The 275944-nt window shown below is 51.1% G+C and overlaps 1 protein-coding gene across 1 annotated transcript; it reads left to right on the top strand.

The window, feature by feature from the left end:
* Positions 1–45381: 45381 nt before the first annotated feature.
* LOC140409326 (solute carrier family 2, facilitated glucose transporter member 11-like) lies at positions 45382–234399 on the top strand. Its single transcript, XM_072497743.1, has 12 exons — positions 45382–45503; positions 108291–108389; positions 110600–110760; positions 121326–121450; positions 123156–123285; positions 155068–155216; positions 156954–157141; positions 177343–177453; positions 178719–178820; positions 212897–212972; positions 214541–214668; positions 232901–234399. Exons 1-12 carry the CDS (start codon positions 45480–45482, stop codon positions 233120–233122), a joined length of 1515 nt encoding a protein of 504 aa, XP_072353844.1. The 5' UTR covers positions 45382–45479; the 3' UTR covers positions 233123–234399.
* Positions 234400–275944: the final 41545 nt, after the last annotated feature.

Here is a 275944-nt window from a genome sequence, read left to right on the forward strand (position 1 = left end):
GTCCTCTGGCACTATTCCTGTAGCCAATGATGACATAAAAATCAAAGCCAAGGTCCAGCAATCTCTTCCCTGGCCTCCCAGAGAATCCTAGGATAAATCCCATCAGGACCCGGGGACTTATCTATTTTCAGCCTGTCCAGACTTGCCAACACCTCTTCCCTACGTACCTCAATACCATCTATTCTATTAGCCTGGGTCTCAGCATTCTCCTCCACAACATTATCTTTTTCCTGAGTGAATACTGACGAAAAATATTCATTTAGTATCTCTCCTATCTCTTCAGACTCCACACACAACTTCCCATCCCTGTCCTTGACTGGTCCTACTCTTTCCCTAGTCATTCGCTTATTCCTGACATACCTATAGAAAGCTTTTGGGTTTTCCTTGATCCTACCTGCCAAATACTTCTCATGTCCCCTCCTTGCTCGTCTTGGCTCTCTCTTTAGATCCTTCCTCGCTACCTTGTAACTATCCATCGCCCCACTGAAACTTCACACCTCATCTTCACATAGGCCTCCTTCTTCCTCTTAACAAGAGATTCCACTTCTTTGTTAAACCACGGTTCCCTCGCTCGACGCCTTCCTCCCTGCCTGACCGGTACATACTTATCAAGAACACGCAGTAGCTGATCCTTGAACAAGCTCCACTTATCCAGTGTGCCCAACACTTGCAGCCTACTTCTCCACCTTATCCCCGCCAAGTCACGTCTAATGGCATCATAATTGCCCTTCCCCCAGCTATAACTCTTGCCCTGCGGTGTATACTTATCCCTTTCCATCATTAACGTAAACGTCACCGAATTGTGGTCACTGTCCCCAAAGTGCTCTCCTACCTCCAAATCCAACACCTGGCCTGGTTCATTACCCAAAACCAAATCCAACGTGGCCTCGCCTCTTGTTGGCCTGTCAACATATTGTGTCAGGAAACCCTCCTGCACACACTGTACAAAAAACGACCCATCTAATGTACTCGAACTATATCTTTTCCAGTCAATATTTGGAAAGTTAAAGTCTCCCATAATAGCTACCCTGTTACTTTCACTCTTATCCAGGATCATCCTCGCCATCCTTTCCTCTACATCCCTAAAACTATTTGGAGGCCTTTAGAAGCCTCCCAACAGTGTGACCTCTCCTTTCATGTTTCTAACCTCAGCCCATACTACCTCGGAAGATGAGTCCCCATCTAGCATCCTCTCCGCCACCGTAATACTGCTCTTGACTAGCAGCGCCACACCTCCCCCTCTTTTGCCTCCTTCTCTGAGCTTACTAAAACACCTAAACCCCGGAACCTGAAACATCCATTCCTGTCCCTGCTCTATCCATGTCTCCGAAATGGCCACAACATCGAAGTCCCAGGTACCAACCCATGCTGCCAGCTCCCCTACCTTATTTTGTATACTCCTGGCATTGAAGTAGACACACTTCAAACCACCTACCTGAACACTGGCCCCCTCCTGCGACGTCAAATCTGTGCTCCTGACCTCTATACTCTCATTCTCCCTTACCCTAAAACTACAATCCAGGTTCCCATGCCCCTGCTGCATTAGTTTAAACCCCCCCAAAGAGCACTAACAAATCTCCCCCCCAGGATATTTGTGCCCCTCAGGTTCAGATGTAGACCATCTGTTGTACCATGAAGACCCCGAAGATGAGTTCTTTGGAATGGGGAATGGGGAATCTTCAGCCCAGCATATATGACATCCCGACTTGTGAGTGCAGGATTATGCTGCGGCCTGATACCAAGAAACAGAGAGTGGTCCACGCACCACAAAGGGTCCCAGCCTCCACACAAGAAGATGATTCGTTCATTGAACATGAAGAGAACGATCACAACTCCGGAACAAAAAGCGATGATTTGCCTATCGAACAATACACACAATACTGCTCAGACATGGCTGAGTTATTCGGAGATCCTGATCACAGCATCAGCAACACGGTTGAATAGTGGTAGATGAATCCAACACCATGATGCCATGGCAGATCGTCGATACATTGGATGACAGCAATACCCAAGATGAAGACGATGCCACACGGAGAGCACAGAACAATTCCGTTGAGAGAGCACAAATCGACTCTACAGCGGGAACATTGCATGACTCCACAAAGAGAGCGATGACAAACTCCACAGAGAGCGCGATGAAGGACTCCACAGAGAGAGCGATGAAGGACTCCACAGAGAGAGCGATGAAGGACTCCACAGAGAGAGCGATGAAGGGCTCCACAGATAGAACGATGAAGGACTCCACAAAGAGAGCGACACAAGCCTCCGCAAAGAGAGTGACGCAAGCCTCCACAGACAGCTCGGTGACAGACTCAAAAATGGAAGCAAGCAAACACTCCATAGCGAAAGCCATGCATGTGCAAGACCATGAAGATCTATCAAACTTATTTGAGCCACCAGAAGAAGACACTGAATGTCTACCCACTGTATGTGAGACAAGTGACGAAGAAATCACAATTCCCATACAGGATGGGCAGGATCACAGCGAGACTGACATATCTCAGCTCATCTGCACAAAAGCACTGAATAATCAGAGGACAGCCACCCAAGAGTCCAGAAAGACCACGTCAAGAGAAATCTTGAAGATTTTGACTCCAAAAAAGGAGCACAAAGAGATCACAGATGATTCAAATGAATCTGAAATGACTCCAAAAGCGGAGCACCAAGAAATCAATGATAATTCAAGTGAAGCTGAAATGACTCCAAAAGAGGAGCACCTAGAAATCAATGATAATTCAAGTGAACCAGAAATGACTCTAGAAGAGGAGTACCAAGTAAGCAAAGAAGAGGAATCAAATCCACCACAAATGACTGATGTCACCAACATCAATGCAACATCAGATCATTCTCACAATTCTCAAGAAGATACGCTCAATGTAGCAGAGACCACAAAGGACACGGACACCAATAACTGACAATGACTCAAATCATCCACATGAGCGCAACAAGAACAACAAAAACCGCACGACGCACAGCAGAAACAAGAACAACAACAGCAACAACAAAAGCAACATGCAGCACAACAAGAACGACAAAAACAACAAGAAGCATCCCAGAAACAACAAGCATGACAAGAAAAAGAGCAAGGATAAAAGCGAAAACAACGAAAACAGAATCAACAAGCGTGACAAAAAGAACAACAAGAACAACAACAATGAAACAACGACCTGTACAACATGGTAGAACTCTGCACGTGAAGGACAATGCCACAGCACATTGCGAAACAATGACAAGACTACAAACATGCCATGGCATGATAAAGAATCTCACGAATTCACATCTGCTCCAGAACAAACAAGCAAAACAGCTTTCACGAATGATGACATACAGCATCAATACCACAAACACAGGAAAAAGTTGAGGTCAGACAATGGTGCGACACAGGATCGCTACCCACAAATCAAATGGAACAGGGGAAAAAGGTGTCCACATCATTAAATGGCTCATCAGCAAACCAGCCGAGTCACGTTCCAACATCAACCTAGCTCTGTTATCGTACCGAGCAACCCCATTGAGCTCAGGATGTCGCCAGCGCAAATGCTCTTCGGCAGAGACATCCGGACAACCCAACCGGCAAAGCAATTCCGAGGCCCTGGCAACGCACCGGTTCTCGATGACATGCGGGCACTATGCTCCAAACAAAAACTATACTACGATCAACATGCGATCCCACTCAAGCCACTGACAATGGGTGGCACCATCAGAATCAGGGACCCAGGAGGCGGATGGTCTGAGTCAGCCACGGTGATCAGACAGGAGGCACCGCGGTCCTACATTGTCAAATCGTCTGCGGGAGTACTTTTTCGCCGTAACCGTAGGACCGTAGGGATCTATTAGAGATTCGACCTACATCGCCAGTATTTCCCACACTGGACTTGACCGTGTCCATTTGTCCACAGGACGTTCCTCGCCACACAACGCCAGACAGTACTCTTGATGACATCAAACCATCATCCCTACTACCACCATTAAAACGCTCCAGCAGAAGCCGTAAGGCACCTGGCTGACTAGATTTGTAATGACACTTCAACACACGCACAAGACGAATATGGAAATTTCTCACGATGGACTCACAACACAGTTAATTGTTTCTGTATTGCTTTATCATTTTCAGTTTGCAGATTTGCATATTCTCACCACTTGTTTTGTACAGTTTTCTTGAGGTCAGTCTAGAAAACATGTCCAATAAAAGGGGGGGGGGGGAATGTAGTGATCTGGACATCTGTACATACATCTGCACATATACCAGGGACTGCAGACAGATGTAACAGCCACAGCATCACTCGAGAGCATCAGAGACGGGTATAAAGGGTTCAGCCAAAGGTAGGATCCGCACAAGGCTAGGGAGCAGCAGCAGACAGAGACAGCTCAGCATTGGCAGCTTACCTTAGCTTCACTGGTCATACCTCTTGCCTGTATTGCATCTAGTTAAGCTCTGGAAACAGAAGAAACCTACTGAATAAAGTATTTGTGTCAACTGGAAGTCTACAATTTTATTCAGACTTAGAGAATAATATAGAAGCCTCCTCAGGTCTGCGTCTCCAAATCTTGGGGCCGGTCTTTTTGGCACCTTGGCTGCGAGTTGAGTGGGGTTGGCTGTGCGAATGCTGTTTAAGTGCTGCTCGACGTTTTTAGGGGGGGAGGAGGGGAGTGGAGCTTGTGAGCGCGGTCCTGGCGAATTGGCTGGCGAACCTTCATTTGCGGTGTGAAGCCCGTGCTGTCTCGTTAACTGGACCAACTAACGTTGAATAGCGTTCCCGGCCTTGCTGGGCCGAGCTCCGGGTATCCCGCGACAGTTCCTGCTCGCTACCGCACTTAGAAATCTTTCTGGAGAATCGTGCCCTTTATGTCTTTTTTCTGTCAGCATGTTTCTTCACTTTGGGCGGGAGCTGCCCGACTAGCTGAAGAGTTAGCTATTGGGCGTGGTGCTGAGGGATTGACTGCAGCTGATTATATTAGTTTTGTTTTAAATAACGAGCTTGGTGTTTTTATTCTGTTTGGGATTAGGTTTATTAGAAATAGGTTTTAGTGGTTTATGTTCACCTTCCTGTCTTCTGCATGCATATTTGGGCGCAGTAGTGTCTGAGGGCGGGGAAGAGGGGCGGAGGGGGTAAGGGCAGTTTGCTGACAGTGACTGCAGATTTTTCTTTGTTTAATCTTGTTAATGGGTTTGGTGACCATCTTGGCAGGGCCTGGTTGCTGTACTTTCTATGTAACTGATGGATAGTCCCTCTTGATGGAAATAGCTGGGCGGGTGGGCGGCCCCCAATTTGTTTGGTCACCTGGAATGTCAGGGGGTTGAATGGACCAGTGAAAAGGTTAAGGGTATTTGCTCACCTTAAGAGTTTAAATGCTGATGTGGTGTGCAGGATTCTCAGTCGGCTGGATCCCCGCCCCCGCCAGCAGTGCTTTGAATTCGGACTGCTTTCTGCTGAATAAGGGCACGAGGCAGGGATGTCCAGTGTCCCTGCTCCTGTTTGCTTCAGCAATAGAACTGCTTACCAATTTGCTTAGGTCTTCCAGTAAGTGGAGGGGAATGAAACGGCGAGGGGTGAATCATAAGGTGTCGTTGTATGCAGATGACCTACTTCTTTATATTTGATGCACTATCAATTACGATGAGACGAGAGTGGAGAGTAATCGAGGCTTTATTACACAGGGATGTGTGGCCTCCGACAGCTGCTGCTGAAATGGCTGCAGTTCGGAGAGCACGCACATTTATACTCCGCCTACTGGGCGGAGCCAGCAGGCAGGGAACTACCCCCGTACCTGTAGTACAGGGGCCTTACCGTAATACCCTCGTATGCAGTGCAGTATATATAATACAACAGTGGTGACTACCACAATATTACGGACCCAGTATCCACTATGGATGAGGTAATGAAGCTGCTTGGGAGCGTAGGCTCCTCTGGGTATAAGTTGAATTTGGATAAGAGCGACTACTTCCCAGTTAACCCCTTGGGGAGGGGAGCCCATCTAGGAACACTACCTTTTCACCTTGCCAAATGCAGCTTTCGTTATCTGGGAATCTGGGTGGCCCCTGGTTGGGCCTCGCTTCATAAATTAAATTACACTAATCTGATCAATGGGGTCAAATCTGACTTACAGAAGTGAGATGACCTCCCCCTGTCCTTGGTGGCAGGGTCCAGACTATTAAGATGAATGTGCTCCTGAGATTTTTATTTCTTTTTCAAATGAGTCGCCACCTTTCTCCCCAAGGCCTTCTTTGTCCAAATTAATAAATTTGTGTCCACATTTATTTAAGCGGGTTAGACCCCTAGGGTCCGTCGGGCTTTCCTCCAGAGAGATTGGCAATCAGGAGGCTTGGCTTTACCCAATTTATTATTTTACTGTTGGGCAGCCAATATTGAAACGGCAGTGGGATGGTTCAGTGATCTGGGTTCCATATGGGGGCAAATGGAGGAGTTCCTGTAACCACATCGCTGCCATTCTCTCCGGCAAGATTTTCCTCGAATCCGGTAGTGGTTTCCATCCTGAGAATCTGGAAGCAGGGGCAACACGGTGGCACAGTGTGTTTAGATACTTTCAAATTCGTGATTTTTCACATAAGGCTTTTCAGTCTTTCCCCTTGGCACCACCCTTCTCCCTGATGAAGAGGTTTTTGGCTTTGGCCGGGTCTGGTGCGGGGACTATTTCATACATATGCGGCCAGATCATATCAGTGGAGTCAGCTCCGTGGAATGAGGTGACGGTGAAATGAGAGGGTGAATTGGGCCCTATTCTGGATGATAAGGTATGAAGCGAGGCTCTTTGCATGATCAACTCCACGTCCTCTTGAGCTCGTCTTAGTCTGATCCAGTTCAAGGTGGTGCTGTGGGGCTCACTTGACCAGGGCGAGGATGAGGAGATTTTTTTCTGGGGTGGACAACAGGTGTGAGCATTGTTCTTGGGGCGCTGGCCACCCGCCCTCATAATTTTGCTCTTGTCCCACATTAGCAAGGTTTTGGGTCTGTTCAACATCATGTCATAGATATGTAATGTCGATCAGTGTCATATTCACTGGTGGCCATTTTAGGGGTATCAGACGTGCCGTTGCTGCAGACAGGGGTGAAGACAGATGTCCTCGCCTTTGCTTCGTTAGTAGCCCGGAGAGAAGTTCTGCTTGGGTGGAGCTCTCCTACTCCACTCAGTGCCTCAGCTTGGTTGGGTGACCATTAGTGGGTCGGTCAAAGGGTTCTACCTAAGATGGCAGCCATTCACCTTTTCTTAAAGAGCCAGTCACCGTTAGTTGTTAAGGGATTTAGTTTAATGTTGGGGGTTAAGTTAATTTGTGCTTTTGATTGTTAATCGTGTTCTTTGTTAGGGGCAATTCAGCATGGCCAATCCATCTAACGTGCACATCTTTGGACTGTGGGAGGAAACCGGAGCACCCTAAGGAAACCCACGCAAACACGGGGAGAAAGTGCAAACTCCACACAGTCACCCAGGGCCAGAATTGAACGGGTCCCTGGAGCTGTGAAGCAGCAGTACTAACCACTGTGCCACCGTGCTGAGTTGCTGATGTCCTTCAGCGAAGGAAACTACTGCATTCCTCCATGGTGTTCTCTACATGGACTTTAGGCCCCGTATTCTTGCGGTTATCACTGAAGTCACTCAGATATCAGGGGGAAAAAACAAAGCAAGATTATGGGCTGTAAACCTACATGTCTCCCTGAGCACTTGCTCGTATATTATTTCATTTAATTTCATTTCATTTCATTTTCATTTCATTTCATTTTCATTTCATATTATTGCAAATAATCTTATGCAATTGTATAACAGGGATTAGGAGGTCTGGTGGTGCAGTGGTATTTTCCCTTCAACTGGGCCAGAAATTCTGGGTTGAAGTTCCACTTCAGGACTTGGTGACCACAGAAGGTATGTTCATTAACGTGGCCAAACAAATTGATTATCAGCCTTCAAATTGTTCCAATACACCTGATGACAGATGGTAAGAGTGGGACAGTTTCCAGGTCAGCCATACTGCAGAGGGTAACAGCAATACTGCGCCAAGCAATAATTGTGAACCAATCCAGTTGAAGTCCATGGTCGCCAATGGTGCCAGAAGGAGGTAACAAGGGCAGATGCTGCCTCGAGTGTAATGAGTGGGTTTAAAAATTACATAGTGTGTTCATTAGGATTTATTCTAAAGTGGTTGTCCTCGGCAATACAGCCTTCTCCATTTCCAAAGGCCTGAGGACACTAGGAGTCAACCGGCTAGTGTGCGGCATGTGGATCCGAACATGGTAGGAGGTGGGAGACAAGTTCCCTTCATTGTAGGGCATTTGTGAAATAACTGAGTTTTGGCAGCTTTTACATAATTTATTCCCCACATTGCCAGCCCACCAATTGATCAGATTTATTACATTGGCATTTACCACCGGGCTATTTACTGTTCCTTAGAATTAGTACCCCAGAAGAGTCTTCCAGGAAATAAGAATTCTCCCCATCTTCTCCTGCCTATCCCCTGCTCCCTCATTGATCGAGTCAATCTTCACTCTCTCCAATATGATATACATTGTTATACTTCTATTAAATGCAATTGTATCTGGTTACAACTTAAAAGTGTGATGCTTCAGAATTAATTCCTGTTTATGAATAATATTCAAATCTGCCAACCGTAAGATCAGAAGGAATAGGACCATTGGATCCATCAAGCCTAGTCTATCTTCAATAAGATTATGGTTTATCTGAATGTGGCCTTAGCACCATTTTTCTGCCTGTATCCCTGACCCCCCTAACCTTGACACCCTGGTTAAACACATACCTGTCTGACTCAACTTTGAATAGATTCACTGACTCACTCTCCACTGCACTGCAGAAAATTCCAGAATCTGAGAGAAGAGATTCCTCCTCATCTCTGAGAGACGACATTCCTCCTCATCTCTGTCTTGAATGGAAGACCCTTAGCGCTGCCCCACCCGCCGCAAGAACGCCATGGGTGAGCCGCGTACAATGAAGAACTCTATTGACCTCGGGCAGGTTTCTTCAGTCGCCCGGTGGACATAGCTGGAGAATCCCGCCCAAAAAAAGTGTGTTGGCCCTGTCAGACAGAAGTGTCTTTCTTGAGCCAAAACAAAAACGTTTTGAAATACCGTGAATTGCTTCAACCAGAACATTTTAAAACAGGACAATTGGAAAGAATCTGGGTTTTGACCAGGTGTCTTGTCTCAGTGCCATTCTCTCTCTCTCCCAACAGCTGTGTGGGTGGGAAACACAGTCATTTGCTGAGGTTGAATGACACCCACCCCAGTGCTTAAGGCAGTACATTGAAATAACTGGAGCTGACTTCAGGCGAGCTGTTGAGTTTTTCGCTGTGAGGGGTGTACAGCAGTTGGAAAAGGGAGAGCAGCTTTAAGTATGTGAAACCCGAGCCAAGTGCTCTCCTGCCCGCGGTTTATATCCTCCACGCCGTGCTTGCATATCAGACGGATTTAGCTGCCGTCTTATATCTAAAGCATTTCAGAAACGGTTGAATGGCCTATAGCTAGCAAGACGAGCCGTACAAAGTTGTCTCGGAGCTGGAAGCTGAGATGATGAGTGCAGGATGTGATTGTGGAGGGTACACAGTGTCCACACTTCATAAATGCCAGGTGCGAAGATATTTAAACTTGCACCTGGCAAAGGGCAAGATTATCTTTGAAGTGAACTGGGATTATTCAGAGTGCTTCAAACACCTAAAAGCCACGTCCATCAATGCTGTGTTGCAGGGATGATCAGCTGGGTATTTGGGATGGTGGGGTGGAGGGGGAGGTGGGTGTTGAGATTTTTTCGAAATACCTTTTTGTATGGATTTAAAAATTTTTACAAATGTCGCATCAAAGCAAAAGAAAAAAAGTCAGCAATGCAGGATACAGTCAACAACACAGAGATACATCATATCCATCACTATAAAATAAAACAAAGTAAAATTCACCAGTACCCCAGCACTAAGGGGGAATTACATTTGTTTCCCACTACACAATCCAACCCCCATCCAGGCCCAGGACAAAACAGACAACAATCATATGACTATGTGAAGAGAGGGCCAGCAGCGACAGATCAACATCCTGGGGGTTACCATTGATCAGAAACTGAACTGGGCTAGCCACATTAGTACTGAGATAGCCACATTAATACTGTGGCTACCAGGGCAGGTCAAAGACTAGGAATCCTACTGCGACTAACTCACCTCCTAACCCCCCAAAGCCATCTACAAGGCACAAGTTGGGGGTGTAATGGAATACTCTCCACTTGCCTGGATGAGTGTGGCTCCAAGAACGCTGAAGCTAGACACCATCCAGGACAAAGCAGCCCTCTTGATTGCCCCCGCTTTCACAAAAAAAAAAACCCTCCACCACCGACGAACTGTGGCAGCCGTGTGTACCATCTACAAGACGCACTGCAGTAATTCGCCAAGGTTCCTCAGGCAGCACCTTCCAAACCCACGACCACTGCCATCTAGAAGGACAAGAGCAGCAGACACATGGGAACCCCACCATCTGGAAATTCCCCTCCAAGTCACTCACCATCCTGACTTGGAAATATATCGCCGTTTCTTCACTGTCGCTGGGTCAAAATCCTGGAACTGCCTCCCGAAAGCACTGTACAGGAATTGCAGCGGTTCAGAAGGAACCACCTTCTGAAGGGCAACTATGGATGGGCAATAAATGTCTCACCAACAACGCCCACATCCTGTAAATCATTAAAAAATAAATTTTTAAAAAGATTCAAGTTATTCTCAGACCCAGGGGGCGGGATTCTCCGAAATGGAGGCAGAGTGTTCGCGCCGTCGTGAACGCCGTTCACGACGGCGCGAAACGGCCCCTATCCCGACTGATTCAGGACCCGATAATGGGCTAGGAGCGGCGCCGCATCATTTACGCGCGCCAGGCCTTGGCGGCGCGTGAAGGTGGCGCCGCATACATGACGCGGCCGGCGCCGCATAACTGGCGTCACCCGCCCATGGTTGGTTGCCGTCCTCTCCGAGTCCGCCCCGCAAGAAGATGTCTGACGGATCTTGCGGGGCTGCGGAAGAAAGGAGGTCCTCCTTCAGAGAGGACTGCCCGACGATCGGTGGGCACCGATCGCGGGCCAGACCCCATTTGAGGCCTCCCCCCCCGGTGCAGGATCCCCCATCGCCCCCCCGCAGGCTGCTCCCCCAGCATTCCCGCGCTGTTCCCGCCGGCAGCGACCAGGTCTGGACGGCGCTGGGGGGAACCCGCTGTTTTGGGCAGGCCACTCGGCCCATCCGGGAATGAGAATAGCAGGGGTGCTGGAGAATTGCCATTTTGGGCGTCTCGGGCGATTCTCCGGCCTGCGCCGCGCGGAACTCGACGGGGCCGTTCTCGCCGCTTGGGTGAATCGCGGGAGGGCGTCGGACCGGCGTCGCGGGAAAATCTGGCGACCCAGGCGATTCTCCCAACCGGCGCGGGAGTGGAGAATCGCGCCCAGGATGTCCCATAGAAAGAGAATAAAAAGAGTAACGACAAGAGCTGCCAGAGCCCATGCACTGGATCCTGGGTCCAGATACATCATAGAACACGTGAGTGGCCAGCAAACAAAAGGGAATAGGCCACCGACCACCAAGCAAATAACAAGGGGAACAGCAGGGCAACCATGGGGCCAGAAATTGAAGTAAGGATAACCTCAGTCCCAGTCAAAATGGAGAGCCCCACCCAAGGGAGAAAGGAGCAGTCAACCCCCCCCCCCCCCTCCACCCCCCCACCCCCACCCCACCTCCCCAGCGAAAAGGGCATCCTGGGAGGGAGGGCCGACCCACCTCCCCTTGATACAGGGGACCCATCGCAGCCATCAGGATCACCCAGGAAAAAAGCCAACGCCACCATCAAATGTTCGCTCAAGGTGGACCCACTCCAAATCAGACAGAACTCCGAGACCCAACCATCTACCACATACATCCAAGGCAAAACTACACCTCAAGTAACTCAGGAGAAAAGCAAGTGCAAAGTGAGAGACACGACGGAAAAATCATCTCCAGAGTCTCTCAGAAAAGAGAGAAAAAGAAGAAAGAACAAGAAGCATCAGAACTAATTGCACGGATGACAGGAAATCGGCAACCAACCCATTCCCCCAACTTCCTCGAACAATCGCCCAACATGTTTCAATGAAGAGAAGAGCCAGCTATCCAACAACAAGGGGACATCACTTCTATCCCAGGGAATAAGAAGCAGAATATCAACTAAGGCTAAGTGCACAGCCCATCCCAAAATCTCCAGCTATCCGGAAGCCAAACCCAACGCCTGCGAATTCCCCCCACAGATACCTTCAGGGGTGGGCACCCCCACTCCACAGGGATAACAGGATACTGTCTACCGCATCAGGCCTGGCTTAGCCCAGCCCCATTCTGGAAAAAAGACCAACTCAGGAGAATATAACTCTCGATCTCCCACACAACCCCAACACCTACACCCAGTCGAGCCTGCACTTACCTAGTCCCAACCAGAGCTACGTATTAAACCCATCTACATGAGAAGAGACAGTGTAAACATTCGGGCTTTACAGGAGTGGACCCCAGGCCAGAGGGTGAAGAACCGTGAAGACACCAACAAAATTGGGATCCTGGGTTGGAGGGCCGGTCCTCCCCCACCGATACACAAGAGCCCCCTCCCCCATCCAACAGACCCAGGCCAGAACAAGGGCAAACACCACGCTCAACGAGATGAGAGAAGAAAGGAGAAGAACCCCCAGGGAGAGGACACCCAATCGGATCACAGAACCCAGTACCATACAAAGAATACACATGGGCACCCTAATCTCCAGTCCCCAACCACGGAAACCAACTCCACTATGCCCTTCCAAAAAATGGAGCAGAAAGTCTATTAGCTCCAAAATATTGAAAACAGTAAGAGAAACCTGAACTAGGATAAAAGACAAACTCAACTAGAATGAAGAGTCAAACAAAACCCAGTCCTCCCAAGATAACAAGGTTTTCCCAGGCCCAAGAAGGATAACAACATGGGGGGGGGGGGGAGAATCCTCAATCATAGCGAGGACCAACTAACCCTATCAACCCCAAACTTCCATTATTCTTCGCCCCGCTCTGGCTCTGCTCATCTTCCCTCTAAATCAGACAGGAGGGAAATAACAAAGAACACAAACCCTCCTCCATCACAAGGTTTATCAGATCCAATGCACAAATCTCACATTCAACATCGGTTTCAACATGACATAATCTTGCCAAGTCAGGATAATTATTGCCACAGACATTCACACCCATTATTACACATTTCCCAGCGTTACGATACCGGACCAGACCGCAACGCTTGTCAGAATACCGGACTAGACCCCAACTTTTGTGAGGATGCCGGACAAGAAACCGGCAATTTTCAATTTGTAAAACTGTGAGGAAAGGATACTTCACCCCAGGAGTGATGCCTCGGACAAAAAGATAGCTTTAATACTAAAACAAACTCTAATTTAAACACAAAATTAACCACGTTAACATCAAATAAATTGTTTTACAATTATCAGTTCTTAAATAAAAGGAATACCTTAAACTTACTATCTACACCTGCTACTATATTCCAATTAAGCAACCCAATACTGTTCAAATGCCACTAATAAATAAAGTTAATAATCAGGGTTACTTGCTGTTCTTTGCGCAGGCCTTTGGAGAGAGAGACCCTTTCAGAAACAACCTGAAAATCCTTCTGTCAGACTCAAATCATATGGCAAACTGCTGTTCAACTTACAATCTTCTAGCAGACTGCAAAACTACAGACAGACCTGGCTCCTCTCATTAATTATATCATCTGTATCCCACTAAGATGTCGCATGACCTGCTTAGCTAAGACTAAACACCACTCCCTTATCAATTACATAAAACCCAGGGAATCTCCAGCAATCAAAACAATGTTCCATTATCCATCTTTCTGTAAACAAGTAAATGGTTTAAACAACGAATACCTCACCTTTTATGGCACCTTAATTACCGTTTTAGAGACTGCACTGCCTGTATGCATTTTAAACCAGGATTTTCAAGAACATTACTACCATGAAATATAATATATAACAATTTTTACATTCATCACACCTGTAAGGAAAGAAAAGGACAACATCAAATCAATTTGGTTACTTGGTTATGGGGATAGGGCGGTGGTGTGGGGTAAGTAGGGTGTTCTTTCCAAGTGCCAGTGCAGATTCAATTGGCTGAATGGCCTCCTTCTGCACTATAAATTCTATGGTCCATAGACCAATGAGCCAAACATCTGTCATAGCGAAATTGCTAGAATGCATTATTGTGGAGGTGGGAGCAGAATGCTTCGGAAATCATAATGGGATCAGGCAGAGTCAACACGGGTTTGTGAAAGGGAAATTGTATTTAACTAATTTAGTAGAGTTTCTTGCAGAAATAACAGGCAGGGTGGATAAGGGGGAATCTGTGGATTTAGGCACTTGGATTTCTGAAAGGCTCTGATAAGGTGATACATCAAAGATTACTCTACAAAATAAGAACACGTGGTGCATGGGATAATGTATTAGTATGGATAAAGGATTAGTTAGCTAACAGGAAGCAGAGAGTAGGGGTAAATGGGTCTACTTTGGGTTTTAAAACTGTAACTAATAGATTGCCATAAGGATCAGTGCTGGGATCTCAATTATTTACAATCTACATCATAATAATAATAATCTTTATTATTGTCACAAGTAGGCCTGCATTAACAATGCAATGTAGTTACTCTGAAAATCCCCTAGTCGCCATACTCTGGCTCCTGTTCGGGTACACGGAGAGAGAATTCAGAATGTCCAAATTACCCAACAAGCACGTCTTCCGGTACTTGTGGGAGGAAACCGGAGCACCCAGAGGAAACCCACGCTGACACGCGGAGAACATGCAGAATCTGCATGGACAGTGACCCAAGCGGGAATCGAACCTGGTACCCTGGTGTTGTGAAGCAACAGTGTTAACCACTGTGCTACTGTGCCGCCCACATCAATGACTTTAATAAAAGGATTGAGTAGGGTGGTATGGTGGCACAGTGGTTAGCACTGCTGCTTCACAGTGCGAGAGACCCCGGTTCGATTCTGATCTCGGGTGACTGTGTGTGGAGTTTTCACATTTTCCCCTGTCTGTGTGGATTTTCTCCCACAGTCCAAAGATGTGTGGGTTAAATTGCCCCTAAGTGTCCAAAGGTTAAGTGGAGTTTCAGGATTACAGGGATAGGGCAGGGGATTGGGCATAGGTAAGATGCTCTTTCGGAGGTTCGGTGCAGACTTGATGGCTTCCTTCTGCACTGTTGGGATTCTTGTTGATTTTATGTGTGGTGGCTAAGTTTTGCAATGACATCAAGATAGGTAGGAAAGCAAATTGTCAAGAGGAAACATTAGTCTACAAGGGGATATAGATAGGCTAAATGAGTGGGTACAAATTTGGCAGATGGAGTATAATATAAGAAAATGTGAACTTGTCCATTTAGGCAGGAAGAATACAAAAGCAGAAACTATTTAAATAGCGAGAGATTACAGAACGCGGGGATATGGGGGTCCTGGTACATGAATCACAAACCGTTAGACTGCAGGGACAGCAAGTGATTAGGAAGGCAAATGGAATGTTTTGATTTATTTACAAGGAATTGGAATATAATCGTAGGGAAGTTCTACTGCAGCTGTACAGAGCCTTGGTGAGACCACTTCCAGAGCATTGTTAGAGTTTTGGTTTCCTTGTTTTAACAAGGATGTAATTGCATTAGCAACAGTTCAGAAAAGGTTCATTCAACTCATTCCTGGGATGAAGGGCTTATCTTATAAAGAAATGATGTGGAGATACCAGCGTTGGACTGGGGTGAGCACAGCAAGAAATCTTAGAACACCAGATTAAAGTCCAACAGGTTTGTTTCAAATCACTAGCTTTCGGAGCGCTGCTCCTGAGGAAGGATCAGTGCTCCGAAAGCTAGTGATTTGAAACAAAGCTGTTGGACTTTAACCTGGTGTTGCAAGACTTCTTACTTATAAAGAAAAATTAAACAGGTTGGACCTACACCCGTTGGAGTTTAGAAGAATGAGAGGTGATCTTATTGAATCATATAACATTCTGAGGGGACTTGACAGGTTGGATGGGAGGATAATAATAATAGCTTATTGTCACAAGTAGGCTTCAATGAAGTTACTGTGAAAAGCCCCTAGGCGCCACATTCCGGTGCCTGTTCGGGGAGGCTGGTACGGACTGAACCCACGCTGCTGCCTTGTTCTGCATTACAAGCCAGCTATGTAGCCCACTGTGCTAAACCAGCCCTATGGGGGTAGGGGATGCAGTTTAAGAATAAGAGGTTTCCCTTTAAAGAGGGCGATGAAGAGAATTGTTTTCTATCAGAAGGTTGTTTGTCTGTGGAAGAGGTAAAAGTGGTGGTAATGTTATTGGATTATGAATCCAGCGGCCTCGGCTAATGGTCTGTGGACATGGGTTCAATACCACAGCAACTGGTGAAATTTAAATTCAATTAATAAAACTGTGATTAAAAGCCAGCCTCGGTAATTAGGGACCATGAAATCATTGTGAATTGTTGTAAAAATCCAACTGGTTCATTAATGCCCTTTAGGGGATGAAATCTGCCATCCTTACCTGATCAGGCCTACTGGTGATGCCAGACTGCCCTCTGAAATAACCTAGAAAACATAGCAAGCCATTCAGTTGCGACAAATCTCTATGAAGTCTAAAAGGAATGTAACCCGGCACAGACCTAGGCACACAGCCTTGTCAACCCCGTAAAGTCCTCCTTACCAACATCTGGGGGCTTATGCCAAAATTGGAAGAGCTGTTTCACAGATTAGTCAGACATGGTCATACTTACAGAATCATACCAAACAGTCACTGTCCCAGACTCCACCATCACCATTCCTGGGTATTTCCTGTCTGACCACCCAGCAGAGGTGGTGACACAGTGGTATGTAATTGGGAGGACATTTCCCTGAGGGCCCTCAACTTTGACTCTGGACCCTGTAGCTATCTGGGATATGGCGGGTAAGAACGGGTGGAATCCCAGGTAGGACGGTGACCAGTGCCGTATGTGCTCTACCCGCGTGTAGCTGACCAGAAGGGGGTCATCAGGCAGGGCGGGGACCAGTGCCGTTTCTCCACTTCCTGAGCGACTGGCAAGAACGGTAAGAATTTGTGGTCGTCGTGGGGATTGCATTTTTTGCTAACTTCTACCCTCAAAGCAGAAGAGCAGTTATGATCGCGTGTCTGTCGCCAAACTTGTTCCATTAACTGCCAGTGGGCGTTAAAGAGTAGTGGCGTGGGGCCATGAAAACTTTACATTAACAAACAACATTTAACATTCACAATAACAAACAAACATACATTACAAACATGATGGAGGTTCCATCAGAAAGGACACCATAACTCTCCATTGGTTCCTTTTTACCATCATCTGGACACCTCATTGCTCAATAGCGAACAGAGTCACAAAGGAATTTGTTTGGTGGGAGTCAGACTCTATGTCATCATCTTCTCCCAGCTGCCATACTCTTGACTGGAGTAGGTGCGCTAAAGCTGCTTGGGGCGAATTGGGGTCCATCTTATCATTCCGGATGAGCCTGAACGAATTGTCTCGGTGCCAGAATCTTGTGTCGAGGTTGGAGCTGCTAGGGTTTAATCCATAATCGTTTGGCGGTGGGTCTGGGTCAGGGGCTTCAATGTACATTATGTCGAAGGGGTCGCTGGAATAATGTTTGAAATCGCTGGGAGTGGCGCCTGGTGCAGGGGTATAATCGTAACGTGGTGTGCTGGGGCTGTCGTCATCGCTATCGCTGTCGCTGTCGCTGCTGGTTGAAGGAAGGGAGAGGCGGAGTCGTGCCTCTGGGGGTGGAGTCGAAGTCGTGTCTGAGGATGGGCTGGACAGGTTGGGGGAGGGTAGGAATAAGTCGTTCGTGGGCGGGGCTTGCTCATCTGCTGCTGTAAGCGAGATGTGGTGTGCATGGTTGTTCTGCGAGCCATAACCCTTAAGCTGGTTTATGTGAAACCACGCAGACTTGCCATTTGGATAGGTGATCTTATACACAGAGGGGCTGACTTTATCTGAGATGGAGTAGCGTCCAGAAAATTTGGGGGAAAGGAATGAACTAGGGTTGTATAGGGATAGCATCATTTGCTGCCCTACTGGAAACTTGGTGGAATGTACTGTTTTATCAAAGCAAGCTTTGCTCTGTTTCTTCCGTGTGCCAAGCCTGACGGCTGCTGCAAGCTGGGCGGCCTTCACATTTTCAATAACCTGTTGTACTGCTTTCTCATGCATGAGGGTGGTGACTGTGGGGCTGGCCAAATCCAGTCCTAATAAATATTCTGTCCCTTTCATGGGGCATCCGGTCATGAGGGTGTGGGGGGTGTATCCTGTGGACGTGGATACAGTGCTTCAAATGAACATTAATGCAAATGGGAGAACTGTGTCCCAGGTGCTGTTGTGTTGTTGCACCATTTTTCTGAGGGTCGCTTTTAAAGTTCTGTTCATTCTTTCTACTATGCTGCTTGATTGGGGGTAGTATGCAATATGGAACTTTTGTTTTATGCCATAAATTGTAAGGATGTTTTTCAGAGGCAAAGGAAAGCCTCCTGCACCCCGGTATACACCCTCAGGTCCCCTATTTTCGGACTTCAACAAACCCCCCAATCGCTTTAAGTGAATTAAAGTACATCCGTTTTTTGTGTGTCTTTGTTTCGCTCTAATAAAGAAATGTAAAACTCTGTGCTTGACTGCCAAGCCAGAGAGACCTGTGTTGCTGCTATTGTACAGTTTAAAATGTTGTAAATTATTTTGATTGATTGAGGATAGTTTAGTTAAGGACAGTTAGAGGTTCCAATTTCTTTATTTCGTAATGCATGCCTGAATGTCATAGCGCCCCGTAGAATTTTATAATGATGTATGTACAAAAAATAATTTAGGTAAAAGTTGCAATTCATAGGGCAGAGCAGTGTAGAACCTGTCAGTGCTTATGGGTGCCCGACTTGGGAGGAGAATGAAGATGACGCGGTAATGTGATCCCTCACGCTTCGCGTTGAGGATCAGAAGGAGGGAGTATAGTCATCTGGGATGGCCACTTCTAGAATACAAAACATACATTTGCAAAGACTGCAGGGAAATATGGATAATGCTAAGAAAGCAGGCAGGCACAGAGCCTGTCTGCGTATTGGAGAAACAGCTCCCAGACGAGACTGAAACTATAGACCCATTAGCATATGGATGGCCCATCTCCGGGAACAAAGGAAGATACTTAAGTAACCGATCTGGTCCCAGACCTCAGGCGCCAGTTCCCCAAACTGAAAGCAGAAAACAAAGCAGGCCAATGGCCACCTAGGACATGCCCAGCCATCAGGGCACCCACCCCTTTATTGGTCAGGATCAATGCGAATGATCAAGAAACGGTCCAATTGATTGGGGCCAAGTTCAAGGCCCGCCCAAAAACGCGCGAAGCCCCCTTCAGGTATAAGAAGAAGGCCCCAAGAGAGAAACGCTCACTTGGACTTGGCTCTCACAGCGCAGAGACCTGTCCACCAGCTACACCAGAAGCAAGAAAGTCCAAGGTCAATGCTCGCTACCAGACGGACGACCTTAGCTGTTCCCCTCTACCACTTCGACCCCAGCAGCCTCAGAACCGAACAACGGCCATTGTCCTTCTGACTGAGTGGGCGCCCGAATCTAAGTATAGGCTTTAGCAGTAGTGATAGTTTAGTCTGTAGTATTTCATAGAATCTACAGTGCAGAAGGAGGCCATTCGGCCCATCGGGTCTGCACCGGCTCTTGGAAAGAGCACCCTACCCAAGGTCCACACCTCCACCCTATCTCCATAACCCAGTAACCTCACCCAACACTAAGGGCAATTTAGCATGGCCAATTCACCTAACCTGCACATCTTTGGACTGTGGGAGGAAACCGGAGCACCCGGAGGAAACCCACGCACACACGGGGTGAATGTGCAGACTTCGCACAGACAGTGACCCAAGCCGGGAATCGAACCTGGGACCCTGGAGCTGTGAAGCAACTGTGCTAACCACAATGCTACTGTGCTGAGTAGATATTGCTGTGTGTGTAAATAATAGTATTGCCTTTGAACTAACTAACTGGTGTACTGACTCTTTGATCAGTATTCGGGTTTGAACCTTGTGGCGGTATCGAAAGATACCTGGCGACTCTAAAGCAAGAGTAATTAGAATTAAGGAAGGCGACCATATTGACCACCATATTTAGAAACAACCAAAGAGAGCAACAACCCCGTGAAGTCTCAAGGCATCGGGTCAAACATAGGTAAGGAAAGCTCCTGCTGATTACCACATACCACATCCCCCAGCTGATGTGTTATGTGGTAATCAGTGCTCCTCCATGTTGAACACCACTTGGAGGAAACACTGAGGGTGGCAAGGGCACAGAATGTACTCTGGGTGACGAACTTCAATGTCCATCACCAAGAGTGGCTCAGTAGCACCACCACAGACCGAGCTGGCTGAGTCATAAAGGAAGTAACTGCTAGACTGGGTCTGGGGCATGTGGTGTGGGAGCCAACAAGAGGGGAAAACCTACTTGACCTCATCCTCACCAATTTACCTGTCACAGAAGCATCTGCCCATGACAGTATCGGTAGGAGTGACCATTGCACAGTCTTTGTGGAGACAAAGTCTTGTTTTCACATTGAGGCTACCCTCCATTGTGTTGTGTGGCGCTACCACTGAGCTAAATGAGAACAATTTTGAACAGATCTAGCAACTCAAGACTGGGCATCTGTGAGGCACTGTGGGCCATCAGCAGCAGCAGAATTGTATTCAACCCAATCTGTAACCTCATGTAACCAATCTGTAACCCAACTCAATCATTACCACCAAGTCAGGGGATCAATCCTGGTTCAATGAAGAGTGCAGGAGGGCATACCAGGAGCAGCACTAAGCATATCTAAAAATCAGATGTCAACCTGGTGAAGCTACAACACAAGACTGTGTGTCAAACAGCAGAAGTGCAGCCTGTGACAGACAGAGCTAAATGATCCCACAACCAACGGATCAGATTTAAGCTCCGAAGTCCTGCCACACCTAGCCATAAATGGTGGTGGACAGTTAAACAACTAACTGGAGGAGGAGGCTCCACAAATATCCCCATTTTCAATGATGGCGGAGCCCAGTACATCATTACAAATGATAAGGCTGAAGCATTTGCATCCATCCAACAGCAGTAGCAAGTGAATGATAAATCTTGGCCTCCTCCTAAGATCCCCAGCAACACAGATGGCAGTCTTTAGCCAGTTTGATATCAAATCATGTGATATCAAGAAATTAAACGATGCTCTATACTGTAAAGGCTCTTGGGAGCTGACAATATTCTGCAATAGTACTGAAGACCTGTACTGCAGAACTTGCCGCACCTCTAACCAAGCTGTTCCAGTGCAGCTACAACACAGCCATCTACACAGCAATGTGGAAAATTGCCCAGGTATGTTTTATCCACAAAAAGCAGGAATATCCAACCCGGCAAATTACCATCCTATCAGGCTACTCACAATCATCAGTAAAGTGATGGAAAGTGTAGGTGACAGTGCTACCAAGAAGCACATACTCAGCAGTAATATGTTTGCTGATATTCAGTTTGGATTCCGTCAGGACCACTCAGCTCCTGACCTCATTATAGCTTTAGTCCCAATATGGCCAAAAGAGCTAAATTCAAGAGGTGAGGCGAGAGTGAGTGCCTGACATCAAGGCAGAATTTGACCGAGTGTGGCATCAAGGAGCCCGAGCAAAACTGGAGTCAATGAGAATCATGGGAAAACTCTCCATTGGTTGGAGTCATACTTGGCACAAAGAAAGAGGGTTGTGGTGAGGTCAATTATCTCAATCCTTGGATATTGCTTCATGAGTTCCTCAGGGTAAAGTCCCAGACCCAACCACCTCTAGTTGCTTCATCAATGACCTTCCATCATAGGGTTAGAAGTGGGATGTTTGTTGATGATTATACAATGTTCAGCACCATTCGTGACTTCTCAGATACTGAAGAAGTCCATGTCCAAATGCAGCAAGACCTGGACAACATTCAAGGTTGGGCTAATAAGTGGCAAGTAACATTCAATGGCATTACCATCACCAAATCTACCATTATTAACATCCTGGGGATAACCATTGACCAGAAACTGAATTGGACTGGACTATATAAATACTGTGGCTACAAGAACAGATCAAAGGACAGGAAGTCTGCCGAGAGTAACTCACCTCCTGACTCTCCAAAGCCCATCTACCATCTACAAGACACAAGTCAGGAGTGTGATGGAATACTCTCCACTTGCCTTGATGAGTGCAACTCCAACAACACTCAAGAAGCTTAACACCCTAACCAACACCTTCAACATTCACTCCCTCCACACTGACACACAGTGACAGCAGAGTGCACTGAATAAAGGTGCGCTGCAGCAACTCACCCAAGCTCCTTTGACAGCACCTTCCAAACCGCAAGCACTGTCATCTAGAAGGACAAGGGCAGCACATGCATGGGAATACCACCACCTGCAAGTTCTCTTAAAATCACTCACCATCCTGACTTGGAGATACATCACCGTTCTTTCACTGTCGCTGGGTCAAAGTCCTATAACTCCCTCCCTAACAGCATAGTGTGTGTACCTACACCACATGGACTGGAGTGCATCAAGAAGGCCACTCACCAGCACCTTCTCAAGGATGACCAGTAAATGCTGGCCAAGCCAACAATGCTCACACCCCATGAAATAAATAAGAGTCTCTTCCCCAGAAAGCAGTGGAGTCTGGGTCATTGAGTTTATTCAAGGCTCATTTTTTTTTTGCAATATTTTTATTGAGATTTTAATGATTTTTTTACAAAGTTTACAAAAAAACATATATTACCATATAATTTCAGGAATACCCCCTCCAGCTCTCCCCTCCACACTAATATCAACTAACCCCCACACCCCCCTTCCCCATCTCACCCCCTAACTGTTTAGGCAATTAACTGGCGTCAAATTCTATATTACATTCTATAAATTCTATATTTAGTTATTTACATGTGGCAGTCCCATCAAAAAAGATGGGGGAGGGAGGGGTTGTATATGGGGTACCTCACCTCTACCCCTGCCCCCCTTTTGGATGTACACTGGCTCGCTTTGTTCGCCGGTTTTATTCACATGTTTCCTTCTGGGGGATGGTGCCCCTCCCCATATAGGGTTAGTTCCGCTTGTGCTTGCCCCCATTCTGACCTGGAACCTTTTGACCCTGCTGCCGGCTCCTTTCTTTGTGACCTTCCTCTCGGCCCTCCATCGTCTGCCCTGGCTGCCCCCCCCCCCACGCCTTGTGGAAGCCCTCACCTGACCCCCGAATGGTGAATTTGACTTTCTACAGGTGGAGAAATTTCAACAAGTCAGCAAGCCAGTCTGCAGCTTTTGGTGGTGCTGCTGATCGCCAGCTGAGCAGGATTCTTTGGCGTGTGATTAGAGAGGCAAAGTCAGGGGTGCCGGCCCCCCTCCCCATGAATAGTTCTGGCTGTTCTGATACCCTGAAGATCGCCACTTTTGGGCATGGCTCCACCCTCACCCCACAACCTTGGACATTGCTTCAAAGAAGGCTGTCCAGAACCCGAGAAGTCTGGGGCATGTCCAGAATATGTGGGGGTGGTTGACCGGGCCTCGCTGGCACTGCTGACATTTGTCCTCCATCTCCAAGAACAACCTTCTCATTGGGGTTCTGGTTAGGTATGCTCTGTGCACCACTTTCAGTTGCATTAAGCTTAGCCTTGCGCATGTGGAGGTGGAGTAGGCCCTGTTCAGTGCTTCGTTCCAGAGACCCCACCCTATTGCTGTCCTTAGTTCTTCCTCCTATTTTTCCCGTGTCTTGTCCAGAGGCGAACGTGTCACCTCTTAACAGTTGCTCATACGGTAGCATAGTGGTTAGCACAATTGCTTCACAGCTCCAGGGCTCCAGGTTCGATTCCCGGCTTGGGCCACTGTCTGTGCAGAGTCTGCACATCCTCCCCGTGTCTGCGTGGGTTTCCTGCGGGTGCTCCGGTTTCTTCCCACAGTCCAAAGATGTGCGGGTTAGGTGGATTGGCTGTGCTAAATTGCCCTTAGTGTCCATAAAGGTTAAGTGGTGGTTATGGGGATAGGGTAGATACGTGGGCCTGAGTAGGGTGCTCTTTGTAAGGGCCGGTGCAGACTTGATGGGCCAAATGGCCTCCTTCTGCACTGTAAATTCTATGATCTATGATCTATGACCTATCCAGGTCCCCGCAATTCCCCCCACCTAAGTCACCCAGGTCCAACAGTTCCTCCAACATTGAATGTCACAGTGTCCTTGGGTATGATGTCATCTCCTTGCGTAGGAGGTTTTTGACTAGTAAATATCACAGTTCATTCCCGTTGGGCAGTTCTAACCTTTCTGTCAGTTCATCTAACGTCGCCAGAACTGTCAGCATCCTCCGTCCTGTCTCCACCTCTTAAAGGTGGCATCCTGTAGCGCACAAAGACTCTGTGAGACGAATAGAGTGAAGTCGATGAGGCTTTATTAAGCGTGTCTGTTCCCCAGCAGCCCGATAGTAAACTGGCCTGCGGGGGAAGGCACCGGCTTCTTATACTTCGCCTTCAGGGCGGAGCATGAGGTCAACGGCCAACCAGGACCCGGGATCTGTCAGCCAATGACATTAGGGCTTCCAGTCCCACATGGACCCCAATACATACTACCACATTCGCCCCTTGTCAAAAATGAACCCGGCGGGGTGATGCTTCGTATGGTGGTAAGGGTTTACAGGGCTGGTCCTGGGAGGATAGAACAATTACATGGTAGTACAGTATTGGACAGTATCGTCCTGTTACAACTATTTACAGAGGGTATAGGAAAAACAAAATGTTCATTGGACAGTCCATCTTTGTTTTACATCGACGCCACGAGTCGGTCGGGCGGTCTGGTCGTCCGTGTCGATCGCCTCGGCCCCGGCGGTGGTGGTGGTGCTTGTACCAGTGTTGTCGCCTCCGGGAGCCGCACGGTTTCAGCTGTCGGTGCAAAGGGGAGGGGGACTGATCCTCCTGGGAAGGGGGCGGTCGCGGTGTGCGGCGGTGGCAGGAAGGGAGGCGGTTGGGTTGATGGTGTCGGGGGGGTGTGCGTGGTGCTGGCGGGCGCCAGATCCCGCAGGGAGACCGTGTCCTGTCGGCCGTCGGGGTACTCCACGTAGGCGTACTGGGGGTTTGCGTGGAGGAGGTGAACCCTTTCGACCAACGGGTCCGCCTTATGTGCCCGCACGTGCTTTCGGAGCAGGATGGGTCCTGGGGCCGCCAGCCAGGTCGGCAGCGACGTTCCAGAGGAGGACCTCCTAGGGAAGACCAGGAGACGCTCGTGAGGCGTTTGATTAGTGCTTGTACATAATAACGACCGGATGGAATGGAGAGCGTCCGGGAGGACCTCCTGCCACCGTGAAACTGGGAGATCCCTGGACCGTCGGGCCAGTAGGACGGCCTTCCAGACCGTGCCGTTCTCCCTTTCTACTTGCCCGTTCCCCCGGGGGTTGTAGCTGGTCGTCCTGCTTGAAGCTATGCCCTTGCTGAGCAGGAACTGGCGCAGCTCGTCACTCATGAAAGAGGACCCCCTGTCGCTGTGGACGTATGCGGGGTAACCGAACAGCGTGAAGATGCTGTTCAGGGCTTTAATGACTGTGGCCGCGGTCATGTCGGAGCAGGGAATGGCAAAAGGGAAGCGGGAGTATTCGTCCACTACATTAAGGAAATACGCGTTGCGGTCGGTGGAGGGGAGGGGCCCTTTGAAATCGAGACTGAGGCGTTCAAAGGGGCGGGAAGCCTTAATCAGGTGCGCTCCATCTGGCCTGAAAAAGTGCGGTTTGCATTCTGCGCAGATGTGGCAGTCCCTTGTGACTGTACGGACCTCCTCTAAAGAGTATGGGAGATTGCGGGACTTGATGAAGTGGTAAAACCGAGTGACCCCCGGGTGGCAGAGGTCCTCGTGGAGGGCTTGGAGGCGGTCAATTTGTGCGTTGACACATGTGCCGCGGGATAGGGCATCGGACGGCTCGTTCAGCTTTCCGGGCCGGTACAAGATCTCATAGTTGAAGGTGGAGAGCTCGATCCTCCACCTTAAGATCTTGTCATTTTTAATCTTGCCCCGCTGTGCATTATCGAACATGAAGGCTACCGACCGTTGGTCAGTGAGGAGAGTGAATCTCCTGCCGGCCAGGTAATGCCTCCAATGTCGCACAGCTTCCACTATGGCTTGGGCTTCCTTTTCCACTGAGGAGTGGTGGATTTCTGAGGCGTGGAGGGTTCGGGAGAAGAAGGCCACGGGTCTGCCCGCTTGGTTAAGGGTAGCCGCTAGAGCTACGTCAGAGGCGTCGCTCTCGACCTGGAAGGGGAGGGACTCGTCGATGGCGCGCATCGTGGCCTTTGCGATGTCCGCTTTGATGCGGCTGAAGGCCTGGCAAGCCTCTGTCGACAGAGGGAAAGTCGTGGTCTGTATTAGGGGGCGGGCCTTGTCTGCGTACTGGGGGACCCACTGGGCGTAGTACGAAAAGAACCCCAGGCAGCGTTTCAGGGCTTTTGGGCAGTGCAGGAGGGGAAATTCCATGAGTGCGCGCATACGTTCGGGGTCGGGGCCTTTTATCCCATTGCGCACTATGTAGCCCAGAATGGCTAGCCGATTGGTGCTAAAAACGCACTTGTCCTCGTTGTACGTGAGGTTCAAGGCTTTGGCGGTCTGGAGGAATTTTTGGAGGTTGGCGTCGTGGTCCTGCTGATCGTGGCCGCAGATGGTTACATTGTCGAGGTACGGGAACGTGGCCCGTAACCCATGTTGATCAACCATTCGGTCCATCTCCTGTTGGAAGACCGAGACCCCGTTTGTGACGCCAAAAGGGACCCGTAGGAAATGGTAGAATTGCCCGTCTGCCTCGAAGGCTGTGTACTTGCGGTCACTTGGGCGGATGGGGAGCTGATGGTAGGCGGACTTGAGGTCCACGGTGGAGAAGACTTTATACTGGGCAATCCGATTGACCATGTCGGATATGCGGGGGAGAGGGTACGCGTCTAGTTGTGTGTACCTGTTGATGGTCTGGCTATAGTCAATGACCATCCTTTGTTTCTCCCCTGTCTTCACTACTACCACCTGCGCTCTCCAGGGACTATTGCTGGCCTGGATTATGCCCTCCTTTAGTAGCCGCTGGACTTCGGAGCGAATGAAGGTCCGGTCCTGGGCGCTGTACCGTCTGCTCCTAGTGGCGACGGGTTTGCAATCCGGGGTGAGGTTCGCAAACAAGGACGGGGGTTGCACCTTGAGGGTGGCGAGGCCGCAGATAGTGAGTGGGGGTATGGGGCCGCCGAATTTAAACGTAAGGCTCTGTAGGTTACATTGAAAATCTAAGCCCAGCAAGGTGGGGGCACAGAGTTGGGGAAGGACGTTAAGTTTGTAGTTTTTGAATTCCCTCCCCTGTACCGTTAGGTAACTATGCAGAATCCCTGGATCTGTACGGAGTGGGATCCTGCAGCTAGGCAAATCTTTTGTGCGCTGGGGTAGGTAGTTAAGGAACAGCGTCTTACCGTGTCGGGATGTATAAAACTTTCCGTGCTCCCGGAGTCGACTAGGCATGGCGTCTCGTGGCCGTTAATTAGGACCGTTGTCGTCGTCGTCTGGAGAGTCCGGGGCCGAGCCTGATCGAGCGTAACCGAAGCGAGCCGTGGTTGTAGTAGTGGGGTGGGGTCCGTTGTTGCCGTCCAAGATGGCGTCGGGGATGGACAAAATGGCCACCCCCATACATCGCACGTGGCTGAGGGGTCACAATGGCGTCGGGGGTGGACAAAATGGCCGCCCCCATGCGTCGTACAGGTCGGGGGCGGTCCAAGATGGCGGCACCCCTCCTCCCCTCGTGGTGGTTGGGACCCAAAATGGCGACGTCTGCGGGTCGCACATGGTGTGCTGGGGGGTCTGGGGAGCGCTAGGACCGCGCGGAGTTCCTGCACTGCGAGCGCCAGGGCCGCGGGCGCTAGGACCGCGCGGAGTTCCTTCACTGCGAGCGCCTTCCTCTCCGTGGAGAGTGTTGGCCGGCACCCAAATCGGGAGCGCCGGCGGCGGGTCGTACATGGACTGCGGGGAGGGGGGTTGGGGAGCGTAGGCGGCGTGCAGGGCTCCCAGTTCTCCCGGGACCGCGGTGGTCGGGACCCAAAATGGCGGCGTCTGCGGGTCGCACATGGCGTGCTGGGGGGGTTGGGAGGCATAGACTGCCTGTAGGGCTCCCTGTGGCCCCGGGACGGCGGCGACCTCGCGGGATCGGCACACCACCGCATAGTGGCCCTTTTTCCCGCAGCTTTTGCAGATGGCTGCGTGGGCCGGACAGCGTTGTCGGGGGTGCTTCGCCTGGCCGCAGAAATAACAGCGGGCGCCCCCGGTGCGACTCGGCGTTTGGACTGTGCAAGCCTGTGGGGTGTCCGGGGGGGGGGGGGTAGGGGGTTTGCCGCGACGGGTACGTACAGGGCCCAATGGCCTGCCGCGCGGTCGGGGCCGTAGGCGCGGGTATTACGCGCGGCTACGTCCAGGGAGGCTGCCAGGGCCCGTGCCTCTGAGAGTCCTAGCGACTCTTTTTCTAGAAGTCTTTGGCGGATTTGGGAGGATTGCATACCTGCCACAAAAGCGTCGCGCATTAACATGTCCGTATGTTCGTTTGCATTTACCGACGGGCAGCTGCAGGCTCGTCCCAAAATCAGCAGCGCGGCGTAGAACTCGTCCATCGATTCTCCGGGAGCTTGCCGTCTTGTCGCGAGCTGGTAGCGAGCGTAGATTTGGTGAACTGGGCGAACGTAGAGACTTCTCAGTGCTGTGAACGCCGTCTGGAAATCGTCGGTGTCTTCAATGAGGGTGAAAATCTCCGTGCTCACCCTCGAGTGCAGGACCTGCAGTTTTTGTTCGTCTGAGACTCGGCCTGTGGTCGATCTGATGTAGGCCTCGAAGCATGTCTGCCAGTGTTTGAAGGCTGCTGCCGCATTCACTGCGTGGGGGCTGATCCTCAGGCATTCTGGAATGATCCTGAGCTCCATAATCCTTTTTAGGCACGCTGAATAAATTGTAGCGCACAAAGACTCCGTGAGACGAATAGAGTGAAGTCGAAGAGGCTTTATTAAGCGTGTCTGTTCCCCAGCAGCCCGATAGTAAACTGGCCTGCGGGGGAAGGCACCGGCTTCTTATACTTCGCCTTCAGGGCGGAGCATGAGGTCAACGGCCAACCAGGACCCGGGATCTGTCAGCCAATGACATTAGGGCTTCCAGTCCCACATGACCCCCAATATATACTACCACACATCCATTGTGGCTGCAGCTCATGGGGGCTATGGTGGACACCCCACCCTCCCGCCAGATGAACGCCATGATCAATTTGCCAACGGTGTTGAAGAAGGCCTTGGGGATGTAGATCGGTATGGATCTGAACAGGAAGAGGAATCTGGGCAGCACGTTCATCTTGATCGTCTGAACCTTTCCCGCGAGGGAGAGTGGAAGTGCATCCTAACTCTGCAGATCCTTTTTAACTTCCTCCGCCAGACAGGTCAGGTTCCACTTGTGGATCTGTGTCCAGTTGTGGGCAATTTGGATCCTCAAGTAGCGGAATTTACTTTGGGCTAGTTTGAACAGCAGTCCCTGCAGTTCTGCCCCTCCCTCTTTCGGGTTCACCGGGAAAATCTCACTCTTGCTCAAGTTGAGTTTGTAGCCCGAGAAAGCCCCAAACTCTCTCAGGAGCTACATGATCCCTTCCATGCTGCATTACGGGTCCGAAACGTAGAGGAACAGGTCATCCTCATAAAGTGAAACTCTGTGCTCGCTGTCCACTCTCTGGATCCCCTTCCAATTTTTTGCTGTTCTGAGGACGATCGGCAGCGGTTCAATTGCCAGGGTGAATAGAAGCGGGAACAATGGGCATCCGTGCCTTGTGCTCCTGTGCAGCTGGAAGTATTTAGAGCTGGTGATGTTGGTCTGTATGCTTGCCATGGAAGCGTTGCACAGAAATCACACCCAGGAGGTGAACTCTGTTCCCAGCCCAAGTACTTCAATGAGGTACTTCACTCTGTCGAGGCCTTTTCTGTGTCCAGGAAGATGATCATCTCTGGTGTTCTATCCCCGGATGGGTCATTATCACGTTCAGCAGGTGCCTTATGTTCGCTGTTATCTGTCTCCCCTTGACAAAGACTGCCTGGTCTGCTGCAACCACCTCTTGTACACAGTCGCCTGGCCAGGATTTTTGCCAGGATTTTCGTGTCTGCATTGAGAAGCTAGGTGGGTCTGTAGGAACCATGTTCGGTTGGGCCTTTGTCTTTCTTGGGATAAAAGCGAGATAGTGGCTTGTGCTAGTATTGGAGGCAGGGTGCCCTTGCTAGTGAGTCTGCAAGCATCTCCCGCAAGTGCAGGGCCAGTGCTGCCGCGGACTTTCAGTAGAAGTCTGCCGGGAACCCATCCAGTCCCGGCGCCTTCCCCACCTGCATGGAGCTAATGCTCTCCCTGACTTCTCCTAGTTCTGGTGTTGCTTCCGGCCCCCTCCTCCTATCTTTCCCCATGACTGGCATGTCCAGTTCACCAAGGAACTGTTTCATCCCCAAGTCCCCTTCGGGGGGTTCAGAGTTGTACAGCCCTGGGTAGAAGGCCTTCAATGCCTCATTGACCTTTTCTGGGTAGGCTACCAGTCTGCCGTTGTTGTCCCTAATCTGTGCTATTTTCCTCGCGGCTGCCTGTTTTCTCAGCTGGTGAGCCAGCAGGCAGCTGGCTTTTCTCCGTGTTTGTAGAAGGTCCCCCTTGTCTGGCGGATTTGGTGCACTGCTTTCCTGGTGTAGCTTTTTCCTTTCTGCCAGAAGCTCTATGGTCGGGGCCTCAGAGTATCGTTGGTTCACCTCCAGTATGGAGTTGACCAGTTGTTACCTGGCCGCCCTCTCTTCCTTGTCGTGACAATCTCTCCTCTGATCACAACCTTCAGCGCCTCTCAGAATGTGGAGGGTGAAATCTCCCCATTCTGGTTGTTGGCAATATAAATATACTCGTCTATGGCCTGTGATATTTTCCCTCAGAAGGCCTTGTCGGCCAGGAGGGCCGTGTCCAACCTCCATTGGGGACGTTGGGCATGGCCCACCTCCAACCTCACATCCATGTAGTGTGGAGCATGGTTGCAGATTACGATTGCACAGTATTCCGCTCTTACTATCCCTGGAAGCACTGATTTCCCCAACACAAAGAAGTTGATATGGGTGTAGACCCTGTGCATGCGAGAAGAATGAAAACTCTTTCTCCCCTGGGTGTGTGAACCTCCATGGATCTATTGACCCCACCTGCTCCATAAATGTCCCTAGTTCTTTTGCCATGTTTGACGACTTCTCCGTTTTGGGAATTGACCTGTCCGTCAGCGGGTCCTGTACAGTTAAAGCCCTCCCTCCCACGATTAGTCTGTGGGTGTCTATTTCAGGGATTTCCACCATGGTCTTCTTTATATATTCTGTGTCCTCCCACTTGGGACCGTACACGTTCACCTGGTTCCCTGGTGCCAAGGCCAACTTTTCATAGTCAAGGGAGTGAAGCTTTATGTGGGACAGACAGGAAAGTAGACTTGAGATTCAATCAGATGAACCGTGATCTGATCAATTGGTAGAGCAGGCTGGAAGGGCTGAATGGCCTACTCCTGCTCCTATGCCCTATATTCCTTGCAACTCTCATAACCGAGGAGAGAAAGATTTTTTCCGCCCTCTATAAGTTTAAACCTGTCAACTTGAAAATACCCCATTTATCACTACTCTGTTCATTAACCAATACTTCATCCATGCTAATATATTATCCCTAAATCCATGAGCTCTTATCATGTATATTAGCCTTTTGCATGGCACTTTGTCAAATGCCTTTTGAAAATGTTGGTGTACTATATCTACTAGCTCATCCTTATCTTTAATGTGAATTATATCCTCAAAAAAACCTAATAAATATGATCATTTAGATTCTGGACACAGGCATCAATAAAATTGAAAGATTAAAGACAAGCAGAAGGAAGATGACAGCAGAAGACAAAATTAGAACAGGTTTAATAGGTGAATAAATACCAGTAATGCCCAAAGGGTACTTAAGGTGTGACTCAGAGTATCATCATGCAGTGAGAGCTGAAATGAAAAAGACTGATGTCCAAAATGACAGAAAACAAATTCTGAGGAAGAGGATGAAATAATGATGAATCCAATCACATACTGGCCACAGGGAGTTGTAGTCCAGTGATGAATCTATTAATCACAGGCTCCTTTAACGGCACAGTATTAGGTACTGCTTGCACATATGTGCAATTGACTGATCCAAATGTTATGCTGATTCACTAAGTAGTGAGCATCAAAGCAAGTTTAAGGAATATAAGGGCGCGATTTTACTAAATGGGAACAAAGTCCCATAGTAAGCACGTTTAGCCACGTGTTTCCCAGCGCTCGCAGCTCTGAGAAACACAAGGCTAGAAAACGGCACTCACATTAGATAAGGGCCCTCAGCAGGGAACCTGTGGCTGAGGCTGCACATAGCCCCGTTTTCTACACTGAGGAGCTCCGTTCGCCGGAACGACTCAGTATAGCGAGAGAAATGGCGTCCCTATTTCCAAGGCCCCCAACACATAGCCCGATCCTCCCAAACCCCACCACACTATGGGAGGGCCCCCCCCCCAACAGCCACGCAGTGCACCCCTGGCCCGATCATCAGCACACAGAAAATGCCTGTGTGGCACCTTGGCAGTGCCAACCTGACAGTACCCCTGCAGCTGTCAGTGCCACCTGTACAGCTTGGCAGTGCTAGGCTGGCACCCAGGTGACACTGACAGGGTGTCAGGCTGGCAGTGCCAGAGTACCACCTTGCCCAGAGGGCATGCACCTGGGGGTCTCCGATCCCCTGGGACACCCCCCACAAGTGCCATATTGTCTGGTCCCCATTTGTGGAGACCAGTACTGTCAGTGCTCGCCCAAGGTCTCCAAGGCAAAGGGGATAAATCCCACGCCTCGGGTACCTCGGGAATCTGTACATTAAAGTGAGACTAGCTGTCACGCTTTAATATGCAGATTTGGCAAAAAGTGATCTCGTTCACAATGGGCGGGATTTACATTGCAATGTCTCGCGAGATCGCATTTGATCTTATGTGGCGTTGCGAGCCTTGTAGATCCCGGGAGCGGGGTCTTCTGTCTTCTATCGGACACATTGCACCATGGCGAGCTGCTTTTCAGGCACAGCGTGGCCATTCGATCGCGCCCTAAAAGTGCTACTTGCTTAAAATTGATGATTATTAAAAAGGCACGAATAGTAGAGATAAGTCAGAATTGGGAAATCTGTAAAATGTATCGAAGGATTCCAGTATATTCTATTGTAAGCCATCCATTGGCAGATAATATTAATGAGATAGTTTCCATGGATCGAAAGAAATGAGACAAACACAGAAATATTTTTGTCCTACACTTTATAGATCTGGCAAACATATTTAGCCTTTCTACAAGAAAGCATAGTGAGGATAAAACGGTTATTTTAGCAAAATGATGCAGTAGTTGAATAGAAGCTGTATTTTCGACACCCATGAAGCTGCTGAATGACAGTGGGGATGAATTTGCCAATGATGTGTTCAAAGGCATGTGAAAATATGAATATCAAAGTCATGAATAGTGTCGCTGAAAGTCCTTTCAGCAATGGCCTCTGTGAAAGGAGTCATACAACGAACAATGAAATGCTGCACAAAACGTTAGCTGATCAATCAGAACGCAAGTTGAAAAATTCCCTGGCATGGGTGGTTCATGCAAAGAATTAACACCAATTATCCATTGGTAAAAATCCCAAATTGCCTTTTGTTCTGTGCAATAGCCCTCCTGTTCCAGAATGTACTAAGGTACTAATTAGATAATTTTTTTCCCGTACAGTTGATTGCTTTACATGCAGGGAGACAGTCTTTCATCAAGACTGAGGTCTTGGAGAAAACTTGGAGTGCACTGAAGCATCATAAAAGGCCACCTGGGACAGGCTTCAATTCAGGCGATTTGGCATGTGATGTGCAATCAATTACACTCAAGACGAAGATATTCCATAACTGAAGGCTTTAATCTGCGAGAACCTTTTCCCCAGCAGCTTCGATACAGAAAGTGAAGGCTGCTGGGACAGCACCATCTCTTATACCCCGCCTTCAGGGCAGAGCTACGCAATACAGCCAATGGTAGCTTCCAGGGTCTAACCAATGGTCATCAGCCTCTCAGGTACCGCAATACCTGGTACTACCACATTCACCCCCTGTTAAAAAGAGCCTGGCGGGGTGGTGGCCAGCGTTAATAATCGCCTTTAGCATGGTATGACCAGGTATGGAGGTACCGTGATGTCGAGGTTATGTACAAAGTGTTCATAGTGCAGCAATCAGTCGATCGGGCGGCCTGGTCGTCCTTCTGGAGCGTCTGGGCTTCGGCGGTGATTCTGACGGGGGTCCCGGCGGTTGCGACTCCTGGAGCGTGGTGTCGTCCTCCCTGGCAGCTTCGTCACCCCTAGGCGGCGCTGTAAGGGCAAAAGATTGACAGGGAGGTGGGGCGCCTGTAGGGGGCGTCGGTGGGTGGTCGGGCCTGAGCAGGAGCGGCGGGAGTACTGACCCTCCAGTGAGGTGCTGTGGGGGAGGCGGGGTTGGGGGCAATGGCTCGGGTGCGCGTGGGGTTCCGGCGAGCGTCAGGTCCCGAAGGGAGCCGGCCGTCAGGGAATGCCACGTAGGCGTACTGGGGGTTAGCGTGCAGCAGGTGGACCCTCTCGACCAACGGGTCCGACTTGTGCGCCCGCACGTGCTTCCGAAGCAGGATGGGCCCGGGTGTCGCTAGCCAGGTTGGGAGCGAGGTCCCGGAGGTGGACTTCCTGGGGAAAACAAGGAGACATTCATGAGGCGTCTGATGTGGTTGTACAGAGCAGTGACCGGATGGCGTGGAGGGCCATCGGGAGGACCTCTTGCCAGCGGGAGACCTGGAGATTCCTGGACCGGAGGGCCAGTAGAACGGTCTTCCAGACCGTTCCGTTCTCCCTCTCTACCTGCCCGTTTCCCCGGGGGTTGTAACTTGCTGAGCAGGAATTGACGAAGTTCGTCGCTCATAAAAGAGGACCCCCTATCACTGTGAATGTATGTGGGGAAACCAAACAGTGTAAAGATACCCTGGAGGGCCTTGATGACTTGGTTGTGGTCATGTCTGGGCAGGGGATGGCGAATGGGAACCGGGAGTACTCATCAATCACGTTCAGGAAGTACGTGTTGCGGTCGGTGGAGGGGAGGGGGCTTTTGAAGTCCATGCTGAGGCGTTCAAAGAGACGGGAAGCCTTTATCAGGTGCGCCCTCTCTGGCCGGTAGAAGTGCGGTTTGCACTCCGCGCAGATTTGGCAGTCCCTGGTGACTGTCCTGACTTCCTCGATGGAGTAGGGCAGGTTGCGGGTCTTGACGAAATGGAAAAAAACGAGTGACCCCCGGGTGGCAGAGGTCCTCGTGGAGGGCTCGGAAGCGGTCCACTTGTGCAGTGGCACAAGTGCCGCGGGACAGGGCATCAGGAGGCTCGTTCAGCTTCCCCGGACGGTACAAGATCTCGTAGTTGAAGGTGGAGAGTTCTATCCTCCACCGCAAGATCTTGTCGTTTTTAATCTTGCCCCGCTGTGCATTATCGAACATGAAGGCAACCGACCGTTGGTCCGTGAGGAGAGTGAATCTCCTGCCAGCCAGGTAATGCCTCCAATGTCTCACAGCTTCGACTATGGCTTGTGCTTCTTTTTCGACCGAGGAGTGGCGAATTTCGGAAGCATGGAGGGTACGGGAGAAGAAGGCCACGGGCCTGCCCGCTTGGTTGAGGGTGGCAGCCAGAGCTACGTCGGACGCATCGCTCTCGACCTGGAAGGGGAGGGACTCGTCGATAGCACACACCGTGGCCTTTGCAATGTCTGCTTTGATGCGGCAGAAGGCCTGGCGGGCCTCCGTCGATAGGGGAAAGGTTGTGGACTGGATCAGGGGTCGGACTTTGTCTGCGTAATTGGGGACCCACTGTGCATAATAGCTGAAGAACCCGAGGCAGCGCTTCAGGGCCTTGGGGCAGTGAGGGAGGGGGAACTCCATAAGGGGGCGCATGCGCTCAGGGTCGGGGCCAATGACTCCACTTCGCACCACATAGCCTAGAATGGCTAGACGGTCGGTGCTAAACACGCATTTATACTTATTCTATGTCAGATTAAGGATTTTCGCGGTCTGGAGGAATTTGCGGAGGTTGGTGTTGTGTTCCTGCTGGTCATGGCCGCAGATGGTGACGTTATCCAGATACAGGAACGTTGCGCATAAGCTGTACCGGTCAACCATTCGGTCCATCTCTCGCTGGAAGACCGAGACCCCATTAGTGACACCAAAGGGAACTCTTAGAAATTGATACCATTGGCTGTTGGTATGTAGCTCCGCGTTGACAGGCGGGGTATAAGAACCGGTGCCGTCCCAGCAGCCCTCACTTTCTGTACCGAAGCTGCTGGGGAACAGTTCTAGTCAATTAAAGCCTTCAGTTATGTTACAACCTCGTCTTTGAGTGTAATTGATCGTGCATCATGGTGAAAACGGGAGAGAAAAACAGGATGGTCATTGACTACAATCAGACCATCAATCGGTACAATCAGCTCGAAGAGTACCCCCTCCCACGCATATCTGATATGGTCAATCAGATTGCACAGTACCGGGACTTCTCGACAGTGGACCTGAAATCTGCCTACCATCAGCTCCCCATTCGCAAGGCGGACCGCCCGTACACCGCGTTTGAAGCGGACGGCTGCCTTTACCATTTCCTTAGGGTTCCCTTCGGCGTCACTAACAGGGTCTCGGTCTTCCAACGGGAGATGGACCGAATGGTTGACCGGTACGGACTGCGGGCCACTTTCCCGTACCTGGATAACGTCACCATCTGCTGCCACAACCAGCAGAACCACGACGCTAACCTTTCCAAATTTCTCCACACCACCAAACTTCTCAACCTAACCAAGAACAAGGAGAAGTGTGTGTTCAGCATGAACCGATTATCCATCCTCGGCTATGTGGTTCAGAACGGAGTTCTAGGGCCCGACCCCGATCGCATGCGCCCCCTAATGGATCTCCCCCTTCCCCACTGCCCCAAGGCTCTCAAACGATGCCTGGGGTTCTTTTCGTACTACGCCCAGTGGGTCCCTAACTATGCGGGCAAGGCATCCACTCCACCGGTTCCCACTGACGGCCGAGGCTCACCAGGCCTTCAACCGTATGAAGGCCGACATCGCCAAGGCCGCGATGCACGCGGTCGACGAGACGCTCCCCTTCCAAGTTGAGAGCGATGCATCAGACATCGCTCTGGCCGCCACCCTCAACCAGGCAGGCAGGCCCGTAGCATTCTTTTCCCGCACCCTCCATGCCTCCGAAATTCGGCACTCCTCCATCGAAAAAGAGGCCCAAGCGATCGTTGAAGCTGTGCAGCACTGGAGGCATTACCTGGCTAGCAGGAGATTCACTCTCCTCACAAACCAACGGTCGGTTGCCTTCATGTTTAACAACACACAGCGGGGTAAGATCAAAAATGATAAGTTCTTGAGGTGGAGGATCGAGCTCTCCACCTTTAATTATGAGATTTTGTATCGCCCCGGTAAGCTCAACGAGCCCCCCGATGCCCTGTCCTGAAGTACATGTGCCAGCGCACAAGTGGACCGATCCGGACCCTGCGTGACGATCTCTGTCACCCAGGGGTCACCCGCTTTTATCACTTCTTTAAGGCCCGCAATCTGCCCTACTCCATCGAGGAAGTCAGGGCTATCACCAGAGACTGCCAGGTCTGCGCGGAGTGTAAACCGCACTTCTACCGGCCACACTGTGTGCGCCCGGTGAAGGCCTCCCGTCCCTTTGAACGCCTCAGCATGGACTTCAAAGGGCCCCTCCCCTCCACCGACCGCAACACGTATTTTCTCAATGTGGTCGACGAATATTCCAGATTCCTCTTCGCCATCCCATGCCCCAAAATGACATCTGCCACCGTCATCAAAGCCCTCAACACCATCTTCGTTCTGTTCGGTTTCCCCGCCTACGTCCACAGTGACCGGGATCCTCATTTATGAGCGATGAGCTGCGCCAGTAGCTGCTCAACAGGGGCATTGACTCGAGCAGGACGACCAGCTACTACCCCCGGGGAAACGGGTAGGTGGAGTGGGAGAATGGGATGGTCTGGAAGGCCGTCCAGCTGGCCCTACGGTCCAGAAATCTCCCAACCTCCCACTGGCTGGAGGTCCTCCCCGATGCACTTCACTCCATTCGGTCGCTCATGTGCACGGCGACTAAGGAAACCCCCCATGAACGTCTCTTTTCCTTCCCCGGGAAATCCACCTCCGGGGTTTCGCTCCCAACGTGGCTGGCAGCGCCAGGACCCGTTCTCCTCCGCAGGCATGTGCCATTTCAGCAGCAGCTGCGGGAGGCTACACATCTCTGCGTAATAAAGCCTCGATTACACTCTACTCTCGTCTCGTCGTAATTGATAGTGCATCACCTACACTGGGCAGCACGAGTGAATAGACACCGGAGGCCGGAGAATCGTACCCTTAGTCGTTTTTTGCCTGAATCGCACCCTAGGTTTACCCAATAATTGGTTGTTGCCATTACAAATTCTGTAGATTCGGGAAAGGTTCCTGCAGACTGGAAAGTAGCAAATGTCTCCCCCACTATTTAAGAAAGGAGGTTGAGAGAAAACTGAGAACTACAGACCTGTTAGTTTGATGTCAGCAATTGGAAAAATGTTGGAATCTATTATAAAGGATGTAATAGTTGGACACATGGAAAATTATAATATGACTGGACAGAGTCAATATGGATTATTTTTTAATTTAGAGTACCAAATTATTTTTTTTCCAATTGAGGGGAATTTGATGTGGCCAATCTACCTAACCTGTACATATTTGGGTTGTGGGGGTGACACCCACGCAGACACGGGGAGAATGTGGAAACGCCACAATGACCCGGGGCCGGGATCGATCCTCAGCGCCGTAGGCAGCAGTGCTAACCACTGCGCCACCGCGCTGCCCTATCAATATGGATTTATGAAATGGAAATGATGTTTGACATTTTTTTAATGGAAATTACTTATGGCATAGATAACGGAGAACTGGTGCATGTCATGCATTTGGATTTTCAGAAGGCTTTCAATAAGGTCTGACACGGGGGTTAGTGAACAAAATTACAACACATGGGTTTACAGACTCAAAATGTTAACTGTTTCTCGCTCTGTAGGTGCTGCCAGACCTATGGGTCTATCTTAGAATGCATGGGATTGGTGGTAAGGTACTGTTATAAATTGATAATTGGTTAACTGGCAGAAACTAGAGTAGGAATTAACGGGTCATTCTCAGGATGGCAGGTCCCTCCCCCCTCCTGCCCTTGCGTCCTCCCCCCTGTCCCTTCCCCCTCCCCTCCCGTTGGCTCCAGCTGTGCTTTGTTTTTATTTTCAGCGGGGGGGGGGGCTACTGCTGTAGCCAGGGCCCGGAGGGTCATTCCTTTACAGGATGCCTCCTCCATTTGTACCCAATCTGTGCCGGGTTCTTGTACCCATCCCCTCACTCTTTCTGCCGTTGCTGCCCAGTGGGCACTGCAAGGAGCAGTACTTAGGCCACAGCTGTTCACAATCTGTATAGATTATTTGGAAGTGGGGCCCAAATAAAACATTTTCAAATTTGCTGATGACACAAAACTAGATGGGAATGTGTTATGAGGAGGCTGCAAAGGAGGCTTCAAGAGGATTGGACAGGCCAAGTTTGATCAAGAGCAAGGCAGGTGGAATATAATGTGAATAAGTGTGAAGTTTTCAACTTTGTCGAAGTTCCAGAAGAAATGTCCTGGAAAGAAGGGGGCGAACAAAAGTCTACCGACGAGTGTTACTGTGAGTCCCACAGGAAGAAAGATGGCGGGGGCTGGGTCGTTGGGTGGGCCGGGTGGGGCCGCTCCCATCACAGTGGAATCTCTGACTGAGGTGATGTTGGTGGAGTTCGAAAGGCTGTTTGCCAAACATTTGGAGGTGCTTCGGAGGGAGATGGTAGCCTCGCTTAAAGAGTGGGTGGAGGAGGCGATTGCCTCAGTAAAAGCAGCAGTGATGAAGACGTTGGTCAAGGTGCAGGGGCAAGAGAAGCTGAAGGGGGTGGAGGAGGCACTGTCGCAGCTCAGCGGCCAGTTCACCTCGATGGATGAGGAGCTGCGGAGAGTTGCAGAGGTCAACAAAGGGCTCAGAGCCAAGATGGAGGACTTGGAGAACAGGTTGAGGAGGCAAAATTTGAGGATCGTGGGTCTGCCCAAGGTGGTGGAAGGCCCGAGGCAGACCGAGTACTTTGCAAAGATGTTTACTGAGTTGATGAGGGAGGTGGAAGAACCCTCCTGCTACGAGTTGGACAGAGCACTTCGGTCACTCAGGCCGAAGCCTAAAGTGGTCATAGTATGCTTCCACAGCTACCATGTGAAGGAGAAGGTTTTCATAGAATTTCATAGAATTTACAGTGCAGAAGGAGGCCATTCAGCCCATCGAGTCTGCACCGGCTCTTGGAAAGAGCACCCTACCCAAGGTCAACACCTCCACCCTATCCCCATAACCCAGTAACCCCACCCAACACTAAGGGCAATTTATCATGGCCAATCCACGTAACCTGCACATCTTTGGACTGTGGGAGGAAACCGGAGCACCCGGAAGAAACCCACGCACACACGGGGAGGACGTGCAGACTCCGCACAGACAGTGACCCAAGCCGGAATCGAACCTGGGACCCTGGAGCTGTGAAGCAATTGTGCTGTCCACAATGCTACCGTGCTGCCCTTTTGAGTTGGGCAAAGTAGAGACGAGATGTGTAGTGGGAAGGTGTTGGTATACTTACATACCAAGATCTGATGTCAGAGTTGGCGAGAAGACGGGCGACCTTTGGATGGGTGAAGGCGGCATTGTACGACAGCAGAGTGAGGTTCGGAGGGGTCAACCAAGTGTAGCTGAGAGTGACTCATAACTCAAAGGACTTTTATTTTGAGACTGTGGAGGTGGCGGTGGGGTTCGTTAATGCTGAAGGACTGGGATGAGAGTTGGGATTTGAACTTGGCTGGTGGGAATGGGGATTGTTTTTTCTTATTTAGGGGTTTCTAGTTGGATTGGGATTTTGTTTCTGTCTTGCAAATGGGGATTGAGGAGTTATTTACTTGTGTTCTTGTTTTTCCTTTTGGGTGTGGTTCCTTTTTTGTTTCTTGGATTGAGGGAGGTGGGTTTTGGGCATTTGGGGCCGAGTTCCTGAGAAGGGGAGGAGGAGGAGGGGCGAAGAAGTTGACCGGGTTCAGAGGGAGATGGGAGGCGGTGCTGACCCGTGGAGATTTCTACACCCGAGGGATCTGGAGTATTCATTTTTCTCCCCGGCGCACAAGGATGACTTTTTTGTGGTGGGGAAGGCACTGTTGGCCAGAGTTAAGAGGCAGAATACTCAACAATTGTGATCTCGGACCACGCTCCGCATTAGATGGATGTGGTATTGGAAAAGGGGGCATCCCAGAAGCCAGGGTGGAGGATGGATGTGGGGTTACTGGCAAGTGACAAGATAAGGAAGGTGATCTCATTTAAGGCCAAGGCGTATATGGAGGAGAGGGGGGAACAGCAACGGTATAAGAGATTTTGGAGGTGGATGGGAGGTACACGGGAGACCTGGGCCGAAGGCTCCTGGCAAAGAGGAAGGAGTTGCAGGCGAGGTTTGACCTATTGATTACAGGGAAAGTGGTGCATCAGTTGAGAAGGGCGAGGGAGGCTGTCTATGCGAACGGGGAGAAGGCCCCAGCCTCGCACACAAAGTCGAGGCGTTTACCCTTCGCAGGGTGTATGTTGGCAGGTCAGCTCCGTGGGGAGGCAGCGGCAAGGGAGATAGTTCGGGCGCGGTACAAGACCGGGTAGTTAGTGGTGACTCCGACTTATACAAGTCCCTATAAAACTCCTCAAACACCTTATTAATCTGTTCCGGAGCCACCAAAGGACGAGCGAGGTACGGGACTTTGCGAGGAAGGTCTTCCCGACCTTCCCGATAGTGCCTGCTCCTCGCTGCTGGAGGCTGGGGGGGGGGGCTGTCGCGGCAATTTACAAGAGGATTTTGGAGGAGGATGGGGTGTCCATGGAGGGGGTTAAGGCGAAGTGGGAGGGAGAGCTGGGGGTGGCACTGGAGGAAGGATTGGGTGAGATGCTGCGGAGGGTAAATGCCTTGACTTTGTGTGCGAGGCTGGGGCTTATACAACTGAAGGTAGTGTAAAGGGCACACCTTACAAAGTCTAGCATGAGCCAGCTGTTCAAGGGGGTGTAGGACATCTAATTGCGATGTGAGAGGGGCCCTGCAAATCATGTACATATATTTTGGGCCTGCCCGAAGCTGGAAGGGTTTTCGAGGAAGTGAAATTTGCTCTAATGGGGGCGAGTGATGGGCTCTATAATAGTTGAGAATTGTTCAATTTGCATTTTGGGGAATTGGTTTCCTTTGACTGCTGAGGAAGGAGTGGGAGGGGGGGGGGCGGAGGGAGGGGGAGGTAGTGGGGGGCTTAATCTGTTGGGGGGGGTTTGTGTTTGTTGTAAATTGCAAAAATGGTGAAAATTTTGAAAAAAATAAAGGAAGTCAATTGGAAGTCAACCTTCATTGCAAGGGGAGTTGTGTACAGTTTTGGTCTCCTTATCTGAAGAAGGATATATTTGCCATTGAGGGAATGCATCGGAGGTTCATCAGACTAATTCCTGGGATGGCAGGATTGTTTCAGGATGAGAGATTGAGGAAACTGGACCTGTATTCTCTAGAGTTTTGAAGAATGAGAGGTGATCTCAGTGAAACTAATAAAATTCTTACAGAGCATGACCGGATAAATGGAGATGGGGGCGGGATTCTCTGTTCCTGAGGCTCCGTGTTGACGCTGGGGAAGGGTTCATGGATTTCCACGACAGCAAAACTGGTGCCGCAGCTGGACCGATTCAGCGACCATTGAGGGGCTAGCACTGGCATCATGTGGAACACGACCGATTCCAATGAAAAATGGGTCTGACTCACCAGGTCTGTGATTGACGTTCATGAGGCTGACAAGCTGCAGCCGCACATAACACTTCGCTCCCCACACACTCATCCCAGCCAACAAGATGACACTGGATGCGCTGGAACGTGCCCATCCCGTTGATGGGTTGGCTGAGGCCAGAGGGCACGTAGGGGGGTGGCCTGTGGGGACATCTATACGATCTGTGGCACTAAGATCACAGTGGGCAGTCGGCGCGTGCGCAGCTGCATGGCTGCCTTGCTGGCTGCGACAATGGTGTTCCGTGCTCGTCCATCCCGACCCCACAGCCCACATCATGCTACTCCCCCTGGCCCTGGCAGAAGCCCCCCCGGCCAGCGGCACAGCTGTCAGCACACTATAGTGGTTTTGGACAGTTACCGTACCGCCTCTTTCTCCTTCAGCAGCCACGGTGCCTGATTCACGATTTTTGAAATGAGGGGCAAAATTCTCCCCAAACGGCGCGATGTCCGCCGACTGGCGCCCAAAACGGCGCCAATCAGACGGGCATCGCACCGCCCCAAAGGTGCGGAATGCTCCGCATCTTTGGGGGCCGAGCCCCAACATTGAGGGGCTAGGCCGACGCCGGAGGGATTTCCGCCCCGCCAGCTGGCGGAAACGGCCTTTGTTGCCCCACCAGCTGGCGCGGAAATGACATATCGGGGCGGCGCATGCGCGGGAGCGTCAGCGGCCGCTGACAGTTTCCCGCGCATGCGCAGTGGAGGGAGTCTCTTCCGCCACCGCCATGGTGGAGACCGTGGCGGAGGCGGAAGGGAAAGAGTGCCCCCACGGCACAGGCCCGCCCGCGGATCGGTGGGCCCCGATCGCGGGCCAGGCCACCGTGGGGGCGCCCCCCGGGGCCAGATCGCCCCGCGCCTCCCCCCAGGGCCCCGGAGCCCGCCCACACCACCTTGTCCCGCCGTTCAAAAGGTGGTTTAATCCACGCCGGCGGGACAGGCAATTTATTGGCGGGACTTCGGCCCATGCGGGCCGGAGAATCCAGCGGGGGGGCCCGCCCACCGGCGAGGCCCGATTCCCGCCCCCGCCGAATATCCGGTACCGGAGACTTCGGCAACCGGCGGGGGCGGGATTCACGGCAGCCCCCGGCGATTCTCCAACCCGGCGGGGGGTCGGAGAATGACGCCCCACAAGTGAACCTCGCCATCGGGAATTCCCCCCAGTGGAGGTGGAGAATTGTGGAGGCCCCGGAGAATACAGGGTCAGGCCCACTAATTATATGCCAATGGTGTTTACTGTACATGCCGAATGGAACGCATTGACGCTGCTGTCGAGGCAGCGGAGAATTGCGATTTAGTTATTATTATTATTAGTGTGAATCCGGCCCCGCCATGATTTCAATGTCAAAACTGATTCACTGCCCATTCGCCTTTCCCGATTTTGGCGTCAGCCGACGGAGAATCCCACCCAGAATGTTTCTCCTGGCTAGTGAGTCTAGAATTGCATTATAGGGATTCTATAGGATTCTATGAACCAATGGACACAGCCTCAGCATGAGGGGCCGGCCATTTAAGATTGAAATGAGGAGGGATTTCTTCACTCAGAGGGTGGGAATCTTTGGAATTCTCCACCCCAGAGGACTGGAAGCTCAGTCATTGACCACATTGAAGACAGAAATTAACAGACCTCTGGATACAAAAGACATCAAGGGAAATGGAGATAGTGAGAAATATGGCGTAAGAGATAGATGATCAGTCATGAGCTGTATGAATAGCGGAGCAAGCTCAATGGGCCAAATGTCTACTCCTGCTCCTATCTCCTATGTTGTTAGATGTCACTGGTTTGGAATTAAACCCTCAACCTTTTGACTCAAAAGAAAAGGTACTATTGATTGAGCTACAGCTAACACTAAGCCACTTGATGGCAAATGGTACATTTTTAAAAAACTTTCAATTTTCCTCCATTTGACAATACCATGGTTATGAACTGACCAACTAATGGACGTGAGGCCAGAAGACTGTGTTCATGACCATGGGGAATATTCAGTACCATGGCTGTGTGCCATTATGAAGCCCACAATATGGAACCCATCAAATACATCTCTGGGACTTTGAAGGAATTGGTTGTAATTTGCAACCTGTTCAATGTAGAATACTGACACAGCTGGCAATGTAAGTACTCTGTCACAGTCACCTGGACAGCACCAACGATTGGGAAAGTTCAGTTTTTCTAAAGGTCAATTGGACTTCTCATCATGAATGTGAAGAAAATGCAATTCAGGTATTTTTAGCAGAATTAACAGACCATGAAAAGATATTCTGGAATAGTCCAGTTCTTGCACCAACTATATATGAGGCTCATGAAGGAACTTGGCTGCATTGGGCTCCCAATCCTCCTCAGTTGCCCTCTGTCATTCAACTGAAACCTGTCTGGGCCTTTTCTTCCGTTGTAATTTTTGATATAATTGCCGAAATTAGGAGTAGCAAGTGATTTGGGACCAAACATCTAATGGAAAATATCCTGAAGGAGCTGGTAGGAAATTGTTACATCTTTTTGGGTTTATTAACTGCATTATAATATTGTGCATGTGCAGCTGGTGTTATTACTGATATTTATTTTATGAATTGTTGACTATAATTTAATGGGGACACGGGGAGTCCACATTCAGTAAAAATAAGAATGAAGTTTTATTTATAAACGATATATATACACTTCCCGGTAGATCCTTACCAGGTTCTTCTCTGGTTGGTGCCTTACTGGCCGATCTTATATACGCTGGCTAATTGAGATACCCCGCTCCCAGCAGGGTACTCCACAATGGGCACGGGGAAGACAAGCATTTCCACCCCGTAGACCTGCGTGGGATATTTCTAATAATAATAATAATCACTTATTGTCACAAGTAGGCTTCAATGAAGTTACTGTGAAAAGCACCTAGTTGCCACATTCTGGCACCTGTTCGGGGAGGCCGGTACGGGAATTGAACCCGCGCTGCTGCCTTGTTGTGCATTACAAGCCAGCTGTTTAGCCCACTGCGCTAAACCAGCCCCAGAGTCGGTAGAACTTGAATTAATTTTAAATGATGCAACCGAGTGATGAAATCATGCAGTAATTTTGCTGGACTGTGAATGGAGAGCTCACATGGGGTTAGCTAGGTAGGTCCTTGACAGCTTTGACTCGCATCCTTTTAAATATTCACAAGAAGGCAAGAGAAGCAGATAGAAGAAAGCTGATGAACAGCGAAACCCCCTCACTCTCTGAAAATGACTGTCAGGTTTAATTCACTCAAAGTCCAGTGTGTGGATGGGCGGTGGGTACGAACCTTTGAGCACGGCAGCTATTTATCTTTAGACAGAGATTACGGATTGCGTGCTTGCAGAAATTACCAGGGTCTCCTCTTTACAGCGCTTAAAAAGATTTCCAGGACTTCCGGTTGCGGCCATGCCTGAATAGGTCGCACGTTCGACAGCTCCCGCCGGGAACGGACTTTAGGGCTCTCTAGAGGGGCCCCAACAGCACTTGTTCGACGGCTTCCAGTGTGGGAAGGTGACAGCAAGGTCCCCCCGACAGTGTATGGATTGGACCAGGGGTGGAGCGGTGAAAAAAGGGATCTTGGAGCAGCGAAAAGTGAGAGGGAGAAAAAGCAAGATGGCGGTGGGTGGAGACCAAGCAGCATGGGCGCAGTGGTCGCTGGAGCAGCAGGAGTTTCTTAAACGCTGCTTTGAGGAGCTGAAGACAGAAATGCTGGCGCCAATGAAGGCGGTGATTGAGAAGCTAGTGGAGACCCAGAGGGCCCAGGGGGCGGCGATTCGAGAGGTGCGGCAGAAAGCCTCGGAGAACGAGGATGAGATCTTGGGCCTGGCGGTGAAGGTGGAGGCACACGAGGCGCTGCACAAGAGGTGGGCGGAAAGATTTGAGGACCAGGAGAATAGGTCGAGGAGGAAGAATCTTCGGATTCTGGGTCTCCCTGAAGGAGTTGAGGGGCCCGATACCGGGGCATATGTGAGCACGATGCTCAATTCGCTGATGGGCGCTGGAGCCTTCCCGAGCCCCCTGGAGCTAGATGGGGCTCATCGGGTCCTGGCAAGGAGACCCAAGGCCAACGAGCCACCAAGGGCTGTAGTGGTGAGGTGTCACCGCTTTATGGATAGAGAGTGTGTCTTCAGATGGGCCAAGAAAGAGCGGAGCAGCAGGTGGGAGAACACGGAGATCCAAATCTACCAGGACTGGAGTGCAGAGGTGGCCAAGAAGAGAGCTGGCTTTAATCGGGCCAAGGCGGTGCTCCATCGGAAGGGGGTGAAGTTCGGTATGCTGCAGCCAGCGCGATTGTGGGCCACATTCCAAGATCGGCACCACTATTTCGAAACGCCTGAGGAGGCTTGGAGCTTCATACAGACTGAAAAGTTGGACTCAAATTGAGGGTCTGTGGTTGTGGGGGGATGTCTGCTGTATATATGGTTTTAACTACGTGTAGGGAATGTTCCCTTGGTTGGGTGGTGGATGGGGATGGGTGAAAGGATTTGATGGGGAGACTGTGGGAGAGTGTGGGCGCCGGTGTTGGAGGGAGGGGAGGCCCGGGGATGGGGGAATTGAGATAAGGCCGCAAAAGGAGCTGCGCCAGAGGGGGCGGGGCCGTCTCAGCAAAGCGCGGGCTTTTTCCCGCACTAGGGAAGGACGACGGTGGGGGTCGGAGGAGCACACACTGACTGCTAGGGAGGAGGGGGAGGGGGGATTCCCACACTGGGGGGGTCGATGGGAAGGCAGGAGAGGCCGGTCAGCAGGAGTCAGCTGACTTACGGGAATGTTATGGGGGAAGCAAAAGAGCTAGATATGGATCTAGCGCGGGGGGGGTGGTATAGGGTTGCTGCTGCATTGGCCAATGGGGAACTGGAAATAGGAGAGGTGGTCGGGGCGGGGGTCTGCCGTCTGGGGGACTGGAGGGTGCGGGAGGCGCGGGCACGTGACTGGCCTAGAAAAGGAGATGGCTAGTCGGCAGGGGGGGGGGGGGGGGGGGGGTGAGAAGCCCCCCAATCCGGCTGATAACTTGGAATGTGAGGGGCCTGAATGGGCCGGTTAAGAGGGCCCGAGTGTTCGCGGACGTGGTCATGCTTCAGGAGACACATTTGAATGTGGCAGACCAGGTCAGGTTGAGAAAGGGATGGGTGGGACAGGTATTCCATTCGGGGCTGGATGCGAAGAACAGAGGGGTTGCAATACTGGTGGGGAAGTGGGTGTCGTTTGAGGCCAAGAATATTGTAGTGCATAATGGAGGTCGAGACGTGATGGTGAGCGGTAGGTTGCAGGTGGTGTGGGTGGTACTGGTAAACGTATACGCCCCGAATTGGGATGATGCCGGATTTATGAAGCGCACGCTGGGTCGGATTCCGGACCTGGAGGCAGGAAGCTTGATAATGGGAGGGGGATTTCAACACGGTGCTAGATCCAGCATTCGATCGCTCCAGATCCAAGACGGGGAAGAGGCCGGCTGCGGCCAAGGTGCTTAGGGGGTTTATGGACCAGATGGGGGGAGTGGATCCATGGAGGTTTGCTAGGCCCCTGGCCAAGGAATTCTCATTCTTTTCCCATGTACATAGAGCCTATTCCCGGATAGATTTTTTTGTTTTGAGTAGGGCGCTAATCCCGAAAGTGGAGGGAACGGAGTATTCGGCCATAGCCATCTCAGATCACGCCCCGCACTGGGTGGAGCTGGAGTTAGGAGAGGCGAGGGACCAGCGCCCGCTGTGGCGTCTTGATGTGGGATTACTGGCGGATGAGGAGGTGTGCGGGAGGGTGCGGGGGTGCATTGAGAGATACTTGGAGGCCAATGACAACGGAGAGGTGCAGGTGGGGGTGGTCTGGGAGGTGTTGAAGGCGGTGGTCAGGGGAGAGTTAATCTCCATCAGGGCCCACAGGGAGAAGAGAGAGGGCAGGGAGAGGTTGGTGGGGGAGATTTTAAGAGTGGACAGGAGATATGCAGAGGCCCCTGAGGAGGGACTACTCAGGGAGCGGCGAAGCCTCCAGACGGAGTTTGACCTGTTGACCACAGGGAAAGCAGAGGCACAGTGGAGGAAAGCACAGGGGGCGACGTACGAGTATGGGGAGAAGGCGAGCCGGATGCTGGCACACCAGCTCCGTAAGAGGGTGGCAGCGAGGGAGATAGGTGGAGTTAAGGATAGCAGGGGGAATACGGTGCGGAGTGCGGTGAGGGTAAATGAGGTATTTAAGGACTTCTATGAGGAGCTGTACAGATCTGAGCCCCCAGCGGGGGAAGAGGGGATGCAACGATTTTTGGATCAACTGAGGTTCCCGAGGGTGGAGGAGCTGGAGGTGGCTGGTTTAGGGGCGCCAATTGGGTTGGATGAGCTCGTTAAAGGATTGGAGAACATGCAGGCGGGGAAGGCCCCGGGGCCAGATGGGTTCCCGGTCGAGTTTTATAGGAAATATGTGGACCTGCTAGGCCCGTTGTTAGTGAGGACTTTCAATGAGACAAGGGAGAGGGGGACCCTGCCCCCGACAATGTCCGGGGCGCTGATCTCGCTGATTCTGAAGCGGGAGAAGGACCCACTGCAATGTGGGTCGTATAAACCGATCTCGCTCCTCAATGTTGATGCTAAGTTGCTGGCAAAAGTGTTGGCTACGAGAATTGAGGACTATGTCCCTGGGGTGATTCATGTGGACCAGACGGGATTTGTAAAGGGCAGGCAGCTAAACACTAATGTGCGGAGGCTCCTCAACGTGATTATGATGCCATCGGTGGAGGGATAGGTGGCGGTAGTAGCAGCTATGGATGCGGAGAAGGCCTTCGACCGGGTGGAGTGGGAGTATCTGTGGGAAATGTTGCGGAGGTTTGGGTTCGGGGAGGGGTTTATCAGTTGGGTCAGGCTCCTTTCTAGAGCCCCGGTGGCGAGTGTGGCTACGAATCGGCGGAGGTCGGAGTACTTTTGGCTGTACTGAGCGACGAGGCAGGGGTGCCCCCCTGTCCCCCTTGTTGTTTGCATTGGCAATTGAGCCGTTGGCCATGGCACTAAGGGAGTCCAGGAAATGGAGGGGGTTGGTCCGAGGGGGAGAGGAACATCGGGTGTCGCTGTATGCGGATGATCTGTTGCTGTATGGGGCAGATCCAGTGGAGGAGATGGTGGAGGTCATGCGGATCCTAAGGGAGTTTGGGGACTTCTCGGGCTATAAGCTCAACGTAGGGAAAAGTGAGCTCTTTGTGGTGCATCCATGGGACCAGGGAAGGGGGATAGACGACCTACCATTGAAGAGGGCGGAAAGGAACTTTCGGTACTTGGGGATCCAGGTGGCTGGGAGCTGGGGGGCCCTGCACAAGCTCAATTTGACGCGGTTGGTGGAGCAGATGGAGGAGGATTTCAAAAGATGGGATATGCTGCCACTCTCGCTAGCGGGCAGGGTACAGTCGGTTAAAATGATGGTCCTCCCGAGGTTGCTCTTTGTGTTCCAGTGCCTTCCCATTATGATTCCCAAGGCCTTTTTCAAACGGGTAGGTAGGAGTATCATGGGTTTCGTGTGGGCATAATCTCTGGTATACTTTTGCACACAAATGTATGGATAGACATAGGCACAGATACAGCACACGGTTTTTGTGTAAATGTCATAGTCACTTAAAGTTATATGCTTTTAAGTGGCTCCAATGCTTTTATCATAGCATAAATCCACATCCCTTCTACTTTCTCATCTTCAGACTGTCTGCCCACAGTGACAATATGATTTGTCAACCTTTATACCATCCTATCCTACCTTTAAATTCAACTTCTCAGGGCAGCTCGGTGGTGCAGTGGTCAGCATTGCTGCCTCATGGCGCCGAGGTGCCAGGTTCGAATCCGGCTCTAGGTCAAACTCCACACTGTCTGTGTGGAGTTTGCACAGTCTCCCTGTGTTTGTGTTGGTTTCGCCCCCCACAACCCAAAGATGTGCAGGGTGGGTGGATTGGCCATGCCAAATTGCCCCTTAATTGGAAAAAATTAATTGGGTACTCTAAATTCATAAAGGAAAAAAAAAATTCAACGTCTCCAAAAATTCAACTTCCCTGTCTGCCATCACCTTCTGTAAACTCCACATTGTCTGAAGATGACCATCTGCACCAAATCGCATAATGATCCCTGTTTGCCTATATCTCTTACCTCCTCACAGACCTACATCAGGCTCCATCATAATAATCTTTATTATTGTCACAAGTATGCTAACATTAACACTGCAGTGAAGTTACAGTGAAAAGCGTCTAGTTGCCACATTCCGGTACACAGAGGGAGAATTCAGAATGTCCAAATTACCTAACAGCACGTCTTTCAGGACTTGTGGGAGGAAACCGGAGCACCCGGCGGAATCCCACGCAGACACAGGGAGAACGTGCAGACACCACACAGACAGTAACCCAAGCTGGGACCCTGGAGCTGTGAAGCAATAGTGCTAACCACTGTACTACCGTGCTGTCCGCAGTGGATTAAATGTGAAATCCTCCTGTACGGCCATGTCTAATCTCTGCAACCTTTTCCAGCCTTACATCTCCTCTTGGATCCTCCAATCCCTACATTCTGGCCTCCTTTATATCCCCGTTCCCACTGCCCCACTGTTGAAAGATTCACTTCCAGTATCCTGACCTTACCCAAACCTTGCTGCCTCCTTTTCCACCTTCAAAACCATTCATAAGCCACCCCTCTATCAAAGGCTCTTCAACCTTTCCTTTTACTGCTCTGTGAAACACCTTGAAACATTTTTCCCTGCTCATGGGGCTATATGAATGTAAGTTAATTAAGGGTCATGAACATCAGACAAGGTGGAGTTGACAGGCACGATGGAAGTTGAAGTGTAGACAGTGAAGATCTCAAGATAGAAATGAAACTCACCATTTTGGAGAAGTCAGGTCCTGAAGAAATAGTTCAGGTCTGCTCGCGATATTTCACTCAAAAGTGGACGATTGACTCACAGGGAGGAGGGAAGAAAAAGCTAAAATAGCCAATCAGCAGAATAAGAACATAGGAACAGGAGTAGGCCATTCAGCCCATCGAGCCTGCTCCACCATTTAATATGATCATGGCTGTCCGGACACTTCAATGTAATTTGCACCCACTATCCCCATAACCCTTTATGTCATTGTGAATCAGAAATCTATCAATCTCTGCTTTCAACATATTCAATGACTGAGTTTCCAATGGCTGGAGAATTCCAAAGATTCACAGCCATCTGTGTAAAGAAATTTCTCCTCATCTTGGTCCTAAGTGGATTCCCCTCATTCTGAAATTGTGCCCCCTGGTTCTTGACACCGCAGCCAAGGGAAACATCTGACCTGCATCTACACTGTCTATTGCTTTAAGTATTTTGTAGGTTTCAATGAGATTTTAGTGAGGACACGGGAAACCCAAAACGAGTAAAGTGAAGAACTTAGGTTTATTTATAATAAGGGTATTTACACTACCCAATAGATCCCTATCGGGTACCTTTTCTGGTTGGTGCCTTACTGGCCGATCTTTTATACAAAAGTTAATAGGTTTGACAAAGTCCCGTATAAGAGATTATTGTGCAAAATTAAAGCGCATGGGATTGGGGGAAGTGTGTTGAGGTGGATAGAAAACTGGTTGGCAGAGAGAAAACAAAGAGTCGGAATTAATGGATCCTTTTCAAATTGGCAGGCAGTAACTAGTGGGGTGCTACAGGGATCGGTGATGGGACCCCAGCTATTCACAATATGTATTAATGATTTGGTTGGGGGAACAAAATGTAACATCTCAAAGTTTGCAGATGATACCATGTTGGTTGGAGGGTGAACTGTGACGAGGATGCAGAGTTCTTACAGCATGATCTGGACAGGTTGGGTGAGTGGGCAAATCAATGGCAGATGCAGTATAATTTGGATAAGTGTGAGGTTATTCAATTATGATGTGGAGATGCCGGCGATGGACTGGGGTGAGCACAGTAAGAAGTCTTACAACACCAGGTTTAAGTCCAACAGGTTTGTTTCAAACACTAGCTTTCGGAGCGCTGCTCCTTCCTCAGGTGAATGAAGAGGTATGTTCCAGAAACATATATATCGACAAATTCAAAGATGCAAGACAATGCTCAGAATGCGAGTATTTGCAGTTAATTAAGTGTTTACATATTCAGAGATAGGGATAACCGCAGGTTAAAGAGGTGTGAATTGTCTCAAGACGGGACAATTGGTAGGATTTCGCAAGCCCAGGCCAGATGGTGGGGGGTGAATGTAATGCGACATGAATCCCAGGTCCCGGTTGAGGCCGCACTCATGTGTGCGGAACTTGGCTATAAGTTTCTGCTTGGCGATTCTGCGTTGTCGCGCGTCCTGAAGACCGCCTTGGAGAACGCTTACCCGGAGATTAGAGGCTGAATGCCCTTGACTGCTGGAGTGTTCCCCGACTGGAAGAGAACATTCCTGCTGGTGATTGTCACGCGATGTCCGTTCATTCATTGTCGCAGCATCTGCATGGTCTCGCCAATGTACCACGCTTCAGGACATCCTTTCCTGCAGCGTATGAGGTAGACAACGTTGGCTGTGTCGCATGAGTATGTACCGCGTACCTGGTGGGTGGTGTTCTCACGTGTAATGGTGGTATCCATGTCAATGATCTGGCACGTCTTGCAGAGATTGCCATGGCAGGGTTGTGTGGTGTCGTGGTCACTGTTCTGAAGACTGGGTAGTTTGCTGCAAACAATGGTTTGTTTGAGGTTGTGCGGTTGTTTGAAGGCAAGTAGTGGGGGTGTGGGAATGACCTTGGCAAGATGTTCATCTTCATCGATGAAGTGTTGAAGGCTGCGAAGAAGATGTCGTAGTTTCTCCACTCCGGGAAAGTACTGGACGACGAAGGGTACTCTGTCGGTTGTGTCTGAGGAGGTCGGTGCGGTTTTTTGCTGCGGTGCGTTGGAACTGTCGATCGATGAGTCGAGCGCCATATCCCGTTCATACGAGGGCATCTTTCAGTGTCTGTAGATGTCTGTTACGCTCCTCCTCGTCTGAGCAGATCCTGTGTATACGGAGGGCTTGTCCATAGGGGATGGCTTCTTTAATATGTTTAGGGTGGAAGCTGGAGAAGTGGAGCATTGTGAGGTTATCCGTGGGCTTGCGGTAAAGCGAAGTGCTGAGGTGACCGTCCTTGATGGAGATGAGTGTGTCCAAGAATGCAACTGATCTTGGAGAGTAGTCCATGGTGAGTCTGATGGTGGGATGGAACTTATTGATGTCATCGCGTAGTCATTTCAGTGATTCTTCGCCATTGGCCCAAAGGAAAAAAATGTCATCGATGTATCTGGTGTATAACGTCGGTTGAAGGTCCTGTGCGATGAGGAGGTCTTGTTCAAACTTGTGCATGAAGATGTTGGCATATTGAGGTGCAAATTTGGTCCCCATGGCTGTTCCATGCGTCTGGATGAAGAACTTGTTGTCGAAGGTGAAGACGTTGTGATCCAGAATGAAACGGATGAGTTGCAGAATTGCGCCTGGAGATTGGCAGTTGTCGGTGTTGAGTACTGAGGCTGTTGCAGCAATGCCGTCGTCATGGGGGATGCTGGTGTAGAGTGCCGAGACGTCCATTGTGACGAGGAATGTTCCTGGTTCAACTGGTCCATGGGTGCTGAGTTTCTGTAGGAAGTCTGTCGTGTAGCGACAGAAGCTGGGCATACCTTGTACGATGGGATTCAAGATGCCCTCGATGTAGCCAGAGAGGTTCTCACACAGGGTCCCATTGCCTGATACGATAGGACGGCCTGGTGTGTTGGCCTTGTGTATTTTCGGGAGGCAGTAGAGATCTCCAATGCGGGGGGTACGTGGGATGAGAGCGTGTAGGGTACTCTGAAGGTCTGGATCCAAGGTCTTAATCAATCTGTTGAGTTGGCGGATGTGTTCCTTGGTCGGATCTGCGGGTAACTGTCTGTAGTGTTCCTGGTTGTTGAGTTGTCGGTATACTTCTTTGCAGTAGTCCCTTCTGTTCAGTATGACGGTGGCCCCTCCTTTGTCTGCTGGTTTGATGACGATGTTGCGGTTGGTCTTGAGAGCGCAGATGTTATTCACTTAGGAAGCAAAAACAGGAAGGCAGATTACTACCTGAATGGTTGTAAATTGGGAGAGGGAAGTGTGCAGCGGGACCTGGGTGTCCTTGTGCACCAGTCGCTGAAGGTAAGCATGCAGGTGCAGCAGGTGGTAAAGAAGGCAAATGGTATGTTGGCCTTCATTACGACAGGTTTCGAATACAGGAGCAGGGATGTGTTGTTGCTATTATACAGGGCCTTGGTGAGGCCGCACCTAGAATATTGTGTGCAGTTTTGGTCTTATGTTCTGAGGAAGGGTGTTCTTGCTCTCGAGGGAGTGCAGCGAAGGTTTACCAGACTGATTCCAGGGATGGCAGGACTGTCATATCAGGAGAGATTGACTAGGTTAGGATTGTTCTTGCTGGCGTTCAGAAGAATGAGGGGGGGGATCTCATAGAGACTTATAAAATTCTAACGGGACTGGACAGGGTAGATGCAGGGAAGATGTGTCCAGAACCAGGGTCACAATCTGAGGATTCAGGGTAAACCATTTTGGACAGAGATGAGGAGACATTTCTTGACACAAAGAGTGGTGAGCCTGTGGAATTCATTACCACAGGAAGTAGTTGATGCTAAACATTAAATATATTCAAGAGGCAGCAAGATATAGCACTTGGGACGAATGGGATCAAAGGCTATGGGGAGAAAGCAGGATTAGGTTATTGTGTTGGATTATCAGCCATGATCATGGTAAATAGCGGAGCAGGCTCGAAGGCCTCTTCCTGCTCCTACCTTCCATGTATCTATGTATTTCCCCTGCCCCTCAGCGGAGAAGGTCATACTCCTCGCGAGCCATGGGGAAGATAATCATTCCCACCCCATAAGTCCTGAGAAGGTGGAGCAGGTGGAGGACGTCGGACTCTCTTCGGTTCTGACAAATCATTGTCTACCTCAGGGTTTTTCAAACACAGGGTCACGAACCGCGGGTGGGCCACGGGCGGGTGTCGGGTGGGTCGCGGAGTGATCAGTTGTGGCATTCCGATTGCGGAAAGAAGACCCCAAAGGCGGTGACCGGCTTTTAAGAATGCCAGCCGCAGGCAGTCCCCAATTGGTAGCGGGGTTTGAGGGGGCGGGGCGGCGCGAGGCTGGGCTGTGTGCTGGTCACCTCGTGCGCGCGCAGGGGGCGGGGGTGGGGACAGGGACTGACAGGGCGTCCACGTGGGCACGCAATGCTAACAGTGGTGGCCCCATCTTGGAACTCTGCTCCGGTGTTCGTCCTCTGCGCGCTGTGCAACACGTAAAAATCAGGCATTGGAAACAAAGTTTTAAAATAAACTAGGGAATGCCGGCCATTACCGCCTTTAAATATGAACGATGGAGTCTTTCCACCAGAGTCAGCGGCAGAGAGAAGGTCACGCGCCCGGCACGCACACTGACACCACGCACTCTATACATCTGTGATTTGGGCTCGAAATCACGGAGGAGAGATTCCTCCACTTTGTAGCTGCCAGCAAGCAAGCAATAGGACTGTGTGAAGAACTGAAGAGGAATTATTTTGTGATAAGGAAGAGAGCGCTGGAGACACAAAAAGGCCAGGATCTCACAACTGAATCTGTTGGAGAGAGCTTCTCAGGCGAGTCCACAGCAGGACAAGGCATGCTGGTGTGAGCTGTATACAGAGCCCCAGGGCCTCTGGTGAACAAACAATTAAGAAGAAACTGAAAATGGAAACAAATCAGTATAAAGATGATTTCTTAAGGCATGGCTTTCATGTGCCACTGCAAATCAGGATGCAACACCCATGTGTGTTATATTCAGGGAAATACTGACAAATGAAAGTTTAAAACACTCAAATCTTCGAAGGAATTTGAAGACGAAGCATGGTGAGTTCGAGAACAAACCTCTTGATTTTTTTCAAAGGATGCAGTGGGAACTTAAATCGTCAGCTGAAGTCCTCAGCAGAAATGTAACATTGAATGACAAAGCAAGTGAGATCGTGAGGACCAAGCAAGTGAGATCGTGAGGACCAAGCAAGTGAAATCGTGAGGTCCAAGCAAGTGAGATCGTGAGGTCCAAGCAAGTGAGATCGTGAGGTCCAAGCAAGTGAGATCGTGAGGTCCAAGCAAGTGAGATCGTGAGGTCCAAGCAAGTGAGATCGTGAGGTCCAAGCAAGTGAGATCGTGAGGTCCAAGCAAGTGAGATCGTGAGGTCCAAGCAAGTGAGATCGTGAGGTCCAAGCAAGTGAGATCGTGAGGACCAAGCAAGTGCGATTGTGAGGACCAAGCAAGTGAGATCGTGAGGGCCAAGCAAGTGAGAATGTGAGGACCAAGCAAGTGAGATCGTGAGGTCCAAGCAAGTGAGGTCCAAACAAGTGAGATTGTGAGGACCAAGCAAGTGAGATGGTGAGGTCCAAGCAAGTGAGAATGTGAGGACCAAGCAAATGCAATTGTGAGGACCAAGCAAGTGAGATTGTGAGGACCAAGCAAGTGAGATCGTGAGGACCAAGCAAGTGAGATCGTGAGGACCAAACAAGTGAGATTATGAGAACCAAGCAAGTGAGATTATGAGGACCAAGCAAGTGAGATCGTGAGGACCAAGCAAGTGAGATCGTGAGGACCAAGCAAGTGAGATCGTGAGGACCAAGCAAGTGAGATTATGAGGACCAAGCAAGTGAGATTATGAGAACCAAGCAAGTGAGGTCGTGAGGACCAAGCAAGTGAGATTATGAGAACCAAGCAAGTGAGATTGTGAGGACCAAGCAAGTGAGATTATGAGGACCAAGCAAGTGAGATCATGAGGACCAAGCAAGTGAAAATGTGAGGACCAAGCAAGTGAGATCGTGAGGACCAAGCAAGTGAGATTGTGAGGTCCAAGCAAGTGAGATTATGAGGACCAAGCAAGTGAGATCATGAGGACCAAGCAAGTGAGATTATGAGGACCAAGCAAGTGAGATTATGAGAACCAAGCAAGTGAGATTATGAGGACCAAGCAAGTGAGATCGTGAGGTCCAAGCAAGTGAGATCGTGAGGACCAAGCAAGTGAGATTATGAGGACCAAGCAAGTGAGATTGTGAGGACCAAGCAAGTGAGATCGTGAGGACCAAGCAAGTGAGATTATGAGAACCAAGCAAGTGAGATTGTGAGGACCAAGCAAGTGAGATCGTGAGGACCAAGCAAGTGAGATTATGAGAACCAAGCAAGTGAGATTATGAGGACCAAGCAAGTGAGATTATGAGAACCAAGCAAGTGCGATCGTGAGGACCAAGCAAGTGAGATCGTGAGGACCAAGCAAGTGAGATCGTGAGGACCAAGCAAGTGAGATCGTGAGGGCCAAGCAAGTGAGATCGTGAGGGCCAAGCAAGTGAGATCGTGAGGGCCAAGCAAGTGAGATTATGAGGACCAAGCAAGTGAGATTATGTGGACCAAGCAAGTGCGATCGTGAGGACCAAGCAAGTGAGATCGTGAGGACCAAGCAAGTGAGATCGTGAGGACCAAGCAAGTGAGATCGTGAGGGCCAAGCAAGTGAGATCGTGAGGGCCAAGCAAGTGAGATCGTGAGGGCCAAGCAAGTGAGATTATGAGGATCAAGCAAGTGAGATTATGTGGACCAAGCAAGTGAGGTTATGAGGACCAAGCAAGTGAGGTCGTGAGGGCCAAGCAAGTGAGATCGTGAGGACCAAGCAAGTGAGATCGTGAGGGCCAAGCAAGTGAGATTATGAGGACCAAGCAAGTGAGATTATGAGGACCAAGCAAGTGAGATCGTGAGGGCCAAGCAAGTGAGATTATGAGGACCAAGCAAGTGAGATCGTGAGGACCAAGCAAGTGAGATCGTGAGGGCCAAGCAAGTGAGATCGTGAGGGCCAAGCAAGTGAGATCGTGAGAACCAAGCAAGTGAGATTATGAGGACCAAGCAAGTGAAAATGTGAGGACCAAGCAAGTGAGATCGTGAGGACCAAGCAAGTGAGATTGTGAGGTCCAAGCAAGTGAGATTATGAGGACCAAGCAAGTGAGATCGTGAGGACCAAGCAAGTGAGATTATGAGGACCAAGCAAGTGAGATTATGAGAACCAAGCAAGTGAGATTATGAGGACCAAGCAAGTGAGATCGTGAGGTCCAAGCAAGTGAGATCGTGAGGACCAAGCAAGTGAGATTATGAGGACCAAGCAAGTGAGATTGTGAGGACCAAGCAAGTGAGATCGTGAGGACCAAGCAAGTGAGATTATGAGAACCAAGCAAGTGAGATTGTGAGGACCAAGCAAGTGAGATCGTGAGGACCAAGCAAGTGAGATTATGAGAACCAAGCAAGTGAGATTATGAGGACCAAGCAAGTGAGATTATGAGAACCAAGCAAGTGCGATCGTGAGGACCAAGCAAGTGAGATCGTGAGGACCAAGCAAGTGAGATCGTGAGGACCAAGCAAGTGAGATCGTGAGGGCCAAGCAAGTGAGATCGTGAGGGCCAAGCAAGTGAGATCGTGAGGGCCAAGCAAGTGAGATTATGAGGACCAAGCAAGTGAGATTATGTGGACCAAGCAAGTGCGATCGTGAGGACCAAGCAAGTGAGATCGTGAGGACCAAGCAAGTGAGATCGTGAGGACCAAGCAAGTGAGATCGTGAGGGCCAAGCAAGTGAGATCGTGAGGGCCAAGCAAGTGAGATCGTGAGGGCCAAGCAAGTGAGATTATGAGGATCAAGCAAGTGAGATTATGTGGACCAAGCAAGTGAGGTTATGAGGACCAAGCAAGTGAGGTCGTGAGGGCCAAGCAAGTGAGATCGTGAGGACCAAGCAAGTGAGATCGTGAGGGCCAAGCAAGTGAGATTATGAGGACCAAGCAAGTGAGATTATGAGGACCAAGCAAGTGAGATCGTGAGGGCCAAGCAAGTGAGATTATGAGGACCAAGCAAGTGAGATCGTGAGGACCAAGCAAGTGAGATCGTGAGGGCCAAGCAAGTGAGATCGTGAGGGCCAAGCAAGTGAGATCGTGAGAACCAAGCAAGTGAGATTATGAGGACCAAGCAAGTGAGATTATGTGGACCAAGCAAGTGCGATCATGAGGACCAAGCAAGTGAGATCGTGAGGACCAAGCAAGTGAGATCGTGAGGACCAAGCAAGTGAGATCGTGAGGGCCAAGCAAGTGAGATCGTGAGGGCCAAGCAAGTGAGATCGTGAGGGCCAAGCAAGTGAGATTATGAGGACCAAGCAAGTGAGATTATGTGGACCAAGCAAGTGAGGTTATGAGGACCAAGCAAGTGAGGTCGTGAGGGCCAAGCAAGTGAGATCGTGAGGACCAAGCAAGTGAGATCGTGAGGGCCAAGCAAGTGAGATTATGAGGACCAAGCAAGTGAGATTATGAGGACCAAGCAAGTGAGATCGTGAGGGCCAAGCAGGCCCATCTGTCGCATTAAAGGTAAGTTTGGCCAGCATGGGTCGCTAACGTCAGCCGGCATGGGCCCCGAAGTTCTGCCGGTTGGTAAAAGCGGGTCGCGGGAAAAGAAGTTTGAAAATCACTGGTCTACCTGATGCACCAGATATGTCAGCAAGTATCTCGCCGGTAAACGTTGCCTGCGGCAGGAACGCCATGGCGGATGATCAGCAAGAAGTGGTAGATCTGTTGAATCGGCATACGAGATCTCAGACGTCTGCGTCTCCATTTCAGAATCGGAAAATACAACGTTGGGCACGTCGGCGTCGGGAGAGACTGGGGGTGTCACAGCAGGTTGGTTCGGCAATGGATCCGGAGATTTCTATCAAGGAACCTCGCAAGGGAGCAACCTCCGTGAGTGAGTGTGATCCAAATGCTGTCTCATCAGTTGCCTCTGGACCCAAACTTGGTAAGAGACTGATCCTGTTTCACGGACGGCAATCCCAGAGAGCCAGCGAGCACCGGGTGTGTTGAAGTTACAAAAGAACACTGTGTCCTCAGGTGTGAAGTGTCAAAGAGGCACCACCCTTGCAAATCTTGGTTACGGCACACCTTTGTGCCGATGTCCGGGAGAATCAAACTCAGTCGGGTATGAAGTCTACGACCCATTAACGTCTCAGCGGGGGGGCCACCCCAGTCACTGCGTGCGACGTGGTCCTGTATGAGAATAAAAAACGTGTCAGCCTGGTATCCATCGAGTAGAAGTCTGTTTCTTCAGCCCTAGCTTAAACGTCTGCATGGCCCTCTGTGCCAAGCCATCCGATGCCGGATGGTATGGTGCAGTGTGGACATGACAAATCCCGTTACTTTTCACAAACGTGGCAAATCCTTCACTCGTACATTAGGACCCATTGTCCATTACGAGCCCCCCAGGGATTCCATAGGTGGAAAATGAGAAGCACAATCGCTCGACAGTCGCCCAGGAGGTGATCGTTGCCATCTTGTGGACCTCCAGCCACTTGGAGTGTGTGTCCACCAGGATGAGAAATATCAAACCTAGGACTGGATCGGCGAAATTAGTGTGTACTCGACACCAAGGGCATCTCAACCACTCCCAAAGGTGCACGGTGTTGTGTACGGTGTCTGTTGTCCAGCAAGGAATCTACAGAACAATTGATGACTTGTCCAAACCAGGATTTTATTAATGCACACGTGGTAAGGTAACAATCAGATACAGAGCAAGTTATCATGGAGTTTCTTTAAACTCCCCTGAAACTACCCCTTTGCACGACTGTCCTTATGTACGTCTTACAACCTTTTGAGGATCACTGGATCTGCCCTGACTTATATCTGATGCCACCTGCTGGTGGGAGGTCACATTGCTGCATACATGGCCACCTGCTGGTGGGAGGTCACACACTGCTGCATACATGGCCACCTGCTGGTGGGAGGTCACACTACTGCATACATGGAATATTATCTGCAGGCATATCACCAAATCCCTTAGGAGATATTGAACTTTGTTTACAAATATGATAACTATCATTACTCTGTACATTAGTAATAGGCATAAGCATTAATAGGGTACCAATAAATATGATATGTATTGGTCAGTATCTGTCCCTTCCGCACAGGTTGATGTGCCTCCCTCACAGGATCACCCCTATGATCACTTGGGCTGTTGCCAGCCTTTTCGAAGACTGGTTTACATGTTGGTCGCTTGCTTTGTGTCCTCTTTATACTGTGCCTTTGAAAGGCAAGCATCCAAGATTGTACACGTGTGTCACCAGCTTCTTCTTTGTTTGTGTCTTCCAAAGATGGTGTTTACTGGTGTAGCACAGAGTCTCGCTGTATGCGGATGACCTACTGCTGTATGTCTCAGACTCAATGGAAGGGATGGAAGAAATTATGGTAATTTTAGAGGAATTTGGTCGGTTTTTGGGGTATAAGCTCAATATGGGGAAGAGCGAGATGTTTGTGGTCCAGGCGAGAGGTCAGGAGAGGCGGCTGGGGAACTGCCGTTCAGAGTGGTAGGCGACAGTTTCAGGTACCTGGGTATCCAAGTGGCGAGGGATTGGGACCGGCTACATAAATTGATCCGGTTGGTGGATCAGATGAAGGAGGATTTCCGGAGATGGGATGTGCTCCCGTTGGGCAGAGTGCAGTCGGTAAAAATGACGGTCCTCCCGAGATTGCTATTCGTTTTCCAATGTGTCCCCATCTTCATCCCGTGGTCCTTTTTAAGCGGGTCAATAAGATTATGGTGGGCTTTGTGTGGGGGGGGGGGCAAGTCCCCGCGAGTGAAGAAGGCAATGCTCGAGCAGAGTCGGGGGATGGAGAGCTGGCGCTGCCGAATTTCAGCAATTACTACTGGGCGGCTAACATAGCCATGGTGAGGAGGTGGCTGGTGGGGGGGGTGAGCCGGCGTGGGTGCGCATGGAGGCGGCTTCTTGTAAGGGCACAAGTCTGGGGGCATTGGTAACGGCGCCCCTGCCGTTCCCGCCGGCGGGGTACTCCACCAGTCCAGTGGTGGTGGTGGTCCTGAGAGTCTGGGGGCAATGGAGGAGACATGTGGGAGCAGAGGGGGCATCAGTGTGGTCCCCAATCTGCAATAATCACCGGTTTGCACCGGGGAGGATGGATGGGGGGTTCCGAATTTGGCGGAGAGCAGGGATCGAGAGGATGGGGGACTTGTTTATAGGAGGAAGCTTCCCGAGTATGAGGGCGCTGGAGGAGAAGTTTGCATTGGCGGGGGGAAATGAATTTCGATATTTACAGGTGCGGGACTTTCTGCGGAGGCAGGTGCCAACCTTCCCACTCCTGCCGCTAAGGGGGATTCAGGACAGGGTGGTTTCTAGAGGATGGATAGGAGAGGGGAGCGGCTCGGACATATATAAAGAGCTTATGGGTTCGGAGGAGACGCAGACCGAGGAGCTGAAGCAAAAGTGGGAGGAGGAGCTGGGGGGAGAGATAGAGGGCCTCTGGGCGGACGCACTGGGTAGGGTCAACGCGGCCGCAACATGTGCCAGGCTCAGCCTGATCCAATTTAAGGTCGTTCACCGGGCTCACATGACAGTGGCCCGGGTGAGTAGATTCTTTGGGGTGGAGGATAGGTGTGCGAAGCGTGCGGGGGGGCCAGCGAACCATCTCCATATGTTCTGGGCATGTCCAAAACTGAGATGATTTTGGCAGGGGTTTGCCGACGCCATGTCCACGGTATTAAATACGAGGGTGGCAATGAATCCAGAGGTGGCGATTTTGGGGGTATCGCAGGATCCGGGAATCCAGGAGGAGAAAGAGGCAGGTGTTCTGGTCTTCGCTTCCCTGGTAGCCCGGAGGCGCATATTACTAGCATGGAGGGACTCAAAGCCCCCGAAATCGGAGACCTGGCTTTCGGACGTGGCTGGCTTCCTCTGCCTGGAGAAAATTAAATTTGCCATGAGAGGGTCTCTGTTAGGGTTCGCCCGGAGGTGGCAGCCATTCGTCGACTTTCTCGCAGACAATTAATCGTCAGCAGAAGGGGGGGGGGGGTGAGTGGGTTAGGTTTAGGAGAGTAAGCAATCGTAGGACCTGTGGGAGAGGGAGGTGGTATTTGCACTATGTTTATATTTTTCTTGTTATGTACATTGTTGATTTTGTTGCTGTTACAATGTCAAAGATATACCTCAATAAAATGTTTATTAAAAAAAAAGGTGCTCTGCACCACCACAGAAATGGCTGTTCCTGTATCCAACTCCATTTGGAGCATATGGCCATTCACCTGTATCAGGACACAAATAGGCGCCACACGGGGCGATACGAAACAGTTCCGCTGCATCTCAGCCTCATCCTCGGCCTCTTTTGAGTTATCCAGATGCAAGATCCCGGGGCTGATGCCGACCTTGACTGGGGCGCCTGGAGTTATAGCCTGTCTGTTGTTGCTGGTCACACCTAAACCGGCGCCCACACGTTGCACACCGGCCAGAATCACATTCAGCCTATTCTGGGGACATCCCACGTCTTTGACGGCTGGTGTTTTGCCCAAAGGCCAGTGCTGCTGCAGCGGCCGTCCAGGCCATGGGGATACCACATGAGGGGCAACATCCCAAAACATTCACCACCATCCCTTGTATTTCTTGGATGCCGTGTTCTGCACTCTTTCAGGACAAAGTGGTCAGTAGCGCCTGTTGAAAGGTCAGGGAGGTTTCGCCCAAGTGTTTTTTCTGTGTTTCCATATTATTTATACCGCAGACCAAGCGATCGCGGAGCATATCCGATAAAGCAGTTCAAAATTCACAAAACCTGCCTATCTTCAGTAGCCGAGATATGAGTTCGGTGACGGACTCACCGGAGACCTTTCCACTGTATTAAAATTATACCTTTGAACAATCACTGATGGGGTCGAGTTAAGGTGTTGCACAACAAGTGCCACGATTTTGGCAAAGGAGTGCGTATCTTGCTGCTGGGTATGTGGGACACTGGATCACCCCGAACGTGCCCGCTCTGCAGGCAATCAGCAGTATGAGCATCTGGTGCTCGTTCTCTGTGATGTTGTTGGCCTGGAAGAAGTAATGCATCTTTTCTGTGTCCTGATTCTAGTCTTCAACACCAGCGTCAAATGCCCAAACTAATCGCCCAAACAGAGGCATGGGTCCAGAAAATCAGGAAGGTGGCTCAGCAACAAATCGGCAACAAATCAGTTTACTCCTAGTCAGAAGATAAATAAGGACACGGGGAATCCAAACCGAGAAAAATAAAGAACTTAGGTTTATTTATAATAATGATATTTACGCTACCCAACAGATCCCTACTGGGCTCCTTCTCTGGTCTGTGCCTTACTGGGCGACCTTTTATACAGAGGTTAACGGAGCTCCTCCACTACTCAACAGGGGTGCTCAAACTCCGCGAGGGCCACCGGAAGATAATCAGTGCCACCCCGTAAGTCCTGTGCAGGATATTACAAGATCACCTTTCATTCTTTGAAACTCGGGAGAATAGAGGCCCAATTTCTCCAATCACTCGTCCCCAAGTCTGGTGAACCTTCATTGCACTCCCTCTATGGCAATAATATCCTTTCTGAGGTAAAGGGACCAAACCCGCACACAGCACTCCAGGTGAGGTCTAACTAAGTTCCTGTACAATTGAAGTGAGACTTCTCTACTCCTGCACTCAGCTCCTCTTGTGATAAAGGCTAACATTACATTAGCCTTCCTAATAGCTTGCTGCCCCTGCATGGGCGGCACAGTAGCATAGTGGTTAGCAGTGTTGCTTCACAGTGCCAGGGTCCCAGGTTCAATTCCCGGCTTGGGTCACTGTCTGTGCGGATTCTGCACATTCTCCCCGTGTCTACGTGGGTTTCCTCCGGGCGCTCTGGTTTCCTCCCACAAGTCCCGAAAGACGTGCTGTTAGGTAATTTGGACAGTCTGAATTCTCCCTCTGTATACCCAAACAGGCGCCGGAGTGTGGAGACTAGGGGCTTTTCACAATAACTTCATTGCAGTGTTAATGTAAGCCTACTTGTGACAATAAAGATTATTATTATTATGTTAGCGTTCAGTGACTTATGGACAAGGACACCCAGCTCCCTTTGTATATCGACACTTTTTAATTTCTTACCAATTAGGAAATACTCTGCATATCTGTCCCTTCTACCATGTGAATTACCTCACATTTTCCACATTTTATTCCATCTGCCATGTTCCTGCCTACTCACTAAGTCTGTCCAAATCCTCCTGTAGCCACTTTACATCTTCCTCATAACTTTCATTCCCTTCTAGCTTTGTGTCATCCCCAAACTTTAAAATATTGGGCGTGGTTTTACTAAAAGGGAACAAAGTCCCACAGTGAGCGTGTTTAGCTGCGTGTTTCCTGGTGCTCGCATCACCGAGAAACACATAGGTATAAAATGCCACTCGCAATAGATAAGGAGCGTCAGCGGGGAATGCATGGCCGAGGCCGCACATAGATCCATTTTGTGCAGAGCAGCTCCACTCGCCAGAACTCCTCAGTATAGCGAGAGATCCAGGACATAATTTTTAAATGGTGTCCCAATCCCCGAGCCCTCCAACGCACTATGGGAGATGTTGCCATGGTGCTAGGCTGGCAGTGCCAGGGTGCCCAGGTGGCACCAGCAGTGCCAGAGTACCACCCCACCCAGACAGCATTCACCTGGGGGCCTCCGATCCCCTCGGAGACCCCCACGAGTGCTGTTCCGTCTGATTCCTGTTTCTGAATGGAGCTTGCCCGAGGCCTCCGAGGTGAAGGAGATTAATCCCACACCTTTGGGTAACCCGGGAATCGGCGCTTTAACGTGAGACTAGCTGTCTTGCAGGTTTGTTAAAAATCTGGGTAGGATTTACATCAACGTCTTGCAAGATCGCGTTAGATGTCATGAGTCGTTGCAAGTGGGTAGATCCCGGGAATGGGCTCTCTCAGCTTCTATTGCCCACATTGTGCCGCTTTTCGGGCACAGTGTGGCCTTTCGATCGTGCCCTTTTACATTTGGTACCCACATTCAAATCATACATTGTGGTGAACAACTGGGGCCCAAGTACTGATCCTTGCGGTACCCCACTAGCTACAGCCTGCCAATGTGAGATTGACCCGTTTATTCCTACTCTCTGTTTCCTGCCTGTTAGCCAATCCTCAATCTATGACAGTATGTTGCCTCCTATCCCCTGGTGTTTATATTTTGCTAATCAACCTCCTGTGAGGACTTTATCAAAAACCTGAGTAACATCCGCAAAATACTCCAACAGGTTTATCAAGCATAATTTCCTATTCATAAATCCATGCTGACTATGCTCAGTCAGATCATGATTGCCCAAGTGCCTATTTATTATATCCATGCAATAAATTCCAGCATTTTCCCTACCACTAATGCAAGGCTAGCATGCTATAGTTCTCTGTTTCTCTCTCGCTCCCTTCTTCAGTATATCTGCTAACTTCCAATCTTCAGGAACCATTCGAGAATCTATGGAATTTTGGACGATGATCCACTATCTCTATAGTAACCTCTTTCAACACTCTGGGATGCATAATATCAGGGGACCTACCGACTTTCAGTCCCATTAATTTCTCTGATACAACCTTCGTATTTAAATTATTTTCCTTCAACTCTGCATTCTCCCTAGTCCCTTGGATCTCTACATCTGGGAGATTTCCTGCATCTCCTCAATGAAAACAATAATCATTTAGCTTCTCTGCCAATTTCTCTATTCCCCATTATGAATACTCTTGACTCTGCCTGTAATGGACCCACATTTTGTCTGAGCCAAAAGCTTCCTTTTGAAGATTTTACGGTTCGTTTTTATGTTTTTTTTGCTAGATTGTATTCATGATCTGTTCTCCCTCTCTTTATCAGTTTATTGGCCTTCCTTTGCAGTACTCTGAAAGCCGCCCAATCCTCAGCTTTACATTTTATAACCTCCCCAGTCCTCATTGCAAGAGCCTAATCATTCAGCAGCTAATATTGGCAACACTGATCTCGGGGCTACATGTTAAAATTAGACCCCAGTTCCATGTGTTCTAAAACACATGTTCACTCACTAGAGGCTAGGATTGGCAACTCTGGTTGAAGGCATTCACCAGAAACCCATCCTTATAGCACATCACCTTTCTATAGCTCACTGGAAAGCAGATTCCTTTCCTTGATTGGACAATTTGTGCCTGTCAGTCAAACAGCCTTTCTTCCTATCTCCAACAATAGATGGACATATTTTTGAATTTTAAAGTCCATGCTATTCTTCCTCCAGGGTGGCTAGAAGCAGTGTTCAGAAGATTACTGTATAATTGCTGCAGATTCCAGACAATTCTAGAGGGCTGGCACCCCTTCAGTAGGAATTGTTTCTAAAGTAATTGGTTTGAATTCAAAGCAAGTGTGAGTACTCTGCTGGGCATAAGTTTGTGTTTATGACTGTCTATAACTTTGTTTTTGTTTAAGAAAATATTTTATTGAAGCATTTGTAATTTTCACAGTTTAACACATTAATATTTCTTAAACAACTGCGCGGGCCGACACAAGCAATACACCTAAACGAACAAAAAACAGAAAACAATGTCCCCGACTACCCCAGCCCTATTCCTTAATTACCTGTATACTAAGTTCCCTGTCCTTATCTAACATTGCCATGCCTCCTGTTTCCACCCCACCCCTTTTACCCTCCTCCCCCCACTGCTGACATTCAATTTTCCTTGATGAAAGCGATGAACGTTGTCATGATATGCACTCATGCACATAATGAGATACAGACAGGCAGTGACAGACACCCAGTACAGCCAATCAGCACATAGGACAGAACACAACCAATCACCAGGCAGAACACTAGAGGGTGGTCTCCCACTATAAAATACACAAGGCATCAGCACTCTGCCTCTTTCCACTGGTGAGAACTGTAGTGACAGTCAGGGTGTATATATCAGTTAGCACCTTCTACACGTGGCTCTGAGCTAGTCTGGTCTAGTTAGTTATAGTAAGCACACTTAGATTAGTAGAGTGTCAAACCCACAGCGAACTGTGTGCACTGCTTAAGAAGTTCAATAAAGCGTATTGAACTTACATCACAGTTTGGAGTCTACTTTCAAGTACAACTGCATCCAGTTGCAGTCCGTGTTACCCCAGGGTGAATAACCCTGGTATAACCCACGACATGGTACCAGTAATCTACTTTCTCCAAGTGGTTTACCTCGAGTGATTCCGTGACGACCAGCAAGTGCCTTCCAGCGGCATGGAGAAGATCCAGGCCCCTCCACCGCTACGGATCTCTGGCAATCTCGGCGCCAAGCCAAGGTTCCTTCTCTACTTTGAGGCCTCAGGCCTCGAGGATGTGCCCGATGCCAGAAAAATCGCGCTGCTCCTATCAACTGCGATCGACCAAGCCATCCAGATTTTCAACTCACTTAATTTTACCGACGGCCAGGACAGACCAAATTCAAGACCGTTTTAGAGAAGTTCGACAGTCACTGTGAAGTCGAAACAAACAAGAGCTTTGAGCGCAAAATCTTCCAGCAGCGCCTTCAGGGTAAGGATGAACCTTTCCAATCCTTTCTAACTCATCTCTATATATTAGCGCAGTCCTGCAATTATGGTGACACCGCTGATTCCATCATCAGGGATCAGATCGTGTTTGGGGTGCACTCTGATTCCTTGCGGGAGCAACTCCTCAAAATTAAGCACATGACCCTGCCAGTCGCAATCGAGACGTGTAAAGTGCATGAGCATGTGAGAAATCGGTACACCCGTCTCAAATCGACAGAATACGAAAAACTTGCCTCCCACGAGGCAGAGAGTGTACAGGCCATCGCCCGGATTCAGCGCCTCAGTATCGATGAAAGCGGCCATTTCGTGCGCTTTTCCCGGGGCACCACGCATGCGCAACACGAACGAGAGAACGAAGCAGCTGAAAACCAAACTGAGCATGTGCAACAACGCACGGAGCGAAACAACGTCAACGTCATGACGTGCCCGAACTGCGGCACCGCCCACTTAAAGCGGCAATGCCCTGCAAATTGCGGGAAGCCTGGACATTATGCAGCCTTGTGCAGGTCTGCACCACCAGTCAAGGGCCTGCGATCCCAATTTCAACGCAAGCGTGTTCGATGTGTACAGCAAGGTCTACTGGATTCTGATCCTGGTCACACTACGGATCCAGAGGACGACTGCCTGGAGTCCCCCTATCGTGTGAGCATCATCACTACATGTGAGTATGCCTCCTCAAATTCAGCAAGACGCTTATCTATCCTCAATGTGGATTCCGCGGACGAATGGCGTGCTGTCATACAAGTAAATCAATGCAGCATCCAGTTCAAGCTGGACACTGGTGCTTCTGCCAATCTCATCTCTCAAGCTGATTTTGACCGCATTAAAAAGCAACCCAAAATTCTTCCGCCAGCCTGCCAGCTCCTCGATTATAATGGCAATGCCATAACCGCACTCGGATCTTGTCATCTATTTGTCTCCAACAAGACCATCAATGCACACTGCGATTCAAAATCGTCAAGCCTGATAAGGCATCCCTTGGTGCCCATGCATGCAAGCTACTCAACGTCGTAGAGCGAGTCCATGCCATGTCTTCTTCCAATGTGGATCTTCAGGCTGACATTGATGACATTCTTGCTCAATACCCGGATGTGTTTGATGGAATTGGTACTCTGCCATACTGCTACAAGATTCTACTCAGGCCTGATGCCATGCCTGTAATCCATGCACCACACCGGGTGCCGGCTCCTCTGAAGGAACGTTTAAAGGCACAGCTACAGGAGCTCTAAGACCAGGGCACCATCTCCAAAGTGACGGAACCGACTGACTGGGTCAGCTCGATGGTCTGTGTGAAGAAGCCCTCAGGAGAGTTGTGGATATGCATAGATCCCAAAGATCTTAACCGGAACATAATGCGGGAACACTACCCGATCCTGAAGCGGGAGGAACTGACCAGTGAGATGGCACACACCAAATTCTTCATGACGCTAGATGCATCGCGTGGTTTCTGGCAGAGAAACTGGATGAGTCCAGCAGGAAGCTCTGCACGTTCAACACACCATTTGGCAGGTACTGTTATAACCGTATGCCGTTCGGCATTGTCTCAGCCTCTGAAATTATCCACAGGATCATGGAGCAGATGATGGAGGGCATTGAGGGTGTGAGTGTCTACGTAGATGAGGTAATCATATGGTCCACGACCCCCGAGGAACACATATGTCATCTCAAACAAGTCTTTCGACGTGTCCATGCAAACGACCTCAAGCTGAACAAGGCCAAGTGCTCCTTTGGCATGCCATCCATCAAGTTCTTGGGCGACCAGATATCCCAGCAGGGTGTGCGACCAAATTCGGACAAGGTCAAGGCCATTAACGCCATGAAGTCCCCGGAAGACAAGAAGGCGGTACTACGCTTCCTCGGAATGGTGAACATCTTGGGAAAATTCATTCTCAACCTGCCATCACACACCACGGCTCTCAGGCATCTGGTGAAGAAGTCCACTGCATCCCAGTGGCTACCCACACATCAAGCAGAGTGGCTCGAGCTCAAAGCAAACCTCACCTCTGCTCCGGTACTAGTGTTTTTTAACCTGAACAGGGAAACAAAAATCTCCACGGACGCAAGCCAGGGCGGCATTGGTGCAGTGCTCCTCCAGAGGGTTGACTCCTCGTCCTGGGCTCCATAGGCTTATGCGTCAAGGGCCATGACTGCTACTGAACAGAGGTATGCCCAGATAGAAAAAAAGTGCCTGGGTCTCCTAACCGGCATTGTAAAGTTCCATGACTACGTCTACGGTCTACCACCCTTCACAGTGGAGACTGACCACAGACCCTTGGTACGTATCATTCATAAGGACTTGAATGACATGACTCCCAGGCTTCAGCGCATTCTCCTTCGACTCCGAAGGTACGATTTTGAGTTAGTATACACACCAGGCAAGGAGCTGATAATTGCGATGCCCTGTCCTGCTCCATCACCTCGCCCTGTGAACAGGTTGACTTCATCCGCCAGATTGAGGCACAGGTGCAGCTGTGTGCCAGCAACCTCCCGGCCTCAAGTGAAAGAGTGATCAGCATTCGTGAAGAGACTGCCAAAGACCCTCTTCTGCAGCGTGTAATGCACCACCTCGCAAATGGCTGGCAAAAAGGGCAATGCCCTCAGTTCTTTAATGTGAAGGATGGCCTGACAGTCGTCGAGGGGACCCTCTTCAAGCTAGATCGTATCGTTATTCCTCATAGTCTGCAAAGCACAGTGCTCAAACAAATCCACGAGGGACACCTCGGTGTCGAAAAGTGTAGGCGCAGGGCCCGGCAGGCTGTCTATTGGCCTGGAATCAACCAGGACATATCCAACATGGTCCTCAATTGTGCGACCTGCCAGCGCTTCCAGCCTGCTCAGGCGAAAGAAACACTCCAGCAACACAAGATCGTGACCTCTCCGTGGTCCAAAGTGGGAATCAACCTATTTCACGTCAATGGGCGTGACTACGTGCTCATCATAGATTACTTCTCAAATTACCCGGAAGTTGTGAAGCTGTCAGACCTCACATCCAGGACAGTCATCAAGGCCTGCAAGGAGACATTTGCCAGGCATGGTATTCCACTCACTGTCATGAGTGGCAATGTCCCTGCTTCCACAGCCAAGAGTGGTCCAATTTTGCCAAGTCGTACCAATTCAACCACATTACCTCAAGCCCACACTACCCGCAGTCCAACGGGAAGGTTGAGAAAGGGGTCCATATAGTGAAGCAACTGCTCTGCAAGGCTGCGGACTCTGCCTCTGTCTTCAACCTTGCGCTGTTGGCCTACAGGGCAACCCCTCTGTCCACCGGTATGTCTCCGGCACAACTCCTCATGAATAGAGACCTGCGAACGACTGTTCCGGCCATACACTTACCAGACCTGGATCACCTCCCAGTGCTGCAAAAAAGGTGCAGCAACTGAGGAACCGGCAAAAGCTGACGTATGATGCTCATGCTACCGATTTGCCTGTGCTATCTCCGGAAGATCAAGCTACCGGATGGAGGCTGGTCAGCTCCAGCTGTTGTTGTTCGACAGGCTGCTCTCAGATCGTTTGTGGATCGTATGGCTGATGGCTCCATTGTCAGGCACAACAGAAAGGCACTACACAAAGTTGCCTGCCCACCACCAGATCTTACTTTTCCAGATGTTGTTATGCCTCCTCTGGGCACCTCGCACCACAAGGCCACCAATTTGGCACCAATTCCGCCTGTCAAGGCGCTGTCGTCCCCACCTCCACCTCTCAGGCGGTCAACAAGGATTCGACGCAAGCACCAAAGATTGGACTTAGACATTTATCTTGTAAATTTTGTTCTGTACCTGCATGCTAGACACCTCTCATGCATATATTCATCCACTCGCCATTTAATGTAAATAGTCATACATGTAAATACAGTCGCATATGCTCCAAGCAACCAACATTATTTTTTAAAATGGGGGATGTCATGATATACACTCATGCACAGAATGAGATACAGACAGGCAGTGACAGACACCCAGTACAGCCAATCAACACACAGGACAGAACACAGCCAATCACCAGACAGAACACTGGAGGGTGGTCTCCCACTATAAAACACACGAGGCATCAGCACTCTGCCTCTTTCCACTGGTGAGAACTGTAGTGACAGTCAGGGTGTATATCAGTTAGCACTTTCTACACGTGGCTCTGAGCTAGTCTGGTCTAGTTAGTTATAGTAAGCACGCTTAGATTAGTAGAGTGTCAAACCCACAGCGAACTGTGTGCACTGCTTAAGAAGTTCAATAAAGCGTATTGAACTTACATCACAGTTTGGAGTTTACTCTCAAGTACAACTGCATCCAGTTGCAGTCCGTGTTACCCCAAGGTGAATAACACGACAAACGGCTGCCATCTCCGGGCGAACCCCTGAATTGACCCTCTCAAGGCGAACTTGATTTTTTTCCAGACTGAGAAACCCTGTCATATCGCTGACCCACCCATTTTGCCTTCGGGTGCTCCGAGTCCCTCCATCCCAGCAAAATCTATCTCCGGGCCACCAGGGAGGGGAAGGGCAGGACATCGGCCTCCCTCCCCCCCTTGCCCCCCAGATCTTACAATACCCCAAATATTGCCAGTTCTGGACTCGGAGTTACCCTCCCTTCCAGGACTTCTGATAATGTCCGCAAATCCCTGCCAGAAGCCCCTCAACTTCGGACACGCCCAGAACATATGTACATGGGTCGCCGGGCTACCCCCACACCACCCACATCTGTTCTCCACCTCCTCAAAGAACCTGCTCATCCGGGCCGCCGTCATGTGGGCCCTGTGGACCACCTTGAACTGGATCAAGCTAAGTCTGGCTCACAATGAGGATTAATTGACCCTCTTCAGAGCTTTTCCCCACAGTTCAATTTCCAGCTCTCCTCCCCGCTCCTCTTCCCACTTCCTCTTCACCTCTCTGATAGGGGCCCCTTCCCACTCCATCAGCTCCTTGTATATCTCCCAAACCCTCCCCTCTCCAAACCCTGTTTTTGACATCACCTTGTCCTGAAGTCCCCTCAGGTGGAGGTGAAGAAAGCTTGGAACCTGCCTCCGTACAAAGTGTCGTACTTGTAGGTACCGAAACCCATTCCCACCCGGCAACTGAAACTCCTCCTCTAATGCCTCCAGGCTCGAGAAACACTCCTGAATGAAGAGATCCTCAAATCTCTCAATCCCTGCCCGCTGCCATCTCTTAAAGCCCCCATCCAGCCCCCCCTGGGGCAAACCGGTGGTTGTCACAAATCGGTGACCACACTGATGCCCCCTCCAATCTCATGTGCTGCCTCCATTGCGTCCATACACTCAGGGCTGCCACCACCACAGGGCTTGTAGAGTACCGGGCCGGTGAGAACGGCAGAGTCGCCGTTAGTGAAGCCTCCAAACTCGTACCCTTGCAGGATGCCGCTTCCACTCGCTCCGAAACCGACCCCTGCCCCACTACCCACTCCCTGACCATCGATATATTGGCCACCCAGTAATAGTTAATAAAGCTCGGGAGGGCCAAGCCCCCCTCTCCGCGACCCCGTTCCAGTTCCAGGAGTGTTTTCTTTACCCGCCCACACAAAACCCAATATCGCCGCATTCATTTTCCTGAAAAAAGCCTTTGGGACAAAAATTGGAAGACATTGAAAAAAGACGAGCAGTCTCGGAAGGACCGTCATCTTCACCGTCTGAACCCTCCCCACCAGCGTCAACGGGAGCATGTCCCATCTGCGGATGTCCCTTTTCATTTGTTCGACCGCTTTGCCCAGATTTAACTTATGAAGCTGCCCCCAATCCTCAGCCACTTGAATCCCCAGATATCTAAAACTCCTCTCAGCCACTTTAAAAGGTAACTCCTTCAGTCTCCTTTCCTTCCTCCGTGTCTGGATAACAAACATCTCGCTCTTTCCCATATTTAACTTGTAATCTGAAAATTATCGATACAATCCTCTATTCGGATGGCCAAGACCTTTGCCAGCAATTTAGCATCCACATTCAAAAGGGAAATTGGCCTGTACGATCCACAGTTCTCCGGGTTCTTGTCTCGCTTCAGGATGAGAGAGATTGATGCCTGTGACAGTGTTGGGGGAAGCACTCCCAGCACCTTGGACTCGTTAAAAGCCTTGACCAGCAGCGGCCCCAGTAACCCAGAAAACGTTTTATAAAATTCCACTGTGGATCCATCAGGTCCCGGGGCCTAGCCCGATTGCATCGCCCCCAATCCGTCTATCACCTCCCCGAGGCCAATTGCGCCCCCCAGGACCCCCACCAGCTCCTCATTGACCTTCGGGAAGTCTAGCCTCTCCAGGAATTGATTCATACCCTCCTCCCCGGCCGGGGGTTCTGACGATAGACTTCACGGAACATGTCGTTAATCGCCCCCTTCATATCCTTTATTTTTTCTATTTCTCTCACCGCCTCCTGCGTCCTCAGCTGGTGCGCCAGCATCCTGCTAGCCTTCTCCCCATATTCATATATTGCCCCTTTTACCCTCCTCAGCTGTCCCTCCGCCGTACCTGTGGAAAGGAGCCCAAATTCCATCTGGAGTCTCTGACACTCCTTTCGGAACTCCTCATTTGGAGATTCCGCATATCTCCTGTCCACCTGTAAGATTTCTCCTACCAACTGCCCGCTCAGTCTTCTCCCTATGGGCCCGAATCGAAATACATTCCCCTCTAATAACCACCTTCAATGCCTCCCACACCACCCCAGCCGCGTTCTCTCCCATGTCATTGTTCTTTATATACCCCCGAATGGCCTCCCTCACTCGCTCACAGACCTCGTCGTCCGCTAACAGCCCTGCATCTAATCTCCACTGCGGGCGCTGGAACTTTCCTGTACTTACCCGCAGGTCTATCCAATATAGCGCGTGGTCTGATACCACAATTGCTGAGTACTCCGTGTCCTCCATCCCCGCCAACAGTGTTTTATCCAGTACAAAGAAATCTATCCTGGAGTATACCTTGTGCACATAAGAGTAGAATGAAAACTCCTTGCTCAGTGGCCTCTCGAATCTCCACAGATCAACCCCTCCCATGCGCTCCATGAACCCCCGCAGTTCTTTCGCCATTGCTGATACCTTCCCTGGCCTAGAACTTGACCCGTTCATCCTCGGATCTCGGACCATGTTGAAGTCACCCCCTCCATAACCAATCAGTGCGAGTCAAGGTCCAGGATCTTTTCCATTCTTCCTGACAAACGCAACATCATCCCAGTTTGGGGCATATATATTTACCAACACCACTGGCATTCCCTCCAGTTTCCCACTAACCATAATAAATCTGCCTCCCGGGTCTGCCTCTATCTTCCCCACCTCAAATGCCACCTTTTTGTTAATCAGGATGGCCACCCCCTTGTTTTAAAGTCCAGTCCTGAATGGGTATACCTGTCTGATTCATCCCTTCTTCAGTCTAACTTGGTCTCCCAGCTTCAAGTGTGTCTCCTGTAGCATGGCCACATCCACTTTTAGCTGTCTCAGGTGTGCGAACACACGGGCCCTTTTGACCGGCCCATTCAGTCCACGAACATTCCACGTAACCAGTCTGGTCGGGGGTGCTCCTGCCCCCTCCCCTGTCAATCAGCCATGACTTTTCCTAGGCCAGCCCTTAGCCCATGTCCCGCACCTCCCCTGGCCCGCCCCTTGGCAGCCACCACCATCTGGTCTCCATCTCCAACCTCCTAAAACTCCCCTCGTCTTCAACAGTCCCCTCCCCCCCTCCGCCCCCCTCTCCCCTACTCCGTCTCTCTTCAGCTCTCCCCCCACTTTGCTCTCCCAGCTAGCCTAGCAGCTCCCACCCCTGGCGCCTAGCATCCTATCACCTGCTGGACCCCCCCCCCCCCCCCCCCCCCCCCCACGTAAGTTCTCAAAACAATAGCAACAAACACAGAAAACAAACAAACAATCCCCCAAGGTTCGGGAGCAGAGGCCCACCCCTCCTCCCTTTACAGCATCTTATCAGTCCCAACACCTTCAAACAGAGCCGAAAACAATAGAAGAAACATCAAGCAGGTTAAGAAAAAAAACTCTTTTACTGTATCTCGGTACAAACAGCAGCGGATCAAAATCAAACCAATCCGAGATATCCTTCTTTTCCCGATCCCTGCAACTTAAGTTACAGTAAAAGGCTGAGATTTTTAAAAATATAAAACGACACAAAACTTTTAACTCAACCCACTACCATCTAGATTTTAAAGTCATTATGCCTTTACCAGAATATTGTCCTTCATGAAAACCGCCACTTCTTCCGGTGAGCCAAAATATAGTTCCCAGTTCTCGTAGGTCACCCAATGACAGGCTGGGTAAAGCAGTCCAACTTTTATTTCCTTCGCATACAGGGCCTCATTAACCTTATTAAAACTCACCCTCCTCTTTGCGAGTTCTGCTCCCAAGTCTTGATACACCCGGATCTCAAAATCTTCCACATGAACCGTTTTGCCTGCCTGGCCCACCTCATAATGTGTTCCTTGTCCAGGAACCGATGCAGCCTCACTACCATCGCCCCCTGGGGCTTACGCATAAGCACCCTGTGAGCCCGGTCCACCTCTAATGGCCTGTCGAACTCATCCGTCCCGAGCATCTTCTCCAGCATGTTCCCCACATACGCACCAGCATCCGATCCCTCCTTTTCCTCTGGCAAACCAACGATCCGGAGAGCGATTCTCCAGGTCCTCCACCTTCTCCAACAACCATTTCTGCCGATCCTGTAAAATATTAATTTCCAATGCCATCGCAGTGGACTGCTCCTCTTGTTCCACCGCCAGCTCCTGCAACTTTTGGATTGCCTGTCCCTGGGTCTTCACTTTCTCCTCCACCCGGTCGACCACCTCCTTAATCGAGGCCACTGCTCGGGTCAGGTCCTCCGCACACTCCTTACGATGCCGGGCGAACTTCTCATCCAAGTATTTAACCCACTGATCTATCGTCCATTGAGCTGGTGTGGTCGAATTTTGCTCCGCTGCCATTGCATCCACAAAACTCTGATCTTCACTCCCAACCAGCTTTTGATTTCTTCTTTTACGATCGTTTCCTGGGCGCAGCTCCATGAACTAGGGGTCGTCCTCCTCTCCTCTCACTTTTATCCACTTATGTTGAAAAATTTCCACGGAAATCCAGCTTAAAAGCCGTTAAAAGACCACAAAGAGCGGGAGCTGCTAAATGTGCGACCGTTCACTCTATGGTCGCCACCGGAAGTCGTCCATAACTTTGTTACAATGAGACTTGGCTCTTCCAACACACTCCTGGCTGGTCCCCCATGTGTTATCCTCCATAAATTTGAAGTCTTCCAAAACTCTGTTTAACAGAGCACCAAATCTTGTTCAGCTATCACCCCTGTGCTGACTAACAATGGTACACCACAATCATCCTCGCCTTCAAATCTCTCCATTGTGCCCCTCCCTCTCTCTGTAATCCCCTCCAGCCCCATCTGAAGATCTCTGCATTCCTCGATTTCTGGCCTCTTGACCGTCCCTGATTTTAATAGTTCTACCTGTAACAACACTTATAGCTGCCAAGGCCTTATGCTCTAGAATTCCCCTCCAAACATCTCCAACCCTCTCCTCCTTTAAGTAACTCCCTAAAACTGACCTCTTTAACCAACCTTTTGGTTCTCTAGCCTAATACCTGCATGCGTGTTTCAGTGTCAAATTTAGCTTTCTCGTGCTCCTGTGAAGTACATTAGGATGTTTTATTATGTTAAAGGTGTTTTTTAAATGCAAGGTGTTGTCATTCTCTCCTTCAGGGAAGGGGGTTTCCTGAAAGCCTTGCTACAGGACATTGGTGAAGAGCCACAATTGCAGACAGGAGCGAGCTGCTCAGCACAGTAGAGGCCATTTAACCAGCTGTCTCTGCCTCCAATTGTAAGGTTCATAACAGGCACTGGAGCAATGCAGCCTTTAGTACTTCATAAACCTCCCACTTAGATATAGTGTGGCCAACCCTCCAGAATTGTCACTGCCATGATGAATCTGTGAGAAAACCCATTGGGACATTGAACAAATTTGAACACGTTCATGTATTAATTGCCACAGTCTTTAAGATGGGGAACAGACTGCTTGACTGGCTGAGGCCAGTGGAGGCGGAGGTTATGGGATGATTCCCCCAGCCATCTGGTTCACCAGAGTTGGGAACCTGATTATAGGAGGTTACAGAGATCGGGAGTGGTATAGCCTTGAAAGGATTTGAATAGAAGAATTGGAATTTCAAAATCATGGCCCTGCCAGACTGGGACCAAATGTAAATCATTGAGCACGGGGCTGATAGTTTGACAGGACTTAGTTTGAGCTAGGATACAAGCAGGGTGTGGATGAGATGAAGTTTACAAAGAGTACATGGGGTGGGAGGCCAACCAGGTGTAAAATACTGCAGAGGATCACCACACAAAATTCATCCTCATTATCCTTTTTAAACTCATCTTCTTCTTCTCCCGAAACTGTGCTACTGCATCATTAGTATTAGATTCACCGTCAAATCTTGGCTGCAAAATTGGGATCTGGAGCACATTGCTATCAGTGACGCGACAGAAACCCACACTCAGAAAATGGAAGCCAGAACACCTCCAGCCATTTTCGGCACAGTTAGTGCAGCAAGTCCTGACTGACAGGGCACTAGTATGGGTGTGATATACGAGCACTTCAAGCATGTAGCACCATCAAATGTTATCGCCCTCTGGTGGCTGGGAGGATATTACCCATGTGGGCACAGCCACATTTTATATTGCTTATTGTACTGCTCGATTTTGTGGTTACATTAAAGCTCCACCTCTCACCTCCATATCATAAAGGGTCAGAGATAAACTTGTTAGGTTGCAGTGACGATTTGATGGCCTTGAAGGCCTTGGAATCTTTGCTTGACATGATATAGGGATCACTGTGGAGCACCTTAATCCGGCATTTCTGGTGAAGGAAGTCAAACTCGGGTTTTTGGTTTGTCACAGCGTTCGCCGATATTGGACTCTAAAGTAAGTCACAACCTTCGCTCATGTCAATTGTTGACTCAACCTTATGCAAAATTGCCCAGTGGAAACACATCATTGCAACAGATCTGACCAATGTCTTTACAAGATTTCAATAGCACGATCTTCAATAGAGTACTGTGTATAAACTCAATCTGCCATGGGCATGCCTGAATCTAAAACTGTCCTTGAGGATTTAACATGGCATATTCTAGCTGATTATCCAGGGGAGGGCAGAGTTTGCAGAGGATCTGAACTCCAATGGCAACAATCCTGATGAACTTCTTCGCAACTTCATGTTCTGTCACAATGTGATATGTGCCTATGCCCCTAAGACTCTGATCTGCCCTCAGATTACAATGTGCCTGGGATTTGGCACATTGCAAGCTAGCTAGCTCACACGACATGGCCACCCTCCATACCTGCTGTCCATCGGAGAAGGTTTCTGGCATGAGTTCTTTCATTGAAGCCTAAAAATATCTTTATGTAAAATTAAACATTTTTTTTTTTTCGAGTGTCCAATTCATTTTGTTTTCCAATTAAGGGGCAATTTAGCATGGCCAATCCACATACCCGGCACATCTTTGGGTTGTGGGGGCGAAACTCACGCAAACACATTGAGAATGTGCAAACTCCACACGGACAGTGACCCAGAGCTGGGATCGAACCTGGGACCTTGGCGCCGTGAGGCAGCAATGCTAACCACTGCGCTACCGTGCTGCCCCCTAAAAACATCTTTTGAGGGTCCTTTCTCGGTGCTTATACATAACCCCCTTGGATGTCAGACACCGGTGCAGTGAAAGGATCGAATGTACAGATGATCTGCTTACAAGCTTTCAAATGACACAAACTGTGGATTGTGACGGCACTGTTAAGAAACATGCATCACATCAACCCTGTGCCAACATGACTCAAACATGCTGGTGTTTTCAGTGCCAAATTATGTGGTTGTCACATCACCTGGCTGTCTTGTGAAATTGAAGATCTATTCATTGCTGCTTCTATCAGGCATTTCAGCCCATATAATGTGCAGTCCAAACACCATCCTTGTGTCCTCACAGACAGCAAACCTTGCGTACTGGCATAGGTGGTTAGTACTGTTGCTTCACAGCACTAGGGTCCCAGGTTCAATTCCTGGTTTGGGTCACTGTCTGTGCGAAGTCTGCATGTTCTTCCTGTGTCTGCGTTGTGGTATTATTATACCTATCAGCATCGCAAGGGTTAATGCAATGTCGAGGGTAGCCACTAGAGGGAGCTACAGATACAACTATATAAGGCAGTGATGCTAGACCTTAGGGGAGGAGTGTATGCCGGAGATAGCTAGTGAAGGTCATAAGAGCAGTTAGTGTGAGTAAGGTTAGATTATAGTTGATACCAGTAGTGAGATTATCAATAGCTGGGTGTAGTTAGCTGTTCTTGATCAATTGTGTATTCTTCAGGACAAAGTATCGAATCCCAGTTTAGTAGTGTAAATAAAATCACAGCTTTGTTTAAGTTAAAGCTATTTTGAGGTATTTGTGAACACTACGCCAGTCATCCTGAATTAAACAACACAAAGAACACCACGTGCGTGGGTTTCCTCCGGGTGCTCCTGTTTCCTCCCACAAGTCCCGAATGACGTGCTTGTTAGGTGAATTGGACATTCCGAATTCTCCCTCAGTGTACCCAAACAGGCGCTGGAGTGTGGCAGCTAAGAGCTTTTCATAGTAACTTCATTGCAGTGTTCATGTAAGCCTACTTGTGACAATAATAAAGATTATGATTATTATGAGAAACTATACAAGGGAGAATCCTCTGCCAGTCCCCGTGTCACTACCTTCCTTTCCACGGTTTGTTGCTACCACGTCTCTTCAGACACACAGCTGGATCTGTGACTATCTCTGCAGATTTTGAAAGCCGCAGTGCGCCTTACTGAGAGCCCCCATTTATACACAAGAACTCGCATTCCACTGTTCACCGGGTATTCATTGTCAACATTGTATCAGGCTCAACAAACTTCCTTTCCCCAGCAGACCAGCATGGTTAGCTATCCAGTTGGATTGTCCCCTCATTCGTCACACAGTTGCCCATCTATGCATTGCCCTTCAAAGAAGTTTGCCAACATTCGTGATGTCAAATGCTGTATCCGGTTGCTACCACTGCATTGGATGATTTACTCATCGTTCGGTGCAATGAGTCACTTGCTCCCATCAGAGAATGTAATTTTGTTCCTTGTGATGTTCTGGAACTCTCATCACTGCACTCCATCTTGGTCACCCATCATGTCATCAACTCAAAGCGGGTCACCCACCGATATGGTATTTCTTTGCCCTTGACATGGTTCTCTCCACTGAACAGGTTACGGCTAGCTGCCATGCTGGTGTTGATGCTACTCTCCAGAGCGTCCCACACTCTGTCATTCGCCAGGCTTTGCGTGAGCCTCCTGAGGTAGTTGGCATCTCATTTGCTGCTGATGTAATCAAGTGTGAGCGACAACTCAATTTAGTTGTACGAGAGTGCGTCACTTCTGATACAGCTGCTTGGGTCATTGCCAATGAATGCCAGGGCACCTGAAGGGATGCTCTCCTCCTGTCCAGTTGTGCAATGGGTTTTGTCCACTTTGTATTCCCCACATTGTCAGACAGACTGATCCTGCCCCTGGGTTCTCCACCTTGGTAGGAGACAAGCTGCTCCATTACCATTGAGCTCAGTAGATCGAAGAACCCGAACAAGAATCTGGCAGCAGAGGAGATAGTATGGGAACTGGACTGTGAGCTTCTATTGCCAGGAACTATATGGAAGTCCTATCATACCTTCTGGAAGTCTGCTTGGGGTCCATAATTGCAGTTCCTCTTAGGCTGTAGGCAGTGGAGAGTCACTGCGACATCTGTTCAGGAGATGTGAGGAGGGGAAGCAGTGCATTGATGGAAGAGGAGGAGGATGAAGAGGAGAAGGGGAGGACACATTGGGAACACTTTGTTCAGATGATGCTGTTCATGAGTAATCACTCAGACTCTCATTCACCTGAGATCTCAAGCCCACATCATAGTTGTTTCAAAATTCCCCACCTTTCAATTCATCTGCTACAGACTGCCACAGCGTCCTCTTGGCCAACGTCCTGAAATAAGAGCCACTAACAAAAAAAATTGCTTGCAGAACAACTTTATCCACTCCTACACAGTGCTACCCAATGTCTGCAGTGTGCACGTTGACTTCAGTGGGAGAGGCTGCAGATGGCCATGTAGCACAACCTTGAAGAACCCTGGGCCTTGGGAACCTGGCTGCAGCCTGCGCCACCTCAGTGTGGGTGTTCCAGAGACAACTGCAGCAGCTCCAGATGCTTGAGTGCAGCCCGATTAAGAGTGGAGGAGCGCCCTGAAGAAGTCCCAGTTAGCTGTACGTCATGTGAGCCACACACACTATTGGGCTCACTGTTAAGCCAGCAGTGCCGGGCTGTGCTCTGATATCATTTAGATAGGGAGTCAGTCAGCATGATGTTTGCATGTTGCCTGCTTCAATGGAACCAGTAATTGAGCATGGTGATCCCTGTTCCAAATAATAAGACACATCCAATTTCCCCCTATTAATTTCCTGGTAGGAAATATGGCTAATTAAACCCCATCTCTGATTTCAATTATGTTTCTTGCCTTGATCTGTATTGTCTCTGGACTGGATTGTTTGTACATGTGTCCTTGTGTCTCTTCGTGTATACCTGGGTGCTTATTACGGCTGGGGAGTTAAAGTGATATTCTTAGTAAAAATGTGGAAAATCGCCAGGGAAGTCCTGTACACAAAAAGCAGGACAAATCCAACCTGACCAATTACCGCCTCATCAGTCTACTCTCAGTCATCAGCAAAATGATGGAAGGTATCGTTGTCAATGCTATCAAGTGGTACTTACACAGCAAAATCCTACTTACTGACCCTCAGTTTGGGTTCTGCCAGGGACACTCAGCTCCTGACCTTGTTACAGCCTGAATCCAAACATGGACAAATGAGCTGAACTCCAGAGGTATGATGAGAGTGACTGCTCTTGACTTCAAGATAACATTTGACCGAGTATGGCACCAAGGAGACCTAGCAAAACTGGAGTCAATGGAAATCAGAGGAGAAACTCTCCATTGGTTGGAGTCATACCTGGCACAAAGGAAGATGGCTGTGGTTGTTGGAGGTCAATCTTCTCAGCTCCAGGACATCACTGCAGAAGTTCCTCAGGATAGTGTCCTAGGCCCAACCATCTTCAGCTGCTTCATCAATGACCTTCACTCCACCATAAGGTCAGAAGTGGGGATGTTGACTTCCGGTTGCAGCTATGCCTGGGTAGGTCGCACGGTCGGAAGCTCCCGCCGAGAATGGACTTTTGGGCCCTTTTAAGGAGCTCCAGCGGCATTTGGACGACGATTCCCGGTGTGGGAAGGAAGCAGTGAGGTTCCCCAGCACTGTATGGAGTGGACCAGGAGCGGAGCGGTCAAAAAAGTGGCACTAGAGAAGAGAGGAGAACGGGCGCGAAAAAGCAAGATGGCGGCAGGCGGAGACCAGGCAGCGTGGGCTCAGTAGTCTCGGGAGCAGCAGGAGTTTTTGAGAAGCTGCTTTGCGGAATTAAAGGCGGAGATGTAGGCCCCTATTGAAAGGCTGGTGGAGACCCAGAAGATGCAGGGGACGGCGATAAAGGAGGTGCAGCAGAAGGCCTCTGATAATGAGGTTGAGATCCTGGGCCTGGCTGTCATAGTGGAAGTGCACCACTATTTTGATACGCCGGATGAGGTGTGGACCATTATCAAAAATGAGAAGTTGGACTCAAATTAATCGTTTGTAGCATGTTATGGGGGATGCTGGGGAGTGGGAGGGGGCGATGTTTTTTCTTTATGTGGGCTTGTTTGGGGGGGTTTGTCCCCCGCGTTTTCTTGGGGTTGTGTGGGCCTGTGGCCCTGGGTCTTCGGGGATTGGGGTGAGGCTGCAGGTGGAAGGAGCTGCGCCATATGGGGTGGGGGCGGCCCAGGCAGGGAGCGCGGGCTTTTTCCCGCGAAAAGGGGGGCGCGGGGCCCGAGGCGGGAGGGCGGTACTGGCTTGGTGTCCACATTGGTGTATAGGGGGATAGAGGGGGGGACTTTGGCCACCCCACTTGTGTGGGGGGAGGGCTGGAGACTTCAAGAGGGAATCCAATAGGGGGATCGGAGACAGAGGCGGGAGCGGCCAGAGTCAGCAGGAGTCAGCTGACTTACGGGAGTGCAATGGGGGGGGCAGGGGGGTTAAGCAGTTGCTTGGCCGGGGGAGGGGGGGGGGGGTTGGGGGGGAGGAACTGGATTGCTGCTGTGCTGACTGAGAGGGAGTTGAAGGTAAGAGGGAGAGTCGGGGTGGGGAGCCTCCGCCTCTGGGGGGCTGGAGAGTGCGGGAGGCGTGGGCACGTGATTGGCCTAAAAAAGGAGATGGCTAGTCGGCAGGGTGGGGTGGCGGGTAGTCCCCCGACCCGGCTGATCACATGGAACTGGGTGGAGTGGGAGTACCTGTGGAAGGTGTTAGGCAGATTTGGGTTCGGGGAGGAGTTCATAGGGTGGGTTAAATTGCTGTACCAGGCTCCGGTGGCGAGTGTATCGACGAACCGGCTGCGGTCAGGGTATTTTAGGTTGTACCGTGGAACAAGGCAGGGGTGCCCTTTGTCCCCTCTGCTCATTGCCCTGGCGATTGAGCCACTGGCCATGGCGTTGAGGGAGTCCAGAAACTGGAGGGGGTTGGTTGGGGGGGGAGGAGCACCGGGTCTCACTATACGAGGTTGACCTGCTTCTGTACATTGCGGATCCGGTGGAGGGGATGGGGGAGGTCATGCAGACCCTTAGGGAGTTTGGAGACTTCTCGGGATATAAGCTCAACGTGGGGAAGAGCGAGCTGTTTGTGGTGCATGTGAGGGGCCAGGAAAAGAGGTTGGAGGAGCTACCACTCAAGGTGGTGGAGAGGAGTTTTCGGTATTTGGGTATCCAGGTAGCTAAGAGTTGGGGGGTCTTGCATAAGCTCAAACTGGCGTGGCTGGTGGACCAGATGGAGGAGGACTTCAGGAGGTGGGACATGTTGCCACTCTCCCTGGCGGGTAGGGTGCAGTCCGTTAAGATGACGGTCCTCCCCAGGTTCCTGTTCGTCTTTCAGTGCCTGCCCATTCTCATCCCCAAGGCCTTGTTTAAGCGGGTAAACAGGAGCATTATGGGATTTGTGTGGGCAAATAAGACCCCGAGGGTTAAGAGGCTGTTCTTGGAGCGCAGTAAGGGGGGTGGGTGGGGGCGGTTGGTGCTGCCGAACCTGTGCAGCTATTACTGGGCAGCGAATGTGTCTATGATTCGGAAGTGGGTAATGGAGGGAGAGGGGGCATCGTGGAAACGGTTGGAAGCAGCGTCCTGTACAGATATTAGCGTGGGGGCACTGGTGACGGCACCGTTGCCGCTTCCACCGACATGGAATACCACGAGGCCGGGGGTGGCGGTAACACTGAGGATTTGGGGGCAGTGGAGACGGTATAGGGGAGAGGTAGAGGCCTCAGTCTGGGCTCCGATACGGGACAACCATAGGTTCGTTCCAGGTAGGATAGATGGTGGGTTCCTAAGCTGGCACCGGGCGGGAATTAAAAGGATGGGGGATTTATTCATCAATGGGACTTTTGCCAGTCTGAGGGCGCTGGAGGAGAAATTTGGGTTACCTCCGGGAAATGCCTTTAGAAAGAAAAAAGAACCCAACAGGGTTAAGTACAAAACACAATCTTAAAAACCAACCCCCCAAACCCCTCCCACCCGTGCCTAAATAATAAATTAACATTAACACCCCGACTTAAGACAACAGGTGTATACACCCCCTCAGACCCTTCCAGTGTAAATAACATAAACAAAAAAAAAGTAAACCCCCACCCCCCGAGCTGCTGCTGCCATTGACCAATGTCTAGCGTTCTGCCAGGAAGTCTAAGAACGGTTGCCACCGCCTAAAGAACCCTTGTACCGACCCTCTCAAGGCGAATTTCACCCTCTCCAATTTAATGAACCCTGCCATATCACTGATCCAGGATTCCACGCTTGGGGGCCTCGTATCTTTCCACTGAAGGAGAATCCTTCGCCGGGCTACCAGGGACGCAAAGGCCAGAATTCCAGCCTCTTTCGCCTCCTGCACTCCCGGCTCCTCTGCCACCCCAAATATTGCGAGACCCCAGCCCGGTTTGACCCTGGATCCTACCACCCTCGACACCGTCCTCGCTACGCCCTTCCAAAATTCCTCCAGCGCTGGGCATGCCCAGAACATATGGGTGTGATTTGCTGGGCTCCCTGAGCACCTAACACACCTGTCCTCACCCCCAAAGAACCTGCTCATTCTTGTCCCGGTCATGTGTGCCCTGTGCAGCACCTTAAACTGTATGAGGCTAAGCCTCGCGCACGAAGAGGAAGAGTTCACCCTCCCTCGGGCATCTGCCCACGTTCCCTCTTCGATCTCCTCTCCCAACTCCTGTAAGTAACATTTGTACCCCACCAGTGCCAGGCAATGGCAATCTCCAGCAAGAAAGAATCTTATGATCTTCCCTTGACATTCAATGGCATTACCATCGCTGAATTTCCCAATTTCAACATCCTGGGGGTTACTATTGACCAGAAACCTATCTGGACCAGCCATATAAATACTGTGGCCTCAAGAGCAGGTCAGAGGCTGGGAAGTCTGTGGTGAATAACTCACCTCCTGACTCCCAAACGCCTGTCCACCATCTACAAGGCACATGTCAGGAGTATGACTGAATACTCTCCACTTGCCTGGATGAGTGCAGCTCCAACAATAGTCGAAGCTCGACACCATCCAGGACAGAGCAGCCCGCTTGATTAGCATCCCATCCACCATCATTCAATCCCACCACCACTGATGCACAATAGCAGCAGCATGTATCATCTACGAGATACACTGCAGCAACTCACAAGGCTCCTTCGACGCAACCTCCAAACCCATGACCTCTGCTGCCCTTGAATGACAAGGGCCGCAGATACATGGAACTCCAGCACCTTCACGTTTCCCTACAAGCCACCCACCATCCTGACTTGGAATTGTGTTGCCGTTCCTGCACTGTCGCTGGGTCAAATTCCTGGAACTTCCTCCCTAACAGCACTGTGGGTGTACCTACAACACACACATCCCACAAACAAATAAATATTAAAGAGTCCCATAGCAAATTAGAAACATGGTAATTCTCCAGATGTTCTGGTCAATATTTGTCTCTTAATCCGCATCTTTAAAACACTTATTTATTATTTATCTGGATATTTATTTAATTATTGTTGTTGGGAGCTGGCTGTGTGTAAACCTGTGGTAGTCACCACTAATAGTATATTACATGTATTACGGCATTGCCTGTATAGTAGAGGTACATGGGTAAATCCCTGCCTGCTGGCTCCGCCCAGTAGGCGGTGTATAAATGTGTGTGCTCGCCGGTGCTGCAGCCATTCTGGTTCCAGCTACAGGAGGCACAACATCTTTGCTCAATAAAGCTTTGATTATTCCACTATTCTCGTCTTTGTGGTAATTGATAGTGCATCAATTTATTAAGCAAAGATTTTTTAAAACTATGGATCTCCACATCAAGCCTGATCGCCTGTAGCTGAGCCCTCAAGCTGCCAACGCTACGTCCGCCTTTGACCACTGGCTAGCCTGCTTCGAAAGCTACTTCCGAACATCCGCTGAGGAACCCTCGGACTCGCAGAAGCTCCAAGTCCTCTATTCACGGGTGAGCCCTGACATTTTTCCTCTCATCCTTGATGCGCCCACTTACTCCGAAGCGATGGAGTTCCTGAAGGGACACTACGTTCGACCAGTCAATCAAGTATAGGCCAGGCACTTCCTGGCCACGAGACAGCAACTCCCCGGGGAGTCTCTGGACGATTTCTGGCGTGCCCTGCACATCCTAGGTAGGAACAGTGACTGCCAGGCAGTTTCGGCAGTCCAGCACACCAAACCTTTAATTCGAGACGCTTACGTTATGGGCATGAAGTCTGCGTACGTCCGCCAGTGGCTACTGGAAGGGGCCACGCTTGATCTTGCAGGAACTAGGCAGCTTGCTAATTCATTAGAAGTGGCCTCCCGTAACGTCCAGTCCTACGCCCCCGACCGCGCGGCACCCTCGTGGGCATCGTGGGCCCCACCAGCTGCCGACTCCAGCTCACCACAAGCCTGCGCCATGCGGCAGCCAGCCAACTCTGGGGGCCCAAGTGCTATTTTTGCGGGCAAAACAAACACCCCAGGCAGCGCTGCCCGGCACGGTGCGTGACCTGCAACGGCTGTGGGAAGAAGGGACACTTTGTTTCTGTTTGCCAGGCCCGGTCGGTCGCCGTTGTTTCAAGGCCCAGCATTCCTACACTCCCCACGTGCGACCCATGGGCGTCGCCATTTTCCCCTTCGCAAGCCACGTGCGGCCCGTGGGTGCCGCTATCTTCTTCATTGCAAGCCACGTGCGGCCCGTGGGTGCCGCCATCTTCTTCATTGCAAGCCATGTGCGCCCCGTGGGCGCCGCCATCTTCGGTGCCATTTTGGACGGCGTCTCAGGACCCCTGCTTGTCTGGCCGTTCATCGCCTGCCACTACCTCCACCACCGCTGACCAGTCCGGGACCTCCCAGCATCTTCCACAGCTCACCTCTATCACCCTGGATCAGTCCCGGCCCCGCAACCTCGCGACCGCGACGACGACGGTGAAGATCGATGGGCACGAGATGACCTGCCTTTTTGACTCCGGGAGCACAGAGAGCTTCATCCACCCCACTACGGTAAGGCACTGCTCCCTCGCGGTACACCCCGTCACCCAGAAAATCTCCCTGGCCTCCGGATCCTATTCCGTGGAAATCCGGGGGTACTGCATCGCAACCCTCACTGTCCAAGGCATAGAGTTCAGCAACTTCTGGCTCTACTTCCTCCCCCACCTCTGCACTGCCCTGTTATTCGGCCTGGACTTTCAGTGCCATCTCCAAAGCCTAACCTTAAAATTCGGCGGACCCCTACCCCCCCCTCACCGTATGCTGCCTCACGGCCCTTAAGGTCGCTCCATCTTCCCTGTTTGCGAACCTCACCCCGGATTGCAAAACTGTCGCCACTAGGAGCAGACGGTACAGTGCCCAGGACAGGACCTTAATCAGGTCGGAGGTCCAACGGCTTCTGCGGGAAGGGGTCATCGAGGCCAGCAACAGCCCCTGGAGAGCTCAAGTGGTAGTAGTAAAGACCGGGGAGAAGCATAGGATGGTCATTGACTACAGTCAGACCATCAATCGGTACACGCAGCTCGATGCGTACCCCCTCCCACGCATATCTGACATGGTCAATCAGATTTCGCAGTATCGAGTCTTTCCACAATGGACCTGAGGTCCGCCTACCACCAGCTCCCCATCCGCCCGGAGGACCGCCAATACACTGCGTTTGAAGCAGATAGCCACCTCTATCACTTCCTTAGGGTTCCCTTCGGTGTCACTAATGGGGTCTCGGTCTTCCAGTGAGAGATGGACTGAATGGTTGACCGGTACGGACTGCGGGCCACCTTCCCGTACCTAGATAACATCACCATCTGTGGCCACGATCAGCAGGACCACGACGCGAACCTCCAAAAATTCCTCCACACCGCCAAACTCCTTAACCTCACATACAATAAGGAGAAATGCGTGTTCCGCACCAACCGCTTAGCCATCCTTGGCTATGTCGTGGAAAATGGAGTCCTAGGGCCCGACCCCGACCGCATGCGCCCCCTCATGGAACTCCCACTCCCCCACTGCCCCAAGGCCCTGAAACGATGTCTGGGGTTTTTCTCCTACTATGCCCAGTGGGTCCCTCATTATGCGGACAAGGCCCGCCCACTCATTCAGTCCACAGTTTTTCCCATGACGGCTGAGGCCCACCAGGCCTTCAACCATATCAAGGCAGACATCGCCAAGGCCACGATGCACATGGTCAACGAGTTCTTCCCCTTTTAGGTGGAGAGCGATGCATCGGACATAGCTCTGGCCACCACCCTCAAACAGGCGGGCAGGCCTGTGGCCTTCTTTTCCCGCACCCTCCACGCCTCTGAAATTCGGCACTCCTCGGTCGAAAAGGAGGCCCAAGCCATAGTGGAAGCTGTGAGACATTGGAGGCATTACCTGGCCGGCAGGAGATTCACTCTCCTCACTGAACAACGGTTGGTCGCCTTTATGTTTAATAATACACAGCCATGTAAGATCAAAAATGACAAGATCTTGAAGTAGAGGATCGAGCTCTCCATCTATAATTATGAGATCTTGCATCGCCCGGGGAACGAGCCCCCTGATGCCCTATCCCACGGTACATATGCCAGCGCACAAGTGGATCAACTCCGGGCTCTCCACTCTGACCTCTGCCACCTGGGGGTCACCCGGTTCTTCCATTTCATCAAGGCCCGCAACCTGCCCTACTCCACTGAGGAGGTCAGGACCGTCACCAGAGACTGCCAGGTCTGTGCAGAGTGCAAGCTGCACTTCTACCGGCCAGATCGAGTGCAGGCTCGATGGTGAAGGCCTCCCGCCCCTTTGAGCGCCTCAGCATGGACTCCAAAGGGACCCTCCCCTCCACCGACCGCAACACGTACTTTCTGAACGTGGTCGATGAGTACTCCCGGTTTCTTTTCGCCCTGGTATGACTTCTGCCATGGTAATTAAAGCCCTCCACAGCATCTTCACCCTGTTCGGTTTCCCTCCGACATCCACAGCGATCGGGGATCCTCTTTTATGAGCGATGAGCTGCTTCAGTTCCTGCTCAGCAAGGGCATTGCCTCGAGCAGGATGACCAGATACAACCCCCGGGGGAACGGGCAGATGGAGAGGGGGAATGGGACGGTCTGGAAGGCTGTCCTGCTGGCCCTGTGGTCTAAAAATCTCCCGCTGGCAGGAGGTCCTCCCCGACGCGCTCCACTCCATCTGATCGCTACTCTGCACCGTGACTAACGAGACCTCTCACGAACATGAGTTTGTCTTCCCCAGGACGTCCACCTCCGAGGTCTCGCTCCCAACATGGCTGACAGTTCCTGGACCCGTCCTCCTTCGGGAGCATGTGCGGACCCATAAGTTGGATCCCTTGGTCAAAAAAGTCCGCCTCCAACATGCGAACCCGCAGTAGGCCTAAGTGACACACCCCGACGGGCGCCAGGACACAGTCTCCCTCCGGGACCTGGCACCCGCTGGATCCCCACCCACGACCCCCGACCTGACACTGCCACACCCCCCCCCCCCCCCCCCCCGGTTGCCTCATTCACCCCTGCGCCACTCACCCTCCCTCCAGCGAACCTCACTGCTGCCCCCGCCCCAGTAGGATCCGTCCTCCCACTGGTTCCACTCAGAGGTGCCGAAGACGAGGACAACAGGCTCCCGGAGTCACAGGTGACCAAGTCGGCGCCCACATCACCACCAGGACTGAGGCGATCGGAGGGGAGGGTCAAGGCCCCCAACAGACTTAACTTGTAATGTTTTCCACCACCCCCGCTGGACTCTTTTTTTAACAGGGGGTGAATGTGATAGTCACCACTAGTAGTATATTACATGTATTACGGCACTGCCCGTATAGTAGAGGAACATGGGTAAATCCCTGCCTGCTGGCTCCGCCCAGTAGGCGGCGTATAAATGTGCGTGCTCGCCGGTGTTGCAGCCATTCTGGTTCCAGCTACAGGAGGCACAACATCTTTGCTCAATAAAGCCTCGATTATTCCACTACTCTTGTCTTTGTGGTAACTGATAGTTCATCACTGCCATACTTCCAACATTGCAACATTGACTGAACTTGAACTAAATTGCCCTTAGTGTCCAAAAAGGTTAGGTGGGGTTGCTGGGTTACGGGGACAGGGTGTTCGTGTGGGCTTAAGTAGGGTGCTCTTTCCAAGGGCCGGTGCAGACTCAATGGGCCGAATGGCCTCCTTCTGCACTGTAAATTCTGTGATTCTATTAAAGATAATTAATTGATGGCAAAGCACTTCAGGATACCTTGAGGCCATGAATATCTCTATATAAATGCAAATCTTAAAAAAAAAAATTATTTTGGACAGTGTGTGAGCTTAAAAATCAAGCTCCTCCCAAAGTAAGTCACTCCAGAATGCTGAGAGCATGGAATTGAGAACCGGATGAGGAATATTTGCTGTCAGTAAACAAACAGAATTGAATGCCGGGGGAAGAAAATAATTAAAATCACTGGGATCTAACTCAGTCTGACTTTTAAGATATTAGCGTAGGGATGCAAACATGCTAAATGTTAAAGCAATTGGTTGCATGGTGACCTTGTTAATCTTTGCTCTTTCTCCATTCTGTTCAGTCGACTGATTCCAGACAAGGCAAGTATTAAATTGCATGCTGCCATAATCTAATCTTGAATTCATCTGCTCTTGTTATTGAAAACAAGTTAGCCGCTCAGGTGGTTGCATTTTCAATGTGCGTGAGCCTTGAGGATTTGTTCATTGTCAACCACCCACCATTTGATAGTTACTTATGAAAGATGAGTAAGGCTTTGGATCTGTCAAATTATCTGCAGTCATCTTTCAGTTCAATCCTCATTCGAAGAAATTATTAATTGGAAATGACCAATCTGTTGGATATCACTCGACCCCTGTATGCTGAGGGCAGTAAGGTGAATAAACAGGCAGTTGCTATTGGTGACATTCGCTCACCCTCCTACCCAAGCCTTGATCATTAACCTGCGCCGCCCAACGCATCATGCCTGACAAATTGTGCAACTGAGAAGAATAAGTATTTATTTTCAAGAGAGCTTAATGTTTGGTAAGATATTTACCCCACCAGGACAGTTTAATGGAGAAAGAAATGACCTCACATGGTTTCCAAGTTTGGTGCATTCTGTACTGATGTAAGCTGATGTCCACCCCGCCCCCGCAGATTTGTGACAACAATATACAAACATATGAAATAGGAGCAGAAGTAGGCCATTCAGCCCTTTGAGCCTGCTCCGCCATTCTATAACACCATGGCTGATCTGTTTGTGTTGAGTTCCACATTCCCCATTGACTCCCAATAACCTTTGATTCCCTTGCTCGACAAGAATCCATCTACCTCTGCCTTAAAAATATTCAGTGGCCCCACTTCCACCACCTTCTGAGGCAGAGAGTTCCAAAGACGCACAACCCTCTGAGAGAAAAAAAAACATTTCCTCATCTCTGCCCTATAAGGGCGACCCCTAATTTTAAAACAGTGCCCTCTAGTTCTGGATTCACCAACAAGGGGAAACATCCTTTCAACGTCCACCACAAAATGTAATGTTATTCATCTCTACTGATTAAACTTTGGTTGATTGCAGTATATTAAAAACTGGAATTGAAATCAGGCATATTATAGGATCATACAGTGCAGATGGAGGCTTTTTGTTCTGTTGTGATTGTGTTAGCTCTCTAAAGGGAGTCTGATTAGTCCCACTTGCCTGCTCTTTCCCCATAGCCTTGCAATTCTTTCCATTTGTTCTCTGACAAACCCCCACCCCTGCCTCAAGGCCCGGTGGGAGGGTGGGAGGCCTTTGTGCTGATGGGTTTCATCTCTGAAATGCAACCTACCCAGAACAGTTGATGGTAAAGCCAAGAGGCTATCTGCAGGAAGACAAGAGAGGAAACCAAGAGTGGACAAGAGAATCACGGGGGGCGGGGGGGGGGTTTGAACAATTTACGGTTGAAATACAAGCAGTGGAAGGAATTTGATTCCATCAGTATTTAATAGCAACTCACTAATAGTAAAGTAAATAGGATAAATAATTATATAACAGCAGTAATGTAGAGTACTGGAATTCTACATCACACCAATGTTGACAAATGGAAGCAAGTGTTGGATGATCAGTGAAGCAAGGCGGAGAAGAATTGAGGCTGCCGAGTTGTGATTTTTGAGATGAATAATGGGGGTATCTTTGACAAGTCACTCTACCAAAGAAGAGCTGCCGGTAAAATTTGAGACCAAAAGAACAAGATCAGGAAAAGACAGTTGGAATTTCTTGGGCACGTTGTAAGAATTCACGATTTAGAAGGTCTGATGCTGATGGGAAAGTTCAAAGGTAAAAGAGATCGAGATAGACATGGAACGTTTTTCAAAAGAGCTTCACCAACTGTATGAATGTACCACCAATGAAGGTGATCCAGAGCAAGACTAACGTGGAACTTTTCACAATAACTTCATTGAAGCCTACTTGTGACAATAAGCGATTTACAGTACATTACTTAGGACGTGTTACCTGAAGAGAGAGAGAATATAAATTAATATAATAGCGGTGACACTCAGATGTTCCTCATTACAAACAGGAAAACACTGACTCCCTTAAATGCTGCATGTAAGTAGTAGTAATGGATGTAATGCCCCTGAAATTTTACCTGTGACTAGTTGTAACCCTACAATGGGATATTCGCCCTGTAATTACAGTCAGAATGCCCTTGTATTGTTGAATTGTATTGGATTTGTTTACTGTCACGTGTACCGAGGAACAGTGAAAAGTATTGTTCTGCGTGCAGCTCAGACAGATCATTCCGTACATGAAAAGAAAATACATACGGCAAACATAAAATACACAATGTAAAGACACAGACGCAGGCATCGGGTGAAGCATGCAGGAGTGTAGTACTACTCGGTAGTGAAGATGTGTGAAGAGATCAGATCAGTCCATAAGAGGGTCGTTTAGGAGTCTGGTAACAGTGGGGAAGAAGCTGTTTTTGAATCTCTTTGTGCATATTCTCAGACTTTTGTATCTCCTGCCCGATGGAAGAAGTTGGAAGAGTGAGTAAGCCAGGTGGGATGGGTCTTTGATTATACTGCCCGCTTTCCCCAGGCAGCGGGAGTTGTAGACAGAGTCAATGGATGGTGTAGTGTTGGGTGTTCTGATGTACAGATGAACCAACACGGTTGGTTCTATGAGGTTGGCGGATGCGCCAGTGTCCAGGCGGAAAGTAATCTGCGATCGGTTGACCGTCAGGGTGGCACTCCATTCATCGGCCGGATTGATGGTGTTGACCCTGTTCACATCAATGACTGAAACCCGAAGGCACCTTGGTCATCTGTGTCATTTGGCTGGATGTCCTGATGTACGGGCTGGATGGTCCTGACGTGTCTGCGAGGTTGTCGGAGATGTGTAGGATCCATCGGTTGAACCGCTCGACAGTAGGCAGCGTAGTGGCTCATCTTGCCACATCGTAGACATTGTCGGTTTTTAGCAGGACATTGCCCTTTTAAATGTACAGCTCCACAGTTGCCGCACGTCATGACGTCACGGCGTTCGTTACGCCACTGCGCATGCGCAGTTCGGTCTTGCATCGGGCGCGCCGGCGCAGTGCGTCCCTCGATGTTGCCGTTGGTTTTGGCGCGCACATGTGCGGGAGACTGCGAAAAGCGCGGTAAACGGCCGCCCTCGTCCGGGCCGCGGGCCGGGAGATAATCAATTGCCTGGATGCGTTCGGCCTCGTGGGCGGCCTGGCTTGCCGATTCGACGGCTAGGGACCCCCTCCGTGCCGACTTGGTCGCCTGAAATTGGGCAAAACGGCTGGTTGCATTTTCATGGAGGACACAAGTTTCCACTGCAGACGCTAAGGTCAGGCCTTTAATTTTAAGAAGCTGCTGGCGTAGGCCACTGGAGGCAACGCCAAAAACAATCTGGTCCCGGATCATGGACTCTGAGGTGTTGCCGTAACCACAGGACTGCGCGAGTATGCGGAGGTGCGTCAGAAAGGGTTGAAAGAGCTCATCCTTACCTTGCAGGCGTTGCTGAAAGATATATCTTTCAAAACTTTCATTCACTCCAACGTTAAAGTTCTGGTCTAGCTTGAGGAGGACCGTGTCATACTTGGATTGGTTCTCGCCTTCCGCGAACACCAGTGAGTTGAATACATCGATGGTATGCTAACCTGCGGTGGTGAGGAGCATCGCAATCTTTGTTTCGTCCGAGGCACTCTGTTTCTCGTTGGCTCGCATGTACAGTTCAAATCGCTGCTTGACAAGCTTCCAATTGGTGGCAAGGTTCCCAGCGACTTGCAACGGCTGCGGTTTGTTGGTGATGTCCATATCTCAGGATGGCAGGTTTGCCAGCAGGTATCGATCCACTCCTGTACCATGTAGTGTTGGGTGTTCTGATGTACAGATGAACCAACACGGTTGTATTTGGTACAACGCTGTTTTATTTCAACTTGTTATTTACAGTTCTGTCTTGATACTCTGCACGTGGTGACTCCCTGTGTGTGATGTTAATCAGGTCCTGTCCTTGTCCTGGTCTCCAGATCTGCTGGCCACCAGGTGTCGTGTTGCTTCTCTTATACTGTCTCTGTCCTTGTCTATGATTGGTTGTCGTGTTGTGTGTGCTGATTTGTCTGTTGGTGTGTCTATCATGATGTGTGTGTTTGAATATCATGACAGATGGGAGAAAGGTTCATGTGATGGACTGGGCGGTGTTCACAACTCTCTGTAGTTTCTTCCAGACTTGGGCCGAGTAGGTGCCATACCAGGCTGTGATGCAGCCAGATAGGATGCTTTCTGTGGTGCATCTGTAAACGTTGGTAAGAGTCACTGTGGACATGCCAAATTTCCTTAGTTTCCTGAGGAAGTATAGGTGCTGTTGTGCTTTCTTGGTTGTAGCATTGACGTGGGTGGATCAGGACAGATTGTTGGTGATGTGCACACCTAGGCGTTTGAAGCTGCTAACCATCTCCATCCACCTCAGCCCGTTGATACAGACAGGGGTGTAGACAGTACTTTGCTTCCTGAAGTCAATGACCAGCTCCTTAATTTTGCTGGCATTGAAGGAGAGATTGTTGTCGTTACACCAGTCCACTAGGTTCTTTATCTCCATCCTGTATTCTGACTCATCGTTGTTCGAGATCTCACCCAAAGTGGTTGTGTCGTCAGCAAACTTGTAGATGGAGTTGGAGCCAAATTTTGCCACACAGTCGTATGTGTCTAGGGAGTATAGTAGGGGGCTAGGTACGCAGCCTGGCGGGGCCCCGGTATTGAGGACTATCGTGGAGGAGGTGGTGTTGTTTATTCTTACTGATTGTGATCTATCGGTCAGAAAGTCGAGAATCCTTGTCCGTGTGGAGTTTGCACAGTTTCCCCGTGTTTGCGTGGGTTTCATCCCCACAACTCAAAGATGTGCAGGGTAGTTGGATTGGCCACTCCAAATTTCCCCTTAATTGGAAAAAATGAATTGGGTACTCTAAATTTTGGGAAATAAAGGAAGTCGAGGATCCAGTTGCAGAGTGAAGAACCAAGTCCTAGGTTTTGGAGCTTTGATATGAGCTTGACTGGGATTATGGTGTTGAAGGCGGAGCTGTAGTCAATAAATAGGAGTCTGATGTAGGAGTCCTTGTTGTCGAGATGCTTCAGGGATGAGTGTAGGGCCAGGGAGATGGGGTCCGCTGTGGACCGGTTGCGAGGATAAGCGATTTGCAGTGGATCTAGGCATTCTGGGAGTATGGAGTTGATGTGCCGCTTGACCAACCTCTCGAAGTACTTCATTATGATCGATGTCAAGGCCACCGGACGATAATCATTGAGGCACGCTGCCTGGTTCTTCTTTGGCACCGGTCTGATGGTGGTCGTCTTGAAGCAGGTGGAGACCTCGGAACAGAATTCGGAGAGGTTGAAGATATCTGCGAACAGATCTGCCAGCTGGTCCGCGCAGGATCTGAGAGCACGACCAGGGACGCCGTCCGCACCCGTCACCTTCCGAGGGTTCACTTTCAGGAAGGCTGATCTGACTTTGGAAGCTGTGACAATGGGTATGGGTGTGTCCGAGGCTGCTGGGGCAGTAGACAGCGGTTTGATGGTTTCCTGCTCGAACTGAGCAGAGAATGCATTGAGTTAATCGGGGAGATGTGCGTGCTGCCAGAGATTCTGCTCAGCTTCGCTTTGTAGCCCGTTATGTTGTTCAAGCCTTGCCACAACCGACGAGAGTCCGTAACCCTCGTCTGTGACTCTAGCTTGGTCTGATATTGTACAAGGTGTAGTCATATTTCTCAGTCAAAGGCACTTTTAACAGGCCCTTTCTCTACCCCAATCCCTTCGATCCTGCTCCATCTCACACTTCCACTCTTCCCTCTCAAAACTCCCAGATGATTTTTCCCCCCATTGGCTTCATTTTAGTCACATCGAAGCGTGGGCTGTTTCTCTGCGGCGGCAGCAGGTGACATCACAGAGTATCCGGAATACCCCTGCCTCAATCCTATCAATAGGAGAGCAAAACCATTACATTTGGGAGCTTTATATGGCATTTAATTAATTACACTTACTCATCCCTGGAGAGGTGGTGACATAGTGGAATTGTCGCCCGCTAATAGTCCAGAAACCCAGGGTAATGCTCTGGGGACCAGGATACGAATCCTATCACGGCAGATGGCAGAATTTGAATCTAATAAAAATATAATGGTGACCATGAAACCAATGTCAATTGTCGTAAAAATCCATCTGGCTCACTGATGCCCTTGAGGGAAGGAAGTCTGAGTGTCATCCTTGCCTGACCTGGTCTGGCCTACATGTGACTTAAATGCCCACTGAAATGGCCTAGAAATCCACTCAGTTATATTAAACTGCTACAGAAAATCGGATAATGAATGAAACCAGATGGGCCACTGGCATCGACTGTGCAACGTTTTCCTTCCTTAAAGGAATGGAGCCTGGAATCAAACCCGGCACACACCGCCCTGTCTACATGCAAAGACAGCCTTACTAGAATCTGGGACATGTGCCAAAATTGGGAGTGACAGTGATGCTCATGGAATTATACCTTACAGATAATGTCCCCGAGCATTCTCCCACTGGCAGGACAGACCCAGCAGAGGTGGCGGCACACTGGTATGCAGTCGGGAGGGAGTTTCCCTGCAGGTCCTCACCGACTCCAGACCCCATGAAGTCTCAGAGCAAGGACACCTCCTGCTGATTATCACCTACTGTGCCCCCTCAGCTGATGAATCAGTGCTGCTCCATATGGAATTGAGGGTGTTAACTGCGCAGCATATAATCTTTGGGGGGGGGGGGGGGGATTTCAATGCCCAGCACCAAGAGTGGCTCGGTAGCAGCACTATTGACCGAGCTGACTGTGCCCTAAAGGAACAACTGTTCGACTGAGACTGTGGCAGGGGGTAAGGGAACCAATAAGAGAGAAAAAAACATACTTGACCTCATCCTCACTAACTTGCCTGACGCAGATGTACCTGTCCATGACAGTATCGGTAGGAGTGACAACCTTACAGTCCCTGTGGAGATGAAGTCCCATCTTCACATTGAGGATACCCTCCATCGTGTTGTGTGGCACTACCACAGTGTTAAATGGGATAAACTTCGAACAGACCTCGCAACTCAAGACTGGGCAACTATGAGGCGGTGTGGGCAATTAGCAACAGCAGAATTATACACAACCACAGTCTGTAACCCCATGGCCCGACATTTCCCCCCAACACCAACCTGGGATTCAACTTTGGTTCAATGAAGCGCTCAGGAGGAAAAGTATGTCAGGAGCAACACCAGGCATATCTAAGGATGAGAGGGCAGCACGGTGGCGCAGTGGTAGCACTGCAGTCTCACGGCGCCGATGTCCCAGGTTCGATCCCGGCTCTGGGTCACTGTCCGTGTGGAGTTTGCACATTCTCCCCGTGTTTGCGTGGGTTTCACCGCCATAACCCAAAGATTTGCAAGGTAGGTGGATTGAACATGCTAAATTGCCCCTTAATTGTAAAAAAAAAAGAATTGGGTCCTCTAAATTTTTTCAACAAAAAAAAATACCTAGGGATGAGGTGTCAACCTGGTGAACCTGCAACACAGAGCCATCATGCATCCCAAACAATATAAGTAGCAAGCAGCAGATAGAGCTACGTGTTTCCACAACCAACACATAAGATCTGAGCTCTGCAGTCCTGTGATATTCAGCTGAGAATGGTGGTGGACAATTAAACCACTCACTGGAGGACGAGGCTCCACAAATATCCCCATCCTCAATGATGGGGAAGCCCAGCACATCTGTGCAAATTATAAGGCTGAAGTATTTGCAACACTATTCAGTCAGAAATGCCGAGTGGATGATCCATCTCGGCCTCTTCCAGACGCCAGTCTTCGGCAAATTTGATTCACTCATTGTGACATCAAAGCACAGCTGAAAGCACCGATACTGCACAAGCTGTGGGCCCTAACAATATTCCACTAGCAATACTGGTGCTCCAGAAATTGCTGTGCCCCTTGCCAAGCTGTGGAAAATTGCCCAGGTATGTCCTATACACAAAATGCAGGACAAATCCAATCTGGTCAATTGCTGCCCCATCAGTCTACTCACAATCAGTAAAGTGACGGAAGGGTTATCAACAGCACAATCAAGCTGCACTTACTCAGCAATAACCTGCGCACGGACGCTCAGTTTGGGTTCTGCCAAGGTCACTCAGCTCATGACCTCATTCCAGCCTTGGTTCAAACATGGACAAAAGAGCTGAACTCCAGAGATGAGGTGAGAGTGACTGTTGTTGGATCAAGGCAGCATTTGACCGAGTGTGGCACCAAGGAGCCTCGGTAAACTGAAGTCAGTGGGAATCAGGGGGAAACGCTCCGCTGGTTGGAGTTATACTTCGCACAAAGGAAGATGGTTGTGGTTGTTGGAGGTCAATCATCTCAGCTCCAGCACATCACTGCAGAGGTTCCTCAGGGTAGTGTCCTAGGCCCAACTTGAACTTGGCCAGTATCTCTTGTTTTAATTATCTGGTGATTCGCAGTCACTAGTTGGTAAATCTTAAGAAAAGTTACTTGGCACGAAAGGTGATGCTGAACGCTTTGTGCTGCATTGTGTTCTAACACTGATTCTTTATATTCCCCGCTGATGTAATCTCTGTTTGTAATACATGAGCAATGAACTGTTGAGAGACTTGTAGCTCTTTGCCAATTGGATCATCAAATGGTGGTTCTCATTCTGAAATAAAACATTAACTGTACCGCAGCTGCACTGTCCAAATTGTTTTGCTCCTGAAGACTCTGCGTAGGGCTTACTGGTGTAGCCTCTATAAATTCATCCTCTGGTTGACTGTCATTGGCAAGGTCATCATTTATTACCCATCACTACTTGCCCTGATACAGTGATAAGTAATCTGTTAACCAGTCCTGGTAATCATAAACATCTCGTATCCATTGGGGTGGATTTTCAACTTGCCAACCAAGTGTAACACTGGCATTGCTGATCAGCTGCTCATTATAATAACCACCTGAACATCATTTCCATTCATATCATTAGAAATTAAAATTGCCTCATGTCTGTAGTAGGCGGCTCAATACTTTTGGAGAGCTTGCTCCCAGCCGCTTAGCAGGGGTTGATTGGCATAGTGAACGGCAACCTCGGCTAGTGAGTGGGCCGCATGAGTGACCCTCCTTCATCTCAGAGAGCTGCAAGATTGAAACTCGGTTTGTTTGCTAACCACTAAATAAGGTTAAATACATTTAATACACGCCCAAAATTTCATAACAAGTTATAGAATATGCTTAATCATTTATATATTAATAGAACTGTCATCAACTTCAAATGGTAAAAACAAAATAAATATTTACACTTTGGACACAGAGGGAGTGCACGGCTCTCACAGTCAATGTTGTGAACAAGCAGCAGCACCTCACTTCACTGGCCTTTGCTTTACATGTGCATCATTTTAGCCATACCAATAGGAAAAAAACTACACGGATGGAAATCAGTGAAATGTGGCAACTCTTGAGTTGCACAGTGTTAAAGGTCAACAAAATGTCTTGTGGGCCGCACTCCAAACCCAGCGGGGAGTCCCACATTCCTCACCATTGGTATAGGGCCTTCCTTTGAGTTTGCAATGCAGGAAGTTAATGCCATTTCTCTTTGGGAATCCGGTTACAGAGTGTAACTGAGCAAACCTCTGCAGAATCCATTCATAACTGTTGCTCTGTGCTTTATCTTGTGTTTTTGAAGTAAAGTAGTTTGACTATCTAGCCTTGTTTACCAATTGTTTGTGTAGTCCACCTTTAAAAAGAGTAGAGAGTCATGGGTAGGAGAGTGTGCTTGTAAGACATAAGGCTCGGGAGGCGACGAGGCCGGTAAATCTCGCGAGAGGCCTAGCGCCGGGAAACACCCGGCTAAATGCGCTCAACACAGACTCTGATTAATTTCCGTTAAATCGGGCCCACAATGTCCAGTTTAAGGGGGGGGACACTTTACATCCCCTTGGGTTACACTATTGCATAAATACGTATTGGACAATGTGTGTCAACTCATGTGTGTTAGGGTCATCCCCTAACAGGAATGATGTGCCACTGAACTCGTACCAGCACCCGTAACTTGTAGTGCTCTATTCTGACACTGTGGGCGTCATTCTCCGACCCCCCGCCGGGTTGGAGAATCGCCGGGGGCTGCCATGAATCCCGCCCCCGCCGGTTGCCGAAGTCTCCGGTACCGGATATTCGGCGGGGGCGGGAATCGGGCCGCGCCGGTTGGCGGGCCCCCCCGCTCGATTCTCCGGCCCGGATGGGTCGAAGTCCCGCCGATAAATTGCCTGTCCCGCCGGCGTGGATTAAACCACCTTTTGAACGGCGGGACAAGGCGGCGTGGGCGGGCTACAGGGTCCTGGGGGGGGGGGCGCGGGGCGATCTGGCTCCGGGGGATGCCTCCACGGTGGCCTGGCCCACGATCGGGGCCCACCGATCCGTGGGCGGGCCTGTGCCGTGGGGGCACTCTTTCCCTTCCGCCTCCGCCACGGTCTCCACCATGGCAGAGGCGGAAGAGACTCCCTCCACTGCGCATGCGTGGGCAACTGTCAGCGGCCGCTGACGCTCCCGCGCATGCGCCGCCCGGGGATGTCATTTCCGCGCCAGCTGGCGGGACACCAAAGGCCGTTTCCGCCAGCTGGCGGGGCGGAAATTCCTCCGGCGTCGGCCTAGCCCCTCAACGTTGGGGCTCAGCCCCCAAAGATGCGGAGCATTCCGCACCTTTGGGGCGGCGTGATGCCCGTCTGATTGGCGCCGTTTTGGGAGAATTTCGCCCTGTGTGACGTAACCAGACTATTGGCACTCACTGATATTTATGGACAAATGGTACAGCAAATTTAGGTGCTATGTAGTTGCAAGGTTAAACGTGGGTATCCAAACTTTGCTGTCCATGTTCCACATTAGCTTTGTGAAAACAACAGCTCACTGCCTGCCTCACTATTAGCATAAGACCATAAGACCATAAGACATAGGAGCGGAAGTAAGGCCATTCGGCCCATCGAGTCCACTCCGCCATTCAATCATGGCTGATTTCAACTCCATTTACCCGCTCTCTCCATAGCCCTTAATTCCTCGAGAAATCAAGAATTTATCAACTTCTGTCTTAAAGACACTCAACGTCCCGGCCTCCACCGCCCTCTGTGGCAATGAATCCCACAGACCCACCACTCTCTGGCTGAAGAAATTTCTCCTCATACAAAGTGGAAAAGTGTGAGGTTATGCACTTTGGAAGGAGAAATGGAGGCATAGACTATTTTCTAAACGGGGAGATGATTTGGAAATCAGAAGCACAAAGGGTCTTGGGAGTCCTTGTTCATGAATATCTTAAGGTAAACGTGCAGGTTCAGTCGGCAGTTAGGAAGGCAAATGCAATGTTAGCATTCATGTCGAGAGGGCTAGAATACAAGACCAGGGATGTACTTCTGAGGCTGAATAAGGCTCTGGTCAGACCACATTTGGAATTTGTGAGCAGTGGACGTGGAGAGGATGTTTCCACTTGTAGGAAAAACTAAAAGCAGAGGACACAATCTCAGACTAAAGGGACGATCCTTTAAAACAGAGATGAGGAGAAATTTCTTCAGCCAGAGGGTGGTGAATCTGTGGAACTCTTTGCCACAGAAGGCTGTGGAGGCCAAATCACTGAGTATCTTTAAGACAGAGATAGATAGTTTCTTGATTATTATTAATAATAATAATCGCTTATTGTCACAAGTAGGCTTCAATGAAGTTACTGTGAAAAGCCCCTAGTCACCACATTCCGGCGCCTGTTCAGGGAGGCTGGTACGGGAATTGAACCCACGCTGCTGGCATTGTTCTGCATTGCAAGCCAGCTATTTAGCCGACTGTGCTAAGCCAGCCCCTGATTAATAAGGGGATCAGGGGTTATGGGGCGAAGGCAGGAGAACGGTGATGAGGAAAATATCAGTCATGATTGAATGGCGGGGCAGAACCGATGGGCCGAGTGGCCTAATTCTGCTCCCATGTCTTATGGTGTAAATGCCACCACGGCCCCAGAGGTTTGCTCTCCCCTTTGAGAGAGAGCTGGCTGGTGGTGATTTAACCTGAGGGTCATCACACCTCAGGCGAGTGGCAAGGTTGAGAAGGATAACTTCAGCCAGCACTGGAATTGATCGCTCTGCATCACGAACCGGCTGTCCAGCCAACTGAGCTAATCCAACACCCACTATTCACTTTGGTAGGAAGAATAGAAAAACAGATTACTTTTTGAATAGCAAAGAAAAGTGTTGTTCAGAGGGATTTAGGCATCCTTAATCACAAAACACAGAAAGGCAACAAGCAGTTAGGAAGTAAAGTGCTGTGTTGGCCCCTATTGCAAAGGGGTTGGAGTATAAGAGTAAAGGAAATCTTGCTGCAATTGTAAAGGGCTTTGGTAGAAACATACATAGAAAATAGAAGCAGGAGGAGGCCATTCAGCCCTCGAGCCTGCTCAGCCATTCATCATGATCATGGCTGAATTCAATACCCTAATCCCGCCTTCCCCTCATATCCCTTGATCCCTTTAGCCCAAGAGCTATATCTAATTCCTTCTTGAAATCACATAACGTTTTGGCCTCAACTACTTTCTGTGGTAGTGAATTCCACAGATTCACCACTCTCTGGGTGACAACATTTCTCCCCACTTCAATCCTAACAGGTTACCCCTTATCCTCAAACTATAACCCCTAGTTGTTGACTCCCCCACCATCGGGAACATTCTTTCTGAAGGAGGTTGAGGGGCGACCTGATAGAGGTATACAAAATTATGAGGGGCATAGACAGAGTGGATAGTCAGAGGCTTTTCCCCAGGGTAGAGGGGTCAATTACTAGGGGGCATAGGTTTAAGGTGAGAGGGGCAAAGTTTAGAGTAGATGTACGAGGCAAGTTTTTTACGCAGAGGGTAGTGGGTGCCTGGAACTCACTACCGGAGGAGGTAGTGGAGGCAGGGACGATAGGGACATTTAAGGGGCATCTTGACAAATATATGAATAGGATGGGAATAGAAGGATACGGAACCAGGAAGTGTAGAAGATTGTAGTTTAGTCGGGCAGTATGGTCGGCACGGGCTTGGAGGGCCGAAGGGCCTGTTCCTGTGCTGTACATTTCTTTGTTCTTTGTTCTTTGAATCTACCCTGTTTAATCCTGCTAGAATGTTATAAATTTCTATGAGATCCCTTCTCACTCTTCTAAACTCCAACGAATATAATCCTAACGACTCAATCTCTCCTCATATGACAGTCCCGTCATCCCAGGAATCAACCTGGTAAACCTTCACTACACTCCCTGTATAGCAGGAACATCCTTCCTCAGATAAGGACACCAAAACTGCACACAATAAGCCAGGTGTGGCCTTACCAACACCCTATACAATTGCAGCAAAATACCAGGCAGAACGGTAGCATAGTGGCTAGCACAGTCGCTTCACAGCTCCAGGGTCCCAGGTTCGATTCCCGGCTTGGATCACTGTCTGTGCGGAGTCTGCACGTTCTCCCTGTGTCTGCGTGGGTTTCCTCCGGGTGCTCCAGTTTCCTCCCACAGTCCAAAGATGTGCGGGTTAGGTGGATTGGCCATGTTAAATTGCCCTCAGTGTCCAAAAAGGTTGAGTGAGGGTTACGGGGATAGGGTAGATACGTGGGTTGAGTAGGGTGCTCCTTGTAAGGGCTGGTGCAGACTCGATGGGCCGAATAGCCTCCTTCTGCACTGTAAATTCTATGATCTCTATTCCTATACTCAAATCCTTTCACTACGAAGGCCAACATACCATTTGCCTGCTGTACCTGCACGCTTACATTCAGAGGCTGATGCACGAGGACAGCAAGGTCTCGCTAAGTTTCCACCTCTCTCAATTTACACCCATTCAAGTAATAATCTGCCTTCTTATTTTTGCATTGAATAGCATGAAATGACTGCATTCCTGAGGTGGGTACAAACTAAACTCATCATAGAAAGCTAAGTCTTATCCAGTTTTCCCCCCCATTGTTTTAACAGCATCATAATTGTTGCTTACTGTCAACCAACCTCCCTGGCACTGAAAATGAACGATTAATAATAATAATAATCTTTATTGTCACAAGTAGGCTTACATTAACACTGCAATGAAGTTACTTTGAAAAGGCCCTAGTCGCCACATTCCGACGCCTGTTCGGGTACGCAGTGGGAGAATTCAGAATGTCCAAATTACCTAATAGCACGTCCTTTGGGACTTGTGAGAGGAAACCGGAGCACCTGGAGGAAACCCGCGCAGACACGGGGAGAATGTGCAGATTCCACACAGTGACCCAAGCCGGGAATCGAATCAGGGACCCTGGAGCTGTGAAGCAACAGTGCTACCCCCTGTGCTACCATGCTGCACAGATAAATGACAGAAACACAGAAAAAGGTTCCAAGTTAAAAGAGCTACGGGGAGCAGACTTGAAGCAAAGCCGAGAGGACAGTTGATCCTTAAGAGCAAAAGCACCCTTTTGGAGCCCCGGGGATGGTTCCCCGTTCTGAGTCCCGATTGGCCACCCAGGCCAGGTGACTCCGCTGCGCCACAATCTTAAAGGGACTGAGTGATGAAAGAAAGGCCGTGAACAAGAAATAAATATTAAGGAGAACATTGCTTAAAAAGTATTTAATGTAATAGATAAAATAAACCTGGAACCTACGCCAGGAAATATTTATTTCCAATGTTTGAATCAGGTTGCCAGGAACTGTGGTTAAGGCCACGAGACAAGACACATTTAGATGGTGTGAGAGGAAGATGACAGGCATTTTGAAAGATTAAGATCAAATGACCTCCAGATCATTTTTCATCTATCTTGTGGTCTTAACAATTACTAACAGTAACATTGAGCACTGGTAGTAATTTTGAACAATAACACTTTTTTCAAATACAGTACCACCTGAAAGTTCTATTGCTGCTGATCATTGTCTCTGCGATGGGAGGAACGCTCCAGCACGGACTCAATATGTCTATCATTAATGCACCATCGGTTGTGAGTAACATGTACCTTTATATTACTCTATTATTGAGACTTTGAGAACGTGAGGCCATTTATTGTGTCATTTCATTTTGGGCTGATAGAAGCCAACATTAAGCAGGGTTGAGTGCTGGCGAGTGTCTCCATTTAGCAAAAAGGCTGCTTCTCATGAACAACTTCAACCACCGCTGATGGTTATGAATGTGTCGCGAGAGATGGTGGTGAAAAGCGTAGCCCAGAAGGAGACAGATCAAAATTATTGACTTATTTGCAAAATGTATAAATGATGCTTCTCTTGAGACTGAAATAATGCTCCCACTTCTTCTTCCACAAGGCTGAACACAGGTTTGCAATCAAATATGTTTGCAAAAATGCCAATAAATTTGAACAACTGCCAACAGGTTTTGGACTCCTTTCATTGAAAGTTGGATTCCACCTTGCTTTCCATCAATCACTTTGAAAAAATTTGTCCTTGGGATGTTAGTGAAGTTGGCAACGGCTCATTTTTTGAACATCCCTTGTTGTCATGAGGAACTGCTTTGATTCTCTTCAATCCTTGGGCTAATGATACTTCCTCGATTGTTTTAATAAAAGGGAATTGCTGGATTTTGACCAAGCAATGGTGGAGGAGAACTTGGGATAATGATGTTCCCAAATCACTGCGACTCTTCACAGGAGATCACAGAGATAGAAGGGATTGTTGAAGCGATCCCTATAGGCATAAGATCAATTGGCATAAGCCTTTACAACTGACAGTCGTTATTGACTGGTGAAGGAACATTGAAATGAAACCAAGTGGAACACTTGTTTTTTTAAACATTTGTAAGACAAATTTTAAATTTGAGTTTGTGGGGTCATCAAGCCCACCCCACACAATGATGGTCAAGGCATCATGACACAGCAATTCCTCCCTCCACTCCCCTCACCAAAGTTGTGTAATCTCCGTGGAGACGTTAAAACATAAAGGATAAAATCCTAGGTCCAATGGGGAAAAAAGTTTACTCTGGAATTTTAAAAAAATTCTTCCATGGGATGTGGCCATCACTGGTCAGGCCAGCATTGTTGCCCATCCCTAACTGTCCCTTGAGAAGGTGGTGAGCTGCCTTCATGGCCTGCTGTAGTTCATAAGGTGTAGGTACACCCACAGTGCTGTTAGAGAAGGGGTTCCAGGATTTTGAAGAAGGTGATAATTTCCAAGTCAGGGTGGTGTATGGCTTGGAGGGGAACTTCCAGTTGGTGGTGATCCTCTCCCGACCCCTCCACCCTCCCCTCAGGCAATCAAACTCATTCTAAGAGATCATCTGCAAAGGCGCAACTTAGCTTCTATATGATGCAATCCTTGTCACAGTCAAGACCCAGTCTAGCTATGCCATGAAGGAATTCAGACTTAGCACCCATCTCTTGAGTCAGAAGGTCATGGATTCATGGTCCACTCCAATGCCTTGAGGACATAATCCAGGCTGACGTTCTTGTGCAGTACTGAGAGAGAGCTGCAGTGTCAGAGGCAATGTCTTTCAGATGAGGTGTGAAACCGAGACCCTGTCTGCCCCTTTGAATTGGATGTAAAAGATCCTGCAGCACCGTTTTGAGGGGGAGGGTGGAGGTAGAGGGCCCTCCCCATTTGTCCCTGAACCAACAGTTTAACTGGTCATTATTGCTTTATTTGCGGATCTTGCTGTTCAAATGATTGGCTTCCATATCCTTACATTTCAACATAGATTACACTTTAGGAACTTCAATGGCTGTAAAGCACTTTTAATGCCATTAATGGTCATGAAAGCACTAGATAAATGCAAGTCTTGCTTTTTTCTTTATCTCAGGGCCTGAAAGGAATCAATCCAATCATTGCTCTCCGGGGGTGGGCCCAGAAACAAGTGTAGCGTCGGTAGTCACATGCTGGCACAATAGGTGGGGAAGATGTCAGGCTGTGCCTGCAATACTCAAGGTGTTGAGACCAGGCATTTTTCCTCAGGTAAAGTGAGAAAATCACCCCTTGGGTTGCTCTTCCTGTGACTGGTATGAGAGAAGTTTTGATAGAGGCCTTGGATTTAGACTGCTTGCCCAGCCAGGGATGCTACACTAGAGCAGATGAAAAGAGGAAGTCAGTTGGGAAGGCATAGATTGCAGCTTAACAAGAGGAATTCTCACCCTCAGCACTAAGAAGACCATCCCACCCCCCTCCCCTCCACCCAAACAAATATTGATTTTAAACTTTCTGATTACAGTACATTAAATATTTTATCAATGAGACTTGGCTGGAGCGCCATGGTACAGCAATGGAGGAACATGCAGTGAAAGCAACATGGTCAGTCATTGTGTCGGTGTATTCAATTGGAGCTATGTTTGGAGCACTGATCGGTGGACATTTCTCAGTAAAATATGGAAGGTAAGAGCACAGAAATTTGTGAAAGAAGAATCCTTCAGGCTTTGCTGTCCGTGTGGCAGGAATACAACTCAATACCGCACAATTATCCGGCATAAAACCTGCATTAGACCACTGAATTCTGTACTGTCACCTGCTATTCCGAAGCTGCATCAGAAATATGCCCGGAGCTATGTTGTCTTAGGCAATTTTTTGTCAATCCATGGTTTTTGGTCAAATGTTGATGTTGAATGGTTGCTGTGTTTGACACCCTGGGCAAGTGCATAATCAGTTCCAGTCCCACTCATTCCGGAGTCACAACACAAGCAAATTAACCAATAGTTCTTTTGAAAATATACAAGATATTTGGTCCTTGGCTGCCCAGTAATTACAATCACCATGTTTGTTAGTTGAAACACAATCATTGTTTATTTATAACAGGAATAAAAGTGAAATATGCAGTAATTACAACTGGATAACAAGCAAGCTAACCCCTTTAATTACCCCACCCTCAACCCACACACACAAGACAGACAAACACAGAGGAGTGGATAGGGGTAAAAAAAATGGATGAAGGTAGAAAGGTAAGAGTTCTTGCTTCAGATGATGAAGTCTTATGAATGTGGTTTAAAGGCTTTGGCCTACAACCCATAATGATTTTCTTTGCAGTTCAGCAGTATATCTTACTCACAGCTTTTCCAGGAGAGGCCTCTGGCTGCACAATGGCCTGTTCTGAGAGCGAGTTATCAGATTGGTCTCTGCTTTCACAGCCATTTCTGGAGAGAATGATCAGATTCTGAACCTTTCCTGCACATCCTGTAATGTTTCTTCTGTAAACATATTCGCCCAGGCTTTCTGCCAGTTCACAAAACACTGTCTTTCTGCAGGAAAACAGAGTGGGAAAAAGAGTGATTGTCTCTCTTAGCTGCCAAAGTGAAACTGCAACATCCTCAGGTCCCTAAACCATTTCAGTATGAACAGATCCAATCACTGCCTGTGACTGGGCAAAGCACAGCATTTAGAGCCAGTTCATTGGGCCGCCAGCCAAGTCAGTCAAAGCAAGTCATCACCGATCTCTGTTGCTGCTACAATCCTCTGCTTGAATTAAAGGCACATGCCACGTACAAGCGCTTTGTCTTGAAGTCACAGACTGCATTAAAGTCACAGGTCCATTAATCCTTCACGGATCAAAAATGTCATAGCAAAAAGGAAAGAATGGGAATAAAAAGAATGGGAAATATGGGAATAAAAAGGAAATAAACAGGGTTTAAACAGGAGGACCCTTACAAACAACATAGCAACACCAATCATAACTTGTGTTTATATAGCACCTATAATGTAATAAACTATCCTAATGGGCTCATAGGGCCATTATAAAACAAAATATGATACTGATCCACATAAGGAGACATTAAGCCAGATAGCGAAAAGCTCAGAGGTAGGTTTTAGGATGTATCTTAAAGGAAGAAAATGAGATAGACAGGCAGAAGGAGAAAATTCCACAGCTTAGGGCCAAGACAACTTGAAGGTATTAAAATTGGAGATGCTCAAGATACCAGAATTATTTGAACACAGATATCTTGGGGGATTGGGGGATTGGATGGGATTATAAAGATAGGGAAGGATGCGGATATCGATGGACTCGAAAATGAGGATGAGAATTTTAAAAGTAGCACGTTGCTTGACCAGGAACCAATGTGGGTCAGCGAGCACAGGGCTGATAAGACACGGGGCAGCAGAGTTTAGATTGACCTCGAGTTATGGAGGATGGAATGTTGGGAGATCAACCAGGACTGAATTGGAATAGTCATGTCTCGGGAATTTCAGCAGTGATGAGTGGAGTGGAGTCAGTTATGGAGCTGGAAATAGGCGGCTTTACTTAGCACATGGTCAGGAACTCATCTCAGGATCACATAGAGCAAGGTTGTGATCAGACTGACTTAATCACAGACTGTTGCAAGGGAGAGGGATGGAATCATTAGCAAGGGAATGGAATTTTAGATTGGTGATCAAAAACAACGGCTTCAGTCTCTCCAATATTTAAATGGAGGTGATTGCTGCTCATCCAATACTGGAAGGCAGAAAAGCAGCCTGGTAATTTGGCAACAGTGGAGGAGCGGAAAGAGGTGTGAGGAAGAGGTGGCTGTCATCAACGTACATAGAACAACATACATAAAAACTAGGAGCAGGAGCAGACCATTCAGCCCTCCAAGCCTGTTCCCCCAGTCAATATGACCATGGCAGATCCTCGATCTCAATGCCATATTCCCACTTTCTCCCCATACCCTTTGATGCCATTAAAATCTAAAACATCATCTGTCTGTTTCTTGAATATATTCAGTGACTTGGCCTCCACAGCCTTCTGTGGTAGGGAATTCCACAGGTTCACTACCCTTTGAGTGAAGAAATGTTTCCTCATCTCAGTCCAAAGTGGTCTACCCTGTATTCTGAGATTGTGTCCCCGGGTCTAGATTCTCCAATCAGGGAAACATCCTCCCTGCATCTAGTGTGTCCAGCCCTGTTAGAATTTTATACGTTTCAACTGGGTCCCCTCTCACCCTTCTAAATTCTACGGAATACAGGCACAGTTGACCCAATCTCTCCTCATAGGCCAGTCCCACCAACCCCAGCATCAGGCTAATGAACCTCTGGTCCACTTCCTCTATGACAAGTATATTCTTTCTTCGGTAGGGAGACCAAAACTGCACACAATACTCCAGGTGTGGCCTCACCAAGGCCCTTAATGACTCTGAGATAAAGGTAAAGTCGCCATAGTCCCAGATGACCATAGGCTGCTTTCCCCTTTGAGGGGATAAGCCAACGGGTGGGGATTTAACAAGACACTTCAGGTGAGGGGCAAGGTTGTGAAGACAGGGCCTTCATGAATAACCTCAGCTGGTACTGGAATTGACCCCACACTGTTGGCTTTGTTCTGCATTACGAACTAGCTGTCTAGCCAAGTGAGCTAAACTAAGAATGGATCCTTGGGGACACCAGAAATAATGGTGTGGAAGCAGGAAGAGAATCCACTGCAAGTGATATTATGATTAGACAGATAAGAATGGAATAACTTGAGAGCAGTCCCACCCAACTGGTGGGCGATGTAGCGCAGGCTTGTCCAACCTTTCTGTGTGAGGGGCCACATTCCAATATTTTCCTCGCTTGCAGAGGTCAGTGTACAAGTTATGGGAAGAAAGGGAAACAGAATCCGCAGAATGGAAATTTATCTCACTATGAATCCAGAACAACAAAAATCTGCATCTATATGAACAAGCTTCAAATGAGTAGACTAACTTATCACTTACTTTCTCTGCACCCTATTGCACAACGATGATACCTGGCATTGTCTTTGCTAGCACAAGAGGACAATGCCCGCATGTACACTTGATGTGGCATCACAGAGTATTGCGGAGGATGCTCATCTGTCAGAGGGATCTTGATATTGTTCATCCTTTTCACATGAGGGACCACGTTCAATCTTTTCCTCGCTCATTGGGGCATCTTTCTGCCCCTCCCCCTTCCCCTCCTGAATTTCTCAGCCTCTGGCTAGCAGGAATCTCTCTGTGCCTCCCACCTCCTGCAGACTCACCATTGTGCTCTGGAAACGGAGAACTGATCGCCAGTACTTACCTTCACACTGCTTGCTGCTCGCCCAATCACAGGCTGTTGTCTCCCTGCATCTGTTGCTCGATACTAATGAAAGAGAAATCCATGAGCTCCTCACACCTATTGTTGGAGGTGGGAGTGGGGGAGACAGGGCTTTAAGAAGTTGATTTTCAGTAGAGAAAAGTTATTACACATTAAAGGTCACCATTACAGGCTGTGTTTGAGACTTTGCAACCTGACAAGATGGTATCGACATGCAAGTATCATTAGTACAAGTATTAGAGAATGGTGAGCATCAGACTGCCATGGAGTATGAAAGAGAACTTTTGGAAGAGGTCGTTGTCATAATATCCACGCATATATATAATGAGATGCAGACAGGTGGTGATTGACACACAGGATGACCAGTAAGCACACAGCACAGTGCAGCCAATCACCAGACAGGACACCACCACTGTAAAGCCAGAGGGCACTAGGTTTCCCACTCTCTCTGGACCCAGCCACTGAGACAGTCAGAATCCACGAGCTAGCAAGTGCAAACACCATGCGGTGGCCAGTAAGTCTGGTCAGGCTAATACAAGGTCTCCAGTCAGTTCAGTATAGTGTCGACCCACAGTTAAATATGTATGTTAGTTCTATCGTTCAATAAAACTGTGTTTGATCTTCTAGTGTTAGAGGTCTGTTACTCGCATCGCTGCATCAAGTGCAGTCCACACCGAACCGACCTGCCTAACACATCATGGTACCACGGAGTAATACTGAAAATTGACGGACCTTCCTCGAGTGAATCAGCATTGACCAGCAAGCAGCCAATCGGTGAAATGGAAAATATCCAGCCTCCTCTGCAGCTCTGCATCTCCGGCAACCTCAGATCCATCCAGCCTCCTCCGCAGCTCCGCATCTCCGACAACCTCGGATCCATCCAGCCTCCTCCGCAATTCCGCATCTCCGACAACCTCGGCGCAAATTGGAAGCTCTTCAAGCAAAAGTTCCTCTGGTACATCGAGGCCTCCGACCTTGAAGCAGCATCGGATGCCAGGAAGATCGCGCTATTTCTCTCCACCGCGGGGGACCACGCCATCCACATCTACAACTCCCTCACGTTCGCTGACGGCGAAGACAAAACAAAATTCAAAACAGTCCTGCTGAAGTTTGACAGCCACTGCGACATTGAGGTGAATGAGAGCTTTGAACGGTACATTTTCCAGCAGAGGCTTCAGGGTGAGGATGAACCTTTTCAGTCCTTTTTGACCCATCTCCGCATCCTCGCGCAGTCATGTAACTATGACTCGACGGCTGATTCCATGATCCGGGATCAGATCGTTTTCAGGGTCCACTCCGACTCCCTTCGGCAGCAGCTCCTGAAAGTCAAACAGTTGACCCTCTCTGTCGCTATCGAGACGTGCGTTGTCCATGAGCATGCTAAGAATCGTTACTTCCACATCAGGGCGGCAGAAACTGCGAGGCTGGCCTCCCACGAGGCGGAACGGGTGCAGGCCATTGCACAAATGCAGGGCCTGAGATTCGAGGAGAATGGCCGTTTTGCGCGCTTTTCCCGGGTCCCTGCGCATGCGCGCCACGACCGAATGGACGATGAGCCCGCCAACCCGACTGCGCAGGTGTGTACGTCGACCGACCGTACTGCGCATGCGCAATGGCGCATGGAACGTGCTGACGTCGGCGTCATGACGTGTCCGAATTGTGGCTCTGCTCACTTAAAGTGGCTATATCCAGCAAAAGGACGCCGGTGTCTACAGTGTGGCAAGCTTGGCCACTACGCAGCCCTTTGCAGATCTGCTCCACCGCTCAGCAGCCAGCCATCCCAGCTGCGGCGCAGAAGTGTCCGCTCAACACAACAAGACATGCCAGAGTACGATCCCGACAGCCCAACAGACCCTAATGCTGAGTGCCTCAAGTCCCCATACCGGGTGGGCATCATAACTACACAGGCGCTGCCTTCCACCACACCTACGCAACGCCTCTCGATCCTCAGTGTGGATCCCGACGACGAGTGGTCTGCTGTCCTCACAGTGAACAAGGCCCACATCCGGTTCAAACTGGACACCGGCGCATCGGCGATCCTCATCTCGAAAACCTACCTCGACACCATCCGCGCCAAACCAAGCATTCTTCCACCGGCCTGCCAGCTCCTTGACTACAATGGCAACGTCATAGCTGCCAGTGGCTCGTGTCAACTGGGGGTATCCAATAAGGCGATCAAGGCGACACTACGGTTTGAAATCGTCAGGACTGACAGAGCATCTCTGCTCGGTGCTCGTACCTGCAAACTCCTGAACCTTGTTCAACGCGTCCACACCATGTCACCATCACCGGCGATGGCCTTGCCAGATGGAAACTTGCAAGCCGACATAGATGACATCATCACGCAGCACCACAGTGTATTCGATGGAATGGGCACGCTCCCATACCGATATAAAATCCTGCTCAAGCCGAACGCCACTCCTGTAATTCATGCACCACGCCGGGTGCCGGCGCCCCTCAAGAATCGTCTGAAGAAGCAATTACAGGACCTCCCAGACCAGGGCATCATTTCAAAGGTTACAGAGGCCACAGACTGGGTCAGCTCCATGGTCTGCTTCAAGAAGCCGTTTGGGGAGCTTCGCATTGGCATTGACCCTAAGAATCTAAACCGCAACATCATGAGGGAGCATTACCCGATACCAAAACGAGAAGAGTTGACCAGTGAGATGGCTCATGCCAAATTCTTTACTAAGCTCGTCGCCTCCAAGGGTTTTTGACAAATACAACTGGACGCGTCCAGTCGCAAGCTGTGCACGTTCAACACCCCGTTTGGTCGTTACTGCTACAACCGGATGCCTTTTGGCATCATATCTGTCTCCAAAGTATTTCATCGCATCATGGAACAGATGATGGAGGGCATCGAGGGGGTGCCAGTGTATGTTGACTATGTCATTATTTGGTCCACAATGCCCCAGGAACACATCGCTCGCCTCAAGCAGGTGTTCCAAAGAATTCATGAACATGGTCTTCAGCTCAACAGGGCCAAGTGCTCATTTGGTTAATCGGAGATCAATTTCCCAGGTGACCACATCTCGCAGCAGGGCGTACGGCCAGGCGCCGACAAGATCTCGGTGATCAACGCCATGAAGACCCCGGAGGACAAAAAGGCGGTCCTCCGCTTGCTCAGAATGGTCAACTTCCTCGGGAAATTCATTCCCAATATGGCGTCCCACACCACGGCCCTCTGCCTTCTCGTCAAGAAGTCGATGGAATTCCAGTGGCTGCCCACGCATGAAGAGGGATGGTGTGAGCTGAAAGCAAACTCACGACAGCCCCGATCCTAGCGTTCTTCGACCCAGCAAAGGAAACCAAGATATCAACTGATGCAAACCAGGACTGCATTGGTGCGGTGCTCCTTCAGCGGGATGACTCCGCGTCCTGTGCTCCAGTGGCGTATGCCTCCAGGGCCATGACGCCTACTGAGCAACGGTACGCTCAGATTGAGAAGGAGTGTCTGGGCCTCCTAACAGGGATAGTCAAGTTCCATGACTATGTTTATGGCCTGCCGAAATTCACGGTAGAGACGGACCACAGGCCTCTAGTCCACATAATCCAGAAGGATTTAAACGACATGACACCTCGGTTACAGCGTATTCTTCCAAAGCTACGCCGCTACGACTTCGAACTGGTGTACACACCAGGTAAAGAGCTGATCGTTGCAGATGCCCTGTCCAGGTCCATTACCACACCGCATGAACAAAGTGACTTCATCTGCCACATAGAAGCCCAAGTGCAGTTGTATGCCTCGAACCTTCCGGCCTCCGACGAATGGGTGGTCCAAATTCGTGAGGAGACAGCCAAGGATCCTCTGCTGCAGCGCGTGATGCAGCACTTCAGCAATGGCTGGCTGAAGGGACAATGTCCCCAGTTCTATAACGTAAAAGACGACCTAACGGTGGTGGAGGAAATCCTTCTGAAACTCGACAGAATCGTAATTCCTCAGACTATGCGTGCTCTGGTGCTGGGCCAACTCCATGAGTGTCACCTTGGGGTCGGGAAATGCCGACGCAGAGCTCAGGAGGTGATCTATTGGCCGGGCATCAGTCCTCAACTGCCCTACCTGTCAGAAGTTTCAGCCAGCTCAACCCAAAGAAACGTTGCAGCAGCACGAGATCGTGACCTCTCCGTGGTCCAAAGTAGGTGTAGACCTTCTCCACGCCAAGGGGCGTGACTACGTACTCCTGGTCGACTACTTCTCCAGTTACCCAGAAGTAGTGAAACTGTTCGACCTCAAAGCCTGCAAAGAAACGTTCGCCAGGCATGGGATACCGCTCACGAGCGACAACGGTCCTTGCGTTGACAGCCAGGAATGGTCTGACTTCGCACAGTCCTACAACTTCCGTCACGTTACCTCCAGTCCCCACTACCCGCAGTCAAACGGGAAGGTCAAAAAAGGGGTCCACATTGTAAAGCGGCTGCTGGGCAAAGCTGCAGATTCAGGCTCCGATTTTAACCTGACGATGCTGGCATACAGGGCAACCCCACTGTCCACTGGATTGTCTCCAGCCCAGATGCTCATGAATCGGACTCTGAGGACCACAGTTCCAGCCATCCACGTTCCCGACCTTGACCACCTCACGGTCTTACACAAAATGCAGCAGTCACGGGCCCAACAGAAAGCAACGTACGATGCCCATGCCACGGATCTGCCTGAGCTGGCCCCAACTGATCATGTTCGTGTCCAGCCTGAGGGCGGCTGGTCAGCCACAGCTGTTGTGCTCAAACAAATGGCCCCAAGATCATTCCTTGTCCACATGGCTGATGGCTCCCTGCTACGGCGCAACAAACGGGCACTGCGAAGAGTTCCATGCCCGCTACGCGACCGGCATGCCCCGCCGCCTACGATGCCTCCTCCGGACATACCCTAGCACGCGCCCATCGCGATGCCAGCGATCCCGCCTCTCCAAGCGCAGGAGGCTCCTAATCCGCCTTTGCGGCGATCTACTAGAATTCGGCGCCCACCACAAAGACTGAGCTTTTGTACATTTTTGTGATTACACCAATTGGACCTCTGTAAATATCGTTTTGTTTGCCATGTATCTGCACTTTCGCAACCTTCCTATGTATATACGTTCGTTTAGACATCTTTCTGTATATAGTCAGGTACATATATATATATATATATATTTATAAGCGTCCACTCCTTAGTATTTTTTTTAAAGAAAGGGGGAGATGTCATAATATCCACGCATGTATATAATGAGATTCAGACAGGCAGCGATTGACACACAGGATGACCAGTAAGCACACAGCACATTGCAGCCAATCACCAGACAGGTCACCACCACTATAAAGCCAGAGGGCACTAGGTTTCCTGCTCTCTCGGGACCCAGCCACTGAGACAGTCAGAGTCCACGAGCTAGCCAGTGCAAACACCATGCGGTAGCCAGTAAGTCTGGTCAGGCTAGTACAAGGTCTCCAGTCAGTTCAATATAGTGTCGACCCACAGTTAAATATGTATGTTAGTTCTATCGTTCAATAAAACCGTGTTGGATCTTCTACAGTGTTAGAGGTCTGTTACTCGCATCGCTGCACCAAGTGCAGTCCACACCGAACCGACCTGCCTAACACATCAGTCGTCAGCAGAAATAACAGTTTGCCAAAAATATTTCCAGTACTCTAATAACAGGAAAGCAATGAGAGAGGAAATTAAAATCCAAAGGGATCCATGAGTTGATCTATGAAAGAAGGGTATCCCATGGTTTAGATTCCCCTGACCAAGTGACTGAGAAACCTCCACGGGTATAGATTGGTTGATGTGGCTATTGGATTGGAGCGGCACAGTAGCACAGTGATTACCACTTCACAGCTCCAGGGTTCCAGGTTCGATTCCCGGCTGGGGTCACTGTCTGTGCCGGCTCTGCATGTTCTCCCCGTGTCTGTGTGGGTTTCCTCCGGGTGTTCATGTTTCCTCCCACAAGTCCCGAAAGACGTGCTGTTAGGTGAATTGGACATTCCGAATTCTCCCTCTGTGTACCCGAACAGGCACCGGAATGATGCGACTAGGGGCTTTTCACAGTAACTTCATTGCAGTGTTAATGTAAGCCTACTTGTGACAACAAAGATTATTATTATTTAGTTAAGAGGCTCAGATCCATAAGGACACACCTAATTCAGCAAATTCCAGGCAGCTAAGGCACACATTTACAGGGTCAGGGTTTCAGGATCTTGTATTAGGCACTGGAGTGATGCTCGTTCTAGTTAAAGCAATGCAATCCCCAGCAGCACAGAGAACGGATTAATTATCCACTGTTTGTCCAACTAGGACCACTGTACCGTTAGGTATTTTAAATTCTTTCATAGGATGTTGGTGTCATTTATTGCCCGCCTTTAATTGCCCCTGAACTGAGTGACTTGCTTGTCCAGTTCAGAGCTCATTTGAGAGTCAATCACATTGCTTTGGGTCTGGAGTAACATGTAGGTCAGATCGGGTAAGGACAGCAGATTTCCTTCGCTGAAGAACATTCATGAGCCAAATGGAGTTTTTTTTAATGACAATCGACAATGCCATCATTAGTTAATTAATTCCAGTTTTTTTTATTGAATTCAAATTTCACCATTTGCCTTGGAACAATTTGGACCCGGGTCCACAGATCACCCCGGGTCTCTGGATTACTAGTCCAATGATGCATGGTTATCGAGAACTGTGGGAAGAATCCTTGGCTCTGATCATCGTTCCACATCTGTGGATCTTCCTTTTGAACCAGATTGGCTGCTCAAACATCAACAACTTTACTGATTTGTCTGGCTCAGGTAGTGGGTCCACCACAGTGAGATGACTTGATTCCAAACTTGTGTCACCAGCCTTTTCAGTGTAAAGCCATCTTGATCGCAAAGAGCCCCATTTACCTCAACAAGGGCGGTCGCTTGTTAGATAACAGCTCACGGTGCATTCAGTTATACAGAATAAATCCTTTCACATCAAATGTTTCCTGTTTCAGGAGGAACTGTCTGATATTCAACAATATTTTGACAATAGTGGCAGCTTTATTAGTGGGTTTCAGCAGGATGGCGAGATCCTTTGAGATGATTCTGGCAGCGAGATTCTTGTATGGAGTGAATTCAGGTATGAGGAATATTTCTGTAGGTAAGTGATACAGCAAGATTGTTTCTGATATATTTGTAAATATGGGCAGTTCCAGGGATAGAGGTAAAGGCAATGTTAGGCTGTGTTTCAGATGGGATAGAGTAAATCTGACCCTATAGATATAGAAGAGGATGTATAACCTACTGTATTGAGTTAAATCTTAACTCTTAAATATCTGTACTGAGGCTAGGGGTGCGGTCTGGGGGTAGGGAGAGGGGGCTGAGGTGCCATGGTAACGGGGGTAAGTTCCCCTTCCTCTCCAGGGTCAGTCCCTCTTCCTGTCCAGAGTCAGTCCCCCTTCCTGTCCAGGGTCAGTCCCTCTTCCTGTCCAGGGTCAGTCCCTCTTCCTCTCCAGGGTCAGTCCCCTTCCTGTCCAGGGTCAGTCCCTCTTCCTGTCCAGGGTCAATCACTCTTCCTGTCCAGGTCACTTCCCTTTCCTGTCCAGGGTCAGTCCACCTTCCTGTCCAGGGTCAGTCCCTCTTCCTGTCCAGTGACAGTCCCCTTCCTGTCCAGAGTCAGTCCGCCTTCCTGTCCAGAGTCAGTCCCCCTTCCTGTCCAGGGTCAGTCCCTCTTCCTGTCCAGTATCTGTCATGATATTCAAACACACACATCATGATGGACACACCAACAGACAAATCAGAGCACACAACACCACAACCAATCACACACAAAGACAGGAACCACATAAAAGCACGAACACGACACCTAGTGGACAGTAGGTCTGGGGACAAGGACACAGACACGGCCTGTTTCAACATCACAAACAGGGAACCCCCACGTGCAGAGTATCAAGACAAAACTGTACATAGAAAGTTTAAATAAAATAGCGTTGTACCATATACAACCGTGTTAGCTCATCTGTGTGTCAGAACGCCCAACACCACAGTATCAGTCCCCTTCCTGTCCAGGGTCAGTCCCTCTTCCTGTCCAGAGTCAGTCCCTCTTCCTGTCCAGAGTCAGTCCCCTTCCTGTCTAGGGTCAGTGCCTTTTCCTGTCCAGGGCTAGCCACCCTTCCTGTCCAGGGTCAGTCCCTCTTCCTGTCCAGGGTCAGTCCCTTTTCCTGTCCAGGGTCAGTCCCCCTCCCTGTCCAGGTCACTTCGCTTTCCTGTCCAGGGTCAGTCCCCCTTCCTGTCCAGGGTCAGTTCCCCTTCCAGCCCAGAGTCAGTCCCCTTTCCTGTCCAGGGTCAGACCCCCTTCCTGTCCAGGGTCAGACCCCCTTCCTGTCCAGAGTCAGTACCCGTTCTTGTCCCGGGTCAGACATCCTTCCTGTCCAGGGTCAGTCCCTCTTCCTGTCCAGGGTCAGACCCCCTTCCTGTCCAGGGTCAGACCCCCTTCCTGTCCAGGGTCAGTCCCTCTTCCTGTCCAGGGTCAGACCCCCTTCCTGTCCAGGGTCAGACCCCCTTCCTGTCCAGGGTCAGTCCCTTTTCCTGTCCAGGTCACGTCCCTTCCTGCCAGGGTCAGTCCCTCTTCCTGTCCAGAGTCTGACACCCTTCCTGTCCAGGGTCAGTCCCTTTTCCTGTCCGGGGTCAGTCCCTTTCCTGTCTGGAGTTAATCCAAGGGTCAAATTCAATAAACAATTAGTGACACTATTGGAAGAGAACATTACACTGAGGGATTAAAACTTCATGTTGCTTGACTCTTCCGGATTAATTAACACGGGTGTTTATTTCCTCTCTATCTGAAGGGAGTGGTATGAATGTTCACTGCATGTACATTATGGAGTGTTCTCCAAAGAAGCTGCGAGGGGTTGTGACCATCACCACAGCAATATTCATTTCCGTCGGTAAATGCTTAGGACAGATCATGGGACTCAGGTCAGTCTCTTTGCAATACTCCAATTGCACATTTTAGATTATAATGTTAATGTGGTGAATGTATTCACCATAATATAAGTTGTCTGTATAGCACTGTGGCCTCTGGTCAGGGAATGGTAATATGATCTCCTTCCATGTATTGTACTGGAACCCTGGTGGGCTCTGCCCCTGGCTCCACCCCTCCCGGGGCGGTATATAGACCTGCCGCCTGTGGCCGGCGCTCAATGTTACAGCAGTCACAGGCAGGCAAGTTCTTGGATAATAAAGCCTATGTTCACTCGTTCTCATTGTCTTGTAGTGAATTGATGGTACATCAATTTATTATCCAAAGACATCACTATGGAAGCCGCTCTGAAGCCTGATAAACTGGAACTCGACGCACGAGCAGCAGAAGCTAAGGAAATCTTCTCCCACTGGCTCCGCTGTTTTGAGGCCTACAGCGACTCCTCTGAAACGCCTCCCTCCGACGGCCTCAAGCTGCGCCTCCTCCACGCCCGGGTGAGCCACCGAATCTCGGGTATGATTGAGGACGCAGTCACGTACGAAGCGGCAGTCGCAATTCTAAAGAGACAGTTCGTGAAGCCCGTGAATGAAGTGTTCGCGCGGCACTTCCTCACTACCCGCCGTCAATGCGCCGGGGAATCGCTGGACGAGTATCTAGAGAACCTGACACTACTCGCCCGCAACTGCAACTACAGGTATGTGAAGGCCGATGAGCACATGAAGCTGATGATCCGGGACACCTACGTGGCTGTCTGGGACACCTACGGTCCGGAGTCCGTCAAAGGTTCAGCCGGTCCGGTGCTTTGCTGCTTCGTTGGGAGCGGCGTAACGGTGGCGGCGAAGTCGGCGCTGGCGGTGGTGGAGGTGGCACCGATGGCGGTGGTGGCGGTGCTGATGCTGGCCAGTCATCGGGGAACTCCGGGAGCGTGCCGAAGTCCTCTTCGTCCTCTTGTGCGGAAAAGGGGAGGGGAGGGTGGTCGGGGGGGGTCAATATTGGCGGCGTGGTGGGGGTGGAGGGGGGGGGGGGGGCGCATGGGTTGGGCGGGGGTGTTGGTGTGGAACCTGACGGTGCCAGGTCCCTGAGTGAGACGATATCTTGGCGGCTGTCGGGGAACTCAACGTAGGCATATTGAGGGATGGCGTGGAGCAGGTGAACCCTGTCCACCAAGGGGTCTGCCTTGTGGAGTTGGACGTGCCTACGGAGAAGGACCAGTCCTGGAGCAGCGAGCCAAGTTGGGAGCGACACCCCGGATGTGGACTTCCTGGGGCAGGTAAAAACACTTTCATGGGGTGTGTTATTAGTGGCGGTGCACAATAGTGACCGGATGGAGTGTAGAGCGTCAGGGAGGACCTCCTGCCAGCGAGAGGCTGGGAGGTTCCTGGACCGTAGGGCCAGCTGGACGGCCCTCCAAACCGTCCCATTCTCCCGTTCTACTTGCCCGTTCCCCCGGGGATTGTAGCTGGTCGTCCTGCTGGAGGCTATACCCCTGCTGAGCAGGAACTGACGCAGCTCATCGCTCATGAATGAGGATCCCCTGTCACTGTGGATGTACGCGGGGAAACCGAACAGGGCGAAGATGGTGTTGAGGGCTTTGATGACGGTGGCAGACGCCATAACGGGGCATGGGATGGCAAAGGGGAATCTGGAGTACTCATCGACCACACTGAGAATATACGTGTTACGGTCGGTGGAGGGGAGGGGCCCTTTGAAATCCCGCTGAGGCGTTCAAAGGGGTGGGAAGCCTTCACCAGGTGCGCACGGTTTGGCCGGTAGAAGTGCGCTTGCCCTCCGCACAGACCTGGCAGTCCCTGGTGACTTACTTCCTCGACGGAGTAGGGCAGATTGCAAGCTTTGACCAGATGGTACAATTGAGTGACCCCCGGGTGACAAAGACTGTCGTGTAGGGCCCGGAGCTGGTCCACTTGTGCACTGGCACATGTACCTCGGGAGAGGGCATCTGGGGGCTCGTTGAGTTTACTGGGGCGATACAAAATCTCGTAATTATAGATGGAGAGCTCGATTCTTCACCGCAAGATTTTATCATTTTTGATCTTACCCGCTGTGTGTTATTGAACATGAAGGCTACCGACCGTTGGTCCGTAAGGAGAGTGAATCTCTTACCGGCCAGGTAATGCGATTTACCAGAACGTTGCCTGGTATGGAGGGAAGATCTTATGAGGAAAGGCTGAGGGACTTGAGGCTGTTTTCGTTGGAGAGAAGAGGGTTAAGAGGTGACTTAATTGAGGCATACAAGATGATCAGAGGATTGGATAGGGTGGACAGTGAGATCCTTTTTCCTCAGATGGTGATGACTAGCACGAGGGGACATAGGTTTAAATTGAGGGGAGATAGAGATAGGACAGATGTCAGAGGTAGGTTCTTTCCTCAGGGCGTGGAATGCCCTGCCTGCAACAGTAGTGGACTCGCCAACACTAAGGGCATTCAAATGGTCATTGGATAGACATATGGACGATAAGGGAATAGTGTAGATGGGCTTTAGGGTGGTTTCACAGGTCGGCGCAACATCGAGGGCCGAAGGGCCTGTTCTGTGCTGTAATGTTCTATGTTCTAATGCCGCACAGCTTCAACGATAGCTTGGGCCTCCTTTTCGATGGATGAGTGTTGAATTTCAGAGGCATGAAGGGTGCGGGAAAAGAATGCCACGGGTCTGCCTGCCTGGTTTAGAGTGGCGGCAAGGGCGACATCTGAAGCGTCGCTTTCTACTTGGAAAGGCAGTGACTCGTCCACTGCGCGCATCCCGGCCTTGGCGATGTCTGCTCTGATGCGGGTGAAAGCATGTTGTGCCTCGGCCGCGAGGGGGAATTGGGTGGACTGAATGAGTGGGCGGGCCCGCAAACCGTACTGGTCGACCATTCGGTCCATCTCTCTTTGGAAGACCGAGACCCCATTTGTGACGCCGAAAGGGACCCTAAGGAAGTGGTTGAGGTGACCGTCCGCCTCGAAGGCCGAGTATGGCCGGTCCGATTTCCGGATGGGGAGCTGGTGGTAGACGGATTTCAGGTCAATTGTTGAGAAGACCCGGTTCTGCGCAATCTGATTGACCATATCAGATGTGCGCGGGAGGGGGTACGCGTCAAGCTGCGTGTACCGATTTATGGTCTGGCTGTAGTCCACGACCATCCTGTGTTTCTCCCCAGTTTTAACCACTACCACTTGTGCTCTCCAGGGGCTGTTGCTGGCCTCGACAATACCCTCCTAAAGCAGCCGCTGGACTTCGGACCTGATGAAGGTCTTGTCCTGGGTGCTGTACCGTCTGCTCCCAGTGGCAACGGGCTTACAATCCGCAGTTAGATTGGCAAAAAGGGAGGGGGGATCGACCTTGAGGGTCGCAAGGCGGCAAACGGTAAGGGGGGGGCAAGGGCCCGCCAAATTTGACGGTGAGGCTCTGGAGGTTGCACTGGAAGTCCAGGCCCAACAGGAGTGCAGCGCAGAGATTAGTAAGGGCATAGAGGCGGAAGTTACTAAATTCTACGCCCTGGACCGTGAGGGTGACTGTACAAAAGCCTCGGATCGGGACGGAGTGGGATCCGGAGGCTAGGGAGATCTTTTGATTGGCAGGGTGGACCGCGAGGGAGCAGCGCCTTACCGTATCTGAGTGAACAAAGCTTTTGGTGCTCCCGGAGTCCAGCAGGCACGAGGTCACTTGGCCGTTGATTTCCACCATCGTCGACGCGGTGGCCAGGTTGTGCGGGCGAGATTGGTCCAGCGTCATCGAAGCGAGCTGCGGGTAGCCGTCGGATGCTTCTGGTGGCGAGCGTGTGCGGTTCCGATGTCGGGATGTCCGGAGACACTGTGTGGGACAAGATGGCGGCGCCCCTGGTGTGCACATTGCGGGGTCAGGACAAGATGGCGGCGCCCATGGGGCGCACGTGGCCGAAGGTGGACAAGATGACGGCGCCCATTGGTCGCACATGGACCCGGGAGGAGAAGATGGCGGCTCCCATTGTGCATCTGGCGTGGGGGAGCGGGTGATAGCGGGCGCGATTGCAGCGACTGGGAGGACCTGGCACATAGCCGCGAAGTTGCACTTTTTACTGCAGGCTTTGCAAACGGCAGTGCGGGCCGGGTAGTGTTGGTGGGGGTGCTTCTGCTGACCGCAGAAGTAGCAGCGGGGACCCCCGGGGTGCGCGGATCGGCGTGCGGCGCAGGCGTATTGGAAAGGCAGGGCCCCGGCTGAGGAGGTCGTCGGCGGGGTCCAGGAGGGGGAGGAAGGAGTAGAAGGGTGGCCAGCACGGTGGGAGGGGTACGATTGTACGTTACGGGATGCGACCGTCATGGAGAGCGCCAAGGTTTTCGTCTCCGCCAGTTTGAGCGTGGCCCATTCCAGTTCTCGGTTGTGGTCCGACGCAATCCCCGTCACGAAAGCATCGCGCATGAGGAGGTTCGCATGTTCGGCGGCCGTGACGGCCTGACAGTCACAGGCCCGGACGAGTGGAATTAGGGCCCACCAGAAGTCTTTGATGGACTCACCAGGTAGTTGCGAGCGGGTGGCGAGTACATGCCTGGCGAAGAGCTTGTTCGCCTTCTGCGCGTAGTGTTCCTTAAGGAGTTCCATTGCTTTTGTGTAATTCGTGGCGTCCTGGATCAACGGGAACACGCTGGAGCTCAGTCTGGAGTACAGGACGTTTATCTTCTGAGCCTCCGTTGGCGAGGGGTCCGCCGCGTTGATGTAGACCTCAAAACATGCTAGCCAGTGAGTAAAGTCTTTTCTGGCGTCGGGCGAGTGCGGATCCAGCTGCAGGCGATCTGGTTTGATTCTGATATCTATTCTGTGGAAAATTTGACTGTAATAAATTGATGCACGATCAATTGCACAAAGACTAAAGTTGGGTACAATTGTGGCTTTATTACAGTCAGATGCGTGGCCTCCTGCTGCAGCTGGCGAAATGGCAGGGCACAGGAGGTCATGCATATAAACTGGATTTATACAGTTCTCCGTGGGCGGAGCCAGCCGGCAGGAGCTACCGGCGAACCTGTAGTGCAGGTCCTACCTTACATCCCATAATACAGTGGTTCACCACGCTCTGGGGCACAGGCAGGGCTGTTCACACTGGGTGCTGTGGACTCAGAGAGGGCTGCTCACACTGGGTGCTGTGGGACACAGGGAAGGTTGCTCACACTGGGTGCTGTGGTCTCAGACAGGGCTGCTCACACTGGGTGCTGTGGACTCAGACAGGGCTGCTCACACTGAGTGCTGTGGACTCAGACAGGGCTGCTCACACTGGGTGCTGTGGACTCAGACAGGGCTGCTCACACTGGGTGCTGTGGAGCACAGACAGGGCTGCTCAAACTGGGTGCTGTGGACTCAGACAGGGCTGCTCACACTGGGTACTGTGGAGCACAGACAGGGCTGCTCACACTGGGTGCTGTGGACTCAGACAGGGCTGCTCACACTGGGTGCTGTGGTCTCAGACAGGGCTGCTCACACTCGGTGCTGTGGTCTCAGACCGGGCTGCTCAAACTGGGTGCTGTGGTCTCAGACAGTGCTGCTCACACTGGGTGCTGTGGTCTCAGACAGGGCTGCTCACACTGGGTGCTGGGGACTCAGACAGGGCTGCTCACACTGGGTGCTGTGTAGCATAGACAGGGCTGCTCACACTGGGTGCTGTGGAGCACAGACAGGGCTGCTCACACTGGGTGCTGTGGGACACAGGGAGGACTGCTCACACTGGGTGCTGTGGTCTCCGACAGGGCTGTTCACACTGGGTGCTGTGGTCTCAGACAGGGCTGCTCACACTGGGTGCTGTGTAGCACAGACAGGGCTGCTCACACAGGGTGCTGTGGAGCACAGACAGGGTGTAGCGCACAAAGACTCACGAGAGACGAATAGAGATGAAGTCGATGAGGCTTTATTAAGCGTGACTTGTTCCCCGCAGTTCAGTAACAGACTGGCCTGCGGGGGAGAACTCCTGGTTCTTATACTCCGCCTTCAGGGCGGAGCTAGAGGTCAACAGCCAACCAGGACCCGGGATCTGTCAGCCAATGACATCACGGCTTCACAGTCCCACATGACCCCTAATGCATACTACCACATTGCATACGACCACACAGGGCTGCTCACACTGGGTGCTGTGAACTCAGACAGGGCTGCTCACACTGGGTGCTGTGGAGCACAGACAGGGCTGCTCACACTGGCTGCTGTGGGGCACAGACAGGGCTGCTCACACTGGGTGCTGTGGTCTCAGACAGGGCTGCTCACACTGGGTGCTGTGGTCTCAGACAGGGCTGCTCACACTGGGTGCTGTGGTCTCAGACAGGGCTGCTCACACTGGGTGCTGTGGTCTCAGACAGGGCTGCTCACACTGGGTGCTGTGGACTCAGACAGGGCTGCTCAAACTGGGAGCTGTGGACTCAGACAGGGCTGCTCACACTGGGTGCTGTGGTCTCAGACAGGGCTGCTCACACTGGGTGCTGTGGAGCACAGACAGGGCTGCTCACACTGGCTGCTGTGGGGCACAGACAGGGCTGCTCACACTGGGTGCTGTGGTCTCAGACAGGGCTGCTCACACTGGCTGCTGTGGGGCACAGACAGGGCTGCTCACACTGGGTGCTGTGGACTCAGACAGGGCTGCTCAAACTGGGTGCTGTGGAGCACAGACAGGGCTGCTCACACTGGGTGCTGTGGACTCAGACAGGGCTGCTCACACTGGCTCCTGTGGTCTCAGACAGGGCTGCTCACACTGGGTGCTGTGGAGCACAGACAGGGCTGCTCACACTGGGTGCTGTGGTCTCAGACAGGGCTGCTCACACTGGGTGCTGTGGTCTCAGACAGGGCTGCTCACACTGGGTGCTGTGGAGCACAGACAGGGTGTAGCGCACAAAGACTCAGGAGAGACGAATAGAGATGAAGTCGATGAGGCTTTATTAAGCGTGACTTGTTCCCCGCAGTTCAGTAACAGACTGGTCTGCGGGGGAGAACTCCTGGTTCTTATACTCCGCCTTCAGGGCGGTGCTAAAGGTCAACAGCCAACCAGAACCCGGGATCTTTCAGCCAATGACATCACGGCTTCACAGTCCCACATGACCCCTAATGCATACTACCACATTGCATACTACCACACAGGGCTGCTCCCACTGGGTGCTGTGAACTCAGACAGGGCTGCTCACACTGGGTGCTGTGGGGCACAGTCAGGGCTGCTCACACTGGGTGCTGTGGGGCACAGTCAGGGCTGCTCACACTGGGTGCTATGGTCTCAGACAGGGCTGCTCACACTGGGTGCTGTGGGGCACAGACAGGGCTGCTCACACTGGGTGCTGTGGTCTCAGACAGGACTGCTCACACTGGGTGCTGTGGGGCACAGACAGGGCTGCTCACACTGGGTGCTGTGGTCTCAGACAGGACTGCTCACACTGGGTGCTGTGGGGCACAGACAGGGCTGCTCACACTGGGTGCTGTGGTCTCAGACAGGGCTGCTCACACAGGGTGCTATGGTCTCAGACAGGGCTGCTCACACTGGGTGCTGTGGACTCAGACAGGGCTGCTCAAACTGGGTGCTGTGGACTCAGACAGGGCTGCTCACAGTGGCTCCTGTGGTCTCAGACAGGGCTGCTCAAACTGGGTGCTGTGGGACACAGGGAAGGTTGCTCACACTGGGTGCTGTGGACTCAGACAGGGCTGCTCACACTGGGTGATGTGGATCACAGACAGGGCTGCTCAAACTGGGTGCTGTGGGACACAGTGAAGGTTGCTCACACTGGGTGCTGTGGACTCAGACAGGGCTGCTCACACTGGGTGCTGTGGACCCAGACAGGGCTGCTCACACTGGGTGCTGTGGACCCAGACAGGGCTGCTCACACTGGGTGCTGTGGACTCAGTCAGGGCTGCTCACACTGGGTGCTGTGGACTCAGACAGGGCTGCTCACACTGGGTGCTGTGGACTCAGACAGGGCTGCTCACACTGGGTGCTGTGGACTCATACAGGGCTGCTCACACTGGGTGCTGTGGGACACAGGGAAGGTTGCTCACACTGGGTGCTGTGGTCTCAGACAGGGCTGCTCACACTGGGTGCTGTGGACTCAGACAGGGCTGCTCACACTGGGTGCTGTGGACTCAGACAGGGCTGCTCACACTGGCTCCTGTGGTCTCAGACAGGGCTGCTCACACTGGGTGCTGTGGAGCACAGACAGGGCTGCTCACACTGGGTGCTGTGGACTCAGACAGGGCTGCTCACACTGGCTCCTGTGGTCTCAGACAGGGCTGCTCACACTGGGTGCTGTGGAGCACAGACAGGGCTGCTCACACTGGGTGCTGTGGACTCAGACAGGGCTGCTCACACTGGGTGCTGTGGACACAGACAGGGCTGCTCACACTGGCTCCTGTGATCTCAGACAGGGCTGCTCACACAGGGTGCTGTGGAGCACAGACAGGGCTGCTCACACTGCGTGCTGTGGACTCAGACAGGGCTGCTCACACTGGGTGCTGTGGTCTCAGACAGGGCTGCTCACACTGGGTGCTGTGGACTCAGACAGGGCTGCTCACACTGGGTGCTGTGGACTCAGACAGGGCTGCTCACACTGGGTGCTGTGTAGCATAGACAGGGCTGCTCACACTGGGTGCTGTGGAGCACAGACAGGGCTGCTCACACTGGGTGCTGTGGGGCACAGACAGGGCTGTTCACATTGGGTGCTGTGGGGCACAGACAGGGTTGCTCACACTGGGTGGTGTGGGGTTCAGGGAGGGCTGCTCATACTGGGTGCTGTGGGGCACAGGCAGGGCTGTTCACACTGGGTGCTGTGGGGCAAAGGGAGGGCTGTTCACACTGGGTGCTGTGGGGCACAGACAGGGCTGTTCACACTGGGTGCTGTGGGGCACAGACAGGGCTGTTCACACTGGGTGCTGTGGGGCACAGACAGGGTTGCTCACACTGGGTGGTGTGGTGTTCAGGGAGGGCTGCTCATACTGGGTGCTGTGGTCTCAGACAGGGTTGCTCACACTGGGTGGTGTGGTGTTCAGGGAGGGCTGTTCACACTGGGTGCTGTGGGGCAAAGGGAGGGCTGCTCATACTGGGTGCTGTGGGGCACAGGCAGGGCTGTTCACACTGGGTGTTATGGAGCACTGGCATGGCTGTACGTTTCCAACAGAGACCAATCTGGGGGTGAATTGAGGGGTTGGGGGAGTGGTGACCGGGGCTGGGTCAAAGGCACAGACACGGTGGCGAAGGGAACGGGAGGGAGTGAGTGATAGCAGGCAGAGAAATTGCGGGGGGGGGGGGGGGGGGGGGGGGGGGGTGGGTATTGGGAACAGGAGAGGGAGTGGGGATGGATGGAATGCAGTGGAATGACTGGAGGTAGCGGAGCTGGAACCCGATCTGGATTGCGTGCATGCAGATGCGGGAGTGGAGTCGGTGGCTTGAGTATGGCACAACAGGGAAGGGGTACATGGAGATAGCTGATTGGGGGCAGGAGGGGTGAGTTTTGAAGCAAGCGGGGAGATGATTGTCAGGCTGTCAGAACCCTAGAACAGATGCCAAATCATTAGGGTGGGAAATTAAAGACAGTCATGGGCTTTGCGGACCATTCCACAGGGCTATTCATGACATACATATCATGGTCCTGGCCCAGGCAGGGGCAAGGCGTGTGCGCTCAATGGGGGTTGTGCACAGCATTGTGTGCAGGGTATGGTCATTGTCCCACTCACAGTGGCGATGGGGTGGCTGGCTTGGGACTAATCATGGTCAGGGGAGCATCTGAAGTCGATAAACGGGAAACACATTGGGGGTGTAGTACTCAAAGCTCTCATGTCGGGTGCGGGGGGCCCTCTGCATGTGACCATGCATGCAGCCTCACGCTGGGGAGTGGTGAAGTCCACATAGAGCATGAGGACATCCACTGAGATGTCCACAGCAATCACTATTGGTTTCAGGGTCACGACGAGAAGCTGCAGAATGACATGGGCATAATGGGTTCCAGGGTGATTGTAGAGATGGGAACGAAGGCAGGGGGAGGGTTGAAGCTGGTTGTGAAGTAGAAATGCAGCAAAACCATGTTGAGACCCTGAAGCAATGATGCAATTTAAAATTGAAATGGAAAAAATTTGCCACAGGAGGAGTCTGAGGCAATGTAACAGGGGTTTGAGGCAGTGTGGGAGGTGTCTGATGCAGTGTGGGAGGAGTTTCAGGTAATTTAGTAGAGGTCTGAAGTGGTGTGGGAGGAGCCTGAGTCAGTGTGGGTGGGTGCGGGTGGTCCTGGAGCAGTGTGGGGAGGGTCGATGGCAACGTGGAATGGGTATGAGTCATTGTGGGTTGGATGTGAGACAGACTGGGAGGTGTCTGAGACAGAGTGGGAGGAGTCTGATCCAGAGTGTTGGGATCTGAGGCAGAGTGGGAGGGGTCTGAGGCAGTGTGGGAGGGGTTTGAGGCAGAGTGGGAGGGGTCTGAGTCAGTGTGGGTTTGGCGTGAAGCAGAGTGGGAGGAGTCTGAGGCCAAGTGGGAGGAGTCTGACATAGGGTAGGAGGAGTCTGAGGAAGTGTGGGCAGGGTCTGAGGCAGAGTGTGTGGAGCCTGAGGCAATGTAGGCAGGGTCTGAGGCAGAGTGGGAGGAGCCTGCGAAAGTGTGGGCAGGGTCTGTGGCAGAGCGGGAGGAACCTGAGGAAGTGTGGGCAGGTTCCGTGGCAGAGTGGGAGGAGCCTGAGGCAATGTAGGCAGGGTCTGTTGCAGAGTGGGAGGAGCCTGAGGCAATGTGGGCAGGGTCTGAGGCAGAGTTGGAGGAGTCAAAGGATGCGTGGGCAGGGTCTGTGGCAGAGTGGGAGGAGCCTGAGGCAATGTGGGCAGGATCTGAGACAGAGTGGGAGGAGCCTGAGAAAGTGTCAGCAGGGTCTGTGGCAGAGTGGGAGGAGCCTGTGGCAATGTGGGCAGCGTCTGAGGCAGAGTGGGAGGAGTCTGAGGAAGTGTGGGCAGGGTCTGAGGCAGAGTGGGAGGAGTCTGAGGAAGTGTGGGCAGGATCTGAGACAGAGTGGGAGGAGCCTGAGAAAGTGTCAGCAGGGTCTGTGGCAGAGTGGAAGGAGCCTGTGGCAATGTGGGCAGGGTCTGAGGCAGAGTGGGAGGAGTCTGAGGAAGTGTGGGCAGGGTCTGAGGCAGAGTGGGAGGAGTCTGAGGAAGTGTGGGCAGGGTCTGAGGCAGAGTGGGAGGAGCCTGAGGAAGTGTGGGCAGGGTCTGTGGCAGAGCAGGAGGAGTCTGCGGCACTGTGGGCTGGGTCTGAGGCAGAGTGGGAGGAGCCTGAGGAAGTGTGGGCAGGGTCTGAGGCAGAGTGGGAGGAGCCTGAGGAAGTGTGGGCAGGGTCTGAGGCAGAGTGGGAGTAGCCTGTGGCAATGTGGGCAGGGTCTGAGGCAGAGTGGGAGGAGTCTGAGGAAGTGTGGGCAGGGTCTGAGGCAGAGTGGGAGGAGCCTGAGGAAGTGTGGGCAAGGTCTGTGGCAGAGTGGGAGGAGCCTGAGGCAATGTAGGCAGGGTCTGTTGCAGAGCAGGAGGAGCCTGTGGCAATGTGGGCAGGGTCTGTGGCAGAGTGGGAGGAGCCTGAGGAAGTGTGGGCAGGGTCTGAGGCAGAGTGGGAGGAGCCTGAGGAAGTGTGGAGAGGGTCTGTGGCAGAGCAGGAGGAGTCTGCGGCAATGTGGGCTGGGTCTGAGGCAGAGTGGGAGGAGCCTGAGGAAGTGTGGGCAGGGTCTGAGGCAGAGTGGGAGGAGCCTGAGGAAGTGTGGGCAGGGTCTGAGGCAGAGTGGGAGTAGCCTGTGGCAATGTGGGCAGGGTCTGAGGCAGAGTGGGAGGAGCCTGAGGAAGTGTGGGCAGGGTCTGAGGCAGAGTGGGAGGAGCCTGAGGAAGTGTGGGCAGGGTCTGTGGCAGAGTGGGAGGAGCCTGAGGAAGTGTGGGCAGGGTCTGAGGCAGAGCAGGAGGAGTCTGCGGCAATGTGGGCTGGGTCTGAGGCAGAGTGGGAGGAGCCTCTGGCTGTGTGGGCCAGATGGGTGGCAGTGTGGGAGGAGCACGCAGATGTACTCCGGGGCCTGTTCATGGTGGCACCTCATACTTATTGGAATTTCAACACAGGCTCAGCTGAGAAAATTCATGAAGACTTTAGTGAGAAGTTAGAGTTGGAACCAATACCTCCTGAAGGTCACCACCACACTTAATTTCTTTGCAAGTGACTCATTCCAGGGATCCACAGGATACATATTTCTCAGGCCTCAAAACATAATTCTTTCAGAACATGGATGCCTTCTGCAGTAACACTCATCGTTATATAAAGTTCACACTGGATGAAGCCAGGCTGCTAGATTCCTGGAATTTGTGGCAATCCCCACCTTCCCAAGAGCATAGGGAGCAATCAGTTGAACATATGTGGCTTTGAGCTGCCTAGCAGCAGCCCCTGATCTTCACTAACAGGAAAGGGTTCCACTCCATCAACATTCAGCTGGTCTGCGATCATCAGAAGCTGATCCTGCCTGTGTGTGCCAGGATCCCTGGGAGTTCTCACAACTCCTACTTCCTGAGTCACTCCCAGGTGTCACAAATATTCGAAGGGCTGCAACACTTACAGAGTTGGGTGATGAGGGGAACCCATTGAAGAGATGGCTCATGACACCCATGTGGGTTCCTCAAAGTGCCTCAGAGGAGAGATACAACTGTGTGAGCACTATGTGACAAGATCCATCATTAAGCAAACCATTGACATCCTGAAGCTGCACTTCATTGTTTGAACCGTTCAGGTGGGGCTCTGCACCACTCTCCACAGAGGGTGTCCCGCATCACTCTGGTCGTGCCCTGTAAAGTCTGCCACTCCAAAGGGGAGATCATTTACCACAGGGAGACACGGAGGAGGCAGAGAGTTCCTCGGACAAGGAGGGCTTGGAAGAGCAGGAGCTTGAGGAGGGCAGTGATGGTCAGCTCCCATGTGAGGATGCCATCGCACTGGCATGACACGGAAGACGTGCCAGTGACAAACTGATGGCCACAATGTTCCAGCAGGAAGTAAGATCCAGGCAAAGGGACCTCAGCACATTTCTTCTAACCTTGGCATCATGACAGTGATTGGGAAGGACTTTACAAGCAGAGACATTGCCAGCAAGGTCAGCATTCAACCTTGGATCTGTAACCCTCAAGCATTGCAAAGTCCTCTTCTTGAAAGGTCGGCACCCACAGTTGCATATAGTCAGTGTGTAAGGTGAAAGGCAGCATGCACCCTGCGTGAACTGCACATTCTTTGCCACCTGAAGGAGACATTTTGGGCAAAAGTTTCCATATTTTCTCTAAGTGCTGGACCAGGCGAGAAAACCAGTGTGCAGCTCACCAGCGGAGCCAGCTTTTCTCTCCATATTTTCCAGCACTTAACAAAAATATCTCAAGGCGGCATGCTGGTGGGGTGGGGCCTGATAGAGTCAGTATTGGGACAGTACCAGGGGCGGTGCCAGGGTACTGCCCGGATATGTCCGTTCCCCCCTTCCCCCCGGGGTACTATACTTAACTGTGCGCTCCCGGTGGGTTCCCTTTCCCTGGGTCCCATTTTTAAAAACCAATTGTAAACCTCGCCGACGTGACATCTTAGGAATTTCTAATGTGGGGGGAGCGATACAGTGGGGAGCCCGTTAAAGATACGTTAATGCATGGAAGGGTGGGAACCTCATTACCTCACCAGTGGAGAAATTCTGAAAATGATAACTCGCTGGTGAGATTCTCGTTTTCCAGCTTTCATGGGATTTTGTGCCTGCTTCGCCATTTGTGATGACAGTGAATGCAGGCCGCAAAATCCTCCCCTTTGAGTGACCACAGAGATTTACACATGGTTATAGAGACCAGAATGGCTTCAGGTCATGTGTTTTCACGAGCACTCATATTAAATACAGCTCAGTTGATGACACATTACATTTAATCCGCCAAGACATGTGAGCACACCTAATTCTATGGTGAATTGCAAGGCTTAAAGAATCAAGGGTGAAATTCTCCGGAAACGGCGCGATGTCCGCCGACTGGCACCCAAAAAGGCGCCAATCAGACGGGCATCGCGCCGCCCCAAAGGTGCGGAATGCTCCGCATCTTTGGGGGCCGAGCCCCAACATTGAGGGGCTAGGCCGACGGCGGAGGAATTTCCACCCCGCCAGCTGGCGGAAACGGCCTTTGTTGCCCCGCCAACTGGCGCGGAAATGACATCTCCGGGCGGCGCATGCGCGGGAGCGTCAGCGGCCGCTGACAGTTTCCCACGCATGCGCAGTGGAGGGAGTCTCTTCCACCTCCGCCATGGTGGAGACCGTGGCGGAGGCGGAAGGGAAAGAGTGCCCAGGCCCGCCCGCGGATCGGTGGGCCCCGATCGCGGGCCAGGCCACCGTGGGGGCACCCCCCGGGGTCAGATCGCACCGCGCCCCCCCAGGACCCCGGAGCCCGCCCACGCCGCCTTGTCCCGCCGGTAAGGTAGGTGATTTAATTTACGCCGGCGGGACAGGAAATTTATCGGCGGGACTTCGGCCCATCTGGGCCAGAGAATCGGGCGGGGGGGCCCGCCAACTGGCACAGCGCGATTCCCGCCCCCGCCGAATCTCCGGTGCCGGAGACTTCGGCAACCGGCGGGGGCGGGATTCACGCCAGCCCCCGGCGATTCTCCGACCCGGCGGGGGGTCGGAGGATGTCGCCCCAAATCTCAATGTGCAGTCACCTTCAGGATAAGGCTTGACACATCCCCCTTACTCGACACAAGGTTGTGAGAGACTATCATGGGTCTTCTGAACATCACATGAAACTGAGGCATACAAAGGGAGCCAGGCAATCATGGAGTGGGTGCTTGGGTCACCTCACAACAAGAAGGCTCATGGATTCATATGCAAGATGCATTCACATGATGAGACCATTATCAGGAACTCAAAATGTATTTACAAAGCTATATGATATATGCATTGAGTGAACACCAATGCCACCCTTGTGCACTGCGTATTTCTTAATTTCTCTTACTCTGCCGTTACATGTAGGTGCATTCCCAACAACACAGCAAAGATGGAGGCAGCTTGCTGACTGCTACCCCCTGTTGGCTTTGATGACCTTGGCAGGTGCCCTCTGGAGGGCTGAGGTCTGGGAGGTCCTGGCCTACTTTTGGTCTCCTGTTGTGTGGCAGGTGCACCCCCTTTGGCCTATGGAGCTGGAGCTCATGGGGACACAGGCAGAGGGGATGAGGAGACATTTCGGGACTTGTGGGAGGAAACCGGAGCACCCGGAGGAAACCTACACAGACACGGGGAGAACGTGCAGACTCCACACAGACAGTGACCCAAGCCGGGAATCGAACCTGGGATGCTGGAGCTATGAAGCAACAGTGCTACCCACTGTGCTACCGTGCTGTCTGTGAGATGTTCTCCAGAAAATGACCTGAGACTAAGCTCGATCTAGGACCCACTGAGGTGTGTGTCTCTGCACTGATGGAGGGTTCAGGTGAATGCTGTGAAGGGTCTTCATTGAATGGCTCCTCATCAGAGGTGAGCTGGGGGCTGGGGCTGATGGTCTGACTGGATCGGAGTCTGAATCTGCTGATGTCTGCAAGAGAGCTGTGAGCTGTTAGTTTGTGAACTGGCAAAATGCAACATTGCATATTATTCACTGTGAATGTCAGGATGTGATCAACTAATAGAAGGCTCATCTGTACAGAGTTGAAGGAGAATGCCGATCTCACCTTCATCACAAGAGAGATCTGTGTCCTCCCCTGACAATTCAGTTGCTCCTTCCTCCAGGAGTGGCTCTTGTGACCTCCCATCTGGGATTGCTCCTTGCTGTTGTGGGCTAGCTTAGCCTGCATGAAGACCGATAGATGGACTGGGATATGAAGGTGTGGAACAGAGGTTGAGAAGCATGCATTCCTGCTGTGTGTGCTGATCCCTCCCCAGTAAGGGCTGAAGATGCAGTGTGTGCAGGATGATAGATGAGATGGTGATGATGTTAAGGCGTGCACGAGACAGTCATCTCCGCTAATAGTGGGTGCGATCCCTGAGTGGCCTTTGTGTGTCTGATTCTGAGAGTGTGAGTCTGGAGTGAGCAGAAGGTTGACTTACCCTTGCGGAGTGGTTTAGATCATTCATCCCCTTCCTGCACTGTAGAGTATTTATTTTTAGATTGCCAGTGGCACAGAGCCTCACTGCCATCCCCTCCCAGGCTGAAGAGATGAGGGTGGTGGACCTGCTGGTTCCATCCCCTGGGAAGAGGACATCACGGCATTTGCGTACTGCATTGAGAGGCATCACCAGAGACTCATGGCTGAACCTTGGGCAGAATGGCTTCTGTCCCCTGGGAGCCATCTCAGTAAATCCACCCCACACAGCTGGACTGCAGAGAGTGAAGATGTGTATTTTGGTGGTATTTAAATATGGCGCCAGGACCTTCAACCCCGTAAGATGACAGGGGGGTGGGCAAATTGAAGCCCACGCCACCTTGTGGCTCACCGATACGTAATTAATGAGGTTCCAAATGTACAATTGGGCAGAAGAACCCAAAGGGAAACACGCCACTATCTTGCCCGCCACCACACTTAGTCTTCAGAACAGAAAACACCGCTTATTATTTTAATATGCCAAAGTATACATTGGTGCAACTTTAAACTTCAAATGTGGCCAAAGAACAAAAACTGTGTGGTAGCTAAATGAAGGTATTTTTGAAATCAATGTTTAAAAGCGTTACATACTAACTTTGTATATTTACAGATGAATCACGTCAATTGTCAGAGGAATCCTAAATAGAGGTAGACACTGCAGGGGCTCTGCTCAGATTGGGCTGGCTTAGTGGTCACAGCTCCATTAGCACTAATGTCCTAATATGATCCTCACTCTGTCTTCCGCTGACTCTATGGAGGGCTGAATGATGCTTTCGGAGGACCATCGCAAGTCACATCAACCAGAGAGATGACTGCTGCAGCAGCCAAACCCCATGACATTGCAAATAAGGGATATCCCGAAGTACAGGCAGAAAAGAACTTTCATATCATTGTTGTCCCTTTACTGAAAGCATCCAGTTTGTACGTTAGCCATGTGCTGGGTGCGAGTGGGGGACATTTCATGATGAACCCAGATTGACAAGGTCACATTTGGAATATGGGAGAAGGTTTGCTCTGTGTGCTAAATGTGGTGTAGATGGAGATACGTTCTCGAGATAGAAAGGAAACTTCCAGTTTGGAGCAAGCGGCCTTTAAAAGGATGAAGATACATTGTAGAGACTTCAAAGAGTAACAAGGATTCTTATGGGATTCTGGGCCTTGAGTAATCAAGAGAGATTTATTAATTTAAACATTTTCAATGGAGATAAAAGGATTGGAGGGACACATGCTTCAGCTTTTGTTATTTACTTACAGATGGTTAGTCATAAATCTGTACTCATGTTCTTAAATTATTGGGCATGATATACTCTCAATTATGACACGTGAGAGTGTCAAACGAAGGCTTTAATAAACAGAGAACTTCGCCAGCCAGAGAGATCAGTGCTCACTGAGCGCCGCCCACAGGACGTCACCTTATATCCGGCCCCTGGGAGGTGGAGCCGGAGGCGGAGTCCCCCAGGGTTCCAAACCCGGTCTTAAAGGGACATTACATGCATGATCTTAAAGGCACATTACCCATTCATCACATTCACCCCCTGTTTAAGAAAAACACAGAGTCCGTCGGGGGTGAAGTGGGATTACATGTCCATTCTCTTTGGAGGCTTGATCGTCCTTGTCGACCTTCTCAGCTCGGGCAGTGGTGCGACGGACACGGACGTCTTCGATGAGGGTACATCCGGGAGCACGGTGGTCGGAGCTTTTGTGCGATGCGGGGTAGGGGCTTGGGGAGTAGGGAGGGTAGCTGGGGGTGGCGGTTGGAGGGTAGGGAGGGTAGCTGGGGGTGGCCGTGACATCGCCGGCGTGGAGGAAGGAGGGGGAGGCACGAGTGGGGGGGCGCGCGGTTGGTTGTGACAGGCGGTGTGGGGGTGCAAAGGGGAACATTGGCGAGGGGGGAAACGTCAGTAGAGGAACCAGCGGGTGCCAGATCCCGCAGGGAAACCGTATCTTGCCGTCCGTCCGAGTGCGCGACGTAGGCATACTGGGGGTTTGCATGTAGCAGCTGGACCCTCTCAACCAGAGGGTCCGTCTTATGGCTCCTCACATGCCTCCGGAGAAGGACAGGTCCCGGAGTCGTCAGCCAAGGTGGAAGCGAGACCCCGGAGGTGGACTTTCTGTGGAAGACAAACAAGCGATTGTGAGGGGTCTCGTTCGTGGCCGTGCAGAGGAGCGACCTGATGGAGTGGAGCGTGTCGGGTAGGACCTCCTGCCAGCGGGTGGTTGGGAGACTTCTCGACCGTAGGGCCAAAAGGACAGCCTTCCAAACTGTCGCGTTCTCCCTCTCCACCTGCCCGTTTCCCCGCGGGTTGTAGCTGGTCGTTCTGCTCGAGGCGATGTCCTTGTTGAGCAGGTACTGACGCAGCTCATCGCTCATGAACGATGTACCCCGGTCGCTGTGGATATAAGCGGGGAAACCGAACAGGGTGAAGATGCTGTGCAGTGCCTTTATAACGGTGGCCGAAGTCATGTCGGGGCAGGGGACAGCGAATGGGAAGCGGGAGAACTCGTCGATGACGGTTAAAAAATAGGTATTGCGGTTGGTAGACGGGAGGGGGCCTTTGAAGTCCATGCTTAGTCGCTCAAAGAGCCCAGAGGCCTTTACCAGGCGAGCCTTGCCTGGTCGGTAGAAGTGCGGTTTGCACTCCGCACAGATTTGGCAAGCCTTGGTCATGGCCCTGACCTCCTCGGTGGAGTAAGGTAGGTTGCGGGACTTAAGAAAATGGGCGAGCCGGGTGACCCCCGGGTGACAGAGGTCATTGTGGATAGCCCGCAGGCGATCCACCTGCGCGTTGACGCATGTGCCGCGGGACAGGGCATCTGGGGGCTCATTGAGCGCCTCTGGACGATACCTAATATCGTATGTGTAGATGGAGAGCTCGATTCCCCACCTCAAGATCTTATCATTTTTGATCTTGCCCCACTGCGTGTTATCGAACATGAAGGCGACCAACCGTTGGTCAGTGACGAGGGTGAACCTCCTACCGGCTAGATAGTGCCTCCAGTGCCGCACGGCCTCCACAATAGCTTGCGCCTCCTTCTCGACTGCAGAGTGCCGGTTCTCGGAGGCGTTGAGGGTTCGGGAAAAGAATGCTCCTGGCCTGCCTGCCTGGTTGAGGGTAGCAGCCAGGGCGACTGTCTGACGCATCGCTCTCGACCTGAAAAGGGATGGTTTCGTCCACTGCGTGCATAGCGGCCTTGATGATGTCGGCCTTGATACGGCTGAAGGCCGACCGGTCCTCAGCCGTGAGGGGAAAAATCGTGGTCTTTATGAGTGGGCGGGCTTTGTCCGCGTATTTGGGGACCCACTGGACATAATAGGATAAAAGCCCCAAGCACCGTTTAGGGGCCTTGAGACTATGGGGTAGGGGAAGTTCCTTGAGGAGGCGCATGCAGTCGGGGTCGGGCCCTAGGATCCCGTTTTCCACGACGTAGCCGAGGATGGCTAGTCGGGTTGTGTGGAAAACACATTTTTCTTTGTTGTCGGTCAGGTTGAGGGCCCGGGTGGTCTGGAGGAACTTTTCGAGGTTTGAATCATGGTCCTGCTGATCATGGCCGCAGATGGTAACATTGTCCAATTACGGGTAAGTAGCCCACAGCCCCTCCTGGTCCACCATTTGGTCCATCGTCCTCTGGAAGACGGAGACCCCATTAGTAACGCCGAAGGGGACCCTAAGGAAGTGGAAAAAACGTCCGGCTGCTTCAAAAGCAGTGTAGAGGCGCCCTTCCGGGCGGATAGGGAGCTGGTGGTAGGCAGATTTCAGATCGACCATGGAGAACACCCAGTACTGTGCGATCCGGTTGACCATCTCTGTTATGTGGGAGAGCGGGTACGCATCGAGCTGCGTGAAGAAGTTTATGGTCTGGCTCTAATCCACGACCACCCGTTTCTTTTTCCCGGAACGGACTACCACCACTTGTGCCCTCCAGGGGCTGTTGCTAGCCTCAATGACCCCTTCTTTCAGTAAACGCTGGACCTCTGACTTGATGAAAGTCATATCTTGGGCACTGTACCGCCGGCTCCTGGTGGCGACGGGCTTACAGTCGGGGGTGAGGTTTGCGAATAGTGAGGGGGGTGCAACTTTCAGTGTTGCCAGGCTGCATACCGTGAGGGGGGGCAAGGGCCCGTCGAACTTCAGGGTCAGGCTTCGGTGGCTGCATTTGAAATCCAGGCCGAGCAGCAGGGGGGCGCAGAGGTGTGGGAGGATGTACAGCTTGAAACGGGCGTATTCGGCGCCCTGGATCGCGAGATTCGCAATACAGTACCCCTTGATTTGGACCGAATGGGATCCAGAGGCGAGGGCGATGTTTTGGGACGCGGGATAGGTGCACAGGGAGCAGCACCTTACCGTTTCTGGGTGCACGAAACTCTCCGTGCTCCCGGAGTCGAAAAGGCAGGGAGTGTCGCGCCCGTTGATCTGGACGAGCATCACGGAGTTCCGCAGGTGCTTTGGCCGCGACTGGTCGAGGGTGATTGCTCCCAGCTGTGGGTAGTCTGAGTCTTCTGCCGAGTCGGAGTCACAAAATGGCCGCCCCCGTCGGTCGCTCGTGTCGGGTTTAGAAGATGGCCACCGCCAATATGGCCACCCCCATGACTCGCACATGGCCGATGACGCGTCAGAAAGGGGCGTGTCCAGCAGGCACGCAGCCGCGTTGCGGGGCCTGCGGGCCTGGGAGCTCGATTTTCGGGCCCGTTGGGCTTTTTGTTTCTGTGCCTTGGGCCTGGTCAGGCAGACCCTCGCGAAATGCCCCTTCTTTCCGCAGTTGCTATAGGTCGTGGAACGGGCTGGGCAGCGCTGTCGTGGATGCTGGCCCTGACCACAGAAAAAGCACGATGTGCCCCTGGTCTGGGCGGGTTGCCGCGCGGCGCAGGCCCGTGGCGTGGCTGAGTCTGGGGAAGGCCGAGAGGGGCTCGCAGGGTCCGCGGGATACGTGCCGAGGTTCTGGTAGGCCACCTCCAACGTTACTGTTTCCTGCAGATCTTTCGCCCCGTTTTCCAGGAGTCGCTGCCTAATATAGTTTGATCGGATTCCAGACACATCGGCGTCGCAGATGTGTAGGTATTGAACTTGAATGTCAGCCAAGCTCAAGCCTCTGGAATAGGTCTTTAATCCACAACCTTCTGACACAGAAGCGAGAGTGTTATTCACCAACTGAACCATGACTGACACATAGAACATAGAACAGTACAGCACAGAACAGGCCCTTTGGCCCTCGATGTTATGCCGAGCATTGTCCGGAACCAAGATCAAGCTATCCCACTCCCTGTCATTCTGGTGTGCTCCATGTGCCTATCCAATAACCCCTTGAAAGTTCCTAAAGTGTCCGACTCCACCATCACAACAGGCAGTCCATTCCACACCCTAACCACTCTCTGACTAAAGAACCTACCTCGGACATCCCTCCTATATCTCCCACCCTGAACCTTATAGTTATGCTCCCTTGTAACAGCTACATCAACCCGAGGAAATAGTCTCTGAGCGTCCACTCTATCTATTCCCCTCATCATCTTATAAACTTCTATTAAGCCGCCTCTCATCCTCCTCCACTCCAAAGAGAAAAGCCCGAGCTCCCTCAACCTTTCCTCATAAGACCTATCCTGCAAACCAGGCAGCATCCTGGTAAATCTCCTTTGCACCTTTTCCAATGCTTCCACATCCTTCCTGTAGTGAGGTGACCAGAACTGCACACAGTACTCGAAATGTGGTCTCACCAGGGTCATGGACAGTTGCAGCATAACCCCGCGGCTCTTAAACTCAAGCCCCCTGTTAATAAACGCTAACACACTATAGGCCTTCTTCACGGCTCTATCCACTTGAGTGGCAACCTTCAGGGAGATCTGTGGACATGAACCCCAAGATCTCTCTGTTCCTCCACATTCCTCAGAGCCCTGCCGTTGACCCTGTAATCCGCATTCACATTTTTTCTACCAAAATGAATCACCTCGCACTTATCAGGGTTAAACTCCATCTGCCATTTTTCAGCCCAGCTCTGCATCCTATCAATATCTCTTTGCAGCCTACAACAACCCTCCACCTCATCCACTACTCCACCAATCTTGGTGTCATCAGCAAATTTACTGATCCACCCTTCAGCCCCCTCCTCCAAGTCATTGATAAAAATCACAAATAGCAGAGGACCCAGCACTGATCCCTGTGGTACACCGCTGGTAACTGGTCTCCAGTCTGAAAATTTTCCATCCACCACCACCCTCTGTCTTCTATGTGATAGCCAGTTACTGATCCAATTGGCCAAATTTCTCTCTATCCCACGTCTCCTTACTTTCTTCATAAGCCGACCATGGGGAACCTTATCAAACGCCTTACTAAAATCCATGTATACGACATCAACTGCTCTACCTTCATCGACACACTTAGTTACCTCCTCAAAGAATTCAATCAAATTTGTGAGGCAAGACTTACCCTTCACGAATCCGTGTTGACTATCCCGGATTAAGCTTCCAAATGGTCATAAATCCTATCCTTCAGGACCTTTTCCATTAACTTACCGATCACCGAAGTAAAACTAACCGGCCTATAATTACCAGGGTCATTCCTATTCCCTTTCTTGAACAGAGAAACAACATTCACCACTCTCCAGTCCTCTGGCACTATCCCCGTGGACAGTGAGAACCCAAAGATCAAAGCCAAAGGTTCTGCAATCTCATCCCTTGCCTCCCAAAGAATCCTTGGGTATATCCCATCTGGCCCAGGGGACTTGTTGACCCTAAGGTTTTTCAAAATTGCTAATACATCCTTCCTCAGAACATCTACCTCCTCCAGCCTACCCGCCTGTATCACACTCTCATCCTCAAAAACATGGACCCTCTCCTTGGTGAACATTGAAGAAAAGTATTCATTCAACGCCTCTCCTATTTCTTCTGACTCCATACACAAGTTCCCACTAGTGTCCTTGACCGGCCCTAACCTCACCCTGGTCATTCTTTTATTTCTCACATAAGAGTAAAAAGCCTTGGGGTTTTCCTTGATCTGACCCGCCAAGGACTTCTCATGCCCCCTCCTAGCTCTCCTAAGCCCTTTTGTTTAGCTCATTCCTTGCTACCTTGTAACCCGCAAGCGACCCAACTGAACCTTGTTTTCTCATCCTTGCATACGCTTTCTTTTTCCTCTTTGCAAGACATTCAACCTCGTTTGTGAACAATGGTTCCCTCACACGGCCATCTCCTCTCTGCCTGACAGGGACATACCTATCAAGGACACGCAGTATTTGTTCCTTGAACAAGTTCCACTTTTCATTTGTGCCTTTCCCTGACAGTTTCTGTTCCCATCTTATTCTCCCTAATTCTTGCCTAATCGCATCATAATTACCCCTCCTCCAATTATAAACCTTGCCCTGCCATATGGCCTTATCCCTCTCCATTGCAATAGTGAAAGACACCGAATTGTGGTCACTATCTCCAAAGTGCTCTCCCACAAACAAATCTAACACTTGGCCCAGTTCATTACCCAGTACCAAATCCAATGTGGCTCCCCCTCTTGTTGGCTTATCCAAATATTGTGTCAGGAAACCCTCCTGCACACACTGTACAAAAACTGCCCCATCCGAACTGTTCGACCTATAGAGGTTCCAATCAATATTTGGAAAGTTAAAGTCACCCATGACAACTACCCCAAGACCTCCACACCTATCCATAATCTGTTTTGCAATTTCTTCCTCCACATCTCTATTACGATTTGGGGGCCTATAGAAAACTCCTAACAACGTGACTGCTCCTTTCCTATTTCTAATTTCGGCCCATATTATCTCAGTAGGCAGATCCCCTTCGAACTGCCTTTCTGCAGCAGTTAAATGATCCTTGATTAACAATGCTACTCCTCCACCTCTTTTACCACCTTCCCTACTCTTACTGAAACATCTATACCCCAGAACTTCCAACAACCATTCCTGTCCCTGTTCTAACCACGTCTCCGTAATGGCCACAACATCGTAGTCCTAAGTACCAAACCACACTCCAAGTTCACCTACCTTATTCCGGATACTCCTTGCATTGAAGTAGACACACTTCAACCCACCTTTCTGTCTGCCGGTACACTCCTGCGACCTTGATACCCTCCTCAGTACCTCACTACTCTGAACACTGGCTTCTGGACTACAGCTTGTTTTCCCATCCCCCTGACATATTAGTTTAAACCCCCCCCCCGAAGAGACGTAGCAAATTTCCCTCCCAGGATATTGATGCCCCTCTGGTTGAGGTGCAAACTGTCCTGCTTTACAGGTCCCACCTTCCCCAGAATGTGCTCCAATTATCCACGTAACTGAAACCCTCCCTCCTACACCATCCCTGCAGCCACGTGTTTATCTGCACTCTCACCCTGTTCCTCACCTCACTAGCACGTGGCCCCGGCAACAAACCAGAGATGACAACATGGTTTGTCCTGGCTCTCAGCTTCCACCCTAGCTCCCTAAATTCCTGTTTTAAATCCCCGTCCCTTCTCTTATCTATGTCGTTGGTACCGATGTGTACCACGACTTGTGACTGTTCCCCCTCCCCCTTAAGGATTCTGAAAACACGGTCCGAGACGTCACGGACCCTGGCACCGGGGAGACAACATACCATCCGTGAGTCTCTTTCGCTGCCACAGAACCGTCTATCTGTCCCTCTAACTATCGAGTCCCCAATAACTATTGCGCTCCTGCTCTCCCTCCTTTCATTCTGAGCCACAGGGACGGACTCAGTGCTAGAGATCCATTCACCATGGCTTACCCCTGGTAGGTGGTCCCCCTCAACAATATCCAAAGCGGTATACTTGTTATTGAGGGGAACAACCACAGAGGATCCCTGCACTGACTGCTTCCTCCCATCCCCCTCACTGTCACCCATCTATCTTGATTCTTCGGAGTAACTACATTGCTGAAGCTACTATCTATGACCACCTCTGCCTCCCGAATGATCCGAAGTTCATCCAGCTCCAGTTCCAGTTCCCTAACACGGTTTCTGAGGAGCTGGAGATGGGTGCACTTCCCACAGGTAAAATCATTCTGCAGGAGGAACATTGCAACGCCTTCCCTGCCATCCCCTCTAGATAAAACAAGAAAAAGAAAGAAATAGCTTATTCACTCTACCCCTTAGGTTAGAGGAGGTGGAAGGGTGGGGGACACTACAAGTGTAGTGTCTAGGGTTTAGGAACCGCCCAACTTAAATACAGGTAAAAATAAAACACTTAACCAGCAACCACTGCACCCCGCACAAGAACAGCAATCAACTGTTATGGGCCCCTGCAAACAATTTAAATCTTTACTACTTACCCAGCAGTCACTCTGCCCTCACTCCGACCGGATTCAGCTTGAAACTCCCAACAGTAAGTTTAAAAAAAAATTTACTCCCCTTCTCAGCAAGCACTCACTCAGCAACCACTGCACCCCGCACGAGACCACCTCAGAGAAAAGAGAAACTACTTACCAGTCACCAGCCAGTCACTTACCTGCAGGCTCTGATGTCACGGTTCAACTTCTTTCTACTTCTACCTGCCCTCGAGTCTCCCTCTTGATCTTTACTCGGCTGGGATCCTTATAGTGATTGTTTTTTTTTGGTTAGAGGAGGAGGTAGGGAGGGAAACGCTGAAGAAGTGTTTGGGGTTTAACTGTCACTTGACAACAGCTCCTCCACAACCACCAGTGACCGCAATGCACTGATGCAAATTTTCCCCGCAACAGCCAATCAGCAGCTCTGCTCTGCTGCCCTCTGCTGGATGAGTTGCCAGGAAGGGTGATAATAGCCCAGTTTACACCCCACGCCAACACAGGTGAATTCCAGAATCTCGGAGGGAAATCAGGCACTGCTGGCTCAACTGGCGTTATCTTCCCAAAATGGAACAATGGTCCCGAGGGAGCACGTTTAGCCGTGTGTTTCCCAGTGCCAAGAAACACGTGGCTGTTCGACGCAACTCGCTTTGAATAAGGGGCCTAAAGGGGAGATGCGCGAACGTGGCCGCATGTAGCTTCGCTGTTTACAATGGGGAGCACCGCTCGACGGAACTCGCCATTGTAGCAAGAGATTGGGATGCCATTTTTAAATGGCGTCGCAATCTCCAAGGCCCACAAAAAAAATCCCCGGCCTCCCCCCAGCCTGAACATGGGGGCACCCCTCCCCTCCCACATCCCCCAACCCCACGGCGGGCAACCACGGTCCCATCGCGCACGCACAAAAGTGCCAGCTTGGCAGTGTCAACCTGGCACCCTGGCAATGCCCCTGCCAGCTGGCAGTACCAGACTGGCACCCAGGTGGCACTGACAAGGTGACAGGCTGGCACTGCCATGATTTCCAGGTGGCACTAGCAGTGCCAGGTCACTACCCTGCCCAATGGGCATGCAGCTGGAGGCTTCCGATCCACCTGGAGACCCCCATGACTGCTGTTCTGTCTGCTCCCCATTTGTGGGGTTGTGGGGATCAGTACCAAATGGCACTCGTCCGAGCTCCATGAGGCAAAGGGATTGAATGCCAAAGCTTCGGGTACCTCGGGAATCTGCACATGAGAGTTAGGCTTACTGCCTCGCTCTAATATCTAGATTTGCCAAAAACTGATCCCGGCCATTGTGGGCAGGATTCCCCTTGCAACGTCTCGCGAGATTGCGTTGAAACTCGCGAGGCGTTGCAAGCCGGGTACATCCTGGGACAGGGTCTCCCGACTTTCACTGGCCATGCTGCTTTCCTGGTGCAGCGTGGCCGGAAGATCACTCCCAACGTTTCCAAAGCTGTGATCTCTGAATCATATTCCAGACTGCTTGAGGAGAGTGTGTGTGTGACTGACTGTGGTATCAGTCCCAGTATTTAAGGCATCTGGCACTTTGATGCATCAGACACCTCTTCAGCGAGTGGCACAGTGATTAGCATTGCTTCCTCACAGCGTCAGGGACCCGTGTTCAATTCCTGCTTTGAGTGACCATCTGTGTGGAGTTTGCACTTTCTCCCTGTGTCTGCGTGGGTTTCCTCTGGGTGCTCCAGTTTCATCCCACAGTCTAAAGATGTGCAGGTTAGGCGGATTGGCCGTGCTAAATTACCCCTTAGTATCCAAAGATGTGCAGGTTAGATGGGGTTATGAGATTACGGGGATAAGGCAGGGGGGTTTGGTGGGAGTGGGCCTAGACAGGGTGCTATTTCAGAGGGCCAGTGCAGACTCAATGGGCTGAATGGCCACTTTCCGCACTGTAGTAATCCTATGGTTTCTAAGAGGGGCAAATGGGCAAAGACAACACACATCAATTTTGTGCAGAATCCCACTGTTGAGGACAGTTCAAAATCACAAGGATAACACATACACTTAGACCGGAATTCTCCCGTCGTCCGGATTCAATTTTCCCGCTGGCAGCGCACCCCGCCAAAGGGTTTCCTGGTGGCTTGCGATGGTTACAATGGGAAACCCCATTGACAAGCAGCTGGAGGATAGAATCCGTCCGCCAGCAAACAGTGTGCCGCCGAGAAACACACGGCTGGGGTACCGGAGAATCCAGCCCCTAGTCTTTGTGTCCAAAGAAACTTTAAATAACTTCTGCTACATGTCAGGCTGTGCCATCATTTTGTTAAGGATAAAATGAAGCGTCAGATACCTAAGTTCAAAACAAAATAAGCAATTAACAAGGGAAAAACAGCCCCAAATAGCTGCAAACGTGCATTAACAGCTCAACGTACGACATCTACTGCCATGTACTGGTTCCCTCTATAAGAAGCAGGCCTCTTGCCAGCAGTGTCTAGTCTCCTGATACTGGCTCAGCTGCACCTTTCTGCCTGCTACTCGTTCATGCCTTCCTGCAGTTTCTCACTGGAATTCCATTGTTCTGTGCAATGGAACCTGAGGTAGCAGATTTTGCCTCCTACGCTGGAGAAAGGGCATGAGGCCATCTGAGTGTTCCCAGCATCTGAGGCTTTGGTCAAATATTTGCCCCAAAGGCAGTCCCACCAGACTGCCCATGATTTCTGTAAAATTATTTAGGAAGCGGCCGCAAACAGTGCAAACCAGCAGGACTTTCTGCTGCGCAGTGAACGGGACGAGCCCCGTCAGAAGACAGGCCAAAATATTGCAAGGTTAACCCGCAGCCTAGCAAGCAGCAACTAACCTGAAATTATCAAAGATATCATAGAATTTACAGTGCAGAAGGAGGCCATACGGCCCATCGATTCTGCACCGGCCCTTGGAAAGAGCAACCAACTTAAGCCCACACCTCCACCCTATCCCCTTAACCCCACCTAACCTTTTGGACACTAGGGACAATTTAGCATGCTCAATCCACCTAACATGCATATCTTTGGACTGTGGGAGGAAACCGGAGCACCCGGAGAAAACCCAAGCACACATGGGGAGAACGTTCAAACTCCGCATAGACAGTCACCCGAGGTCGGAATCGAACCCGGGTCCCTGTTGTGAGGTAGCAGTGCTGACAAGTGTGCCACCGTGCCATCCTTATTTCAAGATTCCATTAAATAGGGGCCTTCTTGCCAGTGCAAGGTTTTGCTGGACAAAATTATCACATGTCGAGTCAGGTGCTGGGACAGCCCAATATCCCCAAAGAGTCTGATATCAAGCCTCAGGCCCTTAATTACCTAAGTTATTCATTTCTTTAAATAATTGTAGTGAATATCCTGAAGCCTGATCCATCAGATGCCCTTGTGGCTTGATGGAGGTCTGCTTCCTACCTGTCATATCAGACACGTATCAGGATTAAATTTACCTCACAGGTTTATTTAGAGAAGGTGACAATGAGTGATCAAGAGGACTTCCGGTTGCGGCTATGCTGAGCTAAGTCGCACGTTCGGCAGCTCCTGCCAGAAACGGACTTTTGGGCTATCTTTAGGGGCCCCAGCGGCATTTGTTCGACGGTTCCCAGTGTGGGAAGGTGACAGTACGATTTCCCTGGCACTGTATGGATTGGACCAGGAATGGAGCGGTGCAAAAAGTTATTTTGGTGCAGCGAAAAGTGCGAGGGAGGAAAACCAAGATGGTGGCGGGTGGAGACCAGGCAGCGTGGGCGCAGTGGTCGCAAGAGCAGCAGGAGTTTCTCAAGCGCTGCTTCACGGAATTGAAAGCAGAGCTGCTGGAGCCAATGAAGGCTTCAATCAACAAGCTGGTCGAGACCCAGAAGGCCCAAGGGGCGGCGATCCGGGAGGTGCGGCAGAAGGCCTCGGAGAATGAGGACGAGATATTGGGCCTGGCGGTGAAGGTAGAGGCGCACGAGGCGCTGCATAAGAAATGGCAGGAGAAGTTCGAGGACATGGAGAATCGGTCGAGGAGGAAGAACCTGCAGATTCTGGGTCTCCCGGAGATTGTGGAGGGGTCGGATGCTAGAACATACATGGTCACGATACTGAACACGTTGATGGGCGCGGGCGCCTTTCTGAGGCCCCTGGAGCTGGATGGGGCCCACCAAGTCCTGGCGAGGAGGCCCAAGTCTAATGAGCCGCTGCAGGCGGTATTGGTGTGGTTCCGCCGCTTGGTGGACAGGGTGGTGTGTCCTAAGATGGGAAAAAAAGGAGCGGAGCAGCAGGTGGGAGAATGCAGAGATCCGTATATACCAGGACTGGAGCGCGGAGGTGGCCGGGTACAATCGGGCTAAGGCGGTTCTGCATCGGAAGGGGGAGAAATTTGGGATGCTGCAGCCGGCTGTGGGTCACGTTTAAGGACCGGCACCATTACTTTGAGACGCCGGAGGAGGCGTGGACCTTTATCCAGGCCGAAAAGTTGGACACGGACTGAGGGTCGGTTGTGAGGGGATGTCGCGGGGGGGCCTCTGTGGTTACTGTGCTTTGGAGGATGTTGGGGGATGTTTTGTTCTGTTCTGTATTTTTTCCTTGGGTGCTGGGTGGGGTAGGGTGAAATGGTTCGAAGTGGGGGTTTTGTGAGAGTGTGGGCGTCGGTGGTTGGAAAGATGGGGCCCCGTTGGGGGGGAGGGGAGATGGGAGGCCCGAGGTGGGGGAGTTGGGATTAGGCCGCAAAAGGGAGCTGCGCCAGAGAGGGCAGGGCCGGTTTGATGGAAAGCACGGGCTTTTTCCTGCGCTAGGGAAGGATGGGGCGGGGCCAGGGAGAAGGGCGGTGTTGGAGAGGAGCGCCCACTGATGGACAGGAGGGGGGGGGGGGAGACTACCATACTGGGGGGTCAATGGAGTGGCGGGAGTCACCCCAAGGCTTTCCTGAGCAGTCACCCCAACACAGAAAATGTGTTCAAAATCGTCCCGGGGTCAGCAGGAGTCAGCTGACTTACGGGAGTGCTATGGGGGGAGCAACGCAGCTAGGGGGGGACCTAGCTTGGGGGGGGGGTGGGGGGGCGTGGAGGGGGGAACTGGGTTGCTGCTGCATTGGCCAAAGGGGAGCTGGAGTTCGAAGAGAGAGTCGGGGCGGGAGTCTGCCGCTGGGGGGAATGGAGAGTGCGGGAGGCGCGGGCACGTGGCTGACCTAGAAAAGGGGTGGCTAATCGTCTGGGGGGTGGGGGGGGGGAGCCCCCTGATCCGGCTGATAACTTGGAATGTGAGAGGCCTGAACGGGCCGGTCAAGAGGGCCCGTGTGTTCGCGCAACTGAAGGGACTGAAGGCAGGTGTGGTTATGCTCCAGGAATCGCATTTGAGGGTGGCAGATCAGGTTAGGCTGAGAAAGGGGTGGGTAGGGCAGGTTTTCCACTCGGGGTTGGACACAAAGAATCGAGGGGTGCCGATTTTGGTGGGGAAGCGGGTGTCGTTTGAGGCGCTGAACATCGTGGCAGACAATGGAGGGAGGTACGTGATGGTGAGTGGTAAGCTGCAGGGGGTGCGGGTGGTCTTGGTGAATGTGTATGCCCCGAATTGGGACGATGCCGGATTTATGCGGCGCATGTTGGGACGGATTCCGGACCTGGAGGCAGGGAGCTTGATAATGGGGGGGGGGGGACTTTAACACGGTACTGGATCCAGCATTAGACTGCTCCAGGTCCAGGACGGGTAAGAGGCTGATGGCGGCCAAGGTGCTGAGAGGGTTTATGGATCAGATGGGAGGAGTGGACCCATGGAGGTTTGTCAGGCTGGGGGCCAGGGAATTTTCTTTTTTTTCCCACATCCATAAAGCCTACTCCCGGATAGACTACTTTGTTATGAACAGGGCACTAATCCCGAGGGTGGAGGACACGGGGTATTCGGCCATAGCCATCTCAGACCAGACCAACATACTTTGTGGTTTCTACTGTGTTTATTATTGCTTAATGGGGGGTTTGTATATTGGTGGAATTTGTGATGTAGTTGTAAGATGTTTATTTATGTATTCTTTTTTTCTAAGGGGGGGTTTATTGAAAATATGTAAAAATTTGAATAAAAATATTTTTTTAAAAAAACAATGAGTGATCAATGATGGAAGGATGCACACTCTCATGAGTCCAGATAAGGGGCTATCTCACTGCAGACTGGAAGGTAACGCACTGCAGACTGGATGGTGACTCACTGCAAAGTAGAGGGTAAGTCCCTCCAGAGTGGAGGGTAACTCAGTCAAAAATGAAGGTTACTCACTCCAGAGTGAAGGGCAAATCACTCTGAGTGGAGAGTAACTCATTCCAATCTGGAGGGTATCTCATGCCAGAGTGGAGGGCAATTTACTCCCAGCTAGCTTTTTAGGTTGATTCAATGTTCTATCCCAACTGAATATTGGTTTGACTTAAGCTGTTTTTCATCAATATGAATGTTTTACAAACCTTAAAAATGCTTGAATATATCTCAACTTTTTTTGTTATGTGCTCTTTTTGTTTCTCCAGAGAAATGTTAGGCAGTGAGAGTGTATGGCCTTTACTGATGGCCTTCAATGCCGTACCTGCCTTTATTCAGCTTATTACCCTGCCCTGGTTTCCAGAGAGTCCCAGATACCTCCTGATTGACAAAGGAAACAGGGCTTTGTCCATGAATGGCAAGTGACAATAGTTTATCTGCTGGGAGCCTTTTTTTTTCAAGTTGAAGTCCATTTCTTTAGAAGTAATGTGGAAATTAAGAGCCAATCATTTCTAACACTCAACAGCACAGTCGATGCAGGTGACCATAGCACTAGTTGTCAAGCAGGGTTAAGTAATCGGAAGAGGTTTTGTCCATTGCAATTCGTGTTTATCAGGAGTCGGCAGTACTGGAAAGCGAGGTATTTGAAATTTTAGCTATACTCTGGTCTGCAGCTGCCAACTGAATATCTAATAATTTTGATGTAAGGTTTGCAGAGTGCCATGGTTGTGCACTCAGTCCACAATGGTTAGGATTAAACAGTTTAAATAGTCATGCAATCCTCTTGAACCGACAGAGTAAGGCACGGTAGCTTCCAGGAAGAACATTAATGGGTAAGATTACTGATCGTAGCCATTCTGTTCCCCATGGAATCATAGCAGTGGAACTGAGCTCTGTTGTGTTAGGTGGCTCACTCTCTGTCTGCTAATGAGTAGCTGCCTAAAAGGGTAGTGGAGGAGGCAGAAACCCTCATAACATTTAAAAAGTTCTTGGATATACAACCTATCAGAGTTGGAAAGTGAGATTAGGCTGGATAGCTCCTCGTTGGCTGTTGTGAACATGGTGGGCAGAATGGTCCACTTGGCTGGAAATGTCTATGGTTTTATTCGATGATTTCAATTAAGCTCTATAAAGATACCTTTAGCAAGTTAACTGTTAAGGAGCAACCTTCTTTGTTGACATTTTTGCTTGCAAATGAGACTTTTCTCAAGGACAGTGGTGGATCTATTTCTAAATCGGGTTTAATTTCAGAATGAATTTCTCCTGTGCTGCCTAGAACATAGTAGTTGCCATGATATGTGGACACATACATAATGTTATACAGACAAGCAGCTAATGGACACAGAGAACAGGACATGACCAATAAGCAGGCAGGACACTCAGGGGTGGGATCTGACTATAAAAGACACGAGGCACTCACACTCCGCCTCTTTCCACTGATGAACATCTAGAGAGTCAGTCACCGGTGTTGTTAGAATCTCACACCCCCACCACGTGGCTAAGAGCTAGTCTGGTTCAGTCAGACAGAGTAACCACACTTAAGTTAGCAGAGAGTCGAACTCACAGAGAACTGTGCTAACTGTGCTATTAGTTCAATAAACCTGATTGAACTAACTTCAAGGTCTGGAGTATCTTTTTGATCTATGCTGCATCCAGTTGCAGCCAGTGTTACACCATTGTACCTAACATGACAGTAGTGATCACATCTTACACACGTACTTGGTCCTTACATGTGGGCTGTTAGCTTGCTTAATCCTAGAGATACTGTTAGTGACCGATGTTGCTTTTAGAGCTGGCTTGGATTTGCCGGTCAAACTCTGACAGCGAAAGTTGATCTCATTATTAGCGTAGTGGGAAAGGGCTTGAAATGGAAGAACTCCAGCAATTTTGTCCCAATGCAATGAAGACACACAGGACTGGAACTTCTAATCTAAGTAACCATTCTGTCCGGGTTCATGTTCAGGAAGATCACATTAAGATTTTGCTGGGAGCACTTTTCAAGTTAGCAATAATCCAAATGTAATTGAAAGGGTACCTCTGACTTCTCTTGTGACCTTACCTGAAATAAAAACAGCGTTGATGATCACAATGAACTACTCAATGTCCCCTTACACTGAACTTGTATCTTCCTTATTCCCATCTGTTTTACTCACAGCACTTCAAAGGCTATGGGGCAAGCGTGATTTTAGTCAAGAGCTTGAGGAAATGCAGGCTGAACGGACTGCGATAAGGAATAAAAAGGCGAGAAGTGTGTGGGAGTTATGCACAGACCCCTCTGTACGAAGCCAGCTCCTTATCAACATGATGATGTCATTTCTTATACAGCTCAGTGGCATCAATGCAGTAAGTATTAAAAAATGGCTGGCAAAGGGTGAGGTCGCAGGTTGGTGCCCACACAACGCCCCCTCAACCCCATCCCCCCGCATTCAAAGGAAACACCAAACTTTCCATGATGGAAGAAAATATCAGGCATCCTCCCAATGGCTTTACAGCAGACCCTAGTGGCTGCTTCAGGACTTACATAAAGAAAGTGAGTGGATTTCTTCAAGCGCCTAAGCAATGCCGCAAGATGCTGCACTTTCTGAAATAAAAGCAGGAAATGCTGGAAAACACACAGTAAGGTCAGATCAACGACCTATTATCAGCCTGAAACATTCCCTCTCCACGGATGTTGCCTCACCTGCTGAGTATTTGCCAGCATTTTCTGATTTTATTTCATAACATCTTGGGTTGGAGTCTCCGATTGCCGCCGCCGAAATCACATTCAGCGAATAGCTGGAGAATCCAAAGCCCCGCAAAATCGGGGGCGGTGGGGCTTTCTCGATGCTCCTCCCCTCCAAAGCGGCATACTCGCAGAATACGCTGCGCCACATATCGACGGCCTCAGGCCATTGCCTGAAGCCCGCCCCCCGATGCTCCGCCCCCCAACCGGCCGAGTTCCCGACGCCGTGGGTCTCTGATGGTCTCATCCGTCGGGAACTCGGCGTAACGGGTGCGTACTCAGTCCAGTGCCGCCACAGTCGGGGGAGGGCCAATCCACGGGCAGGGGGGGACATATTCGGGGCTGGGGGCACAGTGGTGGGGTAGTCCTGGGCGTGTGAGCTGGCCGAAGGGGGGACTATTTCACGGGCTGGGTCCGCAGGCTGCGTCTGCCACGAAGGACGGCGCAGCCGCTGGAGGCCGCCGCCGTGCGCATGCACAGCCATGAACCCGGCAATTCTCCAGGCCATATTGGCAGCAAGTGCCGGGTGCTCTACGCTGGCTCCCTGCTAGCCCCGAGCAAAACAGGGAATTGGTGGCCGTTTTGCACCAGTTTTCCTGGCATAAAACGCCACCGTCCCAGACTGGCGTGGGGACATAGCCCCAGAATTGGAGAATTCAGCCCTTTGTTTTTCAGAATTACCAGTGAAGAGCAGGGGAGGTCTCCTGGTGTCCTGGACAACATTTGTTCCTTTAGCAACATCACAAAATAAACACGAGTGTCTAGTTATTCATTTCATTGTAGTTGATGGGACCTTCCTGGGCATAGTTGGCTGCCCTGTTTCCCTGTTATAACTGACTGCAATTACTTTGTGAGCTGTGAAGTGCTTTTGAATGTTCAGAGGTTGCAAAAGCTTCTTTCTCCCTGATGGCCTTACATTTACCTACATTTACTTCGCATTTATTGACATTTACTTCACATTAACCTACATTTATTTCACATTTATCTACATTTACCTACATTTACCTCACATTTACCTACGATTACCTCACATTCACCTACATATACCTACATTCATCTCACATTTACCTACATTTTCCTCTGTTCAGTTTGTATAACCATAAGGACGACTGGTTAGCACTGTTGCCTCACAGCTCCAGGGACCTGGGTTCAATTCTGGCCTCGAGTGACTGTCTCAAGTGGACTTTACACTTTCTCCCTTCCCTGTGTTCGCTTGGGTTTCCTCTGGGTGCCCCGGTTTCCTGCCACAGTCCAAAGATGTGCAGGCTAGGTAGATTGGCCATATTATATTGCTCCTCACTGTCCAAAAGGTAAGGTGGGGTTACTGGGTTATGGGAGTAGGGTGGAGGCGTGGGCTTAAGTAGGGTGCTCTTTCCAAGGGCCGGTGCAGACTCGATGGGCCGAATGGCCTCCTTCTGCACTGTAAATTCTATGATTCTATGATTTGGGTCAGATCATTGTGGGGTTAAGCTACCCCACTCCAGGAATTGGGCTTGATGCCCAGTCCAGTCCACTCTCCTCAAATTCACTTCTTTAAGTGCATGTGGAACATTAGGTAGACAGGAGGGCACTTGGAGGGAATGTTCACCGCAAAGGAGTAACCCACCCTTTACTATTGCATTTACAGTTACTGCCAACCCTCACCCCCAAAAAACTGATTAGCCCTTTAATAAAACCCATTTTACCATTTCCGTGGGTCAGTGTCAGAACCATTTCGACTGATAACACTGTTGTTAAGCGCCTTATAAAATAAAGACTTGGGATGCTTTATGTATGCTATACAAATACAAGTTGTTGTTATTGTTGAATATTTGTTTCTCCACTCCCTTTACATTATATAATCCACCAAAGAGAGAGAACAGATTTGCATTTACATAGCACCTTTCACAATCTCAGGACATCCCAAAGTATTTTACAGCCAATGAAATACTAGATAAAAATTGTGAGTTAAATTGGTAATGTAAGGATGTCTTTCGAATTGGGGATGTTGAATTGCTCAGTAATATAATTGGATGAATAGATAGTGGAGACATTACTTATATTTAATAATTTATTAGAGAAAACGTAGTGGCAAAGAATTGGCAGATAGCTAATGTAATTCCGATGTTTAAGAAGGTGTGTGTGGGGGTGCGGGGGGGGTGGCGGGGGAGGGGGGGGGGAGGGGGGGTGGCGGGGTACAGAACATGCCCTTGGAATTATTGAATTATAGCTTAATATCAGTGGGAGGAAAAATACTGGAGCCCGACTAACTGATAGAATAGAAGAACATCTAGAAATTAGAAATATAATAATGAAGAGTCGGTATCGATTTCAAAAGGGAAACGTTTGCTTTGCTAACCTTATTGAATTTTTTGAGGAGGTAACAGATAAGTGTAATGTTATGGATGTAATTTATCTGGATTTTCGAAAGGCCAAGGAACATAGGACCAAGGAGCAGGAGTAGGCCATTCGGCCCATTGAGCCTGCTCCACCATTCAAGAAGATCTTGGCTGATCTCCACTTTCCTGTCTGCTCCCCATAATCCTTGACTTCCTTATCTATCAAAGTCGATCTAACTCAATCTTGAATAAATTCAATCACTGCTTTCCAGGAAAGAGATTTCCACAGACCTATGACCCTATGATGGGAAATATGTTCCTAATCTCATTCTCAAAAAGGGAGCCTTTATTCTTAAACTGCATTCCCTAGTTCAAGTCTCCCCACAAGTGGAAGTGTTCTCCTGGTATCTGCTCTGCCATATCCCGTCAGGATCTTATATGTTTAAATAAGATCACCATTCATTCTTCTAAACACCAATGGGTATAGGCCCAACCTGTTTAACCTTTGCTCATATGATCAACCCTTCATCCCAGGGTGAGTCGGCTGAACCTTCTCTGAACTGCACCTAAGGGGCATATGGGTGCGATCAAATGGGAACAACCCCACCATCTAACTCTATTTTTTTTGGTGGCTCTGCTTGCCAGAACTGATCGGGATGCCATTTTTAAATGCCGCCCCAGTCTCTCAACTCTTCCAAATCACCTATAAGGGGGTTATTGGGCCCACCCCGTACACCACCTCACACAGGTAGGACATCCCCAAGTCCGATCCCTGGCACAGGAAAATTTCCAGCCTGGCTGTGCCCCTGCCAATATCACCTGGACACCCTGGTAGTGCCAGGCTGACACCCATGTGGCACTGCCAGGGTATCCAGGTGGCACCAGCAGTGCCAGGGTGGCATTTTTGGGCTGAGGTGATTAGGCACACGTGGTGTGTGGGGGAGGGTCGAGGACCTCCTTACATGTGAGTTGGGGCTTTGGGGAGTTCAAGGGGTCACGTCCAGGGGCCAGGAGATCGAGTGGTATCCTGCACTGAAGGGTTTCAGCTAGCAGGACCCATCAGTGCAGGAAACGGGACTAAGTATGGCCTCAGCCTTGTGTTCCCCGCTGAGGTTCCGTATCTAACCAGAGTTGTGTTAGGTCGCATTGTGCTTCTCGACGCTGCAAGTGCCGGGAAACATGCGGCTAAACGCGCTCGCTATGGGACATAGTTCCCATTTGGTTCGATCGCGCCCAACAAATGTCACTAAAATAAAAGCAAAATACTGCAAGTGCTGGAAATCTGAAATAAAAACTGAAAAGTGCTGGATAAACTAGGCAGGTCTGGCAGCCTCTGTAGAGAGAGAAGCAGAGTTAACGTTTTGAGTCTGTATGGCACTTCTTCAGAACTGGTCTTCCACAGGATTTCCAAAGGAGAATCTTATTGGACTCAAAACATCAGCTGTTTCTCTCTCCACAGATGCTGCCAGCCTTGCTGAGTATTTCCAGAACTTCCTGTATTTATGATAAATGCCACCACTGATGTCACCTGCATTCACTCACTCACCATTCTGAGGTCCAAGGATCAGTCAGTCAGCCTCACTACTAAAGATGTTTAGCCACTCTCATTACTGCAATGACATTCCCTTTACATTGGAAATTTCCAACAGGAGGTGGTGTCAGGGATAGTCAATCATAGGAATAGGGGCCAGGTGGTTAATGGTTGATGGATTTTAGTGCAATCTTAATCTGCATTTTAGCATTAGCATTTTATGATAATCAGAATTCGACAATTGTGCATTATGATGAATCAGTTAACTCCCAAGTGAAGGTAACAGGTACAGTTTTAAAAATTGCAGAATCTTTGATGTTATTCAGAAATGGGAGGTAAATGGAAATTCAGATTGCGAATGCAACAACAACTTGCATCTATGTGGTACCTTTAACATAATAAAACACCCCAAGCACTTCTTAGGAGGATTATAAAGCAAAATATGACACTGATATACATAAGGGTCAAAGAGATAAGTTTTAAGGACCATCCCAAAGGAGGAAAGAGGGGTAGAGAGGCAGAGGGTTGGGAGGGAATTCCAGAGCAGCTGAAGGCATGGCCATCTATGGTAAAGCAATTAACGTCAAGGATGCTCAAGAGGCCAGAATTAGATGAGCACAGGTATCTGAGGAAGCATTTACTGATTCAGGGAACGGTAAGGCTATGGAGGAATTTAAAAACAAGGTTGAGAATGATTAAATCAACGCCTTGATTAACCAGGAACCAACATAGTTGGGTGAGCACTGGTGAACTGGACTGGTTTCAAGTAAGGTTCAGGGAAGCAGTGTTTTTGATGACCTCAAGTTTATGGAGGGTAGACTATGGGAGACCAGTCAGGAGTGCATCAGAATAGTCAATTCTAGAGATAACAAAGCCATGAATGAGACTTTCAGCAGCTGTGAGCGCCCCAAAACACTTTTTTTTCAACAGTCCAATTTGTAACATGTAGAAGTTACATTCGCCCCCGAAGAACATGTAGCAGGTTGTGCAGAAAACCCTGCCCTAGAAATGTTTTGGTTAAATCGCACCCTATATATTTAAATATTTAGTATTAACCCTTTATACTACATTGTCCATTAGCTGCAAGCTGGCGGGAGCCCCATGTCGCCTCTTTGCGGAAAGGTCTACCAATCAGGCACATAGCTGGACAGCGATGGGCCTACTCTGTGATTAATGACCCCTGGGGCAGAAAAAATGGAAAAGACAAGAGGGATAATGGTGAGGTAGAGCTGGTGAAAACTGATGCTGCATTTGTGGCTAATATCACAGAGGAGCAGCAGGTAGATGAGAAGGAGGGAGCCAAGGATAGATCTTTGAGAGACAGGGTAATGGTTCAGGGATGGAAAGAGAAGTCATTGCAAGTGATTCCCTGCTATAGTTAGATAAGTAACAACTAGGCGTGTGCAGTCCCGCGGATTCGGACAATCTTGGACAAACGGTGGGGGAGGATGATGCAATCAATCATGTCAAAGGCTACAGCCAACTCAAGAAGAATTAAGAGACTTTACCTTTGTTACAGTCATATAGGATGTCATCTGTGACTTTGATCAGAGTTGTTTCAGTTCTGAGCAGGGCTGGAAACCTGAATGATGGAATTCTGGGAAAGAGGGGCACAGATTTGGGAGACGGCGATACGTTCAAGGACTTTTGAGAGGAAAGGGAGTTTGGAGATGGAGTGGTAATTTGCAAGAATTGTGGGGTCAAGGGTTAATTTTTTTGAGGAGGTGTTGCTGACAGCATATTTAAAGAAAAGTGTGACATTACCTGAAGAGAGAGAATCTTTAAGAGTATCAGCTAACACAGGGATCAGGAAGGAAAGGTGGGTGGTCAGCAGTTTATTGGGAAGTGAAAGTTGGGGGGTGGTCGCATGGATGAGATTTGTTCGGAGAGGGCATGAAGGCAGATTTGAAAGAAACTACAGAAAGGTGCGAGTTCAGAGATGGGGCAGGGGGGGCTTTAGAGGAGTTTTGGTTCAATGGGCTAAGAGATAAGGCAAATGATCAGATGGTCTCAGTCTTAGTGGTAAAGAGATCCACGAGCTGCTTGTACTTCTTGTTGGACGTAAGGGTGGAAGAGACAGAGGAGAGGTTTAAGAAGACAGTTTTGAGCAGAGAAGCTGGGATTCTTGAAAAATGATATTTCATTTAATTATTTAATATTAAAAGATTGCTGGTGGCATGTTGAGAAATATATTTGTTTTGGATGTGCAAGAATAGCAATGGAATTGGTGGGGATGGGGTGTGGGCAGAGAGATTTTGGAAACTAACTCCGTAGCAGCCCCTACTGGCAAAAGTCTACAATTTTCTTTTTGCAAAAATATACTTTATTCATAAAATCTCCGAAAGAAACATTACAGAAACATTTCAAATTGTCATGACAGTAAAGTACAATGATGATATTCACATTTTCTCCAGAGGTCATGATGCACTCTGAGGTGCTTCAATTCAGCAATCTCACCTATAACATTTATTCAGGCAGCTTCAAAGTTAAATGTCTTTTCTTCTTTTGGCTTATCCATTTTATTTTGGGTTGCCGTAGTGCTAGTTGATTACCATTCTCCATCTCCTCCCATTTCCCTTTCAATCTTACTGCGTTTAAGTCTCTCAGTACCATCTGATCTTAGTCCTTCCTTTTCCTCATCTCCATCAGTCACCTCACCACGCTTCCTCTCTCTCCACAACAGATATCCATACCATTTCAGTCTCATTCGGATTACTTTCTTCGATGCTCCTACGACTTTCACTGACCCGCCCTGATGTGCTGGTTCCTCATTTTGTTCTTTCTCATTACTCCCACACATCCATCTCCTCATCCGGAACTCATTAGTATTCAGTTCGTTGTTCCTCTCTTCCTGATGTTGCCCAAGTCAAAGTTAAATGATGACAGAAAAACATGGTCGAAGATCAGGACAACAGGAAGTTGGACAGGAAATGTGGACTTTTGATACATTGACATCCCGTGAACAAGATCAAGATAAATCTTCAGGTGAGGAAAGCTAGAAGGCAAGGGACAATTTGAAGAGAAGTCACAGGCATAATTCTGTCCCTGGTTGACGTATTGCATAGAATTACATAGAATCCACAGCACAGGTTGGACAGCACAGTAGAGTTTGTGGTACTCAAAACAAAGGTTTAACTATAAGATCGTCACCAACCGATGATTGTGGTACACAAAACAAAGGCATAACTATAAGATCGTCACCAACTGATCACTTAAGGAATTTAAGAGGAATTGCATTACATGGAGGGAGTTGAGATTGTGGAACTCGCTGTCATAAATATGGTTGAAGCAGACAACACTGACATTTTTAAAGAGCGCAAAGACAATGGAGGGATTGGAAGGAAGAGGTATAGTAGAAGGAGGTTTGTGTGGAATGTGAATAGCAGCATAGACTGAATGGCCCTTTTCTGTGCTGTAGATTATTGATTAGTATATCAAAAGTCTTGTGTGAGAACACATTTCCTCTAACTTCCTGTTCTTGAGACCTTGTTATGATTTCTCAATATTTACTCCATAAACCACTTCATGATTTAATAACCAAAGATAATAATCAAACCCTTCATACCCCCAATCACCCTCACCACCCAATACATCACCCACACATTCAACAGGAATCACCACCACTCAATAACCCCACATTCCAACTCAACCCCACCAACCCAAATACCTGACCTCATCTGACTCAACAAACTTCCCTTCTCCACAAGACTACCTCCTCAGCCCCACTACCCTCCCCACCCCACCCATTGCCCCAACCACCCCCCCCCCCCCATCAACTCCACTAAGTAAGTGATTTTTACTCATTTTTACTTTTATACCTTTTTCAAATTGTGTGTGTCAGGGGGAAACTGAAGTGACATCACAGAAAAGCTGTGGCCTGAGTGGCTGGTTGGGATTCTACAGTAAATTAAAAAAATTGAGCATTGGTAACTAATTAAACATAATTACTTAATTATAATTTAGAGGGATATCTAAGCCAGAGATCGGAGAGTACTATATTTAGCTTTCGCATTTCTATTAGAAATCTAGTGCTAGGAAACAGATAGTTAACAGTAACTTTGAATGTTTTTTTAAAATATTCAAAAAAAGTTTTTTTTTAAATTTTAATTTTAATTAATTGACGCAATGTCAGTTAGAGGGGTGCTGTGCTCTGACTGTGAGATGTGGCAGGTCCGGGAGGCTTCCAGCGTCCCGGATGGCTTCATCTGCAGAAAGTGCACCCAACTGGAGCTCCTCACAGACCGCATGGTTCGGTTGGAGCAGCAATTGGATGCACTTAGGAGCATGCAGGTGGCGGAAAGCGTCATAGATCGCAGTTATGTAAATGTGGTCACACCCAAGGTGCAGGCAGAGAAATGGGTGACCACCAGAAAGGGCAGGCAGTCAGTGCAGGAATCCCCTGTGGTTGTACCCCTCTCGAACAGATATACCCCTTTGGATACTGTCGGGGGGGATAGCCTATCAGGGGAAAACAGCAGCAGCCAGAGCAGTGGCACCACGGCTGGCGCTGATGTTCAGAAGGGAGGGTCAAAGCGCAGAAGAGTAATAGTAATAGGGGACTCTATAGTCAGGGGCACAGATAGGCGCTTCTGTGGACGTGAAAGAGACTCCAGGATGGTATGTTGCCTCCCTGGTGCCAGGGTCCAGGATGTCTCCGAACGGGTAGAGGGCATCCTGAAGGGGGAGGGCAAACAGGCAGAGGTCGTTGTACATATTGGTACTAACGACATAGGCAGGAAGGGGCATGAGGTCCTGCAGCAGGAGTTCAGGGAGCTAGGCAGAAAGTTAAAAGACAGGACCTCGAGGGTTGTAATCTCGGGATTACTCCCTGTGCCACGTGCCAATGAGGCTAGAAATAGGAAGATAGAGCAGCTAAACACGTGGATAAACAGCTGGTGTAGGAGGGAGGGTTTCCATTATCTGGACCACTGGGAGCTCTTCCGGGGCAGGTGTGACCTGTATAAGAAGGACGGGTTGCATCTAAACCGGAGAGGCATAAATATCCTGGCCGCGAGGTTTGCTAGTGTCACACGGGAGGGTTTAAACTAGTATGGCAGGGGGGTGGGCACGGGAGCAATAGGTCAGAAGGTGAGAGCATTGAGGGAGAACTAGGGAATAGGGACAGTGTGGCTCTGAGGCAAAGCAGACAGGGAGAAGTTGCTGAACACAGCGGGTCTGGTGGCCTGAAGTGCATATGTTTTAATGCAAGAAGTATTACGGGTAAGGCAGATGAACTTAGAGCTTGGATTAGTACTTGGAACTATGATGTTGTTGCCATTACAGAGACCTGGTTGAGGGAAGGATTGGCAGCTAAGCGTTCCAGGATTTAGATGTTTCAGGCGGGATAGAGGGGGATGTAAAAGGGGAGGCGGAGTTGCGCTACTGGTTTGGGAGAATATCACAGCTGTACTGCGAGAGGACACCTCAGAGGGCAGTGAGGCTATATGGGTAGAGATCAGGAATAAGAAGGGTGCAGTCACAATGTTGAGGGTATACTACAGGCCTCCCAACAGCCAGCGGGAGATAGAGGAGCAGATAGGTAGACAGATTTTGGAAAAGAGTAAAAACAACAGGGTTGTGGTGATGGGAGACTTCAACTTCCCCAATATTGACTGGGACTCACTTAGTGCCAGGGGCTTAGACGGGGCGGAGTTTGTAAGGAGCATCCAGGAGGGCTTCTTAAAACAATATGTAGACAGTCCAACTAGGGAAGGGGCGGTACTGGACCTGGTATTGGGGAATGAGCCCGGCCAGGTGGTAGATGTTTCAGTAGGGGAGCATTTCGGTAACAGTGACCACAATTCAGTAAGTTTTAAAGTACTGGTGGACAAGGATAAGAGTGGTCCTAGGATGAAGGTGCTAAATTGGGGGAAGGCTAATTATAACAATATTAGGCGGGAACTTAAGAACATAGATTAGGGGCGGATGTTTGAGGGCAAATCAACATCTGACATGTGGGAGACTTTCAAGTGGCAGTTGAAAGGAATACAGGACCGGCATGTTCCTGTGAGGAAGAAGGATAAATACGGCAATTTTCGGGAACCTTGGATGACGAGTGATATTGTAGGCCTCGTCAAAAAGAAAAAGGAGGCATTTGTCAGGGCTAAAATGCTGGGAACAGACGAAGCCTGCGTGGAATATAAGGAAAGTAGGAAGGAACTTAAGCAAGGAGTCAGGAGGGCTAGAAGGGGTCACGAAAAGTCATTGGCAAATAGGGTTAAGGAAAATCCCAAGGCTTTTTACACATACATAAAAAGCAAGAGGGTAGCCAGGGAAAGGGTTGGCCCACTGAAGGATAGGCAAGGGAATCTATGTGTGGAGCCAGAGGAAATGGGCGAGGTACTAAATGAATACTTTGCATCAGTATGCACCAAAGAGAAGGAATTGGTAGATGTTAAGTCTGGAGAAGGAGGTGTAGATAGCCTGGGTCACATTGTGATCCAAAAAGACGAGGTGTTGGGTGTCTTAAAAAATATTAAGGTAGATAAGTCCCCAGGGCCTGATGGGATCTACCCCAGAATACTGAAGGAGGCTGGAGAGGAAATTGCTGAGGCCTTGACAGAAATCTTTGGATCCTCGCTGTCTTCAGGGGATGTCCCGGAGGACTGGAGAATAGCCAATGTTGTTCCTCTGTTTAAGAAGGGTAGCAAGGATAATCCCGGGAACTACAGGCCGGTGAGCCTTACTTCAGTGGTAGGGAAATTACTGGAGAGAATTCTTCGAGACAGGATCTACTCCCATTTGGAAGCAAATGGACGTATTAGTGAGAGGCAGCATGGTTTTGTGAAGGGGAGGTCGTGTCTCACTAACTTGATAGAGTTTTTCGAGGAGGTCACTAAGATGATTGATGCAGGTAGGGCAGTTGATGTTGTCTATATGGACTTCAGTAAGGCCTTTGACAAGGTCCCTCATGGTAGACTAGTACAAAAGGTGAAGTCACACGGGATCAGGGGTGAGCTGGCAAGGTGGATACAGAACTGGCTAGGCCATAGAAGGCAGAGAGTAGCAATGGAAGGATGCTTTTCTCATTGGAGGGCTGTGACCAGTGGTGTTCCACAGGGATCAGTGCTGGGACCTTTGCTCTTTGTAGTATATATAAATGATTTGGAGGAAAATGTAACTGGTCTGATTAGTAAGTTTGCAGACGACACAAAGGTTGGTGGAATTGCGGATAGCGATGAGGACTGTCGGAGGATACAGCAGGATTTAGATTGTTTGGAGACTTGGGCGGAGAGATGGCAGATGGAGTTTAATCTGGACAAATGTGAGGTAATGCATTTTGGAAGGTCTAATGCAGGTAGGGAATATACAGTGAATGGTAGAACCCTCAAGAGTATTGAAAGTCAAAGAGATCTAGGAGTACAGGTCCACAGGTCATTGAAAGGGGCAACACAGGTGGAGAAGGTAGTCAAGAAGGCATACGGCATGCTTGCCTTCATTGGCCGGGGCATTGAGTATAAGAATTGGCAAGTCATGTTGCAGCTGTATAGAACCTTAGTTAGGCCACACTTGGAGTATAGTGTTCAATTCTGGTCGCCACTACAAGAAGGATGTGGAGGCTTTAGAGAGGGTGCAGAAGAGATTTACCAGAATGTTGCCTGGTATGGAGGGCATTAGCTATGAGGAGCGGTTGAATAAACTCGGTTTGTTCTCACTGGAACGAAGGAGGTTGAGGGGAGACCTGATAGAGGTATACAAAATTATGAGGGGCATAGACAGAGTGGATAGTCAGAGGCTTTTCCCCAGGGTAGAGGGGTCAATTACTAGGGGGCATAGGTTTAAGGTGAGAGGGGCAAGGTTTAGAGTAGATGTATGAGGCAAGTTTTTTACACAGAGGGTAGTGGGTGCCTGGAACTCGCTACCGGGGGAGGTGGTGGAAGCAGGGACGATAGTGACATTTAAGGGGCATCTTGACAAATACATGAATAGGATGGGAATCGAAGGCTACGGACCCAGGAAGTGTAGAAGATTGTAGTTTAGTCGGGCAGCATGGTCGGCACGGGCTTGGAGGGCCGAAGAGCCTGTGCCTGTGCTGTACATTTCTTTGTTTGTTGTTCTTCCCAGACCCAACTACTCCCCCAACCCAAACCCCAGTTTTTTTTTTGTAAAACATTTTATTCAGTTATTTATAATTTTATATTAATAACAGTAAACAGTACAAATACAAATTTAAACATAGCGCATTATCCATCTCCATCCCTAACAAATCCCACCTACCCTAAACAGAAAATAGCCTAACTCCGCCCCCCCCCCCCCACCCCTTTATTTTATTGCTTCTGCTGACAGTTAGTTTTCCCCGAAGAAGTCGACAAACGGCTGCCACCTCCGGACGAACCCTAGCATTGACCTCTTAAGGCAAACTTAATTTTCTCAAGTCTGAGAAACTCGGCCATGTCGCTAACGCAGATCTCTGATTTTGGGGGCTTCGAGTCCCTCCACGCTAGCAATATCCGTCTCCGGGCTGCCAAGGAGGCAAAGGCCTAGACTTCAGCCTCTCTCGCCCCCTGAACTCCAGGATCTGCCGACACCCCGAAAGTCGCCACCTCTGGACTCAGCGCCACCCTTGTTTTTAACACCGTGGACATGACATCCGCAAACCCCTGCCAGAATCCCCTAAGCTTTGGACATGTCCAAAACATGTGGACATGGTTCGCCGGTCCTCCCACACATTTTGTGTACCTGTCCTCCAGCCCAAAGAATCTGCTCATCCGGACCACTGTCATGTGAGCCCGGTGAACGACCTTAAATTGTATCAGGCTGAGCCTGGCACATGTTGCGGATGTGTTGACTCTACTCAACGTGTCTGCCCATTGACCATCCTCTATCTCACCTCCCAGCTCTTCCTCCCACTTGCGCTTCAGCTCCTCGGTCTGCGTCTCCTCCGACCCCATAAGCTCCTTAAAAATGTCCGAGACGCTCCCTTCTCCTACCCACCCTCTGGAAACTACCCTGTCCTGAATCCCCCTTAGCGGTAGGAGCGGGAAGGTTGACACCTGTTTACGAAGGAAGTCCCGCACCCGCACCTGAATTTGTTTCCCCTCGCCAACCCAAACTTTTCCTCCAACTCCCTCATACTCGGAATGCTCCCCTCTATGAACATATCCCCCATCCTCTCAATCCCCGCTCTCCGCCATAACCGGAACCCCCCCGTCCATACTCCCCGGGGCAAACCGGTGATTATCACAGATTGGGGCCCAGACCGATGCTCCCACTGCTCCCACATGCCGCCTCCACTGGCTCCCAACTCTCAGGGCCGCCACCACCACTGGACTGGTAGAGTACCGTGCCAGCGGGAACAGCAGAGGCGCAGTTACCAATGCCCCCAAACTGGTGCCCTTGCATGAAGCCGCCTCCCCACGCACCCTTGCTGACCCCTCCCCACCACCCACTTCCTGATCATGGCTATATTCGCTGCCCACTAATAGTTGCCAGCCCGCCCTCTCCCGGACTCCGCTCAAGCATTATCTTCCTGACTCGCGGGGTCATGCCCGCCCAGACGAAGCCCGTGATCACTCTGTTGACCCGCTTAAAAAAGGACCGCGGAATAAAGATGGGGAGACACTGAAATACTAATAGGAATCTCGGGAGGACCGTCATCTTCACCGTTTGCACCCTCCCATCCAGAGACAACAGAAGCACGTCCCATCTCCGAAAACCATAATTCATTTGGTCCACCAGCCGGGCCAGATTCAATTTATGCAGCCGGTCCCATTCCCGCGCCACTTGGATACCTAGGTACCTAAAGCTTCCCTCTACTAACCTAAACGGCAACTCTCCCAGTCGCCTCTTCTGTCCCCTCGCCTGGACCACAAACCTCTCACTCTTTCCCATATTAAGCTTATACCCCGAAAACCGGTCAATTTCCCCTAGAGTCCTCATGATTTCTTCCATCCCCTCTATTGGGTTTGAAATGTACAGAAGCAGGTCATCCGCATATAGCGGAACCCTGTGCTCAACCCCCCCCCCCCCCCCCGGACCAGTCCTCTCCAGCCCCTCGAGGCTCTCAGAGCAATTGCCAAAGGCACTATAGCCAGCGCAAACAACAGCGGGGAGACGGGGCATCCCTGTCTCGTCCCCCGGTGCAGTGTAAAATAGTCCAAGTTGTCCTATTCGTCCGTACACTTGCCACAGGAGCCTGATACCCAGTCGATAAAGCCCCGCCCGAATCCGAACCGTCCCAGTATCTCCCACAGATAGTTCCATTCTACCCGATCAAAAGCCTTTTCTGCATCTATTGCGATATGTTCCTGCCATTTTAAAGATCTATGCACCTTAACCCCAAGTCTCTTTAGACATCCACTGTACTTAACCATTTAGAAATTGTGGTGGTATGTATTAGGGGTAATACGGCACACCACCTATCGACAGGCTATTGGTGGAGGGATGCCAGGTCCTGATAGGATCTGCCACCTACTGGACTCCACCCAGAAATGCCGGTATAAGAACCCAGTTTTTCCCTCCATTTCCCTCAGCAGTTGCATTCTGTAACCACGCTGCTGGGGATAAAGTTCTGCTTAATAAAGCCTTCAATTGACATTACCTCAACCTGCCTCGCGTCATATTGGCGGTGCCACAATTTATTAAGCAGAATTTAAATTGAAAAAAACGACGTGGGAACATGGAGCTCCGAATCACCCCGGAGTGCCTGCGCATCGCACCCCAAGCAGCTAACTCGGCCTCTATCTTCAAACACTGGCTGGCATGCTTTGAGGGCTACCTCCGAACGGCCAACCGGCACACCGACTGACGAACAAAAGATGCAGGTCCCCTATTCCAGGGTGAGTCCTGACGTCTACTCCCTTATCGAGGACGAGGACGGTTTCACCGGTGCCATCGCCGCGCTGAAGGATATCTACATCCGGCCCGCCAACCAAGTTTTTGCTCGCTACCAGCTCGCCACACGACGGCAATTTCCGGGGGAATCGCTGGACGAGTTTTATAACGCCCTGCAGTTCCTGAGTCGAAACTGCAACTGCCCGGCGGTAACAGCGAGTGAACACACAGAGCTCCTGGTCCGCGATGCGTATGTGGCAGTTTTGGCCTCTTCCCAGATCCGCCAGAGGCTTCTGGAGAAAGAATCTCTGGGACTTACAGAAGCTCGGGCCCTGGCGGCATTCCTCGATGTGGCCTCGCGTAACGCCTGCGCCTACGCCCCTGACCGCACTACAGCCCCTTGGGCTCCGTGGACCCCCGCTGCGGTCGACTCTCCGACACCCCCCCCACCCCCGCAAACCTGCGCGGCCAAAACACCAGACCAACCGGGGGGTGCTATTTTTGCGGCCAGCCGAAACACCCTCGGCAGCGATGCCCGGCCCGCGCGGCTACCTGCAAAAGCTGCGGGAAGAAGGGCCACTACGCGACAATGTGCAAGTCCCGCGGGGTCGCCGCTATCTCCGGGGAAGAAACGGGACCACAGACCCAACACCCCCAGCGATCCACGTGTGACCAACGGACGCCGCCATTTTGGACCCCGGACGCCACGAGGGAGAGATGGGCGCCGCCATTTTGTCCACCCCTGACCGCGCTCGATCCGTGGACGCCGCCATCTTGGCTGAAGGACCCCGACACAGATGGCCACATACTGCCTGATTACGATGCTCAACTTCAACAACCACGTCTGGCTTCGACGACCCTCGACCAGTCGCGATCCCGGACGCTCCAGACGGCAACCACTACAGTCCTAGTGAATGGCTAAGAGACGCCGTGTCTTATCGACTCTGGGAGCATGGAGAGCTTCATTCATCCGGACACGGTAAGGCGCTGTTCCCTCGTAATTCGGCCAAGCACCCAGAAAATTTTCCTGGCGGCGGGATCCCACTCCGTTCAGATCCCGGGGTTCTGCATCGCTAACCTAACGGTGCAGGGGAGGGAGTTCCGAAATTACCGGCTGTATGTCCTCCCCCATCTCTGTGCGCCCACACTCCTAGGGTTGGACTTCCAATGCAACCTCCAGAGTTTAACATTTAAATTTGGCGGCCCTATACCCCCACTGACCGTCTGCGGCCTCGCGACCCTCAAGGTTGAACCGCCTTCCTTGTTTGCGAACCTCACGCCGGATTGCAAACCCGTCGCCACAAGGAGCAGACGGTACAGCGCCCAGGACCGAGCATTTATCCGGTCCGAAGTCCAGAGGCTGCTGAAGGAAGGCATCATCCAGGCTAGCAACAGGTGGTAGTTGTTAAGACCGGGGAGAAACAGAGGATGGTCATCGACTATAGTCAGACCATCAACAGGTACACTCAGCTAGATGCGTACCCTCTCCCCCGCATATCCGACATGGTCAATCGGATTGCACAGTACAAGGTCTTTTCCACCGTGGACCTCAAGTCCGCCTACCACCAGCTCCTCATCCGTCCCGGTGACCGCAACTATACTGCCTTCGAAGCAGACGGGCGGTTATACCACTTTTTAAGGGTTCCATTCGGCGTCACGAACGGAGTCTCGGTCTTCCAACGAGAGATGGACCGAATGATTGACCAGCACGGTTTACGGGCCACGTTCCCGTATATCGACAACGTCACCATCTGCGGCCACGACCAGCAGGACCACGACGCCAACCTCCAAATATTCCTCCAGACTGCTCACGCCCTGAACCTCACTTACAACAAAGAAAAATGCGTGTTCCGCACCGATCGTCTAGCCATCCTGGGCTACGTAGTGCGTAATGGAGTGATAGGCCCCGACCCTGAACGCATGCGCCCCCTCATGGAGTTCCCTCTCCCCCACCGTGCCAAAGCCCTGAAACGTTGCCTGGGCTTCTTTTCTTATTACGCCCAGTGGGTCCCCCAGTACGCAGACAAGGCCCGCCCACTAATCCAGTCCACTACTTTTCCCCTGACGACAGAGGCATGCCAGGCCTTTAGCCGCATCAAAACGGATATCGCAAAGGCCACGATGCGCGCCATCGACGAGTCCCTCCCCTTCCAGGTCGAGAGCGATGCATTGGATGTAGCTCTGGCGGCCACCCTCAACCAAGCAGGCAGACCCGTGGCCTTCTTCTCCCGAACCCTCCACGCTTCAGAAATCCGCCACTCCTCAGTGGTAAAGGAGGCACAAGCAATAGTGGAAGCTGTGCGACACTGGAGGCATTACCTGGCCAGTAGGAGATTCACTCTCCTCACTGACCAACGGTCGGTTGCCTTCATGTTCGATAATGCACAGCGGGGCAAGATCAAGAACGACAAGATCTTGCGGTGGAGGATCGAACTCTCCTTCAATTATGAGATCTTGTATCGTCCCGGAAAGCTGAACGAGCCATCCAATGCCCTATCTCGCGGCACATGTGCCAATGTACATGTGGACCGTCTACAAGCCCTCCACGAGGTCCTCTGCCACCCGGGGGTCACTCGTTTCTACCACTTCCTTAAGGCCTGCAACCTCCCGTACTCCGTCGAGGACGTCCGAACAGTCACCAGAAACTTCCAGATCTGCGCTGAGTGCAAACCGCACTTTTTCAGGCCAGATAGAGCGCACCTGGTTAAGGCCTCTCGACCCTTTGAACGCCTCAGTTTGGATTTCAAAGGCCCCCTCCCCTCCACCGATCGCAACCCGTACTTCCTGAACGTCGTGGACGAATACTCCCGTTTCCCTTTCGCATCCCCTGCCCCGACATGACAGCGTCCACGGTCATTAAAGCCCTCGGTACCATTTTTACACTGTTCGGTTTCCCCGACTATATCCATAGCGACAGGGGGTCCTCCTTTATGAGTGATGAACTGCGTCAATTCCTGCTCAGCAAGGGCATAGCCTCGAGCAGGACGACCAGTTACAACCCCCGGGGGAACGAACAGGTAGAAAGGGAGAATGGAACGGTCTGGAAGGCCGTCCTGCTGGCCCTCCGGTCTAGGAGCCTCCCAATTTCCCGCTGGCAGGAAGTCCTCCCGGATGCCCTTCACTCTATCCGGTCCCTGCTGTGCACCACCATGAATCAAACGCCTCACGAGCGCCTCCTCCTCTTTCCGAGGAAGTCCTCTCTGGAACGCCACTTCCGACCTGGCTAGCAGCTCCGGGACCCATTCTGCTCCGGAAACACGTGCGGGCACACAAGCCAGATCCGTTGGTGGAACGGGTGCATCTCCTTCACGCCAACCCGCAATAAGCCTATGTGGAGTACCCCGATGGGCGACAGGACACGGTCTCCCTGCGAGATCTGGCGCCCGCCGGAGCTACCCACACCCCCCCAACGCCAATCACCACCTCCTCACTCCCGCCGGTTCATCCCGCAGCCACCCCCTTCCTGGGGGGTTCGGTTCTCCTCCCAGACCCGCCCAGGAGTAAGGACACAGGGGACAGCGCTACGCTCCCAGAGTCGACGGGACTCGAGCCAGCGCTATCACCACCACGCCCGAGACGATCGGAAAGGACGACCAGGGCGCCCATCCGGCTCATCGAATCACTTTAACTCTCAACGTTTTCAGTTATTGTGTCTTGTTATAGTTATGGCATCATGCCGACCCTGTTTGGCCCGTTGGCCCAGTTTTCAGTTATTGTGTCTTGTTATAGTTATGGCATCGTCCCGACCCTGTTTGGCCCATTGGCCCAGTTGAAGCGATAATTTTGTGTTTTGTTCAAAGTTACGGCACAGTACCGACTCTGTAAACCCCTACCACCATGCGAACCACCATCCCGCCGGGTTTTTTTTCAACAAGGGGTGAATGTGGTGGTATGTATTAGGGGTAATACGGTACACCACATGTCGACAGGCTATTGGTGGAGGGATGCCAGGTCCCGATAGGATCTGCCATCTACTGGACTCCACCCAGAAATGCCGGTATAAGAACCCAGTTTTTCCCTCCATTTCGCTCAGCAGTTGCATTCTGCAACCACGCTGCTGGGGATAAAGTTCTGCTTAATAAAGCCTTCAATTGACATTACCTCAACCTGCCTCGCGTCATATTGACGGTGCTACAGAAATACTCTGCTCTATCCTTTTTTGGTCCAAAATGGATAACCTCACACTGACTTACATGGAATTCCATCTGCCACAATTTTGCCCATTCACCTAGTCCGTCAATATCTCCTTCCAATTTTCTGCTCACATCTAGGCTGTCTACAATGCCACCTAACTTTGTATCATCAGTTCATCCAAGTCGTTAACGAGGTTCTCTCTCCCTCAGTTTCTGGCCTTCGATGGTATTCAAAAACTATGTGAAGTTGGCTGCTGTTGTCCAAGTGATAAACCCTGCAAGTTTCATGTGATCTTGTTCTGGTGCAGCCTGGCATGGAATCAGCCTAATTGCCTATGAACACTGTGGCATAGTCAAAGCATTTCTGGTCCTTTTCGTCAATGTTGTTTCCTGAGAATCTGTGACACTCAGAGTGTAATGAGGATAGGTTTTCCCATTGCTGAATGTTGACAAGGAAAAACTGACGGAGATAAAGAGTTTTTACTTTGAGTAAGAGCTTTAATTACTATGTATTGTGGAAGCAGGGGAGGAGAATTGGACAGAAATATTCAGATATGAAAACATTTGAAGCGTTCTCGAGCAAGAGCAGGGGAGTGGGACTAATTGGATGCCATTATTTTTTAAAAATTTCTTTATCAGAGTTACAAAGCCAGTGCTCAGAGTGCGGACAGGGGCAAATCTCCAAAATTTTGCCTGCTCCAAAAATAATTCAAAAATCCCTGCCTGCTCCAAAAATAATTCAAATGTAATCCAATTCATGGTCCCCACAAGTGAGACATACCAGATCCAGGCATTGCACCTGACCTCGCGCTCATCCTCGCCAAAAGGCTGAGAAGCGATGGATGCCATATTCATAGAGGCAGCAGAGGCACCATAGGCTGAATGGTTTACTTCTGCACTGTATTATTCCATGAATCACCGAACGAGCGTGCTTAGATAGTGTAGGAGAAACAGTGAATGCTGTGCATCATGAAATCATAATGTGATAATTCACCCTTAAAGAACAATTGCAGTAAAAGACAAAACATCTTCTCTCATAGCACGTTTGTGCAATTTTTGTTTTCCAGATCTATTCTTATGCTTTTGAGATTTTCCAGGCAGCAGGAATTCCTGATCGGACAATACCATATGTGTCCATTGGAACCGGACTAGTTGAAATGTTTACATTGCTGATCTGTGTAGGTACAATGATGACATGAATTTGTTTTGAGGGGAAGAGGTGAAGCCACAGATTACAGCGATTTGAGGTCTTGGTTCATTAGCTGTATCTTTTTTGTCCATGATGAGCTCCACTTAGCAGCCTGTTTTTTTTTTAAGCAGTGGGTAGGGTTATTGAAACCTCAGTCCTCTCAGGCTGGCTCAGGCCATACACAATACGCCACGAGCTGCAGGTCCCTTGGTGCTGCTGGGCTCAGAACAGCACCTCGATGCCAATCCGAATAGTCCAGCACCACTTTGCCAGACTGCCTTTGCAACGATCTGAAGATTGACACTCTAGCTCACATGGGTTTGGAAGTGCATCAATAACTGAAATAATGGAATCAGTTTGTACATATCAGACCTTGCATCTTAGTGACTAACTTACAGACTGATAGCCAAAGTACTCACCTGCTTCTCAATCTGCCTCAGTACAGCAGCTGTGTACAGTAAACAGAGATTGGGCACCTTTATTGTGTAGAAAAAACAATCGCTCATGAACTTTCTGTTGCACTTACAGACTAATGAAGTATTGCATTTAGTTCATAAATGCCTAGGTAGACGAACTGAGAGTAGATTCCAGGTCTTCCTAAGTTACCAGATTCTCTGGTACACGGGAAAAGGCACCGACAGTTTCAAAGGATGTGATATTGCCTGAGGCTCAGTGATAGACATCTTTATGATGCAGTATACACTCTGCTACTAACTGATGCATTAGACTTGGGTTTATAACCAAATCTTATTCGAGATTTGTGAGACCAGGGAGCAGTTCTTCCAACCCAAATCGGAGGTCCTTTACGACTCTATATAGGTTTTTCCTAAGGCCAGTCAAAAGATATCCAATATCCGTGGGCAGCACGGGGGAACAGTGGTTAGCACTGCTACCTCACAGCGCTAGGGACCCCAGTTCAATTCCGGCCTTGGGTGACTGTCTGTGTTAAGTTTGTACGTTCTCCCTGTTTCTTTGTGAGTTTCCTCCGGATGATCCGGTTTCCTCCCACAGTCCAATGATGTGCAAGTTAGGTGGATTGGCCAAGCTAAATTGCCACTTAGTGTCCAGCGATGTGCAGGGTTACAGGTTAGGGGTAAGGTTACAGGGTTAAAGTTATAGTGCAGAGTGGATCGGTGCAGATTGGATAGGCCGAATGACATCCTTCTGCACTGTCGAGATTCTATGAATTATATGATTAAAAAAGCAGTGCGTCATTGTTACTGAATGTTTTCCTTTATGAATCTTGTTGTGCAGGCAGCCTTGATAGAACGAGCGGGGAGGAAAACACTCTTCTGTGGAGGATTGGGGCTTATGAGTCTGTCAACGGCACTTCTGACAGTCACTTATTCACTGCAGGTGAGTGTTAGCTGGGTGGCACAGGAGAAAGGGAATATCAATATTGATTTGATGGAAACACCGAGGGATGTCATTATCGACACCATTCACTTAGACTGGCATTAAGAATTATTTAGGTCTGGGTTTGTTACTCTGTGAAAACTGTCAACATTAAGTTAAGGATTCAAAGAATGGGATGGTTTCAGTCCTCGGAGGACTATTTTAAGAAGCCTCTTATTAATCCTATGAGGCAAGGATCACTATATTCATCATCTGGGGCGGCACAGTGGGTTAGCACTTCTGCTTCACAGTGCCAGAGACCCGGGTTCGATTCCAACCTCAGGTCACTGTCAGTGTGGAGTTTGCATGTTCTCCACGTGTCTGCGTGGGTTTCTTCCGGGTGCTCTGGTTTCCTCCCACAGTCCAAAGATGGACAGGTTAAGTGGATTGGCCATACTAAATTGTCCCTTTGTGTCCAAAGGTTAGGTTGTGTTGGGCAGGAGATTGGGCCGAGGTGGGATGTTCTTTCAGAGGGTCGGTGCAAACTCGATGGGCCAAATGGCCACCTCTGCATTGTAGGGATTCTACGATTCTGTGATCTGGGTGTCTGGTAGGGTTCTGGTGGGGGGCTGCTACGTCTTGAAATGTGATGCTTTCAAAGGAGAACATTGTTTCTGCCAGATGCACCAATCCTGGGTGACCTCCTCCCAGGACCTCTGCCAGGTGCAATGATCCTGGCTGACCTTCTCCCAGGACTCGAACTTGGTATTAAACTCCTTGGGTGTCCTTGTAACATTTGCTTTGACCTTTATGAGACTGCACCCAGCCTCAAACTCACCATAGAAGATTGACTTTGGGAAATGGGTTTCGGGATTCTGACTCATGACCAGCCCAACTAGTTGTGACTGTCTCAATAAGGTGTGGATCGTGGCAGGCCAGCTCAGGTTGAACACCTCAGTGTCTGGTATTTTGTCCTGCCAACTGATCTTCAGAGGCTTCCAAAGGCAGCTCAAGTGAAAGTGATTGGTTTCCTTGGCCTGACTCTGATACACAGTCCATGTTTCACATGCGTAGAGCAGAGTGGGCAGGATTATTCTCTATAGACTTGCTGTTTGGGACGGCTTGAGTTGGGGCTTTCCAAGAGCAGGCTGGTGGTACATTACGTCAGTTTTCTGCATGTGGATCACTGGGCTGGAGTTGTCGCGTGCATTGGAGAATAAGTCTATGCCTCATGTCCAACTCTGAATTGGCGGCTAGTGCAGTCATCAGCAAACAGGAAGTCATGAATCTGTCTTTAGAGAACAGTGGCGCGATTTATCGGCCTCATTGTGCCAGACTTTGCGGCCTCTCGCGAGATTCGTGAAGCTCAAGCCATCACGCACGATTCAACTGGATGCATGTGTCGGATTGTCCTGGCGCCCGGGAACTAACGGCCTCCCCAGTGAGGCTTCGACTGGGTGCCATTTGGTAATGGTCCACACAAACGTAGAGCAGGCGTAATGGCACCTGGGGGTTTCCCAGGCCATTAGAGACCCTTGGGACAGGGCAGCATCCTGGCTCTCCTTCTGGTACTTGGGCACATTGGCACTGCCAGCCTGGCACCTTGACATTGCCAGGGTTCCTGGGTGGCATTGCCAGGCTGACAGGGACACTGCTTGGGTGCCAGGCTGGTAGTGACAAGGTTCCTGGGTGCCAGGTTTGCAGTGCCAGGGGTCAGGCCTGGGGTGCCTTGCCCATAATTGATGGGGTGAAGAGGGAGGCTTGAGGACCCTGGATAAGGTAAGTGTACTGTTCTTGTCAGGTGGCCTGATTTATATTACAAGAACACTTGTAGCTAAATATATAAATGATTTACTAACATTAACTGTGGCTCAAATATATACAAACAACAGATGAATAATAGTATGAACATGCACAAGCAACCTCTCTCCCACCTCCTTAGTCAGTCAGAGGTCACCTGACTCTAACATTCACTTATATACTAATGAGACTCCTCGTGGTCAGTCAGTAAATTACAATAGAACCAGTAAATTGGGTGAAGTGGGGTGGGTCCGGAGGCCATTGAGGGGGGGTCGAAAGATTGGGCAGCCTTTAACAATGGCACAAATAGTCTCCCTGGAAATAACTAAAGTTAACTCGATGACAAAGGAAGTTAGGGAATGCATCAAAGCAAAAGAGAAAGCCTATAATGTGGCAAAGAGTAGTGGGAAGTCAGAAGATTGGGAAGGCTACAAAAACAAACAGAGGATAACAAAGAGAGAAATAAGGAAAGAGAGGATCAAATATGAAGGTAGGCTAGCCAGTAACATTAGGAATGATAGTAAAAGTTTCTTTAAATACATTAAAAACAAACGGGAGGCAAAAGTTGACATTGGGCCGCTCCAAAATGACGCTGGTAATTTTGTGATGGGAGACAAGGAAATAGCTGAGGAACTAAATAAGTACTTTGCGTCAGTCTTCCCAGTAGAAGACATGAGTAATATCCCAACAACTCCGGAGAGTCAGGGGGCAGAGTTGAATATGGTAGCCATCACAAAGGAGAAAGTGCTAGAGAAACTAAGAGGTCTAAAAATTGATAAATCTCCGGGCCCAGATGGACTACATCCTAGAGTTCTAAAGGAGATAGCTGAAGAAATAGTGGAGGCGTTAGTTATGATCTTTCAAAAGTCACTGGAGTCCGGGAAATTTCCCAGAGGATTGGAAAATCGCTGTTGTAACCCCCCTGTTCAAGAAGGGAACAAGGAAAAAGATGGAAAATTATAGGCCAATTAGCCTTACCTCGGTTGTTGGCAAGATTCTAGAATCCATTGTTAAGGATGAGATTTCTAAATTCTTGGAAGTGCAGGGTCAGATTAGGACAAGTCAGCATGGATTTAGTAAGGGGAGGTCGTGCCTGACAAACCTGTTAGAGTTCTTTGAAGAGATAACAAATAGGTTAGACCAAGGAGAGCCAATGGATGTTATCTATCTTGACTTCCAAAAGGCCTTTGATAAGGTGCCTCACGGGAGACTGCTGAGTAAAATAAGGGCCCATGGTATTCGAGGCAAGGTACTAACATGGATTGACGATTGGCTGTCAGGCAGAAGGCAGAGAGTTGGGATAAAAGGTTCTTTTTCGGAATGGCAACCGGTGACGAGTGGTGTCCCGCAGGGTTCAGTGTTGGGGCCACAGCTGTTCTCTTTATATATTAACGATCTAGATGACGGGACTGGGGGCATTCTGGCTAAGTTTGCCGATGATACAAAGATAGGTGGAGGGGCAGGTAGTATGGAGGAGGTGGGGAGGCTGCAGAAAGATTTAGACAGTGTAGGAGAGTGGTCCAAGAAATGGCTGATGAAATTCAACGTGGGCAAGTGCGAGGTCTTGCACTTTGGAAAAAAGAATAGAGGCATGGACTATTTTCTAAACGGTGACAAAATTCATAATGCTGAAGTGCAAAGGGACTTGGGAGTCCTAGTCCAGGATTCTCTAAAGGTAAACTTGCAGGTTGAGTCCGTAATTAAGAAAACAAATGCAATGTTGTCATTCATCTCAAGAGGCTTGGAATATAAAAGCAGGGATGTACTTCTGAAGCTTTATAAAGCATTAGTTAGGCCCCATTTAGAATACTGTGAGCAATTTTGGGCCCCACACCTCAGGAAGGACATACTGGCACTGGAGCGGGTCCAGCGGAGATTCACACGTCTGAGGATCCTGGGATTATATTCATTGGAGTTTAGGAGGTTGAGGGGAGATCTAATAGAAACTTACAAGATAATGAATGGCTTAGATAGGGTGGATGTAAGGAAGTTGTTTCCATTAGCAGGGGAGGCTAGGACCCGGGGGCACAGCCTTAGAATAAAAGGGAGTCACTTTAGAACAGAGATGAGGAGAAATTTCTTCAGCCAGAGAGTGGTGGGTCTGTGGAATTCATTGCCACAGAGGGCGGTGGAGGCCGGGATGTTGAGTGTCTTTAAGACAGAAGTTGATAAATTCTTGATTTCTCGAGGAATTAAGGACTATGGAGAGAGAGCGGGTAAATGGAGTTGAAATCAGCCATGATTGAATGGCAGAGTGGACTCGATGGGCCGAATGGCCTTACTTCCGCTCCTAGGTCTTATGGTCTTATGGGGAGTTCCTCGTGACCCTCTTATGGACTGATCTGATTAATACTGCACTCTTGTATGCTTCACTCGATGCCGGTGTCTATGCATTTACATTGTGTACCTTGGGCGTCATTCTCCGACCCCCCGCCAGGTCGGAGAATGGCCGTTGGCCGCCGTGAATCCCGCCCCCGCCCCCGCCGAAGTCTCCGAAGGGAGAAAAGTCGGCGGGGCGTTAATGGCGCCGCTGCCACGGAGAATGTCACGGGTCTGCGCAAGGCAGCCGATTTTCGGCCTGCCGATATTCTCCCTTCCGGATGGGCCGAAGTCCCGTCGACGTGATGACCGTTCACGTCGACGTCAATCAAACCTCCTTTTCATCGGCGTGACCCGGTGCTCCAGGCTCACGCCGACCAGCGAGGAGGTGAGTGACGGCCTGGGGGGTTGGCTCTGGGCAGGAAATGGCGTGGCCGCAGACTGATTGCGTGAGGAGAGGTGTGTCTCGGCTTGTGTGTGTGTGTGCGGCGGGGGGGGGGGGGGGGGGTGGTTAGAGTAGGCTGGGCTCCGGGGGAGTGCCGGGAGGGGGTCCGTGCTGGGGTGGAGGTTGGGGGTTGGGGAGGGGGTCCGTGCCGGGGTGGAGGTTGGGGGGGGGGTCCGTGCTGGGGTGGAGGTTGGGGAGGGGGTCCGTGCCGGGGTGGAGGTTGGGGGGGGTCCGTGCTGGGGTGGAGGTTGGGGGGGGGGTCCGTGCTGGGGTGGAGGTTGGGGAGGGGGTCCGTGCCGGGTGGAGGTTGGGGGGTGGGTCCGTGCTGGGGTGGAGGTTGGGGGTTGGGGGGGGGTCCGTGCTGGGGTGGAGGTTGGGGAGGGGGTCCGTGCCGGGGTGGAGGTTGGGGTGGGGGTCCGTGCTGGGGTGGAGGTTGGGGGGGGGTCCGTGCCAGGGTGGAGGTTGGGGGTTGGGGGGGGGTCCGTGCTGGGGTGGAGGTTGGGGGTTGGGGGGGGTCCGTGCTGGGGTGGAGGTTGGGGAGGGGGTCCGTGCCGGGGTGGAGGTTGGGGGGGGGGGGGTCCGTGCTGGGGTGGAGGTTGGGGGTTAGGGGGGGTCCGTGCCGGGGTGGAGGTTGGGAGGGGGGGTCCGTGCTGGGGTGGAGGTTGGGGGTTAGGGGGGGTCCGTGCCGGGGTGGAGGTTGGGAGGGGGGGTCCGTGCTGGGGTGGAGGTTGGGGGGGGGTCCGTGCTGGGGTGGAGGTTGGGGAGGGGGTCCGTGCCGGGGTGGAGGTTGGGGGGGGGGTCCGTGCCGGGGTGGAGGTTGGGGGGGGGGTCCGTGCTGGGGTGGAGGTTGGGGGGGGTCCGTGCTGGGGTGGAGGTTGGGGAGGGGGTCTGTGCCGGGGTGGAGGTTGGGGTGGGGGTCCGTGCTGGGGTGGAGGTTGGGGGGGGGTCCGTGCCAGGGTGGAGGTTGGGGGTTGGGGGGGGGTCCGTGCTGGGGTGGAGGTTGGGGGTTGGGGGGGGGGTCCGTGCTCCAGGCTCACGCCGACCAGCGAGGAGGTGAGTGACGGCCTGGGGGGTTGGCTCTGGGCAGGAAATGGCGTGGCCGCAGACTGATTGCGTGAGGAGAGGTGTGTCTCGGCTTGTGTGTGTGTGTGCGGCGGGGGGGGGTGTGGTTAGAGTAGGCTGGGCTCCGGGGGAGTGCCGGGAGGGGGTCCGTGCTGGGGTGGAGGTTGGGGGTTGGGGAGGGGGTCCGTGCCGGGGTGGAGGTTGGGGGGGGGGTCCGTGCTGGGGTGGAGGTTGGGGAGGGGGTCCGTGCCGGGGTGGAGGTTGGGGGGGGTCCGTGCTGGGGTGGAGGTTGGGGGGGGGGTCCGTGCTGGGGTGGAGGTTGGGGAGGGGGTCCGTGCCGGGTGGAGGTTGGGGGGTGGGTCCGTGCTGGGGTGGAGGTTGGGGGTTGGGGGGGGGTCCGTGCTGGGGTGGAGGTTGGGGAGGGGGTCCGTGCCCGGGTGGAGGTTGGGGTGGGGGTCCGTGCTGGGGTGGAGGTTGGGGGGGGGTCCGTGCCAGGGTGGAGGTTGGGGGTTGGGGGGGGTCCGTGCTGGGGTGGAGGTTGGGGGTTGGGGGGGGGTCCGTGCTGGGGTGGAGGTTGGGGAGGGGGTCCGTGCCGGGGTGGAGGTTGGGGGGGGGTCCGTGCTGGGGTGGAGGTTGGGGGTTAGGGGGGGTCCGTGCCGGGGTGGAGGTTGGGAGGGGGGGTCCGTGCTGGGGTGGAGGTTGGGGGTTAGGGGGGGTCCGTGCCGGGGTGGAGGTTGGGAGGGGGGGTCCGTGCTGGGGTGGAGGTTGGGGGGGGGTCCGTGCTGGGGTGGAGGTTGGGGAGGGGGTCCGTGCCGGGGTGGAGGTTGGGGGGGGGGGTCCGTGCCGGGGTGGAGGTTGGGGGGTGGGGTCCGTGCTGGGGTGGAGGTTGGGGGGGGTCCGTGCTGGGGTGGAGGTTGGGGAGGGGGTCCGTGCCGGGGTGGAGGTTGGGGTGGGGGTCCGTGCTGGGGTGGAGGTTGGGGGGGGGGCCCGTGCCAGGGTGGAGGTTGGGGGTTGGGGGGGGGTCCGTGCTGGGGTGGAGGTTGGGGGTTGGGGGGGGGTCCGTGCTCCAGGCTCACGCCGACCAGCGAGGAGGTGAGTGACGGCCTGGGGGGTTGGCTCTGGGCAGGAAATGGCGTGGCCGCAGACTGATTGCGTGAGGAGAGGTGTGTCTCGGCTTGTGTGTGTGTGTGCGGCGGGGGGGGGGGGTGGTTAGAGTAGGCTGGGCTCCGGGGGAGTGCCGGGAGGGGGTCCGTGCTGGGGTGGAGGTTGGGGGTTGGGGAGGGGGTCCGTGCCGGGGTGGAGGTTGGGGGGGGGGTCCGTGCTGGGGTGGAGGTTGGGGAGGGGGTCCGTGCCGGGGTGGAGGTTGGGGGGGGGGTCTGTGCTGGGGTGGAGGTTGGGGGGGGGGTCCGTGCTGGGGTGGAGGTTGGGGAGGGGGTCCGTGCCGGGTGGAGGTTGGGGGGTGGGTCCGTGCTGGGGTGGAGGTTGGGGGTTGGGGGGGGGTCCGTGCTGGGGTGGAGGTTGGGGAGGGGGTCCGTGCCCGGGTGGAGGTTGGGGTGGGGGTCCGTGCTGGGGTGGAGGTTGGGGGGGGGTCCGTGCCAGGGTGGAGGTTGGGGGTTGGGGGGGGTCCGTGCTGGGGTGGAGGTTGGGGGTTGGGGGGGGGTCCGTGCTGGGGTGGAGGTTGGGGAGGGGGTCCGTGCCGGGGTGGAGGTTGGGGGGGGGTCCGTGCTGGGGTGGAGGTTGGGGGTTAGGGGGGGTCCGTGCCGGGGTGGAGGTTGGGAGGGGGGGTCCGTGCTGGGGTGGAGGTTGGGGGTTAGGGGGGGTCCGTGCCGGGGTGGAGGTTGGGAGGGGGGGTCCGTGCTGGGGTGGAGGTTGGGGGGAGGGTCCGTGCTGGGGTGGAGGTTGGGGAGGGGGTCCGTGCCGGGGTGGAGGTTGGGGGGGGGGTCCGTGCCGGGGTGGAGGTTGGGGGGGGGGTCCGTGCTGGGGTGGAGGTTGGGGGGGGTCCGTGCTGGGGTGGAGGTTGGGGAGGGGGTCCGTGCCGGGGTGGGTGATGGGAGGGCAAATGAGTTGGTCCACCTGGCCAGGTGCCAGCCTCCAACAGTTGGACCCATGCGGTCCATGCCACCTGGCTGGGGGGAGGAGGGGATATGGGCAATGATGACATGTCGTCGTTCCCCTCCCCCCCACCAGGCCGTCATGTTTTCAGACCATCCAGCGATGTTGGCCGCCGTGGTGGCAGCCGCTCATGTCTATGTTGCCCTGGATGAGGAGGAGGAGGAGGAGGAGGAGCGTGCCAGAGAGGCGGCGCAGGCTGCCGCAGAGGGGCAGGCGGCAGCCGCCCAGGCTGGAGGGACACCTGACCGACAGGACGAGGAGGGGGAGGAGGACGTCGCAGCCCCACGGCAACGGAGGCACCCGAGGGCGCCCCGTGTGTACCGGCCCCGGCAGTCATACCAGGACCTCACGGACCGGGAATGCAGGAGGAGACTCCGGATGAGCCGGGAAACTGTGGCACACATCTGCCACCTGCTGGCACACCTGTCACCGCGTGGCACTGGCGGGGGACACCCTCTCCCCGTGTCCGTCAAGGTTACGGTGGCCCTGAACTTTTATGCAACGGGGTCATTCCAGGCACCGAGTGGGGACCTGTCCGGCATATCTCAGACATCGGTGCATCCGGGCAGTGACAGATGCCCTTTATGCCATGGCGCACCGCTACATCCGCTTCCCCGTGGACCGGGCCAGCCAAGATGCCCGGGCCGTGGGCTTCTCTGCCGTTGCCGGGTTCCCCATGGTCCAGGGCACGATCGATGGGATGCACGTCGCCGTGCGGCCACCTGCAGAGAACAGGGCCGTGTTCACTAATAGGAAGGGGACCTATTCAATGAACGTACAGGTGGTCTGCGACCACCGCATGATGATCCTGCACGTCTGCGCCCGTCACCCAGGCAGTGTACACGACTCATTCATGTTGTCGCGGTCATCCATCCCCGGCATGTACAAGGGACGCCATCCCCGGCTGAGGGGCTGGTTGCTGGGCGACAGGGGCTACCCATTGCGATCGTGGCTGATGACGCCTATACGGAGGCCACGCAATGAGGCGGAGAACCGCTACAATGATGCCCATGTAGCGACAAGGGGAGTGATCGAGAGGTGCTTTGGCGTGCTGAAGATGCGTTTCAGGTGCCTGGACCTCTCTGGGGGCGCCCTCCAGTATCGGTCAGATAGGGTCGGCCGCATCATTGTGGTGTGCTGCGTCCTGCACAACATAGCCCAGCAGAGGGGCGATGTGCCGCAGGCAGAGGAGGGCGGAGTGGAGGAGCAGCAGGAAGAGGCCCAGTCCTCCCCAGATGAGGCGGATGGGGGCAATGGTCAGGGCAGACGGGGTAGACACAGGCGGGTGGCTGTCCACCATTACCGGCTGGCCCAGCGGGCACGGGACAGACTGATAAACGCCCGCTTCACTGACTAGATGGGCGTGGGAATCGGGTAGTATGGCCACAGACCGCACACCATGACAACAGCCGACCACCCACACCTCCCACCCATCCACCCACCCAGCACCCTCACCCCCCTCCCCAACCCCACACACCCCACCCGCATGCACACCACCCCCCCACCCCCAATTGCCGATCCACCGGCGGCACAACGGGCCGGGCTCACCCAGTTGCGGGTGGACGCGTGTCTATCGCAGGCCATGGAGGATGATGACAACCCGCCTCCGATGAGCTCCGATGACACTGCAGCGCACGGTCCCGTCCTCTGCCCGGGGGATGTTGATGGCGGCCCAGGGGGAAGGGGGCAGACTCACCTGGGGCTGAGGTAAGACCACCCGTCACACACACAATTGCGCTCAACGGACATGACACGCCCGCACACTTTGGACAGAGCACAAAGGCAGCTTCGGTAGGTGTAACATTGACTTTAATAACCAAAGGAGTTCATGCACGTGCCCTAGCCCCTAAAACTCATCGGTGCCCTGCACCCGTGCCAACTTACTCAGTGTCTAATTGTTTGGCCTTACGGGCCCTTTGACTACGTCTACGTGGTTCCCCAGACGGTACAGCAGAACTGGAGGTGGACTCCTGTGATTCCTGCCCTCTGACACTGGATCCCTTTGGCGGCCGTTTCCTGGGGCGTCCTGGCCTAGATGGGCCAGGCTGCGGCCCGGGCGACTGGGATGGCGAGCTGCCAGCCTGTCCTGCCCGTTGCCCACCCGATGCACCTGGGACGGAAGGGGGGGAGTCCGAGGTGTCGCGGTGTACCGGGACCTCCCCTACAGAGGGAGCCGGGACGGACCACACCACCTCCTCCTCCCTCGGGGTGCCCGATGGCCCCCAGGCCTCTACATGGGTGGGGGATGCGAACGGACTGGCCATCCGACGCGCCCCCGACATCTGGCGCTGCCAGTCCTGGAGGCCCGTGCTGGTATCGACAGGGGTCTGCAGGTTTGCATGGCCTCCTGTGAGAGGGCAGCCATTTCCTGGGCCACAGACGCCGCCTGCACGGAAGGCCCCAGGCCTCGCAAACCGTTCCCAATGTCTGACACCGTCGCACCCATTGCCTCCACCGCGGACGCCACCCGTGCGGTGTCAGCCTGGGTGGCACGCATGACCGGGACCACTCCCAGCTCCTGGACGCGGGTGGACTCCTCCACCTGCGACCGCAGCCGCCGCAAGCCACCCGTCACCCTATTCGTTCGTATCCGTGTCGGTGGTTGCATCGGATCTATGTGTGGGTGTGGTAACTGCAGGAACCCGGGATCCATCTGGGCGGCAGATGTTCGCTTGGCCTGGGCTGCCCTCCGACCGCCCGGTCCCTCTGCTGCTCCTACCTCCACCTGCTGTACCGGGACGGCTGTGTTGTGCGCACCAGTGAGTGTACCAGACGCCTCATCACTAAAGTGCCCAACCGTGGTGAGTGTTTCTGCGATGGTGGAGGGTGTTGGTGACAGCAGTGGCGTTGTGTCGTGCTCTTCGTCCCACTCTGAGTCCATGGCACTTTGGGGTGGGGGTTCGTCTCCACCCATCCACTCTGAGTCACTGTCCGGTATTTCGTCTTCCCGGGTAGGGGTGTCCTGGGTAGTGCTGTCCCGGGTAGTGCTGTCCCGGGTAGTGCTGTCCCGGGTAGTGCTGTCCCGGGTAGTGCTGTCCCGGGTAGTGCTGTCCCGGGTAGGGGTGTCCCGGGTAGTGGTGTCCCAGGTAGGGGTGTCCTGGGTAGTGGTGTCTCGGGTAGGGGTGTCCTGGATAGTGGTGTCCTGGGTAATGGTGTCCTGGCTCGGATGTGACGGGGGCCTGTGGCTGCCCCCCTCATCGCTGGGTGGTCGTTCCCGCACGTGACGGGGGTGTCGTCTCCCTGTTGCTCCAGGTCTCTCCGTCTCCCGTGGTGTGCGAGGGGCATCCTGCGGGCGTCTCATGCTGGAGGGTGCGGGTCTCTCCGTCTCCCGTGGTCTCCGAGGGGCATCCTGCGGGCGTCGCATGCTGGAGGGTGCGGGTCTCTCCGTCTCCCGTGGTCTCCGAGGGGCATCCTGCGGGCGTCGCATGCTGGAGGGTGCGGGTCTCTCCGTCTCCTGTGGTCTCCGAGGGGCATCCTGCGGGCGTCACATGCTGGAGGGTGCGGGTCTCTCCGTCTCCTGTGGTCTCCGAGGGGCATCCTGCGGGCGTCGCATGCTGGAGGGTGCGGGTCTCTCCGTCTCCTGTGGTCTCCGAGGGGCATCCTGCGGGCGGTCTGCATCTGCGGGGATGGGTGCCTGGACGTTTGGTCCTGCGATACACAATGAAGCATGCATGGTTAGACATCAGGCAGTGATCAGGTGATACGGGGGAGGGGGATATAGGGGAGGGGGGATATGGGGACGGGCTGTTGGTGGCTCACTTGCTCGTGGGGCCCCGACCTCTGCATCAGCAACCTCCCGGTCCTCAGGTCCGCCAGCCAGTTCCAGGGCCCTTTCCTCGTGTACGGTCAGTGGCCTCTCATCAGCGGGCCCTCCTCCAGTCCTCACATGCTCCCTATTGTTGTGTGCGCGCTTCTCCTGTGGGGGGGGGGGGGTGGTGGCAGGGGTAAAAGGCAACAGTGTTAGGCAGGTATATGAATGCACGCCATCGGTTGCGCGTGCATTGCAGAGGTTAAGGTTAGGGCTGGATTCACTTGGGGATATGGGGGATATGGGGGAGGGGGGATATGGGGGAGGGGGGATATGGGGGAGGGGGGATATGGGGGAGGGGGGATATGGGGGAGGGGGGATATGGGGGAGGGAGGATATGGGGGATATGGGGGAGGGGGGATATGGGGGAGGGGGGGGATATGGGGGAGGGGGGATATGGGGAGGGGGGATATGGGGAGGGGGGATATGGGGGAGGGGGGATATGGGGGAGGGGGGATATGGGGGAGGGGGGATATGGGGGATATGGGGGAGGGGGGATATGGGGAGGGGGGATATGGGGGAGGGGGGGATATGGGGGAGGGGGATATGGGGGAGGGGGGATATGGGGGAGGGGGGATATGGGGATATGGGGGAGGGGGGATATGGGGGAGGGGGATATGGGGGATATGGGGGAGGGGGGATATGGGGAGGGGGGATATGGGGGAGGGGGGATATGGGGAAGGGGGGATATGGGGGATATGGGGGAGGGGGGATATGGGGGAGGGGGGATATGGGGGATATGGGGAGGGGGGGATATGGGGAGGGGGGATATGGGGGAGGGGGGGATATGGGGGAGGGGGGATATGGGGGAGGGGGGGATATGGGGGATATGGGGGAGGGGGGATATGGGGGAGGGGGGATATGGGGGATATGGGGAGGGAGGGATATGGGGAGGGGGGATATGGGGGAGGGGGGGATATGGGGGAGGGGGGATATGGGGGAGGGGGGGATATGGGGGATATGGGGGAGGGGGGATATGGGGGAGGGGGGATATGGGGAGGGGGGATATGGGGGAGGGGGGATATGGGGAGGGGGATATGGGGGAGGGGGGATATGGGGGAGGGGGATATGGGGGATATGGGGGAGGGGGGAGGGGGGATATGGGGGAGGGGGGATATGGGGGAGGGGGGATATGGGGGAGGGGGGGATATGGGGGAGGGGGGATATGGGGGAGGGGGGATATGGGGGATATGGGGGAGGGGGGATATGGGGGAGGGGGGATATGGGGGAGGGGGGATGTGGGGGAGGGGGGATGTGGGGGAGGGGGGATATGGGGGAGGGGGGATATGGGGGAGGGGGGATATGGGGAGGGGGGATATGGGGGATATGGGGGAGGGGGGATATGGGGGATATGGGGGAGGGGGGATATGGGGAGGGGGGATATGGGGGATATGGGGGAGGCTCACCCTGCCTGCTCTGACGAGGTCGTTCACCTTCTTGTGGCACTGGGTGCCTGTCCGTGGTGTTAGGGCCACAGCGGTGACGGCCTCTGCCACCTCCCTCCACAGACGCCGGCTGTGGCGTGGGGCAACTCTGCGGCCGTGCCCGGGATACAGGGCGTCCCTCCTCTGCTCCACCGCGTCCAGGAGCGCCTCCACATTGCGTGACTCGAACCTCGGGGCTGAGCGACGGCCAGCCATCAAGTCGGGTGTTGCGGTCGGCTGTTCCGGTCGGGTGGGGGGGAGCTGCGCTGCATTTTGAGCCGTCACGCCGTGCAGCGCGTATGACGCTGCTCGGCGTGAACCACTGCGCAAGCGCGGATCCCGTTACGTCACTGCTAGCCCATTTCGGGCCGCAGACTATCGGCCCATTTTGATGACGTGACGCAAGTGGGATTTGCGCCGTTTTTTGCGCCGATCGGCGGACTTTCCGCCGATAATGGAGAATTTCGCCCCTTGTGTTGCCCTATTATGTATTGTCCTTTTATTTTATTATCATATCCTAAATAATCTGTTTGAGCTGCTCGCAGAAAAATACTTTTCACTGTACCTCGGTATACGACACAATAAACAAATACGAATTTTAACCGCTCCCCCGCCTTCATCCCCCCACCCCCGCCCCGCCTTCATCCCCCCCGCCCCCCCACCCCTGCTGATCCCTAAAACCTCCTTAAAGAAATCAATAAACAGCTTCCACCTCTGGGTGAACCTATCCACCAACCCCCTCAAGACGAACTTGAACTTCTCCAGTCTCAGGAATTCCATTAGGTTACTTAGCCACACCCCCGCTTTTGGCAGCTCCGAGTCTCGCCATCCGAGCAAAATGCATCTCCGGGCTATCAGGGAGGCAAAGGCCAAAATGTCGGTCTCTCTCATCCCCTGGACTCCCGGGTCATCCGACACCCCGAATATCGCCACCTCTGGATTCGGAACGTCCTCCACACCCAGCACCTTGGACATCACGGGTGGGATTCTCCGCTGGCTGATGCCGAAATCGGGAAACGGGATTGGGCGGAGAATAGGTTCCAACTCCAAAGTCGCGGCAGGCGCCGATTTGACGTCAAATCGCAATTCTCCGTCACAGCGACGTCAATGCGCACCGGAACGCACGGACAGCAAACACCATTCGCATATCATTAGAGGGCCCGACCCAGTATTCTCCGGGGCCTCCGCGATTCTCTGCCTCCGATGGACCGAGTTCCAGAGGGCGCGGTTCACCTGTGCTTTTAAAAATCGTGAAACCAGCATCGTGGCTACTGAGGGAGAGAGAGGAGGTAGGACACAGAGAGGCAGGACTGTGGGCTGCCGGGCCGGACACTGGCCGGCTGGGTGGGGTGGGGGGGCCCTGCCATGCCAGTGAAGGGGAGGTGACGGGTGAACAGGCCGAATGGCCGGGAGGACCCACCACGGGACTGGGGCGGTAACCAGGCATGGACTACCATTACCGCGGCCTGCAAGGCAGCCATCATGCTGCACATCCCAATGACCACCCACCTTGACGCCTGTTCTGCAGAGTGACACCGGCCATATGAGTACCCTCACCCCCGCACCCCACCCTCTGCCAAACCAGCCGCCACCTGCCAGCGGCCCACCCAGGGCCACGCCCACAGTAGCCCCTATGGGGCAGCGGTACATACCCGTGATGAGGGCAGTGCCAGCTGACAGTGCCATCAGGGATAGACGCCAGGGCCAGAGGCCCCCACGGTGCATGGCAATGACGGGGCTAGTGGTGCGGAGATTGGGGGGGGGGGGGTGGGGGGACATGCGGGGGCAGAACCCAACTAGCATGGTGGCCCCTGCCCAAAGCCTCCAACCTCCCTAACTCCCCAGTTCCCCTCCAAATCTACCCGACCATACATCCCGAAGGAGTAAGAAAAGGTGCACTCACTATTGCTCCCCGAATAAAAAAAATCTGCCCTCTGAAAAACCCATCATCAAAAACTTTAAAGAACACACAAAACTCCTCCAACGTTCAATGTCCTGACTCTCCTCCCAGTCCATTGTCCCTCTCAAACTCCATCCCCTCTGGCGTGCCGAAATAGAATTCTCGCTTCTGGAAAGTCACCCACAGGCGAGCCAGGTACAGTACTCCAAACTTCACTCCCTTTTTAAAGCGGGCAGCCTTAACCCAATTAAACTTGGCCCCCCTCTTCGCCAGTTTTGCCCCCTGGTCCTGGTACAACTGCAGCTCATTCCCTTCCCAGGTACATTTCCTGGTCTGCCTCACCCATCGAAGGATCCTCTCCTTGTCCAGAAAGCGGTGCAGCCGCTCCACCATCGCCCTCGACGGCTCGCCCGCCTGCGGCCTCCTCATCAGCACCTTGCGCGCTCGGTCGACCTCCAGGGGCTGGTCAAAGGTCTCCTCCCCCATCAGTTTCTCCAGCATCTTTGCCACGTATGGCCCTTTGATGCCATCCCAACAATCCTCAGTTTTGCCTTCTGGAGTGGTTCTCCAGATCCTCCACCTTCTCCTTCAGCCTCTTTTGGGTCTCCCGCATCACCCCCACTTCGGCCACCAACAAGGCCAACTGCTCGTCGTGCTCCCCCACCGCCTCCTCTACTTTCTGGATCGTCTGGCCCTGGGAATTCCGCCTCTGCTCAGCTCTCTCGATTCCTGGCTTAAGCGGTGCCACCACCTTGGCTAGGTCTCCCAGGACCACTTTCCTCTGCTGCTGAAACGTACCATTGAGGAATTCTATTAACTGCTCCTTTGACGACTGGCAGGCAGAGGAGGCCCCTTGCTCTCCGCCATCTTATCCTGTGGCTCACCACAAAGACTCTCCTGCTCCAGCAGCTCCTTCCTTCTTGCCCCATTCCTAGTCCGTGGATCCATCCACCAGCCACACCAGAGGAGTGAAACCTTCCACAGGCACTCCTGCACCTCTTGGTCTCAAATACTTTGCCCTTCGAGTGGGGAAAAGACCAGAAAAATCCACCTTGAGCGGGAGCCACCAAATGTGCGACTGCTCACTCCATGGTCGCTCCCGGAGGTCCACTCATGTTTAACGTTAGTTATTAGGGTTACTTTCTGTTCTCTGTGCAGACCTTTGGAGCACGGCACTTTCAGGAACAACCTGAAAATCTTTCTGTCTTGTCAGGCTCATATCTTATGGCAAAAAGGCCTAAACCACAGACAGATCTTGGCTCCTCCTGTTAATTACATCATCGGTATCCCACCATGATGCCCCATGACATGCTTAGCTAGATCTAAACACTATCCCTCATTAATTATCCACACCACATGAAATCTCCTTCCTATAAACAATGGCCTGGATTCGCGATCGAGCGGAGAATTGGGCTTTTGGCCGAAATCAAGCTTCATGTCGGACACTGAACTGACCGCTATGCTCTGGCCCTCCGCTGGTGGCGGGATCTGGGTTCTCGGCCACCCGCCAGATGGAGGATGCTAATGGATGTCAATGGGTCCCAATGACCCATTTGTATCCACTTAGCAGGCCCGGAACCAGATTCCCCGGGTCCTCACGATTCTCCAGTCCTCCAGCTGGGAATCACAAGGGCACGGATCACTACAGGTGTCACCAAATGTCAACAGATGTGATGACTGTGGTATTATCAGGTATTGCAGTACCTAAGAGGCTGATGACCATTGATTAAACCTAGGAGTTTACCATTGGCTGTTGCTACGTAGCTCCGCCCTGACAGGCGGAGTATAAGAACCGGTGCCGTCCCAGCAGCCTTCACTTTCTGTACCGAAGCTGCTGGGGAACAAGTTCTAGTCGATTAAAGCCTTCAGTTATGAAATCACTTTGTCTTTAGTGTAATTGATCGTGCATCAATTTAATCAACTAGACTTAAGCTGGAAGGATGGACCTCCGAATCAAACTGGAGTGCCTACAACTCAGCCCCCACGAGGAGAACTCGGCTGCAATATTTAAACACTGGCTGGCGTGCTTTAAAGGCTACCTTGAGACGGCCAGAGGCACCCCCTCAGAAGGACAGAAAATGCATCTCCTGCGCTCAAGGGTCAGCCCTGGGATCTACACCCTTATCGAGGAGGCGGAGGACTATGATGCCGCGGTCGAACTGTTAAAAGGACATTATATCCGCCCTGTAAATCGGGTCTACGCACCTCACCTGCTTGCAACTAGACGGCAAAGCCCCGGGGAATCGTTGAAGGATTTCTACCGGGCGCTACTGTTGCTGGGCCGAAACTGTGGCTGCCCGCAAGTTTCAGGGAGCGAGCACACGGAACTTTTCATCAGGGATGCCTTCGTCAGGTATGACCTCCTCAGTGATCCGCCAAAGACTCCTAGAAAAGGACACCTGGGACTTAGAGAGGCACGGGCCCTGGCAGGGTCCATGGACATAGCCTCCCAAAACGCACAGTCCTATGCGCCCGACCGCGCGGCGGCCCCCTGGGCTGCGTGGCACCCCGCAGTGGCAGCCCCACAGACCTTCCCCCTGACCCCGCAAGCCTGCGCGGCGAGACGGCCCGCTAACGCCGCCGGGCCCCGCTGTTTCTTCTGAGGGCAGGCGAATCATCCCCGCCCGCGCTGCCCGGCCCGCACTGCCACCTGCAAAGGGTGCGGCAAGAAGGGCCAATTTGTGGGGGTCTGCCAGGCCCGCGCCATGGCCGCGGTCTCCAGCAACTCCGGACCGCCGCGGCAACCCCCCCTTCAGGCCCCGACCGGCCAGCGCTCACCGCCACCCCCCTATCCTAGGGCCACGTGTGACCCACGGGCGCGGCCATCTTGCCCCCCGGATACCACGCTGGATGGGTGTGCGCCGCCATTTTGCCAATCCCCGCCGCCATCTTGTCCATCCCCGGCCACCATGTGCGACCCATGGGAGACGCCATCTTGGATGGGGCCCCAGGCCCCCAGCACGGCCGACTACACGCTGCCCGTTCAGAACTCGCAACTGCTTCACCTGGCCTCGGTGACACTGGACCAAAGTCGACCTCGGACACTCGCAACAGCAGCAACGACGGTCTTCATCAACGGCCACGAGACGTCTTGCCTGATTGACTCTGGGAGCATGGAGAGCTTTATACACCCCGACACGGTAAGGCGCTGTTCACATGTTACCCACCCTGTAAATCAAAGGATCTCCCTGACCTCCGGGTCACACTCGGTGGAGATAAAGGGGTTCTGCCTAGCGAACCTCACTGTCCAAGGCAGGAGATGCAACAATTTCTGCCTTTATGTCCTGCCGCACCTCTGCACGGCTACCCTCCTGGGGTTGGACTTCCAATGTAACTTGCAAAGCCTGACCTTTAAATTTGGCGGCCCTATACCCCCCCTAACTGTCTGTGGCCTCGCGACCCTTAAGGTCGACCCGCCTTCCCTGTTTGCAAACCTCACCCCGGATTGCAAACCCGTCGCCACCAGGAGCAGGCGGCACAGTGCCCAGGACAGGACCTTTATCAGGTCAGAGGTCCAAAGGCTGCTGAGGGAAGGGGTCATCGAAGCGAGCAACAGTCCCTGGAGAGCTCAAGTAGTGGTGGTAAAGACCGGGGAGAAACATAGGATGGTCATTGACTACAGTCAGACCATCAACAGGTTTACGCAGCTGGACGCGTACCCTCTCCCCTGTATAGTCGACCTGGTAAACAGGATCGCGCAATACAAGGTCTTCTCCATGGTGGATCTCAAGTCCGCCTACCACCAGCTACCCCTCCGTAATAGTGACCGCAAGTACACTGCCTTCGAAGCAGATGGGCGGCTCTATCAATTTTTAAGAGTTCCCTTTGGTGTCACTAATGGGGTCTCGGTCTTCCAGCGAGAGATGGACCGAATGGTTGACCGGTACAGCTTACGCGCAACATTCCCGTATCTGGATAACGTCACCATCTGCGGCCATGACCAGCAGGAACACGACACCAACCTCCGCAAATTTCTCCAGACCGCGAAAATCCTTAACTTAACGTACAATAAGGATAAATGCGTATTTAGCACCGACCGTCTCGCCATTCTAGGCTACGTAGTGCGAAATGGAGTTATAGGCCCCGACCCTGAGCGCATGCGCCCCCTTATGGAGTTCCCCCTCCCTCACTGCCCCAAGGCCCTGAAGCGCTGCCTCGGGTTTTTCAGTTATTACACTCAGTGGGTCCCTAACTACGCAGACAAAGCCCGACCCCTAATCCAGTCCACAACCTTCCCCCTGTCGACGGAGGCCCGCCAGGCCTTCAGCCGCATCAAAGCAGACATTGCAAAGGCCACGATGCGCGCCATCGATGAGTCCCTCCCCTTCCAGGTCGAGAGCGATGCGTCCGACGTAGCTCTGGTGGCCACCCTCAACCAAGCGGGCAGGCCCGTGGCCTTCTTCTCCCGTACCCTCCATGCTTCCGAAATTCACCATTCCTCAGCCGAAAAAGGGGCACAAGCCATACTTGAAGCTGTGCGACATTGGAGGCATTACCTGGCCGGCAGGAGATTCACTCTCCTCACGGACCAACGGTCGGTTGCTTTCATGTTCGATAATGCACAGCGGGGCAAGATTAAAAACGACAAGATCTTACGGTGGAGGATAGAACTCTCCACCTTCAACTACGAGATCTTGTACCGTCCGGGGAAGCTAAACGAGCCTCCTGATGCCCTGTCCCGCGGCACTTGTGCCACTGCACAAGTGGACCGCCTCCGAGCCCTCCACGAGGACCTCTGTCACCCGGGGGTCACTCGTTTCTTCCACTTCATCAAGACCCGCAACCTGCCCTACTCCGGCCAGAGAGGGAGCACCTGATAAAGGCTTCCCGTCCCTTTGAACGCCGCAGCATGGACTTCAAAGGCCCCCTCCCCTCCACCGACCGCAACACGTATTTCCTGAACGTGATTGACGAGTACTCCCGGTTCCCATTCGCCATCCCCTGCCCCGACATGACCGCAACCACCGTCATTGAGGCCCTTCAGGGTATCTTTACACTGTTCGGTTTCCCTGCATACATACACAGTGATAGGGTTCCTCCTTTATGAGCGACGAACTGCGTCAATTCCTGCTCAGCAGGGGCATTGCCTCAAGCAGGACGACCAGTTACAACCCCCGGGGAAATGGACAGGTGGAGAGGGAGAACGGAACGGCCTGGAAGACTGTTCTACTGGCCCTACGGTCCAGGAATCTCCCAGTCTCCCGCTGGCAAGAAGTCCTCCCGGTGGCCCTCCACGCCATCCGGTCGCTGCTCTGTACAACTACCAATCATACACCTCATGAACGTCTCCTTGTTTTCCCCAGGAAGTCCTCCTCCAGGACCTCGCTCCCAACCTGGCTCGCGACACCCGGACCCATCCTGCTTCGGAAGCACGTGCAGGCGCACAAGTCGGACCCTTTGGTCGAGAGGGTCCACCTGCTGCACGCTAACCCCCAGTACGCCTACGTGGCGTTCCCTGACGGCCGGCAAGATACGGTCTCCCTACGGGACCTGGCGCTCGCCGGAACCCCACGCATGCCCGAACCATTACCCCATCCGCACCCCGCCCACAGCACCTCACTGGAGGGTCAGTACTCCCGCCGATCTTGCCTAGGCCCGCCCACCTACCGACACCCCCTACAGGCCCCCCCCCCACATGTCAACCGTTTGCCACAACCGCGCTGCCTAGGGGTGACGAAGCTGCCAGGGAGGCCGAAACCACGCTCCCGGAGTCGCAACCACCTGGACCCCCACCAGAATCACCACCGAAGCCCAGACGATCCAGAAGGATGACCAGGCCACCCGATCGACTGATTACTTCGCTGTGACTTTAACCGTGATCGAACACTTTGTAAATATTCTCGACAGCCCTGTAAGGAGGTATCACGGTACCTCCATATCTGATCATACCATGTTAAAGGCGACTGTTACCACTGGCCACCACCCCCGCCGGACTCTTTTTTAACAGGGGTTGAATGTGGTATTATCAGGTATTGCGGTACCTAAGAGGCTGATAATCATTGATTAAACCTAGGAGTTTACCATTGGCTGTTGCTACGTAGCTCCGCCCTGACAGGTGGAGTATAAGAACTGGTGCCGTCCCAGCAGCCTTCACTTTCTGTACCGAAGCTGCTGGGGAACAAGTTCTAGTCGATTAAAGCGTTCAGTTATGAAATCACTTCATCTTGAGTGTAATTGATCGTGCATCAATGACCTCACTGTGGTTCAAGGGGTAACTCCATAAGGGAGTTGCCCAGAAGGTTCACCCGAGGTCCACTGTCCCCCACCCCCACCAAATGCACAACCTGCCAACCCCTTCCCTCCCCTGCCAGACACGCCCCCCATCTCCCCCTCCCCACAAGATCTTCTAAAACGGGAGAATCCCTCAGGACTCCCTAACTAAAGGAACCCCCCAGCCCAAAGAGACCCTCTAAATAGGGAGACACCCCACAAGGGCCCCCTAAATCGGTAGAGCCCCATGGGGACCCCTTAAGTAAAGGTTCAGAGCGACCATCACCTTGACACCCACGGGTAACGGGTGTCCTCCCCCATAATCCCGTGGTGCCAGGTATACCATCATCTGGCAGATATGTCACACTGTTCCCCTGCTCAGCCAGAGTCTTTGACGGCTTGCCCAGACCGGCAGGTCCTCAACTGACACACACTGCAGCACCCACACACTCTGGAGCACCCATTCACACAGCAGCACCCACACACTCTGGAGCACCCATTCACACAGCAGCACCCACACACACTGCAACACACACACACTCCAGCACCCACACACACTGCAGCACCCATTCACACTGCAGCACCCATTCACACAGCAGCACCCACACACACTGCAACACACACACACACTCCAGCACCCACACACACTGCAGCACCCACACACACTGCAGCACCCATTCACACTGCAGCACCCATTCACACTGCAGCACCCATTCACACAGCAGCACCCACACACACTGCAACACACACACACACTCCAGCACCCACACACACTGCAGCACCCACACACACTGCAGCACCCATTCACACTGCAGCACCCACACACTCTGGAGCACCCATTCACACAGCAGCACCCACACACAATGCAACACACACACACACTCCAGCACCCACACACACTGCAGCACCCACACACACTGCAGCACCCATTCACACTGCAGCACCCATTCACACTGCAGCACCCATTCACACAGCAGCACCCACACACACTGCAACACACACACACACTCCATCACCCACACACACTGCAGCACCCACACACAGCAGCACCCATTCACACTGCACCACCCATTCACACTGCAGCACCCACACACACTGCAGCACCCATTCACACTGCAGCACTCACACACACTGCAGCACCCACACACACTGCAACACACACACACACTCCAGCACCCACACACACTGCAGCACCCACACACACAGCAGCACCCATTCACACTGCACCACCCATTCACACTGCAGCACCCACACACACTGCAGCACCCATTCACACTGCAGCACTCACACACACTGCAGCACCCATTCACACAGCAGCACCCACACACACTGCAACATCCACACACACTCCAGCACCCACACACACTGCAGCACCCACACACACACTGCAGCACCCATTCACACTGCAGCACCCATTCACACTGCAGCACCCATTCACACAGTAGCACCCACACACACTGCAGCACCCACACACACTGCAGCACCCATTCACACTGCAGCACCCATTCACACTGCGGCACCCACACACACTGCAGCACCCACACATACTCCAGCACCCACACACACTGCAGCACCCACTCACACTGCAGCACCCATTCACACTGCAGCACCCACACACACTGCAGCACCAATTCACAGTGCAGCACCCATTCACACAGCAGCACCCACACACACTGCAACACCCACGCACACTCCAGCACCCACACATTGCAGCACCCACACACACTGCAACACCCATTCACAGTGCAGCACCCATTCACACAGCAACACCCACACACACTCCAGCACCCATTCACACTGCAGCACCCACACACACTGCAGCACCCATTCACACTGCAACACCCACACACACTCCAGCACCCACACACACTGCAGCACCCACACACACTGCAGCACCCATTCACACTGTAGCACCCATTCACAGTGCAGCACCCATTCACACAGCAACACCCACACACACTCCAGCACCCATTCACACAGCAACACCCACACACACTCCAGCACACACACACACTGCAGCACCCATTCACACTGCAGCACCCATTCACACTGCAGCACCCATTCACACTGCAGCACCCATCACACTGCCACATCCATTCACACTGCAGCACCCATTCACACTGCAGCACCCACACACACTGCAGCACCCATTCATACTGCAGCACCCACACACACCAGCACCCATTCACAGTGTAGCACCCATTCACACTGCAACACCCACACACACTCCTGCACCCGCACACATTGCAGCACCCACACACACTGCAGCACCCATTCACACTGCTGCACCCATTCACACTGCTGCACCCACACACACTGCAACACACACACACTGCAGCACCCATTCACACTGCAGCACCCGTTCACACTGCAGCACCCATTCACACTGCAGCACCCATTCACACTGCAGCACCCATTCACACCGTAACACCCACACACACTCCAGCACCCACTCACACTGCAGCACCCACACACACTGCAGCACCCATTCACACTGCAGCACCCACACACACTCCAGCACCCATTCACAGTGTAGCACCCATTCACACTGCAGCACCCATTCACACCGCAACACCCACACACACTCCAGCACCCACTCACACTGCAGCACCCACACACACTGCAGCACCCATTCACACTGCAGCACCCACACACACTGCAGCACCCATTCACACTGCAGCACCCATTCACACTGCAGCACCCATTCACACCGCAACACCCACACACACTCCAGCACCCACTCACACTGCAGCACCCACACACACTGCAGCATCCATTCACACTGCAGCACCCATTCACACTGCAGCACCCATTCACACTGCAACACCCACACACTCCAGCACCCACACACATTGCAGCACCCACACATACTGCAGCACCCATTCACACTGCAGCACCCACACACACTGCAGCACCCATTCACACTGCAGCACCCATTCACACTGCAGCACCCATTCACAGTGCAACACCCATTCACACTGCAGCACCCACACACTCTGCAGCACCCATTCACACTGCAACACCCATTCACAGGGCAGCACCCATTCACACAGCAGCACCCATTCACACAGCAGCACCCACACACACTCCAGCACCCACACACACTGCAGCACCCACACACTGCAGCACCCACACACACTGCAGCACCCACACGCACTGCAGCACCCATTCACAGTGCAGCACCCATTCACACTGCAGCACCCATTCACACTGCAGCACCCACACACACTGCAGCACCCACACATACTCCAGCACCCACACACACTGCAGCACCCACACACACTGCAGCACCCACTCACACTGCAGCACCCATTCACACTGCAGCACCCACACACACTGCAGCACCAATTCACACTCAAGCACCCACACACACTGCAGCACCCATTCACACTGCAGCACCCATTCACAGTGCAGCACCCATTCACACAGCAACACCCACACACACTCCAGCACCCATTCACACAGCAACACCCACACACACTCCAGCACACACACACACTGCAGCACCCATTCACACAGCAGCACCCATTCACACTGCAGCACCCATTCACACTGCAGCACCCATTCACACTGCCACATCCATTCACACTGCAGCACCCACACACACCGCAGCACCCATTCATACTGCAGCACCCGCACACACAGCACCCATTCACAGTGTAGCACCCATTCACACTGCAACACCCACACACACTCCTGCACCCGCACACATTGCAGCACCCACACACACTGCAGCACCCATTCACACTGCAGCACCCACACACACTGCAGCACCCATTCACACTGCAGAACCCACACACACTGCAGCACCCATTCACACTGCAGAACCCACACACACTGCAGCACCCATTCACACTGCAACACCCATTCACACAGCAGCACCCATTCACACTGCAGCACCCATTCACACTGCAGCACCCATTCACACTGCCACATCCATTCACACTGCAGCACCCACACACACCGCAGCACCCATTCATACTGCAGCACCCGCACACACAGCACCCATTCACAGTGTAGCACCCATTCACACTGCAACACCCACACACACTCCTGCACCCGCACACATTGCAGCACCCACACACACTGCAGCACCCATTCACACTGCAGCACCCACACACACTGCAGCACCCATTCACACTGCAGAACCCACACACACTGCAACACACACACACTGCAGCACCCACACACACTGCAGCACCCATTCACACTGCAGCACCCATTCACACTGCAGCACCCATTCACACCGCAACACCCACACACACTCCAGCACCCACTCACACTGCAGCACCCACACATACTGCAGCACCCATTCACACTGCAGCACCCACACACACTCCAGCACCCATTCACAGTGTAGCACCCATTCACACTGCAGCACCCATTCACACAGCAACACCCATTCACACTGCAGCACCCATTCACAGTGCAGCACCCATTCACACTGCAGCACCCATTCACACTGCTGCACCCATTCACACTGCAACACCCATTCACAGTGCAGCACCCATTCACACAGCAGCACCCATTCACACAGCAGCACCCACACACACTCCAGCACCCACACACACTCCAGCACCCACACACTGCAGCACCCACACACACTGCAGCACCCACACACACTGCAGCACCCATTCACAGTGCAGCACCCATTCACACTGCAGCACCCATTCACACTGCAGCACCCACACACACTGCAGCTCCCATTCCCACTGCAACACCCACACACACTCCAGCACCCACACACACTGCAGCACCCACACACTACAGCACCCACACACACTGCAGCACCCACACACTGCAGCACCCACACACACTGCAGCACCTACACACACTGCAGCACCTACACACACTGCAGCACCCATTCTCACTGCAACACCCACACACACTGCAGCACCCACACACACTGCAGCACCCACACACACTGCAGCACCCACACACTGCAGCACCCACACACACTGCAGCACCTACACACACTGCAGCACCTACACACACTGCAGCACCCATTCTCACTGCAGCACCCACACACACTGCAGCACCCACACACACTGCAGCACCCACACACACTGCAGCACCCACACACTGCAGCACCCACACACTCTGCAGCACCCATTCACACTGCAGCACCCACACACAATACAGCACCCACACACACTGCAACCATCAATTGCATGCAGCCGTCACGCAGGTCTTGCTGATTGGTTCGGCTCCGTCCGGCACACTGCCCCGTATTCTGCATCAGTAGGTTTTGTGGGCGCACACTCTCATCTCATCCCAGCAACTTGCTGTCCTCTTCGCAGAGAGGGGCCATTCACTCGCACGACGTGTCATCCCCCTGCTCCCCTTGTCCACATGCTGCTTAGAATTGAAGCTGATTTAAGTGTACTTTCACTGGGCTTGCTCATGTGAGCTCTGTGTTTCCCAGAAACTCAGTAAAACAGTTGTGAACTGCATTAATCTATACAAGAATCCTGCTTGGTGCTTGTCTTAGATTGAGTTTGATTTGTCATGGCCACACCCGGCTCTGAAAGGAAGGTGTCAAATTAGACAGAGCCTACTGCTTGCTCCGGTCAGGTACTCCACCAGCCCGGTAGTGGGGGTGGCCCTACGGATTTGGGGCCAGTGGAGAAAGCAGCAGGGGAGGTGGGTCCGTCGGTCTGGGCTCCAATTTGTGATAACCATCGATTCGCCCCCGGGAACATGGATGGAGGGTTTCGAACATGGCGGCGGGCGGGGGTGAGGAGGGTGGGCGATATGTTCCTGGAGGGGAGCTTTGCGAGTTTGAGGGGCTTGGAGGAGAAAGCCGGGCTGGAAAGGGGAAATGACTTTCGGTACTTACAGGTGCGGGACTTTGTACGCAGACAGGTCCCATCCTTCCCACGCCTCCCGCCAATAGGGATCCAGGACAGAATAGTCTCTATAGGAGAGGGTGGAGTCTCGGATATCTACAAGGTGCTCATGAAGGGGGAAGAGTCCCAGACGGAGGAACTGAAACTCAAATGGGAGGAGGAGTTTGGCGGGGAGATGGAGGACGGGCTGTGGGTGGAGGCCCTGAGTAGGGTAAACTCAACCGCAACATGTGCCAGGCTCAGCCTGATTCAGTTTAAGGTCGTTCACCGGGCCCACATGACGGTAGCTCGGATGAGCAAATTCTTTGGGGTAGAGGACAAGTGCGCTAGATGCGCCGAAGGACCAGCGAACCACGTTCACATGTTTTGGGCATGTCCTAAGCTTAGGGGTTACTGGGAGGGATTTGCGGGGTGCCGGGTGCTGAAAACAAGGGTGGTGATGAGTCCAGGGGTGGCAATTTTTGGGGTTTCGGAAGACCTGGGAGTCCAGGGGGAGAAAGAGGCCGATGTTCTGGCCTTTGCTTCCCTGATAGCCCAGCGGCGAATCCTGCTGGCATGGAGGGACTCAAAACCCCCGAAGACCAAACTATGGCTTTCGGACATGTCAAGTTTTCTGGGTATGGAAAAAATCAAGTTCGCCTTTAGGGGATCTGTACTGGGGTTCGCCCGAAGGTGGCAACCATTCATCGACTTCTTCGCGGGAGTGTGAACGTCGGCAGGGGGGGGGAGATTAGAGTAGAGTAGGAGGGATAAATAGGCGGGTAGTGTCTATGGGAGAGGAGCGGGTATGTGCATTATGGTTTGGTTGAAGTGTTGGTTTTCCGTTGATGTTTGCATATTTCTGTAATCTGTAACTGTTTACAATGCCAAAAAATACCTCAATAAAATTGTTTGTGAAAAAAAAAATTAGACTGAGCCCCACTTGACCCAGAATCTTCCTGCTGTATTAACAGTATTGATTCTGATCTGCAATGGCCTCAACTCTGTACAGGGGCTCTGACCATCAGAGTACACCGTGTTTCAGAGATTTTGATAATTATTTGCAGTGTGGGGACACTTTGTCTCCAGCTATGATTTTGCGTCATATTAACTGCAGGAGAGATGGAGCCCAGTCAGAAGGAAAAACTAGTAAAAGTTGCAAAATGATTGCTACTGTTCCGAACTGGTCTTAAAATGGAACATCAGTTCAGACCAGTGTCAGTCTTTTCTAGGTTCTACTGGTTGCTGACATCACAATTCTCAGCCTCTTGTAGCCACAGTATTTATACAGCTGGTCCAGTTCATGTTCTGGTCAATAATAAGCCCCCAGGATGTTGATAGTGGGGGGTACAGCGATGGTAGCGCCCTTGAATGTTAGGGGGAGATGGTTAGATTCTCTCTTGTTGGAAATGGTCGTTGCCTGGCACTTGTGTGACAGGAATGTTACTTGCCACTGATCAGCCCAAGCCGGAATGTTGTCCAGGTCTTGCTGCGTGTGAATATGGACTGCTTCAGTATCATGCAAGTTGCAAATGTTTTTCATTTCCACCCAGAGGGTGGTGAGGGTCTGGGAGGGTAGAAGAGGAGGATACCTCACAACCTTTAAAAAGTATGCGGATGAGTACTTGAAATGTCACACCTTCCAAGGCTACGGGCCAAGTGCTGTAAAACGGGATTTAGATTTAGTGTGGTTTTGTCGGTGTGGTCTCAATGGGCTGATGGGCCTTTTTGGTATGAACCCTGTGCTGTTACAAAAATATCGGAATTTTAACCAGTCTGGTTATTTCTGCAGAAGGTTATGTCATGATATACATCAGCATATCATGGTGCCGTCACACACACACTGACACACTGATGGACATACAGTAGGACCAACCAGCATACGCAACATCGCAGCCAATCACCAGTGAGAGCACACGCACTATAAAGACAGGGGACATCAGAGTTCCCGCTCATTCTAACAGCAGCCAGCTCAGAGCACAGATCTCACAGCCTGCCTCTCAGACATTCACCATGTGCTGAGTGCCTCACCTAGATAGTGATAGGACAGGGTCCACAGATAAGCTGGTAATGCAGGTACCCAAGCTTACAGTATGTTATTACAGTTGAGTTGTTAATAAAATAGAGTTACACCATCTCCAGCCGTGTTGACCTGTTTGTAGACCAGAACACCCAACACGACAGGTTAAATCTTAATGTCTTAGTTAAAAAAGGTTAATCAAGGTTATGAGGAAATTGGACAGGGTGCAGGGAGATGGTAACAGAGACGAGAGACTTCAGATACCTGAAATGACTCGAGGAGCTGGGGTTGTACTTCTTTCAGCAGAGACGGTGAAAAGGAGTTTTCACAAAAGTGTTCAAAATGATGAAGACTGTTGATTGAGCAAATAATGAGTAATTGCTTCACTAGAGAAGAAACTAAATAACCAGAAGACACTGATTTCAGGTCATTGAGAAAAGATTCAGACGAGGAGTTTCTTTTAAGACAAGTTGCTGTGATTTGGAACGCACTGTCTGACAGGGTGTGGGAAGTCGATGTAATAGTAATTTTGAAAAGGGAATTATCTAAATGCTTGAAAATTTTAAAAATACTTGACAATTGCAGGATCATGGGGAAGGATCCCGTAACAGCCTCCCCGAATAGGCGCCGGAATGTGGCGACTAGGGGCTTTTCACAGTAACTTTATTTGAAGCCTACTTGTGACAATAAGCGATTTTCATTTCATTTTCAAATTTTCATTTTCAAGAACAGGGTAGTGGGACTAATCAGATAGCTCTTTCAAAGAACCAGCACAGACAATGGGCTGAATGGCCTCCTGCACGGTATAGTTTTATAAGGTACTAATAACCCATACGATTTCAAGGCAAAACAGCAATAAACATTTGAAATAATCTACCAAAGCAAAAGAGATAAAAACTTTGGGGTCAATCAACATACAGTTTGACAACAAAGTTTAAAAAAATATATATATTTATTAAAGTTTTTTAACACAATTTTTCTCCCTTAAAAACAATAACCCCCCCCCCTGTAACAAAAAAAAAAGAGAAATCGCGCAGAGCAAGATATATACATGGCAAAATGATATATTTACACAGCTTTTACACTGGCCCTCACCCGTACGTGCCAGTTTCCCCAACCCTTCCTGTTATCTCTTGTTCATCCACCCTCCCAGGCAGTCCCCCCTTTCCCCCCCTCCCAGGACGCGCCCCCCCCCCCCCCCCAAGGTTGCTGCTGCTGCTGACCGACCTTCCTCTAATGCTCCGCGAGATAGTCTAGGAACGGTTGCCACCGCCTGTAGAACCCCTGCGCAGACCCTCTCAAGGCGAACTTAATCCTCTCCAACTTTATGAATCCAGCCATATCATTTATCCAGGCCTCCAGGCTGGGGGGCTTCGCCTCCTTCCACATTAGCAAGATCCTTCGCCGGGCTACTAGGGACGCAAAGGCCAGAATGCCGGCCTCTTTCGCCTCCTGCACTCCCGGTTCGTCTGCTACTCCAAATATTGCTAGCCCCCAGCTTCGCTTGACCCGGACTTTCACCACCTGAGATATTGCTCCCGCCACTCCTCTCCAGAACCCCTCCAGTGCCGGGCATGACCAAAACATATGGACATGGTTCGCCGGGCTCCCTGAGCACCTTCCACATCTGTCCTCTACCCCAAAGAACCTACTCAACCTCGCCCCCGTCAAGTGCGCTCTGTGGACCACCTTAAATTGTATCAGGCTGAGCCTGGCACACGAGGAGGAGGAATTAACCCTACCTAGGACATCAGCCCACAAACCTTCCTCGATCTCCGCCCCCAGCTCCTCCTCCCATTTACCCTTCAACTCTTCTACCAGCGCTTCCCCCTCTTCTTTCAACTCCTGGTGTATTTCCGACACCTTGCCCTCCCCGACCCATATACCCGAGATCACCCTATCTTGAACTTCTTGTGCCGGGAGCAACGGGAATTCCCTCACCTGTCGCCTCACAAAAGCCCTCACCTGCATATATCTAAAGGCATTTCCCGGGGGTAACTCGAACTTCTCCTCCAGTGCCCCTAGGCTCGCAAACGTCCCGTCGATGAACAGGTCCCCCATTCTTCCAATCCCCGCCCGATGCCAGCTCTGGAACCCCCCGTCCATCTTCCCCGGGACAAACCCGTGGTTACCCCTGATCGGGGACCACACCGATGCTCCCATTGCACCCCGGTGCCGTCTCCACTGGCCCCAGGTCCTTAGCGTTGCCGCCACCACCGGGCTCGTGGTATACTTTGTCGGCGAGAGCGGCAGCGGTGCCGTCACCAACGCCCCCAGGTTCGTTCCTTTACAGGACGCCATCTCCATCCTCTTCCATGCTGCCCCCTCTCCCTCCATAACCCACTTGCGGATCATCGCCACATTTGCTGCCCAGTAGTAGCTTCCCAGGTTGGCAGCGCCAACCCTCCTCGGTCCCTACTGCGTTCCAGGAACCCTCTCCTTACTCTCGGGGTCTTATTCGCCCACACAAACCCCATAATACTCCTGCCTACTCTCTTAAAAAAGGCCTTAGTGATCACGATGTGAAGGCACTGAAACACAAACAGAAACCTCGGAAGGACCACCATTTTGACCGACTGCACTCTACCCGCCAGCGAGAGCGGTAACATGTCCCATCTTTTGAAATCCTCCTCCATTTGCTCCACCAACCTCGTCAGATTCAGTTTATGTAGGGTCCCCCAACTCCTGGCTAACTGGATCCCCAGATACCGAAGGCTCCCCTCCGCCCTCCTCAGCGGTAGGTCCCCTATCCCTCTTTCTTGGTCCCCCGCCTGTAATACAAAGAGCTCACTCTTCCCTACATTGAGCTTATAGCCCGAAAACGCCCCAAACTCCCTTAGAGTCTGCATGACCTCCAGCATCCCCTCCATTGGATCTGCCACGTACAGCAACAGGTCATCCGCATATAGCGACACCCGATGCTCTTCTCCCCCTCGGACCACCCCCCATTAGACTCCCTCAATGACATGGCCAATGGTTCGATCGCCAATGCGAACAACAGGGGGGACAGTGGGCACCCCTGCCTCGTTCCTCGGTGCAGTTGAAAGTACTCCGACCTCCGCCAGTTCGTCACTACACTCTCCATCGGGGCTCTGTAAAGGAGCTTAACCCAATTGATAAACCCTACCCCGAACCCAAACCTACGCAGCACCTCCCAGAGGTACTCCCACTCTACTCGGTCAAAGGCCTTCTCCGCGTCCATAGCTGCCACTCTCTCCGCCTCTCCCTCCTCCGATGGCATCATTATCACGTTTAAGAGCTGCCGCACATTGGTGTTTAGTTGCCTGCCCTTTACAAATCCCGTCTGGTCCTCGTGGATTAGTCCCGGGACACAGTCCTCGATCCTCGTGGCCAGCACTTTTGCCAGCAACTTTGCATCCACATTGAGGAGCGAGATCGGCCTGTACGATCCACATTGCAGTGGGTCCTTGTCCCGCTTTAGGATCAAAGAAATTGTCGCTTCCGACATTGTATGTGACCCACAGTCGCGCTGGCTGCAGCATTCCGAATTTCACTTCTTTCCGGTACAACGCCGCTTTGGCCCGGTTGAAACCCGCTCTCCGCTTTGCGACCTCCGTGCTCCAGTCCGGGCATATTCGGATCTCTGCATTGTTCCACTTACTGCTCCGCTCCTTCTTGGCCCATCTCAGGACCCACTCTCTGTCCGTGAACCGGTGGAACCTCACCACCATCGCCCTTGGCAGCTCATTTGCCTGGGGCTTCTTCGCCAGCACCCGATGTGCCCCGTCCAACTCCAGCGGCCTTGAAGGGGCCTTCGTGCCCATCATCGCCTCGAGCATCGTGCCCGCGTATGCCCCGGCATCAGCCCCCTCCACTCCCTCAGGGAGACCCAGGATTCGCAGATTCTTTCTCCTCGACCTGTTCTCCAGGTCTTCGAGTCTTCCCGCCCACCTCTTGTGTAGCGCCTCGTTCTGCTCCACTCTCACCGCCAGGCCCACAAGCTCGTCCTCGTTCTGACTGACTCTTTTCTGTACCTCCTGGATCTTAGCTTCGTGGGCCTTCTGCGTGATCCCGAGTCCTTCAATTGTCGAAAGCATAGGCGCCAACATCTCTTTGCGCATCTCCTCACGCTCCTCCTCGAAGCAGCGCTTGATGAACTCCTGCAGCTCCCCTTTGTCCCTGGCTGCCGCCATTTTGTTTTCTTTCACTCGCTTCTCCCGTTGCTCCAGTGCCGCTCACCAGTGTTTGCTTCACCAGTCTGCCCCAAAAAGTCTATGGAAACTCCTGAAAAAGGTCTGAGAGTCGGCTCCAGATGGGAGCTGCCGAATGCGCGACCTACTCCTCCATGGCCGCCACCAGAAGCCTCGTCCCTGCTTCTTCAATGGCCCTGGTAGATCTTTTCACAGTTGTTCCCTCTGCTGCTAGAATTCACCTTTGATAGAGTCAAGCCAGATTGCAGCTTTAAGCTTGCCCTTCCCCCGCCTGCATGCTGGAAGAGGCCCTCGTCTACTGCTGCAGCTCAAGCCAAATCTTTCACTGTTTCTGCTGGGTCTGGTAGCCAAAAGACACAACACTCCTGGGGGACACTGTCAGGGGAATGCTGCAGCCTTCTTCCCACACCGGGAAATGTCAAACAAATGCCGTGGGGGCCCTGTAAAAGAGCCCAAAAGTCCGTTCCAAGTGGGAGCTGCCGAATAGGCGACCTAGCTCTGCATAGCCGCACCCGGAAGTCTTTGACGACAAAGTTAATGGGTGTGATCGTATGGCCTCGTCTTGCCCGACTCGGTGACGCGATAAGGCCATAAAATCTCATGAGAGGCCATTCACGAGGTTTACGATGCACTGCCACCTTGCGAGATCCAACGGGATCTCATGAGACGTCACAATCTGGATACCACCCTCACTGGGCGGGATCAGGCCTGGGTGTGTCCTGCCCTATGAGCTGGGTGAGGGGGGCTCAAGGACCCCCTAACAATAAAGTTGGGGCATGGGGGGGGGGGGGGGATGTTACCCCGTTAAATCGCACCCAATATGTTTGAAGAGGTGCTTTGGGGGATTGGGGGTGGGTGATTGTCCTCTTACCTTATATTCTTATTTCCTCGCAGTGGGTGAAGTGTTTGAAAGGTAGTGTGGAGTTGGGGGCGGAGGGGGGGGATTGTTCGGATGGCTTCACGTGACTAACACCTAATCCTGTCCGTTGCCCTGCAGCATCGTGTTCACTGGATGCCATATTGTAGTATGGTCATCATCTTTGCTTATGTCTTCAGCTACGGAGTGGGCCCAGGTGAGCTGAATCATACGGGTATCCTTTCCTCTGACTCGCTGTTTCTTTCTGTCATCTGAATACAAGAGCCAGGCTTGGCTGTGGGAACACAATAAAGTCTGCTCTGGGGACTGATCACCCAGAATCTGAATCAAAACTCCACCAGATTGATACAAGGATTTAAATGTGACCAATGCCCTCCCTGGCAGCTGTTCCAGCTGTTTGTCACCCTTTCAGATAATATTTTCTGCCATCTGTCCTGAGCTGACACACTAGCAGCTGGTTAAAGAGACAGTTGCTAAGTCTTATTGGATGTGTTCAGCTTGGTTTCATACCGTCCCACCTCTGCCTGCTCCGCCTGCCGCCGCCGCCGCAGAGTCAACCACATCACTGTGGGTCTGGAGTCACATGTAGGCCAGGCCAGGTAAATACAGCAGATTTCTTTTCCTGAAGGGCATTCGTGAACCAAATGGGATTTTATAATAAACAAAAATGGTTTCATGGTCAACACGACCAAGGGCAGCATGACACACACTCCCGTCTGCATCAATGGCTCCGAAGTGGAGATGGTCGATAGCTTTAAGTTCCTGGGGGTCACCATCAACAAGAGTCTGTCCCGGTCCACTCACATTGATGCAACAGTCAGGAAAGCCCAACAAAGTCTCTACTTCCTACGGAAGCTAAAGAAATTCTGCATGTCTGCATCGACTCTCACAAATGTCTACAGATGTAGGATAGAGAGCATCCAATCCGGCTGCATCACAGCCTGGTATGGCAACTGCTCGGTCCAAGACCGCAAGAAACTGCAGGCTGTGGTGAACTCAGCCCAACGCATCACACAAGCTTGCCACCCTCCCATTGATTCTGTATACACCTCCCGCTGCCTCAAGAAGGCAGCCAGCATTATCAGAGACCCCTCCCACCCAGACATTGCCTTCTTCCAGACCCTTCCATCAGGCAGAAGGTACAGAAGTCTAAAGACCCGCTCATCCAGACATAGGAACAGTTTCTTCCCCACAGCTACTAGGTTCCTCAACGACTCCCCCTCGGACTGATCTGTTCCCTGTAAGAACACTATTCATGGTGCCCTATGCTGCTCTTGCTCATGTATTTGCTTTGTTTGGCCCCTTGTTCCGCACTGTAACTAATCACTGTTTGTCGATGTACCATTGTCAATGTTCTCTGTTGATTATTCTTTTTGTCTACTATGTACGTACTGTGTACGTGCCCTCTGCCGCAGAAAAATACTTTTCACTGTACTTCGGTACATGGGACAATAAATCAAATCAAACATTTGACTTTTAATTCAATATTTTGTTTTAAATTCGAATTTCACTATCTGCTGTGGTGGGATTCCAGAGCAGTACTTTGGGTTACAGGATTACTAAACAAGTGGCAATTCCACTGTACCACCACCTCCCCTAAATGGCCTTCTTCCCATCTGCAAATTTTCCTTGATAGTTTTCCCAGAGCAACAAGGCTTGACCATCCGGGCGATAACAATTCCAGTTCTAGGTGACGGGTCAGTTGTTTTGAAAGGTAATTGTCTGAGGTGACTCTGTTTGAAATATTTCTTGGTTCCTTTCCAGGTGGGATAGCTATCATCTTACCCTCAGAAATATTTCTCCAGTCTGATCGGCCAGCTGGCTATGTTATTAATGGTTTCCTCAACTGGATTGGCCTTTTCCTGGTCGCAATGGTTTTCCCCTTCATGGTTGTAAGTACCTCAGGCGTTTGCAAAACGGACTGTTTCTGAAAGACTCCAAATTCTATAAGAGCAGTTTCTGCACAAACCATTTTCACTTCGAACCATGTCAGCAGGTCAGGCTCACACACACTCAATCATAATCAATCAGTCCTGTCCCCTCACTCTCACTCACAGACCCTCCCTCACTCTCACTCACAGACCCTCCCTCACTCACTGATCCTCCCTCAGCCTCATTCTCACTCACTGACCCTCCCTCACTCTCACTCACTGACCCTCCCTCACTCTCACTCACAGACCCTCCCTCACTCCCACTCACTGATCCTCCCTCAGCCTCATTCTCACTCACTGACCCTCCCTCACTCCCACTCACTGACCCTCCCTCACTCTCACTCACTGACCCTCCCTCAGCCTCATTCTCACTCACAGACCCTCCCTCTCAGACCCTCCCTCACTCTCACTCACTGATCCTCCTTCAGCCTCATTCTCATTCACTGACCCTCCCTCAGCCTCATTCTCACTCACTGACCCTCCCTCAGCCTCATTCTCACTCACTGACCCTCCCTCACTCTCACTCACTGATCCTCCTTCAGCCTCATTCTCATTCACTGACCCTCCCTCAGCCTCATTCTCACTCACTGACCCTCCCTCAGCCTCATTCTCACTCACTGACCCTCCCTCACTCTCACTCACTGATCCTCCCTCAGCCTCATTCTCACTCACTGATCCTCCCTCACTCTCACTCACTGATCCTCCCTCATTCTCACTCACAGACCCTCCCTCACTCTCACTCACTGATCCTCCCTCAGCCTCATTCTCACTCACTGACCCCCCTCACTCTCACTCACTGACCCTCCCTCAGCCTCATTCTCACTCACTGACCCTCCCTCATTCTCACTCACTGACCCTCCCTCAGCCTCATTCTCACTCACTGACCCTCCCTCACTCTCACTCACTGATCCTCCCTCAGCCTCACTCACTGATCCTCCCTCAGCCTCACTCTCACTCACTGACCCTCCCTCACTCTCACTCACTGATCCTCCCTCAGCCTCATTCTCACTCACTGACCCTCCCTCACTCTCACTCACTGACCCTCCCTCACTCTCACTCACTGATCCTCCCTCAGCCTCACTCTCACTCACTGACCCTCCCTCACTCTCACTCACTGATCCTCCCTCAGCCTCATTCTCACTCACTGACCCTCCCTCACTCTCACTCACTGATCCTCCCTCAGCCTCATTCTCACTCACTGACCCACCCTCACTCTGACTCACTGACCCCCCCTCAATCTCACTCACTGACCCTCCCTCACTCTCACTCACTGACCCTCCCTCACTCTCACTACTGACCCTCCCTCACTCTCACTCACTGATCCTCCCTCAGCCTCATTCTCACTCACCGACCCTCCCTCACTCTCACTCACTGACCCCCCCTCAATCTCACTCACTGACCCTCCCTCACTCTCACTCACTGATCCTCCCTCAGCCTCATTCTCACTCACTGACCCTCCCTCACTCTCACTCACTGATCCTCCCTCAGCCTCATTCTCACTCACTGACCCTCCCTCACTCCCACTCACTGACCCTCCCTCACTCTCACTCACTGACCCTCCCTCATTCTCACTCACTGACCCTCCCTCACTCTCACTCACTGACCCTCACTCACTCTCACTCACTGATCCTCCCTCAGCCTCATTCTCACTCACTGACCCTCCCTCACTCTCACTCACTGACCCCCCCTCAATCTCACTCACTGATCCTCCCTCACTCTCACTCACTGATCCTCCTTCAGCCTCATTCTCACTCACTGACCCTCCCTCACTCTCACTCACTGATCCTCCCTCACTCTCACTCACTGATCCTCCCTCAGCCTCATTCTCACTCACTGACCCTCCCTCACTCTCACTCACTGATCCTCCCTCACTCTCACTCACTGATCCTCCCTCAGCCTCATTCTCACTCACTGACCCTCCCTCACTCTCACTCACTGATCCTCCCTCAGCCTCATTCTCACTCACTGATCCTCCCTCACTCTCACTCACTGACCCTCCCTCAGCCTCATTCTCACTCACTGACCCTCCCTCAGCCTCATTCTCACTCACTGACCCTCCCTCACTCTCACTCACTGACCCTCCCTCACTCTCACTCACTGACCCTCCCTCAGCCTCATTCTCACTCACTGACCCTCCCTCACTCTCACTCACTGATCCTCCCTCACTCTCACTCACTGATCCTCCCTCAGCCTCATTCTCACTCACTGACCCTCCCTCACTCTCACTCACTGACCCTCCCTCACTCCCACTCACTGATCCTCCCTCAGCCTCATTCTCACTCACTGACCCTCCCTCACTCTCACTCACTGACCCTCCCTCACTCTCACTCATTGACCCTCCCTCACTCTCACTCACTGATCCTCCCTCAGCCTCATTCTCACTCACTGACCCTCCCTCACTCTCACTCACTGACCCTCCCTCATTCTCACTCACTGACCCTCCCTCATTCTCACTCACTGACCCTCCCTCACTCTCACTCTCACTCACTGACCCTCCCTCACTCTCACTCACTGACCCCCCCCCTCAATCTCACTCACTGACCCTCCCTCATTCTCACTCACTGACCCTCCCTCACTCTCACTCACTGATCCTCCCTCACTGATCCTCCCTCAATCTCACTCACTGATCCTCCCTCAGCCTCATTCTCACTCACTGACCCTCCCTCACTCTCACTCACTGATCCTCCCTCACTCTCACTCACTGACCCTCCCTCACTCTCACTCACTGATCCTCCCTCAGCCTCATTCTCACTCACTGACCCTCCCTCACTCTCACTCACTGACCCTCCCTCACTCTCACTCACTGACCCTCCCTCAGCCTCATTCTCACTCACTGACCCTCCCTCACTCTCACTCACTGACCCCCCTCACTCTCACTCACAGACCCTCCCTCACTCTCACTCACTGATCCTCCCTCAGCCTCATTCTCACTCACTGACCCTCCCTCACTCTCACTCACTGATCCTCCCTCAGCCTCATTCTCACTCACTGACCCTCCCTCAGCCTCATTCTCACTCACAGACCCTCCCTCCCTCTCACTCACTGATCCTCCCTCAGCCTCATTCTCACTCACTGACCCTCCCTCACTCTCACTCACTGACCCCCCTCACTCTCACTCACAGACCCTCCCTCACTCTCACTCACTGATCCTCCCTCAGCCTCATTCTCACTCACTTTCCCTCCCTCACTCTCACTCACTGATCCTCCCTCAGCCTCATTCTCACTCACTGACCCTCCCTCAGCCTCATTCTCACTCACAGACCCTCCCTCACTCTCACTCACTGATCCTCCCTCAGCCTCATTGTCACTCACTGATCCTCCCTCACTCTCACTCACTGATCCTCCCTCAGCCTCATTCTCACTCACTGACCCTCCCTCACTCTCACTCACTGACCCCCCTCACTCTCACTCACAGACCCTCCCTCACTCTCACTCACTGATCCTCCCTCAGCCTCATTCTCACTCACTGACCCTCCCTCACTCTCACTCACTGATCCTCCCTCAGCCTCATTCTCACTCACTGACCCTCCCTCAGCCTCATTCTCACTCACAGACCCTCCCTCACTCTCACTCACTGATCCTCCCTCAGCCTCATTCTCACTCACTGACCCTCCCTCTGCCTCATTCTCACTCACTGACCCTCCCTCAGCCTCATTCTCACTCACAGACCCTCCCTCACTCTCACTCACAGACCCGCCCTCACTCTCACTCACTGACCCCCCTCAGCCTCATTCTCACTCACCGACCCTCCCTCACTCTCACTCACTGATCCTCCCTCAGCCTCATTCTCACTCACTGATCCTCCCTCACTCTCACTCACTGATCCTCCCTCACTCTCACTCACTGATCCTCCCTCAGCCTCATTCTCACTCACTGACCCCCCTCACTCTCACTCACTGACCCTCCCTCAGCCTCATTCTCACTCACTGACCCTCCCTCATTCTCACTCACTGATCCTCCCTCAGCCTCATTCTCACTCACTGACCCTCCCTCACTCTCACTCACTGATCCTCCCTCAGCCTCATTCTCACTCACTGACCCTCCCTCACTCTCACTCACTGACCCCCCTCAATCTCACTCACTGACCCTCCCTCACTCTCACTCACTGACCCTCCCTCACTCTCACTCACTGACCCTCCCTCACTCTCACTCACTGATCCTCCCTCAGCCTCATTCTCACTCACCGACCCTCCCTCACTCTCACTCACTGACCCCCCCTCAATCTAACTCACTGACCCTCCCTCACTCTCACTCACTGATCCTCCCTCAGCCTCATTCTCACTCACTGACCCTCCCTCACTCTCACTCACTGATCCTCCCTCAGCCTCATTCTCACTCACTGACCCTCCCTCACTCTCACTCACTGACCCCCCCTCAATCTCACTCACTGATCCTCCCTCACTCTCACTCACTGATCCTCCCTCAGCCTCATTCTCACTCACTGACCCTCCCTCACTCTCACTCACTGATCCTCCCTCACTCTCACTCACTGATCCTCCCTCAGCCTCATTCTCACTCACTGACCCTCCCTCACTCTCACTCACTGATCCTCCCTCACTCTCACTCACTGATCCTCCCTCAGCCTCATTCTCACTCACTGACCCTCCCTCACTCTCACTCACTGATCCTCCCTCAGCCTCATTCTCACTCACTGACCCTCCCTCACTCTCACTCACTGACCCTCCCTCACTCTCACTCATTGACCCTCCCTCACTCTCACTCACTGATCCTCCCTCAGCCTCATTCTCACTCACTGACCCTCCCTCACTCTCACTCACTGACCCCCCCTCAATCTCACTCTCACTCACTGACCCTTCCTCAGTCTCTGAGGTGATGGTTCCAAGTCTAGCTGACTTTTTAAAATCAAAGTCTATTACCCTGTCCATGGCTCCCCGCCCCTCAGTTGGAGAGCTCATACTCAGTGAGGCTCATGCGGAGACTCTTTACTCCAACCCCATAGATCTTGTGCAGGTTATAAAATCCCCCCCCCCCCCCCCCCCCCCCCCCCCGCCCTCCCCCAAAGTCCGAAGACTCTTCCGAAGGTGGTGGAGTAGGAAGATGTCTGTGTCTTTTCGTTTGTGGCTGCACCTCATGCGCCTACTTGACCGGACCAGGCGATGAATACCTGGACTGTGAATGCTGTATCCACACTGAGTGCTGCGGTGGAGGTACTGTTAGAGGCTGCTGAACGCTTGTTCCCCGTCAGAAACGTCCGAAGCCTGTGTCTCCATTTCAGAATCTGTATCAACAACCTTTCTCAGCTCCGTAACCTGTCCCCTTTGGAGCAATGCTCTGGAATCCAGACGGGTCGGAGTAGGCTGGGAAGTAATTGGTTCTCCCAAGGAGCTCTTTGCGCACGTAGGTCTGAATCCCATCCTCATCACCAGCTCAGTGACCACAGATGAATCCTCGGCGAGTGTATAGCTTCCAAATATATCTGAAATTGTTGTTTAAACTGTTTCCAATGTTATGGGCCAGAGTTTAGAAAACTCCAAAGTATATCTTGGAGTTCACCTGACCTACAACTGATTTTGGGTACGATGAGCATAAGTGCCTGCCTTTCGGGTGTTATTCAACAGGGGCCTTAAGCACTTTTAATCAAAAACAAGCTTTATTCTACAAATGTAGTTAACATTTTTGTAAACTCACACAGTAAGCATTTTCTCAACTACAAACATAAATACCCCACACAGCTACAGTACTCTATGTATAACCCTTAATAAATTTCGCCCTTAAACTGTTCCAATTTAATAACAAGGTCTCATAAACCAGAAAACCCTTTTCAAAGGTGTGGCCCAGCACCCAGCACTCAAGACCTGGTTTGGATGCTCTTGTCCTTTCCAAAACAGCAGGTTTGAATTTCTTCCAGAAAACAATAATTTCTTTTCAAGTTATCAAGCAGTCTGGAAACAGCTTTTAAAATGCAGATGGAGAAAAAAAACCTTCTTTTTCAACCTGTGCTGCAAAAACCAGTTCAAACTCAAAGTGAAAGTAAAACTCAGAGCCACAGCCAGCTCCCAACTCAAAAGCGAAAGTATAAAACCCAGAGCCACAGCCCAGCTCCACACACACAATTACATCACTGAAGCCATGTGATAAGACAAAAACATTTCTGAAAGGGACACTCCCATGTCGCCAATTAGAGTTCAAATTACCAGTAGTCTTGAGGTGACGTGGAGCTTGTGCGTGGTCCATCAAGGCGGTTGTCTTTGAAGGATTTGTTTGCTGCAACACTTCCCCAGTCGAATAGCTGCTACGGATTTCTTCTGTTTCTGATCTAACTAAATCACTCTAGCTAGTTTTTTCGAAGCCAAATCCTGGTACGATGTTATATTACGTGATTATAACACGTTGTTACTCTTTTGCTTACTCCCAGAATGGTCTGATGGTTGTAGTTTAATGAAACTATCAGTCTTCAATTTAAGCAAATAACATTTAATGAATAACAAATATAAATTCTAATAAGTTTGTTCACTCTTCACAACTGATGATAAAGAAGTATTAATAATGCTTAACTGTTATGGGCCAGGGTTTAGAGAACCCCAAAGTGTATCATGGAGTTCACCTGACCCACAACTTTTAATTGGTTGCGGTGTGGGGAGGACACGGCCCACTCTACAGGTGCGGTACAGCAGAAATGGAAAAGTATTTTTTAAAACAAAACAATGTTTATTCTATGAACTCAAGTTAACCTTTTTAAAACATACAGTGAACATCTTAGCAACCATTAATTCAAATACAACTCCCAAAGTATACAACACTAGGTAATGCTTAAGCTGTCCATTTTGTCATGATATGCAGACATGCAGATAATGATATACAGACAGGCAGAGACAGGCAGCCAATGAACACAGAGAACAGAACATGACCAATGAGCAGGCAGGACACTCAGGGGTGGTACCTCACGATAAAAGACACGAGGCACTCACACTCCGCCTCTTTCCACTGATGAACATCTACAGAGTGAGTCAGGGTGTATTTACAGTATCACACCTCCAGCACGTGGCTATGAGCTAGTCTGTTCAGTCAGACAGAGTAACCACACTTAGGTTAGCAGAGAGTCGAACTCATAGAGAACTGTGCTAACTGTGCTACTGGTTCAATAAATCAGATTGAACTAACTTCAAGGTCTGGAGTATCTTTTGGTTAAAGCTGCATCCAGTTGCAGCCTGTGTTATCCCAGAGTACATAACACATCATGCTACCAGGAGACTGCTTAATCTAGGTGGTTTACCTCAGTCCGTTCCGTGACGACCAGCGAATGTATCCCGGTACCATCGAGAAGATTCAGGCTCCTCACCAGCTCAGGACCTCCAGCAATCTCAGTGCCAACTGGCGGACATTCAAGCAAAAGTTTCTGCTGTACATCGAAGCTTCAGACATCGTGGGTGCGTCTGATGCAAGGAAGATCGCGCTTCTCCTCTCAACAGCGGGTGATCAAGCCATCGAACTCTTCAACTCTTTTCACTCCACCACAGGCCAGGACAAGACAAAGTTTCAGACCATCCTGGACAAGTTTGACAGTCACTGTGAAGTGGACACCAATGAAATCTTCGAGCGCTACATATTCACACAGCGTCTACAAGGTAAAGATGAATCTTTCAGTGCCTTCTTAACTAACCTCCGCCTGCTAGCGCTGTCCTGCAACTTTGGTGATATTGCTGACTCCATGATCAGAGACCAAATCGTTTTTGGAGTTCACTCTGATCCTCTGAGAGAGCAGCTACTGAAAATTAAGCATATGACCCTGCCAGTCACGATTGAAACATGCACAATGCATGAGCATGGCAAAAATCACAATGCCCAGTACAAATCGGCTGAAAATGAGAAATTTGCCTCCCACGAGGCAGAGAGTGTGCAGGACCTCTCCCGGATGCAGCGTCTCAGCATTGATGAAATCGGCCATTTTGCGTGCTTTTCCCAGGGCCCCACGCATTCGCGATGCGAACGTGATAACGAAGCGGCCGACACCCGCACCGCGCATGTGCAACGACGCGCGGAGCGTCAGGCCGCCGACGTCATGACGTGCTCGAACTGCGGCAACGTCCATTTAAAGAAACACTGCCCTGCAAGAGGCAGGCGATGTTTAAACTGCGGGAAGCATGGTCACTATGCAGCCTTGTGCAGGTCTGCACCATCAGTCAGGGGCCAGCGCTCCCAATTCCGACGACAGCGCGTTCAGAGTGTGCAACAACGATTACAGGATTCTGATCCTGGCAGCACAATTGATCCAGAGGAAGAATGCCTGGACTCCGCGGACTGTGTGGGCATCATTACCAAATGTGAATATGCCACATCCAACTCATCACAATTTCAATCCATCCTCGCTGTGGATTCTGCAGACGAATGGCGTGCGGTGATGCAGGTCAACCACTGCTCCATCCAGTTTAAGCTGGACACAGGTGCTTCTGCCAACCTCCTCTCACAGGCAGATTTAAAATGCATCAAGAAGCCCCCCAAGGTCTTTCCAGCAGCCTGAAGGCTCCTGGACTACAACGGAAATGCCATCACGGCACTGGGATCCTGCCATCTATTCGTCTCCAACCGGAGCACCCAAGCACGGTTACGTTTTGAAATTGTCAAGCCAGACAGGGCATCCCTACTTGGCGCGCATGCCTGCAAGCAGCTGAACCTCGTGCAGCGGGTTTACACAACGACATCCTCCAATGTGGATCTTCAGGCCGGCATTGACGACATCCTCGCTCAGTATCCGGATGTGTTCGACGGGATGGGCACGCTGCCATATCGATACAAGATTCTGCTACGACCTGATGCCAAGCCAGTGGTCCACGCACCATGCCGGGTCCCGGCTCCGCTGAGGGAGCGCCTGAAAGCACAGCTCAAGGATCTTCAGCAACAGGGCATCATTTCCAAGGTAACCGAACAGACTGACTGGGTCAGCTAGATGGTATGTGTTAGAAAGCCTTCGGGAGACCTGCGCATCTGCATTGATCCCAAGGATCTCAATAAGAATATGATGCGTGAACACTACCCCATCCCGAAGGGGGAGGAACTCACCAGTGAGATGGCAACGCACGTTTTTTCACCAAGTTAGATGCGTCACATGGATTTTGACAAATCCAGCTGGATGAGTCCAGCAGAAGGCTCTGCACCTTCAACACACCATTTGGCAGATACTGCATGGCGCTTGGCATCATCTCAGCATCGGAGACCTTCCATCACATCATGGAGCAGATGATGGAGGGCGTTGAAGGGGTTTGTGTGTACGTGGACAACATCATCATGTCCACGACCCCTGAAGAGCATGTTTCCTGACTCCAGCAGATATTCCGCCATGTCCATGCCAATGGCCTGAAGCTGAACAGGTCCAAATGTTGCTTTGGCATGTCGACACTCAAGTTCTTAGGTGACCAGATCTCTCAGCAGGGCGTGTGCCCGGACACAGACAAGGTCAAGGCCATCGAAGCCATGAAGGTCCCTGAAGACAAGAAGGCGGTGTTGCGCTTCCTGGGCATGGTCAATTTCTTGGGCAAGTTCATCCCAAACCTGGCCTCACACACCATGGCCCTACGAAACCTGGTGAAAAGTCCACTGCCTTTGAGTGGAAGGCAGCACATCAGGCAGAGTGGTTGGAGCTGAAAGCCAAGTTCACCACTGCACCCATCATGGCATTTTTCGACCCAGACAGGGAGACGAAGATCTCGACAGATGCGAGCCAGGATGGCATCGGTGCGGTGCTGCTTCAACGCGATGACACTTCATCCTGGGCACCGGTTGCCTACGCATCGAGGGCCATGACGCCAACCAAAACAAGGTATGCGCAAATAGAGAAGGAATGCCTGGGTCTTCTCACTGGCATTCTCAAGTTTCATGACTATGTCTACGGCCTGCCGACATTCACTAGCGAGAGGGATCATAGGCCTCTGGTCCACATTATCCACAAGGACCTGAACGACATGATGCCTCGGTTGCAGCGCATCCTCCTCAAACTCAGAACGTACGACTTTGACTTAGTGTGCATGCCTGGCAAGCAGCTCATCATCGCTGATGCATTGTCCCGCTCCATCACATTGCTGAGTGAACTGATGGAAATCATCCGGCAGATTGAATCACATGTGCAGTTGTGTGCTAGCACCCTCCCGACGTCTGATGAGAAGGTGGTTCGTATCCGTGAGGAGCCAGCCAAAGACCCCCTCTTGCAGCGTATCATGCACCACTTCGCCAATGGCTGGCAGAAAGGGCAGTGCCCTCAATTTTACAATGTAAAGGACGACATGACGGTGATTGATGGTATCCTCCTCAAGCTGGACCGGATTGTCATTCCACTCAGTCTCCAGAGCTTGGTGCTCCGCCAAATCCATGAGGGACACCTGGGCGTCGAGAAGTGCAGACGCAGAGCCAGGCAGGCTGTCTACTGGCCCGGAATTAGCTAGGACATCTCGAACATGGTCCTCAACTGTGCGACCTGTCAACGCTTCCAGCCAGCGCAGAGCAAGGAGACGCTCCAGCGACATGAAATCGAGACCTCCCCGTGGTCCAAGGTTGGCATCGACCTCTTTCGTGCGAATGGTTGTGACTACGTGTTGATTATTAACTATTTCTCCAATTACCCTGAAGTCGTGAAGCTCTCAGACCTCACATCTCGGACCGTCATCAAGGCCTGTAAGGAGACGTTCTCCAGGCATGGTACCCCACTCACTGTCATGAGTGACAGTGGCCTGTGCTTCAGCAGCCACGAGTGGTGTATGTTTGCCAAGTCATAACATTTCAAACATGTCACTTCCAGCCCACACTATCCGCAGTCCAATGCGAAGGTTGAAAAAGGGGTGCACATTGTGAAACAGCTCATCTACAAGGCCGCGGATTCTGCTTCTGACATCTACCTCGCGCTGCTTGAGTACAGGGCGACCCCACTGTCCACTGGCATGTCGCCGGCTCAACTCCTGATGAACAGGGACCTGCGGACGACACTTCCAGCCATACACTTGCCCAACCTGGATCACCTCCCGGTGCTGCAGAAGATGCAGCAGCTCCAAAACCAGCAAAAGCAGGGCTAAGGTGCTTATGACACCGATTTGCCCGCGTTACCCCGGCAGACACTGTCAGGATCAAGATACCGGATGGTGGCTGGTCTGCTCAAGCTGTCATTGTTCGACAGGCTGCGCCCCGCTCGTATGTTGTACGTATAGCTGATGGTCCTGTTGTGTGATGAAACAGACGGGCACTGCGCAAAGTTGCCTGCCCGCAACCACTTTCTTCTCCGTTGTTTTGCCACCTCCTGATACCTCAAACTACGAGGCCACCAGTCAGGCTTCCATCCCTCCTGTCAAGGCACCGTCGTCCCCACTACCACCTCTCCGGCGGTCGACAAGTATCAGATGCAAGCCCCAGAGACTGGACTTATGAACATTTGTTTTATTTGCTATGCTCTGTTTTCTCACATTAGACAGCTGTCTTCACATGTAAATACATTCACATATGCCACCACTTGTAAATATGTTAATATATGCCACCACATGTAAGTACGTTCCCATGTGCCAACAAAACATTTTTTAAAAAGGGGAGATGTCATGATATGCAGACATGCAGATAATGATATACAGACAGGCAGCTAATGAGCACAGAGAACAGGACATGACCAATGAGCAGGCAGAACACTCAGGGGTGTTATCTCACAATAAAAGGCACGAGGCACTCACACTCCGCCTCTTTCCACTGATGAACATCTACAGAGTGAGTCAGGGTGTATGTACAGTATCACACCTCCAGCACTTGGCTAAGAGCTAGTCTGGTTCAGTCAGACAGAGTAACTACACTTAGGTTAGCAGAGAGTCTAACTCATAGAGAACTGTGCTAACTGTGCTACTGGTTCAATAAATCAGATGGAACTAACTTCAAGGTCTGGAGTATCCTTTGGTTAACGCTTCATCCAGTTAAGCCTGTGTTATCTCAGTGTACATAACACATCACTTTTAACATCCATATGACTTTAAAAAAACCTTTAAAATAGAAGCACATCAGGTTTAAATTCACTACTGAGAACAGTTACCACATTGAAATCAGCAAATGGACATTGTTATGGGTTCGGGTTTACAGAACCCCAAAGTGTTTCATGGAGTTCAACTGACCCACAACTTTTAATAGATTGTGGTGTGGGAAGCACATGGCGTACTCTCCAGGTGTGATACAGCAGAAATGGACAAGTGGTTTTTCAAACAAAACAATGTTTATTCTATGAACTCAAGTTAACCCTTTTAAAACAAACATTGAATATCTTAACACCCATTACTTCAAATATAACCCCAAAAGACTACAACACAAAATAATCCTTCAAACTGTTCCTTTAGACATCCAAAAGACTTCAAACCTTCAAAAATAGGAGCACATTAGGTTACATTCAATATATTTATAGTCTTTGGATTGCAGAAATCAACAGACCAGTCTGTGTTTCTTCCTGCAGCTCACAGCAAAACACACAGACACTATCAGCTGCGTTCTCAAATTGAAACTCAAAAAGCACCCCCCACCCTCAGACATCACTTCAGTAATATGATCAGCTCCATTTCTTAAAGGTACATTGCTTAAACATCCATTTCTTAAAGGTATTCTCACATGACACCTCCCCCCAAGAAAAGGAAATAAACCATCAGCTTCCAGATGGTTTCATTTTTCACCTTTGCATCATCAATTAAGAAATGCACATAGTAAAAACACTTTACCGGTTCAAAAAAAGACACGCGAACAGGTGTAATAATATGGTCCATTTTTTCTTTTTGTTCTTCTTCCTCCAACCAAAATCCTTCTCGATTGACAGTCTCTTTGAACAAGAAAGTCTCTGCACGATCCATCCATTCCTCTACGCCTCGGCATTTCTCTTTAAAGTTACATACTTCAGTTCAATCTGATCACAGAGTCCCTTACAATTCTCCAATATAGGAGCATCGGTTACCACAGCTTTCAGGCAGTCAAATGCATGTTGAAACTCTGCTGTCCATTGAAATTTTTTTACGTTTCTTCAGCAAGTCCATCAGTGGAGCAATCACTCTACAAAACTCTTGCACAAATGTTTGAACAAATCCACTCATGCCAAGAAATCAAATTATTTCCCGTTGTGTCGAGGGTATCGGAAACTCCCCAATAATTTTCGCTTTTACATCCCGTGGAACCAATCGACCCTGTCCGATTGTATGGCCAAGGAAAGTGACTTGGGCTTTTCCAAATTCATTTTTGGCTAGGTTTATCACCAAACCTGCCTTCTGAAGTCGATCGAATAACTCCATAAGATGTTTTAAATGTTCTTTCCATGTCTGGCTGAAAACTACCAGATCGTTGATATATACCACACATTGGGTAATCCTGAAACGACTGTATTAGTTAACCGTGGAAATGTGGCTGGGGCGTTTTTCATGCCAAATGGCTTAACTTTGAATTGGTATATACCACCTGGAGTCACAAAAGCTGAAATCTCCTTCGCCCTTTCGGATAAAGGTACCTGCCAGTAACCTTTAAGTAAATCTAATTTGGAAATAAAAGCGGATTGTCCCACTTTCTCAAACGTGGGATAGGATAAGAGTCCGTTCTTGTAACTGCATTCACCTTTCTATTGTCCACACACAACCGTTGGGTACCGTCTGGTCAGGTACCATCGCTATGGGCGAGCTCCATTGGCCGCAACCCATTTCAATTACGCCATTTTTAAGCATACTCTCAATCTCTTTGTTAACCTGTGCCAATTGTAAAGGATTAAGTCTATATGGATGTTGTTTGATTGGAACAGCATTTCCCACATCTACATCATGTGTAGCCATTTTAGTACTTCCCAATTTATCTCTACAAACTTGCCCATGTGATATCAATAACTCTTTCAGGTCAGTTTGCTTTTCCTCTGGAAGGTAACTTAACAATTCATCCCAATTTTTAAGAACATTCTCATTTTCCAAATTAATTTGAGGTATGTCAAATTCACAGTCATCTGGATTTGGTTCTTCACTTTGAGTTAGAATCATTAAAACCTCCTTTTCCACTCCTTCCCTTTCAAAGTACCTTTTAAGCATATTCACATGACACACTCGGTGAGTCTTACTTCTATCTGGTGTTTTTACCACATAATTCACCTCATTTAATTTCCTTTCAATCTGATATGGTCCACAAAACCTAGCTTTTAAAGGCTCCCCTACCACTGGTAACAACACTAAAACTTTATCTCCACTGGTAAAACTACGAACGTTGGATTTCTTGTCCGCTACCCGTTTCATCACATTTTGTGCAACTTTCAAATGTTGTCCAGCCAATTCACCTGCTCTATTTAATCGTTCCCTAAAATTTGACACGTAATCCAATAGTGTAATTTCCGATTTCTCACCCACCAACTTTTCTTTAATCAATTTAAGTGGACCTCTTACCTCATGACCAAAAATTAGTTCAAAAGGACTAAATTTGGTTGACTCATTAGATGCATCCCTAATTGCAAACAGTACGAATGGAATTCCTTTATCCCAATCCTCTGGATAATCTTGACAATAAGCCCTCAACATTGTCTTTAATGTCTGATGCCACCTTTCTAACGCTCCCTGCGATTCTGGATGGTATGCAGTTGATTTAAATTGTTTTATTCCGAAGCTATCCATAACTTCTATGAATAACTTTGAGGTAAAATTTGATCCTTTATCCGATTGAATTTCTGTGGGTAGTCCATATCTAGTAAAGAATTTAAGTAACACCTCCACAATCTTTTTAGCTGTAATATTACGTACTGGAATGGCCCCTGGAAACCTAGTAGACACATCCATTATAGTCAAAAGATATTGATTTCCACTTTTTGTTTTAGGAAGCAGTCCTACACAATCAAAGGTTCCTCAAATGCTGGAATGGGTATTAAGGGCGCTGGTTTTATCACTGCTTGAGGTTTCCCTATCACTTGACATGTGTCACCTGATTGACAAAATTTAACTACATCTTTATGTAGTCCAGGCCAATAAAAATGTTTCTGGATTTTAGCTTGAGTTTTCCTTATCCCCAAATGACCTCCCACTGGTACCTCATGTGCCACTCGCAACACCTCCTTTCTATACCCTACCAGCAATACTACTTGATGAACTTCTGCCCACTTTTCATCCACCTGCATATGTACAGGTCTCCATTTTCTCATCAAGGCATCACTTTTACGGTAATAACACTCTGGTATACTCTCAGATTCCTCTTCCGTATACGCTTTCTGATATATCTGTTTTATTTCTACATTTTTATGTTGTAACTCCGCCAATTTTCCTGAACTAAAAATTTCCGCCTCATCCTCCACCTGTTCTTGTTCTTTTTCAACTATTTGATCAAAAATTGATTCTGATAATTGCAATCTTCACTCTTTGATTTCTCCTGTTGTCTTAACCTGTGACTTTGCGACCTTGTTACTACACAATCCGGAAAAGTCCCAGGATATTCGTCCTTCAAAACTTCAGTTGTCTGATTTTCCACTGGCTTATCAACCACAGTAGGCATCACTCCCACTGCCGATCCAGCTATATCATCACCCAAGATAAACTGTGTTCCTGGACAAGATAGTTTCTCTATTACTCCTACTACCACTTCACCACTCTTCACTGGACTTTCCAACCTTACATAATGGAACGCTACTCCTCTCATCCTGAATTCCACATATCACCACCTTTTCTGGCAGCATTCTTCCCAAACTACATAATTCCTCATCTCTTACCATTAAAGATTGACTAGCTCCTGTATCTCTTAATATTGTGACTTCTTTACCTGCTCCTCCTGATACACATGAGTAAAATTTACCCACACAAGTAAATTCTTTGAAGACGTCTGGCACCTTCTTATCAATTACTTCTTGAACAGGCTGGATAATCGTTTGCACCTCCTTCGCTTCCCTTGGGCTTTCCTTTACCACTCTAACAAACCCCACTGTTTTATCCTGCTTTACCACATCAGCCTTCCCAGTGTTTTTCTCCAACCACCAACCCTGTGACTTTACATGGCCTAGTTTATTACAGTGAAAACATTTGAAACTTTTCATTTCTCTTCCACCCTCCTGGATTTCTTTTTTAATCTGAGGTACACTCTCTTTATTATCTCCCATCAGATCACCTTTACCTTTACCACTTGAGTATTTCTCATGTCCCCAGTTTCCATCCCTCACCGGCTGAAACTGATGATGGAAACCAAGCCTTGATTTATGAACTAATTCATAATCATCTGCCAGTTCTGCTGCTAATCTCGCAGTTTTACCCTCTGCCACATGAGTTCTCACTACATCAGGAATTGAATTTTTAAACTCCGCCAAAAGTATAATTTCTCTGAGAGCTTCATACGTTTGGTCTATTTTCAAAGCCCTTATCCACCTATCAAAATTACTCTGTTTGAGCCTTTCAAACTTCATGTATGTTTGACCAAATTCTTTCCTTAAATTTCTAAACCTTTGTCTGTAAGCTTCAGGCACTAGCTCATATGCACCTAAGATGGATTTTTTCACCTCCTCCTACGTTTCAGATACCTACTCCAGCAGTGATGCAAACACTTCACTAGCTCTACCTACCAGCTTTGTTTGAATCAGTAATACCCACATGTCCTGTGGCCATTTCATTTGTTTAGCTACCTTCTCAAATGAAATGAAAAAGGCTTCTACCTCCTTCTCATCAAACCTTGGCAATGCTTGGACATATTTAAATAGATCCCCACCACGTCTTCGACTATGACGCTCTGTCTCACTATCCTCATCAATCTCATCCAACTGTATGTTTCCCTTTGTGTCTGCCAATTTTAACTGATTTTCATGTTTCCTAGCCATTTTATGAAGTTCTAACTCTCTCTCTTTTTCCCTTTCCTCTCTGTCTCTTTCTTTGTTTCTTTCTTGTCTCTCCTTTTATTTTCCCTCTCTATCTCTATCTCTTTCTTTGTTTCTTTCTTCTCTCTCTTTTTCTTTTTCTCTCATTGCATATTCAAGCTGCTTTAATTTTTTTCATGTTCAAATTGCTTAATCTGCAACTGGAGCTTTGCCATTTCTAATGAGTCAGAATGTATCTCAGGCAAAATTAAATGCTCAGCTACCACGGTAAGTACCTCATCTTTTCGCATTTTGCCAGGCAATGTTAACTGCAATGCTTTTGCCAAATCTAACAGTCTGCTTTTAGTCTCTGTCCGTAAGGTATTGCGTGTTACCGTGTCCACCCCCAAAAACTCCTGAGCCTCTGAAAGAGCCATTGTCCACAACACACTCCCCACTTAAACTAAAATACCACACCTGAAAAGCAACCACAATATGACCCCTCACTGTCTTTAAGTTCGTGAAGCCAATCCAATCGATAGACTTTTATCCCCCTCGGGCCCCCAATTGTTCTGGGTCCGGGTTTACAGAATCCCAAAGTGTTTCATGGAGTTCAACCGACCCACAACTTTTAATAGATTTTGGTGTGGGAAGCACATGGCGTACTCTCCAGGTGTGATACAGCAGGAATGGACAAGTGGTTTTTCAAACAAAACAATGTTTATTCTATGAACTCAAGTTAACCCTTTTGAAACAAACATTGAATATCTTAACACCCAAAACACGCAGACACTCCCAGCTGCGTTCTCAAACTGAAACTCAAAAAGCAGAAGTGAGCTCAGCTCCCCTCACCCTCTGACATCACTTCAGTAATATGATCAGCTCCATTTCCTAAAGGTACATTGCTTAAACATCCATTTCTTAAAGGTACTCTCACATGACAACATTCATAAACTCGCAGAGATTCACACACATCCTGCTGTGATTGCAGTTTCTCCAAAACTAAAATGAAACCAAACCCACCCTGCAGCAAAAAGCCTAAAGCAAAAGTAAAAAGCTGACAGACAGCCCAGCTCCACCCACTCTCTGACATCACTGCAGTAGTAAACACCCATTTCTTAAAGGTACTCTCACTACAGATATTTATATACACACCCATTTATAAACACCCATTTCTTAAAGGTACTCTCACATGACATAACTACACGTGCCAACTAAGCTATATCTCTCTAACACGCTGCTATCTAGTCACTTCTGGTTCGAAGAGGCAGGAAGATCCTCAGAGTTCAGTTTATATACATGGATCTGGTGCCGTCATCTTGTGGTTGTCTAACACTATGATACAGTTGTTAACCCTTTACATACCAGCAGATATACAGATCATTACAAGCCTCCCTCACAGAAGCAACCTTTGCCCTTCTTTCCCCTCACTGCTTGCCTGTGTTTGTGTTGCAGGAGAGCTTGGGCTACATCTGCTTCCTGATATTCTGCGCAGTCTGCTTATTGCTCACCATCATGGGCTATTTCATTCTGCTGGAGACTAAAGGCAAAACACCATTGGAAATCAGTGAGGAGTTCAAGAACAGAAAGCTCTGGAAAAACTCACCGTTCCCGGTCGCACCCAACGGGACAATCCCACAAAACACAGTCGAGATCATCATGTCAACTGCGTTCTAACCAGCGGGAAAAGTCCTACTGGACCAATAGGAAGAAGTTTTGAACTGAGCTCTCTCATGTTTTTCATTGGACTGTATAATAAGCACCCCCCCCCCCCCCCCGCCCCTCTCTGGAGAGTCCCTGTGATATAACTAAACACTCTACTGCCGGATGTTAGAGACCAGACCAAGGTAGCCACCTGGGAGAAATACACCTTTGTATTACTGCTGGAAAATCGCACTCACTTGCTAATACACCCGCCGTATAGGATGTGGTTTGATTTTATATATATGGACATTGCAGATTGCCCTCTGTCAAGCGCGCAAGAAATCCATGCGAGTAGTGCCAGCATTCTGAGGTCTGTTCCCATTGTGATACTGACCTTTGGCAGTAATTTGATAAAATGCAGCCTGATTGAATGTTGCTGGCAGATCTCCTATTATTTCAATTGCACACTGATGTCTGTTCTCCTCCCCCCCCCCCCATTCTGCCAGTGGCCCTGTTACTGAGAAACCCCTCCGGGGGTCGCTTTATAAGTTAGAGGAGGTAGAGCTCAGGACTCTGGGGCAGCACGGTGGTGCAGTGGTTAGCACTGCTGCCTCACGACACCAAGGACCTAGGTTCGATCCCAGCCCCGGGTCACTGTCCATGTGGAGTTTGCACATTCTCCCCGTGTCTGCGTGGGTCTCACCCCCACAACCCAAAGATGTGCAAGGTAGGTAGATTACACACGCTAAATTGCCCCTTAATTGGAAAATAAAATTGGGTACTGTTTAGCACAGGGCTAAGTCGCTGGCTTTGAAAGCAGACCAAGGCAGGCCAGCAGCATGGTTCAATTCCCGTACCAGCCTCCCCGAACAGGCGCCGGAATGTGGCGACTAGGCGCTTTCCACAGTAATTTCATTTGAAGCCTACTTGTGACAATAAGCCATTTTCATTTCATTTCATTTTCATATATTTTGAAAAACTTACGTTATCCTGAAAATGGTTGGTGACACTAAAATCTAGTAGCCAGATTTACGTACAAAGCAAGGCTTACTTACTGTGGGCGGCATGGTAGCACAGTGGTTAGCACTGTTGTTTCACAGCTCCAGGGTCCCAGGTTTGATTTGCGGTTTGGGTCAGTGTCTGTGCGGAGTCTGCACGTTCTCCCCGTGTTTGTGTGGGTTTCCTCCGGGTGCTCCGGTTTCCTCCCACAGTCTAAAGATGTGCAGGTTAGGTGGATTGGCCATGTTGAACTGCTCTTAGTGTCCAAAAAGGTTAGGTGGGGTTACTGGGTAATGGGGATAGAGTGGAGGTGTGGGCTTAAGTAGGGTGTTCTTTCCAAGGGCCATTGCAGTCTCGATGGGCCGAATGGCCTCCTTCTGCATTGTCAATTCTATGATCTATCATTCTGACCCACTGCTGTTGTTCATCTAGGTTTCGTGTGCGACTGAAGAGTTGCTAAGTCCCTTGCCTCAGACTTTCTAAACGTATTCATCAATAACCTTCGTCCATCACCAGAACAGGAGTGGGACTTTTAGCTGACAATCCTTCCGATAAAGAGGCAGACCGTGCTAGTTTACAGCATCCAGGCTTGGATAGACAAATGGCTGCCATGTGTAATACCCACAGAACTCACTGCAGCAACTCACCAAGCCTACTTCGATAGCGTTAAACCACTATCTGGTTCTAATTCCTCTCCCTCCTTTAAACACACTGTACAAGCACATATGCGATTGTAACAATGAAGGGGCAGGTCTTCATTGAGACATCAAACTAAAAGTTTCCGTCTGAGTGCTGCTCACAGAGTTTTTCACTCACACTTTCGTTACCAATTTTGCCTTTGAAAAATACAGAGAAGTGACATGAGAACAACGACATTGGGCGAAATTCTCCGGTATCGGCGTGATGTCGGAAAGCTCCGCATCTTTGGGGGCCGAGCCTCACCTTAAGGGGCTAGGCCTGCGCCGGACGAATTTCCGCCCCGCCAGCTGGCGGAAAAGGCCTTTGGTGCCCCGCCAGCTGGCGCGGAAATGACATCTCCGGGCAACGCATGCGCGGGAGCGTTAGCGGCCGCTGACGGCATTCCCGCGCATGCGCAGTGGAGGGAGTCTCTTCCGCCTCCGCCATGGTGGAGACCGTGGCGAAGGTGGAAGGAAAAGAGTGCCCCCACGGCACAGGCCCACCTGCGGATCGGTGGGCCCCGATCGCTTGCCAGGCCACCGTGGGGGGCACCCCCCGGGGCCAGATCGCCCACGCGCCCCCCAGGACCCCGGAGCCCGCCCGCGCCGCCTTGTCCTGCCGGTAAGGTAGGTGGTTTAATCTACGCCGGCAGGACAGGCATTTTAGCTGCAGGACTTCGGCCCATCCGGGCCGGAGAATCGCGGGGGGGGGGGGGGCCGCCAACCGGCGCGGCGCGATTCCCGCCCCCGCCGAATCTCCGGTGCGGAGATTTCGGCAACCGGCGGGGGCAGGATTCAGGTCAGCTCCCAGCGATTCTCCAACCCGGCGGGGGGTCGGAGAATCTCGCCCATTAAGTCAACAAAGTGCACTTAATTCTCCTCAATCTCTTCCAGTCATCTTCCTGCCACAATAAGATTAACCCGTTAAGATTTTTCCATCATTCTATTGCCATAGATATGTTGACCACACAACCTCTTCCCACTCCTCTGAACACAGCGATCAAAAAATATCCTTGCCTCAGGCCCACTCATGCAACACATCCTGAACTCAGAACAAGGCTGTCTTATCTCATCGTGTGTCGATCCCTCAGACAGCCCAGAACATGTTGTTCCCACAGACAGCATCTTCCAAACCCCTAAAGCTTTACCACCCAGAAGGACAAGGGTGGCCGTGCATGGGAACCCCAGCACTTGCCAGTTCCGCTCCAAGTTTGCACACCATCCTGACTTTTAGCTGACAATCCTTCCGATAAAGAGGCAGACCGTGCTAGTTTACAACATACAGGCTTGGATAGACAAATGGCTGCCATGTGTAATGCCCACAGAATTCACTGCAGCAACTCACCAAGCCTACTTCAAAAGCGTTAAACCACATTCTGTTTGCACACCATCCTGACTTGGAAATATATCACCGTTCCTTCACTGTGTCAAAATCCTGGAACTCTCCCGCATTAGCATTGTGGGCATACCTACACCACATGGACAGCAGCGGTTCAAGATAAAAGCCCACCACAATCTCCTCAGCACATTTAGGGATGGGCAACCAATGCTGGCCAGTGACATCTGCATTCCCAAAATGAATTTCATAAAATTAACATTCATACTAATAAAGGTCAGTTAATGACTATTCCAAACAATATTCCACAATCACCGATATGCTCCCACCATCAACATCATGGGTGCTATCGATAGAAACTTAAGTGGACCTTAAGTATCAGCACTGTGGTTACGAACCTCTTTACATTCTCTGCGATTGGACATTCACATTCTGATCCCTCAAGACCCTCTTCATCATCTGTAATGTTCACGTCAGGAATGCGATGGATTACTCATTGTTCGTCAAGATGGTCATTTCTGTAACAACACTCAAGGAGATCGACACCATATTGAACATAGTCGTTCATTTCACCAGTGTTTCTCCCACTGGACAAAATCCGTCTATGGTTATGGCTGGGTTATGTATCGTTACGATACTGGATTAAAGGTTAAGAGTTCAAATTGTACTGTGATAGGAGAACATAGGAAAGAGGCGCAGAAGTAGATAATATGATCCCTCAAGTCTGCTCTGCCCTTCAATAGGATCATGGCTGACCTTCAACCTCACTCCATTTTCCTCCACATAATCCCATAATCCCTGGATTCCTTACAAATCTTGAAAAGTCCAAAAAACTATCAAGCTCTGCCTTGAGGTTATTCAACAACTGAACAGCCACAGTCCTTTGAAGTAGAAATATTGAAAATTCACAAATCATAGAATTTACAGTGCAGAAAGAGGCCATTCGACTCTTAGAGTCTGCACCGACCCTTGGAAAGAGCACCCTATTTCAGCCCTCGCCTCCACCCTATCCCCGTAACCCCACCTAATAAGGGCTACTGAGGTGCAATTTAGCATGGCCAATCTACCTAACCTGCACATCTTTGGACTATGGGAGGAAACCAGAGCACCCGGAGGAAACCCACGCAGACACGGGGAGGAAATGCAAACTCCACACAGACAGTCACCCGAGGGTGGAATTGAACCCAGGACCTTGGGGCTGTGAGGCAGCAGTGCTAGCCACTGTGCCACTGTGTTTGAGTACAGATGTTTTTATTTAGCTCAGCCCAAAATGGCAAACTTTTATTGAGCCTATGCCCCCAGTTCTGGGATCTCAAGTCACATGGCACACACCTCTCCTGTAAGGCTGCTCTTAGAATCTTAAATATTTCAATGAGATTTTCTCTCATAGTTTGGAAGAAGGTAGCCTCATTCGACTCAATGGGCTGGATTCTCCGCTGGCGGGATTCTCTGTTGCGCCGGCAGTGCACCCACGCCCGGGGATTTCCTGACAATGTGGGGCTGCCCATAATGGGAAACCCCATTGGCCGGCTGGCGGGACAGAAAATTGCACTGCCGGCGGGGGCACGCACACCAGAAAACTGGTGCAGCGGGACGGAGAATCCTCCTCAATGTCTCTCAATAGACAACGGATTCTCATTCCAGGAATCAACGTAGGGCATCTTCACCACATCCTGTTTTAGCCAAATATATACTTCTTCAAACCCAGAACTGTGCACAATATTTCAGATATGGTTCTCACCAGATCACAATGTAAAGTTAAAGCACATGGGCTTGCGGGTGGTGTCTTGAGATTGGGTAGAGTGCTGGTTAGCAGACAGGAAGCAAAGAGTTGGAATAATGGGTCTTTTTCATTTTTTTTTTTACAAATTTAGAGTACTCAGTTATTTTTTTCCAATCAAGGGGCAATTTAGCTTGGCCAATCCACCTACCCTGTACATCTTTTTGGGTTGTGGGAGTGAAACCCACGCAGACACGGGAAAAATGTGCAAACTCTACACAGACAGTTACTCGGGTCCGAACCTGGGTCCTCAGCGCCGTAGGCAGCAGTGCTAACCACTACGCCACCGTGCCGCCGTAAATGGGTCTTTTTCTGATTGGCAGGCAGTGACTAGTGGAGTACTGCAGGGATCTGTGCTGGGTCCCCAATTGTTTGCATTATATATCAATGATTTGGATGAGGGAACTAAATGTATTATCTCCAGACCTGCAGATGATACAAAGTTAGGTGGGAGGGTAACCTGTGTGGAGAATGCAGAGATGCTTCAGTGTGATTTGGGCAGGCTGAGTGAGTGGGCACATGCATAGCCAATGCAGTGTAACGTGAATAAATTTGGGGTTATCCTCTTTGGTAGCAAAAATAAGGCAGATTATTACTTGAATGGGTGTAAATTGAGAGAGGTGGATACTTAGCGAGACCTTGCTGTCCTCGTGCATCAGCCTCTGAATGTAAGCGTGCAGGTACAGCAGGCAAATGGTATGTTGGCCTTCGTAGTGAAAGGATTTGAGTATAGGAATAGAGATCATAGAATTTACAGTGCAGAAGGAGGCTATTCGGCCCATCGAGTCTGCACCAGCCCTTACAAGGAGCACCCTACTCAACCCACGTATCTACCCTATCCCCGTAACCCTCACTTAACCTTTTTGGACACTGAGGGCAATTTAACATGGCCAATCCACCTAACCCGCACATCTTTGGACTGTGGGAGGAAACTGGAGCACCCGGAGGAAACCCACGCAGACACGGGGAGAAGGTGCAGACTCCGCACAGACAGTGATCCAAGCCGGGAATCGAACCTGGGACCCTGGAGCTGTGAAGCGACTGTGCTAGCCACTATGCTACCGTTCTGCCCGGTATTTTGCTGCAATTGTATAGGGTGTTGGTAAGGCCACACCTGGCTTATTGTGTGCAGTTTTGGTGTCCTTATCTGAGGAAGGATGTTCCTGCTATGCAGGGAGTGTAGCAAAGGTTTACCAGGTTGATTCCTGGGATGACGGGACTGTCATATGAGGAGAGATTGAGTCGTTAGGATTATATTCGTTGGAGTTTAGAAGAGTGAGAAGGGATCTCATAGAAATTTATAACATTCTAGCAGGATTAAACAGGGTAGATTCAGAAAGAATGTTCCCGATGGTGGGGGAGTCAACAACTAGGGGTTATAGTTTGAGGATAAGGGGTAAACCTGTTAGGATTGAAGTGGGGAGAAATGTTGTCACCCAGAGAGTGGTGAATCTGTGGAATTCACTACCACAGAAAGTAGTTGAGGCCAAAACATTATGTGATTTCAAGAAGGAATTAGATATAGCTCTTGGGCTAAAGGGATCAAGGGATATGAGGGGAAGGCGGGATTAGGGTATTGAATTCAGCCATGATCATGATGAATGGCAGAGCAGGCTCGAGGGCTGAATGGCCTCCTCCTGCTTCTATTTTCTATGTATGTTTCTACCAAAGCCCTTTACAATTGCAGCAAGATTTCCTTTACTCTTATACTCCAACCCCTTTGCAATAGGGGCCAACACAGCACTTTACTTCCTAACTGCTTGTTGCCTTTCTGTGTTTTGTGATTAAGAATGCCTAAATCCCTCTGAACAACACTTTTCTTTGCTATTCAAAAAGTAATCTGTTTTTCTATTCTTCCTACCAAAGTGAATAGTGGGTGTTGGATTAGCTCAGTTGGCTGGACAGCCGGTTCGTGATGCAGAGCGATCAATTCCAGTGCTGGCTGAAGTTATCCTTCTCAACCTTGCCACTCGCCTGAGGTGTGATGACCCTCAGGTTAAATCACCACCAGTCAGCTCTCTCTCAAAGGGGAGAGCAAACCTCTGGGGCCGTGGTGGCATTTACACCATAAGACATGGGAGCAGAATTAGGCCACTCAGCCCATCGGGTCTGCCCCGCCATTCAATCATGGCTGATATTTTCCTCATCCCCGTTCTCCTGCCTTCGCCCCATAACCCCTGATCCCCTTATTAATCAGGGGCTGGCTTAGCACAGTCGGCTAAATAGCTGGCTTGCAATGCAGAACAATGCCAGCAGCGTGGGTTCAATTCCCGTACCAGCCTCCCCGAACAGGCGCCGGAATGTGGTGACTAGGGCCTTTTCACAGTAACTTCATTGAAGCCTACTTGTGACAATAAGCTATTATTATTATTATTAATAATCAAGAACCTATCTATCTCTGTCTTAAAGACACTCAGTGATTTGGCCTCCACAGCCTTCTGTGGCAAAGAGTTCCACAGATTCACCACCATCTGGCTGAAGAAATTTCTCCTCATCTCTGTTTTAAAGGATCGTCCCTTTAGTCTGAGATTGTGTCCTCTGCTTTTAGTTTTTCCTACAAGTGGAAACATCCTCTCCACGTCCACTGCTCACAAACTCCAAATGTGGTCTGACCAGAGCCTTATTCAGCCTCAGAAGTACATCCCTGGTCTTGTATTCTAGCCCTCTCGACATGAATGCTAACACTGCATTTGCCTTCCTAACTGCCGACTGAACCTGCACGTTTACCTTAAGACATTCATGAACAAGGACTCCCAAGTCCCTTTGTGCTTCTGATTTCCTAATCATCTCCCCATTTAGAAAATAGTCTATGCCTCCATTTCTCCTTCCAAAGTGCATAACCTCACACTTTTCCACTTTGTATGAGGAGAAATTTCTTCAGCCAGAGAGTGGTGGGTCTGTGGAATTCATTGCCACAGAGGGCGGTGGAGGCCGGGACGTTGAGTGTCTTTAAGACAGAAGTTGATAAATTCTTGATTTCTCGAGGAATTAAGGGCTATGGAGAGAGAGCGGGTAAATGGAGTTGAAATCAGCCATGATTGAATGGTGGAGTGGACTCGATGGGCCGAATGGCCTTACTTCCACTCCTATGTCTTATGGTCTTATGGTATTCCATCTGCCACTTCTTTGCCCACTCTTCTAGCCTGTCCAAGTCCTTCTGCAGCCCCCTTGCTTCCTCAATACTACCTGTCCCTCTACAGATCTTTGTATCACCTGCAAACTTAGCAACAGTGCCTTCCGTTTCTTCTTCCAGATCATTAATGTATATTGTGAAAAGTTGTCCCAACACCGACCCCTGAGGTACACCACTAGTCACCGGCTGCCATCCTGAAAAAGACCCCTTTATCCCCACTCTCCGCCTTCTGCCAGTCAGACAATCCTCTACCCATGCCATGATCTTACTTTAACACCATGGGCTCTTAACTTATTTAACATTTTCCTATGCGGCACCTTGTCAAAGGCCTTCTGGAAATCTAAATAAATCACGTCCACTGGTTCTCCTTTGTCTAACTTCCTTGTCACTTCCTCAAAGAACTCTGACAGATTTGTCAGACATCACCTCCCCTTGACGAAGCTGTGCTGACTCAGTCCTATTTTATTTACATTTACCAAAGTGAATAACCTCACAATATACATGGGCACCTTGGCAGTGCCAGGTTGGCAACCAGGTGGCACTGCCAGGATGTCAGGCTGGCACTGTCAAGGTACCCAGATGGCATCAGCAGTGCCAGAGCACCGGGGGGCCTCCAATCCCCTGGCAGACCCTCACGAGTGCTATTTCATCTGGTCCCCGTTTGTGGGGATTCACTTCGCAACATCTTGCGAGATTGCATTGAATCTTGAGAGGCGTTGCGAGCCGGATAAATCTTGGGAGAGGGATCTCCCAGCTTTCCAGTGGGGCTCCCAGCTTTCAATGGCCACGCTGCGCCACGGCGAACTGCTTTCCGGGCACAGCGTGGCCGTTAGATCGCGCCCCCAATCTCCTCACCACTGGGGAACAGTGTGTACCATCTACAGGATGTACTGCAGGAAATCATTAGGCCCATTCAGCAACACCTTCCAAACTCACAACCGCTACCATCTAGAGGATTAAGGGCAGCCAATACATGGGAACACCACCACCTGGAGTTTCCCTCCCAAGTCACTCACTATCCTGACTTGGAAATGTGTCCACCGTTCCTTCACTGTCGCTGGGTCAAAATCCTGGAACTTCCTCCCTAACAGCACCTACACCTCAGGGACTGTAACGGTTCAATAAGGCAGCTCACCACCACCTTCTCAAGGGAAATTCGGCTTGGGCAATGAATGTTGGTCTCGCAAGTGAAGCCCACATCCCTTGAATTAATTTTTTAAAAAATTAACTCTGACTGCACAACGTCTCCCATAACAGAGGGATTAACACTAACTGTCCGACATTGCCCACTGTTGTAGTATTTCTTTTAGAGCAATGCAAAAGTTTATTTTTATGAGGGCCACGAAGAATCCAGCATGAGCTTGTAGAGTCAAACAGGAATGAACTTTATTTGTAACAATATATTATTTGTAACTACTGGTTCCCTCTCTAGCTGGTCCACACTGGGCAGCTCTATTTATACAGCTGCATTGCGAATGATTGCGCACCCCCACCCCGCGCCGCCGCTTCATTGGGGAGCTCATATTCCCCAAGGAACCAATTGTCTTCAGCCAATAGGATCCAGGCAGGTTATAACATTTCTTAAAAGTATAATTAAGTTCAGAGGGAGTACTGCCTGTGTTTCTTCCATTTAAGAAGGAAAATTGGGTGACTTGCTTTCAAAGCATGTGATGAATCCATCCCATTTTCTGATATTTGTTATTCCCAGATGATTCAGTGTGGAGGAACACAGCCTCAGGAGAAAATTTCTCTAATATGCTGACAAGTTGAGATGTTGAGAGTTGGGTGTATATCTCCAATGATACATATATGTCTGTGCTGTAGCTGCTTTGCTCCCAAGACTGGCCGCAGATAGCTTCACCACCTTGGAATCCTCAGCCAATTCACATGGCATGATTCAGGGATCAGTTGGAATTATAGGGCCGAACAAATGGGTTTGCAAGAGGTCGGGACCTGTAAAAGTCCCAGGGCGGCCTTTCCTGCAACTCCTCCCTCCCGCTCGCTCCCAACCTGTCCACAATTTTCCAGGAGGCACCCACCCACCCTCCCCCAATCGAGGTGCCTTCGGGAACAATTAACCGCCACACAGCGGCTTCTTCCCACCCGCCTTCAATTCTGAGGCCGTCAGGAGGTGTTCAGGGATGGGTGGGGATGTTAGGTCGGATGCCCAGCAAGTTACACTCAGGCCTCGGGCAAGAATGTTGGGGGGCTTTGGACCTTCCGTAAACGGCCTTCTTTCCTGATTAAGTCCCGTCCGTGCCCCCCCCCCCCCCCCCCCCCCCCCCCGAGGTCTACCTTCCTCTCAGGCCTCTCCATCAATACGCCGCCCGATCCTCCACCCTCAGTATCTCACCAATGTCTTCACTGTGACATCCCCCCACCCCATCCCCCGCACTAATCTCCATCTTGGCTCCAGCGTGTAAGCTCATGGGGACTGCCTGCAGCTTCACCTTTTGCACTCCTTGACAGTGTAGCAGTGAAAGAAAAGAACGTTTTGTGCCAGTTTCACTGCCTACGTAATGGGAACGTGGTGACATGTTCTGATGCACTACAGAGGAAGAGCCTATTTACTTTGCATCTTTCACAATGTCAAGGCCATCCAAAATGAAGTACAGTTGATGAAGCATTTGCGAATTGTAGTCAATGTTGTAATGTCTCAACTACACTGTTCCAAAATAAAGGGGCGTCCAATTAAAATAGTGATGAGTTGATTTTTCTTTCCTAGGGGGGTCATGGGTCTTTGGAACTCTTCCTGAAAAGGTGGCAGAAGCAGTCTTTGAATATTTTTAAGGCAGGGATGGATAGACTTTTGGTAAGTAAGGTGGGGTGGGGGTAATAGGTTATCGGGGGTAGGCGGGATGCAGATCTGAAGTTACTATTAGATCAGCCACAATCTTATTAAATGGCAGTGCAGGCTGGAGGGGCTGAATGGCCTACTCCTGGTCCTTGTTCGTATGTATAGCAGCCAATTTGGACACAGCTATCTCCCACAAATAGCTGTCAGATGGAAACCAGATAAAGATATTGGTTGGAGGGTGAATATTGGCTCGGATATTGGGGGGATCTCTCTGTCGTCATGAAGGGGCAGAAAGCCAACACATCCTACAGTGCAGCACTCCCTTAGGATTGCTCTGGAGCGTCAGCCTTGTTCATATTGTCAAGCCTCCAGAGTTCAAATTGAGGCCACCGCATCTTGACCGTGCAGACTGATCTTCTACCATTTGCAAAGGGAAGAGAACATCTTGTGAAAAAAAGGCAGTGATCTTATGGGACTGGTCCTCCAATACATTTTGTGGACTTTCACTGGGACCCTGCCTTGGCTACAAAAGTGAGACCAGCAGTACCCCTCCCTCCCAAATAATTTCACCTCTACCTCCTCTACCTCCTGAAGGCAGCTCCAGATCCACAACTGAATTTCCATCAAAAAGCACAAACAGCCACCCCTCCTTCTCAGCCCATCAGGTGAGGTTACCTACCTTCCAGGATTGATCCTGGAGTCTCCGGCACTCGGACACTAATCTCCAAGGAATTGCTGAGATAACAACAAATATTTCAGCTTATTAATTATAAAAATATTGGAAATGGGAAAAATAATCTGTCTGACTGCAGGCCAGAATCATAGAATCCCTGCAGTGCAGAAGAAGGCCACTCGGCCCATCAAGTCCGCACTGACCCTCCGAAGGAGCACCCCCATAGACCCAGACCACCGCCCCATCCCCGCAGCTCTACCTAATTACATATCCTTGGTCACTAAGGGACAATTTAGAATGGCCAATCCACCTAACCGGCACATAGTAAGATTAGTAAGTTTGCGGATGACACAAAGGTTGGTGGAATTGCGGATAACGATGAGGACTGTCAGAGGATACAGCAGGATTTAGATCGTTTGGAGACTTGGGCGGCGAGATGGCAGTTGCAGTTTAATCCGGACAAATGTGAGGTAATGCATTTTGGAAGGTCTAATACAGGCAGGGAATATACAGTGAATGGTAGAACCCTCAAAAGTATTGACATTCAGAGAGATCTTGGTGTACAGGTCCACAGGTCACTGAAAGGGGCAACACAGGTGGAGGAGGTAGTCAAGAAGGCATACGGTATGCTTGCCTTCATTGGCCGGGGCATTGAATATAAAAATTGGCAAGTCATGTTGCAGCTGTATAGAACCTTAGTTAGGCCACACTTGGGGTATAGTGTTCAATTCTGGTCGCCACACTACCAGAAGGATGTGGAGGCTTTAGAGAGGGTGCAGAAGAGATTTACCAGGATGTTGCCTGGTATGGAGGGCATTAGCTATGAGAGGTTGAATAAACTTGGTTTGTTCTCACTGGAACGACGGAGGTTGAGGGGCGACCTGATAGAGGTCTACAAAATTATGAGGGGCATAGACAGAGTGGATAGACAGAGACTTTTTCCCAGGGTAGAGGGGTCAATTACAAGGAGGCATAGGTTTAAGGTGTGCGGGGCAAGGTTTAGAGGAGATGTACGGGCAAGTGTTTTACCCAGAGGGTATTGGATGCCTGGAACTCGCTGCCGGAGGAGGTGGTGGAAGCAGGGACGATAGTGACGTTTAAGGGGCATCTTGACAAATACATGAATAGGATGGGAATAGAGGGATACGGACCCGGAAGTGGAGAAGATTTTAGTTTGGGCGGGCAGCATGGTCGGCGCAGGCTTGGCGGGTCGAATGGCCTGTTCCTGTGCTGTACTTTTCTTTGTTCTTTGTTCTATATTTCGAACTTGTGGTGAACACCACTGGTGGTATATTATATGTATTATGGCACTGCTCCTATATTAGAGGTTCAATGGTAAATCCCTGCCTGCTAGCTCCGCCCAGCAGGCGGCGTATAAAAGTGTGTGCTCTCCTGCACTGCGGCCATTCTGGTTCCAGCTACAGGAGGCACAACATCTTGTTCAATAAAGCCTTGATTGTTCCACCATTCTCGTTTCTGTCGGTAATTGACGGTACATCAGAACTGTGGGAGGAAACCCACGCAGACACGGGGGAACATACAAACTCCACCAGACAGTCACCCAAGGCCAGAATTGTACCGAGGCCCCCGGCACTATGAGGCAGCAGTGCTAACCACTGTGTCACCGTGCTGCCCCTTTTCGAGTTGGAAAGTGAAGAATCTATTTGCTTTCCAATTGGGGCAGTGAGGCTCTACATCACAAGGATGGTGGGTCAGGTAACTAGTGGGGAGAATAGGTGGCGGGAACCTCCAGGAATACATCCATCCAGAGTTGGCAACCCTTACTGTGCGAAAAGGAGACAAGACAGGCCAAAGCAAGATTTCTTCAACAATGATGCATGAAGGGTATCTCCAGAGCCAAAGGGACATCCCAGCACTCATTGACAAATCAGCAGCAGCATTCTTTACTGTCAAATGGTAGGGTAGGGTGCTCTTTTCAAGAGCCGGTGCAGACTCGATGGGCCGAATGGCCTCCTTCTGCACTGTAAATTCTATGATAATCTATGAAATACTTACAGCTACAGATCATTGGCGGGTATTGACCTGACAGGAAATCAGGACGGAATCAAAGATGAACCAAAGGTCTGATCAATGACAATCTGCTATAGAAGGAGGCCAGAGTTTCACTGAGTGACTGTCATAACTATTGATCTCTCAGTTTGCAAGTCAGATGCTTTGCTCAATGTTTTGAGTTTCAGACTGACTGAATATTGACTTTTGTTTGTCATCATACTACTGTGGCTGAAGGAATTAGTCCCTGCCATCATCTCATGTTAAATCAATAATGGTCAAAGCTGTATCACTGTAACCCTCAATGTTTGGTCTTCATTCTCACACTGGTTAAATTGGTCACAATGTTGTCAAAAGTGTGGTTAAATAAAGTCACTCATTAGACAAGTGATGCCATGTTAAATCTTCTTTATCTCTCAGGTAAACTATGAGTAAATTTGTAACTCTGACCTGTGCAAGTGAGAATTGTTGGCGATGGTTTTTTTTTTGCTGAGGACGCAATGGTGATTTAGTGTGTGGTTCAGCCAGAGTTACCGTTTCTCCAATGGTAACTGAGTGACTGCAGCTTCTGGACTAATGCTTCACACATTGGGCACGATGGGGTCCACAGCTGAGAAAATGGCAAAGTCTAAGGGCGGAATTCTCCCATTTTGAGACTAAGTGCGGTAACGGGCGGCTTAGGCAGCGCCTGTCCCATTGGTCAGGGTAGCAGGATCCCGTGCCGGATTCTGTGCTTGGAGCTCATTAATTATACACAAGCGAGTTCCCTTCTGACTCTCCTGGAGGGCCGGCAGCTGATTCGTTTGCCTGCCCTCAGCTGGCGGGTTCAAATGTCCTGGCGCCATATTTAAACATCAGTCACGCACACTCATATCACAGCGCACCTGTCTTCACCAGATAGTGCAAGATGTCAGCAACCCAGAGGGGAAAGGCTAACAGCCTCAAGAGGAAGTCTACTCCCCGATTCAACCCCCTTCCCCTCCTGCTAGGTACCTACGCCCCACTTGGACCTCTATCCATTGCATCTGGAGTTGTCACCCACCCCCTTCCAGTAATCAATGTGGTAGTCCTTTCGGTCCCTTGTTTGTGGGATTTCCATGAAGACTCCAGCTTGCCTCCCCTTGGTCTTCCCTCTGTCTTCCATTGTTCATCTTCTTCATCCAACCCCTTGCCTCTCTGCCTGTCATCGTGAGCTTTTCCACCCCACCTGACACAGCCCTCCTTCCACATTTCCCCCTTGATGTCATTAGGCCACACCTCCTCTTTCCCCACTCTTCCCCCCCCCCCCCCCCTCCCTCCTCCTCCCAGCCTCACCTCACATTCCATCCCATGTCGAGCTTCAGACCTTTGTTACGGTGGCTGCATTAATCCCACAGCACAGTGCTGTCCTGATAGACACTGGTGTGTGGCACCACGGGGAAGGAGACCCCTGTACTCCCCAAACCCGGGTTTGATCCAACTCAGTGACGCAGGAGGGTTTATGATTCCAGCAGCACAGTGCTGGCCATGAAGACCAGCTCAGCATGGAGATGGAGGGCAGGGACAGGTCTGCCCTGGCAACAGTGCAGCGCTATGGCAGGTAGTTGCTGCACTCATCCCAAAAGTCCCTTGTGAACTGAACCTTGTGCACGCCACTCATTAGCAATCGAGTTTCACGCCAAAATAAATTCCCGCTGGCATGACGCAAGGGTGAAAGGCTTAACGGAATGCCGGCGGCCAGCTGTTTTAATCAGTATTCATGAGATGCAAATGAATGCAGATGACGTTTGCGCCACCTGCTGGCAGGAAGAGCAACCTGTCATTAACCCGCCATTGGGAGAATTGCAACAGGATTTAACCCTTGTGGCTTTCTGACATTTTGGCTCCCGTCAGATCAACCCACCACCCGCCACCAAACCTGCCATGGGTTGGTCAGGGGGAAATCCACCCTATCTCAATGCAGATAGTCAGCAGTACCTCACAGAGCAGGGTGACACCTAAACTGCTCAGGCTGGATTTAACACTCGCTGCCAACCTATTTGAAGATGCATGTTAATTCCAGTGCTGTCTTCTGCCAATTCACACATCCCCTGCTTCCACAGCAGTTTTACAAGTGGCAGGGGTAATGCCAGGTAGGCTACCCTCCAGTGGTTCAATTGAACCACTTAAGTGGGCGATTAATGGCCATTTAAAGGCCTCAGCCTGCCAATCCTTGGGTTAGACCAGTAGGGAAATAGACCAATCGCGACGGGGGGTATGCAGCTTCCCTCCCGACACAGAATCAGGTACCGGGTTCAACTCTTTTGGTGCAACACACTCAGTGTGTGATTGGCTTGCAGTTAGCTCTCTTTCTTTCTTTGATGTGGTCAGTGTTTGTAAACATTGGAGTTTCACCACTTAAAGTCTCTGATCCATGAAGAAATCTACTAGAAAGTTATGAATGGCTTGCAGTTAATGAGGGTTCTAGACGCAGATCACAGCTGTTCTCCTTCGAGCAATGGACACATTGGAGCCTCCAGGTAAGAGTTACAGCTGTAATTGATTTCACTTCCCCTGTCTGGACTGCTTTATACCTTCCATGATGTGGAGATGCCGGCATTGGACTGGGGTGAACACAGTAAGAAGTTTTACAACACCAGGTTAAAGTCCAACAGGTTTGTTTCAATGTCACTAGCTTTCGGAGCGCTGCTCCTTCCTCAGGTGAATGAAGAGGTATGTTCCAGAAACATATATATAGACAGATTCAAAGATGCCAGACAATGCTTGAAATGCGAGCATTAGCAGGTGATTAAATCTTTAAATCAGGGAGCCGTATATAAGGTAATGTTCAGTGGGCAGTGTGCAGTGAGCACACTTCTCAGTAGCTGTCTGGTTCTCTGCTAATTAAAGCCTTTGTATTACCAATCGTCTCTCTCGAGTTGTAATTGAGGGTATCTCAATATTCATAGACTTGGAGTGGGTAATCACAAAGTCCATATCGCAATAACAGGTTTATGCCTTGACTTGAGTGCTTTTGCAGATAGCCAGTATCGATTCCAGCCAGGTTCTCAGGAGGCAGTTTCTGTTCCTGGCCTATATGTATCCTCTCAGCCTCTTTCTAGTACCACAATGTAATTTTACGAATTAAAGAAGAAAATAAGGTAAATGCACATCAACAAGCTGGGAGTTTATTGCATTTAGATTTGGAACCCAAAGCTTCTGGGCAGACTGAAACTGGTTGAGCAACGTAAAGGATGCAGAACCATCCAAGTAGTAGTTGCAGCTTGGAACTATTGTTCAATAAGGATGCGAGAGTCCAAACTGAGTAAAAATAAGAACAGTTTTATTTACAAACAGCATATTTAGAGCCCTATCGGATAGTTATTTGGTTGTGCCTTACTGGCCGACCTTATGTACTCTAGGTAATTGAGATAACCCACTCCTAGCGGGGGAGTTCGTACTCTGCAAGGAGCATGGGGAAGACAAGCATTCTCACCACGAAGCCCCCCGTGTGGGATATTCCATATTGTTTGCACTTTCCAGCTCACTGAGAGAAGGCAGCCAAAATAAATGACAGAAATGCCAGTACTATAGGCAGAGTGAAAAAATCGACATCATAGACTGTGTCAAATGCAAGTGAGGTTTAATCTCAGTTTGGATTTTGTGAGGGAGCAGAATTTTGAAGATTGCTTGGTTTGAAACTAGTGGAAGAATCTGCAATGGTCCTCACAGAGTCTTATGGCAAAGAAAGCAATCACAGATTAGCTTGGAAGTATTGGAAGACAACCAGGACTGAGGCATCCACAGTCAAGAGGCAGTAAAGTCTTACCTCTAAGAATAACTGAAGCTGAGAAGAATTAAATAGCCTCGAGAGGACTGTGGCGTATTTACGGCGGCCCATACAGAAGTAAATAACTTTAAGATTGATGTGTCTTACAAGGAAAGGCCTAGAGGAAGCAAGGAGTAAAACTGAGTGCATAAAGTACATAGTTGTAACTTATAGTGTTAAGACTGCTTGTACTGTTTAATCCTATTACAAGAATGAAGATTTGTTTCTAATCTAGAAACATTGAAAATAGGAGCAGGAGGAGGCCAATTGGCCCTGTGTGCCTGCTCCGCCATTCATCTTGATCATGTCTGACCATCCAACTCATCAGCCTGATCCCACCCTTCCCTCATTGTGCTGAAAAAAAATCATGGGGCATTGTTCTGTTGTTTAAAACAAGAGGCAGAATTCTCCATTTTTTCCCCAAGTACAGTGGCAGGTGATTCTGGTAGTGCCATTCCCCTGGCCAGTAAGTGGAGCCTCATTATTTATGCATACAAGAGCATCTCTCTGAATGACCTGGCGGATTGGGAGCTGATTCATCCGCCCGCTGTCAGCTGGTGGGTTTGAAGGTCCAAGAAGACGTCTATACCCTGCTTTAACCACCATGCCCTTGAGGCCTTGATTCGAGTCATATGGACGCAGAGGCATGCCCACTGCCCAAGGTAAGGTTTCAGGTAGCACACAACCTCACCTCCCCGGCCTGGGAGGCTGTTACCCTGGACGTCAACGTGGCTGCGTCAGAAGCACCATGCAGTTTAAGAAGTGGATGAATACCGCTCGCCCAGGGTATGTTCTCTCTCAGTTCCCTTCGCTATCAAACTCAGCTTGGCATCAAGCACACAAACAGCAACTCTCTTCATGGATCTCACACGTCCATTAGTGGGGGCAGGGTGGGGGGGGGAGCATATTCGCTCATGGACACTTTTGTATCACCACCATCGCAACTTTCATGTTGCTCACACACTACCCTTTGATCTTTCTGGGGAGGGTTCATGTCTTTGTATAACCAGATCGTGAAGGGCACAGGAAACTGATTAGGTGAGAAACCCAGTCCAATCCATTGTAAAAAGCCACCTTAGTCGTCCAGGCATCTGCCACCCCTCTATTCTTCGCGTCCAGTCCCGAGTGGAATACCTGTCCTACCCATCCCTTTCTTAACCTGACCTAGTCCGCCACCTTCAGGTGAGCCTCTTGGAGCATGACCACGTCCGCCTTCAGTCTCTTTAAGTGCGCGAACACTCGAGCCCTCTTCACCGGCCCATTCAGCCCCCTCACGTTCCACGTTATCAGCCGGATTGGAGGGGCTCTCACCACCCCCCAGCCGGATTGGAGGGGCTCTCACCCCCCCTCCCCCCACACCCCCGCCGACTAGCCATCTCCTTTTCTGGGCCAGTCCCGTGTCCATGCCTCCTTCACCCTCCAGTCCCCCAGACGGGGGACCCCCGTCCCGACCACCTCTTCTATATCCCATTCCCTTTCGGCCAGTGCAGCAGCAACCCTTTTCCCCCCCCCCTTCCCTTCCCCCCCCGCTAGACCCCTGTCTAGCTTTTTTGCTCCCCCCATGTCACTCCCGTAAGTCAGCTGACACCTGCTGACCCCACTATCCCATTGACCTCCCCGTGTGGGAGTTCCCCCTCCCGCCTTTCTTCACGCGCGCGGGAAAAACCAAACCCTCCGCTTTCCAAAGCCCACTCCGCCCCCTCTGGCGCAGCTCCTGTCGCGGCCTTGTCTCTCCCCCAACCCATGTAACATTTCCTGCGCGTGATTGACCCCCTATATACAACAACCATCACACATCAAACCTCAAATATCCCCCCCACCCTCACAAACCCTCAGTTAGAGTCCAACTTTTCGGTTTGTATAAATGTCCACGCCTCTTCAGGCGTTTCAAAGTAGTAGTGTTGGCCCTTGTATGTGACCCACAGTTGCGCCGGCTGCAGCATTCCAAATTTCACTTCTTTGCGGTGCAACACCGCTTTGGCCCGGTTGAAACCCGCTCTCCGCTTTGCAACCTCCGTGCTCCAGTCCAGGTATATTCGGATCTCTGCATTGTCCCACTTACTGCTCCGCTCCTTCTTGGCCCATTTCAGGACCCACTCTCTGTCCGTGAACCGGTGGAACCTCACCACCATCGCTCTTGGCGGCTCATTTGCCCGGGGCCTCCTCGCCAGCACCCGGTGTGCCCCGTCCAACTCCAGCGGCCTCAAAGGGGCCTCCTTGCCCATCATCGCCCCGAGCATCGTGCTCGCGTATGCCCCAGCATCAGCCCCCTCCGCTCCTTCAGGGAGACCCAGGATCCGCAGATTCTTTCTCCTCGACCTGTTCTCCAGGTCTTCGAGTCTTCCCGCCCACCTCCTGTGTAGCTCCTCATTCTGCTCCACTCTCGCCACCAGGCCCGAGATCTCGTCCTCGTTCTGACCAACTCTTTTTTGTACCTCCTGGATATGAACCTCGTGGGCCTTCTGGGTGATCCCTAGTCCTTCGATTGCCGAAAGCATAGGTGCCAGCATTTCCTTGCGCATCTCCTCGCGATGCTCCTCGAAGCAGTGCCTAATAAACTCCTGCGGCTCCACTTTGTCTCTGGCCGCCGCCATTCTATCTTTCTTCCCCGGTCCTTCCCGCTGCTTCAGCTCCTGCAGCTCACCTTTGTCTCTGGCCGCCGCCATTTTGTCTTTTTCCCCGTTTTTTCCCGTTGCTTCAATGCCACTTTTGTGGCCGTTGCGTTTCGAGTCCGTTTCATACAGGTTGGAGGGGGACCTCCCTCTTACCTTCCCCACGGGTTAGTTTCAGAAGAAATTCCGTTGGGGCTCTTCTAGCGAGCCCGAAAGTCCGTGGTAGCGGGAGCTGCCGAATCGTGCAGCTCAGCTCCGCATTGCCGCACCTGGAAGTCGCCCGTCCAGGCATCTGAACTGCCAAACTTTGGTCCATTGGAGTGGAGGGTCCACAAGTTCAGCAGCACGGTGCTATTCATAAAGACCAGCTTGACATGGAGCTCGAGGGCATAAACCAGTCTGCCCAGCAGAGTGGCGTTCAGTGCAGCAGGAGTGGTGCAGCACTATGGCATAAATGAACAGGATATTCCTGTTTATCCAGGATGATTCAATCAAGAACCATTGTCCTCTGAAACACCCTCATCTGACCAGCTATTAGCCCATTATGGAGTCTGGTGGCTTCTTATGACTGTCCTTCGTCCTTCTGCAAAGTTGATCACCTGTGTCTGGAAATTCATTACATATTCATAGCATGGTCCTGATCTTTTGTGTAAATGTGGAGGTCACTAAGATGATTGATGCAGGTAGGGCAGTAGATGTTGTCTATATGGACTTCAGTAAGGCCTTTGACAAGGTCCCTCATGGTAGACTAGTACAAAAGGTGAAGTCACACGGGATCAGGGGTGAACTGGCAAGGTGGATACAGAACTGGCTAGGCCATAGAAGGCAGAGGGTAGCAATGGAGGGATGCTTTTCTAATTGGAGGGCTGTGACCAGTGGTGTTCCACAGGGATCAGTGCTGGGACCTTTGCTGTTTGTAGTATATATAAATGATTTGGAGGAAAATGTAACTGGTCTGATTAGTAAGTTTGCAGACGACACAAAGGTTGGTGGAATTGCGGATAGCGATGAGGACTGTCTGAGGATACAGCGGGATTTAGATTGTCTGGAGACTTGGGCGGAGAGATGGCAGATGGAGTTTAATCCGGACAAATGTGAGGTAATGCATTTTGGAAGGGCTAATGCAGGTAGGGAATATACAGTGAATGGTAGAACCCTCAAGAGTATTGAAAGTCAAAGAGATCTAGGAGTACAGGTCCACAGGTCATTGAAAGGGGCAACACAGGTGGAGAAGGTAGTCAAGAAGGCATACGGCATGCTTGCCTTCATTGGCCGGGGCATTGAGTATAAGAATTGACAAGTCATGTTGCAGCTGTATAGAACCTTAGTTAGGTCACACTTGGAGTACAGTGTTCAATTCTGGTCGCCACACTACCAGAAGGATGTGGAGGCTTTAGAGAGGGTGCAGAAGAGATTTACCAGAATGTTGCCTGGTATGGAGGGCATAAGCTATGAGGAGCGATTGAATAAACTCGGTTTGTTCTCACTGGAACGAAGGAGGTTGAGGGGCGACCTGATAGAGGTATACAAAATTATGAGGGGCATAGACAGAGTGGATAGTCAGAGGCTTTTCCCCAGGGTAGAGGGGTCAATTACTAGGGGGCATAGGTTTAAGGTGAGAGGGGCAAGGTTTAGAGTAGATGTACGAGGCAAGTTTTTTACGCAGAGGGTAGTGGGTGCCTGGAACTCACTACCGGAGGAGGTAGTGGAAGCAGGGACGATAGGGACATTTAAGGGGCATCTTGACAAATATATGAATAGGATGGGAATAGAAGGATACGGACCCAGGAAGTGTAGAAGATTGTAGTTTAGTCGGGCAGTATGGTCGGCACGGTCTTGGAGGACCGAAGGGCCTGTTCCTGTGCTGTACATTTCTTTGTTCTTTGTGAGTGGGTGATCACAATGTCCATTTAGCAATAATGAGTTTATGTGTTGAGCTAAGTGCTCTAGCAGGCAGCCAGTATCAATTCAGGCAGGGCCTCATGCGGCAGTTTCTGTTCCGGGCCTATGGGTCTTGGCAGCCTATTTCCAGTACCACACTATTTATGTTGCACTCACCTTAAAGTCGCCAACGAGCTGAGGTCCACCTTATTCATGCCACTCTTTTTCCAACAGTTTTTACACCAACGTGATTTCCTGCTCATGTGATACAAGACTGGAAAGGCCAGACAAGATTTCAGCGAGCAGCTGTTTTAATGAGAACTCTTGAGATTCAAGTGAATGCAAATGGAATTCATGCCACCAGGCAGCGGGAAAAGGGACCTGCCGTTAATCCACTATTGGGCGAATTTCAAACCTTTTGTGCCCCACCGGATTTTCCATTTCTGCCCATCACCAAAGCCGGCTCAGGTGGGATGGGAGAATTCCGCCCAAGGTGTTCAGATTTCTTTTTAAATGTTAACGACCCTGGACTGAATCGGAACAACAATATCCCGGTGAAGCAGAGTGGGATGTTTTATTATGCTAAAGATGTTTTTTGATTGCAATTTGTTGTTGTTTCTGAATTTTCCGACCACACCTGAGTCCAGGAGCGTCATTCTCCGACCCCCCGCCGGGTCGGAGAATGGCCGTTGGCCGCCGTGAATCCCGCCCCCGCCGAAGTCTCCGCTCCCGGAGATTGGGCGGGGGCGGGAATCCAGCCGCGCCAGTTGGCGGGACCCCCCGCTGGATTCTCCGGCCCGGATGGGCCGAAGTCCCGCCCAGGAATTGCCTGTCCCGCCGACGTAAATCAAACCTGGTATTTACCGGCAGGACCAGGCGGCGTGGGCAGGCTCCGGGGTCCTGGCGGGGTGATCTGACCCCGGGGGGTGCCCCCACGGTGGCCTGGCCCGCGATCGGGGCCCACAGATCCGCGGGCGGGCCTGTGCCGTGGGGGCACTCTTTCCCTTCCGCCTCCGCTACGGCCTCCACCATGGCGGAGGCGGAAGAGACTCTCCCCACTGCGCATGCGTGGGAAACTGACAGCGGCCGCTGACGCTCCCGCGCATGCGCCGCATTTCCGCGCCAGCTGGCGGGGAAACAAACGCCATTTCCGCCAGCTGGCGGGGCGGAAATCCCTCCAGCGTCGGCCTAGCCCCAACATTGTTGGGGCTAGGCCGCCAAAGATGCGGAGCCTTCCGCACCTTTGGGCCGGCGCGATGCCCGTCTGATTGGCGCCGGCTTTGGCGCCAGTCGGCGGACATCCCGCCGTTGGGGGAGAACTTCGCCCCAGGTTTCTCTGTTGATCACATTCTATAAATATCTTACCAAATCTAGAAACTGGTGAACCCCAACCACACTCTTGAGTGTAAAAGATATTGGGGCTGTGATGCGCAATCAATTAATCTCGAGACAAGGTGAGTCATAACTAATAGGCTTTAATCTGCTAGAACTGTTCCCCAGCAGCTTCGATACAGAAAGTGAAGGCTGCTGGGACAGCATCGATTCTTATACTCTGCCTCTCAGGGTGGAGCTCTGTACATCAGCCAATGGTAGACTCCTGGGTCTAGCCAATGGTCAAAATTTCAGGTACCGCAATACCTGGTATTACCACATTCACCCCCTGTTAAAAAAGAGCCCGGCGGGGTGATGGCCAGCGTTAATGTCGCCTTTCGCAAGGTAGGACCCAGGTATGGAGGTGCCGTGATGTCGAGGGTAATAGGAAAGTGTTCATGGTGCAGCAATCAGTCGATCGGGTGGCCTAGTCGTCCTTCTGGAGCGTCTGGGCTTCGGCGGTGGTCCTGATGGGGGTCCCGGCGGTTCCGACTCCGGGAACGTGGTGTCGTACTCCCAGGCAGCTTCGTCACCCCTAGGCGGCGCTGTTGGGGCAAAAAGTGGGCGGCGTAGGGGGCGTCGGTGCTTGTTCGGGCCTAGGCAGGGGCGGCGGGAGTACTGACCCTCCGGTCAGGTGCTGCGGGGAGGGTGGGGTGGGGGCACTGGTGCGGGTGCGCGTGGGGCTCCGGCGGGCGCCAGGTCCTGAAGGGAGACCGTGTCTTGGCGGCCGTTAGGGAACGCTACATAGGCGTACTGTGGGTTGGCGTGCAGCAGGTGGACCCTCTCGACCAACGGGTCCGACTTGTGCGCCCTCACATGTTTCCAAAGCAGGATGGGTCCGGGTGTCGCTAGCCAGGTTGGGAGCGAGGTCCCGGAGGAGGACTTCCTGGGGAAAACAAGGAGACGTTCATGAGGTGTCTGATTTGTGGTAGTACAGAGCAGGACCGGATGGAGTGAAGGGCCACCGGGAGGACATCCTGCCAGCAGGAGACTGGGAGATTCCTGGACCGTAGGGCCAGCAGGACGGTCTTTCAGACCGTGCCGTTCTCCCTCTCAACCTGCCCGTTTCCCCGGGGGTTGTAACTGGTCGTCCTGCTCGAGGCGATTTTTGCTGAGCAGGAATTGACGCAGTTCGTCACTCATAAAGGAGGACACCCTATCACTGTGTATGTACGTGGGGAAACCGAACAGTGTAAAGATACCCTGGATGGCCTTGGTGACAGTGGTTGTGGTCATGCCTGGGCAGGGGATGACGAATGGGAACCGGGAGTACTCGTCAATCACATTCAGGAAGTACGTGTTGCGGTCGGTGGAGGGGAGGGGGCCTTTGAAGTCCAGACTGAGGCGTTCAAAGGGACGGGAAGCCTTTATCAGGTGCGCCCTCTCTGGCCGGTAGAAGTGCGGTTTGCACTCCGCGCAGATTTGGCAGTCCCTGGTGACCTCGATGGAGTAGGGCAGGTTGCGGGTCTTGATAAAATGAAAGAAACGAGTGACCCCCGGGTGCCAGAGGTTCTCGTGGGGGGATCGGAGGCGGTCCACTTGTGCAGTGGCACACGTGCCGCGGGACAGGGCATCAGGAGGCTCGTTCAGCTTCCCCGGACGGTACAAGATCTCGTAATTGTAGGTGGAGAGTTCGATCCTCCACCGCAAGATCTTGTCGTTCTTAATCTTGCCCCGCTGCGCATTATCGAACATGAAGGCAACCGACCGTTGGTCCGTGAGGAGAGTGAATCTCCTGCCGGCCAGGTAATGCCTCCAATGTCTCACAGCTTCTACTATGGCCTGGGCCTCTTTTTCGACTGAGGAGTGGCGAATTTTGGAAGCATGGAGGGTACGGGAGAAGAAGGCCACGGGCCTGCCCGCTTGGTTGAGGGTGGCCGCCAGAGCTACGTTGGACGCATCGCTCTCGACCTGGAAGGGGAGGGACTCGTAGATGGCGCGCATCGTGGCTTTAGCAATGTCTGCTTTGATGCGGCTGAAGGCCTGGCGGGCCTCCGTCGAGAGGGGGAAGGTTGTGGACTGGATCAGGGGTCGAGCCTTGTCTGCGTAATTGGGGACCCACTGTGCATAATAGCTGAAGAAGCCGAGGCAGCGCTTTAGGGCCTTGGGGCAGTGAGGGAGGGGGAACTCCATGAGGGAGCGCATGCGCTCAGGGTCGGGGCCTATGACTCCACTTCGCACTACATAGCCTAGAATGGCTAGACGGTCGGTGCTAAACACGCATTTATCCTTATTGTAAGTCAGATTAAGGATATTCGCGGTCTGGAGGAATTTGCGGAGGTTGGTGTCGTGGTCCTGCTGGTCATGGCCGCAGATGGTGACGTTGTCCAGATACGTGAACGTTGCGCGTAAACCGTCCCGGTCAACCATTCGGTCCATCTCTCGTTGGAAGACCGAGACCCCGTTCGTGACACCGAAGGGAACCCTTAAAAAGTGATAGAGCCGCCCATCTGCTTCAAAGGCAGTGTACTGGCGGTCACCATTACGGAGGGGTAGCTGGTGGTAGGCAGACTTGAGATCCACCGTGGAGAAAACCTTGTATTGCGCGATCCTGTTTACCAGGTCGACTATACAGGGGAGAGGGTACGCGTCCAGTTGCGTAAACCTGTTGATGGTCTGGCTGTAGTCAATGACCATCCTATGTTTCTCCCCGGTCTTTACCACCACTACTTGAGCTCTCCGGGGACTGTTGCTCGCTTTGATGACCCCTTCCCTCAGCAGCCTTTGGACCTCCGACCTGATAAAGGTCCTGTCCTGGGCACTGTACCGTCTGCTCCTGGTGGCGACGGGTTTGCAATCCGGGGTGAGGTTCGCAAACAGGGAAGGCGGGTCGACCTTAAGGGTCGCGAGGCCGCAGACAGTAAGGGTGGGTATAGGGCCGCCAAATTTAAAAGTCAGGCTTTGCAGATGGCACTGGAAATCCAGCCCAAGGAGGGTGGCTGTGCAGAGGTGCGGCAGGGCGTACAGGTGGAAATTGTGGAATTCCCTGCCTTGGACAGTGAGGTTTGCTAGGCAGAACCCCTTTATCTCCACCGCGTGTGAGGCCAGGGAGATGCTTTGGTTTAGGGGATGGGTGACAAGAGAACAGCGCCTTACCGTATCGGGGTGAACAAAGCTTTCCGTGCTCCCAGAGTCGATCAAGCACGACGTCACGTGGCCTTTGATGGAGATCGTCGTTGTAGCTTTCGCAAGCGTCCGGGGCCGACTCTGGTCCAGAGTCACCGAGGCCAGCTGCAGTAATGGAGAGTTCTGGTCGGGCAGCATGTAGTCGGCTGTGCTGGGGGCCTGGGGCCACATCCAAGATGGCGTCAGCCATGGGTCGCACATGGAGTCCGGGGATGAAGAAGATGGTGGCGACGAGGGACAAAATGGCAGCACCCACCCGTCCAGCGTGGTGGCCGGGGGGCAAAATGGCCGCACCCGCAGGTCGCGCGCGGCCTGAGGATAAGGGGGGTGGCGGTGGGCGCTGGATGGCCGGGGCCTGAAAGGTGGGCTGCCGATAGTCGCTGGAGACCGTGGCCACGGCACGGGCCTGGCAGACCCCGACATAGTGGCCCTTCTTGCCGCACCCTTTGCAGGTGGCGGTGCGGGCCGGGCAGAGCAGGCGGGGATGATTCGCCTGCCCGCAGAAGAAACAGCGTTGTCCGGCGGCGGTAGCGGGCCGTCTCGCCGCGAAGGCTTGCGGGGTCAGGGGGAAGGTCTGAGGGGCTGCCGCAACGGGGTGCCACGCAGCCCAGGGGGCCGCCGTGCGATCAGGAGCAAAGGACATCACGTTTTTATATGCAACGTCCATGGACCCCGCCAGGGCCCGTGCCTCTGCAAGTCCCAGAGTGTCCATTTCTAGGAGCCTTCGGCGGATATCGGGGGAGGTCATAACTGCCACAAAAGCAACCCTGATCAAACGTTCCGTGTGCGCACTCCCCGAAACTGGCGGGCAGCCACAGTTTCGGCCCAGCACCAGCAGCGCCCGGTAGAAGTCTTCCAACGTTTCCTCGGGGCTTTGCCTTCTAGTCGCAAGCAGGTGATGAGTGTAGACCTGGTTCACAGGGCGGATATAATGTCCTTCTAGCAGCTCGATCGCGGCAGCAGAATTCGCCGCCTCCTCGATCAGAGGGTAGATCCCAGGGCTGTCCCGCGAGTGTAGAAGGTGCATCTTTTATCTTTCCGTGGGGGTGTCGGTGGCCGCGTCGAGGTAGCCCTTAAAGCACGCCAGCCAATGTTTGAAGATAGCAGCACAGTTGGGGGCTGAGCTGAAGGCACTCCGGTTTGAGACGGAGATCCATCCTTTCAACTGAAGTTGTAGCAGATTAAATTGATGCGCAATTATTAACTCTCGAGACAAGGTGAGTCATAACTAAAAGGCTTTAATCTGCTAGAACTGTACCCAGCAGCTTCGATACAGAAAGTGAAGGCTGCTGGGACGGCATTGGTTCTTATAATCCGCCTCTCAGGGCGGAGCTATGTACATCAACCAATGGTAGACTCCTTGGTCTAGCCAATGGTCATCCACCTCTCAGGTACCGCAATACCTGGTATTACCACAGGCTGATATCGCCTGCTTTCCTCTGACCCAAAGCTGGACATGCGCATGGTGCCGCAAGTGCACTGTGTAACTTGTATGTTAATTGTATCTAATTGTCTGTAGGTGGTGGGCATTAACTGGGCATTAAGTGGCCGAGCAGAGGGCCCTAGACGTGGGCGGTGGCCCAGAAGAAAGGGAGGTCGCCAAGGTGGAGCTCGGCCGCGGGTGAGAAAGTGAGACCCCGCTTAGCTGCTGATGCCCATGACACGTGTGACAACCCTTCCCCACACCACCCTCTCGCCTTACACCAGCCGCACCCTTACCCACAGCCCACACCACCCTCACCCTACACCACATGCACCCGCACCCTACACCACCCGCACTCCTACCCTCAGCCCCACACCACTCTCACCCTACACCAGCCTCAACCCCACACCACCATCACCCTACACTATCCACACCCCTACCCTCACCCCCATACCACCCTCACCCTACACCACCCCATACACCCTCACCCTACACTACCCCATCCCGACACCACCCTCACCCTACACCACCCTCACTCCCACACCAGCCCCACACCACCTACACCCTACACCACCCTCACCCCCACACCACCCCCACACCACCCTCACCCCCACACCACCCACACACGACCCTCACCCTACACCAGCCTCAACCACACACCACCCTCACCCTACACCACCCTCACCCCCACACCACCATCACTCTACACCATCCGCACCCCTACCCTCACCCCATACCACCCTCACCCCCACACCAACCCCACACCACCCTCATCCTACACCACCCCATACACCCTCACCCTACACTACCCCATCCCGACACCACCCTCACCCTACACCACCCTCACCCCCACACCAGCCCCACACCACCTACACCCTACACCACCCTCACCCCCACACCACCCCCACACCACCCTCACCCTACACCACCCTCACCCCCACACCACCCACACACCACCCTCACCCTACACCAGCCTCAACCACACACCACCCTCACCCTACACCACCCTCACCCCCACACCACCATCACTCTACACCATCCGCACCCCTACCCTCACCCCATACCACCCTCACCCCCACACCAACCCCACACCACCCTCACCCTACACCACCCTCAACCCCACACCACCCACACCATACACCACCCTCACCCCCACACCACCCTCACCCTACACCACCCTCTACCCCATACCACCCACACACCACCCTCACCCTACAATACCCCACCCCCCACCCTACACTACCCTTACCTCCACACCACCCTCCACCTCAACCCCACCACCGCCACTCCCCCCTGGCCTGCGGTCTAACCATGCGTCTTGTCTTGTGTCTTGCAGGACCTGCTGGGGATGGGGCAGGTCCATCTGGCGTCTCCCGCCCCCAGCCAGTGCCACAGCCGGAGCCCCCCCCATGTGACCGGAGCACCCCCCCCCGTGACCTGAGCAGTGATGATGAGATCAGCTCGGTCAACAGCCCTTGACCCGAGATTCAGGAGACCCCGGAGCTCGAGTCGGAGGATGACACTGACTTTCCGACACAGCTGGCTCCAACACCCTCCACCATCCCAGAGACACTCACCTCAGTTGGGCATGTTAGTGAAGAGGCTCCTGGGACACTCTCTGGTGTTCACCACACATCGCATCGGTACAGCAGGTGGAGGTAGGAACACCCGAAGGGGGAGGACAGTTGGAGGGAGGGCCGACCCCGGGACCAGCTGCCACCGAGATGGGTCTCGGGCTTCTTGAACAGACAGTCCCATCGATTGTGGAGATGCAGTCGCAGAGCCAGGGACCACATGAGGGGATGTCGGCGAGCATCCAGCACCTGCAGGTGCAGTTGGAGGAGGCCAGCAGGAAGTGGTGCCGACCATGCGTGCTATCCAGGCCAACACCGCACGGGTGGCATCCGCAGTGGGGGCATTGGGGGCAGCAGTTTTGGCTATAGATTAGCATGTCCAAGGCCTGGGGAATTCTGTGCAGGTACTGGACAAGGCCCAGGACAGGCGTGCTCTCTCACAGGCAGCCATGTGCCAGAGCCACCTGGAAATCACAGCGGCGCTCCTGAGCGTGGCCCAGTCACAGCAGACCCTGACTGGGAACATCAGCGGCATTGCCCAGGCACTGGCTGACGTGGCGCAACACAGAGGGAAGTGGCCCGCTCCCAAAGGGGGATGGCGCAGTCATTGGCTGATGTGGCACAGACCCAGAAGGTGGTGGGACAATCATGGAATCATAAAATCATAGAATTTACAGTGCAGAAGGAGGCCATTCAGCCCATCGAGTCTGCACTGGCCCTTGGAAGGAGCACCCTACCCAAGCCCACACCTCCACCCTATCCCCGTAACCCAGTAACCCCCACCTAACCTTTTTGGAAACTAAGGGCAATTTAGCAGGGCCAATCCACCTAACCTACACATCTTTGGACTGTGGCAGGAAACCCATGCAGATACGGGGAGAACGTGCAGACTCCGCACAGACAATGACCCAAGCCGGGAATCGAAACTGGGACCCTGGAGCTGTGAAGCAACAGTGCTAACCACTGTGCTACCGTGCCGCTCAATGAGTGTCAATGAGTGATGTGGCGCAGTCCCAGAGATGCTACAGTCCTTGTGTTCCATGGCCGTGAGCATGCAGACCCTGGTCGAGACCAGAGTGGGCCTCCAGGACTGGCAGTGGCAGCTGGCGGGGGAGCCTCAGGGGATGGCTACGCTCGCACCCCCATCCCATGGAGTAGCCCGGGAGCAATCGGGCACCACGAGGGAGGAGGAGGTGATGGGGCCCGTGCCGGTGACTCCCGCAGGGCAGGTGTTGGAACACCACAGCACCTTGGGCTCCGCCTCCCTCCTGTCCCTGGTGCATCTGGTGGGAAGTGCGCAGAACGGGGTGGCACCATGCCACCTGGGACACCCGAGCAGCAGCCAGGTCCATCCAGGCCCAGTCGCCCCAGAAAATGTCAGCCAATGAGGACCCGGCTCGCAGGGCAGTAATCACAGCAGGCCGCCTCCACTCCTGCCAACCCAAGGCCCACACCCCATAGTGCGACAGGTATGTATCATGGAGGGAGTTGCAGGCTGGAGGTGGCCGGGGGCTGAGGGGGCGGAGTGAGGGAGTTTGGGGGTGGGATGTGGCTTGTTCCTTCCCTTCAGCAGCCACCCCCCATGATCCCGCCCAGTCGGTGAACCTGGAGGCGATCAGAGCATCCTGTGGGTGTTGGCCCTGACGTGCACGCCGTGCGGCCTTCCGTGCCTGCCTGGGCCCCATGTCCCGCCCATCCTCGCCCTCCCCTGCACCGTCCTTGTTGGACGAGGCCTGATGTTCCACCTCCTCCTCCAGCACATCGACCTTCTGCTGCGCGATGTTGTGGAGGGCGTAGCAGGCCGCCACGATGAGGGCAACCCTCGGATGACGACGCACCGCTGATCACGGGGGGATGTGGCTGCGGGTAGGGGGCCTCTTGAACATGTCACAGCTGCACGTTCATCGAGTGGAACCCCTTTCGGTTTGTGTAGAGCGGCTTGTTATCTGTAGGTGCCTGTAGGAGGACATGCATCCCATCGTTCACCCCCTGGCTCCGGGGCATCCCGACGAGGGTGGTGAACCCCACTGCCTGGGCATCGTGGTGGGCTCGGTCCACATTGAAGTGGATATATTGAGCTGCCTAGGCATATAGGGCCTCCGTAACAGCGCGGATGCCCCTGTGCACCGAGATCTGTGAGATCCCGGACAGGTCCCCACTTAGCGCCTGGAAGGACCCTGTGCCGTAAAGGTTCAGGGCGACTGTCACCGTGACGGCCACTGGGAGCCGGTGTCCTCCCCCACACCCTTGCCATTCCAGGTGCGCCATCATATGGCAGATATGTCGCACTGTCTCTCTGCCGGCACACGCAAGACCTCATGCGGTGACTCCTTGGCACCTCCTCCTGCTTGGCCTGTTGGGCGGCCGGCTCTCCATCCTGGGCAGCTGCCACCTGTCCCTCTGCTGCACGCTCCGTTGCTGCAGCTTCCTCCTCCTCGAGCATCTCCAGCTCATACAGCCACAGAGCATCCCCCAGGGCTGTGGCGACCAGCAGGAAGGCCACCATTGCTGGTTGAATTCCAATATCCATTGTCTGCAGGGGGTGAAAGTCCGACATGTTAGCAAGGTACATACCCCTGATCCTAACCAGTTCCGCCGGGCTACATGGTGGCCCCGGTTAGCACTGCTGGTCTGTCCCTGCGTGTGTGTGTCCCCAACTCCGCACCCCTGATCCTGTCGGTGACACGGGTGATGGGGGTTGGGCATGGGGGCACCCATACATTGTTCCAATGCCCCATTATGGGGCTTTCGATTGCTTAATTATTTACAAAGGAGCATATAGGAATGGATTAAAGCTGAGATAGCTAGGTTAGGAGGTTCATGTCAGTAACGTGCATTGTCAGAAATAAATGCTTGTAAAAGTGTAAAGATTGCCTCCAGTTCTATCCTTCACCACTCAGCTCTCTGAAGTAGAACATGGTAGCAGAAGATGGTTCCTGAAAGTGAATGTTGGAAGCTAAGAAAATTAAATTTCAGATAGTAAACTAAAGTTCAATAACCACAGTAGAAAATGGCTGACAGCAGCTGTAAATTGTTAGGATTATCCCCCCTATTCTCAAACCATATGGCATGTGGAAGAATTAAGTGGATATGTGGACACACATGTTCCTAACCAAAAGGAAAATAGATATGGCCTTGGCGTTGTCAGGGTATCAGAAGTAACTCAGGAGTAAATTATTTAATGAAATGGATGGCTGCCATTTGGATGCATGGTGAAGGCTTGGACTTGCCAGTGAAGTTCTTGGATGAAGTCCACAAGTAAGATGATCTGTGAAACATCTGTAAAGCATGGTCAGAATTTGATAGATTTTATAACAAAGATGGTCATTCCATGAAATAATATATTACGGACCTTAACTGTATAAAAGATTGACAAAATTCAATTTGGGGGATCCCTGGATTGGTGCATTGAACATAATGGCCATTGTGTCTCAAGAGATCCTGTAACTGATTACAATCTCTGGTGAAGACAAAGGGAATACTGGCATCACATCTCCAAAGATCCTGTTGTATAATTCTTAAATGGAATAGTGGATTCCAGCTTCCACTTGGGATGTGCAAAAAAGGGATTAAAACTAGTTGCCCCAAGGTCTGTCTGTGTGTGCTCTATAAGGGTGGGAAACTGGAAGTTTTTCCACATTGAAGGAGTATGATGGAGTAACAGGAGCAGTGCCCCTGTAAAAATGAAACTTTTTGCAGGTGTACATCTCGCTCACTCTCTGACTGTGAAAGTCAGCCCCAAGCAGCAGTGGGATTGCAGTGTGAAAAACGAACTGGGGAATTTCTCTACCTAACCACAGAACACTGGAATCAAAAAATCAACTATTTGCCTGCGGAAGTCAACTCTGCTGGAATCAGCTGACTATTCACCTACCAAAGTACTACTGGAATCAAATTGTTACAGCCGCACACTTCATCGGCTACTCCTCGTTCATCAACGACTGTTCAGTATCTCTTTTTATTTATATTTACTCACAATGGAACTCAATTCTCACTTCTAATCTGTATGAACGTAGATGTGTGCGTGTTTACCATTTCTCCTTACCTTTTAGTAGTTAATAAATTTACTCTACCTTTAACTCAAGGAAGCCTGATTCAATTTGCTTCTTTTTAACAGAACTATTGGGTCTGGAAAAGGTGCCCAAGGGAAAGGGAAGCTTGTTGGATTAAACCTCCTGATTTGTTTACATTAAAACAATGAAAACGTCATATAGGTTTTCTAAACCTATTTAAAATGTCAGATTCAGGTTCTTATTTACTTTAATATTTGGAAGATCTTTTCCAGTGTGGGCACATTCATTAAAAATTTGTGAAATGAGAGGAGGCTCCTTAAGGCCTGGAAGTACTAATGTTTTTCGATGTGGGCACTTAATCATTAGTGGGCAATAAGCCAAAGTTCACACCAAATCCCCAGCTGCCTTTTAAATCTGCACCTCAGTAATAGAAGTTGCGAGGCCTCGGGAGCAGCGTTATTTGGCCCACTGCAACTTTGGGATTTACACTCTCTCCACTCTGCAGTTGCTGAACCAATCCGATGCTCGATAACGGTAAACCCTGGACATGTCACCGTAACTGGCACGGGAAAATATATCCCAATGACTGGCTTGCAGTCAGTTTAACAACCATGACAGCATGTCAATTAGGAGCAGGCCATTCAGTCTCATGTTTACTCTCATACAGCCTCAACGCCACTATCCCGCCTCCCCCCCTCCCCCCCCAGCTTCCCCCCCAACCCCGATACCGTTTGATTCCCTTGTTCATCAAGATTCTATCTATCTCTGTCTTTTTTTAAAAATATTTTTTATTCCCCTCCTTTTTCACATTTTCTCCCAAATTATAAACAATAATCAGTAACAAATGCAATGTCAATCCCCATATCAATAACAACGATCCCATCCTCTCACCAAACCCCCAAACAGCATCCCGCTTGTTAACATAAACAAATGACAAAGAGGAATCAGGAATCACCCATAGTCACCATTATCACATACAGTCCCTCTCCCCCCCAACCCTCCCCACCCCCAATCCCCTTAATGTTCGATGTGATCCAATTCTCGAAAGTGCACAATGAATAACGCCCATGAATTGTAGAACCCCTCCATCCTTCCCCTCAGTTCAAATTTGACCTTTTCAAGCTCAAGAAGTCCGGCAGGTCCCTCCGCCACGCCAGGGCACAGGGTGGAGAGGTTGATCTCCACCCTGACAGGATCCGACTTTGGGCGATCAACGAGGCGAAGGCTACAACATCTGCCTTTGCGCCAGTATCCGACCCCGGCTGGTCCGACACCCTGAATATGGCTTCCCGAGGGCCCGGGTCCAGTTTCACGTGCACCACTTTAGAGATTACCCTAAAAACCTCCTTCCAGTAATCTCCAGCTTTGGACAGGACCAAAACATATGAACGTGGTTTGCAAGGCCCCGTCCGCAACATTCACACACATCTTCTAAGGTGCGCTCTATCTCTGTCTTAATGATATTCAATGACATTGCCTCTTGGGCAGCAGGTGGCACAATGGTTAGCACTGCTGCCTACGGCGCTGAGGACCCGGGTTCGATCCCGGCCCCGGGTCACTTTCTGTGTGGAGTTTGCACATTCTCCCCGTGTCTGCGTGGGTTTCACCCCCACAACCCAAAGATGTGCAGGGTAGGTGGATTGGCCACGCTAACTTGCCCCTTAATTGGGGGGAGAAAAATAACCTTGCCTCTACCATTCTCTGGGGAAGGGAATTCCATGGACTCACAACCCTCTTGACAGAAAAAAAATCTCCTCATCTCTGTTTTTAAGCTACTTCTGGTCCCTCCGACAAGGGGAAACATCCGTTCAGCATTTACTCTTCAAGCCCCCTCAGGATCTTAGAAGTTTCAATAAGATCACCTCTCATTCACCTGAACTCCAATACACACCCAACCTACCCAACCTTTCCCCCTTAAGGTACCCACTCACCTGTCAAGTGAACTCTCTCCGAACTGCTTATAATGCAATATGTATTTTCTTAAATAAGAAGATTAGAACTGTACACTGCACCCCTGATAGGGGCTGTTTAGCACAGGGCTAAATCACTGGTATTGAAAGCAGACCAAGGCAGGCCAGCAGCACGGTTCAATTCCCGTACCGGCCTCCCCGAACAGGCGCCGGAATGTGGCGACTAGGGGCTTTTCACAGTAACTTCATTGAAGCCTACTTGTGACAATAAGCGATTTTCATTTCATTTCATTTTTCATTTCATTTCATGTGGTCTCATCAACGCCCAGCAGCAAAAACATCCTCAGGTTTATATTCATAGATAGAATTTACAGTGCAGAAGGAGGCTATTCGGCCCCTCGAGCCTGCACTGGCCCTTGGAAACAGTATCCCACTTAAGCCCACGCATTCACCCTATCCCCGTAACCTAATAACCAGACCCAACCTTTTGGACACTAAGGGACAATTTAGCATGACCAATCCACCTAACCTGCACATCTTTGGACTGTGGGAGGAAACCAGAGCTCCTGGAGAAAACCCACGCAGACACAGGGAGAAATGCCGACACCACACAGACAGTCACTGGAGGCCGGAATTGAACCCGGGACTGTGGAGCTGTGATGCAGCAGTGCTAACCACTGTGCTACCGTGCTGCAATATTATTAACTAGAAAGGGTGCAGAAAAGAATTATGAGGATGCTACCGGGACTTAATGGTTTGAGTTATCAGGAGAGGCTGGATAGACTGGGACGTTTTCCCCTGAAGCATAGGAGGCTTAGGGGTGATCTTATAGAAAGTCAACATCTTTTCCCAAAGGTCGGGGAATCTAAAACTAGAGGGCATAGATTTAAGGTGAGGGGGAGAAATACAAAAGGGTCCAGAGGGGCAGTTTTTCACACACAGGGTGGTGAGTGACTGCAACGAGTTGCCAGAGGCAGTAGTGGAGGCGGCTACAATTTTGTCTTTTAAAAAGCATTTGGACAGTTATATTCCCAAGTGGAATCTGGAATCCTCTAATCCATACAACAGGATATATTGAAATGAGATGGCCATTATTGTCCCTTTGTCTTTACCAGAGACTGTGATGGTTGCAGGATCGCTCGAGATGCAGTGGACATTATGGGCGGGATTCTCCGACCCCCCACCCCGCCGCCCCGGCGCCGGCTGCCGTATTCTCCGGCGCCACTTTTCAGGCGGAGCCGCGATTCACACCACGCCGGTCGGGGGCCATTGGCAGCGGTCCCCCCGGCGATTCTCCGGGTCCCGATGGGCCGAGCGGCCATCCGTTTTTGGCCAGTCTCGCCGGCGTGAATCACTCACCTCACGCACTGGCGGGACCTGGCAGGTAAGTCGGCGGGGGCTGTCCTTGGGGGGGGGGGGGATCCAACCCCGGGGGGGGGGGGGGGGCACGGTGGCCTGGCCCGCGATTGGTGCCCACCGATCTGCGGGCGGGCTTGAACCGCGGGAGCACTCCTTTCTTCCGCGTTGGCCCCTGTAGGGCTCCACCATGGCTGGCGCGGAGAAGAGAACCCCCGTGCATGCGCCAAAATACACCGGCCGGTCTGCGCGTGCGCGGAACCACACCGGCGGTTCCGCACATGCGCGAGGTCACGCCGGCCCTTCGGCGCCGGCTGGAGCGGCGCCAACCCCTCCGCCGTCCACCTAGAGAATTCCACACTTTCGGAGGCTGTTGACATCGGAGTGGTTGGCCGCCGGTTCTCCTGCCGGCGTGGGGACTTAGTCCCCAGAAGGGAGAATCCTGGCTTATGTTCTTTTGTCTTTACCGGAGATGGTCATGAATCTTTGGATTTTCTAGACGTACGGGGTGGGAATCTCCGGCCGCGTCCAGCGAATCCTGCCCGAGGTCAATAGACTTCTCCATTGTCCGCAGCTTATCCATGGCGTTCTTGCGACGGGCCGGGCAGAAGAATCCAGCCCACATTGTCTGGAAACAGAGATAGTTCCATTACCCCTTACAGAACGTTCCTTCCTGTCAGTGACTAACTGTACATTCTCAGCCACCTTTGAGGTTTATGCCCATTTAAAAATATAAAACTCAGGTCTTATTTAAAGTTCAGCATTTCGGGTGTAACTTCATGGATTTTTATTCCCATCATCAGGACACTTCACTTCCTCATAGAATAAAAACTGTATTTATTCACATTTCATTACCAAAGGGGAAAAAAAATTATAAAACAACAAAAACTCTTTTACGCACATTCATTCTCTTAGCAACAACGAGATGATTCTAAATTATTTTTTTCGTTAAAGTGGAGGACCTGCTTGCATTTTTTCAAGCAGCTGGCTACATGAATTTACAGATCAGCTTTGTATCCAAGTCCCAGTGTTTTTTAACCTCGTAGCCATCTCTGGTCGATAACCCTATCAGTCCCTTGCTGCGATGCTGGACTAAGTATCATCAATGGGGTTTGGGCATTTTACTTGGGTCTTGGGCTGAACCGTTCCAGTCAGGTGTAACTCTTTTCCTGCCTCTGGAACCCACGAATTGGCTGGTTCAAACCCAGGCACTTTTACAGGTCTAATTGCGAGGAGATTAGTGGCTTGTGCTCTGACCTCCAACTCCTGAAGGGTGTCTGGTTCCAGCACCTCGCTTTTAGTGGGTCTTTCATTGAGGTCTAAAGCTGCTTTAGTTATATCTGGCTTACTAGAGTTCGCCCCTGTATAGGTTTCCCTGCTATTCATCTTGTGATTTCTGCGCAGCCTGCTTCTTTAGGGTAGACGTTCCCCTCTTCCTCTTCCATTTGAGGAGGGAGCTTAACCTGCAAGGAGTTCCAAAGACTCACAACCCTCTGAGAGAAGACATTTCTCTTCATCTCAGTCTTATATCAGCACCCCTTTATTCTGAGACCATGCCCTCTGGTCCTGGACTCTCAGCATTTTCCCTGCCAAGTCCTTTGAGAATCCTATATGTTTCAATGAGATCACCTCTCATTCTTCAAAATTCCAATGAGTAGAGTCCTAACCTGTTTAACCTTTGCTCATAAGACAATCCCTCCGAACCGGTTATCATCCTAGTGAACCTTCTTTGAACCACCTGCAATGAAATAATGGGCGTGATTTAAATGGAAAGAATCTATGTTTGGTTTTAGGTGCGTTTAGCAGGCTGTTTCTCAGCAGCTCCTGTGCAGAGAAATACCTCGCTATTTAACGGCACGTGGTCGGTTTTTTTAGCCTCGGGAACTTTCTCTCCGCCAAGGCCGCACTTACAGCCTTTGCCCCAAGTGGTATATCTAACTATATCATGTGACTATTCTTAGCTTCACTTGACAGGATGTTGCATCTTGGGATTTTGGACAGAATAAAGCTAACTATGGATGAGTTAAGCACAGATAATGCCTTCAAGTTTGAATGAGCAGCTCACATTTGTTATCAGTAAAAGGGAGGCTAGCAGGAATTTATACGTACAAGAGAGGGATGTATAACAACAGATGTTCTTTACATTAGTTCAGCTCATTAATTGTTAGGAAGAAGCAATTACCTTTAATTTTGTATTAAATTTTGTGACTATGTGATTAGTTGTAATAGTACAAGTCTTTAGATTCAACATTATGTATTAACTAAATGTATAAGGAGACTGGTTTAGAATGTCACATTTTAAACAGTGAATATTGCTATATACGTTTATAGTAAAGGTAAGGTAAAGTTGCCATAGTCCAAGATGGCCATAGGCTACTTTTCCCTATGACGGGGAGAGCTGATTGGTGGGGATTTAACTTGAAAATCACCACCCCTCAGGCGAGGGACAAGATTAGGATTGTGGGGCCTTCATGAATAACCTTCATAACTCCTTTAGTATACCCACTTTGTGTAACTTTAAGTACAAATTGTTTTGTAACTTTCTGTGTAGTATCTTGTAGTATTCTGTATTAGATATTCATAGCTTTAGGTTGTAAGCCACTTTACCACTTTATTCTAGCGTTAAAGTGACTCAGTCCAGGACCCAGCACCTCCGGATAAAGGACAGGGGGCGGGATTCTCTGACCCCGCGCCAGGTCGGAGAATCGCCGGGGGGGGGGGGCGTGAATCACGCGATGGCGTTCCATCGACTCTCCGGTCACTGGTCGAGTGCCCGACGGGTTAGGCCGAGTTCAGCCGGCGTTGTTCTCGTGTGGTCCTACCTGACGGGACCTCGGTGTTCATGCTGCGGGGGGCGGCTTGGCCCGTAATCGGAGCCTCCTGATCGGCGGGCGGGCTTATCCCGGTGGGGCCTATGTTCCTCCGCGCTGGGCCCCTGTAGGTCTCCGCCATGTTGCGCGGGGCCGGCGCGGAGAAGGCAACCCACGCGCATGCGCGAACTCGCGCCGGCCGAACTCGCCCGGATCAGCAGCTGGTGCAGCGTGAGGCTCTCCAGTGCCGTGTTGGCCCCCTGTGCGGCACAGGATCACTGATCCCAGGGGCCAAACGCTCTGGCATTTACGACGGTATCAACACTTATCCCCAGGATCAGAGAATCCTGCCTAAGGCCTCTAAAGCAGTCGTTGATAAGGATTTGATTTAATGAGGAGCCTGCACCAATTAAGCAAGTCCCAAGGTGATGCACTCAAGGCACCATCAAAAGAATAAGATAGCACATTTCCTCTATCCTAAACAATGGGCAAGGAAGATACCATAAAACAGCCTTTGTTCTTTGATCTTATCAGAAGGTGATAAGAACAAACTTTAATGAGAGAGATGGTCCCACAAGTATTTGACATCTCAGAGGATTTGGGAAATGGCATCAATATCGAACCATCACTCTCGGGAAACCGATTAGAAACGGATCACGCCCGGCTAGTCCAATCACCACAGATCATGCACCCATTAATCCAATTAAGAATTAGCCTTGCCTCATTCATTGATCATGCTGTGGGTTGTGGCTTGGAAAGGCTGAATGAACAGCAGCCTTCAGTAAGCAAGGCACGCACCAAGATTGAAAGTGAAGTTTGCAGAGGGAAGTGTCTATAGGGAAACAGAAGATCCACAGAGGTTACGGGGCGAGAACGGAAGCCTAGTGATGCCTTGCGCCCTAAACCGAACTGGAAAGCAAGAGCTTAGTATGCCCGTGAATTCTCTGCCCTGCTTTGTTAAGTATTAATTTATAACTGACTTCACCAGTCTCCTGTTGCCTTTTTTGGTTGAAGTCTAAGTGAACGAAGCTGAATTTAAGTTCAAATAATACCTAGAAGTTGCAGAGTATCTTTGCCATTCTTCTTCGGACATATTAAATCAATTGTGGTATAAGCTTCAGACTGGCTGATCGCATCTGTGCGGTGTGCCATTGTTGCAGCATGGAAAGCCTGTTCATTTTCGAGCTCAAGAACGTAGGGACATAGGAGCAGGAGTAGGTCATTCGGCCCTTCGAGCCTGCTCTCCCATTCAGTAAGGTCATGGCTGATCTAGTTGTTGTCTCAACTTCACTTTCCACTCTGCTCCCCATAACCCTTGTCCTATCAAAATCGGTCTAACTCAGCCTTGAATAAATTCAATGACCCAGCCTCCACTGCTTTCTGAGGAGGAGAATTCCACACATAGAACATAGAACAATACAGCACAGAACAGGCCCTTCGGCCCACGATGTTGTGCCGAACGTTTGTCCTAGATTAATCATAGATTATCATAGAATTTACAGTGCAACATCAACAATCCTTCTGGAGAATGCATTTCTCCTCATCTCGGTCATAAAAGGGATACCTCGTATATTTACAAGGTGTCGCCTAATTTCAGTCTCCCTCACAAGAGGAAACATCCTCCCTACCAAGTCCCCGCAGGATCTTAAATGTTTCAACAAGATCACTCCACGGGCTGGGTTCTTCGCCGGCGGGAGTCTCCGTTTTGCCGGCGCCCGGGGGTTTCCCGACGGCGTGGGGCTGCCCCACAATGGGAAACCCCACTGACCGTCTGGCGTAACGGAGAATCCCGCTGGCGGGTCGAGGCTGAAAAGTGGCGTAGCGGGGCAGAGAATCCAGCCCCTCATTCTTCTAAACTCTGATGAGTGTAAGCCCAACCATTTCACCCATTAGTCACAAGAAACCCTTTTCATCCCAGGAATGAGTCCAATGAGCCTTCTCTGAACTGCTTCTAAAGCAATTATATCTTTTCTTTTAAATAAGGAGACCAAAGTTGTACATAGTGCTCCGGATGAGGTCTCACCAAGGGCCTGTCCAGTTGCAGTAAAACTTCCCTACTTTCATGAAACGAAAGAGAAAATGCCGGAAAATCTCAGCAGGTCTGGCAGCATCTGTAGGGAGAGAAAAGAGCTAACGTTTCGAGTCCAATGACTCCTTGTCAGCTCTTTGACAAAGAGTCATCGGACTCGAAACGTTAGCTCTTTTCTCTCCCTACAGATGCTGCCAGACCTACTGAGATTTTCCATCATTTTCTCTTTCGTTTCAGATTCCAGCATCCGCAGGAATTTGCTTTTTTCCCTACTTTTGTATTCCATTCCTTTTGCAACAAACAACAACATTCCATTTACCTTTCTAATCACTTGCTGTGCCTGCAGACTGACGTTTTGTGATTCATGTACCAGGACCCTCAGATCCCTCTATACCACCGACTTCTGCAATCTCTCTCCATTTAAATAGTATATTGCTTTTCTATTCTTCCTGCCAAAGTGAATACATTCACATTTTCCCACATTATACTCCATATATCACATTTTTTGCCCTCTCACTTAACCTATCTATATCCCTTTTCAGACTCCCTACGTCCTCTTGACAAGTTACCTCCCTACCTATCTTGGTGTCATTGGTGAATTTAGCCACCATACATCTGTCCCTTCATCCAAGTCAATGATATAGATTGTAAATAATTGAGGTCCCAGCACTAAACCATGTGGCACTCCACTAGTTACAGTTTGCCAACCCGAAAAAGACCCACGTATCCCTAACCTCTGCTTCCTGTTAGCTAACCAATCTTTTGTCCATGCTAATATGTTACCTCCAAAATCAGGTGCTGTTATCTTGTGCAGTAATCTTTGATGTGGTACCTTATCAAATGTCTTTTGGAAATCCAAGTACATCACATCTACAGGTTCCCCTTTATCTACCTTGAATGTTACTTTGTCAAAAACACTCAAACAGATTAGCTAAACATGATTTCCCTTTCACAAGACCACGTTGGCTCCACCTGATCACCTCATGATTATCTAAGTATCCTTCATAGAAAAACATTGATCCCAGCGAGAAAAGGCTCTGGATGTCACTAATTATCTCCTTAAAAGTCTTCCACAGCAAGTCCAATGTGATATCTTTTAACCTCGTTTCTCAGTTCAGCGAAGCCAACTCTGCCTTCATGCTCTCATAATCACCATAAAGTTAAGATACTTGTCAATGACCCACATGTCACTGAGAGGTTCCTTTACCGTGAGGTTATTGATCAGTCCTGTCTCTTGCACATTACCATATCTAGGATAGCCTGCTCCCTGTTTGGTTCCAGAACATACTGCTCACGAAATTGTCCTGAAAAGACTCCATTAACTAATTTTCCAGGCTAACCTTGCCAATCTGATTTTCCTTTTTTTTAATAAATATTTTTATTAAAGTATTTGCAAATTTTATAACAATAACAAAAACAATAACAATGACATTGACATGGTAAAATAAGCATTTCCCCACCCGACCCAATCTTCACACACCACAACCATCTAACAACTATCCACCCACCCCCCTTTGGAATACTGCTTCTGCTGACATTTTAATTTTCCCCGAGAAAA

The sequence above is a fragment of the Scyliorhinus torazame genome, chromosome 1 (genome assembly GCF_047496885.1).
Source record: "Scyliorhinus torazame isolate Kashiwa2021f chromosome 1, sScyTor2.1, whole genome shotgun sequence".
In the NCBI taxonomy this organism is placed as follows: Eukaryota; Metazoa; Chordata; class Chondrichthyes; order Carcharhiniformes; family Scyliorhinidae; genus Scyliorhinus; species Scyliorhinus torazame.

Bases quoted from the DNA above. Each gene is read 5' to 3' on its own strand.
- LOC140409326 (XM_072497743.1), top strand. From the start codon at position 45,480: ATGGAAAATATCCTGAAGGAGCTG. The intron at 155,217-156,953 runs GCAAGTGACAAT...TTTTACTCACAG, and splicing joins CAGGGCTTTGTCCATGAATG to CACTTCAAAGGCTATGGGGC. The intron at 178,821-212,896 runs GTGAGTGTTAGC...GTTGCCCTGCAG, and splicing joins CAGTCACTTATTCACTGCAG to CATCGTGTTCACTGGATGCC.